The following is a 283,354-nucleotide window of genomic DNA, read 5'->3' on the forward strand; positions in this document are numbered from 1 at the left end:
AGAAATAAAAACATGTTTAATTGTGGCCCCAACCACTTTACAGATTGAGAGGGAGTAAAAATCCATAAAACCAAAAATAAAATATTTGTAGTTTGACTTTCTGGGCTGTTCTTTTCTATTCACTTGAAACCATTTGAAATGTGGACATTATTTCTTTACAGATGAGCTATATTCCCAAATGCCACCATACAGTGAATTTTCATTTTGGCTGTAGTTGTAGCGAAGAATAGAGCTTTAAAAATAATTAAAAATTTAATTCTTAGAAATTATAAATTCCAATTATGATAAAATTCAGACTAATTTGTAATAAGAATTTATTTCTAAAAAATATCATGAAAATATGGAATTTATTTGAAAACATACTTTTCATGTTGCCAAAATAAAGCAGTATCATTCATAATTTCTATCTGTTGGAACAGAACCTTTTTTAACCATAATGCTCAGGAAATGATGTTCTGGTTAATGAGACCCCTTTCTTTTTATATTAACCCCTAGTTTTGAAAATCTTAATATGTACATTTTGTTCTGTTTTAGGAATTGATAATGAACCTGACTTAATGTTTCTTCTATACTGAGACTCTTGCATTGTCTGGGATCATTTTTTCTAACATGAATTCTTATTGCACAGTTATGTGGGTACGAGTGTCACAGATTATAAACTACAAGATTAAAAAAAACAACACCCTAATCGCCCTGATATGAGTTTATTGTGACCTATTTTCTGAAAGGAAGAGGGATATATTCTTTATTGAGGTTCTGATTATTCAAAGTTTAGTAATTTTTGAAATCACTGACTTCAATTATGTTTCACAAAGACCAATTAAGGGATTATAGGATATTTTCATAGTTTCAAATTTTAGTTCCTAGAAACAATTGAGTAACATTAGGGACTATTGTAATCTATGTTTTAAATTACATTTTTACAATATCAACAAAATTATTCTTTGACAAAAACATCCTTATGTGTAATTACCAATTCACTCCAGAACCATAAAAAATAAAATATAAAGAGCAAAACATGAGAACAGTAATATTTACACATTTTAATATACTTTGTATTAATATTCAATACATTTTCATGAATTGATTATTTAAAAACACATTTTTATATTCATATGCTAGATAATTCCCAGTTTTCAGCTGCTTACTTTCGATTGAGATCAGTGTTCGAAATTTCCCCATGTTTCATCGGATTTAAAAGTTTTTATTTTCTATTTTGGTTTCAAAATCAAATTGAATATCTTTACTTCAAATGAGTACATTAATTATTTGTTCAAAAAACTTCAACATAAGATTGGGAGCCAATCGAGATTTTGTTTGAACAGTAAGAATTCTTCTAAGGTAAAACAGACCATTTTGAACATTTTCTGTTCTAGCACTGATTGAGAAGTACAAATATTAATTTAAAAAGTTCCACTATAAACAACTGCCAGTCACAACCTCATTTGAAGAGTAAGACTTACAAAATTTAATTTGATTGTAAAATTTAAAGGGGCTAAAGATTCTTTGTCATATGAGTGAATGTAAAATAAAATTTAGCAACTCATGATAAACAGAACAATTTAATAATTATTTAACAATATAAACTAGAATAAAAATTTGCTAACGTTTAAAATAAGTTCTATGACTTGAAGGAAGATTCATGTTTTCAGATCATAACAGAGGAAGGTTTTACAACTGAGATCCCTGAAGAAGTGCTTCTCTATTCTGAATTCCCAATTCGTGAGGCCAGACTGAGTAATTAAAGTTTTTACTACATGTTGCAACAATGAAATCATGACAAATTTTTGATAACTTTTCTTTTTGATTCCCCAAGAATGGCAAAGATTTATGGCTACGTATAATGAATCTTATCTAAAAGGAAATTTATTGCACAATTATGTGTATAGAATTTAATTTATAGAGCTTATTTTTCTCCTTCCCAAACGATATAAATGATGACAATTAAAATCTCCTTCAGGATTTAAACTGGAAACTAAAATATTTTTTTCTGAAATTTTTAGTACCAGTATTTTGATTCCTGCGGGTAAAGAGGAACATACGTGGAACCATTCTCCATGCTAGACGGGAGAAACTCTCTGTTTTGAGTAATTGTGCCTAAGTTGTTAACCAGTTTGTGGAAAGTCTTAAAATTTTAAAATCGCTGTTTTGGATTTTGGTCTGACTGATTGTTCAGTAATCTTTACATTTGCTAAACTGTAGAGAGGGGGAAGTAGTTAAGAGTTCAACATCTTCTTTACTCTTGATTATAATTTCATATACTTAAACTTTAAATATGAATTGCTTTCCCTTTTTACACAAGTTATAAAAATAAGAGGCCCTGTTTACACAGTTTGCATTTTTATGAAATTGCAGTTTGAAAAAAAAGCTTTTTAAAAAGTGGTAATTAATGCTTTTCTTTGAATATGCTGTAACCTTAGAATTCTATTTTCTGAAATAGTTTCTGAATTTAACCCACTAACCATTTGAAGATAGAATTTTTATTTAGCACTAGAGTAAAACATACTAAGGACTGAAGAAAAAAACAGTGTTTTTTCTGGTTCCACTTAATTTTCTTTGTGTGTGGCACCCCCTTTATGATACCTATCAATATTATCTTTAAATTTTATATATTGACAAAATGCAATCTACCTCTGTAAGCACTGTGCCATTCAACAGTACTACTATTAAATTTACATACCACAGTTTAAATTACATCCATTTCCGGAATGGTAAAATGCTAAAACTCAAGTGTCTAACCGCCTTACTGGAATGAGTACAATTTACAAATACAATAATTACATTTTAAAACCATAACAATATTACACCTAGAAGTAAATACTGTAGGACTGGTCATCATGGTATTGTGTGAGGGAAATCATTGCTGAAAAGTCATGGGCATTTCCAGCAGATAGGTCCCAAGTGCAGATTTTGATTTGCTTTTATCAAACCCAAATTGAAACCTGTTTCTCATACAACAGTTCTCCATTATATGAATCCTCCAAATCCTTGCATAAGATTTATTAGTTATCTGCCAAATATTTTCCTGCAAAACAAAACAACATATCAACAGATGACCTGCTAGTTCGACAATGTGATTATTAAATGACTAACATTTCTATTCCTCCTGCCTTACCCTTAGGTGCCAAATACTGCATATTGGAGGGATGCAATATTCATATAAGGCACATAATGTATTTTGAGTTTTCAATTTTCCAGACCTGCTAGTTGCCTTTTCACATTTCCATATATAAACATTTTGCAGAGGTTTGGATTTGACCAGAATAGGGAGATTTGTTCCTGGATGTGAGAATCCAACTTATTTTAGGAAGAGTGGTCATATAATTACTTTGCAATCTGGGTCAATTCTGAGAGTGAAAGGAGTATGATGAATAATTACATCAGTACAGCAGCATAAAAGCCAGGGCTTATCCGAACAAATCATTGACAAGTATGATCATCTTAGTATTGGGGAATCCCCCACCTACAAATGATTGTGTGTGCCAGAAAAACCTGTCTCGTGGCTACATTCAGTACATGGGCAACCAGTTCCAATCTTTGGCCTAGATTCTTTAAGGTTGCTATTAAAGTGAAAGATGGATCCTTTTAGACCTCAGCTAAGTCAGAGAAGTCTAAAATCTATAAAGTCCTGTTGGAAAACAAAAGTTTTCAGGTAAAAGATAAATTTAAAGGCAAATAACATTTATCTTCTTAGTCAATATAATAAAGTAGAATTTATTCCATTAACCTTAGTGTTCACATGTACATAATGGGAATGACAGGTGAGCCCCATCTAAGGAATAAAGCCAGAACCATGATAAGTAGTCAGGGCTTTCCTAATTCCTGATTTCCAGTTCACTGTCCTAGTTTTACTTCATTCGACAATCGGTTTGCTTTCTAATTGGGATGGGAAATGGGGGTTGGGAGCGGGAAGAGGAGGCGGAAGAAGATGAGAAAATCACAGCCTATTGCTTCTTAAGGAAGAGTAGCTAAAGCAACATTGTTTTTGCAAATGAAATTCAAAAGATACACACTTACCTGCAGCAAACCTTTTCTTGATGAGTGAAAATCGATAGCCTGCTCCCACAAGTTCAATGTCACAGCCAGAAAGGGTGCTTCCTTCACTTGTGAACTGCACAACCAATGGGGAAGGTTTGCTTGGGCCCTCAGATAACTGAAATCTTGCCAATAAAGAACCCACCCCTATAAAAAGAGTATTATGTATTACAAGATAATAACACAACATTCTGGAGATAATTTTAGAAATTGCATTCCAAAGTTAACATACAAAAATCTAACTTAGAAAATAGTAGATGTTTCAGTGACAAAATGGTGATGAATAAAATTTAATATCATTAAATATTATGAGTGACTCCTTTTGCACACTGATGCAAATGTAATTTAGCCAGATGGTACTTTGGGAGCATGCTACTTAGAAGGCAACGTATTTTCTAAACCTATCATTATTATCAGAGGAAAGTGAAAAATGTCTAAACTATCAAAGAGTGTGAGATCTGATACAGAGGGGAAACGTGCTTCATTGAAATCTCTTCTCTGCTTAAAGTATTATCTGTTTGATGTGGGGTCTCGGGCAGATAAGGGGAACTGGAGGAGTCATTGAAGAATTATTTGCTTTTATTGACTGAAGTAAGTATATGTCAAAACAAAGTGAAATATTTTGCTTGCTTTTAGTGCTTAAGTATATTTGGTTTAATAGTTGCCTGATACCCGAAAGCTATTTCAGCCTTATATATTAAACAAAGTAAGCCTATGATTACATTACCTCCGTTTTCTGACTTCTGAGAAATATCAGGAATCTTCCACAATATTCTTTGTTGTTCAGCATTCCTAAAAATAAAATAGGTAAAAGATCTTTGTGTACACAAGGTTTTTGGTTTAATGGGATGCCGTATTTTTCCATAGTGTTAATTAAAAAAAAAAAAAAGGATCCTGAAAATTTTAGCTACAATTTAAGCATTATCTGTCTGTCTGTCTGTCTGTCTGTCTGTCTGTCTATCTATCTATCTATCTATCTATCCATTCATCCATGTATATGTACATAAATTCTCTCCTTTCCTGTTCGTTATTGTAACTAGCCACAACACTACTAGATAGATAAATATTTAGAGAACAATGCAGCTAATTTTTAAAAAACACATCCACTGAGAAGAATAGATGGGAAGTACTAAGTAATTCTGGTAATTTATTTTTTAAAAGATTTTTATTCAAAATATAGCTAACACAATTTTATATTACTTTCAGGGGTACACCATAGTTACTCAATATTTATATACCGAAAGAACTGATCACATGATTAAGTCCAGCAACCATCTGATACCATGCCATGCTGTCACAGTATTGACTATATTCCCTATGCTGTGCACTACATCCCATGACTTATTTGTCTTATACCTGGAAATTTGGACCTCCTATTTCCCTTCACTTTCTCCTCACTTTTCAAAATTTTCAATTACAGTTGACATTCAATATTACTTTATCTTAATTTCAGGTGTACAGCATACTGGTTAGACATTTACATAATTTAAGAAATGATCCCCCTGACTAGTCTAGTATCCACCTGGCACTACACATAGCTATTACCATATTATTGACTATATTCCCTATGCTTTATTTTACATACCAATGATTATTTTGTAACTACCAATTTGTATTTTTAATCTTCACTTTTTTCACCCAATCCCCACCTCCCCACCCATGTATCACCCTGATAAATCTAGTATCCATCTGACACCATACGTAGTTATTACAATATAACTGATTATATTTTTTCTGCTATACCCTACATCCCCATGACTACTGTCTAACAATCCATTTGTACTTCTTAATCCCTTCCCTTTTTTCACCCTGTCCCCCAACCCCTCTCCCATGTGGCAACCATCAAAATGTTCTCTGTATCTATGAGTTTGTTTCTGTTTTATTTGTACATTTTGTTCTTTAGATTCCACATATAAGTGAAATCACATTGCATCTGTCTTTCTCTGTCTGACACTCTACACTCAGCACAACACCCTCCAGGCTCATCCATGCTGCCAAGATGGCAAAAATCCATTTTTTTTCCCCATGGCAAGCAATATTCCATTGTATATAGGTACCACCTCCTCTTTATTCATTCTTCCATTGATGGACACCCCCACATCTTGGCCTTTGTAAACAATGCTGTAATGAACATATGGATATACATGTCCCCTCGAAATAGCATTGTAGGTTTCTTCAGCTAAATCCCCAGAAGTGGGATTACTGGGTCTTTCTTTGTCTCTTGTTATAGCCTTTGTTTTAAAGTGTATTTTGTCTTGTATAAGTATTGCTACCCCAGCTTTTTTTTCCATTTTCATGAAATATCTTTTCCCATTCCTTTACTTTCAATCTGTGTATGTCTTTCGATCTGAAGTGAGTCTCTTGTAGGCAGCATACTCGTATGTAAGAGTTTTGTTTTCTTATTTATTCAGCCACTCTATGTCTTTTGATTGGAGCATTTAATACATTTAGTTTGAATACAATGATTGATAGATATGTAGCTATTGTCATTTTATTATTCATATTTTTGATCTTTTCTCCTTCTTCTCCGGCTCTTTCTCCATCAAGAATTACCTCTAACATTTCTTGCAGTACTCGTTTGGTGGTGATTCCTTCTAGTGCATCCTTTATTTCAGTTATTGTATTTTTCACTTCTGATTAGTTCTCTTTTATGGTTTCTATGTCCTTTTTAATGCTTTCTGTCTCTTTGTTGAGATTCTCACTAAATTCCTTGATCATCCTTACAACCAGTGTTTTGAACTCTGCATCTGGTAGATTGCTTGCCTCCATTTCGTTTAGTTTTTTGGGGGAGTTTTCTCCTGTTCTTTCACATGGGACATGTTACTTTGTCTCTTTGTTTTGGCTGCCTCTCTGTGTTTGTTTCTATGTATTAATAGGCCTGCTATGTCTCCCAGTCTTGGCCAGGTGGACTTATGCAGTAGGTATCTGGTGTGGACACATGGAACAATCTCCAAGGTCACCTGCTGTGTGTGCTCCAGGAGTGTCTCTTGTGTGGGTTGTGTGTGCCCTCCTTTTATAGTTGAACCTTGATTGCTTTTGACACACCAGTAGGTGGGATTGACCCTCAGGCTTACTGGCTGTGGGGTTTGGCCATGTCCACAGCTTATAGACTGCTGTGCAGGGGGAATTACCCCACTGAGTGGGATTCACCCCAGTGGGCTCTGCTGTCTATTGAGACCACCCTTTGTGTGTGCCACTTGTAGGGCTAATTGTGCAGTGCTCTGCTACGGTCTGAAGCCAACCTCCAAGTATTTTGGTTCTGGGGCCAATTGGGAGGGGCTCCAGGGGAGGCCAGGTCATCCACTGCCTGTGACCAGCCCAGTGACTACCTGGTAGGAACTATCAAGTGACCCATGGTTGTTTGCTGCCTGTGCTAAAGTTGGAAACATGTGGGAGAGGCCATGCTGTGAAGCGAGGCTGGCTGCCACCAGTATCAGGGATAACTTTGCAAAAAGCCAGGAAACCCTAAGGTCTGCTGCCACCTGCTGGCTCCTGTAAGGTTCAGCTGCTGATAAAGCCTCGTGCAGTACATAAGTTGGGTGAAAGGCATGGTCTCAGGGAGTCACTAGAGTGGAAGAGTTGTGATCAGCAGCTTAATGTTAATTCTGGTTTGTTACAGTGATAAGCCTGCAGCCAATCAGCAAAAGTCTTAGAGCACACCAAGGCCAGTCACCATTCACCTGGGGCCCATGGACTCTGATAAGTTTTCCAAGAAAATGCAATGTGGGTGGGGCTGGCTGCTCTTGAGAAAGTGCCTCTTGTGATGGGGGAGTTGGGTAAGGTGGGATCCCAGTGAGTCAGCAGGGTGAAGCCATGGAGCTCATCAGGCCAATCAGATTCAGATTTGGCCATAAGTGTAGGGGGAGGGCTCAAAACAGGAAAGATGGTGACTGTCTGCTGGCTTCATGGGACAAGGACCTCACATATGGAAAATGGTGACTATCCCTTCAGGCTTTGCCTTAAAGCCACACACACCTCAGCCTGACCCCTGAATGCCTCTGACGCCCCCCGTTCCCCATTCACCCTCTACTAGAGCCCAGGGTGAGTGTCTGCAAGCCAGTGAGTCTGTGTGTGGGCCATTTATGAGGATGTCTGGGTTTCCCACAGCCTTCCATCTCACCCAATTGGTCAGAATCCCCACTGTTTTTCACAGCCAGATGTTGGGCATCTCTTCCAGGCACCACTACTCTGGGCTGGGGTTCCTAGCACCTCTGGGGGGGGGACCTCCATGGCCAAGATATCCCTCCTGATTCTCAATCGCCAAACGGAGGTTTGGGGCCAATCCCGTTTCACATCTCTGCCCCTTCTACCAGTGTCAACGTGGCTTCTTCTTTATAACATTAGTTATAAAACTCCTGCTCAGCTAGACTTCAGATGGTTCTCCAGGTTGATTGTTCTGTAATTTAGTTGTAAATTTAATGTGCCCATCGGAGGAGGCAAGCACAGTGTTTATCTACTCTGCCATCTTGGATCTCTCATAATTCAGGTAATTTATCTTTTTTTAAATTTATTTTTTTCTATTTTTTAAGAAAGGCACAGCTCACAGTGGCCCATGCATAGATCAAACTGGCAACCTTGGTGTTATTAGCACCATACTCAGACCAACTGAGCCAACCAGCCACCCGCTTATTCAGGTAATTTAAATTGGAGCTGTCAAATGGCTGACATTCTTTTTTTTAATGTTCTATTTTCTTTTTTTGCTCCAGACAATCATACAGAAAAACTAGAGTATTTTTTTCTAAGAAAATAAGATCTTTTTAGCAGCTGCTATTGGTACTTGGTGTCTATTCAATTTCTCTTACCATAACTTCTCTAGTGTGCTTTTTTATAATCCAGAGGTTACACAATTAAATCCTACACTTAGATTCCCCTGCACTTAGAGCCCTAGATGAAAATTAGACACACCAATTACATACACTCCTTGAGATTTGGAGGATAGAAGGGAGGGAGAGGCCATTGTTCTGTTGCTTTCTTGGCTATTTTCTGCTCCCAGCAACATAATTGAGATGTGGGAATCTTCCAACAGCAGTGCTCCAAGCCAGTCTCCAGTTTTGTGGGTGTTGAGAAGCAGTTAAGGCAGTGCCAGTCGTAGCTTTGTCATCCTTGAATCGGCGTGACAGTGGTGAGTTCTTGAATTCAATGGCCCCACAAGCAGCCTTCTAATGTTTCTTCTTGGTTAAGGCAGAGGTAGCAGCTCCTCTGGCCAGCCAGTTCTGTGGTCTTCTGAGAAACATTCTTGGAGATACAGCCCGTGTTCTTCTAGCACGTCTACCATTGTGTGAGCATCTAAATCTGTGTTAAATCATTTTCTGCTTAACTGGTTTCTGTTTCCTGCCATGAACCCTGACACATATGCCTGCTGTAATCTCCTCTGGTAGGAAACACAAGTGCTAATTCTGTGATGACTTTGCCCAGAAGGAGCTCTTTGGGGAAGCAGATGGGGACTAGGGCTACTTACCAGACTGCTGGGGGGAGCACAGCCTGGAGCTTGGTTACTCCTCCATCTATGGGGACCAGGAACTGCACATTGTTGAGGGCTACAGCGGTTGTCATTGCATCCGTATTGTATTTGTAGTCAATGCGCAGGTCAGTGCTTGTTGGCTCACACCGCCAGTTCACTGCCAGGTTCAGAGGTGTGGACTGAATGCCCTGGGCAGACACCTTGCCAAATGACAGGAAAGAGAATATTTAAGACTTGACTGTTAATCTGAAAGAAAACCAGCGGCTATGAGTATCTCCCATAGAAATGTTCTTAGATATCGAAAAGTCTTTATGTTGTTTGTGCTGCTCACTGAGGAGCGCTCAGTGAAAATCACCAGGAAGGGGGCCATGTGAGAGAGAGCTGGTGCTTTGGGTAAATTATTGCAGGTTAAAAACATACAATCAATGACTAATATCTCCCTAGCATTTAGAGTTTACAATCAGGAGGTGGTAGCACACTGGTTAGGAGCTGAGGCCAAGGAGTTGGACAGTCCTGGGTGTGAGTTCTGATTGTCACTTACAAGCTGAGTCATCTTGGACCAGGCACTAAATCTGTTTGAGCCTCAATATTTCCTCGTCTGCCAAATGGGAATTATAACAACAATACTTACCCGTAGAGTTGTCAGGCAGATTGAAGGAGATGTTTTATGTGAAACACTCAGCCTACTGCTTAGCACATAAGAAGGAATTAACATATAAATCCATGCTACTTATTAATATTCTTATCATACTTCTCTTCACAACAAACCAGTTAATTAAACAGAGCAGGTTATTGTTACTCTTTTGGGATTTGCCAAAGTAAGGGCTCAACTCAAGGTCTTCTAACTGGAAGTGCTGCATTCAACTGTTTACTGTCAATTCTAGTTAGAATCAACTGTGAGTTTGTCCAAGAAAAAGCCAGGACTGAAGAAGCAATAAAACATATCTAAAGACAATGATATCAACTTGAATGCTGGGTCCACAGGAAAAAATTATTTCTTGATTGTTCACTGTGACAATGAATAGCTCTAGGAGATTTTCCTTTTCCAAGTACATGCACACTGCAGGGGCTGTGTAGGTGGTGTCTATGCCTTTGCAATTTTATTCATGGAGTATGAGTCTTGCTGGTGTTGAAGAATATAAACTGTTCTCTATTGGCCTAGCAATGTCTGCACATATGGACACCACAGGGTGGGGGCCTGAGGGCAGGTTGAGCTCACAAGGCAGGAATGGCTGCTCCAGGAACAAGCCCAGTAATGGGTTCTTTTATAAAATGACAGACGTGGCTTTTGATAACAATTTTAGTTAGATAACCACTATGATAGTTTTTAAACTTTAAATATTGTTAGCAGCACAGTCCTCTGCAAGGAACTTTTATCTGGAAATCTATTATTTAAGATAGATCAAAGGCAGAGTAGTCTCGTCCTCCCGCTCCTTTCTGCACTATATCCTCAGCAGAAGTTCATAACTTGATAGTAGCTGTCTTACCCAGCGAGGGGATATGTGAGGGTGTGTTTTTGGTTGTCCTGATTACTGGGGGATGCTACTCGTGGCCAGAAACTAAACATGCTGAGATTTGAGGGCAATCCCAAAAAACACTAGTTCCTTGCATTGTTGAAAAACACCACCACCACGAAACAAGCAAAAGACAGTCTGCGGAGCGCACTTACACACAGAATGACAGGCCTACTTACATTTTACAAAGTACAAATATATTGGGCTACTAGCTCCTCACAATCACCTATAAAATATCTAGGTAAGAATCTTTGTTATCCTTATTTGCAGACGACGAGGAAACTGAGGTTAAGGGAGATGAAGTGCCCAAGGTCAGTGGCGGGTAGGAAGCTGACTTAATTCCAGAGTTCAGTCTCTTGCCTACACTTTAATACTCTATACCAAGCTCATATAGCAATAGGTGAATTCTTTCTACTTTCTGGGTTCACTTAATGACAAATACGGAGACTAAAAAAAATCTCACAGGATTTAAAATTTCAAAGAAAATTGTAATCTGAATTGAAAATATAGATACAGGGTTTCTAATAAAATTTCATGAAAGAAAACAACTATAGTTTTAGTTTTACCCTCTTGGGCATAAGAACCATGCATGTGCCCTGAAATTTAACTTCTCACTTAGGGAAAAATTGCACTGGAGTTTCTTTTTCTTACCCCATTTCATTTCTCTCAGAAACTTAAAGCAATCACTAAATGTGTTTAAATGTTTTTTGGGGAAAAAATAACAGTTAAGTAAAAATGCATTTTTCTGTTATATTTTAATTATGAAAGTGATGAATTTCTGTCATATCATGTGTTTGTTCAGTATTATCGATAATGTCCAAAGCTTTGATGATACTATTCTTTCAGGAAAAACACTCTGTTTAATTGCATTTTTATAAAATGTACCATCATATAGATAATTCAACTTCAATGGTTTCCTTATAACAATATAAATAAGTAGTTTTCAACTCGTAGGGTGTATTATAATCAGTTGGAGGACTTGTAATAAATATACATACTGGGTCTTATCCAGAACCAATTATGTCAAAATCTCTGGGAGTTTCAGGCCCAGCAGATATCTGTTTTTAAACCTGTACCTGTATCTATGTCCATATCTATCTGTAAATAGATTTTAATATAGGTATCTATCTCTATCTATCTATAATTAGCACTAGTTCAGAACTAGCATTTGTTTACAAGTTTCCTGGTAATTGTAAAGTACAGTCATGTTTGAGATGCATTGATTTTTAGTAAAGTCCAACTTTTAAAAATATTTTTTTCCTCATTTTAAGAAAAATAATTTGAACATTTTTATTCACAAAAATTACAATGCATTGAAAATAACCTAGTCGATTAAGTGGCTGGGAATCAGTAGGATACTCAGGGGTCTATAGAATCCTAATTTGGGGTAAGGACAGCCTTAGATACAAAAAGAAATTTCTCATGTACTACATTGCATTGTGCCAAACATTCTTTTTAACATTAAATTATACTTAACATAAGAAATCATTTATTAGAATTTATTTCAGAGGACTATCACGTTCAGAAAAAACACCAGATTACTTACATTTAATAACTAAAAATTAGAGGTTTTTTTTTTTAGTACACTAGTTATTAACAAAATTACAGTGAAGAAGTTTATCAATATTTATAAATTTAATTGATGTAAGTTTCTCGACTTTATTTTTGTGGTATATTTCTCTAATTTTTAAATAAAATATTTTACTTGTAAGTTTAAACTAACAAGGATATGTATGAATATTCTTGTCACTAAGTCCCCAACTAGTCTTTTAAAATTTCTGTTTTCTTATAACTTGTGGCTTTTAAATAATATTAAAAGAAATGTTACTTTATTTACTTTTATTTAATGTTAGTTACATTAGAATATTTGTAATGTGAAAGAGGTACCTTGACCCTATAAATAAGCTTACCTGATATTTGAGCATGTCCACGTTATAATACGTAGCCTGGGGTTTTTGTTCCGACACTTTCTTTAGGTGAGTCATCAAATTTGGCATGTTTACCCAGAATTCCCTTGTATTGGCATCATTTTGGGAATTATCGCTATTCAATTGGGAAGAAAAATGATTGAGTAGCATCTGGTTACAAATATAAACCACACAAAGAGGCATCTTAGCAAATTGTCATCTGATTTCTATATTCATCTTTCACAATTTGTAGAGATTATATGACTAACAGTAGTATGGTTTTAGTACAATTGCACTTCTGAATGGTATTAATAGACTAATACCCATAGGGATGCATTATTGTATTGTTATAAATCTCAGTGAGTACCTAGAGGTATTAACCAATCATGATGATAATTTGTTACTTTAAAGAATGAATTATTTATTGACCCAAATGGAATAGTTCTTTCTACATCAGCACAGTTTCCTCTTAGTTAATGCAATCAAGGAGCTGAGTACATTGATTTTTTTTTCTTTTGTACTTAGTTGAACAATAGTTTCTCAGAAATTACTGAGTTCAATATTTGGCCAAATGTAAACATGGTCTTTATCTCCAATTGAGGAGAAAAGGGCAAGACTAAAATTACCTTTTTTAGGTAGCGACAGTATTTCATGCTACAATATTTCATCTAAGAGCATCTAAATCATAAAAAAGTCACTTCTCTTACAAGATGACCCTGGAATTTAAATGATAATGATCATGGAAGTTACAGCTGACAAGTACGATTTTAGCGAACTAAAGAGTTTTGTAATTTATAAGAGGTGTTAGCTTTGCTCAAAAGGCCTGTCCACAGGCCACTCACTCAATGTATGTTGAAAATACTCGTCTCAGTGACAGAAAGAATCAGGCAAGAGTGCGAAAAACATCTGCTTACTTCCCACATAATGAGAGAACTGAGAATGGAAGTAATTCAGTAACTTGACACACAACTCGTTTACTAACATTTCACTTTCAGAATATCCCATATAAATACTATAATAGTAGCTATAATTTTTTGAGCACTTATTCTGTGCTAGCCACTCTGTTAGATACATTATGAACTATTTCATTAAATCTACTGGCTTAATGTGCACACTAAAAACATGAAGGGAAACTGAAATAAGAATTTTCTGATTTCCAATCTGGATCATTTCATATTTATTTTTCATTTAATGAGTGATTGTTTCTGTTACACTTTTAAACCTGGAATCAAGTTTGCCAGTTAAGCCAATGCAAGGACTGAAGAGGAGAAAATAATCCTGGTAATCTCCTGAAAGACCTGTTTTGTTCACCACTGGAATGGAAGTCCCACTCAGTCAAGAAAGTGCGTGACTAATAGGTCCTCAAATTCCTAATACCAAGAACCTTCAGTTATTCTGAATAAATATCCGGCTTGACTAAATTATTTAAGTTATGGTTGAGTTGTTCATTCATTCAACAAATATTACTCAAGTCCTTATTAGATACCAGGCACAGAGGAAGGTACTGAAGATACAGTGGTGAGCTAATAGATGTGTTTTATTCCCTCATGGGTTTTACAGTCTAGTAGGGGAGATGGATGAATAAAGAAACACAAATAGATATATAATTGTTAATTTTAGTAAGTGTGATGAAAGGTACCTGGAGAAAGAATAACAAGGGGACATGATTTAATTTAGGAATGGTGGGTGGTGGGGAGGAGAGTGGGATGGTTGGAGGAAGCTGAGCGGAGTTGAGATCTGAAGGATGAGTGGGACTCAGGGGAAGAATGGTGGAAAAAGTACTGGAGGCAGAGGAAACAAGCACACAAAGCCTTTTTGTGGGAAAGGACTCAGTCTGAGACTGGTAGGTCTGGCGGAAGCTATAAGGATTCTGATGCAAGATGGTAGGAGATGAGGACAGAGAAACAGGCAAGGGTGGATGACACAGAACCTCAAAGGCAATGGTAACAAGTTTGGATTCTGCTACACATGCATTGTGGAGCCACCAGAGAGTGATTTACCTCATAAAAGGTCATTCAGTTGCTGTGTGAAAAATGTAGTAGTGGGGCAAGATTGCATGTAGGATAGGAAGGAGGAAAGCAATTGCAGTGGCCCAGTGAAATGACAGACATCACTTGGACAAGGAAGGTCACGATAAAGGTAAAACGTGGCCACTTTAGAGAAGGACTTTTAAATGGAATATTAGGACTTGATGATGGTGAGAAAGCTGTCAAGAATGACTTCTTTTGATTGGAAGAATTAACATCATTTCAATGTCCATACTACCCAAAGCAATCTATAGATTCAATGAAATCTCTATCAAAATACCAATGACATTTTTCACAGAACTAGACAAGTAATCTTAAGTTTATATGGAACCACAAAAGACCGTGAATAGCCACAGCAGTTTCAGAAAGAAGAACAAAGTTAGAAGTATCACACTGTTTGATATCAAACTATACTACAAGGCTGTAGTAATAAAAACAGTATGGTACTGGCCTAAAAACAGACACATAGATCAATGGAACTGAATAGAGAAATAAACCCATGCCTAGATGGTCATTTAATCTGACAAAGGAGGCAAGAATATACAGTGGGGTAAAGACAGTGTATTCAACAATGGTGTTGAAAAAAACTGGAGAGATACATGCAAAAAATGAAACTGGACCCCTTCTAATACCATATACATTAATAAGCTCAAAATGGACTAAAGCCTTAGATGTAAGATGCAAAACCATGAAACACTTAGAAGAAAACATAGGCAGTAAACTCTCTGACATTGCTTTTAGTTATATATATATATATATATTTATCTATCTTCTCAGACAAGGGAAACAAAAGGAAAACAAATGGGACTACATCAAACTAAAAATTTTTTGCACATCAAGGTAAACCATCAACAAAACAAAAAGACAGCCTACTGAATGGGAGAAGATATTCACCAATGAGGCATCCATTAAAGGGTTAATATTCAAAATTTATAAAGAATTCATACAAATTAACACCAAGAAAACAAACAATCCCATTTAAAAATGGGCAGAGGATCTAAATAGACATTTCTCCAAAGAGGACATCCAGGTGGTCAATAGACATATGGAAAGATGCTCAACATCATTAATCATCAGAGAACGAAAATTAAAACTTCAATAAGATATCACCTCACATCTGTCAGGGTGGCTCTCATCAATAAATCAACAAACAAGTGTTGGCGAGGATGTGGAGAAAAAGGAACCCTCAGGCACTGTTGGTGGGATTGCAAATTGGTGCAGCAACTATGGAAAACAGTTTGGAGGCTCCTTAAAAAGTTAAAAATAGAACTACCACGTGACCCAGCAAATACTTTTGGGTATTTATCTGAAGAAATCCAAAGCATTAATTTGAAAAGATATGTGCACCCCTATGTTCACTGCAGCATGATTTACAATAGCCAAGATATGGAAGCAACCTAAGTGCCCATCAACAGACAATTGGATAAAGAAGTGGTACATATACAATGGAATATTATTCAGCCATAAAAAAGAATGCAATCTTATGATTTGTGACAACATGGGTGGACATAGAGTGTACTATGCTAAGTAAAATAAGTCAGACTGAGAAAGACAAATACCATATGATCTCATTTATATGTGGACTCTAAATAAAACAATGAATGAACAAACAAAACAAGTAACTCCTTTAGTTTCATCCATTGCTAATAATTAACTTGTACAGTTGATCATTTTTAATAGCATGAATATGTGTATGTTTGTGTGAACATACATGTACATATGTATGATAAAAACATCATATTCAGATTTAACAGAAAATGTGAAGTATAATTACATAAATCAAAAGCTTCTTGGATGTCACATACGTAAAGTTCTATCAAAGCAATTACCATTACAATAAAATTATATGTTTCACAGAAAAGATTTGCAAGCTATGTGAAGAGTAACTCGCAGTTTAAATATCATTTGCCTTTAAAAGATGCTAATACAACAAATGAATTTTATTCCTTTTATTGGGCTCACTTCCCACCATTCTCTTCCATTGTCTACTGATAAGTAAAGCAAACAATAAATTGTCACTAATACAGATTTTATTGCTCTAAATGTCTCTTTAGTCACTTGAGATAGTTAGCCACATACAATCACCCACAAAAATCTTGGACAGATGATCAAAGTTGTGGGTTTGAATCTACCCACATATCTGAGCAGCGGTAATTTCTCTACAGCACTACTCCCTTGCTAAGGTATATCCCTCCCTCATCTAAGCATAAAGTGCTAAGCTACACACTACTCTAAAAAATTTGTGCAAAATATATTTACCAGCAGAGAAGTTGGGGATTTGGCAGGACGTGTTCTAACCTGCTGAAATTTATCACCCGGAAAGTCAGGGCAGCTGGCGATGGGTTGTTGGCAAAGTGTCTGGTGATGCCAGCAGGAAAGGACAACACCATTTCTCCAGTAATCTTCACGATACATCTGGCATATCAAAACACATGAGAGGAAAGAGAGGAAGCTCAGGTCAGTATGCTGTGAATCAAAACAGCTGTGGAAAGGAAAAGATTTACGTAACACAATATCACACAGCAGAAGAGATGCTTTCAACTACTAAATCATTTCTTAGACTCAATGGTTCAACACATCCAGAAAAAGTAGCTATTTTGTTGAACGTGTTTTTGAACTACAAGAAGAAAAGTGCAGCTTTTCTTTTTCTGTAGAAAAGTCTGTATGTTCAGCTCACAAATAGAATCATCTATTCTGGTAGTTCTCTCTTTCTCTGATTTCTGAATTTGGGCAGCATATTTGAAAGTATTAAATTGCACAATGTTATCACACTATTCACTGGGACTTATTTTAGTTTTCTGAGTGACACGACTGATGCCTGGAGCATGTTCTTTTATGTACCCCTGAGGCAAACTTCTTGCTTCCCACTTAACTAGATCTTCATTCCATTAACTTGTCTATTTGGTTGAAATCGTAAAATCAGTTAACACATAAAGCAACACAATAGGGTGACAATTTGGAAGCAAGAATAATCCTTTCTTTAAAAAAGGCCTATATTGAGGTATAATTGACATATAATAAATGACACTTATTTATAGTATAAAATTCCATGAGTTTTGACATAGCATACACCTGTAAAACCATCACACATTCAAGATTATGAACATATCCAGAATCCCTAAATATTTCCTCATGGGTCTCTGTAATCCCTCTTTCCTGCCCTCCATCTTTCTACTGCCCATCCCTAGGCAATTGCTAATATGCTTCCCAACACTATGCATTAGTTTGTACTTCCTAGAATTTTATATAAAACAAAGCAGAAATTATGTGCTGTGGGTGAGGAGTCTGGCTTCTTTCACTTAGCGTAATTATTTTGAGTCATTCGTGTAGTATGAGCATCAATAATAGTTCCTATCTTTTTATTGCTGGGTAGCACATGGATATACCATAGGTTTTTTGTTTTTAAGTTCATGCACCTGTTGGAGAACATTTGAATTCTTTCCAATTTTTGCCTATTACAAATAAACCTGTGATGAATATGAGTGACAAGTCATTGTACGGACATAGGCTCTCATTTACCTTGGATAAATGTACAGGAGTGGAGTCACTGGATCACATGGTAGGTGCATCTTTAACTTCATAAGAGACCGTCAGACTGTTTTCTAAAGTGGAAAAATAGCTGTGTCTGAGAGTTTCAGTTCTTCCACCTCCTGGGCAACATTTGGTAGGATTTGTCGTTTTAACTTTGGCCATTCTAACAGGTGAGCAGTGGTATCTCACTGCTGTTTTAATTTATTTGTATTTCCCTAATGGCTAATGATCGTAAGCATCTTTTCATGAGCTTATTTGTCATCAGTTATCTACTTTGGTGAAGTGTCTGCTCAAATTTTCTGCCAAGTTTTCAAATTGAGTTTTCTGTTCTCTTATTGAGTTTTGAGAGTTCTTTATATATTCTGGACACAAATCATTTATCAGATACATGCTTTGCCAAGATTTTTTCTCCAGTCTGTGGGCTTGGTTTTACTCCTTTGTCTTCAGAGTATTTTTGAAGAGCATAAGTTTTTAATTCATCTATTTATTTTTTATGGGTTGTATCTAATCAATTTATTCTTTTGGAATCCTATCTAAGAAATCTTTGACAAACCCAAGGTCACAGAAATTTCACCTATATGTTCTTCTAGAAGTTTTCTATTTTCAGTTTTACATTTAGCTTTATGATCTGTTTTTTTAGTTAATTTTTGTATTAGGTGTGAGGAATGGATCCACGTTCATTTTTTTTTTTTAGTGTGTGGGTATGGATATCTAATTGCTGTAGCGCCATTTGTTGAGGAAAAGACTGTTCTTTCTCCACTTGGCAATTTTGTTGAAATTCAGTTGTTCATATATGTGTGGATCTATTTCTGGATTCTGTGTTCTGTTCCATTCATCTATTTTGTCTGTCTTTACACCAATACAACACTATCTTGATTTATTGCTTTATAAATCAAGCTTTATAATAGTTCTGAAATCAAGTAATACTAGTCCATCCATGTTGTCCCTTTTCAAAGTTGTTTTGACTATTGTAGGGCCTTTGCACTTCCATATGAAATTTAGAACCACTGTGTCAATTTTTACATAACATCAGTGTAACTCCAATTCACCCTTTACTGCCTGCTCTGAGAAAATTAATAATGGGCCCTTTATATATTTTTTTCCCTTTGGTAACAGGAACCATGTTAAGCTTTGACAGTAGAGGGCGCTAGAAGACACTGTGGGAAGAAGGGATTTTCCTTCCTGGTTCCAGTGTGCTTGCCAGGCAGGCACCAAGCTTGTGTGTAGCTACCGTGTTTCCCCCCAAAAAAGGCATAGCCAGACCATCAGCTCTAATGCGTCTTTTGGAGCAAAAATTAATATAAGACCTGGTATATTATATTATATTATATTATATTATATTATATTATATTATATTATATTATATTATATTATTATTTATTATACCAGTCTTATAGTATAATAAGATTGGGTCTTATATTAATTTTTGCTCCAAAAGACGTATTAGAGCTGATGGTCCGGCTAGGTCTTATTTTCGGGGAAACACGGTAGCTCCTGCAGTGCATGTGGCACTCTCAGTGTGTGGGTATTGCAGGCCGTGTGGCTTTGCTAGTTCCCAGCAGCACAGGACCTTCCCTAGCATCTGGCTCCTGCAGTGCATGTGGCTGGGCTGCCCCAGCGCCTGGATCCTTCAATGCACATGTGTTTTCTAGCTCCTGCCATGTGTTCACCTTCTCCACAGCCAGCTTCTGCAGTGCATAGTGGACAGAAGTACCTACTGGCCACGAGCTTCCTTTGACATTGCCCTCAGCCAGTTTTGTAGTGGAGTGTGCCTGAGGGAGACACCTCCCCGTGAACAGCTGGTAGTCTGCTGGGCTCTCCCTATGCCACGGTGTGGCAACTCTCAAGAAAGTAAGCTGGGGCAATCATATGGCACACCTGACATCTCAGGGGGCACTGTCCTTCACCCGAGCGCCAGTGTCTTGCAAATCATTCTTTCCTATATTTTGTCAGCTTTGAGGAGTTTTCAGGTGCAAGGGTCAATAAGTCCCTGTTACTTCACTTTGGCCAGAAGCAGAAATCGCAAAAGGAATCTGCTTTGGGAAACAGTATATATTTAAAATGAGTGAACCTCTTTATGACTTCCCCATTCATCTGGATAACTGGCCCCTGTACTAGTTCTACAACTTTACGTTCAGTTTTGCGCATTCTGAGGAAATTGAGGTTAATAAATGAAAATGTTGCTCACGTCTCAGCATAGGGAACTCTCTTTGCCCCACGGCACCTTGTAGACTATGTAACTGTGATTAATGAGAGCCATGTGGCTCAGGTGAGATGGTCTTGGGTACACACTCAAAGTAGTTTATGTGAAGAACTGCTATAGGCTTGTATGTATAAAGCTGGCTTGGGATAGAGCTGGAGGGCAAGTGAGCTTCGTAAAGTTGTCATATGCTCTCTCTTCCCCTCAGATTTGTTATCCGTAACTCTGCACTGCTCTGAATGGAATTTTGGTTTCTGGAAGTTTGCACCTCCATCTCTTCTGAAGGATGGTGCTCATCTCCCAGTTTTCCTCCTCTATCTTTTAGAGCCATAAACCTTGCTTGATTTACTAGTGCTGAACTGGTGCTAAGTCTGGATTTCCCCTCAAGCTGAGCCTACACGTTATGTTTTTCAATATGTGGATATGCAGAATATTATTTGACAACTCTAGAAGAAAACAATTAGTGCAGTTGTTAATTAGACTTCAGCATGTACCATCACTCAGCACATTGTTAGCAATGTTGGCTCAAATTCTTTTTAATTGGGAGGGAATCTGCTCAGTTTCTTTTCCAGGTTGCTCAAAATGAGATCTGAGTGGTATTTTGGTGGGAGATAGAGTTTCTCTTTTGAAAGCAAGTCAGCAAGGGGAGGAGGTGGTATTTCTCAAGTCCGTAAACATTTATTGACTCCTAACTATGTAAATTGTTTTATTTGAGTGGGAAGGCAATTAAAAAATGAGCAACACAACCCCTGGCTTCAAAGGGCCTACAGACACCAGTTATAGGTGAATACTGAAGGGAAAATATACCTATATTTGAATGGATTATATATCATAGTGTAAAATAATTCGAGTAATAGATTTCTCTTTCCAATGCGTTGTCTGAACAGAAATGGGGAAGCCTATGATGCAGGATGAGAGGGAACCACTGGCAAAATCAACTCCATCCACACGTCTTTTCCGCATTTTTTCTCCATGTGGTGCTGTGTGTTTGACTTTATCGTCTTCCTTCCTTCCTCACCCCATGATTAAACTTTTGAACTTGAGTTCTTTCCTTGACAGTGAATAACAAAGGAACAGCAATCAAATGATTCACTGCCTGGAGGTGAAATTAAATTTAGAAGGCTGTCACTTCATGATCTGTTCATCAATTTTAGATCTCATAATTTCAATGAAATATACTGAATCTCCTGTCTACCAAGACAGCATATACTTCAACTGTTTATAGCAGTATAACTGAAAACAGACTCAATATATGCAGTCATCCACAAGTCAAAGCCTCAGTTAATTTGGAAAGGCATTGGAAAAGCACTAATATTAATTTGGCTCGAGTGCCAATATAGGTTTCAATATAGGAACTGGGAAAGAGAGGGGAGGGGACACAAATATTCAGTTTATAGCACTATGGTTTATACCATGTAGTAAATGTACAACCTAAGCTCATGGTGGTTATTTGCTCTAACAGTTCAAACTCATACCTCTGTACAAGGTAGCTTTTGATGTCTACTGACATGTGGATGTGGCAAATGCACTTTCTGTCCTGAAGATGAAAGAGAAAGGACATGGGATAAACCTGATTCAAACCTAATCCTCAATGTGATGGTATTTGGAGGTGGGGCCTTTGGGATGTAATTAGGTCATGAGGGTGGAGCCCTCAAAAATGAGATTAGTGCCCTTATAAAGAGACCCATGCAGCTCCCTAGCTCCTTCTACCATGTGAAGTTACATGGTAAAAAGCTATCTATGAAACAGGAAGCCAGCTGTCATCAGACACTGAATCTACCAGCTCCTTGGGCTTCCTAGCCTCCAGAACTTTGAGAAATAAGCTGCTCTATGGTATTCTATTACAGCAGCCCAAGTGGACTAAGACACCATAGTCCAGTGTTTGTTTCTCTACAAAGCTCTGGGCTTAGAATAAAACAGACATTTAAAAGGACATGACACTTCGGATGGCTGATAGATCCCAGGGGCTGGGTAGGACACTTAAAGGTGGAGTTACTAATTATATCAGTTTCCCAGCAAAATATTGTTAGATTTAGACTTTTAAAAACTAGTGTTTTTGAAGTGTAAAGAGAATTCATGATTAGTCATACAGATTCCCACTTAAAATATATGTAGGAATTTAAGTTCTAATCATACTTGTCTCTATTTCAAAAACTTTTATAAAATAGCCTAGTGTTCTATATGCACATTTTTTCTCTCATTATTATTTCCATAGATACTATGGTTTTCTAAGCCCTAAGCCTTGCAAGTAAAAAACAAAGAGCAATTCTTTTCTCACCTAGGTTTATCTTTTATTGTTTACCCATCAAACTCAGACATGAACTTATATACAGGAAACCCAGTTGACTTAGGTATTCAGTTTTTAGTGTAGACCAATAATCACTTTTAACGTGTGTGTGTGTGTGTGTGTGTGTGTGTGTGTGTGTGTGATGAACCCCTTTGTGAAACTGATGAATGTTGTAGACCCTTTCTATGGATAAGTGCACACACACACACACACACACACACAAGATATACAGTATAATTTCAGGGAATCCATTTCTTGAATCCTTTCCATGGAGCTCCGCATAGAGAGGCAAAACGTTTAATCATGTTACATATACATTCAGGTCAAGTCCATTGTCAGTTTGTACTGATATAAGTGAAATCAAGTTCTTGTAAATATAGAGTGGTACATTTTTTTTACCTAGACTGTTTAATTTGTTGTTATTATATATATATATATTTTGGCCAGTTCTTCCTTAGTAAGGATAACATATAACTTGTCCTCTTACTAATCTGAGTGTTATGGGAAGATTTTTTATCCCCACAATTTTATTCCAATGCACCATTGTTTCAGTTTATATGTAGGTGATTCCCATTCAGGAAAGACGAAGACAGTAAAAGACATGATCTGGACATTTACTTTTGTGAGATAATAAATTTTCTCACTGTTGACATAGCTGAGTCAGGGTTTTCTGTTACTTGCAACCAAAACTGAATCAGAGATTCTGGGTAGTAAGATACTACCCAGATTTTTGGATATTTTGGTACATTTTTGTTTTAAAAAGCAGTGAATTAGTACTCCTAATTAAAACTTCTCCTCCATTCTAAGAATGACACCTGTTATTGTTAGCTGGACTTTTTTTGGTTTTAGGGTACAGAATGAAATAGTTATATTTAGGGTGTCCTCCATTGAATGAGACAGAGCTTGGAGAATACAGTGGACCATGCCCCAGGCTTACTTGCTTGGATCTGCTCCTTTGAAGTAGGCATTGACCGTTTCTGTAAATGCTGCTGCAACAGGGAGGGTGTCCTGGGCTCCCATGGTTAGGGGGCTGGGTCCCCTGGAAGAACCTGCACGAAATGAAGAACTTTCATTTATTATGGGCATAAAAGACATTTTAGTATATGTGGAATTATACTAAAGGATTAAAGAATGAAATCTATTACTGAAAATAAAAATATGCTCAGAACAATAACTGTATATTCAACATAGAGCTCAAGTATTTAAAAAGAAATATTTGGCTGGTTTACAGACAAACACAACTGAAATTAATTCAACTATGTATTTTACCGTAGGAAAAAAAAATCCAAGCAGAAGAATAAAATCACAGGGGTTTTCATGATTTTGTATAAAACATATGGCAGTATTTGCATGACAGTTTGTATAGCAGGTAGTTTAATAAAGAAAATCATTAGCTTCTTATTTGAGCATCCACCCTATACAATTGTCCATAAAATGTTTATCATTTCTTCATTTTAAAGAGACAAACAGCCATGGGGTACCATGTCACATATTATCCTTTCCTGGATTATTTCCATTTCAACAATTCTGGATAATTTCCCAATTACACTCAGATCGAGTAGGCTCAAGCTTACATGTCCAAAAAGTACACAACCAAAACATACACCTCAACTTGGCAGAAACACATAAATGCATCACAGCACACTATTAAAAACAGCAGCGGTACTCATACTTATTGAACACCTGCTACTTCACTGGATATCTTACAAGAATGATCTCATTCAAACCCACGTCAGCTCTGTGGGATAAGCATTAGTATTCCTATTTTAAAGAAGAGAAAACTGAAGCTCAAAGAGGTAAGTGACTTGCCCAAGACAATACAGATAGTAAAGTGGCAAAGATAAAATTCAAACCTAGATTTGCCACCCTATAAACTTCAAGTTTTTCCTATGATATACTATGGTTTGTTTAAATGAAACATTTTCTTGTATGGTTTTTATATAACTTGAGGTTTCCAAAAAAAGCAAGATTTAGGATTGCTGTCTTTGTTATTCATTCCTAAGCATGGTACCGAACAGTAAAGCTTTAAAGTTTCAAAGATTCATCACAAAGTACTTGATTATGTCCCATGCTCACTGCTTCTGTTACTATCAAACAAAAACACTTGCTCTTTCCTATCCCACCACAGATTACATGTTATGTTTCTTTTCTTTTACCTTCAGTACCTTCTATCCTCTTCTCTGGCTATGAAAAAAAAATCTACCCTTTGTCTATCTCTGTCTTCTGTAAAGTTTTTCTTGGTAATTCTAGTTCACGCTCGTCTCTTCTTTGTCTTTCATTCGCTTTCAACATCTAGTACTTGGTAACTGATCATTAACAAACATTTGCTTACCATCTGCTACGTATCATGTGCTATGGTAGGTGCTGGGGATTCAAAGATAAATTAAACATAATCCTTGTCCTCAAGGAGTTACAGTTCCATGTGCTATTATCGTCAGCATCAACACCATCAGCATTCACTACCAACATTACCTCCATCACTTTTCCTTGCTGCATACTCCCTACACGTTTTACATGTGATCTATGTAAACATGAAGTAAGCATTATCTTCATTTTGTAGTTGATACATCCAAGGCTCAGAGTTTATACAACTTACTCAGTCTTGCACAGCTGGTACACAGAATATTTAAGATTGGTACTCAGATATGTATAAGTTCCAAGTTTAGCCTCTGAGAACTATATTATTTTGCTGCCATAATAGTGAATTACAGCACTAGGGGAGGGCAAGTAAATAATTAAAGTACCAACAATGAGTTTTAAGATGGAGCATGTCTAAGACTTTGCTGCCCAGAAGACTGTCAACATTTAGAAAGAAGAAACTATGACATGAACTTCTTTTATGGGAACCCCATTGTCATTAAAACAGAGCCAGAATTACATTGACCTTTCTTAAATACATGTTGAATTATCCATTTTTGTATCTTAAAAAGGTAAAGTTTATGCATATTTATAAATAAAGAAGGCACACTAAACAAAGGCCATTATTTCATAACAGTGTTGCACTCTTTATTTGTTCACTCATTAGTTCACATATTTCTTGAACACCTACTAGGCCATTCTCCTGAAGTAGAACAGTTTCCCTAACTGTTAGTTAAAACTGTGTGAGAGATCTGGCCTCTCACCATTGTGTCAGGATCATATCTAGTCACCATATGACTGGAACTGAGTTGTGAAGGAATAGCTAGATCTGTAATCAAATAATTAGACAATTTGATACGTTTTAAGAATGGTATGGACAAAGCTTTAGGAAAGTACTTCATGCTGCTTAGATAGGTCAGGGAAGGTTTCATGGAGAAGGTGACATGGTAGGTGAGGTTTGACGATGAATAGGACCTCAGGATGGGGAGAAGGGACATGGCCCAGCATGTACATAGGGGTGGAGCTGGGCGAACTCAAGGTGTTAGGAGAAACCACAGGAAGCATGGCTGGCATTGTGTGTGTGCGTGTGTGTGTGTGTGTGTGTGTGTCACGATGAGGTGGGTATTGAAAGATAAGACATGAAAGGAGACGAAGCTGCAGGGGTAGGAATTAGGTCATGAAAATGTTTGTATAGATCTTTAGGAAAATTTGTCTTTATTTTATCAGTAATTTATAAGCATTAATATCATAATTACTTTTTGATAATATAATACAAATCTATGGATGCTTTTCAGAGCAGAGTGCATATACATATTGAAACACAATTATAAATTTCTTGAAGTCCTTGGGGGTCCTGGAACTGAAGTTAAGAACACTCTGGAAGATGAGAGGACTTGGATGTATTCGAAATAGGGCAATTATAATGTGACTTGAGTTTATGCGTAGATCACTCTAGCTATAATGTGGTGTATAATTTAGTGAGGGAGACAATAATGTAGGTGAGAAGACCTTTTAGAAAGAAAAAGTTAAAACTGGTAAGAAATGCAGATGTTAGTAGATAAAGGGAATGTCAGGTACAATATTTTTCAGTTCTGCAAAGCATTTAATAGTCTTCCATGAGAGTCTTGTGGATAAAATAGTGAAATTGGGTAGGCAATAGTCTTATCAAGTGAACTGACAATTAGATAAGTCACACCATCCAATGCACATGAATCAGAGGTTTTACATGCACAGGGAAGGGAGTCTCTAACATACCATCTCAGAGATCTTAGTCTGTGGTCTTCTGTGCCTTGGATAAGACTGGAAAAGATTCTCAGAAATGGTACATTGTAATGGCTGGGAGCATGTATTTGGCATCAGAAATACCCGGGACTGAGTCCTGTTTCTGACCCTTTTTATCTATATATCTTAGGCAGGGATGATGTAATAATGCCCACTTTGTAGGCCTGAGGATACAAATGAGTTCTGAGGATAAAATGAGGTAAAGTATTTAGCCCAGTGTTTGGTTCATAGTAAGCACTTACCAATGGTTAGCTATTTTTTATGATTATTATCACAATTTAAGATACTACATAAGTTATCTTAAATAATGACAGACTTATTGAAAGTGCTCAAAATTATCTCAAACTTTTAGTACTCTGGGTTGGAATTGACAAGAAAAATATCAGCAAAAACAAATGTGAAATTGTTATGTATCAAGATTAAAATCATACAATTGTGGTGTGGGGAAAACTGGTTTGGTGGAAGAACAGGTGAAAAAATATTTTGGGGTTTAGTTGATACTCAAATTTCTATTGTTGGGGTCCAAATATTTTGCTTATTGGGCTACATCAGTGGATGAGTAATAGATCACTAGAAATGATTGTTTTACTGCTTCTTTTGGTGTGCTTTGTTTTAAAGCTCATCAGATGGCAATCAAAACACTTATGCACAAGCTAAAGACCAAACTCCTCAGTGTAATGATGTATAAGACCATCTGTATTGTTATAGTTTGAATGTTTACATACCTCCGAAATTTCTATGTTGAAAACCTAATGCCCAGGGTGATGGTATTAGGCAGTGGGGCCTTTGGGAGGTGATTAGCTCATGAGGCAAGAACACTCATGAATGGGATCAGTGTCCTTATAAAAGAGGCCCCAGAGATCTAGCTTGTTCCTTCCACGATGTGAGGACACATCTAGACTTTTTGGCAGGCTGCAACCGCAAGAGGGCTTTCGCCAGAACGCGACCGTGCTGGCATCCTGACCTTGAATCTGTAACCTCCAGAACTGTGAGAAATACAGTGTTTTTGTTTATAAGCCACCCAATTTGTGGTATTTTTTATAGCAGCCAGAATGGACTAAGACATGCAGTCTGACGAGATCTATCCTTCATGACACATCTCCCCCCCATTCCCTCCAATGACCCTATAATCTAGCTATGTTCACCTCTGGGTGCTATGGTCCTTTTAGTAGATTTAATCAATAATATCAGGGAAGGGAAAAAATACCAAAACTTTACCGAGAACTTTTTTTACCTTAAAAGATCCACAATTTATAATTCTAATTTCTTATTCCTATACAGTGCAATTAATATGTCACGTTTATTTTATTTTTTCATTTATTGCATAATTTTCTTTATTTTTATCTGGTCTACATATCATTTTGATAAGTATATATAATTCTACAAACGTTTTCCAAATGTTGAGCCATTTCTAGATAGTAATTATTTTAAATCCATCTTTGTATAAATTTTTTTCCTTTCCTTTCTAATTATTTAAGATATAGTTTTATCATTACAAAGTGGGTGACCAAACCCTAAGGCAAACAAATTTCTGACTACTAAGAATGTCAGATTATTTTACATAAAGATTATACTCAGTGAAAATGCCATCAGTAATAAATGAACATTTCTGTTCTCCTGCAGTACCTTAGAGAATCTTTGTTAACATGATTATTGGAAAACTGGTTAAAACCAGAAGAGGGTCTAAGATGGTGAAAAACTCAAACCTCATAGCCTACAAGGACTAAGAGTGTCCTGGAAACTATTTTCAAATATCTGAAGTAATATTACCAGACATTGACGCATGGGTAGAGTTCATGGTCGTGGACCTGCAAGGTCATAGCTTTGTGACCTTGGGCAAGTCAATTAACTTTAGGTTTTCTTAACTATAAAATGAAGGCGATAGAACACCTAATACCTCTGTGCTAGAATTCTATGATTTCAAGTTGTTTAAGGTATTTACAAATTTGTAAACAGTGGGAACAACTTTCTAATGGGAAAATAAGCTGTGGAGACATAAATATGTAACCTCTCAGGAAATAAGACATGAACACATGGAAAACTTAGTAACAATAACATATGCAAACAAGAACTGAAGATAATAAAGTGAAGGAACTATGAGATCATTTCATTGCAAGACTAATGGCCAAATAAGCAGTATAGAGGTACTGTTCCATGATTCAACAAAAGGAAGTCTGGGCTCTAGAGTCATACAAACTTGAAGGTGAGTTTTGCCTCCTCCACTTAATCTGTATGAACAGGGACAAGCTATTTAATCTCTGCGACTCAGTTTCCTTATCTTTAAAATAGAATAGATAATCATAAAATCTATGTTAAAGGCTTGTGGTAAACATCAAATGGAATAATACTTATGAAGTCCTAAGCATGGTATTGTACTCGAAAAACATATTACTATTGTTTGTGTGTGTTGCTGCTATTTTGTCAGGGTGAGCTTTACTCAGGCTGTTGAATTAGAGTTGGTTCTTTGAAGCTGAGTTGTTATTTCAGCAAAATACGAAGGGAAATGATACCCCAAATGGCATTCTTCATTGAGCATGAAGATAGACCAGAATTTTCAGGTTCCTTCCATCACTAAAGCTCTGTTCTCATAAGAACAGTGAATTCTGTGTATGCATGCTTCATTTTTTTGCATTACCTGGGTGGTGATTATATCTGCTTAAGTTGCTTGATGTAACGCTTAGACTAACAGGAGATAAAAGTTGGTTAAGTGCATGTTTGTCTTTTGATTTATTCGAACGTGAGTTTTTGCAATAGACATTGTACTAGGTGCTGAAGGATACACAGAAAAGCATAAGATATGCCCCTCCCTTCACAGAGCTTGTAGTATGGGAGGGGGCTATAATATTAGATATAGATGAAAGACAAAGCACTACATAAAGTTAGAAAATAGTTTAAGATTATAATTTTTGTATTACTATCAATGATCATTTTTACAGAATTCAAGGTAGACACAGTATTAGGCATGTCCTTCAATAAAATAAAATATCAAACACTAATATGGCTTCATGTTCAGTATACATTGAAGGAATACAGAGGTTCACTATAATTATCTCTATTTCATTAGCTCAAGGTCACTCTGCTAGTAAGTGGTAAAGCTGAAATTCAATCTGAGGTCTCCTGACTATACTAACAAAAGCAGGGGAAGCAACAATGAAGACTCCTGCAGTTCTTACTGTATACCAAGAACTATTCAAAGGGCTTTACTTATATTAACTCTTAATCCTGATAATACCTCTATCAGGCAACTACCATTATTATCCCTGTTTTACAGATGCGCAAACTGAGGTTGCGCGTCATTAGTAGCCTCGCCCATAGTCACCCAGTTAGTAAGCAGTAAGAACAGAACTGGGATGCGAATTCTGAATAGGACTGCCTGATCGGCATCCCACACGCTTCCCTACTCTGCTTACACTGAATGAGTAATATCTGTGGTTCCATAATTACGGGTGATCTAATCATGATACTTGGGAAAATATCTAGTACAGCCCATCCAAAGGAACAGACTACTGGAAAGGGAAGGAAGACTCAAGACCTTGCCCCAGCCAGGACAGGTCTACTCCCATGAGCAACGTGGGCAGACCCTGAGCTGAGACAGAAGAGAGGAGAATATGGCCAGGGGATTCGATATAGTCAGAGAAGCTAGAGAGAGACTGGGTGAGGTTTAAAACGAAACAGGCACAAGGCCAGAATACAACGGTAGGGGACAGTGGCATGGGTCCAAGAGCACCAAGAGAAGGAACAAGGAGTCTGTTTAAGGAATGGGGAGAATTGAGGTTCCAAAAAAGACTCCAAGCAGGTGGGCAGGTGGAGTATGCTTTTTTGTGAAAAGTCTGGTGTATGTTTTCAGAGAAGTACTTGCTACTTGAATATATAGATAGCCCTGGAATTGACAACACTAGCATGTTACTAGCCAGTTAGAGTCTTTCTCAAGTCCAAGTGGAAGAAATTAAGATTTTTAAAAAAGGAAAAAAATATCCACTGAAGAACCATAAATGACTGAAATGTATGAAAACAAGTTCAGCCTCACTAGTAATCCAAGAAATGCAACAGGAAGAGAGACTGGATTTTTTAACTTTTCAGATTAGAAAAGACCTGAAAAAAAAAAAAAAGCAAAAAAACCCAGTACTTCATGCTTGTGAGCATATAATAAAATAGACACTGTAATATAATGCTGGTGGAAGTAAAACTTGATATAATCTTTTTAGAAAACTGCTGGCCACTGTGTATGTTGAACCTTTAAAAGTTTCATAATTTTAGCTCATAATTTCAATTTTAAGAATCTATTCTAAGAAAATATCTTAAGGCCAAAAAATTATGTGAAAAGATGTTCATTGTATGTGGGACAACTTGGAGCAATTTAAATACCTAATAACTGAAGTGAAAAGAAATCATGATTCATGACAGAAGGAAATGTTATGTAGATATTTAAAAGTTCTCAGTAATTTAAAATGGAGCTAAAAACAATTGCATATCACATTTTCCCTATTAGATTGGAAAAGGTAAAAACAATGAACATAACTCAGTGTTCATAAGAGCATGGAAAAATTGTAAATCATATTGTTGGTATGAACTTTTGGGAGAGACATTTGGTAATACGTAGTAATATTCAAAATGTGTGTTCTCTTTGACATAGCAATTCTATTTTTAGGATAAATTCAGACAAGTACATGAGTTTGCTCATTGCACCATTTTACCTAATAGCAAAAAAAGGTACAAACCTAAATGTCCTTTAATAAAAGATAGGTATACGCATATAATATAACACTATGGAAACATTAACATGGTTATATAGATGTAATGTATATATGCACACACACAGCATATAGTAAATTTAAACGACTACTACTGACTGTTACAGAACAGACTATATATGCTATTTGCATAAAATTGTACATAACCTATTTCCTTGATTATAAGAAACTTGCTTTTGAAAACATTTGAACATTTCTGAAATTGAGATGCATCTTGTAACCAATGTCAAAAGAAACCTTGCAGCTGCTAACAGCACGTTCCCCTTTGTCTTTGTTGGTACTTGTGGGAATGGAACCACTAGTAGAGTTGGAGATCAGCTCATCTCATGGTCTCCTCAGTTGAGTTCAGTTACTTGAAGCGATAGCCTCTCCTCTGATTGAATTTTAACTTATATTTGGAGGACGCTTATTTCTTAAAATGTTTTTTAAAAGATTCCATCTGATGGAGTAATAAAGGGAGAAGTTATTTTTACACGGAAGATAAACTGTCACATGCCAGGCTATGCCACCTCAGGCAGGAGAAACTGCCACATCCTCTGAAACCTAAACCACAAAATTTTGAAAGGTGAGCTAAGTAGGTTATGACTGGATTATGCATCATGAAAGAATATATAACTCAGGTGCTCAAACTACATCTGTCCAAAACTTCTCCATCTTCAAGATTAAACTATCAACATCAAAAAGAATAAAGAGGTCAAGATTATGAACATGTGGCATAAAAAGCATCAAGTCACTGTGATATTAAAGATAACTGCTGATGGCCAGAAGTGATTTAGTTCTATTATTTCTGAAGATGAAATAGGTTTAGGCTCCATTTCTGTTACACTGAAGATAGTGGCATGTGTTTTTGTCGGTTATTGTTGGTCAGAAAAGAAATGCTTTTCTATATTTAATGCAGTTTATTTTGCACCTGAAAAGTTGTTATTAAGCCCAGGGGGCATATTTCAGTGCATGACTTCTTGGAATCAAATAAATGTAGTGTGTGTGTGTGTGTGTGTGTGTGTGTGTGTGTGTTAGTGTGTGTATGTAGATATACATGTATAAATAGAGAATTTTCTTCAAGATTTTTCACCAAATGTTAAAAATGTTATTTCAACTAATCTCTCAACAGTGTGATTTCAGGCTTATATTTACTCTCTTTTTCATTGTGATGATTTGATATACATATACATTGGAAAAGGATTGCTCCAATTTAGTTAACAACTGTCACCTCACTTATTTTTATTTTCCATTGTTTTTGTGAGAACATTAAAGTTCTGCTCTCTTAGCAAATTTAAATTGTACAATAACTATGGTCACCATGTTATACATTAGATCCTCAGACTTATCCATCTTATAGCTGAAAGTCTGTACCCTTCACCAACTCTCCCTATTTCCAACTCTCCCTATTTCTCCCTATTTCCCCCTGTAGTCCCTAGCAACCACTTTTCTACTCTCTGTTTACCACTTGTTCTACCTCTGTTTCTATGAGGTAGACTTGTATGTTTTGTTTTACTTTTATAGACTCTACATATCACTTATATCACTTAGGCAGTATTTGTCTTTCTCTCTCTGGCTAATTTCACTTTGTATGATGCCCTCAAGATCCATCCATGTTGTTGCACATGGCAGGATTTCCTGTTTTCTCTGTATTTACCCTTTAATCTCTATTTTCCCATATTGTTTGCATTTTTAAAAGTAATGTGTTTAAATCAATTTCATGATCAAAAGACAGCAAACTATGAGCTATTTTTAAATATGTTTTAATGGAATGGGGGACATTATCATAAAAGAATGCATAATTATATACTGTATGAAAATATAAACCACACACACACACACACACACACACACACACGGTTACACACATGATAAATCTTAGACACGAAATACAACAAAATGATAATAGTGATTATCTGCTTATTAAGTTATAGATTATTTCATTGTCTTTAAACTTTTCTATTTTTCTAAATTTTCTATAATGAGGATGCATTATATTTTGATGTTGTGGCACAAAATATTATAAATAGAAATTGGGAGCTATTTGGGATCTTAATAACATGGAGTTTTCTACATTTTTCCTTTATTTATTTCTTGAATGGTTCCTGCTCTTACAGTTAAAAAGTGGACAGCGGCAATATTCAACACTACTGAAAGTTATTACCCTAGGGGCTGAGATTTATGAATCTCTATTCATTAAGAATGTTGTCTGTTGTAGTCTGACTGCCTGAAACCTGCTATTTGAGCTGTCGGTTTCATGGGGACTTGAGCTGTGAGCACAGTCCAAAATAAGGCAAAATCTAAGGAAAGGAGTAATCAACATTAAATACTCATTCTTCCTCTTCCTGCACTTCCGCTTTACAATGGCATCTGCAACTCGTGAAAGTCACCAAAACATCCTTGAAAAATTAGCATTGCCCTTGCTCCTTGTAACACTTCTCCAGAATAACATTTTATGTTTTCTCAGAGGCATATTTCAAACATCTAAATCAGATCTTAGGGAAGCCATGCTCTAATTATTCTGAATATAAACCAGGAATCACAATTATAAATAGCACACCCTGTCTGTGTGAATGTGTCCCAGCAGGAAATGAAGCCCCAAGCGATAGGCACTCATGTCCTGGAGACATAGTACAGCAACGCCAGCAGAAGAAGAAAAAGTCCATGAAAACCTGTCTGCTAAAAAGCCATGCTCTAACAGAAATTATTACCACATGCGTATTGCAAAATAGTTGAGGACACAAAAGGGTTAAAATCTTAAGGGCCATGACATATCTTAATGCCTTATCTTAAATGCTATCTCTTGATGACCCCAAATCTATCTTTGATTTAATATGTGAAGCAATGAATATAAAATTCTTGCCACATATTAAGTATTTATTAATGATAATGATTACTTTAGGAAATAATTACGTTTGTATAGTGCTTTATAGTTTACAGAGGACTTTCACAAGTAACTGATTAAAATCTGTTAGGGGTACATATGGGATTGATTAAATATATCCATCCCACATACATTAAAAGGGCTTAGGAAGGGAGATTCTCCTGAGCCTTGACATCACCTCTTTGAATCATTTCTTCTTCATCCATTATGTCAGTTCTCCTATGAAGGGAAGCATCAGAGGTTCTCCTCTCTGTCTGGGGTAGTCAGAGTCAACAGGGCAATGGAATGGACAGCCTCTGTCTGTGGACAGCTTTTCTTAGAAAGCACGTAATAAAAAGCTATTGCATGAGGAAGGCTCACAATCACACAAAAGGTAAAGCAGTCCCCCTTCCCCCCCCCACACACTACTGTGATCCTCGGCTTCTCCATTCTTTTCTCAGGAAGTTTGAAATTACTTGTCAAATCTGCTGAAATGCCACGATTTACAAACCTTTAGTAAAAGAGATTTTTCCACATCTCCTATCAGCCTTAATATAGCCCACCCCAAGGAAAGTATCACCAGGCAGATCATTAGTCTCAACAAGTCAGCTTTAATGATAGACTCCCGTGGAGGTGGGCGTGTACAGCAGGGAGGAGGCATTCTGCTTCCAAATCATTCTGCTCCACAAGCTGCCAAGAAAAGATGGCTCTGTGTCCCTGATGACAAGCAGAGGCCATGTAGCAACTCACAGCAGCAGATCAAGTTGCCAGATGTTTTACGTGGAAAAAGACTAGAATGCTACAACCCAACCTTCTCCAAAGCAGGCAAGAACTAAATAAAACACAGCCATGTTACAAGTACGGGAGGGGTGAAGTTGGACTATAGTGGTAATAAATAATTGTTATTGAGCTCCTTGTGTGCTCTGATCTCAGTAATTAACTATTTAACCCTGACTATGATCTTGTGAAATAGGTGCCACTATTATTCCAGTTTCCAGAGGATGAAACTAAGACTTAGAGAGGTTAAATAATTTACCTAACGTCACACATCGTGCTAAGGCTACAATTTAGACCCAAAAGGTTAATTCCAGAGCCAAAATGCAAACACACACACACACGCACACACACACACGCACACACACACTTGGTTTTCCTTTTTCTCTTTCATATATGTGTGTGTGTGTGTATATATATGTATATATATATATTCCATCTTTCTATCTATATGTAGTATGTATGTGTGCGTGTGTGTGTACTGAGAGTAAACTGATATAAATTAATTGGTGACTCTTTATTGCTAATATATAAAATAATACCCAATATACCTTTAGGTTAACATTTACACCTTACATACGCATAAGTATTTATATTAGATCTCTAACTTAGCAACATTTTAAATTTCTTCAAAGCAGACTCTGTAGGTTTAAATGTCACTCCCATCTCTTTCTTTGGAAACTATCCCTAACTTCTAGGACAACTTAGGTTTTCCTGCTGGATGCTTTCAAAGCACCTCATCTCCTGAATTATAACCTGCTTTAGTATTATTGTAAATAATTGTTTAATATCTGGCTTCTATATTTCATGAAGACAGGAACATGCCTCTTTTATTCACTACTGTAACCGCTGTATCTTTCATAGTACCATGCACATAGTAGGCACTCAATAAATACTTGCTGATTGAATGAACACAGCCATAACAATATCTGTCTTTATAGCAATATTATCAAGGCCTTGTTCTACAAATGTGTTCACTATTTTTCCTATCAGATACCTACCTATTGCAGAATTAGTAAATGTGGAAAACCTTATCATTTTACTGTGCATCCATCATAATTAATTTTGTATATATATATGTATATATAGAGACAGTTTTGACTTCTAAAGAATATTAACTATGAATATACCTAGGCATATGCATATTGAAGCTACCATGAGGAATATTTCAAGTCAAATTCTATAATATCATAATGGACAACAAATTCCTTCTTATGTGTCTGGAAGTTTACTGCAGGTGTTGGTAGGTAACTTTATAGTCTTTCTCAAGAGATACTACTGCGTGAAGAAAAGAAAAAGGAAGTGTCCTATAAAAAAAAACAATTTTCTTTCTATTCCAAAACAAAGAAATACAAAATTTATTACTCTATTATTTTTAAGATTTATACAAGTCATTTCATTTTTATTTGATGTACAAACATGAGAAATCCCTTCAGTCTTACATTGCGTTCAGTTTTTCATGTTTATATTTATGTGCCAGAAGGAAGAAAAAGGAGAAAGAAATAAAAGATTGCCAGACAGGTGAGAAGGACACACACCTAAGAGAGGATGAAAGGCTTTGACAGGCAGCACTTAGGGAAAAGAGATAGGGCATTATCTCTACGTTAATTTATATTTGCAGTAATAGCCATCTAGAAGCTTTTCTTCTAGGCTTGATGTCTGCCATTTTCCTATCTGGTACTTAGGTTAAGAGTCATACTCAGAGTGTAACTGGGTTAACCAGTTAAACATTCCCCCAGGCATGAACAACTGAGAGACAACAGATCAGCAAAGAATATCTAATGTTTCTATGTTTATATACATTTGATTTATTTTAAAATTATACTTAATATAGTCCACAAAACATATCCATTGAATATCATGCATTCAAAATTGATCACTAATATTTATATGGTTATTTAAAGAAAAAAATACAATGGAGCAAGGTCTAAGTTATAATGCATTTTTTTCCAGTCTGGCTCCTGAATGCAGACATACCTCAAGGTTAAACACTGACCTTCATTGATGCAGCCCTTATTTCTAAACAAATGACTTCCAAACTTCCACAGTCTGTTAACTCCCAGACACATACTACCTGCATAGCATGCAGGACCTCAAAGCTGAGAAGTCTCAAACGTGACTCATTTGTCCTGACCAAATCTAATACTATTGGGGACTCCCTTTCCCTGGTTGACAACAGCACCCTTCTCCCTGCGTCTCAGGATGGAAGATTTAACTCCTTACCACACCTTATTAGATGTCAAATGTTTCTCCCTCAGTAGTGTTATTCAAATCTCCAGATGAAAATGGTACTGCTAGCCCCTTACTACTTCTCTCAAACTGCTTTAGTAAATTCCCAAATTTCTCTCTGCCTCTAATCCTAAATCCAAAGATGATTATACCACTTCCTGTCTCAAAAACTTCTCAAAATTCCACTGTGCATAGGGATTGTAATTCCAATTTCTTCTCTCTGTATTTAAAGCCCTTTAGAATATAATCTCTACTTACTTTTCCAGATCATCCTTAAAACATTCCTTGCCTCTCCCAGTGTTTACCGTCCCTGCATGCAGCCTAGATATCACTCACACTACTGCCTTTGTGTTCAAGTTGTTTATTCCAATTGGAACACTCTTAGCTGTCTGAAGTCCTCTTTGCCCCTTACTGTCACTCAGCTCAAGTCCTTGTACCTCCAAGTTCTCTAGATTCTTCCCAATGAAAAATCTATCCATTGTTCATACTTTTCCAGCAGGTGCTTACAATTCTGTCGTGGCCTTTACTACAGCAGGTCTTTGATAGGAAATGCCTATCTCTTCTATTTCTTGTGAATTCCTAAAATGGTATGGCAGAAGCCATACCATTCCACATCCATAATTCCTACACAGGGGCTTATAGCTAAGTGGAGCTCATGGAATGCTTGTGAATCACTGAATAAAGAAATAAATGAGTGATTATTATTTAACTTTTCTATTATATTCATAATGACCCTCATTCCCTTTTCTGGCTCGAGGGAACTATTTCGCCCATGTTTCGGGTTTTGAAATTGTCTACACAAAACAACCCTTTTTTTCAGAGCTTAAGGCTTTGTCTGTTCTTGTTAGTTCTCCATTTGGTAGCTCCAGTCAGATGAGAAAGACTGTTTTATATTCGACTTTAGCACTCAGGCAAATGGGACTCAAACTCAGGTTTCATCTCCTTTGCTGGGAAGTAAAAGCTTCAATCTTGAGCAAAGCAAAAGCTGTCCAACATTTACGTATTTTAAAGTTGATGAACTGTGCTCTTTTTCTTTTGAGTGAGGGACACATTTGGACACAAGTATATTTTGGACTGTTATGGCCATAAAGGAAGAAAATATACCATCAGCGAGTCTGATAGAGATATGAGAAGAAGCTCCTGGGTTTAATCACTACCAGAGACCCAAGAAGTCACTTCAGAGGCCAGAAAGATACCAGAGAGCATCTGGGTTGGCGAACACATCAAGGTATTGGAAAAGTGGCATATCGAGAGAGTGCATGGAAACTCATGTTCCTTCCCCCATACCTTGCTCTCTTCATCTCATTTGGCTGTTTCTGACTTGTAGCCTTTATAATAAATAGGTAGTAGAAAGTAAAGGACTTTCCTGAGTTCTGTGAGCCATTTTAGCAAATTATTAGACCCAAGATGGGGGTTGTGGGAACCCAGAATTTATAGCTGGTCAATCAGAAGTACAGGTGACAACCTAGGGCTTGTGATTAGTGTCAGAGGTGGGGTGAGGGGGAAGTCTTGTGGGATTGAACCCTTAATCTGTGGGGTCTGTGCTAACTTCAGATAGTGTCAGAATTGTTTAATATAGGGGGGGAATCCACACATTTCATTGTCAGAAGTGTTTTGAGTAGTGTAGAGAAAAAGGGTTTCTCTTTTACTGGCTTTCTGTTCTATCACCATCATGACAGTCACCCAGTAAATATGACTGAAATGGGGCAACTGCTTCAAAGACCAGGAAACCAAATAAAATATCAGCATGTTGGTCAATGCCAAAGATTTCATAGCAAGGCAACTAATTTCTTATGAAAAGTCAAAGTGAATTCTAAAATCCTCAGTAGGTCTGCCTGGTAGAATATTTTTCAGGTTCCACTCCACTTGAATCTTTTTAATGGGGTTAGGCTATTAAAAAAACAACAACAAAAACAGAAAAAAAAAGCAAACTCTCTGTGACCTTCAGTTGTTTTAATAAAAAGGATTTTACATTTTATATTTACAATATAGTTTACATATAAAAATTAGGAATAGCTAGGAAGTATGATTTTAATGTTCTTAACAAAGACAGTTTTGTATCATAACTGCTTTTTACATTTCTATATATTTTTCCAAACCTGGTTATATTAACTCTGTGATTTAGAGAGTGCGTACTGAATAACTTTCTGTGTTATTGATTGATAAGGGCCTACAGTGGGGTAGGTACAATTAGTGGACACTTTCCACTTGAAAAATATTGTGAATTTAGTAAAACAGTTGCTCCCCAGAAAATTGGTCACTCCTTCCAATTTTCCATTCTCTAGTGACTCTCTGGTAATGAACTAATTAATGTCTTTCTGGCTACATATGAAGAATTGGACCTGTTTACTTTTTACAGGATGTTATTACTATGCCCTGGCATAGTAATATGGACAGTTCAGTGGTTCATGACTATGATTGTGTCTTACCATTTACTAAATAGGGATATTTAATAACCTGCTGAAAGAGGTCAGAAGTTTAAAATGCCCAAGAGTTAATTCTCGGGCATACCATGTTTCCCTGAAAATAAGACCTAGCTGGACCATCAACTTTAATGAGTCTTTTGGAGCAAAAATTAATATAACACCCAGTCTTATTTTACTATAATATAAGACCCAGTCTTATAAAATATAAGACCAGGTATAATATAATATAATATAATATAATATAATATAATATAATATAATGCCGGGTCTTATATTAATTTTTGCTCCAAAGGACTCATTAAAGCTGATGGTCCGGCTAGGTCTTCTTTTCGGGGAAACACAGTAGACAACATAGTTCCAAAGAGGAAAATGTAACTCCCATCGTATAGATGATTAAAGTTCATATTTTTTTCCTCCATGAGGTCTAATCTGGATAGAGAAAAGAGCTTACATAGAGGGCTGAATGAGAATGGGATGGATATAGACCACCGGTCTCAGTGCCGTTCAAGAAAAGGTATAATCAGGGATTAGAGAAGTACAAGGATAGGAGAGTAGGGAAAACCAGCAGGACCACCCGCCTCAAGAGGCTGTTGCAAAGACTGAATGAGATCACGTATGTGGCACACAGCATCATCTTAATCTCCAGGTAGGCGGCCTGGCTTTAAGTCTGTACTCGGCCTCTTCCTGGCTGAGTGATCTGCAAAAGTTACTTCCATTATCTGAATCTTAATTTCTTCATTAGTGAGTTGTGCAGCTTCAATGAGATAACACATGTGATGTATTTTGCACTAGGAAACACTAAGATCGTATTATAATTCATTACTCTTATTACCTCAGGTTCCCTATTTAAAATTGCAACCCCAGTATGCTCCATTCTACTTTCCTATTTTATTTTTTCCTATAGAACTTATTACCATTTTCATGCTATATATTTTAAGATTCATATTCTTATTTTTGACTCTCTACATTAGAAGGTAAGCTCCATGGCAACAGGAAATGTTTTCTGTTCTGGTCATTACTGGGGAGTGCCTAGGACACTGCTAGCATACAATAGTACTCAATAAATATTTGCTGAATGAAAGAACCATTGCGTAATGTTGTCTTTGTAGAGGATGGGTGAAAAATTGTTAATTAGGAAATGGCCAAAATGACCCTTACCAGTGGGGATCATTTCCAAGATATGGCCAGAGGTGGGAGTTACTGAGTAGAAGGGAGGGAAGTTCGTGGGAGCTGAAGAAGTCAGAGAGGTCCTGGGGCCAGTGTATTGGATGGGTCATCCATATGGAATCCATGTCACAGGATGAAGCTAGGAAGTGAGGTAAAGAAGAGGATGACAAGCAGCTGCCAGCATCTCTAAGGCCATAGATTAACTCAGAGGAGAAAGTGCTGCAGGACAGTAGCGGATAGCAATAAGGAGTGGTAGAAGGTGGCATTATCAGGTGGTGGTTTTTCATATTTGCGGGGTTGGAGGCGGGTAACTTGGAAGTGGCAATAGGGAGTTGGGAGGATTCAAACACTGTCTCCTAATCCCATGACACATGACCCACAAGACTGAAGAACTTTCCATGGAGAGTGCTACAGGAGAAGAGATGGTCCCTGGGAAGAGACGGGAATTCAGTTATGGAAACAGGTGGGCGAGTTTGGCACAGAGTCCTAGAATGTAGAGAAGGGTATTGCTAAGGAGGTGACATTCCCGAATGCATGATGCAAATAAGAGCAGTAAACAGAAGCACAGACCAGTCTAGAGATGAATGTGCAAGAGGCTGTATGCACAGAACATAGAGATGATATTCAGACACAGGGGCACTCAAGAACGTATGGTTGTAGGTTTGTTTGTTTTTTTCCCCCATTACCAGATACAAAATGATTCTGTAGTTAAATAAGTTAACCAACCAGAGGGACAGCAACATTTCTGGAAACATTTTGATGTTAAAATGCTCTAGGGGACTGTTCAAATATCTAACAGTCACATCTTCTACTTGTCATGGAAACATCTTTCCCTTTCTCCCATCTCAGAAGAATACTCTTGGATAAATGAATTTAAGAAGTTCTTACCTTTTGTAACCTTCACTTTTTTTATTAGTTCAACTTAACTAGGTTAAGATTTCAGTGACATTTTTTATAAAAGTAAAACATTAGGAAATGCTTTGGAACTCTCGTGAATTAGAACCACTGTCTAACTTTCTTGTGTCTCTAGTTAAGTTAAATTTGGAAATGTGATGCACCTCATGTTATCTCCGAAGAAACTCATAAGCCAATGTTCATTATTTAGTTAGTTGGTCAGTCAGTGGCTCAAACACTTACTGAGTGACTATGATGCCTAAAGCACTATAAAAACAAAGCAATGAATAAGACAGGGTAAAGTTTTGAACTATAAAAACACTATTTAGATGTCAATATAATAATTTAAAAATATATAGAACAATTAATATTTTGACATGGGACTCTTTCTCCTCTTCTACATTCCCTGGATGAAGAATTGAAGATAATGATAATTAATATTCATAGTAACAAATGTGGGTAAAACCAGAGTGCATTAGAAGAATATTCTAGAAGTTCTACTTAATAAAACGTTGAATGACAGACTTTTTGAATTATAAAAATTAGAGTAGGGGCACTGTTCTCAAAGCAATTTAACATGTCACTATTTCTATGTCATCACAGCAGAAAATTAAAAAAAAAAAACTCCTTTCAGGTTGTACTAACTGAAAATACCTGAGACTAATGTACATTAATGATGAAAACAAATCTTCTCTATTCTTAAAACAAAGCTATTCTTGCTCAGGTGGCAAGGTGTCATTTTTAGCTTCTCCTAAGTTGTCCCTTGAAATTGATTTTAATGTTCTTTTATCTCCAGAAGCATTTCTTGATGATATAAGGAGAGACACACATGCATCATATGACTACTCCCACAGTCCCGTGGGAAGCCTTATCTGTACTTCCCAGACTTGTGCAAAGTCCAAGATAACAGTACCAGAGATTCCAAATAATGTCTATTACAACTCATTCTTGCATAACTCCCCTCGGCCCAAATTGAGCTGCTTAAAGAATTTGGATCTTACTAATTAGAGTGCCAGTTACCACGTTTAGATATCCAGAAATCTACTAACAAATATATTTTCCTAACACGAAAAAAATGGGGTTCACATTATGTTATTCCACACATTTATTAACAGTTATATTTGATTGATTTTATATATCTTTTTTTAAAGACAAACCAACAACCTAAAATTGTCTTTAGATTGGTATCTTCGAAAAAACATGATCTCTCTCTGTTTAAAGAGACGACAAAGCTAAAATATAAGCGAAGAAGCCAATAGATAGTCTGAAGCCAAAGCAAACTGCAACAACAAAATCTTGCCAAAGTGTTTTGTTTTGTTTCTTTTTTTTTTCTTTTTGGAGCTCCAGACAGTTACTGAGGGTTATACTGACAGCTTAATTTCCTGGTTAAAACAGGGCACATTACAGCTCTTGCTGTGGCCAGACTGAAGCCAAGAAAGGGCCTTCACAGAGGCACATATTTGCTGTACTTCAGGATTACCAACCTATTCAATCACAACTTCTCCTTTTGAGATGTGCTGATCAGTAAAAGGACACCTGGGCACTTTTTAATTCCATCTGATTCAAAGAGAAAGTATAGAAGATTGTAAGTCTGTGGACTTTGCATCTTGGTTATTACAAAATTAATGACCTGAAACAAGGAAAGCTTCTGATATGATGTAGAAAATATGGACCCTCTCCTGAAAACTGCCCGTATACCTGTCCTCTACCTGAGCCAGGACAAGATATCAGGTACTTGGAAAGTTTTAAATTAGACAATATTTTCTGCTGCGCTCCAAACTACTCCAAGCTAAGGACTTCCATGTCTAGGACCATCTCACAAGGAAAATTCACTGTTGAGAGAAAAAAGCCACACCACACGAACTACTTAAAAATCTGTATTACTATTACGATTTTTAAAATTGTGTTAAAACACACATTCAAGTTTGGAAAGGTCTTTTTGTTATCACGAAACACAAAGACAAGGTTAATATTTAGACTCAGTTCTAGAGTATAATATTATTTGGCCAACTTTTGATCCCAGGATAAATTCAGCTATTTAAAATCATAAGAAAGTTGGGGCTTGAGTAATAAATATTTACGTGTAAGATGGCCCATTAATTAAGTTAAAGGACTTAAATTTCTTCTGCCACTAATTTAAATGGGCCATTTTATCAAATTGGACTATTAAAATGATTTAGAATTTAATATAAAAAATAAGAATGCTAATCCTTAATGCAAAATATAACCAGTTATCCAACACTGAGGTTAGATACCTGACATTATATTTATGTATATTTTCCTTCATCTTTTAAAATGGCAAGTCCAGTGATAGTTGTCCATTTTACTATAGTCATTCCAGTTGCAATTTCAGATGTAACTAGAGCTTACTTCAATACTTTTTTCTTTTCCTCGTTTTTCTGATCTCCTATGCAGCATTCCTTGTCATAAGAATATATACGCATATTTACTTTATACAATAATGGATGTTATATCTGAAATATTAATTATCCAAATCAGTTAAATGCCAATTCCAACCAAAAATGTCCTTATATTTGTTGCATTGCATTTGCAATAGAATTAGGAAAGAGCCCTGGTTGACAGAGTTAAGTTCCTTGGCCAAAAAAATGTTTGTTTGTTTTTCTTTTTTCAATTTAACAGTTAATTAAGTAACCAATATTAGCTGCAAATTAGCTTTAATTTTTGAATATGAAAAATTGAAGATCCCATACAAACCAAATTCATGTGGTATTTCTTTAGTATTTAATATTTTCTAAGTAGCCATAGCATTTTTATAGAGAAAGACCAGGTCTTTTGAAGAGAACTGGGATTTTGAAATGCAGATGGAGATAAAGGATGAGGGGAGTATAAATCAGAATCTGGTATGCTATGTACTACTTACCTTCAAAAGTCAAATAAAACTTTCCTCTGTCAAACCAAACGAGGGAAGGCTGTTCATTCTCTGTATGGCCAGGAGTTGAAGCGGGATGGGAAAGGTTAAGGAGAGGGAGAGAGAAGGACACAGTATGAGTTACAGAGCAGGTCATTAATCTCACTATGGGGGGAGGGCAGAGGCACTGCATGCCATTATCGTGCAGGAAAAAGGGAAGGCTGGCAATCTACGGGTTTTTTTATTTATTTGTTTATTTATTTTAGTCCAGGAAACAGAAAGCAAAGCAAAGCTATGGAGGCCTAAAGGGATGTGCGTGTGTTTGGTAGCTTGATTCTCGGTGCGTGGGCGCATGGAGCGGAAGTCTTCCTGGCCATGCAGGGGGCGTCAGCATATTTTAACTGCGCTAGTTTGGGCAAACTGTCATTCAGCAATTGCTGTAACCATTTCATCTTCAATGCCATCCCCTTCTATACTTTCAAAAAAGAGATACTCGGAGTTAATGGGTTACAGAAACTTAGCTTAGGTTTTAAATGAGAATAGCATTGCACATCACTTTAACGTTCTTGGAAGATGTCATATATCTTCCATCCCCTCCCTTGGAATCACCTTAGGCATCCAGACACAAAACACCCTTTACCTACGTGCCAAAGAGAAAACAAGATTACTAATGGTGCTCTCTCTTTTTTTCTTTCATTAAAAAACAGTCCCTGGACATGTAATTCTGAGCAGTTAAATTATTCTTTCCTTTGTGAATTCACAAAGCAATAGCAGCTCACCTTTTTCGAACTTTTTCACTGAGAAACTGTCATGCAACCTGCTGTTTTTTCATAGGTTTACTTAAAAAATTTTCAATGGCATGAGTTCCACGATGAACAGTCAACAGACAGGGTGTATCTGAGAGGCACTGGACACTCATGAGGTGAGTAGCATGTCCATGAAATTTATAGCATTCAGATGGCATAATGGCTTGGATTTTAAAGTCTAGATATCTAGAGGTCACTTGGCTAGCATCATACCTGCAGGGGTTTCACAGCGCCTTTCAAATGAGGGCAGTTTGTCATAAAAAACATCATCTTCTGACACTACGAACCAAAGAAATATAAAGGAATGGAAAACAAAAACACAGATACAAATCTCAAATGAAATTAAGCAGCACACTTTACTGACTGAAACACAGGAATGATTTTAATGGAAAAAGGAAACAAAACCTAAGAAACTGGGATTATGACTAGGATATGAAAAAAGTGGTGTGCTGATTTCATGATGATTCCAACAAGAAATTAAAATTTTAAAAATGACAGGTGTTAGCATCTGTGAATTTGGCTGAAGTTAGTTTCATGGAAGAAATCACGCCCCCACCTTTTCAGGGAGTTGTTAAAGGCTCTGCCATGAATAATGGACTCGTGTAAGCCTAGTTCACTCAGACACAATTCTCAAGTGGCCAGACATATGTCTATCAATAGAACCTCCTGACAGCACTGACAGCTCAACAGAATCACCCAGCATGCACCTCCCCTCCCCCCCCCACCATGGGGAAAGAGGAAGCCTTTAATGAGACTATAAAAAAGCAACAGTCTACACCTGAGTTCCATGAATGAAGTATCCCATTTCATCTTCATCAAAATTCGAATTCAATTGCCTTGCACCTGTCTTTGGTAGTTATGAACTGTTAATTTTGAACAGCATTACTGTAATTCCATCTTTGTCTATAGTATCCAGCTATGGCCACATGTCTTCGTAAATTGGTCTCAACAGTTGGTTCTGGACTCCAACCATTCCAGATCTTTACACATAGTCTCCCTTATCACCAACTAACAAATGCAGGTAATTGGAATTTTACTCTATGTGATTTAAAAAAAAAAAGTACCTAATGCCACAGGTCCTAAGAATATTATTGCAACTTTAACAGAAAGTTGAATAAAATCTATCCAAAGACCAGTAAAGGAGAATCTTTTCTGCAATATAGAGAAGATAAGGAAATGAATGAGGGTAGTAAAATTATTCCATAAACAAGGTTTCTTGCAAAATATTCTCCTAGCTTGCCTCCTAGACTTAGGGAGTAAGGCAGGGAAACTATTTCTTTGTCAATTCTTAAGGTTCTAGGATATCACCTGTCAATCAGTTTTTATCATACATGTGGCTTCCTTGGTGGCTAGAACAAACTAATGCAACTCCTGTAATATCTATGAGAGAGAAACAGGACGAATGGAACTGGCCCTAAGGAGGACACTCCATAGAATCTAGAAAAACTAGGAAGAAAAACAGTTACATTGGCAGTAACTGAATGTAACGATGCCTTTTTATACCTAATAGTGGGAAATAATGGAGGATAGTCCTGTCTTTTAAAGAACTAATTTGCTATTCACAATCTCCTCAAAATGAGGAGATTCCAATATTGCCGTTTGTTCTTTGAGCTGAAGTTAACAAAAGAATAGTTCATAAGGGTTGAATAGCTTGTGTGTGTGTGTGCGTGTGTGTGTGTGTGTGTGTATTTTATAGTGGTTGTGGACATTGAAGGCTTAGAAAAAAATACCCTAAATAAATCAGAGCACTTAAAAAAATGAGCTATTGGATAGCTCTGTGCTTCATTTAAATAAGGGCAACACTCAAATTAAATACAGAAGAAAAAATTTCCTTAGAGAACCACGGAAATTGCCTCAAATTGATCTGGGAGGGGGAAGCCAGTAATGGAGATAGGCTTTTCCAAAAAAACAAAAGACTGAAATTATATGTGGGAATTTTTAATTAGGATCAAGTATATCCACCTCCAAATGTCTTTCTTTTTGTGCAGAATAATTGACATTAATGCAGGTATTTTTCAAAGAAAGCGTATCCAGTTCAGAATTACCTCTCAGCCTTAAGAGACAAAGGATTGGAGGGAATATTTGAAGTTTTAGATGCTATGGTTAGCATTCCAGTATTGCATACAAATCACTTTTGCTCAAAGTACTACACTAAAGGAAACATCAAGGTCCATGTGATGCTTCCTTTGGTGCCCATTAATGATTACTTTTCATTCATTACAGATTCCTGGGCTGTTAAAAAAGCAATTGGAAATGCATAATTCCCAGTGAAGGAATATAATTGACAGTAAATTTAACAATGAACAAAAATTGTCTTTATGGTGCTCTTTTTGCATTAGGGTCCGAAAGGAAGATTCTGCAAACATCTAAAAAAAAAGGCTGATAACCACCCATAGAAATAAGAAAAAGTAATAAAAATGGATATTTACAATTAGAGATAATTTCATATTTATCTCTGTCTCTAAATGTCTAGGATTTTGTCTCATAGAATATAATAACTTGAAACACTTTCTATATTCCTATATTAATAGATTCCCCCCAAAAATCATAGAGTGAAGTTCCAGTGAGCTTTATTGAATACAAAAGGAGTTTATTGCATTTCATTAATTGTAAAATGTGTACTTGTTCACACTTTAATCTCTCTGAAATTGGGATGTGTCTGAAAATCACTGTGATAAGAAAACATTGCATCTTAGCTCAGTTGGCAGCTTTCCCCTCCCTTTCTTAGTCATATATAAAACAATAGTGAATCTTCCAATTGAGGGTGTCTTAAGTTTGGTGAAGTACAGTTGCCTATAAGCTCTTCATTCGAGTGTGACGATATACAGAAAGTCCTATTTTTAGGTGTGGCATCAGATTTACTACTTTATCATCACAGCTCTCATGAAAGAGTTTATGTCCCAAGTCTTAGAGGGGCATTTTCTTATAGGAACTGTCATGTAGGAAGACTAAGTGTGCTCTTAAAAATTTAGTCTTTGAATCACATTAAACTTTGCTTATTTATTCTCACCACACTTGCCCCAATTTTGGCCCAAGTTACATAGGAAATGTCAAAAAATATTATGGTGGTGTGAGAGAAATGTTGAGGCACCAACTTCAGGGAATTTTGTTGATGAAATTTGCTAGTTTCCTGAGCCATTTGACTGCATTAAGTTGACATTTCAAGTCAGTCATTAAATAGTCAGCCCTTTGGTACCAAGCAGCCAAAGCACATCTTCTCCAAAAAGAGATAAACAGCAATACACCGGAAGCTGCTGGGCAGTCAGTCATTTGACAATGTATTTACTTCAGTGAGAAGTGGCTGTCAGGTGACCTCCAGCAGCAGGAAATAAAGAACAGAACAGTGAGGAATGTAGGGAGAAGATGGAAACCAAATTAAAATGAACAAAACCAAACAGATTAAATCAGAATGCTCCTCATCAGTGAAGCAATGTGACTATCCTCTCAGGTGGTTTTCTTAAAAAAAAATAAACCTTCTGTGATTCATCTTGAAAGAATGCATACGAGGTGTGTTAAGAATCAGAGTCACTGGCCAGGATTTGAGATTTCTGCGGCAGGGAGTAGAAAAACACATCATACAAAACATGGACACAGCTCAAATTCCCCGGGTGTGCGATTTTCTCTGTGAGTCTCAGGAAGTTGAAAGAACATGTTAGACAGTCATGTGTTAGAGGTCACTTGAGGATTGCTTTCCGAGTGTCAGTTTATTCTTCTTACTTTTCCTCTTTGACAAACCAGGAAAGTCATATGGAGTGGGTGGGACTTATGATATTCAGAAAAACAAAGAACAAAAAACCAGCACAGGAGTGGGGGGAATGGCTGTAGCAATCAACAGTATTAAAGAGAGTTCAAAAATAAAGTTGGGATGTTACAAAACAAACACATAATCAAAAAAAAAAACACCAAAAAGAAATGAACTAATAGGTGTATAAAAATAGAAAGCCCCAAACTGCCCCAATTGATGATGCAGATAAAGAATCGACTTGGCTATACATATATAATGTTAAATATCTGTCTGTTACAGCATCATATAAAATTGGATAGCTGGCTATATTTTCACCAAATTTGAAGGATTCTTTGGGGCTGGTCTAATTAATAATATCGAGTACGTGATGTAGCTGAACTTCTCTTTGGGAACCCTAAGAGGCACACCTTAACTTATTCCCCTGGAAAACGTGGAGTTCTTTTCCAGATGAGCTTTAGGCTTTGATCAAACTCTACTTCTCACACAGGCAACTCTGTAGCGTGCTCTTGGTAAGTAGCAGTAATTTATTTAGCTTTGGTTAATGATTATCCGAAGCAATGCACGATGGCCAGCTGGTTTATAATATGGCAGACTTGGAGGGGAGTTCTGATAATAAAGGAAGACAATTGGGGGGGGGGAATGGAATGGGAAAACTCCAGATCAGAGACACCATGCAAATATGACAGAGGCGGCAGGAGCCTATGAAAGACGGGTGAAGAGGTATAGAGAGAGACCAGCCGTGGGAAGAGGGAAGATGCTCCAGGCAAAATGAGGCATTTAAACCTGGGAAAACCATCCAGTTGAGCATACATTCTCAACTCTTCACTTTCATCACACCATAAGGAAAGAGGCACAAAGACATTTACTGAAAATGCTAGCAATGACTTATTTCTCGGGGAAAATTGACCACATATCACTGAAAAGCACTAGTAAAAAATGTCAGAAAGTTTGCTCAAGTCCCACAGTGCCAATGTGTATACCACCTCTCAACATAAGAACAACCAAAAGTGATGAAGGAACAAAAGCTTCAAGAAAGCAAGTTGTAAATTTTGTGATTTCTGATGTGGTACATGGTTGGAATTTAAATACACATTCCCCCTCAAAGGAGACTATTTTGATTATAAGAAATAATATCTAAATCACAAAACCTTATTTGACAATTTCTTCCTTGATTCTATACATAGCTCTGTATGGAATAGCATAATAGAATTCCTGCAAAACACAGGTGTTAATACTCTTTTATTTGTTTATTTGCTTTTAAAGCACTTTGCCTGCTTTGCTGAGAAGGTGCTTTTAAAAGAAGAGTCAGAGGATAGTAGCAAAACACACAGCAAAACAATTTTGACCAGAAATTGGGCCTCGGGGTTTCCAGATCATAAAAATAGCCAGTCAAAACCACAAATAGATGAAAAGAGAGGAGATAATTTTTACCAACTGTGGGAGTGGTGGCTGCACTCAAGGAATTGGTAGACGATATTGACGAAGTGCTTTCAGCCCGGGCTAGGGGTGCTATCGGAGGAGGGCTGGAAGAATGTATGGGAGGGCTAAAAGGTCTGGGCTGTGGGGAGAAGAAAAGACATGGAAAGTTAGATACACAGGCCATAACACTTTTGTTCCATATTTTAAATGTCTCCCAGCCCCAGCTATAACAATTCAGGTTCTTAGAGAGTATAGGTGACACCACTTGTATACTGAAATTGATTGTATCTATACAGAAACTTGTGGATGGAGCTAGAGGAACCATAAACCACAATGGGCTACACTCACTAGGTATATCCGAGTTAGCGAAGCTGAGATCTGTGATGCGGTCAGTAGTTTCAGAACTGCGAACACACATGCCCTCAGGGACTAAGCAGCTAATATAATGTGAGAGCTTAACCCCATTTAATGCAATTTACATGCAAAACAGTATGCTGTACTAGCCAAACTAAATATTATGAACATCACCAGTTTGTCGCTGGTGTGTGTGGATGCCAAAAGAATTTACCTCTGCCAGAAGTCTTTATTTTTCACACAGAATGTTCTCTACCCCTTACCCTTAAAACATGATATAAGAAACTTCCAGAACAAATCCATCAGGCCACCACTCTCCTTTATATCTACATACTGTGCCTACCACCAATAACTTCTCTGTGTAGTCTGGGGACAGAAATCAGGACTTGCCCTTTCTTGGGGTCTTTCAAAACCAGATCAATATAGTGAAAAGATATGTATGCCTCCCTTTCTAAAGGATTTAGCACAATTGAGCGTGGCTATCTTACTTTGCATCAAACCCCCTGTAGCAGAATTGAGGGCCCCAGCGTCCCTATTTTAGATCGTGGCTTGAAAGATGGTAGAGATTTGAGGAGGGTTGAAATGTACACCCATACTGCAGTGACCGTCTTTCGGGTGCTACCTGTCAGAGCCATTTGTACAAGTGATCTAAGGCTTAGACCTGAAATTGAGATAGTCTGTGTTAAGGCTTTTGACTTCTGTTTGTCATTCTCATCGTGAGTTTCTGAGCAAGCCAAAGCAGAAGGGAACATACCACATCTCCGACTCCAGGTTTTCCTGGAGGTAACTTTGGCCGAGATGGAGGCCGGGGAGGAGGTGGAGGTGGGGTGGTGCTGCTGCTGGGACCCAAGGGAGTAGCAGGCCGAGCAGGGGATGATGCACCTGAAAAACAAGCTGGTGTTAAAAAATACGGTATCTGAGGGAAAAAAAAAAACGCTGGAAGCACGGTGGCCAAAGCGCAATCATCACTTAAACCCCCCTTCCCCATTCCCTCACAGTGCAATGCCAGTCCTGGACACTTTTTGTCACCTCCGCAGTTAGTATATTCAATGCTGTAGCACATGGTGTTTTTTGTTTCTTTGTTTGTTTGTTTTTTAATTAAGAAAAAAAGTCACTCGGTTGAACTATGGTTGATGGCAAAAGCTGAAGCTCATTGTCTTTGTTGTCATGTGACACCCAGTGAAAGGTAAATCCTTTTATTAGTCTCTGTGACAGAAAATATGTTCTGAAGACTCTTGGCTGAGTGGAGGGTAGCTTTCATTTTGACTACATGACTACCAAACTTATGATAAATTCTTTTGCTTTTTATATATTCAGAATTTACTTATGTCTAAGATGAAAATGGAGTTAGAACTTGAAGGAAGATGAATGATATCTCCACATCATATATATATATGTAAATATATATAAATGTATAAGAGAATTACCCTTTTTACTATGCTTCAAAATATGAGTGCCGACTTTGTAAATGTAAGCAAACATTTGCTGCTAAGCAAAGGACAAACTATAAGAAGGTAAATTAGATGTTGCATGAATACTTTGTGTTTAGAATCTTGATAACAGGAACACATGGAGTTTTGAGGATTTTATGTTTTGAAGGAATCTGTTGTACGTAGTTTGCCCATGATGATTTTTGTGATGATTTTTAAAAGAGCCTCCTGGATTTACTTTTCTGGCTGTCAATGACAAGCATGTGAAACACAGAAGACACACAGAGGCTGGCATGCACACCAATCAGCACACCAGTGGGGTCTCTAGACTCAGGGGTCTGCCTGTTGGCAGTTATATGTCTCGGATACATGGGTAAATTACTTGGCCAAAACCCTTAGGAGAGTCAAGTTAACATTCCAAATAGTTCTTGTTCAGAAAAGTTTCAACTACTCCAGATGTTTTGTCACTTTGGTTTGAAGCGCAGGTATCAAATCATTCCAAGAAAATTTTAAGAAATCCTGCCCAAGGAAAATACCTGCCCCTCCCCCACCCATCCAACACAACACTGTGTTCCCTGGAGAACCCTAGAGCAGCATCTGTCTCCAGATTTTCAGATTCTTGAAGAAGTAGAGCTGCAAACCCATCATCTCAGCATCTGCTCTCATCTTAGGAGAGTCCGTGGGGCTAAACCTTGCTACTCTTGTTTAAACATCTTGCAATCTTGAGCATGTTGTGTTTCTCTCTGCTGTTTATTCTAAGTGTAATTTCATTAGTGGAAAACCCTACTAATTATTACCGCCACCTCCATCCCTACCTCCACCTCCTCTCTATCACTACCACTTTTTTACTGTATTCTTACTTTTTATTTTGTTGGACCAGAATCTATGCTAGGTACTTTACATGCATTATCTTATTTTATCTCCACAGTGAGCTTCAGAGGAAGGTGCTCTTACTATCTCAATGGAAACTAAAGCTCAGAGATGTTCAGTAACTTGCTCAAAGTCATACAGCACAAATGATCTATTTAACTGCAAAATCCAAGCTCAAATGCAATGTCTCATAGTTTAAGGTGGACTTATAGTTTTAAGTAGAGTTCCGCATTTTGTGTAGAGCTTGGTCGTATTTTTGCATGGACAGCTTGCAAATACCTTTCTCAGTATAAATATTCTTAGTCTTTTGTCAAATCTTCTCTTGAACAAAAAAAGTGGGGTATGTTTTGACAGGTCCCACAACAAAGTTTTATTTCAAGTCAATAGATTCACACCCAAGATGTGTTCAGTAAACAAAAATGACAGCACAGAGATTGGAAATAAGCTTTCAAACAACAAAGTCTTTATCAGGAAGTTTCCTGGGGCTTTTTGGGGGATTGTAGTTCATTGGTAAATCATGCCATAGGAGTAGTTCAAAATGTGTATCCATGGGTCTATTTCCAAGAAATAGTCTTCTGAATCAATCTCAGGTAAAGGTCCGCTGCTTATCCTTTTCCTACATGTTCCAGAGGGGAAATTTTAAAAACCAGTGTCAGCAGTGCTTAGGAAAGTAGTAATAGGTTATCTATCATCAAGGCAGTGTGGAATACTGAAAAAACTGGATGAAAAGTCAGATGATCTGGGTTCTGGCCCTGCCAACCTCTTATCAGTTTCCTGTTTTAAAAAATGAGCCTTGTTTCTACCTTACAAGGTACTTGTAACAATCAAAATGGAAAATGCTTATGAAAGTGTTTTACTGAACTATAATATGCTACGAAAATGAAAGTCAATCAATAGAATTTGATGCTGATGGTTAAGATGTGTCTTTTGATACAGTTAGAACTAAAAACAAAGAAAAAGTGTCTAGTTGACTGTTTTCCTTTTCCTTTATGGACACCTGATTTAACTCATTTTTTTCCTTACTGAATTGACTTAATTGATTTGTTGTGCAGTTGGAAGACACTAAAGGAGTGTTTAAGAACCAAAACCTACTTGACAAAACGCTGAGGTTCAGCAGAGGATATTCAGGGCCTGAGGGGACATTTCATGACAAAAGTAAGGCTTCACATGCTTTCGTGTGATTACACAATTGTTTCGTATTATAGGAGAGTCGAAGGTTATTATTTGTACATCTCTATCACTCTTTGATGTTTAATCGTACTTTCATTTTCCCTTCAAGCAGTGTTTATTTCCAAGAGCAATGCTGGAAAATAATTGGATAACATCACCAATTAAGACTTAACTTTAAAAATCACACATACATTATTTGAGTCACATGAGTTCAAAAAAAATTGGCAATCATTAACATGTGCTCAATCCATAGGCTGCTCTCACCCTGAAGTTTCATCATAGTTTCTTTGGTAACCCCTGACACAGCGTAACTGTAGCTTCAACTTTCATCTCTCTTTTTGTTGGTGTGTGGATGGGGGTGAACAGTGGGGGCCGCTGGGGAGAAGTGGTAAATGGAACCCAACAGATCTGAGCTCAGATTCTGGCTCTGCTGCTTATTAGCTTTGTGACCACGGCCAAGTTCCATCTTTGAGCTTCTGTGTCCTATCTGTAAAATGGCGCTAATACACCACAATGTGTATTTCAAGTGAAATAAAATATATGCACTTCAAAACATGTAAGGAACTAAGCAGCCTTTCCCAATTGTGTTTCTTAGAACACAATTTCACCATTTCTTTGAAGAAAGTATTAAATATGTGTGGGAATGTTTACAGATCCTATATTTCTTTTTTGGTGGCCAGCACATTTTAAGCCCTAAAACGGTACTGTCCAATAGAGCTTTCTGCAGTGATGAAAATGTCCTAGAATGAGATAGACACATGTGGCCTGTAAGCACTTGAATTATGGCTACTGCCTCTAAAGAAGTGATTTTTAACTTTAATTAGTTATAATTAAGATTAAAATAGCCACATGAGGCTAATGGCTCCCATATTGAACATTGTCGCTCTAAAAAGATTTGTAGTTAGGAAATGTGTTTTGTTAATTCAATCTCAGGTAACTCAAGCTCACTCATTTATGGATGTGTATGCGTGTGTGTATATCCGTGTCTAACATCTTTTAAGATTATTCTAATATTCCAAGTTGGAAAATGTTGTACCAAACATTCTACCTTTACTAACACCTCTCTTTCCCTGGCTTCCAAACTTGCTGCAGGCCAATAAAATTCTTTTTCCTTCCCACCTCTTGTCACACAACCCACACATGAGAAGAGATAGCCTTTGCCAAGAATCAGAGTCTGCCTTCCAGTAAAGCAATGTTTTGGCTAAACTAGGTATTTTTAACTTTTCCATGAGGAAATTAAAGTTCTTGGAGCAAATTCTTAACTTCCAACTATGTTTGAATATCAGGTAACTCTTTTGATTTACAAAGCTGTAAGTACTGTCTAAAGTTGGTGGGTGACACTCACTTTGCTGTGAATGAAATTTTAAAAGTGAGCATAATGGTATCCAATTTAATAGAGTTGGAGAAGTACAGAAAGTCTCATCAGGCAAGGGTTAGAAAAAGCAGGGAGTGAGAAGCATTGCTAATCTTTAAAACATGAGGACATATCCTATTGTTGTAATCCTAAATTTACATTTCTGCCAGTCTGTGTATATTCCATCAATAAAACATTAAACAGCAAATAAACTGGGACTTAATTAAGAAGTTAATGGTGCAAAGTTTTATTTATTCATGAGCTTCATTGGCCCAGTTCAATCTTCCACTTAGAAATTCAATCCTTTAATACCAGCAAAGTATTTTCTTTTTTCCAGCTCAATTATTAAGAATCAATAGTCTTTACTGGTAACATTTTAAAGTACTTTCAAATAAGGGCAAGGAAGCTAAACACAAAAACAACAGAACTCCCCAAGATTCTAGAAAGAAAGCCAAAGCTCCTCTCTCTACTCATTAGATCAGCGGTTAATTCAATTAAACAGACATCTCCCAGAGCTTTGTGGAAGGTGATGGAAGAAACACAGATGAATAACAAAGCTGTCCTGCCCTTCGCTTTCACCAGGAGAGCTTCGCAGCCCAACTCTCTAAAGAGGGCATTATTCCTTGAAAAGTCCTTTCAAAAGACTGAGCCGGGCTCAGGAAAGAGAGCCTCCTTGTGGAAGACAGAGGAAACACGCCCCTCTTTGACAATGTACAGCCCGCTTCTTTGGGTTTGAGGTCTGAAGTGAAGGCTTTACCAAGAGGCCCTTTCCGTATTATCTTTACAGAAAAATAAAGAGCTTATATCCCAAAAAAGACCTAAAGAAGCAACAGGGGATGGAGGTGGGTGCTCTAAACTTCTAGAAGTATAGAGAGTAGCAATGAGGAGTAGGTTTTCGGAAAACTTCGGTGATCTTGTTGACACAGTGCAGTATAGGTGGGTGTCAGTCATCAAGTTTGGAGATTTTGTAACTAAATCTTACAAGAGTGCCTGGAGATAACAATGGTTAAGAATACAGTTTAGGATTAGACAGACCCAAGTCTATCACCTGTAGCTCTGTAAAGTTGGGCAAATTACTGGACGTCTCTGAGCCTCAGTTTTCCCATCTGTAAAATGGGGGAAATAAGAGCATCTACCACACAGGTTGTTGTGAGGATAAAGGAATGTACATAAAGCACTCAGCATGGTGCCAAGTCAAGAATCTATAGTTGTTATTATTAGCAAAACAAAGGCTCTCAAAAGTCCTATGGTAAAGAAATCTGCGGATTTTGTTTTAACACAATGTTCCCTAAACTTATTTGAGTATTGAATACTTTTCCTTTTTTGGTGGAGGAAGGAACAGAGGGCACACCTAAGGACACATAACATCGGTTTTGTGCGCAGTACAGCCCTCTCCTTGATCAGCGTGGATGCTCTAACTTTACAGCACAGAGGGATTCACATACATACAGCAAGCATGGAAGATACTCTATTGAAAAGACAGCACTGATGACTGACTAATAAAGACAAATGCCTTTCCTTTCTGTCTCTTACTAGATTAAATAACTTAAACTTGGTATCCTCTTTCAAAGCAAATGAAAAACAAATAGTATTAGGTTGGTGCAAAAGTAATTGCAGTTTAAAAGGTTAAAAATAATTGCAAAAACTGCAGTTACTTTTGCACCAACTTAATTCATGATACCCTCAGGAAAATGCCTAAAATGAACCCACAGGTACAGAAGGGAAGGCACTGGAGGGTCTTGCCAGACAAATGTGAGCACCAGTGATATAAATGATACGGAAGAAGATACATTAGCAAAATCTTATTATTTTTTTTTTGGTAAGCATGGTGGGTGTTCCCATCCTTTCAAAATTAGAGAATGCAAAATGAAGCTTCAAATAAGGAAAACAAAAAGCAGATTCAATGTCAATATTTGTACTTATCATTTCAAAACATACATTTCTGATAGACTTTCCCATCACCTGTCACCATACTTAGGGTGAACTTCATAGGCTGATGAACATGTCAAAACAAAATGGAGAATACTTTAGAGGCAGCTTGATTAGACTGAGGTGCAAAAAGGCATCTTCTTTTTGCTTTCCCCTAAAATCTCCTTTTCAAACTCCTTTTTTTCTGAAGTGAATTAGGGGGATTAACATGGTTCTTCCTCCACAACAAAAGAAAGGGAAAAAAATAGAAGAAGAAGAAGAAGGAGGAGGAGGAGAAGGAGGAGGAGGAGGAGGAGGAGGAGGAGGAGGAGGAGAAAAATCACATTGACTTATAAAAACTATGACCCTTGGGTGGGAGGGATGGTGGATGGGGGGAGGGGGGTTCACAGTGTGAGGGATATGGATGATGAACGTCTGGGTATTGCCTTGTTTTGTACACCTGAAACTAATAAATAAATAAATTTATGAAAAAAAAAAAAAGGAAATTGGAGGGCTGACGTATAAGAAATAACATATGAATAATAGGAGTTCTAGCAAAGGCAGAAAAATGGAAAAGGAACATCAAAAAGGAAATTAATTCCTAAATCCATATCCCCGAGAAGCAATTTATTGAAAGGCAATCTGGGTGTAGCTAGATTTAAACTCAGCAAATCAGATGCTCTAGGCTGGGAATTTGACATGGCCCAAGCGAATTAATTCTACCAGCAACACAAACTGCGCCAGGGATGAAGGAGGAATACCTGTCCACTTTTGATATCCATGGTGGAGGCAGAACCTCACACTGACACACATGACAACAGAGTCCTTAAATATTCCCATGTTCAGATAATGGGCGGGAAAAGAAAAATAAGGCACACAACAACAAACAAACAAAACAAGAAAAACTATTCCACAAGTGTATACTACAGACAAAGTTTTGTTTTCAAACCATTGTAAGTTTCCTTCAAGTATTTTTGTAGTTTTATTGTTACTTCTGATAACTACTTTGAAAAGTCCATTTATTTGATCACTGTTTCTGACCTAAGTATTTGGATCACAGAATAAACTCAGAAATCAAAAATGAGAATGGGTTTTGGGTGAAGTAGGAAAACCAAAAGATTTAACATTTACCTTCAGACCACATATCCAGTTCTCACATATACTATAATCCTAACTGAACAAGCTAGTTTATCTGATCATCTCGAGGTTATAAGAGATAAAATGAAACAGAAATAATTTGTGGAACACACTGGGGTAGGGAGGCATCTAGGGCAACAAAAACTTCTAAATAAACATATTGGTGACTTTTTTTTTTTTTTTTTTTACTGTTGTAATGTTTTATTAAACTTTTTTTTTTTGCAGTTTTTTTTTAATTGGTTTCAGGTGCACAAGACAAAGTACTGCTTGGACCTTTGTCGTTTATGTCCCTCACACTGTGTGAGCCCCCCTGCCCCCATCCACTACCCTCTGAAATCGCACAGAGCCATTACATCCATGTTTTATTAAACTTTTCATGAATTTGACCTATCCTACCAGTTATATGCCTTTCTATGTGCTGTTCCTTCTGCCTCGAATAACCTTCCCATACTGACCCTATTCACAGACTTGGAAAATTCTATTTCTCTTTATGACTCAGTTTGAGCATCACCTCTTACGTACAAAACTTCCCTGTGCCTTTCTCTCTATACCCCTGGAAGAAGGCAATACTTTTGAATTCTCCTAGGAAATTATGTATATACACCTCTACTATAGCAGTTATGAATGGCTGTTAACTGTTTACTTGTCTGATTTGCCTATTAGGTTGAATCTTGAGAGCTTAGAATCAGATTGTGGTATACAGCAGTTGTTCAATAGATGCTTGATAAATAAATGAAATTCCAGATGGCAAAAAAAAAAATAAATAAATAAAAAAATAAAAACTATGACCCTTGGGAAAAAGAAATACAAACTCTCAGTTATAGGAATATAGTCTGAGGACCTAATCTATAACATGGTAACTATATCGTCGTATAGTTGATAACATGGCACTGTGTAATTTAAATTAGCTAAAAGAGTAGAGAACTTCAATGTTCTCATCAAAAAAAAAAAAAAAAGATAAACCTGTGACGTAATGGATGTGTTAATTAGCTCAATGTAAGGAATCCTTTCACAATGCGTATGTGTATCAAATCATTATGTTGTGCAGTTTAAATATCTTACAATTTTCTTTGTCAATTATACCCCAATAAAGCTGAAAACAAAACAAACTAACAAACTAGGGCCCCTGTGGAGGCACCTGAGGAGGAAATCAGACATTTAACATGAAACTCACTGGCTATGACATCTGTCATTCTAGAACTTTCCTGAATCTGAACAATGACATTACAGTTTTCTTTAAAAAGATATATACTTCCTAACAGCAGGGGTAAGGGAGGGCACTCCTAAGGGCTGGGAGCATAGGGCAGATCACATCCACAGACTTGCATTATGACTGCGAGCATTTGATGGACTAGGACATGCCAAGGGGCCACAGGACACCCAAACCAAAGGAGGGATGACAGCTCTAAAGCCAACTGCCAAGCAGGAGGAAGGCGTTGCTCACACTGCAGCAGCTATGGCCATTCCGGGTCACACGAGCACACTCAAACAGCAAGACGTACCACTGGTGGTCCCCGTACCACTGCCCGAGCCAGGTCCGGGGGACGAAACCACAGTCCTGTAGGTGGGTGGTGGTGGGGGAGGCGGAGTTGCTCTCTGGCCCAACCCAAAATCTTTAGGAGATGAGACTGTTTCTAAGTAATCGTCTTTAACGAAGGTCTGTTCAGCGGCTTTCTTCTGGACTTCTTCTAAATTAAGCGGTGACGGTACATTGCGAGGAGGACCAGGGGGCCCTGGAGGGGGTCCTGGGGGGCCAGGGGGCCCTGGGGGGCCCAGAGCTGGGGAGTCAGCTGGGTTGTCTGGTGTAGCTGGTGGGGATACCACCTTTTCCCTTGGAGTCAACTCTGGAGTAACATGTTCCGGGGACGTATCAGAAAAATGGACCCACTTTTCTTCAGCATTAACAGCAACAGACTTGGGGGACAACACTGGGCCAAAAATGCTGTCCAAGTCATTGATTGATGGTGGTTTTTCAGTTTTGACCTCTGTGGCTGACTGGTCATTTCCTGTAGTTAAAGTAGTTGATTTTAAACTTTAATTGACTTTGTGAATATTATTTGTCTCAGGGGCGGGCAGGATGAGAAGGGTAAGGCAAAGCCTGGTAAATAGATTGCCTTGTGAGGTGCCTCAGTGGGCATATTTCATGATGTAAAAATATTGTGATCAGAGCAGAAGGGGAGGGGAGAGTTTCCAGCCACCAGAATGTGAGCGTCATCTTGTTATGCGTTTATTTACCCTTTTGCAGGGTGACCCCGGTTAGCTATCTTTACCATCGTCAAAAGCGCTGAGCACGCTACCGCTCTCCAAAGCCTGCTCACAAGAGTGAAAAGTGTGCTCACTTTGAAAAGGCAGTGGTAAGTTCACAGAGACGTACAAGCTCAGGAACTGCAAATTCCAAGGGAGGTCCCTTGTGAATATCTGGCCTACTGAAATGCACACAACGCAATAGAAAAAAAAATTGATAGCTGAAAATCACCCTCATATTTGATAAAGATTATCCACTCTAGTGTATTAAATGAAATGTTTGGTGAAACTAATTAAAATATCTGTTAGTTAAAAAAAATAGCACATCGTAATTGGCTGTACGTCATCTACCTTAAATACACCAGAAACACAGTACAAAGATTATTCAAAGGGATATCCCCACATGTATATTTACAAACACACACATATACACCCCACATACAACATACACATAGGTTATAGAGAAGATATTTACTACTTATTAGCACTTTTACATATATACTTATTTAATAGCGAAGAAAATTATAAAAAGTATCTTTATAATTTCTTTTCTCGTCAAGTCTCTAACCTGTTAACATTGTAAGCGTAACTGTGATATATAATCTATCTGAAATCATGAAACAGAAAAGTCTCTTTTTTGCTTAAAAAGTAGCATCAGCTATTCTTTCAAATTCTTGTTAGTAATGTGAGGAAAAAAGAACCACTGTCTTCCACAGCTTGGCAGGAAATATTTCATAACTACAATGTGAGGAAGTGTACTTTTTAAAAACTGATTTTATTCAAATTAGAAATTGATACCTAAATAATTGCAAGGCATGAGAAAAAGGCCCTTTACCTTTTAATAACCCTTTGGTACAGGAACCAGCATAGTACATCCATATTTCACATTTGAAAGGAGTTAACATTCAAGGTTCCAAGGCTACCAGTACATGGGGTAGCAGTTTGTATGGCCCACAATATTTATAATTTTGTTGCTGGTAGATTTATTTATAGCTAACATATTTATGGAAATACAAGGGGCCAAAATGATTCGAACTTGCAAACACCTTTATCTGTGACAGACACTCTGGATGTCTCAGAGTGTCTCAGATCCCTTTTGGATCTGAGTCAATATACATTTCATGAGTGACTATGTCTTGCATTTGCTCTTATTGATAAATATCCCCCTCTGTAACTATCTAATTCACCTGGCTGCATAAGTAGCAAAGGATGAAGCTGAAACAGAATTCCAAAGGTGATAAAGAACCACATTCTAGAGGCCTAGACACATAAAATAACTATTACTGCTTTTGATTTGCTAGCCGAATAAGAGTAGGTAGATTATGAATTGTATGAATACGCAGTATTTACTGGAAGATAAAGACGTGCCTTAGAAATGATCTGTCTAAAGGCATGCAGCCATTCCTTGCCATATTTCATCATCTTTACATCTTTTACATCTTTTTGCCATAGGATGGATACTAAATACTTTTATGACTACTGGGGAAAAAAGTCCCCATCACCCATTCTTACCAGTATGGTGTATACCTTGGAAACCATTTTATGTCTTTATAGACTAAACAGTTTTAATTCTAGCAAAAATTTTATCCATTTTGGAAAAATACAAATTGTACCTTGCGACTATTAATTTGTAAATCATTTAAACGAGATCCTATGAAGTGACGTGTCAATTAAACAATGACTGGATATTGAGATTTCCCCCCTTCATTTTACAAGTAAATGTGGCCCTCATTTAGCAACAATATACAGAGGAAAAATTAATTGAGAAAGTGAACCGTTTTGTGAAACCCGAGAGTGATTTTTTAAAAATAAGTCTTCATAGTGAACTGTAAAGGAAGCAAAACTAAATACAAACATTTTCATGTTCAGTCTAGCCTAAGGCTTTCAATACATCAAGGGCAGGTTGAGGTATAGGGCCACGGTTCTGACTGCCACATCATCCCGGAACAGAAAAAAGTAAAGCTCACCTGGTCCAACTGTTAGGGGGGAGCTTGTTCGGGGTGGAGTGGCTGGTATATTTTTTGGAGGCAGTGGTGGAGGTGCTGCAAAAAGACGACATGCCAAGCATTATTGATTACTTTCTCCCTAAGTTATACAATATTCTGTAGATAAGCAAGGTTTTGGCTTTCCTTCGTATTCCTGCTATCAATGGAATAGCCCATTAATGGTCTAATTTTCTTTTTCAAGTTCAAAATGAAGGGACTAATGCAGGACCCATTTAGACTTTCCACTTTATGATAATAAGAATTTGCCAAAAGAATGTCAGATAATAACCATAATAATATCATCATTTTACTCCTTCATTTCTTTATTAGACAAACCTCCTATGTCCTCTATTAGGAAGTAGGAACACAGGGTTGAATAAAAGAAGCTTCTGCCCTCAAGGAATTTATGACTGAATGATTGAATATCACGTTAACAAACCGTTTCAATCCAGAGTGTGATAGAGGAACTCTGAGAACAGCTGGGTGGAGACTCAGGTGAGGGATTTTTAATACTCAGTCTTTGAAAGACTGGATTACATGGCTTTATATGGATTGAGTCTGGAAAGATTTCTCTAGGTTATATGTCTTAAATTTTAGTATATTTTGGAAAGTCTAAAGCAAAATAATTTGCATCGAGGAAGAATGAACAGATTCTTTTGATAAAAATTATGACTAAAAAAAAAATCACTAAAATAGAACAAGTATTGTACTATGGCCCCAACCCAGAGATTCACCCTTCTGAACTGGACTTGTCATTTTATAGACAAAGTTAGGAATTACTGTTTCAACAGGTACATTTTCCCCCTTATTGTTCTTTGAAATGAATGTTTTCTTGTCACTGGCCATATTTGGTATATCACGAGTTCATAAACCAGCTATTCTCATAAACCAGCCCCAGGTTCATTTGTGAATCTGAATGTGGCCCAGTCTTTCATTAGCTAAAAGCAGAGTGGGCTGCCTGGCTGCTCACTGGAGAGCCCTTGCTAGTAGCCTCTATTTGCATGCATTAGAAAGAGCCCCCTTCTGTCATTCCTCCCCAACCAAGTTTAATGATTTGGTTTTAGATGGCATCCCATCTTTCCACACAATGGGCCTGGCAACTCCTATCATCCTAAAGCCTGGGAATATGTGGTTCCTAATCTTAGGGATGAGCTTCTGAAAACGACACCTCAAAGGGATCATGTTTTCCCATAGAAGTTAAGAATAACCAGGGGCTCTATTTCTTTTTAAGGATCTCTGCAAAAATTTAGGTCACAATGACAAAATATCATAAAACGAAATAAAATACCATAAAAGCCTAATAACTTAAAAGAGCAAATTTATGCTGTAATCATGAAATACGCAGGATTATACACTACACATCAATTATACAACAATATCTCTTGTGCTGAGCATAACCCCAGCACATAAAACTCACACAACTATAAAATACCAATAGTTGGACTTAAAAATCTTATGTATGTTAGCTACATAAACATATAATTTGTCTACTTTCTTAGCATATGAGAAGTGTTTTCTAGGAATAATCTGGACAGCTCAGGTCTCTAAAGAAAGCTTTCCAAGGAAGTTAGAGCTTTTCAACTGGCTTTGTTTCAAAGTAGCATGGAGAAATATTCAAAATCATGCCACTGGGGTTCTAATCCTTTCAAAACACATTTTTGAATGTTGAGAAGTTATAAAAAAAGGTGTTGAGGTTTTTCCTATCCCTATTTTATAAAGGAAATAGTCTTGAAAAGACTGGATCACAGCTTTATAGCAATATTCCCAACAAATAATTTCATGGGCCTTTAATTAGGAGTCCTCTTGATTAATTCCTATGATTATATTTAGGCACCAAAAAGCAGAGCCCTGGGGAGGCTGAATGGGAAAAGGTATTAATTGGTCTGTATGTGAGCCTCACAGAATGACAATACCCTCTGCATCACCCCCCACCTCCAACACCTTTATCTGAGATCCAATCTTCCTTCCATGGGCATTTTAAGGAGTGCTTTCCACATGCACATCTGCTATGGGAAGTCTACTGAAATCTGAAATCTACTGAACTCAGTGTATCCATCTACCAGGTGGCTTGACAGAATGAGTAATTCATTCAGTCCAAATAGCTCAACCCACCGCAGGTGAATGGCTAGAAAGATCTTCAGGACTTCCTTCCCCAGCCACCTGGAGTGGATGGCCCAGCTTTGAGGTACATTTGCCCTGATCTCTCATCTCAGCTTCTCTCTGCCATATACCATCATGTCTCTTGCTCTCCAATCATCATTCTTCCCTCTCAACGTGTCCTTTGTATCATGCGTAGCCTCAGTTGTTCTGTAGGACTAGCAGAGGTGACCATATCTGATTTGGTCACCTCTGTGTTGTCCAATAGCCCATGCCTGGAGCGTAGTAGGTTCTTTAGCTCATTTGATTCTCACTCTTACATGTAGGTAATGAATGAATGAATGAATGAATGAATGAATGAGTAAGCCCGTAGGATGTCAGAAGGGACTATGATTCAAAGTTAATGATTTTACTTTATGCTATTCCTGCTTTGACAATGTGTCCTAGGTTCCTTTAACTCTAAATTCTGTTAGAATAACATTTCTTCTGAATATTATACAGTCCAAATGTTGCTTACGTAGACTTTCTACGAGTTGCCTAATTTCACTGTGCAGACAGACAGTAAAATGAGTCACTTATTTTTCCAGACAGACCAGGCACATAACTTACTTCCAGTGGGAAAAGGCCTTGTTAACTTTGGCGACTCGATGCTTGGATTAATTGGTTGGCCCGAACCCCATATCTCAGGCTGATCTAAAAGAACTGGAAACATAAAAGAAAAGAAAAAATTTTCCAGAATGAGTTAAAAAAAGAAACCCCCCTGGATTTTAGAACTTAACATTTCAATTTAAAGTTGAGCTTCACAAAATCATTTCCCCGTTGACTCAGTACAAGCAAATGATTTACGAATGCGCTGCTCCTCATTCTTTTCAAGCAGAGAATGGGAATAGGACTGGTTATGCGTTTGTGTGTGTGTGCCACCGGCTGTCTGTGTGTTCACATATAGCTAAATAAAAACTGCGTTTTCTTCCTGCGTGGTCACTTCAGGACATTCTGAATGTCAGAACATGTACTGGGTAAATTTCTGGTACCCACTTGACATTTGCTTTAAATTGGCTTATTTAAAATTTATTGTGCATATGCTTTAGAAATGAAAATGCCTGGTTGTGTACAGTGGTTCGTATCTTTAGAGAATTTTATAGGGTCTTTAGATAAACCTTTTACAGCGTCATAACAAGAAATCAGATTATTGTAAAAATGTGTGGTGAATGTCTTAAGAGAACCAGAAAAATAAACAAGTGCTTAGACATCTAAAGTAAATCAGGGAAATTAGGTATTGAACCTAAGGACATTGACTCTAAGTTTCTTCTATTTCTTTTGTCTCCCCTTTTTGATGTTTTTTATTACTATGGTAACGATGTAAATAACTAGCTCTGCCCAGCACCTATCATGTGCCAGGGTCTATGTACATAATGCTTGTAATTCATTAGGCTGTAAAACAAGCTGGGAAGCTAGTTAAATGTGAAATTTGAATCCACCCTTCACACTTACCATGGGACCTTGGGCAAGGCAGGTAAGCTCTGAGCTTCCCTTCCTTCAGTGTAAAGTAGGAATAATAAGAGCAATCTCAGAGAGGTACTAAAAGGATTAGAGGAGGATATAAATATAATACATACACAAAAAATATAAATAAAATATAAATAAGAAAAAATGTGTATAAGACAAAATAAGAAAAAATGTGTATAAGACACTTATCACAAGGCCCATAGCTATTATTATATGTATTTAATCCTTACAACACCACCATGTGGTGGATATTAGTACCATTTTTCAGGAGAGGAAACCAAAGATTAGAGTGATTAAATAACTTGCCCAAGAGCAGACATGGTGAAAGAAGAAGACCTCAGAGCTGATCCCAGGAATGCATATCTGAGTCCAAAATACATAGTTTTTCCCCAAGCTTTTTAAACTAGAGATAAAAAACTCAATCAAAAGAAGTGAGAGTCTGTAGCTATGACCCGTAAGTGTGGGCATTGGAAGAGGCAGCGGTCTTGGTGCGTATGTGGAACGTCACAGAACTGCAGGGGCTAACACCACCTAAAGAACAAGCAAGCCAGGCTCACTGACAAGTCCACGTTAGTATTTTCTCTTCATCACAAACCTCAAAGATGGTCTTATTTCTGTTGTGTTTGAACATCACAGCAAACTTTTTTTTAAAGATGTGAAGCAGCGTTTTTTTCTTTTTATCATAGACTCCATGTGGGACACCATCTTGATTTTTAAGAACTCTTTTCTATTTTGTATATCAGCTTTCTATCCAGGTACGGAATTCCTTTAATAGGTAGATTCAAATGACACAAATCCCACCTTCAGTGACTGCACAGTTATGTCTTTAATGTGATTGCAGATGACTTAGTAAAACAACTGATAACCTCACGGCAGGACTTCAATTGTAGACAAATCACTGCAGGAGTATTTAGGGATGTTCTTTGTACACTTTCCCAACTAAATCATTGAAAAAATATTCAGATGTGGCTGACTGCTAGCCTGCCTTCTAGCACATTCTCCATTTCTTCGTAGTTAGAGAGTTTTAGCTGGCCACGTGGCACTAAATGCTCTCTGATGGCTCTGGTTGGAAGTGATGTGTGTCTCTTCCAGATTTTGCTTTTTCAAGAACCGGCATTGGTCTTTCTCTACCCCCATCCCTCCTTTTTCTGACTGGGAGGTGATGAGAGCTGGGGCAGCCCCCTTGAACCCAGAGATGAAGGCCACATGTTGAGAATAGCAGAGCCACCCTACCAGTCCTACGTATATTGTTTACTTTGAGACGGTTAACATGAAACAGAAATAAAATTCTATCTTGTCGCGTTCACTCTACTTTGTTACTGTAACTTAGAGTCCTCATTATGCTTTCAAGTCTTGCTGTCCTTAACACATAAATTTATTCCCTTCACCAATGGATCCTAGAAAAATAACATTTTATTATACATATACCATAGTTCTCTTAAATTACATCATTTTTATAAAAGCATTTTATATTATCAAACACAGCTACTGCAGATCCGATGATACATTAAAAATATGCATTTGTCTCAAAACACATATATTTATACCACGTAAGTTACACTTCAGTGAAAAGAAAACAAATCTACAGATATACACATTTTTCCTACCTTCTGTCTTCTGTTCATCAAAAGTTGATTCTAATGGTGGTCCAAAGAGGGGAGCTAGGGCCATAGTGTCATCTGGAGGTTTTTTGCTAAATCACACGCATTAAAGCAAAACATAGAGAAAGGGACTATTAATGCTAAAAAAGATACACAAGTTTTCAAATATTTTTCACAGTAAGGCAGGTGTTTGTGTGTGCACTTGTATACATATGTACGTATGTATGCATTTACATAAGCTTCTGTAGGTCTGGAAAGTACATAGAAGGATGTCAAATGTACGAATATTATGGACAAAAGAATTGGTAGAAGATCCCTGGTTCTCAATGAGGGACCAAGGTGCTCATTCAATATGTTGAAGGAGAGAAACTCTTTTAAAGCATCCTGATTCTCTAAAAAGGATAACACTAGAGGTAATAGTTTATTGCAAAGCACCTTGCTCTCTGAAGATCTCAGAAACCGTTGATATTTGTCTTCACCACATCTCAGTGTTATAGTTAATATGGTTTATAATTCATGAAAGTCAGGCATAGGGAGGCTAAATGATAAGCCATCCAGGAAGTTTGAATAAGAAACTGGGTCTACCAGCTTCTAATTCCATCCTTCCCTCCCACCCAGTAGACTAGTTCTAGCCTCCAAATGACTCAGTACAGCACATCTCAGTACAGTACAGAAAGAGAAAATGAGTACTGAAAAATCAGGGGGAAAAGGAGGGTGATAAGTTAAACTCTCATCCTTTCTCCCAATTATGCTTAAACTGATTAACAAAAGATAGTGTAATCTTCTCTATTTCTTTCCCAGACCTGATTCCCTCTTGATCCTAATGAGTTCTGTGTGTGCAGTAGGAGGTGAGAAATGAAGCGGAGAGCAGAAGGGTTAGAGAAGGGGGGGGGGGGAAATTAAAAAGATTCAGCTTTTAAATAGAAATAGGAGTCTTTTTGGAAAACAATACCCATTTGTACAATACTTGCTGAATCCAATGAATACACAGTGTAAAATACAACATTTTGCCCCAAACAAAACCAAAACAGAAGATTCCTTTGGTGTACAGCAGATGAAATGTATCGTGAGACTGTATCCAACTAACTAGGGTACTCTTCATTGGATAATATTATCATAGTTCAGATTAGCATTCCAGACCCCAAAAAGCCTTTTCATATCGACCTTTGACCCTCCCATTAATGAGGGGATTGCACATCCTGATAGACAGCTGCTGTAGATGACTACAGAGTACTTCCATGAAGCTCTCCCTCAGGCTGCAGGTACTATGAGAAATGATAACACATTTGAACCATGCTATGGATGTAAACATGTGGGCAGGCCCTTTGTTAACAGGAACTGAGAGTTTAGCTCAAAGGAGACTTGCTTAATTGTTAACGATGGTGATACTTTGCATAAAACACAACGAATGTCTTTCATACTCACCTTATAAGTTCTGGGGTTGGTGTGGAACGCCTGGGTCTGGCCACTTCTTCACCTGAGGCAGAGGACAGAGGAACTTTTAAGGCATATTTTTGCCATTCCTTACTTATATGTCTTATGAGCTATGTTTGGAAACACTTAGAGATGTAAGTCCTGTCAATAAGCAACTCAACATGAAAACTTTGCAAAACAAACCCTGGAAACAAATCCCTTCCCCTGGCGATGCAACAGTCATATGTTAGGCATATATGGTAACATTTTTCTCTGGCATTTGTAAAACCTAATTAACCAGGAAGTACTATGATACAACATTGAATAGAAGACTTGTAAACTGCAGAGCTAGTGGAATAACATACCATTCTTCGAATGTCTGCTGCCTTGATCCGTTCTGCTTCCCAATTACCATAAGAGAAGACTAAACCAGCCCATATGTACATAGTACATGAATCCAGCATTCTCTGCCTGTTCTTTTCTTGAAATGCCAAGAAAATGTTATACCTTTAACTAGGAACCATGAATTTAGAATTCCCTAGAATGTGCTCTCCACAGCAAGGGAGAGTCATGCCTTATGTGTATTATAACCTATTTCATATCACTTTGGTCGACTAAAATTTTTATATTGAATAACACAAGAATGAGTGAGTTGCACCTACTTTCAGTCCTCCTCTCCCCACCCCCAACACCAAGCACATACTTGATTAACCTAATGCCTAAAGTCAAATGATACAGCAAGAGTTGACAAATTTAGAAAGAAAATAGGAATGTTTTTTCAAAAATATATTCACTTTCAGAATTTAAACATTAATCACTCAGATCCTACCAAGCCCCTTTATTATTACAAGATTTCTTTGCTGTAAAAGTAAGACATTTGTAAGCCTTAAAAATCAAGCCCAAAAGTATATAAGTCAAATACATATATGCTAGATCCAAGGAACTATTCCTTTTTTTAAATTGCACTCTATTTCTGGTAGCTAAGATATACTTACTGGATAAGTTCCTTTTAATTGCACCCTAGAATTAGAAATAGAAACTATAAGGTTTAAGACCACATATATGTTATGTACAATATGTATATTTTTGTCATTGCAATTAAACTAAACTCAAAGAAATGCAGATGGGAAAAAATGCAATTTTTCTCACAATGGCATTCAAGTTGGAAATTGTTGACACACATATAAATCAGTTTTTCATTTTACTCAAAGATTATAGAGAGGAAGACAAGTTAAATCGTAAGTATTCTGAACCAGAAAAATCCCTTACCTGGGTGGATTTGGTACATTAAAGCAACTATTGAATAGTCTATTAAAAACAAAAACAAACAAACAAAAACAAAACAACCCCAAAGTCTAGCAGACAAGAAACTAAATCCAAGTTAAACTTACATTTGATGTTTGATAATCTTAGCCTGTATGAGGAGTATTGTCTGCTTTTATCAGATGGGGTCCATAAGTTGTTAGTAAAAACAGTTGTAATTAGTTTACTAATGCTATTTTAAAAGATGTAAGTGGCAAATGTTAAAGAGAAGGAAAACTTGGAAGCATTGCCATGGGATGAGCTGTTTTATTCAGGGAGCCAGAGAATTCCATCCTCCCCACCAGCCCTCCTACCCCAATTTCTCCCCCTTGCTTGCTACCTGGCCCACCACTCTACCACTTGGGAGTCATTCTTTTGGAATGTAAATAGCTCTTGCAGGAATAATCTGAGAAGGCCATTTCTAGTTTTTATAATGCCCTAGGAGAAACATATTTTGATAACAGAAAGATTGAGTAGATAAAAGGTTCCATTCAAAACCACTGTAAAAGATTCTTAGCATGAGGTGCTTCCAGAAAAGTAGACCACTGGAAGGGTGGCACCATGGGTGGGGCTTGGCTTGTCAGGGCTGTGTTAGGAGAATGACAGGGCAGAGCTGTGGTGAGCGAAGTGGAAGTATTGGAAAGTATTATAAAGGGTATGACCACGAGCTTGGTGGATGGTCACCAAAGATACATTTTTTTCTACTTTCCTACTTTGGTGAAGTTTCAACGTAGTGATCACAGATGTTTTCTTCTCTCAATTGTTAACACTAATAACCCAGGACAAGATATAGCACTCTGAGAAGCTTCTTTCCCTCTTTCCTAGGGATTTTTCAGAATTTTTTGTCTCATTTTGAACTCATTTATGATAGAGAAGCAGTTTCAATCTGAACAAACATCCACTAGGTGCTTTCTAGTGGGTGGCCCAATCTCTCAAACTGTATTTTCTGTTTTGTCTTGCCTAATAATGCAATCTCTGTGTGTGTCATATAGAGAATTTTTACATTATTAGTAAAAACTTTAAAAATAAATATTTATTTGTTTTAATAAATATTTTAAGTTCATATATTTAATTACATGAACACATATTTAAATGTATAAATAAACATTTAAAATAAATATGGTAATTTAAATTAGCTACTTCTGTATGGGAGTTTGGATACGGGTTGGCTTTTGGATCAGATTGTCAACAAAAATAATAAGAGAACAAATTGTTTAAATGGAGTTAAATTGAAATGTTTTTCTAGTTTATGAAGGCTCAGCTAGTCAGATTTTTATTAATAAGGTCTGAAGAAGAGACACAGGGGCTTTAGTTTCACGCAGTCAATTGCAAGATTGGCATTGAGGGAATGGGAGTCCCCTGCCCCCAGTATTGGGAGACCTGAAATGCAGGAGTTAGGGAACCCAAAGGCTGTATTGAAGACCTTTTAGTCTGTCTTACCCCTTTTATTAAAAATGTAATACTTATGAAAACACGAAAAGTACAAAGTTTCTTTTGTATTCGTTGATTCCTGGTGTATGGATTCATTCAATACATAGATACTGTTGGGAGGAGGCACTGAACAAGAAGCCCCTGTAACATTTTTATTCTATACTCCTCATGAATGAACAATCACCAGCTAAGTGCAAGCAAGACACGGCAGAAATATTGTAGCAAATGCTGTTGTTTAGGAATTAGAAAGAATAAAATAATATGAATTTAGAAAGAAACAGATATTTCAATGAGCAGCAGCAAATCAGCAACAGAAAAGTCTCATTGTTAGCTGGCTCGGCACACAGATGTTGATGGCCTTGACGTTGCAGCATGGTAAAGCTATTAGGTTGGTGCAAAAGTAATCGCGGTTTAAAAGGTGAAAAATAATTGCAAAAACCGCCATTACTTTTGCACCAATCTAATAGAACAAGGTTGAGATGATGTTGACCACACAAATCGTTTTCAGGATAAAAGCCTATTGAATGAAAAAAAAACCTTCTCCTCACCAAGTGACCACATTTTTCTCCTTTCAATGATTATTCTTATACGTAGATTGTGAATAAATTTTCTTCATTTTGGATTCGTTAAGGCACTCCCCCCCGCTTTTTAAAAAAAGAGTAATTTGCCATAATCTGAGATGTCACCTAACCACTGGGTTGGAATCATCCACATCTGAAAAGCAGTCCCTGCAGGTGTGATCTTTGATCCAAGATCCAGTCGAGTGGTTTAAAGAGAGAGCTACCAGCTTGTCAGCTGGGGCAGAATATTTGCCTCAAATAATAACTGATCAATAAACTTGGCATAGTGCTAGGGATATTTTAGAGGGCATTGTTTTCAGTTCCATTTCTTCTATCCAGGGGCTGACCAGATAGATGGGGGATGACTTTAAACGTAGCAAAGATCCTTCTTTTTGTTGCTTTAAATTCATTACACTCTTCAACCTGAGGAAAATGCCTGAAATTTCACTTTGAACACTAAAATTAATGCTGATTTGTCTTGAAATATAGAATTATGTGATAGCTGAGGCATATTGACTTGAAAGCATATCTCCTCCAAGATGGAAACTATCATTATGTATTATTAGGTATTAGCATATACTAACCAACGTAACTAATGGTCCAGGGATTTATTTTAAATTCAGGCTTAAAAATTATGTGATTTAAATATTGCTTCTTTAATTTCCTTATGGTTTTCTTAATCTTCATTATAAGATTACTTTGTTATAAGCATCTATGATGCTTTCTGGCCAATCTCCAGACCTTGCACACACACACACACACACACACACACACACACACTTTTGAAATTTAGCACTAGGCATTGGGATCCCTATATATGAATTTAGTTTGTTATGGAAAAATGCTCTGATAATCCTAAAATATGCTCTTGACACTTATGGGATCAGAGATTTCCAACCAGTAAACCTAATTCATCCGCCTCATTTATACTGGGTTATCACAAATTTAATGAGAAGCCAACCTGGTCACCTGGCCTTGGCAACAATTTTCTCTACACACGTTTAAGGTAAAAATGTTAAGAGTTCTTACCGGGCTGCGCCTCTGTGATCAGCAAAAAGGAAGAGAGAACAGACACCTAGTCAGAGAATGATGGATCAGTCAACAGGCTTGGGTAATAGAAGACTTCATAACCAGCCAACCAAACACTATCAGCCAAAGGAAGACAGGCGGGCATCATGTTTGTGGCTTATTTAAACCATTAGGAGGCTTTGGAGAACACTAAGAGTAAAGAGAATTAACCATTGTTTGATATAGCTTTACTCCTGGGGATATACTGGCTTCAGTTATGTATACATAGAACAAAGCAGAAATGTACAAGAAAGTTTACTGACAGCTGTTAATGTCTTGTCATAAGGCATTTTCTTTGAATTATTTGGGGAGGGGAGATTTTGAGATAATAGGCAGTACAGGGAAAACTGTTCCCCCAACAATAGGGTGTTAGCAAACATCATAGGCATAATGCATTTCCCACATAATGACGGCCTAAATTGGAGCCTCCAAAAACCAGAGACCAGAATCAGAGCGACCTCTTCTTCACCTGGCTGTTCTCTTTAGTGTTCTGCGGAATGAGTGCTGATGAGAACGTTATTTTGCAAGTATCTTTCTTTGGCCTGGTGATTTGCACAGCCTTTATCACTAGGTAGGAATGTGATGGGGAAGATGAGCTGCCTCTGACAAACATAGTTGGGAATAATGAAACTGTCTGGCACCAATAGAGTACTAACAGAAGCCCAGATGATGTCTGGAAAAACACAAGCAGATATACGACTTTTCTCTTTCACTCCTCAAACCAGGATTATGGCTGTTATCAATTTATCCGTCAATAATCTTTGATGGCACTCCCTGTTTAAAATTTTTTTCTGCGGTAACAAGTGTGACTATGATGTGAGTGGGAAAAGAGATGTTGCTCATAGTCTCACTTTTAGGATATGGGCTAACCCATGAATTCACCAAAGGCTGCTGGGACCAAGTATTGGCCAAATCCCCAAATCCAGGCCAGGAGCACAGACACAAAAGTAACTAGAAAGTTGCTCAAAGAAAGTGGATGGTTCTACTCTCCAGAACATAGACAGGAAATGAAAACCTATAGTCTTTCATATCTGGGAGGCTTCCATGGCTATCTAGTCCAGCTGCCTTTATAAGAAAGGGGAATGTGAGGCTCTGAGACACACACCTAGTAAATGAGTAGAGTTACAGAGATTTGAGATGTCTGGTCTCTTATTCGCATGTTCTTTCTAGGACACCAAGTGTGACATTGTCACATTCCTAAAGCAAAGAACACGTGTGGTTAATATGCAGGAACGGTTTCTGCTCAGATGAGTTTGTAAGTAGCCAGGACTTTAGATATATTTGCTCTAGTAATTTTACTTGTAATAGCTTAGACTTTATTATTTGCCTTATTTTCCAGGTACTGCTCCGTATGGATCCCATCTTTCTTATAAGTCTGTCTATGTGCATGGATGCAATTTAAGTAAAATTAGAAAAAAGGACATGATGAATATGTATTTCTGGGCTTAAATTCTTTTACTAACTCATACTGTGTTTTGAGGGAAGTTCAAATACTATTTTATAAGAAGATTTAGGCTTTATAAGTCTTTAATGACCAGATTTTTTCAAAGAAAGAAATGTGGCAATTTATGATTTTAGCTTCACTTCTATGGCAAACAATTCATTCTTAAAAGTGTCATAAAATACAGTGAAGAGGGGATGAAAGTGACACAAGTACCCCCAAGATGAAATTATGAGAAATAATGCAATATAAAATGCAGATTGTAGCCATACAGAAACAGAAACTCAAATTCAAGAAATTTTATTAATATAAGATTATAAAGAATACTTTTCAAAATAATTTCAATATGTTAATCCACCTAAATTAAATCATAACTTAATTTCCAGTGAGTTAAAAAAAAACACCTAAATTTTAATCAATAGACCCTATATGATTGCCTTCACCAAGGAACAGCTGTTCAAGTTCATGTAGTCATAAGTTCATTAACCAGAACCCAGAAGACCCACTAGAAGCTGTAGAAAGGTCAGGCCCAGAAAGTCTCAAGGTCCATAAATAAGAGCAATCTGAAATCTTAGAAAGACAAAGAACTCCAGAAGTCAATGGAAGGGCTTCACTTCTCTTAATTGTCACCACGAAAGAGCGCAAACTGGACAGCAAAGTCATTATCAGCCAAAGAGGAGGAGGCTTTCCCTGTTTGAAAGTTGTATTTTACTCTTTCTCCTGTCATTTCCCATTACCTTTGAAGCCCTTAGCATTCTGTCTTCGTTCTGCCAATATATTGGCTTCAAAGGTGGAAGGAAACCCATTCAGGATGTGGTGTGGATATTTTCTATAAGGTGCCTTCTCTAAGTGTGGGGCTGCAAACTCAAATGTATGCAGGGCCAGGGGCAGGCGTGCCGTGTATAAGGGCACGTGTGTTTCATGAAGCTTTGGTGAACAGGCCACTACTCAGGGGCAGGCACCTGTGCCTGCCATGAAAAAATGTGGGCCTCGTGCTGCCAGATCTTCGGAGTTGTTGAAAGAAGATGCCTTATCTGATTTTGTTTTTTTTAAATTTTAAGTGATCTGGTGTTTCAATGAAGATTAAAATTGTTTTTAACTGCACAACCGAACAAAACACTTACACAGTTGCTCGAATCTGCAGGTGGCCAATTTGTCTCTGATGGCAGGCATTTGTATCACATAAAATAAGCTCTCAGTAAGTTTTAGCTGCTGTTGTTATTACTTCACCTGATTACTCAAACAGGGACTTTGCAATGGCTCTATTCATTTTCTGAACATTCAATTTCCTGCACTCCTAATGAAACATTAATTGTTCAGTTCCTAGATTTCTCTTGATCTTCTGATGAATTTAGGATGTTTGAAAACATTTTAGTTTTCCCTCCGCTTTTATCTTGGTGTTGAACTTGGAGACAATTCTTTGTATTTTGAGGCTGTTTTCAACGTAGGTAAATACCGTGTTACCCTGAAAATAAGACCTAGCCGGACCATCAGTTCCAATGCGTCTTTTGGAACAAAAATTAATGTAAGATCCGGTCTTATTTTACTATAATATAAGACTGGGTCATATAATATAATATAGTATAATATAGTATAATATAATATAAGACTGGGTCTTATATTAATTTTTGCTCAAAAAAATATAGTATAATATAGTATAATATAATATAAAACTGGATCTTATATTAATTTTTGCTCTAAAAGACGCATTAGAGCTGATGGTCCGACTAGGTCTTATTTTTAGGGAAACAGGGTACTACTAATTTACGATTTGGTCACTAGAATGAAGCTCTTTGGATATATTTGTACTTGTGCGTTTATATTTCTTAAATCTGCAACCGGAATATGCCCCTAAAGAAAATACTTGAGTCTATCCATGTCCTTGCAGTCCACACAGGGTTTTTACTCCAGACCTACTTTGTTTTGTTATGTTTTGCACAAAAGGATGAATTTAAATTCAGTTCACTGGGACACCTTAGTCTTAGCCAATGCAAGTAAGTGTTTTAGGATATTTTTTAAAAAGAAAGTAACCACATACAATCTGTTCGTTCATCAACATCACTAAATAACTAGCCTCAGGTTTTAAAGCTTTACAACATGCTTATTTGCTCAATTCAGTGCTATAGGAACAGAGAAAAATCCAGGAGAGGCTATAAAGCACCAAACAGGTATTTTTATACACTCTCGTCATAGCACATTCAATGATCCATGTTAGAGAATTTCCTAGGAAAGAATTAGGATATGTGATCATTATGTTTATTATTTTGGTCCTAACCAATATTCCTATTTATTTTTAATACTTTAGGGTGAAAACAAACTATCTGGCAAGCACCCATTTGCCACCCCCCCCACCCCCATGGTTGGCGTTTGTCTATATTTAAATTTGTACATCTGTTACAAGTCAGATCGTGGTGAATACCTGACATGTCCAATAGGCCTTGGTTGGGATGATCTGAAATTCCATTTGGCGAGAGAAGCAAAGAGCCTGTTACTAACCAAATTATCATTAAGAGTGGACCAGGTTGCCCAATCAAGATGACATTTCCAAAGAAAAAAGAGGCAAGGGAGGGGGGAAGAAGAAGACTCATTCTTTTTTTTTTTTTTTTTTTTTTTTAAGACTCATTCTTAATGACACACAGCTGAAAATGAAAAGATGTACTTCTGGTTAGAATTTCTGTAAGGACAACAAGAGGAAAACCCATGAGAAACAGAATGTTTGAAGCACCTTGGGTCAACTTCAGGCCAGATGGTCTTGTCAATATTTGAAGTGGCCGAATGTGGATAATTCAGAGAAAGATTCAGGGTCAAGTAGAATAAGTGAAATTGGCAAAATATAAAAAAGGCTATGAAAGTGCACCAATGATGTATGCCGCATAGCATGTCATACATAGTTGACTACTCAGAAGTGGGACATTTAGTTTATTAGTAATTAATAATCAGTAGTTAGTAATAATACTAATAACAGATGTTTATTTTATTTGGGGAAACAAAAAGACATTGGGCTCATATTTTGACAAAATAATATTTTTATTCCAATTTTTTTGTTTTTCCTGTGTCTTTTGTTCCTCCTCTTATCATGGGCTTGCTATAAGTGTGTTATCTTGTGTGTGGTACAGAGACTTCTGGGTGTGGGTCAATGTGTAGGATAAGAGGTTTTAGCACTCATTGCATCATATGCTGAGGTGAGTTAAATAAAACCAAGCAACCATTTCCGGTGCTTGTTAACATGGAAATACAATATTTTTATATTTTCCAGGGGTGAGGTCACCTGTGTCAGCCTCACATCAGCATCTTTGGGAACATGTTCCCAATAAGCCAGACAGCCGAGAAGACAACATTGATTCTATTTTTTTTCTTCTCTGAAGAAAATTATTCTCAGAATAAATTCTTTTTCAATTAAAAAAATGTAGGTACATCATATCGGATTTGGGCTGCCACTAAAATCACCCACTTGTACTAAAAAGTAGCATATAAGAAGTGATTTACACTTTTTGAAGATCCGCCTTTTCTGACACTGAGAACTCCAGGAAATATTTTTCTGATTAACTGAAAAAATTAAAAGAGACAACTTCCTTTCTCTAGGCAAGCTTCATAAAAATTCATTCAGGATGGATGCTCTCATGTTGTAGATTAAAAAAAAAAAACAACTTAAAAAATTGTTTGTCTCGCTCATGCTATATACATGTAGCTTGACTAATTCAAGTGGAAGCTACAATAAATGAAACTCAGTACCGAAAATATTTGGTCATATGCCTGTGATTCAGGCAGAGATGAATCTTTGCAAAAATTAGCCCATGTCCCTTAATAACAGGCTGGTGAAATCACTTAGCAACCAACGTCCTTTTTCCCCAGACGGCATAATTAGGCCTTGTCTTGATTCACAAAGGTTTGTTTTTAAAATTCAAAATCTTGTTTAGATGTTAAACACAGTCAGTTATTAAATATGCAGATGATGAAAATGAACAGAATAAATAATGTTTGTCCAACATGTGGAAAGGAATTGTTATTTCTTACCGGACTTTTCCTCTAAAAGCGTAAGCATGGGGAGGAAAAAGAGAGGAGAGAGGTGAAATGTATTTTCATGAAGAAACAGTTCAAGGTGCAGAATAACCTTACTTACAGCAGATCCCCAAGGCACTTATCCTATAAATACTTCTTCCTACGACTGTCTGAGATGGTCATTCTTAGGCTGCTGGCTTTAGTTTTAAGGGCAGCAGAACAGACCAACCCAAAGTATGCCTCTTTGGCATATTGACTGTTTTGAGCTGTAGGCCCTTGAAAACAACAAATGTACCAAGAGACTTTCTCTGAACTCCCTAATCTGCCTAAAGATAAATCCTCCATAAGGAACCCACTTGTCATTAAGTACCTTCCTAGGAGTTTCATCATAGGAGAGGAGATCAGAAGGCTACACCATACCCAGACAAACTGTCACAGACTCTCATACCTCCCATCTATTCTTCTACGGGCCCATTCATCTTTCCTAAAAATCATTTACTCTTCTCTAAAAGGCCTCCGTCCCCTCCACTTTGCTATAAAAATGGTATTTAATCCTGAATTCTAAAGCTACCTCTTTGAGTTACTTACTTTTCCTGGATGTCTCCCGTACTCACATGAAGTATACATACTAATAAACTTCTGTGTGCTTTTTTCTTGTTAATTTGTCATTTTGTTTAAGGTCCAACTGAAAACCTAAGACAGGTGGTGGTAAAATTTTGCCTTCACTATAAATTCAAGCTATGGAGGGCATAGGTGTGGACTCCATTTGAGCACATTTTAAGCTCTCTTTTGAATGGTTTACTTTCATCAAATAGATTTGTGCCTTGAAAATAGAGAATCATGCTTTGTAATACTGAAAGGAGTTGGAAAGTACCATTAATGCATTGCAGCCAGGCATGGTCATGAAACTAAAACATGAGATTTTCTAGAACTTCAGTCTTGTCAGGGAATCAGGTACCTATTATCTTCTCCCAAGATACCTGGCTGCAATAATCAGTTCTTTCATCCCATCTTTTAGTCCCGCCCACTCTCTGTGAACAGTTACAAATGATTTTCCTGGGGAGTGGTCCCTGGTTCCCTGGAATGCTCTTTTATTTTCTCAGCAACTGTCTAAGTAGGGGCCTCATTTCTTGCTGACAGTCAGATGCCATGAGCTTCCCTGTGTGTGCTTCCTAGCCTATGGTCCTCTTTTCAGTTTCATCTCCTAAATTCATCCTTTGCACTATCCTCAGGATAATTTTCCAAAAATAGTGAAGTGAATATATTACTCCACTTTTCATCAACCTGCCTATTATTCAGGAAATAGAATGCAAACTCCATTTTGTCATTTCATGCCTTTGGGATGGGCTCCAGCTTACCTTCACGCCCTCATCTTCCACTATTACCTGTGTGAAACCTGCACTTAGTGGCAAACTCTCCTTGACATCTGAAAGTGTAGCACACACACTTCCCAGCCTGTACTCAAGCTGCTTCTTCCACCTTCAAGGCCTTCTCCTTCTCCTTCCATTACATTCACATTCATTCTTCAAGGCCAGTAACATTTCTTTCCCACGGCCTACCCTGAGCCTCCCAGTCAGAATAAATTTTTCCCTTCTTTTGTTTCATCACAGCACATTGTTTTCTTCAAAATAATAAACCCATATTGCAGGCCTTTCTTTTTGCCTGGCATTTCATTGCCTCAAGGAAAACAAAGGTACACACTGGGAGTATATTTTTTTGCAGTTCTTATTTTGTTCCATATTATTTAGGTATTTCCACTTGATTATTAGCTCACAGTAATGATTATGAATGACTCTTTCTAGCCCCAAGCATAATGCTAGACACATAGTAGGCACTCAAAATATGTTTAGGAACTCCCTTTTTGGGGGCCATTAAAACACTATAAAATGTTTGAAGCACGGTGTCTTTTAAAACAGGGAGAGATGAATTGCTCTCTGAAATAAAACTGAATCGTAGATGGACCAAGAGATTTGGTCCCAGTTGTAATGGTTCCTTCACCAGATCCCATAAATGTTTTATTCCCACTGAATGGGAGTAAAAATGTTAGCTCCCACTGAACCATTGATCTCTCTGCCCAGTAGTGACCTCAGGTGCTAGCACAGGTTACAAAGGCTCCAAGGAAATGGCACAGTTTTGCACAAACAGTAGTATTGTGCTATGTGATCAGATCTCTAGTATGGAATTTTTTCCGATAGCAAGAACGAATGCTCTCAGAATGACGGAGGGTCAAGATAGGGACCACAGCCTGGGTGCTGCTTTCAGAGCCAGACTCTTGGTAAGTAGCACAGAGAAATGAAAAATTATTAAGGTTCAGGTTCTCCATCTACAGACCAAAGTCATTTTTGGGTTAACATCAAACAGTTTCAAAGGCGTTGTCTTGGTAGAAGGAAGAGCATATGCTTTTACATATTCAAATTAGCTTAACCACTATTTTCTGAAAGACTCTGAGCAAGTTACACTGGGCCTCAATTCCATAATTTGTAGAGCAAGGATGATTGTTACCTTGCAGAATTGTGGTGAGGAGTAAAAGGATGATATTGACAACCAAAGTTTATTGAGAGCTTTCTGTTACTGTTTTACCTTATGTGTTGGTGTCATTATTATCTCTAATTTACCAATGAGGAAAAGGAGACTCAGATGAGTTATTAGGTCACGTGGTTACAAAACAGAAGAGTTGGGACTAGAACCCAGGTTGTCTAACTCCAGAGAGCCTGGGCAAGGTTGGGCTTGTGGCACAGCCCAAGTACCCTAAACAGATTGAATTTGCTTTCAGGCCCTTATCAGCATGGAGATCTAGAAACAATAGAGCTAAAAAGCTCCCAGATCACAGGGCCTGGAAAATAATCTTGGATCTTTCCAGTGGAAAGAGTTAAATATAAGATCAAGGCCGTCCATCCTAGCAGGTCTCAAAGAATGAGCTTTTCAGAGAGTGAACTTGTGTTTCTAGGCATGCTTTCAGATCTCAGAATTTAACTCTAATTTTAAGGTAAATGTCTCAGCCTTTTTTTTTCTTTCAAATAAAACAAATAAAAGATCATGATAAGATAATTCTCTTTTTCTTAGAGCTAATGAGCTAATAGTATCAGAGTTGACTTTTAATTATGGAAAAGATAATAAGAGCACCGGAAAAAGATGTAACCCCCAGGTGCACTGGTACTTAGAGTAAGTGAATTTTGGGGCTGGACAAAACACTTACCTAAAATATAACCAGTGAATCATTTCTAAGTGAAAGGATTTTCTCATCCCATGGCCTGAGAAAATATAATCCTCTAATTTGCAAGCCTTGTTGAAAGGCAGCTCATTCTTATAATCAACAGATTCCAAGGAATACTTTGACCCCTGCCTTCTGCAGATGGAGACTCTCTCTCTGGCTGTGATGACCTCAAGTCACTTTCTAATGACAGTAGTCATTCAAGTTAGGTCTTGTTGAAGTCTACATTTCTGTATGAGAGGCTAGAAATCAGCAACATTTAAAACTGAATTCTGTTTAAGACCCAGAGCCAAAGCTAACAGAGGTGAATGGAGAAAATATACACCAGCGTTTCAATGATCCTTACATGGAAGTTTTGTGCTCTAAATACATTCCTGAATCTTAACAAGGAACTGAGCTGCCATGGGAATTTTTGGCACCCAGCTTTATAGAGTGGGATCTAGAAATAAAAAGCCAGGTCTAATCTATAAGCCTTTTAAGAGTCTACAATTGGTTAGCTTTAAAAATAGGATGACTGTATTTTAATTAATGAAATGTTGTTGTAAATATAAACATTTCCTATCAGTTATTTATGACTAGTCATAATGAGAAGCAAAAGGATTATTTATTAATTTATTAAACCATTAACAGATATTTACTGAGCACTAATAAAGACCAGATAACTATTCTAGGTATATTAGTGAACAAAACAATAGAAACAATAGAGCTTATTTTGGAGAGTAGAGGAAGGAGACAGATAAGAAATATCATAAATATGCAAAGTATTTGAGATAAATGCAGTTTTCAAAAGTAGAGCAAATAAAGAGGGTTTGGGAATGCCAAGATAGAGAGTTTTGCAATTTTAAATAAGGTGGTCAAGGTAGGCCACGGTGAGAAAGTGACTTGAGCAAACTCTTGCAGTTGAGAAGCAAGTCACAGTGCAGCAGCCTGCAGGGACAGGGCATGGCCAGGGAGCCCTGGAGGAGTAGGAGTGGCAGGTGTGAGCCTGGAGGTTGAGGGTGTTTCCATCATGAGGCTTTAGTGGCTTGAAGGCCACTAAAGATTTGGCTCCTCTCTGTTCCAGTGTAGCTTATGACTGTTACTTATCAGGAGTTCTCAGCCCTGCTGGTCAGTAAGCTCGGTTGCTGAGAAAAGGCATGGATGAAACAACATCAGACAATGCCTGGATGTGACATACACTGTCATTTTTCATTTCTTTTTGGAGCTGATTTTGATTCCCCATGCACCACGTTTAAAAAATAAAATAGAGATGAGATTAAAATAGATTAGGAGGTGGAAAGGGAGTTTCAATTTGGCAAAATGGAGTGAGGCCTGTCCACCTTGCCTTCCCTCTGTTGGTCGCTTCAGGATAAGGGGCTCAGATGGCATGCATGGCTCTGTACCACGGCTGTGCTGGCAGTTGATTCCAAATGGTAGTTCCTTTGGTCCATGGGCAGTGAGTGGCTATTCTTTAGACAGAAAGAAATCTCGCCTCTATTCTGTTTAAAAATGACATTTCCCCTAGTCGCTGAGGAAACATTTTCTGACATAATTAATGTGAGTGATTCACACTCTAAGATTGTTTTTTCTAAAACAATTAAAAAATACATTCATTGCTGGAGATTATTTCTGGCACTGAAAAAATTCTCCTTCAAAGAACAAAGGGACACTTTTTTTTCTTATGCTGTTATACTTATTTTTATACTATTAATAATACATTTATAGAAACTCCTTAGTATAAAAATAAATATAAGATAAAAAAGATAATCAAGTTGTCGTCAGGGTTAAGGACCACTGACTGAAACCTGAGACTTTAAATGAGAAAACAGACATCTCACTTGGAAGAGAATTGTGACAGAAAGCTAGCACCCACAGAAAGAAAACACATGAATAAACTTCAAAGAACTGTGCAAACTCTAAGAGAAGAAATGGAGTTATTATTCATATTGTTCATCCATCTAAAAATGGAGAAAATCTCAGTTGACTTGAAGGGGAAAAGACCAAAGAAATTGAGAACCATCAATTTGTTCTCTCTATAAAATAATGTGAGGGATATAAGTTACATTATATCACAGTGAAATACCAAGTTCCATAAAATTTCCCAGTGAAGAGCATCCATCAGTCTAACCAACCAACAAGTATTTTCTAAGTACCTACTGTGTGTCATTCGGTGTTGTAGGCTCTTGAGGAAAGGCCTCATTAAGGAAGGAGTAAGAACTACAACTTCTGCATGCAGGATTAATTGTCATAAACACACCCTTCCTGAATTGTTCACAAATGATGCTTCTACTCATATTACAAACTTATTTTCAAAATCGACTGCTTCTTTACAGAACCCATTCTACCCTCATTATGGACATTAGCTAATAAAAATAGTTTTAAATTCTAAACTCTACACCAGTAGGACTAACACAATCAAGACAGGAGATGTTAAAGATATATTGAAATTAGCCTCGATTGTAATTAGCATTGTAATTAAAAGCATACAATTCTCATATTTGCTTTTGCTGGTTGAGGACATCCTAACATTTTATGTTTCAGTATGGTGGGTGTGTTGTCTCATTCAATTAGATTTTAAGTTGGTATCAGAGATTGAGGGTTTGAGGTCTCTAACCCGGTTGATCATGTGTCAGAGCAGGTTGTCTGAGACGGTAGAACATAATTAAACAATTTGGAGTTATGCAAAAAAATTCTAACTTTTACACTTCACAAAGGAAGCAAAATACCATGTACGCAGAGGGTACAACCAACATTAATTGGAGAAATAATGACAAAGGCAATCCAGACTGAATTCATATTCTGCCCATTTTAAGGAGATCAAAACATACAACAACTCACGATTTCTTCTTACCAGAGTAGGGTGGGCATAAAGAGTTTGGAAAAAATTATATTTTTATTTTAAAGGTCAGAAAACAGAAGCAACAGAGATTTCCCTAGGACAAAATAATTAGTAATGAAGGAAAGAACAAACATATCAGATATGATACTAATTCTTCTGCAGATAGCCCATGGCTTGTTATAATAGAGGAAAGAGAACAATATATTTTGAAAACATTAGGTCCCATCCATTTCACCATCTGTTTCTCTGTAAGGCCCGGGAAAAAAGAGTTATATCTCATGTGCGAACTCTGGATGATTTTGGTCAGGCTACCTGCAGCTCTGTCTCGAGGGGGCTTCTTAGACTACATACAGAACCTGGAATGTAATCACAATGTCCTTTGAGGGTTTGGAAGGGGGAACGGTGGCGTATATGCCTCACGACTGATATCCCTGGTCTAGACCCAACCCAAATTCAGTGTGCCCTGTGAAGCTCTTCTGGATGAGCAGAACCCAAGCAGAGCCTCTTCCCTCCAACTCACTGTACTTGAGGTCTTGGTTGAGCACTTAGTATCAGAATGCACACCGTCTTTAGCTTCCCTTTGTACCATACAGCCTTTCTACCAGGAGCAAAAGCCAGTGTGTAGGAGACTGGAGCTCTCCTCCCCCTCTGATGACTCTGCTTTTATAAAACTCAATGGGGTGCTGAACCTTCTGCCAACAGTGGAAAGGAAAGGGGGTGGTGTTACCAAGCAGCAACAAATTCATGGATTTTACTCTCTGGCAGGCTAATTTGGGGGGTGGGAGGGTGGGTGGGCCACCTGGAATAGAAAGGAGCACCAGATTGTCTCTGGTTCAAAGCTATCTCCCCCTCCTCACATTTTTGGATGAAATAACTCTGTTATGGATTGCAAATCTCCAGGAACAAGAGGAAACTAATTGCTCTTTCATAACGCCATGTCAAATTCTTTCGTTCTTTGTATTACTGAATTTTATAGGGGAAGAGAGGAGACATTAGCATACATGCCAGGATAGGGTGACACCTACTCCCACATCATTTCTATCATCCGTCTTCTCCTTGACTTTGAGCAAGTCTTTCCTGGCTATGTTTTTTTCTTCTCTGCCTCCCACAGGTCTCTTAACTCAAGGAAACGGGCAACAGAGCCCCTTTCCTTGAGAACTGATACTTCTAGAACCTCTCCTGAGTGACAGGCACCAAACTGGGCATTTTACAACATTATCTCGTTTATCTTTACATTAGTTCTGAGAAGGTAGATATTCTTGTTCCCATTTTACAGACTTGGGATCTGAGGATCCACATTAATAAGATACAGACTCACAAGCCTGCGTTGCTCCTACTTGACCAGTGTGCTTCAAGGAAACATTCTCTTTCTTAGTCCCTTTGCTCTATCCCCAACCCGCCTCTAAATCAGAGGACTTCCCACAAAGCCTCAGACTAGAATACACAGCTGAGTATTAAAGCCGAGAGGAATTTTAAAGATAACTGAATCATGGACCCTTACATTTGGAGATGAGAAAACAGGCTGTGTGTTTAGCTTGGCAGAAAGGAGGCAGATACTGGAGTCCTGGCCCTTTGAACCTGCAGCAGCTTCTGGATTTTTCTGAGTTGGTTTCTTCTCTAACATGGGGTGATCATCACCTCAGTCCATGCTTAATAGTGCTCATTCCATCTTTCTGGTCATGATGTCATTTATAACATGTAAGCCAGTATGATAATGCACAGTTGATACAAAAAATACTTGCTGATTGACTGATTAGGGAAACTGAAATAGATGAGTCATGTAAAGATGAGGTGTCATTCCTCAACATTTAAAACAAAGGTTCATGAAGGCTTAATATAAAATGAGAGAATTTTAATAAACTAGAAATCACATATGACAGAGCAGCAGTTAAGCCTGACTGACCTCAGCTCAGCCTTGCTATCTTGTCACATGAAATGACACGTGAAATGCCACAGAAAGGAGTGTTTATAGATTGAGTGGGAAGAAGCGTGGGAGGTGGGCTTCCCATCTGGGATCTTGGGCCCCGTAGGCATCATCAAAGTGATAGCCTTCAGAAATTGTGAGTATTCAGAAATTATATGTAAAATGTTTTGTATGAACTAATAAGCTTTTGGTTTTTTCCTCTGAAGAGAGAGCCAATAGCTTTCATCAAAAGTAGTGTAATATAGTGGTTAAGCGTTCCAAGTTAGCAATTAGACCTTCTGAGTTTAAATCTCAGGAACTTCACTTACTACCCTGTTTGCCCTAAAATAAGACCTAGCTGGACAATCAGCTCTAAAGCGTCTTTTGGAGCAAAAAGTAAAATAAGACTGGGTATTATATTATATTATATTGTACTATACTATATTATATTGTACTATACTATATTATATTATATATTATATTATAAGACCCGGTCTTATTTTACTATAAGTCTTATATTAATTTTTGCTCCAAAAGATGCATTAGAGCTGATTGTCCGGGTAGATCTTATTTTCGGGGAAAGATGGTAGCTGTGGCACCTTAGGTGAGCTAATTAATCCTTTAGGTGAGCTAATTAATCCGTTTATGCCTCAACTTTCCCATGTGTAAAATGGAGAAATCAATAATACCTATCACATAGAGTTGTGAAGATAAATGACTTAATATACATGAAGTATCTGACACACAGCACACAAATTTTCACAGCTGCCACCACCAACACCATCATAAATTCTTGAAGTGGTCCATGATCTTAAAGGATTCTTGGGCGTATTCACCATGAGATGCTCCACTGTTCTGATTAACAACAGCTATCATTTACTAAGCACCTCCTTTGGGCCCTACTTACATAAACTTACAAAGTACTAAGCACTTCACATGCTTCGCTTCCTTAATTCTTACAAGGATCCTGTGAGCTAGGTAGTATTATCAGCCTCATTTGACACTTGATTAAGCCTTGACTAAGGCTTAAGTAACAGTCACATGGATAATGAGTGCAGAGCCAGAATGCAAACTTAGTTCTGACTTGCTCCAGAACAAAAAAAATCTTATTGAGTACAGAACTTGTTGTCAAGGACAACTTCTCAGGGTAAGTCAGCAGTGAGTGTTGGCTCACCAAAAACAACAGTAATTGAATCAATGGCAGTACATGAGAAAAGGATATTGCATCAAGAATTAAATCATAGCATTTGTCTTCTCATTTCCATGAAAGCTAAGGGAGCCACAGGTTTCAAGGTGCCTAGTGAGCAAAACACATGGCTAAAGGTGTGTTGGAGATTGGGCTCCCTGTGGGTCTGGAGAAATGGATATGTCTACATCGGACACCCTGGGCAGGGGTGGGAGGTGAGGAAACCAGGGGACTCTGAAATAGAGGCCAGAGGGGAAGCTGAGCACAGGCCACCATATTTTCAATCAGGAAACTGAAGGCAGGCAGAAGTTTGGACCACAAGGGGAATTTCAGCTTCTGTGTGCTGTTAGCAACGTTGTTATATGTTGTTTTCTGATAAATTTGTAGACAGTGTTAGCAAGAAGGTTGGACAAAGTCTATCCAATTTCTGATATTAGCTATCAGTACCTGCTACACGGAAGGTGCTTACCAAATATCTGGTAAATTGATTTGGCGGGGGTGGGGGGAGCAGCAGTGAGAAACGATGTCAATTCTCTATGCAATCAATTTAGTGGGGGACACACAATACAGTATCCCACTGTGACTTTTAGCCTTCATTACAGTCTCCATATTTGTTCAGGGAATTTTAATGTTACTCAGAAAAATTTAGGAATACATCTGGAATTATCTCCAAAACCAGTTAATAGGCACCACACAAAAAAACTTATTTTATTAATTTTCCCAGTTTCATGCTCAGGATAATTACTGGTCTTGGCTCTAAATGAGTTTTGGCTATTTGGATTTTCTGATTTATCACTATTAATGATATTCTTTAAAATCTACCTTAGGCTTTGCAGATAATTCTAACAACAACAATAAAATAATCTCCAAATGCAGTATCTATAATAAGTATTTTATATATATGTATGTATATTGACTCAATCTTTACAATAGCCCTATGAAGTAGCTACGGGGATTATCTTGATTTATAGATGAAGAAACCAAGACATAGGTTTTATAACTTGCCCAAGGCAACCCAGTTAAGAGGTAGAACCCAGATGTTTGGGTAATTGTGACATCATTGGAATAAGTGTCTGTTTCCATCTCCATCTCCCTCAAATTATCTTTTTTTTAAAAAAATTATATTGGGGAACAGTGTGTTTCTCCAGGGTCCATCGGCTCCAAGTAGTTGTCCTTTAATCTAGTGGTGGAGGGCGCAGCTCAGCTCCAAGTCCAGTTGCCATTTTCAATATTTAGTTGCAAGGGACACAGCCCACCATCCCATGGGGGAATTGAACCAGCAACCTTGCTGATGAGAGCTCGCTCTCTAACCAACTAAGCCATCCAGCCGCCCCTCCCTCAAATTATTTTAAATGGAATTGTATTCAATTATATGTCGAATTCTCATTTTGTTGTTTTTGTAAGGGCATATTTCCTTATAGCTCAGTCTTATACCATTATTTTATTTAGCCCATTTCAGAAAATAAATTTACTTTTTAAGAATAAAGGCATTCTTGGAAGTTGTAATGGAGGTTTTCTTCTACTCTTTACGGAGGGAGTGTGGTACAAAGAGAAGCAAGTGGCAGAAGCACTCAGCTCATGTCTCTGTTTTTATTTTCTTCTTTAGGGGAAATTACCTTTACACTGTACTCACAGAAAGAGATGGACATCCCAACAACCACCTTGTAAGGCAGGTAAGTGTTTGTTATTCCCATTTTAGATATGAAGATTTGGAGACTCAAATACATTTAAGAAACTTGCCTAAACAGTACTGTTAGCAAGAGGTGGAGTTCAGGTCTATCAGATTGCCGTCTTTCCTACTATGCACCAGTTCTTTCAGTGGATAAACACAAAGTTTCTATTTGCTTAAAGAAATATCATTACAAATGTCCAATATGAAATAAAAAACTGACTTAAAAATAGTTCACCTAAAAGGTGGATCAGATTTGGTTCAGAATTAAAGTCTAAGATAGCAAGAGAGCCCAAACTCCTTTAACCTCATTCAAACCTTGAGATGCAGATATATTATAATTCAGGACACAAAAACCCAGAATGTTTTCAGAGCAGGAGGCTGGAAATGGGGAAGCAAAGCTATAACTCAATATGGACAAAAAAGTTTAAAATATATATATATATATATATATTTTATATATACTAATATATATATGTTATTGTGATAGTTCATTTTTTCTGTTGACTTGACTGGCCACGTGGTACTCAAATATTTCTGCTTGTGTCTGTGAGGGTGTTTTCTGATGAGATCGGCATTTGATTTGGTGGACTCTTTAAAGTAAATCACCTCCCATATTTGGGTGAGCATTATCCAAATCTATTGAGGGCCTGAATAGAACAAAAGGCACAGGAAGGAGGAATTTACCCCCTTTTCCTGCCTGACTGTTTGAGATGGGACATCTCATCTCCTGTCCTCAGACTGGGATTTACACCCTCAGCCACCCTGGTTCTCAGGCTTTTGGGCTCAAACTGAATTACACCACCAGCTTTTGTGGGTCTCCTGTTTGCAGATGATAGAGTGGGGGACTTCTCAGCCTCCATAATCCTGTGAGTCAATTTTTCATAACACATCTCTTGATGTACTGGGGGTGCCAAAAAAAACTATGTATACAAGTAGACACTTTGGTCAGCATTGCTCAAGCAGTAGATTGCCATCATCAGAAGTGTCTGGATGCTGATGGTAACCAGTTTGAACACCTCTTGTAACTGCAGAAGTCAAATGTGACTTGTATTCATCTGTTACTGGCATATATTGAGTATTACAATTTTAGTAGTTTTCTTTCTTTCTTAAAATGTATATACATTTTTTGGCCCCTCTGTTTTGTTCAGTTTCTCTGAAAAACACTAATATAACTAGTAATGAAGAAACGAACAGCTTCAAAGCACCAATTATGCACCAAGTACTGTTAGTAAGCTCTTCTGCATGCTCTATTTATTCAGTCAGTTATTGAATAACCATCTGAATGCCTAATATGTGCCATGCACTGTGCTAAGCTAATCACAATGGACAAAAGTAAAAGATTTGACCCTGCCAGAGACCAAAAGTAACTGCACAAAAAGTCGATAAGAATCATTATTGTCCTCACTTTAGGGAAGAAGAAATAGACACTCAGAACAGTTATAGGGCTTATGTAAGGACACACAGATAGAACATGGCAAATCTGGGCCGGGTGCCAAGGTCTGTCTGAATTCCTGTGTTATGCTTTTTCTGTTACTATACAGCTGCTTCCTATTAACCCAAAATTCTAGATCGAATTATTTAAGCATATGGCCACAAAGCACTTGGAAAAGAGGGTGGTAACTCTAGGCGCCACAGCAAAGATATGGTCAAACTAAACGGCCAACTAAACCCATCAACCTCATGGGGCTTCTGATCTGATAGATCCAGGCAAAGCTATAGACATTCCACATCTCTCAAATGCAGCATTGTGTTTAATCACATTTTCATCACTGGTTTGAACAAAATGGAAATATGTGGCCAGGATGAGGGCAGAGATGAGTGAATCTTCATATGGCAAACAAGAGAAGCTGAAGTAGGTTATCGATAGATGGATATAAAACTACATGGTGGTGACATGCCACAGTGCTCTATCCTTGGCCAGGTCCCATTCACTTGTTTGTTCACTCACTCACTTAACTCACTCATTCACTCACACACACAAGCATTTATTGAATGGTGACGATATTTGAAAAGGTCGGACAATTAAGTTGGCGAACTTTCCACTGCACACTTATAAAAGGCTCTATCAGGTCCAGGGGATTTGTGGGGGACACCAAAATGTGCCATGTAGATTTCTCTTCAGAAGGGCTTCTCACTCCAGTTGCTGAGAGTGCTACTGAAAGACAACCTTCAGCTGTTAGTGTTTCAGTATCTGCCTCAGCAGCAGCGAGCCATCTCACCCAAGATCACACTTCCTTTTGGCCCGTCCATGTTGAAGTACGGGTTGATATAGTGGTATAAAGGTTATTTATCTCAGGACTAACTCTGAAGAGTCATTCCATCTTTAGAGGTCCCCATGTGGTCAGCTCAAGCTGTTGTTAGACATGCAAAACAACTTAACTTCTTCTGCCTACCCTATCCCATAGTTGTCGAGAACAAGATCACTCTAAAAAACATTTTGCACACTGATCTTAAAGTTGGAGTTGAAATCAGTCTACTTCATGGAAAACCCATTGGGGAAAGGAGGGCTTTGTCCTTTGTTTATCCTCTAAGGAGCACAACTACAACCAAGGACAAAATTTACACAGAGGCAGCATTTGAGTTTAATGTGGGCTTGATAATTTTCTTTCAAAAATGAAACAGCCTGCCTCAAAAAGCAGTAAACTTTGTAAGATAGAGGGAGCATTGTTACTGTTGGAAGGGCAATTTATTAACCAAAAAATTTGGCAGTTTAATTGAATTTGTTTCTGTTCATCCTGCTGCTAGCTAGCATACAGCACAGAATCACTGTTATTTAGATATTAATAATGAGAAAAAATTTTTAAAGAAAACTTCCTAGATGCAATAGGTTCTGAGAACAATTTGAAAGTAAATGGGAAAATAATTCCATTTCCTAATGAGCTCCTCAAAGTAATTTAAGATTATTTAAGACAGAAAGGCAGAAACTATCAATATCCACCAAAATCCATTCTCTCCTCTGACTTTTAGAACAGAACCCTGAATTTCAGCTGGTTACATGTCTATCCAGACAAAGACTACATTTCCCAGACTTTCTTTCAGCTAATGTGACCATGTGACTAAATTATAGCTGATGGGATCTAAGTGGTAGTGTTGTGTGCAATCTCTGAGTTAAATCCTTAAAGGAAACCTATTGCCTTTTATTTTCTATTCCCTGCATCTCACAGCTAGGACATGGAGTTGATTGACGGTGGTAAGGCAGCAGTACCCTAGGAAAGGTGGAGCAGTAATACTGAAAGTCCCTGGATTCTTGCACAATGCCTAGAGTAGGACTCCATTACTTATCTGGATTTGTCTGCTAGCTTTGAGTTTTATATGGGAGAAAGTAAAACACCTATTTTGTGTAAGCCATTACCGTTTTGGTCTCGGTTAAAGCAGCTCTACCAATACACTCACTCGTACAAATGCCAAATCAACAAGTAAAACCTGGGTGATGTTCATTCCTACCAGCATGATAAGAATAGAAATTAACCTCCCTTACCTGTGAGTTTATCTTAACATTCTTCAAAAGAAATAGAAATTATAAATCCAACATAAGCTATTGTTATGAATAACTTACCATATGGAATTTCCTCTATTTCTCTTAGTATAATTATTGATGCTTTTGTAGCTTAAGAACCATAGCCTAAATGAAATATTCTAATCTATCATTAACTGGTGTAGGCTTTATTTCTATTTTTATACCTGAATTAATTGTAAATATATAAATGTCTGACTGTTTGGCTGGGAACATCTAAAGTTGTACAAATCATTTGTTATTTTTATCATGGTATGAACTGGATTTCAGAAGGTTATTACTACACATCTCGCTTTGGACATAATGTAATGGATACATAATTTGTGAAATATAGGTACCTATAGGCTACCTTGACGAGAATAAGGAGGCTAAAGCCAAGTATATGCTTTCAGTTACAATTTGTCTTTATGCTTATCTATATCCAGAAACGTGCTTACCTTTCCCTACGTAGCAATAAGAGCTCACTCTCCTATACTAAACATCAAAAGTCAGAAACATTTGTAAATCATGGTAATGGCAAAGTCAGCTTTTCACATTAGAGGGAACAAGCTGGGGGAGTGGGAATGGTGGTGGCAGGGGTACCCCAGGGTCTTTTTGCTTTGTGGTGTTGCTGATAGGCAGTGCAGAAACAGCCTAACTGTGATTACTTTTTCTGTCTCCATCTTGTTTTTACATTGCTTTCTCTAATATCTTTTTATGAGAGTCTTAACCATACCATGTCGATATAACACCTTAAAAATAGGAGTTGAGAAGAGCTCAGAGTAAACAATCACTTTTCTTGCTACATTCTCAGCAACACATCTGGTTGGAGGAATAACTACCAGAAGACCGGAGCATACATATTCTTTTTGATAAAGAGCATTTCTTTTTACCTAGATCGAACCGGTTTTCAGCAAATATCTATCATATGCCTGGATGTTCTAGTGAGTTTTCTTTCATATAAATTTGTTCATTTAATCCCGTGAATTTACATCCTTACACTTATCCCAAGTAGCTTAAAAATGGCCACTAAGTTTATTACATTCTACAGAGAAGTGGATACGAACTGGTTTCAGGTATTTAAAAGAATTTTTACAATTGATTTAAAAAAAAAAAGATTCAGAAGTGAGAAATCATTTGAAAGATGTCAACTGCAAAGTGAAAGCATGTACATTTACAATGCCCCCATTACTAGAAATCACTAGTACTGCAGACCAATATGTGAATATTATTACAGACCAATATGTGAGTTTAAAATCTGTTCCTTCCATTGCAGAAGGAAAAGAAAACTAATATATTTCATGTCTCCCTTTTGAGGAAGACATCTTAAGATAACAAGTAAATATATGACTTAAAATTACCTGAAATATCATTCGTAGTGGTCGATTACTATTAGCAGTCATTGTAGCTGTCACTAACAGTAGTGATAAAGGCCATTATAAGCAGTAAACACTAAAGAAGTCGTCATTATAGACTATTCATGCCAGGTAGGCGTCTATCAAAGGACAGATGCTTACAACTCCGTACAATGGTTAGTTGAGATATTTCCAGAAGCATCTCAAAAGCAGGTGAGCATTTATTAACTACTTCGTTTAGGGGGAATGCTGTGGGGAGATCACATCTCTCTGAAGAAGACGCCAAGAACATATTAGCTGCTAGTTTGAGAGCCTTCATCTGCTCTTCACAGCTGTTTTTAGAAAACAATTGTAGCGTTTATCACACACCCAGAGAAAATACTGTAACTGTTGGAACTTAAAATTCAACAGCTAAAGAAATTTAGTAGATGTGAATTGGAGGAAGTACAAACTGTGTGTGGAAAAATACCGATTTGAATAATATAAATAAGGCATACCTGTATTTGAGGTGCCTAAAAGATAAGAGTATTTAAGACAATTTCATCATAAAATATAATGAAGATTATGAGTTTTAAACTATGATTTATGACATTAGATTAATATATTTTTTGGTGCATAGCAATAAAAAAGTTTTTTTGTTTTTTTTTTTAAGAAATTTTCTTCCCAGGAGTTTCTATGTGTTGTATCATAAAACAGGACACTAAGATATGTTTAAAAAAATTATAGTTAGTAAGTCTGAAAACTTCATATTGTTTTTAATTGCTTCAGAAGTAAGTCTAGATAATTTCTTTGTTATCGTTTTCTTCTTTTGAAAATGCTTGCAGGAAAGTAAGTGAAAAATGAAATGTGGTCCTATGCACGTTTACTATTTTGAAAAGCACAAGAACTGCAATATAAAATGAATGTAACTTTCTAAAGCTAGAATGAGCTGCTTAAGGTGTATACAGTTCATAAAATGGTGACTATATGTTGCCTTCCGTTTAAGGAGTTTCTGCTGTACTTAATGGGGATGGGTAGAACACAGCTCGCTGTCCAACCCCGCTCAAGCTTGACATAGAAAAACAACTCACCACCGGTGATGGGGAAAGTGCAATGTTGCCTATCGATGCCTTCAGTTCATCTACAGTTGCAGTATTCTTAAGAATGTCTTTAGATTGCAATGGCTTAATCTTGATATTAAATTTCTTATGTGATTCTTCTTCCTCTTCTGACTCACTTGAAGAATAAAAGTGCTTTCCTTTGGTAGGTAGAACACAGTTAAAGATACATAACTCTTTTTTTGCTACTGGGAGGCAATCATGAGTTTAAGACAAGAGTGATTACACGTAGAGGCAGCAAAAGTATCCTTAAGATGGCAAAAAAAGCCAAAGCAAAACAAACAAAGGAGTGAATCAGGAAAGGGTGAGCATGTAATCATCTTTCCTTGGAACATGATTAAGGATGGTGAATATCAGGGAGCAAGAGTGATAACGTCCTACATTTTGGCTGCATTGGCCATTTGGTGTGTCACACTCAGTACACACACTGATGGGCCCACAGGAGCTTACTTGTCTATGGAGAGAGGAAGACCATTCCAGTGGACGATTTTTTGATGAGGTTTAAGTGCTTCAGAGCATGACCTATTCTGCCCAGAGATGATTGGTGAGGAGAGCACAAGAAACAGCTGTTTTCCAGTCATGATGATGACATTGTCATATCAGGTTTTAGCAGACAACCCAGTACCCACAATTCGCGCAATTGTTTTTCAGCACATTTCCTCTTTCTCTTCTCTCTTATCTATGAATAGATAGATCAAGGCAGAATGCCTGCTTGTTAGTGATCAGTATGTTCTTTGTGCTGTTTATTCATCTCTAATATTAGGGAAAATAGGACTTAGGAAGCTTGGGTTATTTCAGCACCTTTTCAAAACCTGAATGTATCATACTGTTTTATGAGAGAAAATAAACATTAAAATAAAAAAAAATAAAGAAAGGATATAGCCAGGTTCCTCGGGTCTGATGCTGTAGCCTTCTTCATCCAGCTCAGGTGAGTTCTATAAAATACAAGCACCCATGATGCAATTAGTATCCTGACAATAATCAAGGAAATATTCACTTTCCTTCTAGAGCCTTTTACTTAAGGATATAAACATGTTTCTCATTTTTGAAGGCGAGGATTTTAACTTTTGGAAGTGAATGACGAGCAGAACATACTTAGATATTTACTCAAGGAGACTTGGGGAGTCTTCGTATTGAGAAAACAATCTAGGGGTCAGCAACTGTCAATGAAAAAAAAACATTCAAAGAGAATTTATCACGCATTTTCTGTAAGCCAAGGACTGTGCTAAGCAACATGGGGGGGATACAAAATGAAAATTATTTGTCCTTCGGAAAATTCAAATGTATTTTGGTAGGAAAAAAAAAACAAAACCAAAACCTCACCAAACTGAAAAACACAAGACATCAGTGATAGGAGTTTGATGGAAGAGGAAGTTAGTGAGGTTTGAAAGCATCAGGAGGATCTGCACGTGCTTTTAGGGATAGATGGGTAGGACAGAACCTGTATTGAGACCCCAAGGCAGAAATGGACAGTATCATTCAGGTGGGGAAAGAGGAAAGTACACTGAAGATGACATGACTGGAAAGGAAACTGTAGAGTGGGAGAGCATGGGAACTAAGACCACGGGGGCCAGCAGACTGGGAGAGGAGTTCAGAATGTATATATCTACTGCAGCTTCCCAATTGGGTAGGACATGCTGTTTTGGAAGTATGTTTCAGGATAGATTGGGGGCAAAAGAAAACGGAGACAGGAAAACTAATTCAAAATAATTGCATAATTCAGGTAAGCTGTACTAAGAATATGGACTAAATTGTTGGTGGTGGGAAGGGATGACTTAAGGACCTTTGGAAGGACAAATTGTTAGTTCTCGGTAACAGATTTATCTTGAGAGAAAAAGGAGAGGGAAAGAGTCAAGAAAATGCTAAGATTTGTACCCTCCAATCCTGGGTGACTGCTGGTACTCCTGGCTGAACTAATGGAAACAGCAGACAATTAACATTTTTAGGGAACAGACGGGACAGATAAAAGACAATTTGCATAATTGGAATTAGTTATAATATTTTCGCTGCTATTGTACGGTAAGCACAGTGACCCATCCTTTATTTCACTGAACCTTCCTAGCAATCATTTGGGGAAAGAGTTATCCCATTCACCAAGGAGGAAACTAAGAGAAATTGAGTGCTATTGCTCATGGAAACCCACCCAGCAAGAGGCAGTCCTGCACCTTGACCCTAGGTATTTGAGACTACACCCTGCAGAGGGGAAGAAGGTGAAGAGTACAAGGGTAGTCCTTTTGAAGTTGAGGTGATGGGTCTGGAAGTCAGACAGGACAGAGTGGGAATGGAGTGATACATTTTTGAGTCACTAAAGAAGTAAAAGTGCCATGACCATGGAGGGAGAAGAGGGCCTGAATGCCCTGGGAAAACCATCATTTATTGAGTATGTATTGTCTCCTTCTTGTCCTTCTTCAGGACTCAAACTTACTTTAAAAAAAAAAAAAATGCAAGTGTAAGTGTATTAAGGTCACTCCCCTGCTAAATCCTGTCCCTGGCTTCTCACTGCACTTAGAATAACAGCCCAGGCATCTGTGTAGCCCATAAGCTCCTGCCGAGACCTGGCACAGCCCTCTCTTTAGCCTCAGGCCTGAGATTCTCTTCCCTGACCACCCTCAGCCACAAGGCAGTCTTCCCATTGTTAATTTTTATGATTTGAATGCTGTGAGTTCTTTCCCATTTCAGAGGCCTCATAAATGCCCTTCTCTCTGCCTAGAATTCTCTTCCCTCAGACTTTCAGCCAGTTAACCTCTATTTATACTTTAGGGCTTTCCTTAAAGCTCATATCCTCCTGGAGGCTTCCATGCTCTTACCCGGTGCTTACCCAAACAAAATGATAAAACCTGTCTTATTAGTACTTAGACAAAGCAGTGTCTAATATAGAATTACAATAGCAATTCCTATGTGACCTGATTAGTTTTTAGGACTAAACAAATTGGAGGAAAAATATGATTCATTTAAGCATGTGCATGTTAGCCAGGGACAGCACTACATTTTAAGGTTTATGTGCTCGGTGGAGGGTAGTAAGTAGTACTTGATGAGTCATTTGGTATTTTAATGATCATACTTCTTGTTTGCTTAAATTATCACATGCATTCATATTTAAGAATCCTATAAAATGTAACAAAAGTCTTTCTAGGCAAAAAAGAATTAATTTTCTAAAATCATCCTTTCCTAATATCCAGTAGCTGCCCTCATAACATTATTTATTAGCAATTTGTGTTTAGAGTAACACAGAGCCTTTCATAGATTCCAGGGAACTAAACTGCTAAAAATATCAAAAAGACCTCAAAAACAGATATAAGAGAGGACCAGGTAATAAAGTTGGCAGAGTGACATGAGGTAGAGTGTAGCGGTCGGAAGCATGAAGAATTTAATCTCTTTTTTCTGCAGATAATGTATTATTGACCTTTTAAGGTAGTAAGGAGCCAATAAAATTTAATATTATGACTGAGAGAATATTCAATACATGATAATATTATTTATTATAAAAATGAAATTCTTCATCTTAACAAATATGCAAAAATTGTAACATCAAGCTTGATTTTTATGAAAGGGGAGGTTGGGCCAGATAGTCACCTAAAGGATAAGTGCAAAGGCATTTTGTAGGGATTGTGAATTTGGGCACTGCCTATGCAATAGACATGATTTTTTTATGTATATATGGTCTACATGTTTAATATGATTAGAAATTCAAGAGTGATTGTGGCCATCCTGTTGTGGTTGGTGAAATGTGTGGCGATGATGATAATCCATTTCTGGGGAAATTATCAGGAGAGTTATGAAGGGACTCATCCTCACTCTTTCAGAAATAACAAGTGATTGTCATTTGATCTGGAATAAAATCGGTACCATGAGGCTATAATAATTGTTAGGTGCTATGGTCCGAATGTTTGTGTTCCCCAAAAGTTCATATGTTGGAATCCTAACCTCCAGGTGATGGTATCAGGAGGTGGGGCCTGCGGGAGGTGAGTAAGTCATGAGGAAGGAACCCTCGTGATTAGGATTAGTGCCCTTCTACAAGAGCCCCAGTGAGGTTACCGCTTGAGGCGTATCTGCGAATAAGAAAGTGGCCCTTAGCTACACACACCAGACCCCCAACCTGTGGGCATTGTGACCTCGGACATCCCAGCTACCAGTACTGTTAGACATAAATGTTGGTGGTTCACAAGACATTCAGTTTGTGGTATTTTTATTGTAGCAGCCCAAAGGGACAAAGGCATTATGAAACCAAGGCCTAGATGTTAATTGAATTGCCTCCATTTTCAAAGCAGCTTAGAAAAAGAACCAGGACTGAATCATCTGGAGTTAATATTTTATAAAAACATTTTTTGAACACATATGACAGGCTAGGCACACTGCTGAAATATTCTGCAAATAATTAGCTCACTGAATCCTTGCAATAATGCTACAGTGTAATGACTAACTTCATTTTTGCTACTCAGCAAATAACTATCCCAAAGCCACGCACAGCTGATATGTGCAGGGGCTAGGTCTTGAACCCAGATCTAACAGACTCTAGTGCTCTTAACCTTCCATGCGATGTTAACCGTGGCAGACACATCCTCATGAAATGGAGTGTGTCACTTTTTTCTATGTCCTATTTTACATAGAAGAATGCCTCAATGCATGCTCAAGGTCTGAAATACTTAATAAAGAAAAAACAATCTTCTGATACTCACGTATCTTTCCCAATCAATTTCTGCATAAAATCCATTTGGTGCCCCATTGCTTTTCTTCTGTAATAAATTTGAAAATAAATTTAGAAGAGAAATATTTGAATGAAAAAGAAGGAACAAAGAACATTTAACTCTTATCTGTGTTTAGCAAGAGCTATCAAAATCCAAGACTGAAAAGACAAATTAGAGCAGCTTGGTAAGCAACCGCACTGGTGTAACTGAGTGGGAAATTGAGCTGCCATGACCCTGAATGATGGAGTTTACTGATTTCACAAAAGACTGTAGGATACGTAAGCATAAGGATATTAATAACTAGCTGTTCAAATGTTACTCAATTACTGAAGAATTAGAAGCACTTACATGATAATTTAATCTTCTATACCGTCAGGGGATAAAATCAAATATATATATATGTATATACACACACACACACACACACACACACACACACACACACACATATATAAATTTAAATGGAAACACTTTGACTTCCATATTGCTCTCATATAAAATTAGTTCCAACATATCCAAAGTGTATTCATCCAGGTAGTTAACTCATGTTTTAGGTTTTCTAACACTGGCTCAATTTTTTCCTAACCAACCCCTTGATAGACTGTAAAGGGAATCAGCTCCAAATGAAATAATTCGGCTTCTAGGTATTAAAAATAGTATTGATAGTCTTTTCAAGTGGCTTTTCTTAGCAAATTATTGGAGTAAAGCCTGAGGATTAATCATGGATTTCTGTTACCCGCGTGTCCTATGCTTCCATGAACACATAGCACTGCAAGATTACAGGGTGGATTTCAGCATTACTCTGTCTAGGTTAACTTCAAGTTCTGTTTTGGCTTCTAATACAACAATGATATATGGCCACGAGCTCTTGGGCAAGGATGTGGCATCATTCAAAGAGACATTACTAGAAGCAAGGACAAACACATAAATTAAACTGGTGATGCAGGATTCATCCAACGGCATTCCTGTATGTAGCACATATAGCAATGGTATGTTACTGAGCACTAGCAGGTCTCTGAACAACACATATCAAATGGTGACACATGAGGCTTGAGGATAGGACCTCTAATTGTGCAGTCACAATGAAGGCCACTTGAACTACAATGGGAATAGCTAACATTCAATTTGACCAATGGGTAAGAGAAGTAAGCTTTCTCACATATGCAGGTAGGACCACTAGATAACCAAATTAGAGGTAACCCAGTAACCATCTCGCTGAAAAATACGTACTGCCTATTGACTGGGCAGTCTATAGAACTAACAAAAGCTTAGTAAGGGTGAATAGTGTGTAAGAAATAGATAATACGTTCACGGCCTCTCTCTTCCTAGCCGCTACCACTGTCCTGGAATTTATAAATGCAACAACAAGCCAATGCCTCTACAGACCAACACCCAGAAACAGAGGTCCTATGTCTCTCTTCCTCTTTTTCTTGCTCCTGACAAAGATTATATACTCAGACTGCATCATTTTAACGTTTTCATGTAATTGCCTTCATTGAATTAGTGCTTCACTGATATCCTTTCTACTTTGAACAAAGGTTGTTTAAAAACATCTGTCACAGCAACTCTTGCATGGGCTATAAAGCTACTGTTGAGGACATGTCAGTTAAATAATGTGCCAGCTAATAATAAAAAAATCTCTTCCATGGGGAATGGGCATGATTCCTTTTTTTTTTTTTTTTGGTCATGTTTGCTTGCTATTTTAATTCTTACTTTTCCAATCTGTTTGCATATGTCTTCTTTGTACAATTCTCCAAATCCTTCTTAGAAAGCATATATATATAATAAATTTACAGCTGAACAAATGTGTATATGTGTGTTTCTTTCCCGACAACATATATCTAACATCGCAGATAAAAAATTTTGTGAATTTTCTAAGTCTAGGCTAAGTGAAAACTTCCCAGTTTATATGGAGATTAATGGAGGATGGAAATAAAGAGAAAACAAAACCTATACAAAGACATTTTATTTTAAAATAGGAACATTTGAAATAGTAAACACAAATACTAAACACAAACAACAAATCATAACAATACATTCTTTTGTGCAGATATTCAAAATACATACATGTATACACACACACCCACATAAAGCTTTGTTAGAGGAATAGGCAATTTGGCCTAATTCACACTAGTGAATTCTTACAAATATATTTGGTTTCAAAGTGGAAATTAGCAAGTTGAAGCTAACCAGAGCCTGGCTGAAATTCTTCTGGTTAAATCCCAAGAAGGAAATTCTCCTGGTTTAACCACTTAAGCAAGGTGCTCATAGTAGTAATAGTGAAGGTAATAAATGCCTCTACTGATTTTCAGTTGGAAAACTTTGAAGAAACAGGGAAGAAGTTAAGTGGGAAACTATCATTTAAAAACTAAGCTTAATAGTACAGGCAATATTGGCTATTCACCAACACATAAACAACGATTTTTACCTTGGAGTTGGAGTTACACATTATTTACTTTTATCTTTTCTGTCTTTTCCAAAATTCTACATTTTGTATAAGTAAGTTTTATAACTTCAATATATGATTGTTATTGAAAGATAACTGAGGCTCATGGAAATGATAATCTTATTTTAACAGGTATTTTACTTTGGTCAGGATTATTATATTATCTGTTCTCATACAACATGATGGGCTAAATCAATAAATGTCGTGGCAATTGTGTTTAATTATACATTTATGAAAGTTGTCAATTTTGACTGGGAATGCTCCTGTTTCCCAAGGTCAGCTCCTAACCACTTACTGATCTTCGGGTGAGAAATGTTAGAGACACAGGGTGTACTGCCTACATGTAGTTTTGCCACTAAGGTAGATTTGACTCACTTTGTAAATAATCCGACAGAACAGCGCTGTCTAACATGACTGCCCGTGAAGATGGAAATGGTCCTGTGTGTGCCGTCCCGTGTGGTAGCCACAAGGGACTATGGAATACTTGAAATGTGGCCGTGTGACTGAGAAACTGGATTTTAAATAGCCACATGTGGCTACCATATTGAACAACACAGCTGGAGTTGTTGCATAGCCTGGGCCGCAATCATCATCCCTGACTTGACATCCTTTGGTCAAGTACACTGGTTCCCACAAGCCAAGGTCCTGCCATATTCCTGATGTTACTGAGATAATGCTTATCCTAACAAATGATTTGGCTCAAAACTTATATTACAGCCAAAGGGCTCTTATAAATAGCAGATTCTTTTTAAAATCTGAATACCTTTCAAGGAAACACACATCTTTTTGCCTGATCACTCTTTAAAAGTGTATTCAGACATCAGTATAGAGAGTCTATATGATTGATTTAAAAATTGGTCCCAGGTATTCAAAAAGTAATTTGAAAATACCTGAGAAAAAAGTCTTCTTAAATGACGTAAATAAATGCTACAGTTTTTGTTTTTTCGAGTTGCAGATTGGGATTTTACTCACTGTTTCTACAACACCTTGGAAATTTTAAACTAAAATCTGTTTCCTTACCGAAACTTTTTTTCCTCCTTCACGTGCGCACTCTGCTTTGTTATTGTAGGGTGGTTCATGTGGGCTGCGCTGCTGGAATTGATTGTTTTCATGTAGAAAAAGTTGTTAAAGAATCTGTTTGTTCTTCAAGACACATATAAAGAATCACATGGAGTCAGCAAACATACCATAGAAGAAACCATTTCTAGGCCAAATTGCAGGGCCTACCAATTTCGGCAGGGTTCGTTAAATAAAGAGTGGACTTGGGGCCCATAATGAGGCTCTATTCAGCAGGCCAGTGTAGCCAGGTCAGGAGAAGAAGGAAGGAGGAAGCTACATCCCAGGCGTTAGGCATTATGTGGATCTAGTCCTCATTCAGCCAACACTTAATTTACAGGAGAACAGACACCAGGACAGGTGTCTAAGAGAGACTGAATAAAACTGGTTGTATTTCTAATGGCAGTATGAACAGTGTAGTTCTCTGGATCAAAGCCTTGCTGGGGATCAATACACACAGTGCACAGAGCTGACAGCTCCTCACCTGGAATCTTTCCTGCACACCTGTTCAGGATGAGCAGGACAATGCCCCCAGTCTATGTGGAGAGGGAAATCTGAACTGCTTAGGGAAAAGTTCAAGTGTGTCCTGCACGAATTAGAGTTTGTCCCTGAGTTAGAAGGCATCATCACACACAGCTGCCTAAAGTCTCAGACACCAAGACAGACAGCTCTGCAGAGGATGGGGAGCCAAGTGGGGAGCAATGCAAGCCCACTTTCATACATGGAGCTCTGCCACGAAGCCTCTGTAGACTAATTTCAAAAGAATTGTCCCCAGAAGTGGACTTCACTGGATTTCGAGAAACTGAAATTAAATAAGCATCAGTACATTAAGCCTATTATGTAGGTCCTGTGTTGACAAAGTCATTTATAAGCATTACAAAGCACCTATACTTTGTACGACTACTGTAGTGAAACCATAAATTTCAAAAGACAATGATTTGGAAGCTAAATCAGCCACGTAAATGTGGGCGGGGTCTCCAGACACAAGGGCTTAAAGAAATCAGTGTGAATTTGAAAGAAAATCAGGTTGAGAGCTCTAAGGACTGGATGGAAACAGAAAGTGGGACCCCGATGTGTTCTCATCCTCAGTGAGCACACAGTAGGGGAAACTCAGGGAACATTTCCAAATAGTGAAACTAGCAGCTGGATAAGAACTGTCAATTACCTACAAAGCTGTACACCCTGTTTCTGAGAACATGCATTTATTTTGAATGTTGCCTTTTTCAGGTCTGCCTTAGTTCCTGAGAAAATGAAACGAAATAATTCCCGTTTCCTAATAATCATGACCCGTGATATTGATGGCACTTCCCATTAAGGACCAAAGAGGGCATAACTACTCATAAGTAACTTTATACGACTTGGGATGGTGGTGGTAAAAGAGGACTCAGGCAACTCTGGTACAGAGCCCTGAGCCAGAGTGGACAAGTCTGCTGAATCACGGCTTGGCTCTACACAGCACGTACAAAGAGCTGCCTGCTCCACGCCAGCACCATACCAGGCACGTGGATGTACATTCTCCCAGAGATTTCAACGGGTGGTCCCTAGAAGAGCAGAGGACACGGAGGTAGTAATAAGGCCTCACGGACAGTGAGTGGGTGGGTGGGAGGGGCTTTAGAAAAAGGAAAAAGGACAAGACTGAGGGTGGCAGAGGGAAAGAAGCAAGAAACAGCAATCCAGACTGGAAGCAGCAGGGAGAGAAAGCAAAGACTAGCTCACAGAGCCTTGCAGAGGTCAGAATGGAGGGAAAAAGAGAACCCAGGGAGGGGGACCCAGACAGAAGCAAAGAGAAGACACAGAAGCAGAGAGTACCTGAGACAGAGTTAACGAGAGGGCTCTGAGCCAGAAGCAAGAGGTGAGCAGAAGCTGAGTCTTCTGGGTCTTTTTTTTCCCCTGCTGAATAGAGCCTTGATTATAGTGTTACCCAATGTCTGATAAATTTCAGTCTACTTTCTTAACATTTCATGGCAAGAACTACCTGAATGCAAAAGGCACCCGAAAGCTAAAACCTTGAATCCAGTGTGGGAGAAAAACTCCTGCGATAGCTGCAATTAACACCCCAATTTAGGTATACTATTATAAAGGGTGATTTTTCAAAAACATATTTTTAACCACCAGATTTATTTTAGTTACCTCTCCAGCCCAATGAGCCTAATGTCAGTTGTTTTTTTTTTTTTTTTCCAGTAACAGCTGTTCTTTTGAACCTTCTGAATAGGCATCTGATTTAGGTTTGAAGGAAGTCATTTTAGAAATTGGTGCAGACTCCCATAAGCACAACTCGGATAAATCCGAGCCAGTCCACCACAGACTTCCTTAAAAATCAAGAAATCTGGCGACTAGCAAGGAGACAGAGTTACTGTTAAATCTAAACCCAGTGGACACATTTTCTTCCTTCAGGCTGTAAATTCAGACATAAGTAGTTTTAAGACCATTCCCTATTTGTGAATTTAATATAGAAAATGTATCTGCAGCTCAACTGTGAAAAGGGAAAAGCTTTTTTCAATTTTATTGGATCTCAGCTCCATTATGACTTTGTGGCCTCTGTTGGAGAAAAGCATTCTCACATAATGAGCTTTATATATCATTAAATTGGAAATGAAATAACAGTTGATGGTAGCAGCCCCTGTCTGGCTTTTGACCCACCATATTGATAACTAGTTTGCTTGATTAATCTGGGGCAGGGTTTTAGGTGAACGCTATAAATAAGTTTAACTTGACCAAGACTGCATTTATGTCCCATGGAATTACTACAGAAAAGTTTAATAGTGAGAAGTCTGAAAAGTCATTTAAGCTATTTTTTCCCCTATAGAAAAAAAAACAGGGGGCTTTAAGAAAGTTAAACATAGCATATCCTGGGGTGCAAACCTACTACTAAAAATGGTCATTTAAATACTTACAATTCCGTCTCTATCAGGTGAACCTCTGTAACAAAAAGAAATAGGTAGCTATTAGGAAAATGAATAATTCTTGCTACATAGACTAAAGCATAATAAGAAGAAACATTACCCACCGCTCTCCCCTTCTCCCTGGTTCCGAAACCCAATAAACCCAGCTAATGAAAACTAAACCAAAACAAATTGGTCAAGTAATATTTGAGTGTGGGGTGTGTGTGCGGGTGTGTGGGAGGGAGATTGTCATGAACACCCGAAGTCCAAAAGGCACCAGTTGCTGGGTCCACTTTTGAGAGGAGAGCTTATTAAACGTCTGTCCCAGTCTAACTGGCTCCATTTCAAACTACCACAATGAATGGAAACTGATTTGCTCTCTTATCTTCTCCCCTGTGAGTGGTCTTGAATTTATAGTTCCTCTATCAGAGGGAACTTTTATGGTATTTTACAACGTACTTTTCTTCCACATTTCTATATTTACTGCTCCTCTGATTATAGGAAAGCAGGAAATGGAGGGTAATGTTTGCCAAGGGCTGCCCTTGGGGACTAGAGTCCAGCACAGTTAATCCAGGGTGGCACTATACCCCAGTGCTTAGGGGTAATGGCCTTAGAAGAGGCTGAATCTGAGTGTCCAGGCTCTACCACTTACTAGGTCTGTGACCTTGAACACATTACTTAAGCTCTGTAAGCCAATTTAAAGAAGATAATCTCTATAAAAAATTTATACTAGTTCCTGACACATAGTATAATCAGTGTTCAAACGTTTGTTATTTTTTTTCTCTTCCAAGATGTCTCTTCACTAGGAACACAAACCTGCCCACTTGGAGCCACATTAGACTTTGTAACGATAAAGGAAAGGTCTTATTGTTAGTTTGGAAAAGTGAACTGGTGGAGCCAAAGGATGGGAGAGGCAAGAGGGCAGTCACTGCCACATTATAACTTTTTATTTTAACTCACTCTGTCAAGAACTAGGAAAATGTTATTCTATTGACATAGAGACCAAATTATGCTTAGATGGGTACTAGAATTATTTGGAAGATAATAAGTGCTTGGGGTGGACTGTGACATCTTGTTTGGTGTGGTTGGAACTGTTCTTTAGAAGGTGGGGCCAGGTAATTTCTTCATAGGGTGGGGTGGAGAGAGAATTGCAGAGAGTTGTGGGACATCTTCTGGACTCCAAGATGTGACTCCCTTTCCCCACTAACACCACCTTCAAAATTAGCGTAGAATATACTACTTGGATTGCAAAATACTTGATGAGGGTACATCATTTTTCATAACCAGTTCTGCATCCACATGGATGGAGGGTGAATCCGTGATACCACGGCTAGAAGCAGAGAAGACCATGATCCTGAAAGACCACAGGAGTCTTAGGGTCTTTGGACATTCCCTGGCTACGGGAATTCGTTGGTTTAAAGGAATTTCATCTAAAATAGAAGTATAGGAAGAGTCTTAGCTGATAGACGTTATAATTCATTGAATTATACAGGCACTAGGCCCATACAGGCACTAGGCTAGGATATGGGGATAAAAAGTAACGAAGACATGCTTATCATAGGGACAATGAGAAAGGCAAATAAATCCAGTGGATTATCATGGTCACAATAAGCCCAGGTTGGCATAGAGGAAAGGTACCAACCCACACTCATCAAAACCAACTTTCCTTTTCACATCTATACATTGCAAAAAATGAGCGTTTCTTACTAGGATTTCAGACTCTGCTAATGGAATTGAGAGAGAGGTAATTTTATCAACTTTTGTGTAGGGTATATCCAGGCACTGATACTTGTGGGAAGGTCTTTGGGGACAGCAAGTAATGACGTGGAGCAGACCAGGCTCTGGAGATAGGCCTGACTGTGGTATTTCCCACCACTGGTCCTGATACAAGGACATATGTAGAGGGGAATATTTAAAGAGAGGCCACTTGATCTCATATTACATATTACAGCTATATGTAATGGCATATGACAGCTATAGGGATGGCATTTCAAAAATTTTAATTAAAAAACCTGTAATCATACATAGCAGTGTTGTTGTCCTATTCCAAACCTTTGTCTTAATCCATTAACGGAAACGGGCTGGTGGTTGCTAGTGCGGTGGGAGCAAGCATGGCAGTTAAGAGCACTGGCTATAGGGCCAGACTACCTGGGTTTCCTAGCTGCATAATCTTGGACAAGTCACTTCATCCCTTTGTGCCTGCTAGTTTCCTCACCTACAAAATGGCCATGATAATACCATATACCTTGTAGGACAATTAGAGGATTCAATGAGTTAACAGAAGTGAAGAGCTTGGAGTAGTGCCTAGAACATAGTATATACTCATTTAATGTTATCTAGAATACAATGATTATATAATCTGACCTAGGATGGCAAGTAGAGAGATTTTAGCAGGCCCAGACACTTGGGCATGTGTTCTCAATTCATCTCCTAACCTCTTCTTATGCACTTTTCTATTTTATTTTTAAATGATTTTTTAAAAAATGTTTTAACAGTAGACCCATTGTATTTACTGATTTCTATTTTAAAACTAATCATCTACCATGGACACTTTGCCTCTATTTTAAAAAGTGCCAGTTACCTCTAGCAAGTACTGCCATTTCTGTTACCCTCCTGTTGGTCTTGATTCTAATTTTGCCTACTTATTCTTCTGGGTGATAAAAGCTTAGGCACTTGGTCCTGGACTAGAACACTGGCTTCAAGCCTGATTTTCTGGGTAACCCGCAGTAAGTTCCCTAACCCTTTTGGAACTGATTTCTCATCTCTAAAATTGAGATGTGGCTTCTAACCTTATTGAATTACTGTGATGATAAAAAAAAAAAGGATATACAATATACCCTGCAGAGGGCCCGACACTTGGCACAGGCTCTCTCCTTTCCTCCATATGGACAGTTAAATTGGGAAGCTCCCTCCTTGCCCCACTTGCTATCTAAGAAGGTTCAGTCAGCTGCAGTTGGGGCTGGTGGCTATTCTAGCAAATGGCTTGGCAACCCGGAGGGAATGGCAACAGCCCTGAAAACAGTATGCATCAACAAGGGCTTCAATGATAGCAGACTAACATAATTACTACCAAAAGCTAAATTGCCAGAGCATTTTCGCAAACTTTTGCAAGAATGATATTGACCCAATTAGAGAGCAGAGGTTCATGAACAGCAACGGCTTACACTCAACTGCCAGTCCTTTGACCATCATTGCCAGTGGAACGAATTTATGACTAATTTGCTGTCATGTAAGTATTCTGGGGCACTCCAATGATAAGAAGTTAAGAAGAGATGCTTGGGATTCGACAAGCAAATGTCTTATCGAGTACTTCAGACAGATATTGAGCATCTACCCAAAGCTGTGAGGAAAACTTGCTTATTTTCATATCTTTAGAAATGGTGATGGATGAGCAGTGCTTTCGCCACATGCGAACTAAACTAGCTCAGCCTGTTCTGAGGAGGTTGTTTGACTTCTTTTCCCTTTTGAGGGACCTCTTTAATTTTCTTCACACACCAGAGACTATGTATGGTCAATTACAGACACTCTGTCTTCAAAGAAAAACAGATTTGGTTTCTGCTAATGATGTTCTCCTGTGATGTGTCTAATAGTGTCCTGCATGACTCGTGGCATATTGTAGGTGACAATAGATGTTGCTGACAGACTGACTGGTCTAGTGTCTGGCTCTTTAGGGGAATCAGTTTCCATCTAGTGTACACTGAGGCCCAGAAAAGGAAAGTGGGAAAAAGGCTGTGGGAATGCTGGCAATGCTGAAGCTAAAACCCAAGTCTTCTGACTCAAGTGAAAGAACCATCCATCACTGGTTCCGGGTGGTAAATGTGTAGAAAATGACAGTTTCTTATGAAACAATGGTAATTATGTAGTCCTCAGAAAAACATTCCTAATTCAATCATTTAGAAAAATTTGCAAGACTGGAGTAATTTCCATGAAATAATTATTTAACCTAAATAAATAAATAAATAAATAAACAATCCCAAAGAAAATGCAAGACCTGGTGACTTAATATTTGTATCTAGTTAAAGGTTACCTTTTATTCCCTCTCCCCATCCCCAATCCTTTATACTCGCAGGCTTATAAGCCTCCAAGGTATCCGGGTTGCCCGCTGCCTAGGGAAGAAAGCCCAGACACTGCAACCTGGCACTTCCTGTCTGGCTCTGACCTCCTTTCCAGTCTTGCCTCCTATTATCACCTTTACCTGTCGCTAACAGGTAGACAAACTGCTCTATTTATCTTGAATACCTGTCCTGAATACCTGCTTGACTTTTCCACCTCTCTTCTTTGGCTGTTATTTTTCCTTCTGCATGAAATGCCTGTCCTCATCTTCTTGAAAGACAAACTCAAACTTCCTCCCTCTTTAAAGCTTCACTGATCATCTGTCCAAATGCGAGCTTTCCCTCAAATTCCCATGAAATACGATTTTTAATTGCCCAGAAGGAACTTCCCACACATCAGTTTGTATAAGGAATAGTAAGAGTAGTGGCTGCTGCCATTCACTGAGCATTTGCTAAGTACTAGAAAGCATAGTCATTTCAAATGTGCTATCTCATTTTGTCATACAAAAAGTATTTTAACTTGCATAGTAGATATTTTATCCTAAGAATTATAAAATCTTGGACGACAAGAACAGGGCAATGCTCAGCCCCTTGTGATAAAACATGCGTGACAAAAATGTACAGAATGTAAAGCTAAAGGTGAGAAATAAATGTAGCTTTCTTCATTTGCACCTGTGCCCATACAACTATGGATTCTCCCGTTTTCTAACTTTCTTTCAGGGATTCTAGCCAAACGGTGGGTTTAATGGGCTCGTTATTCTGATATATACCTCATAGATCACATCAGGTCTGCACTTCTCCAGGGTCACAGCTAGGGGCAGCAGAATAGTGGTGCTCTCCTTATACTGGGCTTGGCGTGGAATTCTGAGTTCCTGGTCACCTGACTTCCCATATGTAAGTTACCTGCCTGGCTCAAAAAGCCCCCTGAGATTTTGGGTCAGAGCTAAATACTCTCAAAGGGAATTTAAAATGGTCAAGTAAATGGGATAAAACTTACATTGCTGGACATTTCTGATGCGTCCGGTGCAACAAGAGTTGTGGGGAGTGAGGAGGGCGGCGCAGGGTTAAGAAATGACAGTAGTCATGAATAGAGTTCAAGCAGACCAAGGGACCCCCAATCTCAAGGACTGGAAGCCCCGCATTGGGCCTCGCATCTGCTTTTATTAGTTCGGTGGGGAAGTAAAGAAGATAAAGCTTGATAATCTCAAGATCTGTGAATTCTATACGTCATAATAGGAAACCAATTTAAATCAATCACCCTTGCCTGCAGACAGCTGGACCCTAAGTTTCAATTTCCCCAAGGGACAAAACCTATATGCATATTAATAGATGGAGAGCACCTCATTGAATCACTTCCCTTGCAGATTTTGGGAAGGAATGCAGCCACAGAGGCTGAGGCTTTCCTTAGCCTGAGGAAAGTGGGGGGCTGTGCCCACCTATGAACCCTGTGGGTTCTCCTGTTGGTCCCCACATGACTGCGTCTGGCTTGAATTGTTCTTTCCGTGAGGAATCTTACTCGTCATTGACTGTCCAGTCATCTTTCTGGGACCAAACAGGGAGGTATAAGGTGCAAACACAAAAGTTTAGCAAAGTCCCTGAAAGGATCCATCTTACAGACTCTCCTTTCTTTGGGGGCAGGTAGAAGGAAACAAAACGGTTAAGCTGCTGCATGGCGACACATTTCCAAGAAGAGTTTATTAGTGTCTGTGGGCAATTGATTATCTTGTGTATGATCATTTAAACATGTAAAAGTATCCACAGGGTGGTTTCTGGCATTGGTTTGTTATTCACAGCCAAAGAGCCTATCGTTCCTGTAACTTCTATTGGTTGATTTGCAGTTCTGCTTGTTCAGAATCTTGGCATCTCAAGTAACAAACAGCTTTGGGATGTTATCGAGACTGATTTCTCTTTTTGGCTGGCTAGCTCTAATCTACTTAAACAGGTGTTTGCTTCTTCATTTCAGTTACTCAGGCAGTCCCAGAGGTGGAAATGAATAGTTTTAGTTCCCACAAATGTAACAGTCACACTTCCTGCCTCCCAGGACTTCTGGGAAATGTGGTTCTCGGGTTATAAAGTAATAATAACACACGATGAAAAATTGAACATGCGATGAAAAGTCTTCCTCTTTTTAGGATAAATCTGTGAACTGTTTATACCAAACAACTACAGTTTTCCCAGATAGAAGAACAACAGAATACACGATGTCCAAGAAAACTCTGTGTGTTCTAAAAGTGACAATGACAACAGCAGCTCTTATGGAGTCAAACTTTGAAAATACATACGTAGAATCAGTGTCCTTTTCTTTCTTCCGTATTCCAAAGGCCTTCCTTGTACGTTTTTTCAATCCTGTGGGAAAACGACAAGGGTCAAAGAAATCTATTTTCTGTTTGAATGTTCTTGGCAACATTTAAGTGAACATATTTTTAAAGTTGCAACACATCACTTCAATTTGAATGTTCAAACAACAATGAAAATTTCCTCAGTTGTGTGTGGATGCGCATATGATTCACTCGTATAGTTTTTAACAAATGTTTATCAAAGAGTCAGCACTATTTAAGTTCTTAGTACCATAAGCAACATAAGAATGGAAAAGAATGGAAAAGAGATGGGGGCCAGGTATAAAAAAAATCGAAAGTTTAGAATATTGTTATTCATTACCCAAATTGGCACTCTGCCAAAAAAAAAAAAAACACCCAAATTACGGAATTAGAAGAATAATTTCTATATTATTGAGAATTGGATAATTCTGAGACACAGATTATATAAACCATACCAAGAGAGCTACAGTGACCTGAGTCATCTTTTTATCCCATATTCCCATCTCATCTTTTCCTACTTCCTCAGTTCTGTGGCTCAAATGGATAATTAACCATTTCCTGAACATACTTCAACATCTGTATTCCCGTGTCTCTCTCTTCTTTCTTATGTGATCCTTATCTCTGGTTAAAATGCTTTTCCTATTTTGATGATACTTAGAATTTTAATTCATTTTTCAAGGCCTACTCAGCCAAATGTACTTAGCCATCTCTTCGGTGAAGATGTCTGTCCTAGGGCATAAGAAACCAACTATTCTGTGATTCCCCAAAACGTTGCTCTTATATGTGTTGTAATATATCAACTATTCCACTTAGTAGTTCTTATGTCAGTTTCTCTGATCGGCTGTCAACTTTTCTAGAACAGAGGCCAAGGATCCTATATTCGGGACATATACCTAGTACAAGTACCAGATAATATATGTTGATTTAAAATATTTTCCAGAAAGCATCATTCAGGCAGCACTGGGGGTGAGAAGTCGCTTTTCTTCCTTCCTGGACAAAAACAAACCCAGTCTTGATTCTTCTGTTCTCCTGTATAGACTTTGTTTGAGACTCCTATTTCCTGTATGTTCCATAGTTATATCTGTGACTTGTGTTTTTTTATGTTCGTATTATTCAAACACGCTAAATGCCTATATATTTAAAACCTTAAGACTTTTTACTGGTGGTTTGGAAAGTCTTCTTGACAAATTGGAGTGGAAATGTCACTGAGTTTCACGATTTGTTTGGCACTACCAGGTGGAACAAAGGGAAAAACTCTGACAGAATCAATGATTTGATGACATCATCTTCCAAAACATGTGACTCAGCTCAAACTGCTCAGGTTATCTGAGTCATTCGTTATTTGGCTCTAAGGTACTACTCAGATATACTCTCCAAAACGCTTCTGTTCAGTCTAATTTTGCATTTTCATAGTCATTCCATTTAAGACAGTTAAGTCTTTAAAATGTCAATGTTTGTTTGAAAAACAAAAACTCCTCCCATATAAAACTACTCTCCATTTCTCTCCACCTGAGTTTATAGGAAAACAAACTTACTGACATTTAAAACACTACCCACTGTAATATTTAGGAACACCTTACCTTCATTCATTTTTAACTTTGATTGTTAAAAACTTTCTTCCTTCTCACCTCTAACTGCCTTATCTCCTTATAGGGACTAAAAAGTCAGTTAAAATCATCATTTTCTCCCTATAATTTTCCTTGAGCTTCAAGTCTCTTCATTGGCTTCTCCATGCTTCTAATTTAGCTTTGGGTTCACCAGGAATGCTATATTCACCAATCACTACCGGTTTTTATAGGACCATAAAACAAATGCTATTATTATCTTATGTTTTCATATCACTTTATTTTCTGCAACTTGCCCATGACTAAGAAATAACATACCCTACCAAATAGATCAGAGAATACATGCAAATTTCAGTAATTCTTGTATTAAATTAGTAACAGATCAGGCAATAGTAGTTTTCCATAGACTGTCCTGTTTTTGACCACCGAATTTGGACAACAGTCAATATGAGCTAGGTCATGAACTTCATGAGTTGTCCATTTGCCAGTGAAAAGGGCACTGGATCAGGATTCAGGAGACAGAATCCATTCCAAGTATCATTTTTAATTGTATAGCTGAGTCCAAGTTATATTCTTTTTGTATTTTGATCTCTTAGTCTATAACAAATCAGCCAATAATAAAAGAAAGAATATGCAAATGTTCACAAAATGTTATGCTAATCCATAGCTTTAGTTTCATTGAAAGTCATATTTCCTATACATAGAATGCAGCCATACATGAAATGTATACAGAAATGTACCAAAGATATGACATTCTAGAAAATAAAAACTAATGCAATTATTGAATAAGAAAAAGTCATTGAAAACTTTTTCCTCCTTAAAAAGTGGAAATATTTGGAAAAAAAAAAGTGGAAATATTTGAGAAGTTTAGGAAAATGTGAAGACAACTCTGAAAGACTGAAGCAAACAAAGTTATGAAATGTAAAATTTATTCATATCTTAGTAGCTCTTTAAGAAGATGCAGGAAGAAACAATTATACCAACTGTTAAAAGTGAATGAAGGGTGAAAAAGGGGAAGGGATTAAGATGTACAAATTACTAGTTATAAAAACAGTTATGAGGATGTAAAGTACAGCATAGGGAATATAGTCAATAATATTGTAATAACTATATATGGTGTCAGATGGGTACCAGACTTATCAGGGTGATCATTTCATAACCTATATAAATGTCTAACCACTATGTTGTATACCTGAAACTGATATAATATATATATTTTTTATATTAAATTTATTGGGGTGACAATTGTTAGTAAATTTACATAGATTTCAGGTGTACAATTCTGTATTACATCGTCTATAAATTCCATTGTGTGTTCACCACCCAGAGTCAGTTCTCCTTCCATCACCATATATTTGATCCCCTTTACCCTCATCACCCACCCCCCACCCCCTTACCCTCTGGTAACCACTAAATTGTTGTCTGTGTCTATGAGTTTTTCTTTCTCATTTGTTTGTCTTGTTCTTTTTGGTTTATATACCACATATCAGTGAAATCATAGGGTTCTCTGCTTTGTCTGTCTGACTTATTTCACTTAGCATTATACTCTCAAGATCTATCCATGTTGTCACAAATGCTCCTATATCGTCTTTCCTTAACGCGGAATAGTATTCCATTGTGTATATATACCACGACTTCTTTATCCATTCATCTATTGAAGGACATTTTGGTTGTTTCCATGTCTTGGCCACCGTAAACAAAGCTGCAATGAACATTGGAGTACACATGTCTCTATGGAGAAATGCTTTCAGATTTTTTGGGTAGATACCCAGGAGAGCGATTGCTGGGTCATATGGTAATACTATTCGTAATTTCTTGAGAAACCTCCACACTGCCTTCCATAGTGGCTGCACCAGTCTGCATTCCCACCAACAGTGTATGAGGGTTCCTTTTTCTCCACAGCCTCTCCAACACTTGTTACTATTTGTCTTATTGATGAAAGCCATTCTGACTGGGGTGAGGTGATATCTCATTGTGGTTTTCATTTGCATTTCTCTGATGATTAGCGATGTTGAGCATTTTTTCATATGTCTATTTGCCATTTGTATATCCTCTTTGGAGAAATGTCTCTTCATGTCCTCTGTCCATTCTGATATAATATTTTTTCATTAAAATTTATTGGGGTGACAATGGTCAACAAAATTACATAGGTTTCAAGTGTACAATTCTATGTAATATTGTTGTCAACTATAATTGAAAAATTTTAAAAATTTAAAGTGAATGGAAAGGTGTGATCATGTCTTTTGAGAGTTTATTTAAAAAATTCAAAGAAATTCTTCAAAAATCAATGATAGTCAAAAATCTTATAGGAATAACAAGTTGAATATATTATATCTGATAATCTGATAAGCTTAAAAAAACAGTATATCTAATTATTTTCCACTTCTGACTCCAGAGTTCCATGAAAATTTTAGAGTCAATTTTTATAGTATAACTGTTTCTGAACTGTGTTATGAATTTTTGTCAACTATGTTTTACCCAAAATGGGAGGGGGAAATAAATTAAGTGTTTTTGAGAAATGAAGTGACTTTTCCCTTGCCAATATCAAAATAGGGAGCCTTAAAGGGAAAGAGTTTTATTGTCCTGAAGATCTGTGATTAAAACAGTTTGCTCCCAAGCTGTGGAATTGAGAACATCTTCATGTATGTGTCCAGAGCTGGCGTCTTAGATCAGTAACACAGGAAGTTTCGACTGTGCCTTTAGCTTCTCTTCACCTAATTTATATTCTTTTAGCTTCCTTTGGTATTATGGGAGAAGCTAGTCATGTCTGGGAACGACAACCACAACAAAATTAAAAATAGAATGATTTTTAAGAGGGTAGGAAAGCTTATTGCAAAATAGGCAGTCCTGGATATGATGTTACAAGATAATGAAATAAAGCAACAAATATAGAAACTGACAACAGCAATGTCTCTCTCTCTCTCTCTCTCTCTCTCTCTCTCTCTCTCTCTCTCTCTCTCTCTCTCACACACACACACACACACACACACACACAGTATGAAGAAGTTTCATTATTATAATACTACTAGCTATTATTAGTGAGATCCTACCTATTGGCCAAATACCAGTTGCATTGCATATGTTGTTTCATTTAATTCTCTTACAATCCTTGTGAAAAAGTAGAAGGTGTTGTTGTCTCGAGTTATGAACCTAAGTTAGGTTTTATTATCATCATCTCAGGGAGGAAACTAGAAGCTCCTCTTCCTCCACTGTTTCCCCAAATCTTAGAGTTCTTCAGGACTTTGTTCTAGGTTCCTCTACAAACTCTCCTGGGGGCGATTTCATTCACTTGTATGGTTTCATTTGTCATCTGTATGTAGATAAATCATAAATCTGTAGGTGAGAGCCAGTACTATTTCATGAGCTCCTGAACATACAGTACTTCTTTTTATAGTCAGGCTTCTACAAATAGACATTCAATTTCTTCGAAAGCCTTTAGGCTCTATTTAATTATATATATATATATATATATATATATATATATGTATATATACATATATATATGTATATGTATATATATACACATATACACACACACACATATAATATATATTATAATATATATTCAAAACTATAATATGCCCAATCATTCAGTTTAAAATTATTTTCTGAATGAAATTTCCTTAAAATGAAATAGCTCTCCACTGACTGATGGATGGATAAACAAAATGTCATATACCCATACAATGGAATATTATTCAGTCATAAAAAGGAATGAGGTACTGATACATGCTATGACTTAAATGAACCTTGAAAACATTATCCTGAGTGAAAGAAACAAATACCAAAAGCTTCATATTGTATGATTTCACTTATGTGAAATGTCCAAAGTAGGATATTTCACTGATACAGCAAGAAAATTAGAGTTGTGAGGGGCTGGGTAGACGGGGAATAGGGAGTGAATGCTTAATAGGTACAAGGGTGATAAAAAAATGCTGGAACTAGATAGTGGTCCTGGTGCGCAACATTAGCAATGTACTAAATACCACTGAATTGTATACTTTAAATGGCCCCAATGGGAAATTTTATGTTAGGTGTATTTTATCACAATAATAATAATAAAAAGAAATAGTTCAAGCCAGATTATTCTGTGATCAGAAGGAGAAAAGATGGGAGAGAGTAGAGAAGAAAAGAATCAGAAGCAGGAGACATGCGGAAGGGAGCAGAATGCATGGCCTTCTTAGGAATCCAAAGATCTCAGATCAAATCCCAACTCTTGCTGACTGTCATTTGCAGCAACATTGATAGAGAATCGAAGAGGCACCACGTTACTTTCAATATAAGCTTCATGTTCTCACAGGGACGAGGTGTGGAGGGACAGCCTCAGTTTCTCTCTCTGGAGAGCAAGGGGAAGTCCGTGCTTGTTCACTGAATACCTCATCTATGCCAGGTACTATGTGTGCTAAGCACTTTAGACAAATGAACCCTTAGGTATTACCCAGAAGGTATTACTAACCCCTCATTGTATGGATTAAGAAATAGACTGAAGGTGATTAAGTTCCTCTTCCAAATCACTAAAACAAGTGGTAAGACCAAGATTTTGGAGCCGGGTCTGTTTGGCTCCAAGCTAAGCAACTTACAGTATCCTGAGCGATGCCTGGTATACATGGACACACTATTAATGTTTACCTAACAAGTTTTTAAACAAACATCCACTCAATGTTTATGGAACAATTAAAACAACAACAAAAAATTAACGACTTTTCCTGATGTTTGCAATCTACATTCCATGGATGTCCAGTTTGGGGATATTTATTAATGTACATGGAAGTATTAGGGAAGGAGAAGGAGTCCCAAACTGCACAGTAAGGACCTAGCTAAATGCACAGGTGTCGTAAGGACAGGGAACAGAGACCAGGGGGAGGGGTGTGCCATGATCTTACCCGAGTTTTAGGTGAAGAATGTGCACAATGGCACATTGGAAAGCTTAATTTATTTCAAAACACATATCATAAATAAAAACTAATAGATGTAATTTGTTAAGTACTACTTAAGATATTTCAGGAAATATGTCAGTAACTTCCTTATCTTAACCCAACACAACCTTATGAGGTGGTAGGTATTATTGTATTGATTATACACCATGTGGCAGAGGGTGTAACTTGTGCCACGTCACACAAGTAGTACCAGACAGACCACATTTCAGAATCCTCTCTGTCTGACTCCAGAGTCCATGCCCTTCATGTCTGTGGAATATCTTTTTGTTACTCATCACAATTCATGTTGCCCTCTTATTGAAAAATAAAACAAAAACCTTGACTTTTTTAATTGAAAGACATTTTTAGGAAAATTAGGCTGCACAACTCTTAAATGCAAAGACTGTATTATGTGTGTTTAATCTCTTCATGCTGCCCAGTGAACATAAGGAGACCCAATAAATGTTTGTTAAATGGATTATTTTTGTAATCAATATAAATATTCAGCAAGAGTCTTCATCAACTTGGAGGGTTAGTCAAAGGTGAATCACATCTAATGGAATTACTTATTTTCTGCAAGAACCCAGGCTAAACATTTGGTCTCAGTAATAAAAACCAGGCAAATTTAATTGTCCTGGGCGTAATGCTGCATATTGATAGCAACTCTGGACTGACAATATCTATTCATTATGATGTCCACTGTATTTCTGTCAGGAAAGATTCAGAGGTTTTGCATATCAGCTCTTCCTCTAAATTTTAAATATAGAGACTCTAATCCAATTCAGATTCATTGTCATAAGATGGTCTTACAGAAAGATGTAAGACCAGTTAAGTAAGAAGGAAGCCCGTTCCTCCCATAATTTTTTAAATGATGTTTATGATTTCCAGTGCCTAAGATAAGGGAAGTACTTAATAAAGGTGAGTAACAGAAAATCCAAAAAGTTAAGTCCAGTGTCTAGCAGTACCTGGCACATGGTAGTCATGCAACAAATGTTTGTTAGTTGCAATTTTAACCAAAATTGTTCTGAATTGGTGGGTATGTTCTCTTTGGTCTGAATGCTCTTCCTTCCTTTTTATGTGACTCAAAGGAAATCCAGATGATCTAGTAAGCAAAAAACCTTTTTACACGTTGGTACCCCATCATTCTGAGGAGATAAGCCTATTGGGGGAAATGTGCATCATAATGATATACTCCATTAACACTAAATTGCAAAAGGGTCTAATACAGATGGCACCTTGAAGATCAGATTTGATATACGGGAGTCCATGTTAGTGCATGTGGGGATGGAGTCCCAGAGAGCAGTGTCCAGGCTGTCGGCCTCACGGGAAATGTGCTGGCTCGGGTAGTAGGTGGTCATCGGCTGTGACCAGTTGGCCATTGGCTGTTACTGGTTAGCCATCAGCCACTGATATAACTGCCGAGGCTAAGCTAGCAGGGGGCGAAGTGTGGATTGCAGACTGCAGAGAGGCTGATTGCAGTTAGCAAGTGAGGTTGGTTGGCAGAGAAGTGGACGGCGGGTTTCGGATCGTGGGGCTCCTGCTTCCTGTGTCTCCAACCCAGCCACCAGTGAGACCATAGTGGTGTGACTCCCCTATCTCTGGCTCCGTGGGTGTGCCTTTTTGGCCTCAGGATATTCTGCGTTCTTATGTGGGGAACGGGACTAGAGACCCCCGCATGCCACTCCGCATGACAGTGTACTAAATAAAATGGAGATTGCTAAAAGGCAATTAAGAACATCAAGGGCTAAAAATAGTAATAATTTTTTTTAAAGAAATATTTAACCTTTTGGTGACATGGAAGAAAATGTCAGAGAAGATGGTTGTGGAACAGGTTTTCCGCAAAAAGGACTTAGTGTTTGCTAAGACAATGTTAATGTAATGAAGCAGCTGAGTGGAATTAGGAAGAATTTTAAGCAGGTGAACAACTTCTGTTACGCTTTAAGTGCATAGCAAGATGCATGGGAAAAATACACAGCTGTAAAGAAAGAAGGAGCTTTGAGCTCTGAAGGACAGGTTCTAATCTCAAATTCGTGATTCCTGTGGCAAGTTACCTGTAACCTCTCCGAGTCTCAGTTTTCTGAGCTATATATCATAAAAAGTTTTGTAGAGTTTAAAGGGGCATAAAAGCCTTATATAACACCTAAAATATATTGTGCATCACTTTATGCAGATTTCTCTTGCCTTTCTTGTAGTTTTGATGGTTATAAAACAACTAGAAGTCAACTATTTTAACTGATTATTTAAGAGCAACTAAATGCCTGATTTCAGCACTTACAGCATCTCCATAGTGTTATTCCTCTGGAAATAAAAATACAACATCAAAATTTGAATATAATTACATTTTCAAAATCTCAAGCTTCTGTTGGTTACAGCGATAATCCCAAAACAAGACAGTCTCACGAAGTGTAATTTACTAACATTTACTAACACTGTAAAAGATAAGCAGGGATTAAGACTTAGTAAGATATACAATAATCTCCTAGAACAGAAAAATATAGCACCCATGAAACCTTTGCTATATGCAAGTCTTTTACAAATTTTTATCAGCTGGTCTTCACAGAGTGATTTGAAAGGAAGCCAGTTTATAATACTTCTACTCAAATTGGTGGTATATAGAATTTGGAGTTTCCAGCTCCCACCCTAGTGGGGAGACATATCATCTTGCTTGGAGAACACTTTAAACACTAGTGACATTAATTAGACCTGTCCCATGAGAATATTATTCCATAAAATGATTTCTCTCTGTCATTCTCCCTCCCCACATTCATTGATTCTCTTCTCGCCCCTCCATCTCGAGACCTTCCTCAGCCTGACAGTGACGTGTAGATAGAACTGAAGTTAATGATCCTGCTCTGATAGACTCTGGTTTTCAGGCATAAATAGTAAAATTCAATTGAATCATAATTCACCAAATCTCATTTCCAAAACATCCCATTTTCAACAAGAAAATAAATCTAAAAGAAAGCAAACTGGATAACAGAAATGCATTTCATATGCCCTTGCCTTTTTATATAACATCCAGAGAGAAAGGAGCAAGTCCTTTGGTAAAATCTCTAAATTGTCACTACATGCACCTTTTAGTGCTGTCAGTTAAGTTCTTCAATGTTGAATTAAACAAGAAAGCTGGAACATGTCCTACATAGAATTCTTTTGGTTTAATTCTAACTTACTACATGGAGGTGAAGAAGTGAACAAGGGGAAAGGAGATTTTCAGGGCACTCCTGACCAACACAAAACGGGCTATTAGCCAACTTTATTTAGTAAGAATCCATGAAGTCCATTTCCAAAATGAAATAGAAATGATTTAAAAGTTAAAAGTATATGAACATGGAGTTATTTTTTTTATAAAGAAGATCAATTATCAGATAAACACACACAAAATAAAGGTTTAAAGGGAGCTAAGTACAGAATTTAGCTCTAAGTTCTTTTGAGAGGCCTTAGAAGCCTCTGGAATGCATGTGTATTGATTTTGTTAGCAAGATTTATAATAATAATGATGATTGTCTTATTTACCTGTCCTCCACCCATCCATCCTTCCACCCACTCACTACCCACCCACCCATCTATCCTTTGGCTATGAATTCCAATAGGTCAGAAAGTTCATTGTCATAAAATTATTCCATTGGACAATATAACTATCAAATTACAATACAAACCTGCTTTTCTTTAGTCTATTCTCACTGGAGGTAGAAAATATCAAGTCAACCGTCTTGGGAAGCTAACCCTTAGTAGGCTTGCACATTTATTAAGCCATCTCCTCAAGCACTTACTTAGGCTAAATGGTCATATTATTTTTTCTTTTCTTTAATACAGATCTTAAATTAATTGAAACATTTAAATTCACGTTTGTTACTCTGCTAATGATTCTCTGATTCTAGGTCCTCATATTTTCCTAGCAAGCTGAGATGGCAACTTTTCCCATCACTGGTCAGTATGCTTTTCACCAGTCTCCCAATACTGGGCAGAGAGATAATTCCAGCATTTTATTCAATGTCTAGAGTCATGCAAACTCCTGAGTATTTGGTATTACGATCAGAAGTTCTTCTTATCTTCTCATTCAGTGGGTGATAGAATAGGAAACAGCGGAACATCTATCATGTCCCTGGAACTCTTCTGGGTGAGAGATACAATATCTAATATTACCCTTCAATTATGTGAGATCAGAGATCAGTTACTAAAACCCTAAGACATCCACCTTTAATTAAGTAGCTGTCACCCACTTCAGCTCCTCCTTACTTATTAATGGGGCATATATACATCATTGTGTGGTGTTGAGGTGAAGAGTGACATGATATGAGGATGTCAGGGGCCAGATCACGCAAGTTCTTGAAGATCAAGTTAAGGACTTTAGATTTTAAGTGCAACAGGCGGTCATTGAAAGCAGTAGAGCAGGAAAGTAACATCATTTAAATACTTTTTTTGCTGCCAGCAATATTTATTAACTAGTACCAGAAAGAGCCAATAATAATTAATTTCTATAATGGTCACTATGAAGTGCTAAATACATAAATAAATTGTCTTTTTTATATCGTCAAATGGTAAAATTATAATGAATATTGTTTTAGTGTTGAAAGTATTATGCTGTACTAATATTTGAAAACTAACACTTGAGTTAGGTTTCATATAGAAAGGCTCTCTAACTAAAATATTTAATTTACTAGAACAGCTGAACACCCAAGCCTTTCTCACCACTTAAGAGTTTACCATTTATAATAGTATATAAATATGTCAATTTGGACAATCCTAATTGAGACTCAAACTAATTAAGAGCTTTCTGTTTAAACACCCGTAACTCCTGAACTCAAACTCTTCATAGAGTTCTATTACATTTGCAGTCAGTTCCCAAAATCAGACTCTAGCTTTACCACTAACTAGCTGTGTGATGTTGAAAAACATCAGTTAATCTCTCAAGAATTCATCTTCCTGAACTGTAAAATACCTGCTTCACACAATGGTTCCAAGTTTTAAATGAGAAAATGGATTTGGATATGAAAATAAAATGCTTTCCAAGCAAAAAGTAATATCATTATTTATTTATACTATTATTATTGCCATTTTAATTGAAGGTTGAAAAACAGTAAACTGGAATAGTATATATCATATAAAAGTAAAGTATCCAATCCAGTGCAGATAGTAAGGTTTCTCTCTTTCCTGATTAATATGAAAAGGGGAGGAAAACATATTTTCTCTCACAAACCATCTAAGAGTATATTTTCCAATTTTTTTCTGTGGAATAATATTAACTTTAAGATTCTATGAAATCTTGCTTAATTTTTAATAATCTGCAAAGCTAATGACAAGTGTTCACATGAGATATGAATAATCTAAAGTTGAACTCCCTTCCAAGCCAGTTCCTTTGCCAAGGTTCCATCTCCAAGTAAAATGGTACCATCATCCCTGAAAATGCTCCATCCAGGAACCTAAGAAGCAACTTTGACTCCTCCTTTCCCTCCCTTTCCACAGACAATCTATCAGGAAGTATTGTTAGCACTCTTTCTTATATACATCCAATCTATTCATTTAGGTTCCTTCCCTTTCATGAAGCTGTCAACTTCAAAACATGGTGCACTTGAAACCTATATAATTTTACTAACCAATGTCACCCCAATAAATTTTTTAAAAAATTAAATCAATTTAAAAAGAGAAAATAAACAACAAAAAACATGGCCTCTAAGATCGGCATGGAAGGGGAAGAAAGCATGAGAAAGTCACCTCACATATTTTACCACCTCGGCCAGGAAGAGACAAAGTTCTGCTTATATACAACTGACCAAAAGGAATTTGGTTTATATGCTACATGGCCTCACCTGGATGTAAGAGATGCTGGAAAATGAAGTCCCTAAGCTGTGGAGGCACTCCCAGTAACAGCTCTGTGCTTTGGAAAGGGAGCTTGGCTCTTTGGAAATCAACTAGCTGTCTCTTCTAATCCCTGCGTGGATGAGCATACCTTCCATTATCATGTCTCTGCAGCTCTGAGCTCTACTCCTTCATAATTAACTGTTCTGCCACTTGCTGCTACTTGTGTTACTGTGAATAAATTTATACCTCAGCCTCAGTATTCTCATCCATCTAATGGATCGTATAGGATTGCTACGAAAACTAAATAGATCATGCATGTAATATGCTTAGCAAAATCAATGGCTTATCATAATCAATATTCTCTAGAAATTGAATCTGAATATAAAAACCCCAGGATAAATTCTTAAAATTGTTGAATTTAAAAAGTCTGAATTACTGGTTTACTGAATTCCCTTTTTCTCTTAAAGGTAGTGGTTGAAGAAGACATAGAAGATTTTTGGTTCCTCTCCTCCCCCTCCCATAAAATCACAGCTTAAGTAAAAAATTCTTGTCTTTGGAAAGGGTTTTAAATCAGCCTCCATTATAAGAACTCAAAAGGGGAACTAACATGGCACAACTGATAGGTAGCTAAATCACCCAATATCAGGGTAGACATCAACATCTGGTTTGGCAACAGATGAGCAAAACAGAAGTTCAGGGAGATTAAAGCAATAGGCCCATAGCCACACAGAACATCATAGAGAAAGTGGGACTCAAACAATCCTGTTACTTCAACCCAATATACTTTACCACATTACTTCATTAAATATGAGTGGGCATATATATGTGTGTGTGTGTGTGATAAATATGAATATATAATATATATACTATATTATGTACACACATATGTACACATATGTGTGTATATATATATTACATATATACACATATGTCTATATATATTACATATATGTATATATATAATACATATATAATATCTATATATAATGAGAAAGAGAGAGAGCGAACACAAACTGTATATCTACTGTAGTGCTCTAGAATACCAAGTAGTTTTAGGTTTGAGTTTGGTTTCTGTTTCTACTTCTATGCTGAATATATCTTACTACTTTCTAACTGTCTACAATATGTCATGAACCCCTATTTGGCTGAATAGCATCACTTCAACAATCTGCATCATATTTCCAGTGACACTAATACCTTTTTAGACGGAAGTTAGGCTTCCTATTTTGGTTAAATTTGCTGTTAAGTACTCTAAAAAGACTTTTTAATTTATGAATCTGTAACCTCAAAATCAGAAGGAAAATGAAAGGTGACTTTAATAATGATAAAAAGCAAAACAAAACAGAAAAAAAATCATTAGAAATGGGGTCAGCAGAAACATCAAGATCCTAAGTCTGATAGCTGAGTCTGAACTAAGCTAATTATGTGGTACTTTCCACAAATCTATTTTGTTCTTCCTGGAACAGTCGCAGTTACAAAAGAAGTTGTACGCTTACTTCAAATGTTTGTTAGCATTCTAGTTGAGCTGCCCCAGATATTTCTGCCCTGAAACTCCTTCGAAAACTGAAGCTAGCTCTAGTTCCTTCTCTGTTATAGTCACCTAAACACATACACACACCTTCTTCACGTCAGCAACTTGGTTTCAGTAGAGTCCCTCTCAGTGATTTCAACAGAATTCAATTTGCTCTGAAGTTACCAGAAGACAAAACTCCCAATGTAATGTGGCATTTAGGACCTGATCTATCATATTTCTTTGGTTTTATCTGTCACTATTACTCTTTAAACACTTCGCTTTGCAACCAAATGAAAATTCTCCTCGTTCCCTAAACAACCGTGTATATTTGTGACCGATGTATTAGCTTCTGTTTGGAGGACTGTCTTTGCACGACCTTCTCTTCAACCAAGAACCATGGAAACCGGCCCATCCTCAAGCTGACTCAGAAATGCCCCACCATGCCTGGAGGAGGTTTTCCTTCACAATTTTTCCCTCTTCGGTTCTTCCAAACTTTACTTAAGACTTCATGATAGAACTTATCAAATTTTGCCTCATATTACAGCTTACATTGTCTTTTTCTTTTAGAATTTAAGGTGCTTGAGGAGAGGACTCATTTCTCATTCATCTTGTGCCCCATCAGTGAACCTAATTCAGTGCTCTGCGTGCAGCAGATAGTTAACATTCACTGAACTGAGAAAAAAGTTCCAAGTCAGGCAAAGTCTCAAGAGTCAAAACTGACCGGATTCCTGAGGATCAAATGGAGAGCTTTCAAGTTAAGACTTCTATCACTGAGAAAAGACCCCCACTAAATACTTGTAATTTTCACTTACACAAGAGCGTGTATCGTAAATACAGCCAACATCCTAAAAAAACAGCAAAGCAAATGAAGAAGTAGAAGGAAAGGTGAAAGATGTCACACTTGTCTAGAGAAGTGTGCATACACAAATAAGGCATACTAACACTTCTGTGTACAACACAGAAGAGTTCTCAGACTCTCTCAGTGCCTGTTCCCTCTTGTTTTAAGGACAGAGATAACAACATTATTCATCTCTTTTTCCAGACCAGAAGGGCAGGAGCTAATTAGACTAGGTCAGAGGCAAAGTTAAACATAAGTAGTAATGATGGCTGCTGGAGAGAAAATGACACTCTTCAGAAAAAGAGGGCTTTTATCTTCCAACTATCAGCCCAATGTGTGATAACAGTGCCTGATAGCTTTACTGAATTGTAGCATCTGGCATTTAATTGGGGTTCTAAACAATAATAAATACAAAAAGCACTTTTTAATTTGTTTTAAGTAGTTACAAAAATGTTACTTTCCACCATCAAAAAACGGGCTAAATTATGTTTGATGAACTTTGCTTAAGAAATATAAAATATTAAAAAGAAAAAGAAAAAAAGAAAAAAATATATAAAATATTGATACATCAAAATATATATTAATATGTAAATATATATGTATTAAATATATAGTAATATATACCTGTAATATATAAGCATAATATATATTAAAACCTCACTTTTTGTAGTTTTAAAATGTAATGCACATTACATTTTACATGTATTATAGGTAAAACAATAACTTTTTTTCTCAGAAAATTAAATTCTGTGGACTAAGATGAGGCGACCTTAAGCTAGAATTTGTTAAACGCCCACCATGGACTTTTCATGCATTATCTCATTAGAATTCATAGCACCACACTGTGCTATGGGTATAATCATTTCCACTTTACATATGAAGTTCCACAATTTGTCAACACAGCATGGATAGCAAGTTGTGGGCCAGTTGTCGCATTAGAGCTTGTTGGAACCCAGGGCATGTGTCCTTGGTCCATGTGCACAGGTCTGTTGAGTGGCTGGGGACAGTGTGGGCCATGAAAACTGTGCCCTGACCAGGCACCGGCTCTCGCTCATGAGATCTCCAGTTGATTCTCCACATGCTTCCCTAGTCTCTTCTCCCAGCACTCTGGACAATATCTACTCTCCGTGGTCTGCTCCATTCTCTTGCTAGCATTATTACAGGATAAAAAGAAAAGTTTAAATTCTGGAAAATCAAAGGCAATAGCAAGAACTACGTAAGTGATTGGCATGTAGGAGTGAAATATTTTCTTCGCCACAAAGTCCTAACCTTTTGAGTAGGCCTCACCTCTGAAGAAATTAAAGAACAGGCGTCTTTGTGATAGGGTGTCCCCTAGTTGGGGGAAGGAGACACCACTCTAGGCTTTTCAGGACTTTCCTATGATAGAAGAAATTCAGCCACACAATCAGAAGGCAAGGGGGAACGAATGTACCATTTCTATCGCTGAACTACCAGTTTTAATTTTAGTGACAGAGACAGTAATTTCAGCTTCTTCACTTCAAATACTCTCAGCCATCAATTGCCAGCAAAACCCACCCCACTGCTATGGTACATCCTGGGCCACTCAGCTATAACCAACTGTACAGGCCCTGCTGGAAACAATTAGCTTGCTGTTTTGCATCTACTTAAGGGTTTTCTCCAGGATTGAGCAGGTTTTATTTATAAGTAATGCATATTCAGGGATGTTAGGCTACCTGGCCACTGTGTGTGATAAATCTCCAAAACTTGGACCCTCCTCCTAAAAGAACTTATCATGTAAGATAACCAAACAGTATTTTGTTTTTGAAATACGAGAGAGTGATAGAGAAAGTTCATGGTTAGAAGAGGACTGTAAACTCAAGCATGTTTCATAAACAAAATGAAACTTGGATCATCTGCTTGAATTCTGTAGAGAAACAAATGTAGTAAAAACCCCATTACAAGTTAGTGCACTTCACCAACACAATACAGGGCTCCAATCCTATTTTCGTCAGGGCATATGTTTTAGAATTCCAGGAAAAACACACTCAGGAAAATGGTCTCTCTAGCTACAACAAATTAGGTCTTTTACTATGTAGCCGTGGCTCTTCTTTTTGGTCACAGAGTCCATTGAGAATCTAATGAAAGCTATGGATCCTTTTCCCATGAAATATTCGCACTCAGATGTATCTAGCAATCTGTGTGGACTATTCCTGGGAGTTTACAAGATGGCCTAAATGTATCTCAGATCCCTAGTTAAGTTCCTGCCTCTGTAGGAACTCAATTATTTGTTGGCATTAATGTGTAACAATAGTGTGTCATAAATGATCTGGGCAGAGACAACCCAGCTCTGTTGAGTGTTATGGTGAATCTTCATCGGAAGTTAAATGAGTTTCTTAACAGTTCACAAGGAATCAGAGCCGGAGTCGGGCTTAGAATTCATAGTATCTGTGCCTGGACCCTTGATGATGGATGTTCTAATTTATAGTCAATCAGCCGAGTCCTGTGTCATGTCTTGCTCATGGAGCCTCCCTATTTTTCTTCCAGCTGGTTTAGTCATCATCTGTTTCTATTACAAACAGCCACAGCTTTTTGCTGGACCTGCAGCTTTCAAAACTGAGTAGCGGGGGTGGGTGGTGGGGGAGTTATTTCAGAAGCAGAAATAGGAACTAAAAAGCTTGGTAACTAGCAATGATAAAGGAAGAAAGAATAAACATAATTCCTGCTGTGTGTTAATTACAATGTGAGGCCCTGTCACATATTTTATCTCATTTAATCCATAAATCAGTTCTGCTGGGTAGCTATCATCCATAAACTTTCTACATTTGGGTAGCCAGAGGCTCTAAGAGATTACGTGACTCCTGTAAAACCCCATGGTTAATAAATTGCACTAATATTTAAATATATTTGTGTCTGACTCCAAGTCTAGTATTTTTTCCTACTATATAATGCTTTTAAAAATACTTACTAAAAAATTTGAGATCTAACTCCATGCTCCTACTATTTTGCAATTATGTGGGTCTGAGAGACCTCAAAATTTTCTCAGATAGTCCCCCTTATCCACGGGAAATAGGTTACATGACTGCTACTGGCTGCCTGAACCCACAGATAACACCCAATACTATACATACCATTATTTTTCCTTACATACATACCTCATAAAGTTTAATTGATAAGTTAGGCACAGTAAGAGATTAACAACAATACTTAATAATAAAATGAAATGATCATAACAATATGCTGTACTAAAAGTTACTCGAATGTGATCTCTCTCTCTCTCTCTGATAACTCAGATGACAATTAAGTGACCAGTGGGCAGGTAGTGGTGGCTTATACAGCATGGGTACGAGAGAGGGAGCAGGACGCTGCAAGATTTCATCACACTACTCACAATGGTGTGGAATTTAAAACTTATGAATTGTTTATTTCTGGAATTTTTCATTTAGTATTTTCAGATTATGGTTGACCGGGGGTAACTTAAAATCATGGAGAGTGAAACTGCCGTTAAGGGGGAACTACTGTAGTCTTTTCTCTCAACAAGTGGCTAATTGAACCACAGAGACAATCAGTGGTATGAGGCAGTAATGATGAAGCTTCATATCCTCTTTCCATTCATCCTCAGACACCAAATTAGCCTTCAGCTGTATTTCCTTTAGATCAAAAGTAAAAGCACTTATGAACTGTCATGGCAGACATATCAGCTTGTTTTGGACTGTAAAACAGTCATGAGTCATTGGTTTGCTACATTTGTTAAGAGCTCTGGGATCACCAGGTAACGGTCGTGTTGTGACAATCTAGACTGATCTCCTTCCTCCCCATCTATTATGACATAGTCTGGCATAATGACCGTTGCACCAGTCGCCTTAAATTCAAATATCCTGGTTGAAAATGAAGCCACATTACAATTCTTTAGGGAGCTGTCTTAGAGGTGTCACATCTTGTCACCCTTCTTTGACAGCTTCTCATTTCTACAACTCTTTTTGATACTCTAGCTCTTAGGCAAGGTCACTGTGGTGAGTTTATCAGCCAGTCTGGGGGCTTGTGGGTCCAGAAAACCCTGTTCATGGGGTTCCGCTTAGGGAACTACTGCCATAGAGCAATTGCAGTCAGATAAGAAAGGCTTTAATGTCTGTCCAGATGATGTCTTCCAAAGTCATGCTCAGAATTAATTCTAGTTTCTCCCTTGTTGACTGCCTCCTGTAACCCACCTGAAAACTTTTGGCAAATGCTTATTGAGCACCTACTATTGGCTGAACATTATTCTAGATATTAGACTACAGAGATAGATAAAGTAGAGCTTTTGCCTTTGGGGAGCACTGCTGAGTTGGGAAGAGAGATTTATGAATATAAATTTTCAATATAGCATGATATTAGCTTATACTTATGTGCAGTAGTTAGAGTCTATGAGAGCAGAGAGGAAAGGGCATCCATCCCAACCTAGGGACTCAGGGAAGAGTCCCATCTGACATGTATAATATGAGTCTCAAATGATGAGTAAAGTTTACTTTGTTGGGAACAGAAATGTGGGATGAGCATTCTAGACTGAGAAAACCACACAAACATAGACACAGAAGGAGGAAATGGATGACATTTGTGGACAACTAAAATCAATTTGCTATTTGTTACTAAAACTAAGTAAGAAGGAGACAGTGACAGGAGATGGGGCTGAAAAGGTTGGCAAGGATCAGGTCATGGAGGCCCTTTCTCCCAAACTAAGTGACTAGAATTTCATTTCTTGGATTAGTAAGAAGCAAATGTAAGCTATTAGCAAAGCATTACATGCATGTTTAGATTTGTATACAGTGAGGAAGATGGATTGAGAAGTAAAGATTAGAAGCAGGGAAACCATTTTAGAAACCACTGCAACAAGCTTGTCAAGAGATGATGGGGGCCTGAAATAGGGCAGGATTATAGGAATGAAGACAAAAAGAGTGAGTGGATTAAAGAATTTATTTAGGAAATAAGGAAGGAAAAATTTAGTGACTGACTAGGTGTTGGATTGAGAGGTGGGAAGAACCCAAGATAACTCAGTTAGAAGTAAGGGACTAAAAGTTGACGAGGGAAAACTCACATGTCTTAGACTATACAACCAGCTGACCCTTGGCTAACTGAATGCAATCATTCACACTTAATTGCATAGTAGTGATCATTTATGAATTGGATCTTCATCACATCACATATTTTGATCCTCCCAACTGTCCTATGGAAAAAAAACACCCAAACACATTATTTTGTCATAGATGAGGAAACGGGTTCAGGGAAAGTTAAACGGACTTGGTAAAGGTCACATAAAAAGGCGTAGTAGAGTGAGGTCTCCGACTCAGGTTTACACTAGAAATGCAGAAAATAATCTTTCTTTTTAAGTGATACTGTATCAAATTATCCGTATTTGACCATTTGGACTATTCTGGCAATGTCCTATGGTTAGACCTAACACTAAGTTATGTTCTTCAATGGGTAAATTTCATTTTCTAAGATCTCCATGACAGAAATACAGGTTTTTCCTTCATTCATCATGTCAGAATCTTCACAGACTATTCTGTTACATTGTGAGATGAAATTCAGAACCCTGGGAATACATCCAAAGAGTAAGCTTTATAGTCCTAGTAATTTCTTTGATCTGTAGAAAAGTGGCTTCTTTCCCTAGCACTTGCCTTGCTAATGCAGCTCATCATATTTAGCTCACCTTAGAGATAGCTTTCCAAGGACATGTTTTAGCTATCTCACCAGGTTTGCATGAAGGTCAAATAAGATAGTACATGTAAAGGGGATTAATAAAGTATTGCCCCACACATAGTACTGTGTTGTTATTCTCTTGTTATAAATTGAATAAAAGGGAGGACAAAACTTTAGTCAATGTCCTTCAGACTCCTTTCTGATTCTGAGTATATTCTCCACATCAGCACATTCCAACATTAATCTGAGGTTCAAGCAGCTGGGTCTTGATTATATCTAGCTATTGGAAAACAAAACAAAACAAAACTCCATAGCCACTTATTAAGATATTGGGGGAGAGTTGGAAAGCAATTACCTTGGTAGAGGTCCACCAGAGATACTCTTAACCAACCTGAATATTGTTCTCTTTTTCTATTTCATTTTTCATTCCTTTCTAGACCCTACCATAATATTTTGCCTAAAAAGATTAGGCTTTTCTACCCTGAAAATTTATATTGAGTTTTTAATAAAGGCTCTCTCAATGTGTTTCATAGCCCCAGTACAGTGTGGTCTGTGATTGGTTCTTCTTATTTTTTTTCATGCATAGATTTATACTTCAGATGCTCTATCAGAAGCCATACAAGTAAACATTCCAATTCCAGTCCTTTAGCTTCAGTTTTAAAAATCTCCTTATTATGTCTTAAACCATTGCAAAAGTGAGAGTTGCTTATTTTTAAAATGGAAATTTAACTCTTGTGGGCCTCTAAGTATAGTCTCTGAATTCACTCATTCAGAAAGTATGGGAGTTAATATATAAATCCTACAAAGGATATGATTTTATATATAAATCCTATTATATGTCCAATATTAGTGAGTAAAAAATCTTTACTTGAGAAGCACCATAAAATAACTGAAGGTTTTTTTCCTAAATAGCCTGAAAAATCTTTAATACCTTCTCCTCAGAGACCGAACGCTCTATTCCCACCTCATTTTCCAAGATAAGCCATTGTCAAATAGCATTAGCTTAACATTTATTATGTATTTTAGGAACGATTCATTTAGGCTTCACCTACAATTACAATAGATGAATTTCCTCATATCTTTCTTCAAATATACACTTGTAAAAGGGGAGAAAACAAGTACACACGCAAACAAATCGTTCCCCACCCCACAGGAAATAACTATAGCTCATTATGTTATTTTATTTCAGAGAGGCCAGTTTTAATTGAGTGTTTAATTTTGTAACACTTCTAAAAATTTATGTGAAATTCTTTTTAAGTCCTAGGAAATTTCTGGTGTTACCACAAGCAAAATATTCAAATGTATTATATGAAAAGAATCTCTTTTTGCACATTGATGATACTTTCTGTTCTACACTTTGGCAATTTGGGTTTATTAATAATGCTCAGTCTAAACATTGCAGTTGACTCTGGAATTTCAAAATTCAGAAACAAATTGCTAATTTGCCCAGATTGGCAGGAAAGGCTGGAAGACCTTCATATTGCCTGGTACATGGAGGGCTTTTGGCTGTTTTGGGGGCTTTTACACACTATTTCATTTGTTCCCCATAACAACCATGACAGGGAGGAAGACTGTTCTCTGGAAAAAGAACTGGGGTTCATAAAGCCCAAATCAGAGATTTCCAGTCTTGGTCACACAGGGAGTTTTTAACATGTTCATAATCCGTGTCCTCACTCCAGTACCCAGAACTCTAGGTTTGAGGCTCAGGAATTTATGCATTAAAATGTTTCCCAGGTGATTCTGATGTAACTAGTCCATGGCTCAGTATCTGGGAAGCTTAGGTCACATGAGCAAAATCTACAAGCCCTCTAACCCTACTGCAAGTTTCTTTCCATTACCCCTGCTTTGAGCCCTTCAGAGTTATTTGGACTGTCAAGTCCCTCTAGTAGGAATGACTGTGGTCTGAAATGCTGAGATTCTGGTTTCTCCAGACCTCTGATTATTGGCTCAATCAAATCTTCTCTATGTTCACCTGACATGAGGAAATCCTGTCTATACGTAAAGGAATTACACAGATATGCTTGGGACATTGCATCAGGAAGGATTCCTTTACAGAGAAAGGGATCCATGCACTAATTAGAAATATTGCATTATCAATTTATTATAAGTAAAGCTTTTCTATACCAGGATGGAAGTTGAACTAGATCAGTACTTTTCAAACTACAGGCAATCACTTAGTAGGTCAGGAAATCAATTTACTGCGTTCTGACAATCATTTTAAAAATGAAATAGAGTGCCTCTCATAGAGAAGAATTGGTTTTTGTTTTTTGTAAAATCTGTTACTTTTAATCTATGTATATACATGTATATGTCTGAGTCCAATATTACTGTGGGGGACTGGGTAGGGTAAAAAAATATTTTAAAAACACTGGACTAGATCATTTAGCTTCCTTCCATTTGTAGATTTTAGTATTTCTCTCTCTCTCTCTCTCTCTCTCTCTCTCTCTCTCTCTCTCTCTCTCTCTCACACACACACACACACACACACACACACACACACACACAAAGGATTAAAAAGCAACCACCCCTCCCCCCAAAAAAAGAAAAACTGACAAAAATAGTGAAAAAAGAGAAATATGTATGAGTTTTGTTAAAGACGTATAAAAGTTCAGGAAGCATTTAGTGAGGACGAGTCCCTGCTGCCTGGGCTTGAGAAGGCAGAGAGCTACACGGACACTTGTCACATTGTATTACGTTTAGAGGTATCCCTCCAGGACCTCCCCCAGCACCCAGGTGTGCCAGGATGACGGTGGTGGTGGTAGGGTACATCAGTAGACGTTAGTGAGGGGATGAAGAACTGGTGAGGGGGCATACCAGGCAGAGGGGGCAGCATAAACACAGACGTGAAGGTGAGAAATGGCATGGTGTGTAGAGGAGCCTAAAAGCAATTCAAAGCATCTGGCATGCAAAGGAAACCAGGAAATAAGGCTGAAAGAAACGGCTAATGTCATAACCATTTTTATATCACCTGTTAAATAATTTGGATATTATCCTGGAATCAGTGGGAAGCCGCTGAAGGGTTTGAAGCAGGGACTGACTACCATCAGCTGTGTTATTTGATAGGCAGCTCTGGTGACCCTGTGGAGGAAGGAACTGAGGGAAAGACTAGAGGTCTGAAGACCAAATGGATGGGACTTTACAATGATCCGAATGAGAGTGGATGATGGCAATGATCGTTGGAATGGAGATGAAGTGATAACATCAAAAAGGAAAATTACAGCTCAAGTTCACAGGATCTCATTGAGCGGAGGCAGAGGATGGACTTATAGAGCTCCATTTTAAGGAACTAGAATAAAGAATGGCGCCACGGGTCTGGGCCTGGCCACGGGTGCGGGTTCCGTGGGCCGAGGGGTTTGCAGAGGTGGCAGCCGTGGAGGGAGGTGGTGCGGAAGTCCGAGGAGCTCAAGTCCGGACCAATCCCGCGTCCTGGGCTACAAGCTCGGATCTTGCCGTTCACCAGAAGCTGAGCCGGGATGGGCCCCCAGCGCGAGTCGGGCACTGCGTTGAGGCCCCCTGGAGTTAACACCGGGATGTTCTGCTTCGTGAGGGACGCGTAGCCTCAGGAGCCCACATTCCTGATGGATCCCTTTGCTGTTCAGGGTCCGCATTAGGAACCAAATGTTGTCGCGTGGGTCCTTCCTCAGCCTCACAGATGGCAACATGCCAGGGACCCGGCCCACCAGCGGCAGGATACAGCCTGGGGCCGTCCCCTCCTCCGGGATGCTGGGAACATCAAGTGGCTGCATGGACGTGTTTGCGGTGATGGACGACGTGATGGGGAACATGGAACCTATGACCACCGGAGGCAACTGCCATACCTTTTCATCCTCCACTGCCATCTCCTACTCAACACAGGTGTCTCCAAAGTCTACTAGGAGGCGTTAGAGACATGCTCGGCTGCAGGCCGAATCCAGGAGACTCAGAGAACCTTACGGGACTCGGACAGTGGACTAGAGCACATGTCCATCCGGCATCACATCTGAGACCCAGCTGACCTGCTCCAGAGCTCCCGAAACCACCACACATGCGAGCAGGAGGAGCGGCAGGACTACATTAACCTGGATGAGAGTGAGGCTGCAGCATTGGATAATGAGTGGCAGAGGGGGACTCCCCGATTCCAGCAGCAGCGTCCTCTGGGATTTGGAGTGCATGAGGCTTCAGGGGGTGGGGGAGGAAGGTCTGAGGGACAGCCTGGACAGGCCATACAGGGACCTAAGGAGTCCCCCTCCCGACAGTGCTCGCTGCAAGTCTCTTGTACAGGCTGAGAGGCTGAGAAATCATCCCCTGAAATAATTTTTTCCTCTCCTACTCCCACTCCCACTTTAATATTAAATTAGCAGGCAAGCTGGCCCCCACCTGTCCTTGGGGGTTACAGGAAGAAGCTTTCACTGCCCCCTTTCCTACTTTTTCCTTCTTTAATCCCCTTACCATGATGACTCCACTTCTCCTGCATCTGCTAACTTGATTTTTCATGTTGTTATTCCATCTTTGAACCTCCTTATGTTCTTCATTCTACCCCTGCCATGCACTGAAGGCTTTGGAGAGAAGCTCTGGGTTTAGGGGCCTACTCCATCCCTCAGCTACCCTGAATCTTTGCCCCCGCTTGCAGGGGCCATAGCCCTTATCCAGGACTGTGCGTGGAGGGAGAGGACTGGTTCCCAAGCCTTTCTCCCTTCCCACCCCTACACATCACAAAAATCTTCCCTATGTCCTCGGCCTTTATTTTTTGATTTGTGCAACTTGTAGCTAGGTGTTTATAGAAGAAAGAAGAATGGAAAGAAGAAAAAAATAATGGTGTCATGTATTGTGCTGTGGAATAAGTAAGGAAAACAGGAGACTAAGTTTAACGGAGAGTTGAACTGTTAACCTGTTAACTTTCACAATGCTAGAGTGCTATGCAAATGAACATATCCAGTTGGCATTTGGGCATACCACTCTGAAGCTCAGGGATAAGAATGTCAGAATATTAGTTGTGCTTGGATCATCATGGTAGATGACAGCCAATGCCGAAATGAGTACCTGTTAGTGTTTACAACAACTACATGAGATAGACCATCTAACCTTTATTTAAGAAATAGAAAATCTGAGGCCTAAAGAGGTTAAATAACTTGCCCAACGTCCCACAGTAAATAGCTGAGTAGAACTCTACTCCAAGTCTGACTTCCCATCCTAAAGTCTTTCTGCTATGCTGTGATAACTCTTGAGAAGAAAGTCAGGGAAAGATCTATACCCTGGGGGGGTCTTGATACTTGAAAGGTGGACATAGGAAGAAGAGCTATGGTATTTGCTCTGCCACCTTGAAAGACTGATTATGTTTCTGAAGCCCTATAAAGGAGAATGCTGCAAAGAAAATGTTGCAAATATGGCAATGGCCACCGGGATTTCTTAATATAATATCTGAAACATCTTTTGCAGTAAAATGTGAGAAGGGAACTAACTCTTGCTGAGCAATTACTCAACTGTAACGCATTGTACTCTATTCAAGATCAAACAATCTCAGATAATTCCCACCACTCTATGAGATATGGTTAATTATTATCGGCCTTTTACAGAAGAGAACACCAAAGCTTGGGGGAATTAAAAAGTTCACTGGATACAGACAGAAGGTATTCTAGCCAATGAGTGCTAGACTCTAATTCCATGGCCTTTCCACTTTGCACCATACCTATGGCCTTCCAGGCGAAGCATAGTGGAGGCATTAGAACCAGGCATGCAGAGAGTGGTCACTAAGTCTAAACAAGATAAGGCCTTGAGCAAGTTGAAGCTGGCGAAGTTAGTCCATAATGCCTTAAAACAAATTACTGTGTGTTTTTTTTTTTTATAAATTAGAGTTTATTGGGGTGACAATTGTTAGTAAAGTTACACAGGTTTCAGGTGTAAAATTCTGTAATACATCATCTATATATCACATTGTGTGCTCACCACCCAGGGTCAGTTTTCTTTCCATCACCATATATTTGATCCCTTTTACCTTCTGGTAACACTAAACTATTGTCTGTGTCTATGAATTTTTGTTTCTGCATTTCTTTGTCTTGTTCTTTTGTTGTTTTCAGTTTTGTATACCACATATCAGTGAAAAAAATTATTCTTCATTTAACATTTAAATTCACAGATTTGCTCTAAAATGCAATTTCCAGTAAGGCCATCCTATACATTCAGCCTAGTTATTCATGTCTTATTCAGTGACAAGTGGTACTCACAGTTATCCCCATGAGGGACAACAAGATCCTGGAGTAGGCCTTCCTGGTTTTGGCATCTTACCTGTTCCAAGCTATTCTCTATATTATTGGATTTTCAAATCCTCACATCTAATCATGTCATGTGCCTGCCTAAAATTCGTTAAGTTCTTTTCCTCATAAATCTGTAACCTTGCACGATATACAAGACCAACTGACAACAATCTCATCTGCTCACTGGCTTTATCTTCTGCTGCCTTCTCTGTGCCACTCCATCGCTCAGAAACACTCAACTACTTGCATCCTTCCTAACAACCCATTATTTCAGCCCCTGGCTTCTGAGCACACTCTTTTGTTCTGCCTTAAATTCCCTTTCTCAACATGTTCACCCAGCTCCTACTTCAGCTTCAGGGTAAAACTTAATCATCACCTCCTCCGTCAAGGTTGCTTTGGCAGCATTGTCTAGATGAAAGCTCTTCCTCTTTCCTTGCTGCACCCATCAGGACCTGAACGCCTTGTGATGGCCTTATCATTAGTACCTCCTTATTGACTCATGAGTATGACTTTTCATTTTCATGACTTACATTTATAGGAGGGGGCCTCTCTGCTTGCTACCCCATTTGCATCTCCAGTTCCTAGCAGAATGATTGGCAAATAATATATATTTGATATGTATTTGAACAAATGGAAGCTATTAAATCCAAGAATAATTAACTCTCCCCAACAAGTCTTTGTCTAGATGTGAGTCATAATCACACAGCTTTGTCATGAATCTTTTTAAAAAAATTAAATTCCTGTGTATTTAAATGAACTCAAAGGCACAAAGACTGGCTGTTTAATGCGCTGTTCTTAGGGCCGCACATTAAATGCCACTGAACAAAGGCAAAGCCAGAGCTCACTGAAGCTCGGAAAGCTGTAAAATACCCGTTACAATAGAGGCCAATGTGTCAAATCTTATAAAGGTTCTATCAGCATTCATTGGACTTTGGGTTTTAATATCACCTGCCCCTCTGGACTAAAAAGATGGTATCTGAGACCGTTTCTGTGAAGGCTGACGGGAAAATCCAGACTCTCTTCAGTGTTAAATTGGAGCTCAGCAAGTTGAAAACAGATCCCAAGTGTCTAATTCCCTAAAAGACAGGATCAGCCATTTAACTACAGGAAACCCGAGGAGAGAACAATGTCCTCTGAAAGACCTCAGGGTCTCATCGGTTACAAGAGCCAAAAGTTGTTTTCATATTGCTTTAGTGTTTATTCAGACAGAACACAAATCCTCATGCCATTATATCTTGTACATTTTCCTCACATACTCAAAATCAAGAGGGTCAACAATTTTAAGTCAGCACAAATATTCTTGTCGTTAAAGATACACAGAATGGAAGTCCACCTCTTTCTACTGTAAATTCAAACTCGGAAAGAAGAAGACAAACGAGGATTTGGAGAGAAAGCATGGCTTTGTAAAAGGCATCCTGGAATCAGGATGCCAGGATTTTGTTTCAGTTCTGCCTCTGATTTGCTATAAATTTTTAGGCAAGTCCTTTCACCCTTGCAGCCTCAGTCACTTACCAGTGGTTTAGATTTTGGCAAGTCACTAAAACTCTGTAAGTCTCAATTTCTTTGGGTATGAAATTGGGCTGGTCACACCTACCTTATGGGATTTCATGAGGAATAAATGAGATAACATGGATGAAGTAGGTTCCCCAATGCCCTAGGCCAGAGGTTCCCAAACTCATTTGATGTCTAAGTCATATTTTCACAAGATAGAAATACTTAACAGTTTCACTCATTAAGTAGTTCTGTACAGATAACTTGATACGTATGTTTTGTCCTTAACAATTTAGTAATAGTATGAAAAAAATACACATAAATTGACACACAAAAGATTAATAATTTTATTGTATTTGTAAATAACCACAATTATTTACTAAGGGGATATATGTGCTTGTTGAGCCCTGCACAGGACACTGCCTCCTTCATTTCCTGTTCCACAATGATTTTAATGCTACACTTGCTTTTTATCACAGTAACTGTCTAAAATCCAGCTTTGGGAAGATATGAAGTCATCTGAAGGAACATAGCATGGTCCAAGGTTGAAAGTGCGAAGTACCTGAAGCTCGTTCTGTGTCTGACAGATATTACTGTTTCCCTTGAAAATTTAAAGTATTCCATGGTGCTCATGGTACCCTGGGGTGCCTTGGCACACAGTTTGGGAACTACAGCCCTAGCACCTAGTAGGTATTAGGAGAGATCGGAACCATTTGAATGATCTCCTTCAAGTAAACAATTCTATGATTTGTTAGTTTTTATTACTTTACTCGTACTAGTCTGGATAGAGTTTATGTACAGAAAATGAATGTAAATCTCCCATTTCCCTCTTTTTTTCTGGATTAAAACTTACCTTTAGCATCAAAACAAGTTACTTGTGTCAGCATCCATATACCAATAATGTTTGACTCTGAAGGTTGCAAGTATGTTGCAAAAAGGGGCAAATATTTTTAAAAATACACACATGCCCAAGAGAACGTAACTTTCCCCTACACTGGCCAGTTGTGATCTTTCTCTGCTTGAGGTATAAAGGAATTAAACTCTGCTCAGAATTTACCAGATACATATGGCACTACTTTTGAAGGAATGTTGTATTTAAATGCAAAGATACTCAATTTGGGGAATTTTTATTTATGAAAGGTCAAAGTGAGTCACACTTAGATGAGGTCAGGGTGGGGGAGGAAGCAAAATGTTAATGTACAAAATCCTTTTTATTTGGCATGGATAGTGCATAGAAGCAGCTGGAAAATTCATCCTCTGGGAAGGAGAATTAGCACATCAGTGCTGACTCTGAGGCTGCACCTTGTGCCGGTGGCAATTTACTGTTAATGGCAGCCTGAAGTTAAGAAGGATTCTGAGGAAAATTTAGACTCTTTAAAAAATTAAATGGGATATTTATCAGACACTCCAGAGCGGAGACAGGCTGCACATGTGCCACATGTTTGCCGTTTATGACTGAATATGTAGAACTTCAGAACATGTTCTTTCTCCCACTTTTTAGGGGGGAAAAAGCCAGATCTCATTATGTTTACTTGTTTTACTGTTTTATATTAAAAACCCATATTGTTTTACTTTTGGAAGTCATTTCAGAGTCTAGAAATTATAACCAAAACAAGAGGGGAGTGTTTAAAGTAAAAATTTTTTTTTAAAAAGAAAAGAAATAACTCTAAAGCAACTCTCTCAAGTTTTAAATAAAGTTCTCCGTTTGATGGAATCAACAGCTTTCTGCTATAATACAGATGACTCAGGTCAGATGAGGGAGCAAATACATCTTTGGGAACAGTCCCCAAAGTGGAAATGTTAGGAAATATTACCGACGCAATCAAGAGAACACCTGAACATCATTCTCTCCTACTATCCTGAAGGAATAACTTCCTTTATTCGATACTTAATTGCTATAAGATACAGTTGCAATCCCAAAATACCCATCACAGATGTTTTTGAAACATCTTTTGAGATAATTGTAGATTCACAAACATTTGTAAGAAATAATAAAGAGAGACCCTGTGAACTCTTCACTCAGCTACCTATTCTGACGGTAAATCTTGTATGACTATTATACAATATCAAAACCAAGAAGTTGACATTGCTACAGTCCACCCAACAACTCAGATTTCCCCAGTTTTACATTCACTCGTGTGTGTGTGTGTGTGTGTGTATTTGTACTTTCTTAATGTACTTTTATAACATGTAGATTCTTGCAACTGTCACCACTGTGAAGGTACAGTACAGTTCTATTCCAAGGATCCCTTGACCTAAACCCTTTAATAGCCACAGCCACCAACCTCCCTCCCTTCTTCCTGACCCCTGCTAACCACTGATCTCTTTTCCATCTCTATGATTTTGTCATTTCAGGAATATCATACATTATATAACCTTTCAAGACTGGCTTTTTCAACACAGTGTAATTCCCCTGAGACCCATCCAGTTTGTGTGTGTCTCAGTAGTTCATTCCTTTTGTCACTGAGTAGTATTCTATAATGCGGATTCCATAGAATGGTTTCACCATTTACCCTCGTCATAAATTGTATGAAGAGGTTAGGAAAGCCAGCAAATGGAAATGTGAAAACTGCCAACTCTTTTACATGCACAAAACCTGACGGAACTCAGGAGATCACCAATATAAATTGTGTCTTTGTCCTCTCGTGTCTTGTGAGGTTGTAGAAGGTATTTGGGAAGGGGTATCCTAAGATCCCTTAGCATAATGGAAATCTAATGAAGGAAAACAGCACACAGTGATGAGACATAACATATTTCAAGCTAAAAGCACGGACTAGTGGCTTCCCTGTGGCCTGTTTCCAGGACTGCAGATAGGTTTCACTTCCAGTAAAAACTATGAGCTATTGGTAGTGGCTGTCTGGAGGGCAGGGAGAAGAATTCAGAGGATGCGTTTAAGCTCATCAGGAGCAGAATCTAGTTGGTGGAGATCAAAATCCTGTCAAATCTGTGCCAGTTGTTTGTCACCAGCTAAAGAAAGCCCACATTACCTGAAAGGTCAAGGACCAACATAAAGTATATAAAAACAAGGGTCAGAAAAATGCATCTAGGCAGTGTGTCTCTAGCATCGTTCAGGCAAGGAGCTCCCAGCAAGCAAGGTTTCATTGGCAAATTTATCCCTGTAGTAGAAAAGGATAGTTCAAGTCAGGAACACCTTCATTCAAATGTCCTGATTTCTTTTTATTTCAACTCTATACACATCAGTGAAATAGCTCGTTTTGAGAGAGAAAGCACTGACCCAAGGAGCTAAAACTGTTCCCGTTCCTTGATATTTTAGTGTTTAGTAAGTGACAGCAGGGTGCTGATGCATTTTATATACCTACTCCCATGGATTCTCACACAATCCTGGAGATTTGAGTCCTATTATTATTCCCATTTACTGATGAGGACTGAGGCTTAGAGAAGTTTAATAACCCATCCACACAAGGAAAAGGGGGCACTTGGTGTCTGTCTCCACTGCCTTTCTTTCCCCTGGACCTTTTCTTTCTCGTTATAAATTAATAAAGTGGAGTTATGCTTATTATACGATTGTCTGGGGAGTCTGGGCTGCATGATTGTTCCCCCATTACTGCTCACTTCTGGGCACTGGCAAAATCAAGAGCCTGGATCCTTGAGGTTAAGCACAGGACCTGGAAATGGAGACTCAAGGGAGTTTTCTGAAGCCACTTCATTTAGCCCGGTGCCAGCCTTCCCAAGCCACACCCTTCCTTATCACACTAACAAACTACAACACAGATCTCATTATAAGTGTTAGAATTTGGGGAGAAATAATGCTATCATTATTTTCTTACCACCTCCACGGTGAGAAATTACGGTAATAACTGTTCTAAAAGATTGGGACAAATTTCTCAATGAGACCTACGAGGGAGGATAAATTAAGTAATTTTGAGGACTCAATAAGTGTCAGGAATTTATTGGGTACAAACCTTTACATCTAAGCAAAAAAAAAAAAAAATGTTTCTACTTTTTTCTTTTACATGTTTTGATTTCCATTAGATCATCCCACAAATACTCTTCAACTAGAAGCCATTCTTATAAAGGAACCACGTGCCTGATCAGTCACATATAGTAGTAAATGTCATGAGCCAAATGACTCTACCAATGCATGTGAAAAGTGAACACAACTGTGGAGAAAGAGAAACTCTCACTCATTGCTGGAGGGAATGCACAATGGTACAGCCAGTTTGGCAGTTTCTTCCAAGATGAAACGTACTTTTACCATATGATCTAGCAACTGAGCTCCTGAGTATTTACACAAAGGAGTTGAAAACGTACGTCCACCCAAAATGTACACAGATGTGTAGAGCAGCTTTATTCATAATTGCCAAAACTTGAAAACAACCGAGATGCAGGTAAATGGATAAACTGTGAAATCGCCGGATAATGAAATACTATTTAGTGCTAAAAAGAAATAACATATCAAGCTACTGTGTTTCCCCAAAAATAAGACTGGGTCTTTTATCAATTTTTGCTTCAAAAGACACATTAGGGCTTACGTTCAGGGAATGTCATTCTGAAAAATCATGCTAGGGCTTATTTTCCGATTAGGTCTTATTTTCGGGGAAACACGGTATGAAGATGTAGAGGAAACTTAAATGCATATTACTAATGGATAGAAGCCAATATGAAAAGCTACACACTATAGGATCCCAACTGTCTAACATTCTAGATAAAGGCAAAACTATGGAGACAGTAAAAAGATTAGTGGCTGCCAGGGTTTGGGGGGATGAATAGGTGGAACACAGTGGATTTTTAGGGCAGTGAAACTACTCTGTAAGATAATGCAATGATGGATACATATCATTATGCATTTGTCCAGATCCATAGAATGTCCAACACTGAGGGTGAACCCTAATGTAAACTATGAACTTTGGGTGATAACGACGGGTCAAGTGTAGGTTCAACAATGATAACAAATGTACCAGACTGTTGAGAGATGTGGTTGATGGGGGAGACTGTAATTGGGTGCAGGATGGTAGGATATGGAAATTGTGCTGTGCACTCAATTTTGCTGTGAACCTAAAACTTCTCTAAAAAATAAAATCTATTAAACAGAAAAAAAAAAGTGAGTAGAACTGGCAATGAAAGGGACTTTTTCAAAATGGGGGTGCAGGAGAATCTGTGCCTATCATCTGGACATTATCATTCTCACAGGCTTATGTTGGCCTGAAAATCACACTCTTGGCCTAAACAGGATATAGTTATCTAAGAATTTTTATTGTTTAACAATTTGGGCCAAGATTACTTGTAAAGAGGAATATAACATTGTTTGGAAAATGGTTGGAGAAGATGCTTCAGGACTTGAATACTGAATTCAGAATGTGGAGAGAGGCTGCAGGACTGAGAAAAGTGTCAGAGACCTTTTCCCCTCCCTGAAGTAGTATGGTCAATGCTCCATTTTAGAGAAATATCAATGAACACAAAGAGTTCAAGTTTATCTGGGCACATGACATTAAAATGTCTCCATTGCCATAAAAATATTTAGCAAATTTTACACTGGTAGCTACTACAGAAGCATTAGTGAGAGTGGAATTTTGGGGTGGGGCAATTTGAAAAGAAAGACAATTTGAAAAGAAAGGCCGTTGACATCTGGGCTTCAGAAATCGATGTCTTTCTTATTAAAAAAATCAGATATACAGAACACACTTAAAGCCAATAATTCCAACGAAAATTATTTTCTAAGGTGTCCTCTAATTTTAAAGAGATTTTCTACAGGATTCTGTTAATCAAACTAACAGATGTTGACAGAATCCAAATATTCCTAGGAACACACAGGAGGTTAATGTTGGTTTTTATCTTCAAACAGATTAGGATTACTCAAAAGGCCATGTATGCATTTGCTTAGGGTAACAAAAATGGGGGAAAAAAATTAATTAATGACATTTCCCCACATAAGTTTAGAAATTTTTGAAATTTGTCAAATTTTCTTATCGTTATTTGACTGAATATCATTTTTATTTTAAATTAGATGTGGTAGAGGGATGCCAAGATCTTTTCAGTACCTAGGTTCTCTCGAGTTATTAATCTAATTTCTGTCTCCAAGGAATTTAAAAACTCGATGGGGAGGATGGGGAAGTAAAAACACACAGGAAACAAAAGAAGAGTACACAGTGTTCTATCATCATGGGGCAAATTGCGTGTCTCTGCCTATATACACAGTAGAAATTTTATGAGACACTGGGAAATAGTTTTAAAGAAAAGATAAAACTTAAGCAAGGCCATATGGACTGGGTAGGACCTTGATGTTCAGAAGGAGATGTAGAATTTTTATACAGCCAGATAGAGTTTAAATAGCCAGCCATTTCCATTTCTTTAAGGAGTCTTTACTTACAGCTCATGTTTTAGAAATTTGTTGTCCAACACCCTCACCTGCTGAGTCTTCTGGACGCAGGGTCATTAGACATAAGGTAATGTAGCATCAAGAGAGTGTTTTCATGGGCATTTGAGTTTTCACCAAAGGCATCCTTTGGAAGCTAGATGGTGGGGAGGCATCAGCTCCCATCACAAGCTCAAGAGCTCCTGGGAAAAGCCATCTTCAGGGAATTCATGGCCTGGAATGACCAACAGTTTAAATTTGCTTTAAGGACGCTTGACCCTCTAGTCCAGTGTTTAGGAAATTTGTTTTGTTTTGTTTTAAGAAAAGAAGAAAAATTGGGGTTAATGACAGAGGAAAGTTTTGTATCCAAATGATTTAAGAAAACAAAGTCTAAAATAGGCAGATCTTAGCCTCTTCAGCAAACATGAAATTAATTCATTCTGTTTCCTTCCAGTCATGAGAAATCCCTGAACCTTTCCCTTTTCTTTACACTCATCCCCATCCAATAAATAAATAAATAAATAAATAAATACCAAGTAGGTATTAGGAATTTTAGTGAAGAGGATTAATGATGACACGTTTAGATGCTAAACAACATAAGACATGATTTCAAATTGATTAAAGCAGGCCTGTGTTTTATTGCTGGGGAAAAAAAATTAAGAAAGTAAGGGTTCTGCTTCTTTTTTTGTGTTATATAGAAGAATTTCTTTTTTCTTATCACATTTCTGGCAAATTTTGCTCTTTTAAGTGCCAGAACCAAGGAGGTAGTTAGTATATTCCCCTTATTTCAAAAACTTAAAGGGCATTTAATAACAGTGTTTTGGTTACTTCTAAGAAAATGTTCAACTGAGCATCTATTGCTAATGGTCTGCAAAGAATAAAACACAAATTAAATGTGAAATCAAAAGAGAGATAAGAATAAGAATGAGAATGGGACACTGTGTAGGTTAACTGTACCATTAACTGAAATGAGAGCTTTCTAAACACGGCCTAGAGTGAAATGGAAAATACAGGAAGGAAGAACAGCTAGAAACGGTGAAAAATGAACTCTCTTCAATTAACTCTTATTTCTTTTCTTTTACTGTAAAAATCAAATTACCATATATTATTAGACTGAATATATCTCTGCCTTGGATCACCTGGCCTCAAATATTGACCAATTCTACATATTAATAAATCTGTTCTTCATAGAACATTGAAACAGTATTGCTCTAAATCTCTCTAACAATTCAATGAAGTAGGAGATGCTCTAACATTTTCACATTTTACACGTGAAGACACTGAAGGAGATAGAGAGGGCAAGTACCTTCTAAGAGACTACAGTGCGTCAGGGGCAACTTGCAAGTGACAGAATTTGCATATTATCTTATTATTTCAACCTAATGCTTCAAGGGAACAAATATATATTTAGGATTTCATTTTTCTTTAGTTAGTGATAATAAAAGTTGATCCCCTAGCAAAAATTTTATTCCTTCATGGGGATCATAGTGGGGCAGACAGGAGCTAGCTATGTAAACAAAAGTAATACCATGTGACCAAGGAATACATAGAAGAAAGACACCTTTAGTCTCTATTTGATGGGAAATGGAGGGGGTGCTTTAACCAAGGATGTAAAACAAAATGCAGCTGAGATATTCAGAGTTTCCTCTTTAGTTTGCCTAATGAAAGAGTACTGGGGCTCAGAGAATTATGCTTATATGCATTTAATCACAAACTGAGGAAGCTGGATTTTTGTTTATTAAAATACAAATTAGGATCATCGATTTCTGCAAAGGTGAAATGCAGCCTCTAAGCGAATAGTCAGTCCCAATGGTTGCCATATTTTAGGGTACATTAGAACAAACTAAGGGATTTATTCAATGTAGTTATTGTGGCCCATTCTCTGAGATTTCGTTGAATGGAGTCAATTTGAATTTATTATAAACATGTTGGGGAATTCTAGTGCAAATAGTTCATGGACTATACTTTGAAAATACTCCCACCTTCCTACTACTTTCTAGAGATGATAGGTCATCTCTTACACAAATCCATCTTCAGATCTCATCGAAACCACTTAGATTTCTCTGGCATACCATTATAACTGGGTATTTTATTTGAGAAACTGTATGTAATTTGAGGTACTTAATAGGCAAATCTGTCTCATCTTCTTGATAAATAACTTTAAGTCCGTGTGTAAAAAGCCATGTGTAATTCAGATATTTATGAATCAATTAACGTCAAACACATTACAGACTTGATGTAGCAAAGAATTTTTAAAATGTGTAAAATAAAATCACTCCCTAATAACATTTTTTCACAAATCTGAATTTAAGTTGGATTTGTTTTCAAGTAACATGTACATATAGGTTAATAATCTTTTTTCCAGCATAGTACAACTAATTGCCACTCTGTTAGCCAAAAAGCTGAGGATTTAAGAATGAATCTGGAGGCTAACTTATTTTAACATAATCTTAGATTATTCAAGGTAGATCATCATTTTAGCTTATTTTATGCACTGATAACTCTAATCGCTGCCTATGTCTTTGACTGGAAAGAGTTAACTGCTTTTCCACTGACATAAATTGGCAAAGTCCTTAACAACAACAACAAAAAATCATGTTCAGCTTGTGAAATGTGTTTTTCCCTCATTTAATAAAAAACTTAGAGGTAGATGCCTTTCCCCAGATCTCAGGGAACAATGACTCTCCATTCATATTTGTAAGCCTGGGACCTGACCTGTTTTCATACAAAGTATTCCTGGAAGGGATGATGAACAGTAAACTCCTTCTATCTTCATTTGCTAGTTCAGCTGGCCACTTCCTCTGAGAAAAAATATCTCAGAGCAAAACCATTCACTTTCAAAGGCAACATTACACAATAAGTAATGTTTCACGTACTGCTACGTTATTATTCTAGTCCACTTATTTTCATTCAGAATTTATGAGCCCTTTTAGGATCAAGATGACCTTTTCCCAGATGTCTAGATAACTCACAGACTATCAGCATGGCAGAGTGGAAGGAGCATTGAATGGACTTGGGGAGACATGACATGACATTGAATGGACATGGAATCCAGTCCTGTTATCACCACTAACTAGGCAGTCCCCTCTCCTTTCTGTGAGGTGAGAGATTCAGAATTCATCAGCTTCCTCTCTGAGCTATGGTTCAATGTTTCTTATTTTCTTTTTGTACGATTCTCCTGATGCCAAAGTAGTTGGTGACTTAGCCTTGTTTTCTAATAAGACATAGTGGGAAGGCTGCAGCTCTTCAAGGCCACCAGGTTCCCCATCTCTTATGAACACCTCACACACTGAATGAGAGGTTATCTCTTGTGAGATCCTCAGGTGATAGGTGGGCAACTGATACTTTGTGAGGTAAATGAGATCACAATACAAAAGGATTAGTGGAATTATAATCTACTTGTCTTTCTTCATTTTATTAATTAATGCCCTGTGTCTTTCTTCATTTGCTGAAGCAAGATTTGGTAAAAAGTCTCTAATCTTCTTTTCATAATGGTAAAGTGTTAACTACATCAGGACCAAACTTACGTTTGATTCTATGAATGGCTAAGACAATCATTCTTTAGTCTTCAGCAGAGAACACAAAATAAAACCCCACTAGTTTAGAGTTTTTTAATGAAGAAAGTATAATAACTTGGCTTGGGTTGAGCTGAGAATGTGTCAGGCAAAGCATTTTAAACTTAAGAGAATGTATGGACTTTAACATATTTTTATTTTTAGAATAATTTTTGAATTATTTTTATAGAATGGATGTTAATCATAAATAGTTTTAATTTATTCTTTGAATCAAGACCAGTAGGATCTACTAGGAAATGCCCTGTTGACAGTTATTATATGTAATTAAAAGTAATTAAAATTATATTCTATAATAACAATAATAGGAAAGATTAAACTTTTACTATTTACAAGGCACTATTTTTATTGTTTTATGGATATATGTCATTAAATTTGCTCAGTAACATGATGGGGTAATAAATTATTATCCCCATTCATGTACAGAAGCAGAGATGTTAAGAATTTTTTCAAGGTCACACAATTAGTAACTGTTTAAGCTAGAATTTAAAAATACATAGCCTAACTCCAGAGCCTTGACTCTGAAATCACTATTTTATACTGCTTTAAATGAATTAATTGGCAACTTCAACAGATTGGACTTTTATTCTTCTATAGTAGTGAGGCTTCATCATTTACTCTTATGTTGCAGAGTGTTTCAGTATAGTGAGACGGTCTTGAGTTTTTGCCTACTACTAAAACAAGTAAAAAGTTACAAAATAAAGTTTCTCCAGTTTTTTCCATACTTTTTTTTTTTTTAAAGCTTTTGGTATCTATGATGGCTTTTCTGCAGGTCAGAGCTGGCAGAGCACAAGAAATGCACCAAGCACTATAATAAGTATGGAAGACATAATAACAAACAAAATCTCACTGTATAATGAAAGGTAGACAATGAACAAAAAAAGAATATATCTTGTGTCGGGTGAAGAGAAGCACTATGGATAGGAAAAAGCGGATTCAGGTGATAGGGATTTTTGAGGTGGTAGCTGCGATTTTATGTAGCATGCTCAAGAAAGGCCTCTTGGGTTAGGTGATAACTAAGCAGAGTCTTAAAGGAAGTCAAGGAACGTACCATGTAGTGATTAGGGGAAGTGGGTTCTAAGCAGGAGGAAGAACAAATGCAAAGATTCTGAGGCAGGAACAGGCTTGAAGGTACAGGAAACAGCAAGGACCCTAACGTGGCAGAGAAATGTAGAAAATGCAGTCAGGAATACAGTAGGGCTCTAGATTACACAGGGCCTTGTAAGCAATTGTTAGGAATTTCGCTCTTTTCTGAGTCCGAGGGAAAGCCATTCAGGAATATTAAAGAGTGGTGACATGATCTGCCTTCCATTTTAAAGGATCATCCTATCATGTAGAAGATAGATAAAAATGACGCTAAGATGAAAACAGAGACGATAATTAGGAGACTATTAAAGTAAACCATTTGAGAGCAGATTGTGGCTTTGACCAGGCTGAAAGCTTTGGAGATGGTGAAGAGTGATTGTATTTGGGAGATATTCTGACCGTAGAGATAATGGTATAGTTGATTTATTGGAGATGGTGTGTGAAAAACAGAGAGGAGCTAGGATGACTCAAAATTTTTGGTCAAAGCCACTACAAGAACAAGGTCGGCCTTTACTAAGATGGGGAATAGTAGAGAATGGCCAGTTGTATCTGAGGAGAGGTGATGCCAAAAAAAAGGCTTTGTAGGAAGAAATAATACTTGAATAGGTATTATAAAGTCAGGGAAGGTTGTTCAGGGAGCATGAACACGATGATTCTTATTTCCATCAGAATGGGTACCATGAGCCAAGGGAAAGGCAGATAAGAAAGTAAGACTGTTGTGAGAACAAGTAGTGTGTTAGGACTGGAACAGAAGGTATAAGACTGGGAAGTTGGCACGACCAATTAATGAAGAGTCTTTCATGTGTGTACTTTATTCTATAGGTACCTTAACAGATGCAGATAATTTGAGAACCATGGTCTGGATACATAACTTTAAAGTTCTTCTCATTTGAAGTCTGCCTTCTTCCACAATCCTAGGGTCCGCTTAGGAGTGACAAGCATTATTTAAAGGGTTTCTTGACATGAGGAGGCCCTGGAATCCTTCATCAAATTAATCAAGGAGACTAAAAGACCAAGTCTCTGCTATAAGCATATGCTATGAGCTGAAAGGGTAAGCCCAGAAGGGAGACCAAGAAAGGCCTTTATGGAGGAATTCATATTTGCAATGGACTTTGCAGAATGAGAAAAACATTTAATTAATAAGCAGAGATGGGAGGAGGGCAGTCCCAGTGGCAGCTTGAGCTTTATCTGGGAGAAAACCTACCCTGCTAGCATGTAGCAGCTCAGTAGTTATTCAGGACATTCGAGTGTGTCCTGACCCACTGGTGGTTGCCCTTCTCAAAAAATGAAATGGGGCTTTCTTCATTCTGACTGCTCAGCTGCACTGCAAGCACCAGGCACGACCCAGCTGAGGCTGCAGCCTTGAGCTGGCAGCAGCTCTGCCTGGGGAGGAGGTGGGAGGGAAAATAAGACAATCACACTCCTTGTCTAGTTTGTAATCACTGAAGGATAATTTCCAGACCCCAAACTTCAGAAGACACATGGCTAATGTGAAGGTGTCCCCTTTCAAGAAGAGTTTGGCATATGGCCACTACCCATTCCTACCTACTTAGAGAAGAGGGACAACAAAAAAGGAGGAGAAAAGAGGAAGGGGAGGGGAGAAGTAAAAATCCAAAACCACAAATAGTTTCAGAAAATTTAAACAGATGGATTTGGGGAGCAAAAAATGGTAGAAAGCAGAAGGGAGACCTCGGGATACATGTTAAATGTTGGTGTTATAATAAAAATGGTTATCAATCCCTTGAATGCTTACCATAGACATTGGGCTCAGATCTCTTTAAATCCTTACCACGACCCTATACTCTTGTGTCCATTTTACAGATGAGGACACTGAGGTTTTTAAGGGTAAATAACTGGCACAGATTTTAAGTGGCTGAGTCAGACAGGACCCAGGTTACTGACTACAGAAACCCATGCCCCTCACCCCACATTATAATGAGATAAACCACTTACATGTTCAGCAATGGGCTGCTACTTGGTTACAATTATTTGAGTTCTCCTAACAAAGACAGGCTTTCTCATTCTTCCTCATCTTTAGTGATCCAAACTGATACATACCACATTAGCACTTCCTTTCCAAGAAGACATGCTAATGCTAACATAGCACCTCCTTCCTTGTTAACAACAGCTTTAAAACAATATTTATCTTTACAGCTCCAGAAGAACCCAATCCCAGGTCTCATCCCCATATTACTGTCAATTGTCATTTTTTGACTTCTTGCTGCAATGTATGATTAAACATTGGCCCACTTTGTATCTCTGCACCTTCACTCCCAGCTCCAGGGCCCACATGGTCCTGGAAGAAAAGTCCTAGAAACTAAATAGGTTGCACATTGCTCTTGGTGTAATAATAAAACTGCCACCATCAGGAGAAGCCTGGGTCTGCTTGGAGCATGAGTAACTGATAACAAAGGCAAATTCTGTCTCTAGTTGTCTTTCCAAGACACCCAAATGACAGGTGGTTTCTATTTAAGCTTTAAACGCACAATATGTATTTTATTTATTTGAAGTTTGTCAGAATCTAACCATGGACAGAAAGCAAAGCCCTTGATAGGCTTTTACCACAAAGTACACAGGCATCAGGCACGAGTCATTCAGTTTATACAGTGTTAGAAATTAGAAATGAGATTGGCCCATGCTTTAATTTTCTATTGATGAAAACTGAGGCCCAAAGGGCTGGCATAACTTGCACGAGGACCCACACTGAGCCACGTACAGGAGGTCAACACACATGGGTTTCATAGAATAGACATTTACTACATTTCTGCTATGGATACTTGGGTCCAATTTTTAGGGTTTTGACTTATTTTTAAGTGGCTCATTTCTAAAACAGCAAGTACAGAAAATGGGGGGGGGGTGGTGGTGTCTACGAGTAACAGAAGGCCAACTGGAATCTAAGAATGAGAAAGTTGGCCAAATGAAATGGGTGTTTCAAATGTATATTAGGGACTTGAAAGTGTTCACGACATGCTGCCCCAAAATATGCCACTTTGGCATATTGATTATTTTGAGCTGTGGGCACTTGAGAAACAGTGGATGCAGGAAGAGGTCTCTTCCCTCTCCTTTTCTACCTAAAAGCAGGTCATAATATTTCCCGTGAAAAAGGTACCATGTCTATTCCAGGAAGAGAAGAACACTTTTATCAGAGACTGGGAGTCAGCACCAAAATGAGCCTGTACAAACAAACCTACTAAAACAACCCTGATCTTCCACTGGGTTCCCCCATATAGTTCCCAGTCACTGCCCCACAGTTTACTGTTCCAAGCTGCTTTGTCTTGTCACATCCCCATAATTTAGTATTCTTTATGCAAAAAGGCACATAAGCCTTTGGGCGTAATGTCTTCTTTGGGTCTTCATTATTCTTTTGAAGGCTACTGTGTACACATAAAGATATTAAATAAATACACATGCTTTTCTCCTATTAATCTGTGTTGTGTCAGTTTAATTCTTAGGCCACCCGCAGGACCTAAGAGGGTGGAGGGAAGTATTTCCTCCTCTACAGACTGCAGTTAGGGCCATACGCTGTTCTTCCCTCACTATCAGGCTTATAGGAAATTCATATATGACCTAGTATAAGCCCTCCTACCCTCTTCACAACACTCCCTAAATTCCTGGAAGATCCTTCACTCTTATCCCCGTGAACCACATATAGACACAAGCCTTCTAAGCAGTAGGTCAAAATTATACTCCGATAGCACGTCATCAGGACTAGAATGGTGATATATCTTCCAAATGTTCTGTGAATGGCAACTCTTATAAACTTTTCCCTCAAAAGACATCTTCTTTAAAAGCTCTGTGGCTCTCAAAACCTGCATTTTGACAAAGTATAATACTATAAGGTTTAATCTATTTTAAAATGAAAGAACATTTAAAAAAGAAGCCAACGAGGACCCTGGCTTCATGTAAGAAAATATTTTAATATCCAAAAAGATCAAAAGGATATAATCTTCAAATAAATTTGTTGAGCAAGGACAGTTGGAAAGCTCAAATCACACACACACACACACACACACACACACACACACACACACAACTACATTCTTAATTTTGATCACTTCACTATGGACTAGTAGCAATCTACAGACTGACATTTGAGAAACATATCTGTAAGCAATGGAAGCCACTGACTGTTCTCAGAAGAGGAGTATAGAAATAGATTTCTCAAAGAAAGACATGTCTGATGACAAAGATATTGGATTAAGGAGTGAAGGGACAGGTTGATAATTCTCCATGTGCTGCATTTAAAGCAAACCATACTTTCCTTCCCCATCAAAGAATTAAAAACAATCCAGTTTTTCTAATGGATGTATATTACATGTGACTAATTAAAGCTTGAGAATGCATATAATACAGAATTATATTAGGTGATGAATAAAATATGACAAACAACTAAAGATAAACACAAATAAGTTGGGGAGATGGGAGAAGGGAAGAGAAGATTGGGAAGAGTGGGAACACTGAAACAATGAGTGGGTAGCCATTTGCAAACCAGAGTTTAGGAAGAAGAGTTTTCTCTTCTTCCTGGACAAACAACTAAGCTACATTTCCAAGAGTCCCTTGCGATTAGTTGTGCTATGTGGCACAATGGAACTTGAGTAGATGCAATAGTGGATACTTGTAGCTGAGAGAGCAGGGGAATGAATGCACCTCTTTCCATTATTATGTTTCCTCATCTGCCAGTTGAATGCAGAGGACTCTGAGGCCCTAGTGATGGGTAGACATGTAAGATGGAAAGTACCTGAGTCTCTGAATGCATGGGGGGCTACTCACCTAACAGGGATACCTATTATGTGAATGAGAAAACAAATTTGCTAGTGTGAATCTACACCAACCAGCATTACCCTAAAAATAGTGCATCAAATTCCCATGCCTAAGTTTTCAAGAAAAGTAACATTTTTATTGAGATGTAATTTATGTACAATAACTTTAAAATTCAATGGTTTTTAGTATGTTCACAGAGTTGTACAGCCATTACTGTTATCTAATTCCAGAACATTTTAATCATTCCCTACACCCATTAGCAGTCTCTCCCCATTTCCCTCCAACCCTTCCAGCCCTGAACAACCACTAATTTCTTTCTGTCTCTATAGATTTGCTTATTCTGCATATTTCCTATAAATGGAATAATACAATACATGGGCTTTTGTGACTAGCTCATTTTACTTAGCACAGTGCTTTCAAGGTTCATCCGTGTAGCATGTAACATTATTTCATTTATTTTTATTGCTGAATAACATTCCATTGTATAGATAGACCATATTGTACTTGTGCATTCATTAGCTGAGGACTCATGACCGAGCTTTTCTTAACTTTACTGTAGGTCCTTTAAAATAGCCTATCAATATACTGAAGGAAAGATTCATTTACCTAGAGGGTGCCCACACACATTCAAAGTCCTGTGGTTTGAAACTATCAAGATTTTTACCAGAAAATGGTTTATTGGACTTAAACTCACTGACAAGACTCAAAACTCCTGTTAGAGCGATAACATACCAAGTCCCCAAGAAAGAAAGAAATAAGAAGAAAGCACATGGTTTCATACCTTTTAATTCAAGAAATATAAAGGAAAAATAATGCATTGCAGCCAAACAGTCTAGCAGCAGCTTCCATGAAGATGTACTTTGGGGAGGAACCCAAGGAACTAAACCTAATATCAACACAAAGCAATTAAGTAGAAACTAGGATTGCTGCGTCAGGAAAAAAAATTCATTAAAGGAATCAAGTCTCCATGTTTTTCTAACAATAAATCCCAGCTAGTCTAAAAATCATTAAGTCTTAATGACAGATTCAGTTTGTTGGTGCTGTTTATAAATGAAATATTAATATATATCTGTAGCCTGTAAGTTTAGAATTGTGATGGCCTGTCCATGTTAGAGAAGTCAAATTTCTGAGAAGATTTACAAGACAGGAGAAAAATGCTGGAAGTCAGAAAAATGCTGCTTCTGTATTTGCTCTCTTTAGGTCATGAGGAGGACATTCAGAAAGAAAGGATTGACTCTGCATGCATTGCATTCATTTGATAGACCCTTATCAAGCACCCCTTGTTTCTCAGGCACTGTGGTGGTGCTAAGAACACAGAGATACAGACACAGAATATAGTAAGACCTGTAAGAGTCATGGATTAAGGGGAAACTTGGAGAGAATAACTAATTCTAACTGAGCTCCCTGTATCAATGGTAAATACTTTGTTTTGGATCTTTAAGGATAAGTACATTTGCTATGTGAGAAGGAGAGCGAGGAAATTCTGGGTAGTGAGAATGAGAAGCACAAAGATTTAGAGTCATGAAAGGGCATGGAAGGTTTAGGAAAAAAGGTTGTTATGCAAGGCAGATTTATAGGGAATGCAGAAGTAGGTTGAAAACCAGTTTGGGTTCAATTGATAAAGGAGCCTGTACTGCAAGCTTATGAATTCAGATTTTGTCCTTCAGCCACCAGAGCATTAGCGTATTTAAAAAAAAAGAAATAGTTACATGGTTGGACTATTTTTAGAATGTTTCTATGAAAACGCAAACACACACAAAGAATATAAAAATTACCATAAACACATCAGCCACTTAACAATTGTCAAGATTTTTCTACTTTTGCTTTATCTTATTTAAATGAAGGATTTTAAAACAAGCTCCCCACCTGATTTCATTTCACCCCTACATCTCTACATATGGATATGTTCTTACTTAATCACAATCTATTTTCACATCTAACCGAATTAATAATATTGTATTGGCATCATTTAATCATTTATAAACTGAAATGTCCTTAATTGTCTCATAATTATATTTTTTATAGTGGGTTTGCTCAAATGAGGACACCAATTAATTTCCCATGCTGCACTAAACTGTGATGATTCTTACATATCTTAATTTAGATCACTTCCTCTTTGTCCCACCCTTATTTTTCCCTATGCCATTGACTTACCGAAGAAACCTAATATAATGTCCTGCAGTCTGTCCCACATATGTCATTTATCTGTTTGCTTCCTTATTGGTATAATTTACCTTTTTCTTGTATTTTTCCTGTTTCCTTTAATTGGAAGTTTACTCTGAAAAGCTTAATTATAGTCAGCTTCAATTTTTTTTCTTTTTTAAGGCAAGAGTACATAATAGGTGGTATTGCATACTTTATGTTGTACCCAATTGAGAGGTACTTAATATCTGGTGCTCCACTCATTGTGATGCTAAGATTCACGATCAGATTGCTTTCAAGAAGATGACTTTACTGTGGGAAGTACTGTGGGAAAGATAGACTATGGTGAAACCACTTTGGTAGCAGGGACATCAGGCATTGTATATTACAGAAGAAATGAAGTAGATGTGACCTAAGGGAGACATAGAAGGTAAACAGAGAGGATGCCATATTCAAGAAATAATTCTGAAGTAAAATTGTTAAAAGATTGGAAATTTACTACAGGTTTGAATGGGAGATGAGAACTGGGGCAGGTAAGCAAGTAGTGAGGACAAAAGCATATAGGTCCCATGACAGTGAAGAACTACGTGTGTGTTGCTCAATACTAAACATTAATGCTTAGCACGGTGGTTGGCATGCAGTAGGTGCTCAATAAATATTTGTTAAATGAATATATGAATGTACAGTTGGATGGTTAGATAGACGCACAGATGGTGCTGAAACCTCTAAAACAGAAAACTAGTTCGATGTTCACACTATTACTAATAGCTGGGGAGAGAACATGAAACATCTTTCAAATTTGACTTGCATTCAGGATACTTGTGTATGGATTATTAGTACCTTCCCCAAAAGGCTTAACATTATAAAGTTTATTCAAATTGCACAGCCCCGGGATATAAAGAAAGACTCAAATGAATCTAAATGTATTCCTTAGAATGCATACCGGGCTTATGGGAAAGTAAGAATAAACATGGTGATTTTTTTGGCCTCAAATCATACAGAAGTTTAAGAAAGTTCCAAAGATGATGATAATGTGAGAATTTATGCTTACCCAACTGATGGCATTTCACATGGTAAAGTCAAGACCATTAAAAATAATATGTTGAAAAAAACCCCCAAAATCTCATTCTTTGAAGAGAGCAATAAAATCAACAAACCTGCAGCTAAGTGAGCTAATAAAAGAGAGAGAGAAGACAAATTACTAATATCAAAAATGAAGAGGGGACATTACTACAGATCTCTTAGACATTAAAAGAATAATAAAGAAATATTATACCTACAAATGTGATAACCTATATGAAATGTACCAATTTCCTGACAGGCACAATCTACCAAAACTCACACAAGAACAAATAGAAAATCCGAATAGGCCTGTATCTGTTAAAGAACTTGAACCAATAATTAATAACCTTCCAAAACAGCATTAGGCTCAGATGGTTTAATGGTGAATTTTGCCAAACATTTAAGGAATAAATTATACCAATTCTCTATAATTTTTTTCCAGAAGAAAGAAGTAGAGGGAATACTTTTTAACTCATTCTATGAGGGCAGCATTTACTCTAATACCAAAACCAGACAAAGACATTATGTAAAAAGAAAACTACAGACCAATGTCTCATGAACATACATGCAAACATTCTTAACAAAATATTAGCAAACTGAATCTAATAATGTATGTAAAGAATTATACACTATGACAAAGTGGGATTTGTCCCAGGTATGCAAGGCTGGTTCAACATTCAGAAATCAATTAATGCAATCACATCAATAGGCTAAAGAAGAATAATCACATAATCATATCAATAGATGCAGAAAACAGTACTTGACAAAAGCCAACACCCCATTCATGACAAAACTCTCAGGAAACTAAGAATGGAGGGGTAATTTCTGAACTTGATAAAGAATATCTACAAAAAACCTACATCTAACATTAAAGTTACTGATGAGAAACTTGAAACTCTCCTACTAAGATTAGGAACAAGATAAGGATGTCCTCTGTCACCACTGATTTTCAGTATTGTACTGGAAACCTTAGCTAATGCAGTAAGACAAGAAAAGGAAATAAAATGTATATAGATTATGAAGGAAGAAATAAAATCGTCTTTGTTCACAGACATGATGGTGGTATTTTCCCCTTTAGTTTCTTCAAATAACACATTTTTCTATCCCACAAATGACTATCTCTTCTGTTCTAAATGTTTATAAACATCTTGTGGTGTTCTTGTTAGTAAGGTAAGAACGTTTGTATTATCATACTCCTTTCTTACAATATTCAAAATTGACAGTATTTATTGTCATTAATAGCTACCTTTCAATGGCTTAAAAAGTGAAAGGTTCATATATGTTTTACTAATGCTTATTTTAAAAATATCCTGTCCCCCCCCACCTTTTTTTTCCTAATTAGAAAATCTGATTCAAAGTGCTTCAGTGAAAATACATCAGTTTACATAAGTGAAAATTCAGGAATGGCACTGACTTCAGACAGTCTGTTTCAGGGATTCAAACCACACAATTAGGGCACCATAATGTTTAGCAACCAATTCTTCTTTCTCTGTAGAGACTTCCCTCTTGAGCTCCACTATTTAGAGACTATAGCCTCAGGCTCATATATTCCCAAGTTTAAGTTCAAAAGAACAGAGAAAAGTACCACATCCCACAAGCTCCCACATAATTCCCAGAATTCATTCTGATTCAACCAATTTGGATATTTCATCCATATTTGATTCAATCACTGTGGTAATTTTATTATTATAAGCATCATCATTTACTGTTCTGATGGGCCAGGTCTGTTCCACATGCTCTGTGCCATAAACAGCAACGATTAGTTCCTAAAGGACATTCCAGATACTCTTACTAGAAAAAGAGTAAATGCATTCTAGGATGACTAAAACAATAAAACATTCTCTACTTCGTAGTATGCAATCATAGTTATCCTGTTGTCACTGTCATCCCCACCTCACAGATAAAAAACTGAAACCCACAGAGTGGTGTGGTTAGGACCAAAATAAAACTCAGATCTCCTTTCTCTCTTCGCTTGATGTTATTCCATTGCACTAAATTGTGCTACATTCTAGGAAAAGAATTCGTTATTCAGAAAATGAATTAACTCTCCCCCCCCCCTAGAAAGAAAGTGTACTTTTCTTGCTGGACAAAATAAAAGCTTCGAAGGCAAATATAAAAGTTCCTTTTTTTCAAATTATCAGTTGTTATTCCAAATGTCTCTGAAATCAAAGTGATGAATGGAATATGAACCAGCTTTTAAGAAAGTTGATGGCCCCAAGGGACAACAATTGCTCATTATTCACATTGATCTTAAAAGATTTCATGATTCATACAGAAAAGTAGCTGGCAGAGTATGTTGAGGTGGGTTTCTTACCATTAGATAAATCATCCCAGTGCCCTTTTAATAATATTTACTTAGTTTCTGTTTTAAGTTCCAACATATTCTAGCTGAATAACTAATTCTCCCCAATAAAAGGGAGATGTTAAAATGAATACAACTTTCACTCAGTGTAATGACTGGTCTGGGTTGAACCTAACTGAAGCCTTACAACCTAGAATAATTTACCTGAAATAAAATTTGCTTTTAAATAAAAAAGCAGTGGCTAATGGATATTAGATGAATAGTTAAAATTCAGAATACACTATTCTATTTCAGTACCTCCCACTCTTTGTTTTTTCTTAGAAGTACACCAGGGTAGGACTAATTCGTTTTTCTTGACAAGCTAAACTTTAGAGTCTACAAGAGCAAAGACCATTCCTATTGTACTCACTGCCTGGCATCTACACAGACTAGCATAGGAGAAGTAAATAAACTGTGTTGAATGAATGAGCAAGTAAATGATTTATTTAACTTCCAGCTTTTGAATTCCACTGTGATTTTGTTTTCAAGAAACTTAAGCCCAAATTTCAGAAAGCTCTTCCCACTGTAACCTTCAATTTTAGAAATCTCTCTCCTTCTTCTGAGTCATCGTATATTGTCTGCCCATATCCCTCTCACGTAGAATTTATTTACTGCCTCCTCATTTTCATGTACATATCTTATTATCTTCAATTTTACTGTAAGTTTCTTGATGTCAGAAACCTAGGTTTATCCTTTTCATATCCCCTACAACCTAACATAGCCCTCAAACACTTAAGTCTGAATTTCCATTTGTTTCTGATAACCTGGATATTTTTCGAAAAGACACACCCAAGAGAAGTACAGTATGATGTTCAAATAAAAAAAAATAGATAAAAACCAGTCCACAAAACATAAGAGTTCATGAAAACAGAAGGAAGGGATTTGTTTTTCAGATTTAATTAGATAATTATACTTGGGCAGATAATTAAATTGGTTCCATTTTTTTTTAGCATAAAAACAAAAAGGAAGATCCCCAAATTACAAGTCACATGACTATGCGTTGGCAGAAGCATTCCACCTCCTGCCAGAAATTAAACCCAAGTAGAAGTTTAGCAGGGGTCAGTGTAATAGAAAGCAAATGGGCATTGGAATCAGGTGGTCCTGGTTTTATGTCCCGTTTTCTTTCCTTTCTTAACGTGTGACTTTGGGCAGGGCATTAAAACTCTCCAGATCTCAGTGTCTTCATTTGGAAAATGAGGAGTTTGATACCTAAACACCACAGGGTTATGGCAAGAAGTGTTAATATTAAGCTAATTATATCCTCCCCCTCATCATCATCTTTGCCAATACTATTACATTCTCACTATAGCAAGCACTGTGCTGAGGTCTGTATGTGTAATAGCTCATTTAGCCTCTTCTTCCTTCCTTGAGAGGGAGGTGACTGGAGTAGTGAGATGAAGTCACTGCTGTGAAGTTCCACAGCTAGCCTGCTGGGTGACTGTCAGAGGGCACTGGATCAAAGTCAAGGCCCTTTTCCTTGTGTGGCCTGGAAAGTATCTCCCACCACCACATTTTTATAAAAAGAATGACCGATACAGCTTGATTTCCTACATGTATCTTTTCCTCAGGACTACGGGGAATTTTTGTTGTTGTTTCAAACATTCTTGGACCACATTTGGACCAATGTAAAGAGGAAATGGGAGGTCACACCAAACTCTCAAGACTCTTCAGAATTACACTGAATAATTTTCTGTGTGCCTTCTTTGCATGTTTGTATGCATTAGATCAGTCGGGTCAAACCATAGCTTCTTCTGACTTGGTCTCACTGAATTTTCCCTGGTTAACTGGACACAGTAACATATTGCCTCCAGCTTCATCCCATCACTTGCTGCCTCCAAGGAGATCTTAGTTCCAGGCGAGGCAGAAGTGAAAAGAGCATTTACCACCTTAGTGAGTTACAGGAGAGTCTATGGGCAGAGATTGAAAGACATGAGTTCAAGTCCACACATGTCACTCTTTAGCCACTGGACCTTGTGAAGGTCACTCTGAAATGAGTGTCACTTGATAGAGTGAATGAACTGGACAAGCTTAGTAATTATCTGATTACTTCTTTAGGGACTGGTCTCTGGGACTGCTACCCGTGGGTAACGAGGAGATTAAGGGATTTTCAACCCCTAACTTAGACTTGGGCAGCTCTAGTTTTATTGGGTTTTATTTATTGGGTATTGACTTAAATTTGGTTAAAAAGGGGCTTCTGACCCATTGAACTAGGTGATTGCTAATGGTCCTGCTTTAACAATCTCTGAATGCACATCCATTGCTGGCTGTACTGACCGCCTTCCGTGGGACCTCTGTGTATAGTTTGCCACTCGTAGTAGGTGTAGCATATTTACTAAGAGAGGGGTGAAGGAAGTAAGTCTCTTCTTTGCTAACTTCTGAAAAGAAATAAAATATTTCAAACAATATTCCTTCTCTAAAAGTAGCAAATAGATGGCTAAAGGAAGACATTGGTTGCAATCGAGACCAGATGAACTGGGAACTTATTTACCGCTTCCAGCAAATTAGCTGGAGGGGAAAAAAGAACGCTTTCTCCCCTTTAGCACTGTGGGGAGGAAGTAAACAAAACATTCCATCCGACGTGATTCAGAATTTCCCAGATGCTAAGCCAATCAGCCCACTGGAGAGTTCTAAATCATGAGGACTCTCCCAAAGCATCCTCAAGTCACAGAATCATCTCTTGTGAAAGAGGCAGAGGCACATGGACGGCCCGCCGGACTCATAGTCAGCAGATCTGATTGTGATCTTTCTTCTGCCTCTCCTTATTTGGAATCGAGCGAGTCACTTTCTTCTCTGGTCTTGGTTTCCAAATCTGTTAAAGGAAGATTCTGGACTAGGTATGTGTTACTAAAGTCCCTTCTTGCTACAAGATAGTGTGTTCCTCCAAATAACCCAGTAGTGAGCTAAGTGGATAGCCGCAAGTCCTCTGGCCTGTGTTACACTAGCAGTATCGAAGTAGAAAGGCCTCAAGCTCTAATCCTGTAGACCATGATATACCCATCAACGTTCTCTCAGTACGTCTAAGGTTTACCAGGTGAGTTATATTCCTCTTAGGCATATCTTGTTCAGGTGGTCTATGTACACTGAATTCTTGATGTTTCTCCTTTTATTGCCAAACATTTTTATTTTTCTGATTTTTTTATTTTTCTCTGTACTTCATGCCAATAATTCAGGACTTCTTCCTTCCCCGCCCCCCCCCCAATTTCCCCTAAATATCACATATTAAAGACTAATGGGTAATAAACTTAAACAACAACAACAAATAGGGAATGACAAAGAAAGGGTTACATTACAGCAAAACGGGTGACCTGAAACTGAATCATAAATATTTCTATTCTTAAAAATTGCAGGTCCTTATTATCACAGAGAACTTTTCACCTGCCAAATTTCTTCATTGCCCCACGCCCTTTACTCTCTTAGAGATCCTTGCTCACTCCCATTCTTTCTAAGTCCCCTTCTGGGCAATTCCAGGATATTTACAGTGTTTCAAACTTCATCTCTCTTTTTTTCCTAAAGATTCTCCTTGGCCATGCCCTGAGGCTACTTTTCCACAGCTAGAAAAGGCCAAAGTATTTTTTCTACTTGATCTCTCTGTGCTTTAATTTCCTGTAAAATGGGAAAAATCATATTCTTGTGGGTTATAATTGGTTACCTATGTGACGCTTCAATGAGATAATGCCTGTTTGGTACCCCAAACAGTGCCTGATACATACAGTCACAGTAGGTGTGTGGTTTAACGTTAGCTATTATTAGCTATTGGTATTTGCAATACTAGATAATCTTTTAGGATTTTTTTTTTAAGGATTAGAGACAAAGTGTATAATACAGAGATGCCCTCATGGAAGGCATATAAAAACATGTAAATGTGTTAATATTTACAGAGGGTTTACTCTATACCAAGCACTCTTCTATTTATGCACATTTAATATTCACAACAGTCAAGAGAGGCAGGTGCTATTCTTATCCTCATTTAATGGATGAGGAAACCGAAGCGAAAAGAGGTTCGTTAAATAACTTGCCTAAGGTCACACAGCTAGTTAATGGCATAACTAAGATTAAACTCAGGCATTTGGACTTCAGGTCTGTGTTTTTATCCACATATTGTTCTGTCTTTTAATTTTGTTTAGTAGCTACATGAGGACAGAAGTTTCGTTCAATGCATATTCTAACTATAGGAATTTATATCAAGGACAAATTCTCTTAACATACTTTTAGAAGTAGTTTTTGGCAGTTTACTAGGTCTTCTAGTAAACTAGTAAACTTTTGGCAGTTTACTAGGTCTTCTTGATAACTTTTAGGAAGTTATCAAGAAATCTGTTATTTTTTTTAAATACATTTTGAGTTTTTTCTTGTATAGAGAGTGAGAAGGTGGTCCAGTTTCGTTTTTTTCAAGTATCTGTTCAGTTTTCCCAGCACCATTTATTGAATAAACTATCTTTATCCCAATGTATATATTTTGCTTCCTTTTTTAAAAAGAAAATGTTTACTGTAAAATCTATCTAGAGTCTAAACAGAACCATGCTGCACAATGCTGGCAAAAATCGTGAGATTTCAACAACTGGATCAAGAAAGTGTTGGATTTCAGAATTCCCCCTCTATTTGTTTAGGTGTATAAGCTACAAGGATGACATTACTAATGGAGCTCATGCAATCAAGTAAAGTCAACAACAAAATCAATCTGGTACTCATTTTGTAGTCACACAGTTGTTCCTGTCCTGCATTGTAATTAAGCATCAATAATTGGCTGCCCAGTAAAACCCTGCAGTTAAAATTATTTTTCTAAAATCAAACCAAACAAAGCTGGAGGTCAGCTTCAGGGGTGGCTAACTCAGTGAAGGAAAAAAGATGATTTGGACCTCCAGGCTCCCTGCTGCCAATCTGCGATGAGATGGCCTATTGCCCTTCTTGGAATGGACCTTTTGTTGGGGAGTGTGTGTGTAAGTATACATTTGGTTCATTGCCAGCTTAGTACCCATTCCCTCCTTCCCCAGTCATAACACATTTCCTCTTTCCAACATAACCTGGATTTTATCAGATAGCCACTACTCCACACATCCATGTGTTTCAAGGAATGCTAACCCCTCCTCCCTGGCTCCAGCAAGTGGACTCTGATTATCCTGATTAAGCTCAGCCAATCACAGTCATTGCATTTCCCTGGCTAATTCACTGGGTTAGGAATAGACTCCTGAAGTTAAATGTGAGACGTTTGCTTGGGGCTTCTGGGAAACGGATCTGGGTTCTAGAGACACCCCAGAGACAGCTCCTTTTTGCCTCTGGACTTTGTTTTATCTGAAAGTAATGCCTGTAACCCTCATAGCCATTTTGCCACACTCGGGATGGCAGAATAAAGTAAAGAAAGTGTGGATCTTGGATGAAACTATGAAGTCATGTACATTACTGCTCCTGGAGTCTGTTTTTGACACACTACTTTTTCAATTGTGTAAGACAATAAATCTCTTCATTGTCTAAGGCAGTTTGAATCAGATTTTTCTCTTATTTGAAGCATTCTAAGTCATAGCATGCATGCAGGCACTTTGTCCAGGCTCGTGTCAGTATGTGTATTAGGAAGACAGGGTAAACCAGACTGCTTTTATTTATTTATTTATTTGTTTATAGATTGTATATAGATTTATTTTTAAAATTATTTTTCAGTTGCAGTTGACATTCAATATTATTTCGTATTAGTTTCAGGTGCACAGCCTATGTTAGACATTTATATAATTTATGCAGTGATCCCCCTGATTAATCTAGTACCCACCTGGCACCATACATAGTTTTTATAACATTATTGACTATATTCTCTATTATGTACTTTACATCCCTGTGACTATTTTGTAACTACCAATTTGTATTTCTTAATCCCTTCACCTTTTTCACCCAGCTCCCCAAGCTCCTTCCCTTCTTTCTGGCAACCATCAGTTTGTTCTCTGTATTTATGAGTCTATTTATGTTTTGTTTGTTCATTTATTCTGGTCTTTAGATTCCATATATAAGTGAGATCATACGGTATTTGTCTTTCTCTGTCTGACTTATTTCACTTAGCATAATATCCTCTAGGTCCATCCATGTTGTTGCAAATGGTAAGATTTCATTCTTTTTTATGGCAGAGTAATACTCCATTATATAAATGTACCACTTCTGCTTTACCCAATTGTCTACTGATGGGTGTTTTGGTTGTTTTCATATTTTGGCTATTGTGAATAGTGTGGCAGTAAACATAGGGGTGCATATATTTTTTCAAATTAGTGTTTTGGATTTCTTTGGATAAATACCCAGGAGTGGAATTGTTGGGTCATCTTTTTACTTTTTGAAGAACCTCCATACTGCTTTCCATAGTGCCTGCACCAATTTGCAATCTCACTAACAGTGCACAGGGTTCCCTTTTCTTTACATCTTTACCAACATTTATTGTTTGTTGATTTATTGATGATGGCCATTCTGACAGGTGTTGTAATAGCTATAACATATGGTGTCAGATGGGTAGTTGGGGTTATCCCTTTGTTGGGGTTATCATTATGCTGTTTTGGACACTTGAAATTAATAATAATAAAAAATAGGCCTATAGTCTGAGATCACAGGTAATTATAATGGAAAAATCTAAAAGTGTTAAGTATTTGAAATTGAATCACAAAGGTACAAAATCTGTGTTTCTATAGATTGGTAAAGTTCCCTTCCTAACCAAAGCTATTTGTGTGAGTGGCAAACATATAAGCCAAGAAGTAGGCTGTTCTAGGGTACCATACTTGAGTTTCTGTTTGAGAGATGAGGCACAACATTTTGCCTACATAGAAATGTTATCTAGTGTGTTCCCACCTATTTTTCTCCTGCATGAAATCTGGCCCCTACTCATCCTTTCCTTTTCCATATCTTCCCGAAACATCTACGCCCATCTCATTGGCAGAGATGGGCAGACCAAATGAAGTGACCCATTTTACTGATGTGTTTGGACAGGACTTGGCAAGGACTAAGAGACCCAAACATGTGCAGTCAAGAATGGAGAAATCTGTATTTAATGTCAGGCCCAAATTAGAAAAAAAAAAAAAAAAGAGGCAGCTTATTTTAGACCTTCCAAAGCCCAGAAATAGTGAGCAACGTTCACAGTTTCAAACACCCAATCCAATTAACCTTTTGTAGAGGAATTTGATGCAGGCTGCATTTGGCCAGGACACTTGATTGATTAGCGACATTGGCCATGAGTACGGAATGGGAAATTCAACAGCCTATGTTACAACCATTTGTACAAAAATCTAATGCTATTTCACCGATTCATATGCAGAATTGACCCTTGATCTTTGGACGAGAATTCTTAAATTATAATTACTACTCCAGAGAATAACTGTGCATGTTGTCATGTGGTTGCTGGACCCTCAGCTTGGTATATTCTCTAATTGACTCCCATCCCTAAGTGAGCAATTAATATTCATTCCGTCAGGAAACCTACAAATTATGCCTTGTTGTGAACCTGAAATGCATTTTATAAATACCGGAAACCTGAATGTTAAACTTGTAAATTTCAAGATCCTACTATAATTGTTGTTGGTCAAGCATGGATTCAGAAAACATAATTTAATAAGGTTGACATTCACTCAAACAACTGAAACGTACATGATAAAGATCTTGGCTTTTCTGAGGAAGTCTTTTCAAGCAGAGTAAATATTAAGCTTGAAAAACCAAGAGGGGGACAGTTTAAGACATCTTGTGTTAGAGATCATTTTATCCATGATAGCTGCACTCACCCTTTAAAAAACGCTTTCTGATCTGCAAGCTCATTTGAACTGGGTCCAGTTGGCATTAGAAGTAGGGCATCTTGCACAAATCATCCTGTGACTGATGGGGGAGGGGGAGTGCTGGAGCCTTGGTTTAAAGGGTACCAGTGACACATATCCAATGCCATGCTTTGCAAAGAAGTCGGGCACACAGCCTGCCTTCCTCCATCTCCATTGCAAGCCTGGAAGCAAGCCTGTCTATGCTTTTGTGAATCTGAACCTACATCAGGTTGAGCCAACTCAATCAGTGGGGAAATACAAATGCCCACTTCATTTTTATTCAGCTGATCGGAGGCTTGCAGTGCAGAGCTTCCTAGGACAGCATGCCAGAGCGGCTCCAGGAAGTAGCCTCCTTCAAGAAGGCACATTTTGCCGTTAGCCATGTGGCATTTCAGAGGGCCAGAGAAGATCTTTCAGAGGAAAAAAAAAGAGCTCGAGCTAGGGCAAGGTTGTTCTGATTTAATGCCAAAATACAAGAGTACAGTTATTTATAAACAACTAGGAGAGCATCTTACTGGGGATTATGAATCAACAAGGGCTGAATCTAAAGGGCTAGCCATTCCTAATAAGATTATATTGTGTTGCATTGACTGTAGAGTCTGACTCGGAGTTTGGTTGTCTTTTTATTCTTCGGGTTAGTCTGGTGATATAGTCAATATTCTCCTATATTTTGCAGTGGTGTGAGAGGTACCATAGTATAATGCTGGTGACTGCACACTTTGTAGCCAGAGTCTCTGGGTTTGAATCCTGGTTTAACCATGTTCTAACTTTCTTAACTTACTCAACCTCTCTGGACCTGGATTTTCAAATGAATGTAATGGGGATAATATAGCATCTACCTCACAATATTGTAATAGTAAAGTGAGTAAAATATTGACAGAGCACTCAGAACAGGGCCTGACACATAGGAAGAACTTCCTCTTCTTCCAGTTTATAAGAGAAAGGGCTAGGATTTGGCCAATTCAAAATCCTTCTTTGATGTCATTGATCTGATTCTTCTTTAAGTGTATGAAAACAAAGCAACTCTCTGACACGATAAGACCATAGAGTTGCTAAATTGGTGTCCCTGGAATTTAAAGAATCTTGATATGCATGTGGGACGTAGTCAAGGTTACCTTTGTGGCAGTCATACATTAATGCAACAAATATTTACTAAGTGCTCATTATGTGCCTGGCATTGTGCTTTGCTCAGGATATTTGCTTCTTGATGAACAGGAGGCACAGGGCTCTTTTTTGTACTGGGGCTAGATCTTGAAGGACTTTGAAGAGTTCTATGAAGAGAGCTGCAAAAATAGCCTTGACAAAGGTTCAGAGATAAGATAAAGATGGGGACATGAGAGAACAGAATGTTTATTTTGGAGCCTGTTTATGAGAGCCTGGAATACTAGATACCACAGATATTCAACAAGGTATAATTGAGGTTTTGAACAAGAGCAAGAGGTGAGCAAACATATATATGTGTGTGACACACATGAAAGACTGGGAGGGAAAATAAAATTGGGTAGAGCCTGGGAGTATGGACAGCTTGCAATCTATTTCAGGGTTCCAGGAGTGAAATAAGGTCCAGATTTACAGTCTGTGGGGAACAGAAATAGGAAAGAAGAATACAGAGAAAAATATGAAGAGAGCACTGATAGCACTTGGTGACTGAACCTATGAGATAAAAGAGAAAGAAGAAGAAAAGGTGATTCCATGTTCTCCTAACCAGTTGAGAAGATTAAAGCATTAACATGGCTTAAAGTATAGAATCTCTAAGATTACTCAGTTTAAAGAAAATCAGTTTTATAGATTGATTTTATCAATAAAGAGTGTCTCAAAACAGCACCTGGAAAACTAGCAGCAAAACTGGAATAAAATTTCTGATCTGGTGCCTCTTTTTACTACTCCACCAAGGGAAAGGTCACAGTATCATTTAAAAATATAGGCGTCCATGAAGATGCCTATAGTATCAAATAATGCTGTGACCTTTCCCTTGGTGGAGTAGTAAAAATAATAATAATAATAATAATATACATATATGTATATACAGTCTCAGATTTGAATTCTCTGCACAAGCTATGGGGCCTTATTCTGTCTGAGCCTTTGAAGAAAGTGCCTCATCTTACAAAACTAAGGAAAACAAAGCAAAAGATACTTAACTCAGTAGAGTTCCGTGGTGGTTGGCTTCCTTCTCTTCTACACTCGACTCCAACCTTGCTTAAACTCTTAGGAGCACTTTTTTCCCCTCCTGCAATTGTGTAAAATTATGGATCAAGGTAACATATTCAGCCACTACCAGAAGAGAATTCTTGAAGCTCTGTTGGGTCCCTAAGAGGATTTGCTCAGCGGTAATGGAACAAAGTGTGTGTGGTGGACACAGGAGACACGATGATGGGAGCTGTAATGTGATTCAGAGACAGTCACAGACTTGCAGCATAAACCACGCAGCAGTGAGCAAATGAGGTCCGTCCGTGCACATTCATATAGACACTCAGAGAGCGTGAAATAGAAGCAATAGTGCTTCTAAACTCAGATGCCGACCCAGGGAACCAGAATGTCAGAGCAGGAAGGGAACTCCAAGGTGCCGTGCCAAACCCTATCCTTTTACAGACAAGGAAACCGAAGAGGGTTAGTATAGGAAGAAGGGTGTATGACAAAGTGAAGGGAACGGGACTGTGATTTGGTAGCACAGATGTTAGAATCAGGTAGAGCTTAGGCAAATTACTTAACTTTCTTGGTCACACAAGTCGACAATCTCATTTTTACAACAGAAAATATAATACTGTCTGTAAGAGGAGGCTGTGAGCATCAAACAAAATGCTTTATGAAAAGTACTGGGCACAGCTGGCTCTAAGGGTCATTCTGAATTCTTCTTTAGACTAACCCCTCCTCACCTGCACACAAAGCTATCAGATGTGCTCTGATGCATGACTGTTGTGGGACAAGTGAACAGAAGCCATTGTTCCCTCAGCTTTCTGCCCAGCCTCCTAAGACCGCAAGACCCAGGTCAACCATGAGCCAAGAATGGAGCTATTGCGAACACCCCTCTGCATTATAAATATGAGTGGCAGGGATTTGATGAGACAAGAATTGCAAGAGTTAAGAGAAAAACAAAACTTGGCTGATGTATTGGTCTCTGAGGTCCCCATGGCAGTCAGCCAACATGCTTTATTGTGGCCTTTATTTATTATTTCAAGGGGATCTTGAAAATGAAGGAATGGGAAGCACTTTAAAGGGAGAACTTGTTTTGTTTTCTTCCTGGGGGAAGAGTTTTCCTTGTAGTGGTTGAACCAAATTATGAGATTTTCTGATATAAATAACCTGCCATTATGCAAATGTAAGAAGAGAAAAACTGATTAGGTGAGCGATTGCTAAGCTAAGCGCTTTATATGTGTCAGCTCATTCATTCCTCATCATAATTGTATGAGACTGGTATAGTAATATTGATTTTAAAGCTGAAAAAACAGAGGCACAGAGAAGTAAATTAGCTGAGATTGCACAGCGAATAAGTGAAGGGGTCGGATTGGACCCAAGCAGCCTAACTCAAAAGGCTGCTTGCTTCTTCTATCCATGCCGCTGTATTGTTATCGAAACCCGACAGAATGAGGGGGGCAGGAAGGGCACAGACCGCGGGACAGGAACACAGGAAGCAGCAGCACAATGCAAACCAGGTAAGGGAACACGAGAAGGGAAGAGAGAAGAGGGAGTAGTGTAACAGCGGCAAACAGCACACCGTGCAGAAAAGCAGGACGAAGTGGAGGAACCAAGCCTAGCGCAGCCTGGAAATAGTGTTGCTAAATGAATTTGACGAAGTCAGTACAGGCCCTTTAAAATGCACAGCCTGCAAAACTAGCACAGTCCAGAGCTCCGTTGGCGAGATGCGTGGGGATAAGGAGGTCCCATGTGAAGTCTCACACTGCCCTTGCCAATGGACAAGAGCCTCAGCGTCCCAGCTTCCTCAGACCAGCCCGTGAGTATGGTTGGCAGCCATAAAACACAGTGGTTCAGAGATCACAGCATCAGGGACGCAGTGGTTCCCTCCTGCTCTGCCACTTCCTAGTTGTGCATGTGACCTTGGGCCTTTTCCCTCATTTATCAAATGGGATTCAGAAAAATACTCCTAGGGTTATGGCGAGAGATAGGTATATGTCATTTATATAGTGGCTCACTCAGAGCCTGGAACACTGACACGTTATACATAGTAATAATAATGACAATGATTACTACCAACCCTGAGTGAACGCGGCCCACCATGCTATGACTCAATTACACCCTCAGAGAACCTAGAGGACTTTTGTACCCTTTGGGGGCATGTGCCTTATATATGGAGTTCATCTCTACTGCTTTTTTCCTGCTCTGACTATAGAATTTGTGATGAGAAGGAGAAACGCAGCATGCAGATAAAAAGGCAAAACCTAAGGACTGTATTTGTATTTAACTGCAGAGTAAATAGTCTAAAAGCTCTATTTTGGGTTTATAAATAAGCTTGGAGAGGATCTACATATTTTGATGCATTTCTAAAATACACATTTTATTATAGTTATTGAGGACTGAGCATCTAGTAGGAATATTAAAATCAAAACCAGTGCTAAGCCTTAACTATGATGAAGGTATTAATATACAATTGGAAGCTATAACACTTTCCAGGACAGACAGTCGGAATAGCTTTATTTCTCATGTTCAACAAAAGTGAACTGATGATTGAATTGCCTCTGAAATGCTATAAAATAAAACTTCTATTATAACTGAAACTGGATGTGTCCAATAGATTGTTAAGCAAAAAGGGGTAATAGATTTCTCATTCTAGCTTAGAAGACATTGCAAATTTTTCTGAAACTTCCAACATAGTTTATTAAAGTTTGCTTTAAAATACAGTGCCCATAGAAACCTCTAAAGTAAAAGGTGAGAAACTGCAGATCAATTTGATTAAAAACAATCAGAACAAAGACATCCTGGAGAATACTTGTGCTACTTCTATAAGCATCTGCTCATTTGTTTGTTAACCAGAAACTTTTACGTGAGGTATTATGGATTAGTATTATAGGAACTGAACTGGAATCTCCTCAAATTTAATTTTTATCTGGTGAGAAGAAATAGGTAGGTATGCTGTAATAATAGTATAAATGTTGTGGTGTGAATGATGTCACTCTTTTGCCCCTATGTGGGAATATATTAAACGTATAAGGTCTTAAAGGTGAAAACTGAGAGACCATATTACTTAATGGTTCACATGTAAGTTTGGGTGTCAGGTAGATAAGGTTCAAGTCCTACATATTTGGGCAAGTCATAAACTCTCTGATCCTCAGTTTTCTCATCTATGTAATGGGGATGATTATCATAGTACCAACCTCATAAAATTGTCGTGAAGATTAAATGAGATAAATGTGTATAGAAAATTTAAGAATAGTTTCTGGCACAAAGCAGGAACACAGGAAATGGTAGCTACTTTTATGTTAATAAATCTGAACTCAACTTGAATATTTCCTCCTCTTGGAGAGGGGCAGGGTTGGTTATAGCAGACCAATTTGTTAAAAGAAATGATGGAGCATTTCAGAGATAATGTTACTCTTAGTCTTTCTTGCTATGCAATATCCAAAGATCTAGGGTTGTTCTGGGGCAGCTATCTTCTAGTAAGGCCTAATTAGAGAAGAGGAAAAAAAGGAAGGAAGAACTAAAGTCAGTTATGAGCAACCTCAGAAGAAGAGGTGACTCAGAGAGACTGGCCATAAGGAGTTACTCCTCCCATCAATCAGCTGGGAAAATCGAGTTCACTGTACATAGATGTATGCTTCGCATATGCACTGATGATATCAAAATTTTAAAATCACAGTTTTACAGGCTGTGGTATAGAGAAATGGAAAAATCTGAGCATTAGATTTATGGTCCAGGCTCTAGGTCAATGGTGAATAAGAAAGACTTTCTGGAAAACAGTGGGAAGAAATATCCCTCAAGCTCATCATTCAGCCAGAACAGATGCTTATTGTGCAGAGTGGGTATAGGAATGGGTTCTTCGAAAGGGCTTAAACAGAGAGAGAGGCGCTCTCTTTTTCTTTCAGAAAATTTCCTCAAATGTTCCTTCTTCCTTCTGGAACAGTACAGCAACAAGGCAGTTGTCATGTTGGGATTTGGTTAACATTCATCTAGAAAATAGAGCAATAAGATCGGAAGCCTTCTAAGGAACCTGGGAGAGTCAGAATATGGATGGAACCCAAAATGTGAGTGACTAGCCCCAGAAACTGCTCAGATACCAGGTCAGAAAGTAGGTAAGCTGCAGGAGTCAGGAAGCACAGATGGGGGGCAGTTCTCGGCAAGTAACCAAGAACATAGTCAGTAGACGTTTTTGGAGCACCATGTATCAAGTTCTGGAAAGCTCCCTGAAGCAAGGGTATATATGGGCATGAAGTGTGTGGAATACACACTGCCATTGTGACAATGGCAATGGGAATAATAACAATAAGAACAGCAATGATCAATTGAATGCAAAGATCTCAAGAAATATGTTCAAAACACAGTGTCATGTAATGATTGCCACCACTTTGACTCATCCCCACCTTACCAGGTTAAGTCTCATATTTAAAAAGCTCTTTGAGAATCACATTCAGTGCTTCTTTCATAGCACTTTTCTCACTTATAGTCATTTCGTTGTCTGTATTAATTTATTGTATTTGTCACATACTGTTAGTTCCACAAAGGGGGGTGTTCATGATGTTTGCTCACCATATACACCTAGTACCCAGACCAATATTTGCAGCCTCAATAAATACTTGCTGACAATTTTGTGAATTTGTAATAGATTAAAAAGCAAAGAAAGAAATAAACATATAAACAAACAACAAACCCTAGAAGCTCACGCCTGCCTAAAGGCATACAGCAGTAAGTGGCAGAGGCAGGATTTGAAACCAGGTCTGTGTTGACCTTCAAGCCTGTGCACTTACCTGCTATTTCACATAAGTAATTAGAAAAGAAAACCAGAGTCCCTGATATAGAAAAGACTGGAAAAGGAACAAATCTCACCTATGAGAAGCCTCATATATTTCCTTCTAGGTTACAAATACATTTTAGAGCAAGTTACAGCAGCTGCAGGTGGGAAGAGAGGAGCTACAGGTAAATCTAGTTAAAGGAGACAGTAGAGATCTCTGTCAATGAAATTCAGAGAGGACACAAGAGGGTTTAATGGAAACATTTGGGGAGAAAAATGGAACACAGATCAACCTCTGTCAACAGCAAGACCTCCTGAGTACTTCTATCTTTCTGATCTGGACTAGAGAGAAAGAGCTTTAGTGATGAAAGCCAGCATAATAAACTAACTGATTCGGTATCAAAATGATTGTCAAAGAATTGAAGTGCTTCAAAGCCATTTCAAAACAAATACATGAGGAAAAAAACACATTCTGAGATCTCTAATATCTTCTCTTTTTTTTTTACCTGTCCACATGCATTGGAAGAAGTCTAATATCAGTACCTTTTGGGTTAGAAAAACAGTTTATTCAACAGCTGAATTAAACCTTCACTTCGAGCCCTCAGTAATGACAATGCCAAAGGACTTTGGGAAGGGCACCACAATCCTTTCCAATCTTTCTTAGCTTTCCCGAAAATAAACATAAACAAATAAAATCAGAGTATTTATTACTCAAACACAGATTCAAGACAACCTCCTCTCAAAAGGAGAAAAAATAAAACAATGCCATATGTAGCTACTCAAGTCCATCCAACATCTAAAGTAATTGTTTGAAGATGCAAATGGAAGCATGACTTCTCCTTAAACCCTTCCAGTGGCTTTCTGTTCCCTCTGAAAAAATTCCAGATTCATTTCCTTTGCTCAGAAAACCCTACCTAACCTGAATCCTACCTTCCTTCTCCCCTGTCTCCTTCCTCCTCCTTCACTGGTCTGTAGCCACACAGGCTTTCCTTTTGTTTTTTGAGCTTACCAAGTTCCAAATCCTCACCTCTGCAATTCTCACTCCTGAAATACTCTGTTTCCAGATCTTTCCATGTCACAATGTGATGACGTCTCAGCTTAAATGCCTTTCCTGACCACCAAAAGTAGCTTTCACCACCACTCCTCATTGTCTCCCATATGATTTTTATTTATTTTTTTCATTGATTTTACCACCATCTGAAACTCTTTTTTATTTATTTGGTTTGTTAGTTTTGTCTCCTCATAATAGAATGTAAGCTCCCTGAAAGCAAGAACTCTATGTGTTCTGCTCACTTGTATCCCATAAGTAGAACCGTAGCTAGTTCAATGCATTCTACTGTCACACACAAAATCTTCCTCTGTATCTTAGTCAAATTTTACCAAGAGAACAACAAACTTAAGGTGGGGTTGCTACGAAGATAGAAGATAGCAGAAAACTCAAGAGAAGAAATTGAGATTAAATAATTTGAGCTGGCAATTAGATTGAGTGGACTAGGCACTGCTGCAATTGTATAAAGAACTATATTTGGATTTGTAAATCTAGGCCAAAATAGATTTCAGTTGAACACACTTTAAAGTGTATTTTAAAATGGTCTTACTACATATTCATTATTGAAACAATATTTTTTCCAGTTGAACAAAATGATGTACACAGCATTCCCCATTCAAATAAATAATTCATCAAATTAGGAAAGGTGTTTCTCTCCTGGTATTCAGAAACAAAGAAAATCATTTGTAGACATGAAAGGTGGAAGGTATGGGGAGAGGGGTTAACTGTACTGTGGACGCATCCTGGAAGTCTAGGATTAGATTACAGAATCGTAAAACTAGTTAGCTCCTACAGAATTATCTAACCTAATCCTTCACTTGAAAACAGAGTTTCCAAGATACCAAATATAATAATAGCCCTAATACTACATTACATTTATACAAATATTTATAGCTTTAAAAATACTTTCATATTCATTTTGTGCTTTGATATTTACAACCAAGTGAGAAAGGCAGGAAAGCTCACATCATTTACGATTCTACACATGGGAAAATAAAGAGATGGTAACTTGCCCAAGATACACAGCCAGGGCCTTCAAAGAGGACATAAAAATCAATTACTACCCACCTGGCAAATTCTTGGCCTCATTCTCTTAAGAGCTAATAAAGAATAGTGCCAAAAGATGTTAGGATTTTTTGAATTAAAATCAATTTCTTTATCTACTATCTTGCTTTCTCTTCTTAATGTTAAATGTCTTGTTCAAGGTCATTCAGTTGGCTGGGGCAGTGCCAGGACTAGAACCCAATACCTGGAACTCTTACCACCTCACCAAGCTATCTTATTACATGAGAATCGAGAATTCCTACCCTACCACGTGACTCATTATGAGCCATTTTAGTTCAGCACACAAATCAAGCTCCAGCCAACAGTCTAAATGTTGAACAGGAGAAGAGTAAAACACATTAAGATGTAAAGGAATATTATACAATCAGTAAAACTAATGCTTTGGAGACTGTTTCATGACGATGATGACAGCTAACATTTCTTGATTATTTACTCTGTACCAAGTACTGTTCTTTCTTTATTTTATATATCACATATATAATATATAATAATAAAATAATAACTATGTGTATAACATATTAAAACTCATTTGGGGGCAGCCGGTTAGCTCAGTTGGTTACAGTGCGGTGCTCTTAAAGACAAGGTTGCAGGTTCTATTCCCACATGAGCCACTGTGAGCTACACCCACCACAACTAGATTGAAACAACTACTTGACTTGGAGCTGATGGGCCCTGGAAAAACACACTTCAAATAAATAAAAGTTTATAAAAAATTTTAAAAAAACACCTCCTTTAATCCTTATAATAATTTCAGATAGAGATTATCTCATACAGAAGAAGAAATTGAGGCACAAAGGGGTTAAATAACTTGTCTAATCTCACACGTTTGGCCAGGGTAGAGAGATCAGGATTTAAATCTAGGAAGTTTGTCTCTTGATCCAATGTTTTTAATAAATATGCATGCTGCCTAGGATAATGGTTACAATCTAATGTACAATGATAAAGTTATGTGTGTATGTATATATTATACATATATGAACATATGTGCATGTTATGTTATAATAAAATTGGGTTCTTTGAAAAAAACATATATTTTGACTATAAAGCATTAAGAGCTAGCATTCATCGAGTGCTTACTTAATATGCCAGGTAAGTGCTAAGTGCAGTCCATGCACTGTCTTATTTCATTTCCCCACAATCTGATGTGGTGGGTTATTATGTCACCCACTTTACTCATGATATTGCTGAAGCTTAAAGGGCTTCAGATTGTGTATCGCCAACACCCATGTTCTACCCTCAACAAATTGCAGCAGTGGTTGGTTATTTCATAATAATGTGATTTCAATTTCTTCTCTGTATTTCCCTATTTTCCAAGTTTTCTGTGATGACATCTGGTCTCTCTTAAAATGAGAGGAAAACAATTAAAGGAGTCAGGCAGAATGTGTGAGATGCTAGATTAACTGCATGCTCCTGGAAGCAGAGGGCCCTCAGCCAGAGTGATCCTACGCAGCAGAAGGGTGCTTTGGGGACAGCCGGGAGAGCACAGGCCCAGGTCCTGCCTGACATCCAGGGATTATGCTGGAGCCTTTGATGTGCCCAGCAGAGTACCATTTAATAAGCTTTACTGTGGACCAAATACTGTTTAAATGTTATTAATTCATTTAATTCTCATGATAACCATACACTGGATAGCTTGAATATTCCCCCCAAAGTATGTGATGCCTCAACAGGATTGTATTCATTCACTGGATATTTTTATTGAGCACTCACACATGCCACACATTAGAAATACAAAAATGAGTAAGACACAGCTCTCACTCAGGCAGAGTCCTTGGTCCTTGGAAGAGGAACAAAGTAGGTAGAAGAACAGGAACTAGCAGCCAAGAACTATGGAAAGTTAACACTTTGCCTCGAGATGGCAGCATCCAGCCCTACTTCCGTTTCCCACCTGCCTGCCTCTCCTACAGATTATAGACTTTCTATGTGGGTTCCCACAATCAAGTAAATCAATTTCTTAAAAATCTCTCTCTCTCTCTCTCTCTCTCTCTCTCTCTCTCTCTCTCTCTCTCTCTCTCTCTTTCTCTCCTCCCTCCCCCCTTCCCTATTGGTTCTGTATCTCTGGAGAACTCTGAGTGCTACAAGTACAGTTTCGGATTAATCCTTACAACCTCACACTATTAAATTACCCATGAAAAAGAGACTGTGATTATCACTCTCACTTCCCAGAGGAGGAAAGGTTCACTAGCTTCCCAAGGTCACACAGATGGGGTTTAATCTAGGTCAATCTGACTCCAAAACCAGTGCTCTAAAACCTTCTGCTTTCGTGCCCTTGGGGGTGAGGGAGTGAGAATTGAGAGCCAAATAAGCACAGGAAAAGGAGCACCTCACTGAACATGGGGGAATGTGGGAAGGCTTTTTTAAAAAAACCCTTTGTTTGGCTTTGAATCATCAAACAGACTGTTACCATACAGAGAAGGGAAGGAGTATCATATGGAAGGGGAGGAGAAAAGCAAGGAGTTCCTGTCTGTCTGGGGCAGTCGGCTGTGAGGGTATAAGGCAGCCCATGTGTGCAAGTGTTTCATAGCACATTGAGGCATTTGGACTTCATCTTAAAAGGATGAGGAATAATCAAAGGCAGAAGAGGAAAGTGATCTCTTTGATGGCTGTGAGGAGAATGGACTGGAAGGTAGAAGACACAAGGTCTGACCAGGTGTGGTAGCAGGGGATGTCATGGAGAGAACAGAGTCAAGAGCTATTTAATAAGGATAATCTGTAGCTCCTGAGGACCTACTGATGTAAAGCGGGAAGGAATGAGGAATCAGGAATGAATCTACATACTGAGTCTGGCTTTGCTGGTAGACACAATTCTTTGAATTGGAGGCATAAGGCGGTTAAGAAAAACTTGATGGTTAAAGTCAATAGCCCAGGAGTAAGGTCCTACGTGTTACAGGGCTTACAGACCATTTACTACCATTGATACTGTAACTGGTACTGGGAGCAATTTTTCACAATGTTATTTTTCAGTGATTCATGAAGGACATTTGTGCAGGCTGCGTGCACAGCCAGACCACCTATGATTTAGTTATATTCACTACATTGCAACTTTGGGAAACTGCTCATGGTAGGAAGGCAAACTGATATTATCTCATGTGCTAACTCTAAATCAATTGGCAGAGGTGGCCTGGTATGCAATGTTGAGATAGCCGCCGAGGCTAGAGAGAAAGACAACTACGATTAATTAGTGATGCCTTCCATGGTTAAAAAGGAGCAGTGTAGCACCTGGACATTGCGAATAAGGATGAGAGAATATGCTAGCAATTAACAGTATGATGAAGAGAAGTGGGACATCTGTGAGGCGTACCTGCAGAAGAGATGCAGCTATAATGTACTTGAAAACCAAAACAGCAAGTCATAATGCTTAGCCACTGAATGCTAAGAAACCCACATGCCACAATCAAACTGAGAGTCATCTGAGAAAATAACTAGCATTTGTGCCACATTTTCAGATGCTTTCGTATTTATTACCTTATCTGATCTTCACAATGACTCTATGAGGAAGGGAGCCAGCATTATTCCCATCTTACAGCCAAAGTTGTTCCAGAACTCCCCCAAGGTCACAGAGCTAGTCAGGAGGTACAGACCCTTCAAGTCCAGGTCCTTCCCTCCATACAGTACTGACTCACTGACAGCAAATGCATAAGCCATGGAACACAGGAGAGAGCTATAAATAAATGGCCACATTGTATGTGTACTCAGTAGAGGGATAACCCTGGGGACACAGTCATTTGTGCCTCTTTGGGCAGTCACCCAACCAACCTCAGCACCTTTGAACGTTAGAGACACCATGAGTTCCAAGTCTTTGTCTATTCACATTTTTGGAATCATTACTAAAATAAATTTTGACTTGTCCTCTTACAGAGAGAACAAAAATCCTTGGATAAGTAATTTCACTTGGCTTTGGTTTCCACAACTGCAAAATGAGGTTGGACTAGATTGGTAGCCCACACCATCATGTTTTTCGTGATAATGGCCAAGGCTTTCACGAATGTCGGTGAACACCTAGCTGTCCTTCTCAGGGAGAAAGGGCTTTTGTTCCTAGTGGGAGCCAGGATTGCTGATAAAATGTTTTGTAGAATGTAAGCCGTGAAAGTTTAGCATCTACTGGCCTGGTGGTATCACATGTCCCTTTTCATCATAAAATTCTAGGAAACGAGTGGATGCCACTGGAAGGAGCCGACTGGGATAAAAACACTTCTGTATTAGATAGCCTTCTTCAGGCTGATGGCTGGTCTGAAGAATCAGGACCTGATAATAAAATTAACCTGCTTAGTTCTGAAGAAGGCTTTTGAAACACCATGTCAAATTTAGATGATCTGCTGTTTGCTTGTCAGCCAGAAACTCAGGCCAAACAATTTCAGATATGAGCAGACTTTCCAGTTATACTAATAGGCCAATAAAGAGCACTTACCACCAGGAGTCAAGTTTGTATAATAAATGCTGCTTCTGCCATGTGGTAAGGGGGTCACCTTGAACAAGTCACTTGGCATCACTGGGCCCTAGTTGCCTCGTATTTGAAATTAGGATAGTAATACCTATGCTTTCCATCACACAGAAATGATGTGAGAATAAAATATGTGCACGAGTATGTGAGAACATATACTAGACTCAAAGTTTCTGAGGACACAGAACACAGCTGCCATTTCCTTGCTGTCATAGTCACAGTGCATAGAACAGCACGTGAGACTAAGGAAAAAGCTCCAGATGTAGCTGTTGAATGAATGAAGCATTTTGGAAACTTCGAAGTGTGTGCAAATGTCACACGATATTTTCCTTATCATACTGTTTATTAAAGATCTGTAACATGAGTCACTCTGTGTGGCCTTTAAAAATAATCCAAAAATACTAGTTCTGAGGCAAACAGAAGTTGATATGAACCAGAAACAAAAATAAAGGTCTTTAGTATATAGTCAAAACATTTGTGAGTTGATGTGTAACTCTGATCCTGAAATCACCCTTATCATGGGGCCATATCTCTTGCATGGAAATGCTCAAGCCTGGAGCTGGAGCTAAACTCTCAACTCCAGCTTTGGGCTTGGGAGCAGATGCTAGAGCATGAGATGATATTCATCCATTTATTTAAATATGTGGGAAGAATGAGTCCAAGAAGCACCGTCGCCTGACAGAACCACTATCAGAATGTCAGGGGGCTGAATGCCCACTTGTTGCTTGACAATGGATAGCACAGGCTCGTGGTGACTGACTTCAGCAAGAGGAAACTGGCTTTCCTACCACTGAAAGGAACTCATAGGTGCCTATCTGAATATCAGCTTTGAGTCCCTCTCTTGAACACTCCTCTGTCTTTTGCACCAGATGCACTGGCCTCCATGCTTTCTGCCCACATTCTGCGCCTTTGCACTTGCTCTTTCCCCTGCCTCTTTAGACCCTTGCTCCAAATTATCACATGGCTGATCACGCCCTCCCGTCCCTCAAGTCTGCTCCAGTGTCTTCTCAGTGAGGCCTTCTAGCACCACCCTCTTTACAACTGCATTCCCATCTACTCCGCTCCTTCCACTACTTCCTCCACTGGATTCTTATTCAAAGTCCTTATCCCCATCTAATGTACTCAGCCTTTTATTTTATTTCATTTTATCATCTCTCTCCTGCATCAAACAGGAAGTTCCATATAGGCCAGGGGTGTCCAAACTTTTTTCAACATTTTTCACCAAGGGCCATATGCAGTAAAATATACAAACGGTAGGGCCACTCACTCGAGGCGAACTACGTGTTGCCTCACCTGGTTTATTTAAGAAAACTAAATATATTTTTGGAATTTGCTGCGGGCCAGTAAAAAATGGATCGCGGGCTGCAGTTGACCTGCGGGCCGCAGTTTGGACACCCCTGATATAGGCAATAATTTTTATCTGTTTTGTTCACTATTGAACCTCTAACACCTAGAACCATGCCTAACACCTAATAAGCATTCGGTATACGTTTTTTGATGACTACATAAACAGTTCTATGCTAGGAGCTGTAAAGGAAGGTTGCATAAATGCACTTTTGTCTTCCAGTACAGCAAAGATGCAGACGACACTTGTGGCATACGTGTGAAAGACCAGTAGAGGAAGATTAAACCAATATTAGGCAGCTGGTAAGACATTTGAATTATTTTGGGATCAGAGACAAATCTATTTTGAGGTGGGAGGGAGAGGAGTCAATCATTTGGATTCAAACTTTGGAGGGAGTAGATGTGAGGAATCCAAATTATTCAACAAATACTAGAGACACTTAGAGCTGGAAGTTCCAAAGGTATGGAGGATCAATTCTCTCATTTTGTTTGCAAGGAAACAGAACCCCAGGAAGGTAAAGTAACCTTCTTAAGGCATATGGCCAAGCAGTCACAACACTTAGACTCAAACCTAACTTTGACTTCTGGGTCCATGCTCTTGCTATCAAAACAACCCAAACTGCATAAATTCAGCAAACGTCTTGGATCTCTAAGATTAACAAATTCTCCAATTAGGAATAATTTGGTGTCTTAAAAATCTCATATACCATCACATTGCCACTGTAAGCACAAATGCATCATACCACATTACACTCATTTAAATTCATTTATTTATTTAAAAATACTTTCCCAAATTCCAAGTCAAACTTTCTAATTCTCTAAGCCACCATTTTCAGATTTGGTCATAAACCAGACAAAAGGAAAGAGAGACTAGGAAGGGAAAGGTGGGAAGAAAGAATGATAAAAGTAGAGAAAACGAAGGCAGAAATACAAGGCAAGCAGAAAGGCAAAAGAAAAAAAATGTACAGAATATTGACAACACTGCCTTTGGTATTTCTGGAAATTTCTTTGACTAGCTGTGCTATAATGTGTCTCTTTCCATTATGAAATCATTTCCTTGGAGTTAATCATCAAAATCATTAAAGTTCAAGTACACATTTTCAAATGGACTCTTCTTTTGCTTCTCAAAATGTATTATCCGTAGCTCACAATTTAGCACTCCATAATACATTATCTTGTCCGTAATTATTTCATGTTTATAGCTTTTGTTTTTCAGTGAGAATATATCTGAGCAGGTATTTTATTATATTCACCATAACGCCCAAAATAATACCCCACAATAGCTTAAACGTCGTCAGTCATTTACAACAGGTTTCACTCATTTATTCAATAAATAAACATGCTAAGCATTCACTGTGTGTCAAGAGCTAAGGATACAGAGGTGACAATGATAGACCAAATTCCTGCCCTCATGGAGCTACCTCTGAATGAAAGAGTCAACTCATACACCATTAAATAACCATGAATGGTAAATACAGCTCTGAGGAGAGAGAGGGGGCTGAGATGGACTCAGTGACCCAGGGTGTGTGCTGGGGAGTTTGGGATGACAAAGATGACAGGAAAGGCCTCCTGAGGAGGTGGTAGTATTGCTAGGACCACAAGAGAAATCAGTTACTCTGAGTTGCCAAAAGAGCATTCTAGACAGAGCAAGAGACCTGAGGCAGGAAAGTATTTGTTTTAAACACTCTGAGAGGCAGCAAAGCTGTCAGTGTAAGTGAGGCATTCGATGAGCTTGAAGAGACACAGCAGGCCAGAGTGTGCAGGCTCTTTTATGCTGTGGGTTTTAAGAGAAATGAGAAGTTTTTTAAATAAGGAAGTGACATGAAATAGGTACTCAAATAAAATGCTAAATATGTTTATAATTATTCTGCAGATGCCCTTAAACAGCTACCTGTTCCAAAAACTCACTCCTCTGTAAGATAAACCTCCTTCCCCACTAGGTCTCTTACTGGTAAGCAAGCCATCCTGTGCTCATAGAAATATTTGGAAGTCAGCATATAAACGAGTTAGACCCAATACCTCTCCCTCACACCCCACTTTCCTCTCAAAGGGATCCTGCCCTTGACATGCTCCCCAATTCCCTTCTATCTACTGATGACCTCTTCCTTTTCAGTTAATTTCTCCTCAGAGACTTTTTCAGATACATGAGCCCAAATCCATTATAATCCCTTAAGCTTTTTCAACTTCCAACTCCTTTACACTCATGTCAGTAAATTCTCTCCACCTTTCTTAATTCCATTTGTCACTTTACATAATGAAAGTAATCACAATTTAACAGCAGTAGATATAAAATCAAATGGGGAAAAGGTAAACCACAAGTATGGAAGTAAAATTGAACATAACTGAAAAATCCAGTGTCATGAGTCTCAAAAACTTCTTAAAATATACCTAAAAATCACCTTAAAATTTTCTCTCCATCTCCTCAGTGTCCTCTGATTAAACCTTCTTTCTCTCAAATAGCAACATTAGAAATTGAAAACATTCAATTCCATTGTTCCCTTCTGGCTAATTACTCTAGTAACGGTCCTGTTCTTGACACATTTCATAGCAAATATTTAGTATTTCAAATAGGTAATGGTTTTAATAGCCTTTGACAGACTGGTGTGAGAGTCTAACCACCATTTGTATGACTATTCCTATGGGAAAACTTGTATCAAGAGAGCAATTCACAAACAAACTTTCAGGAACACAAAAATTGTGAGTTGGTGACTTCCCACAACTTGTTTATTTGAAACATGGATAGTTGTATGTGCCAAATTCAACAGAAAGAATTATCCAGAGTCTTCTAGCATGATTTATCTAAGTTACTTTTTTAAAAGACTAACTGTTCTTTTTGGAGATTTAGAGTTGACCCCTGGAGTTGGATGGCAACTTCCACATACATATAAGGAGGCTCTTTCTGACAGAGCCTTGAAGGAGAGAAATCACATATGTGATGGAACACACATTAGAATCTTGTTTGCATGCTTAAGATTTTTCAAAATAAAGGGGTGGCCAGTTAGCTCAGTTGGTTAGAGTGTGGTGCTAATAACACCAAGGCTGCTGGTTCGATGCCCACATGGGCCACTGTGAGCTGTGCCCTCCTTAAAAAAAAAAAAAAAAAAAAAAAAAAAAGATTTTTCAAAATAACTTCACCATTTCTGGGAAGGGCATCAGTAGGAGAGTTAGAAGCATTCCTTTGAAAACTTCTTAGCTAACTAGAAAATGAATAGTTCCAGCTTCAAAGAATTTCATATCAAAGAATTTTCCAAGTAAACAAAACTCCATTTCTAGATAGAAAAAAAAAAAAGAAGAAGAAGAGGAAGAAGAAGCCTTTACTGTTAGAAGGTCAACTGCAACAATCAATCTAGAATTGTTCAAAATTTTCTAAATCATGATTTTGGAGATAAAAAGCATTAAGTAGTAGGAGTTAAAAGTCATGGTTCTGTGAGTACTCATATTCAAAAGAGAGAGAATATGCCACCAAAGAGACTAAGTCCTACTTTTTTCAATTAGGTTAACATGACCATCTTGATGCAAAGTAAAAATAAAGAGTTCCTATTTAAATTGTCATGAGGATCAAAAATATGAATGCTGTTGTTTAATGAACTTGGGTTCAAATTCCATTCCAGCATATTTCTGCCTCAATGTATTATTTTTTATTTTTGCCATTAGAAAAAGTACTGTAAAACTACTGTATACAGAATACACTTATTTATAAGTCATTGTGAATAGTAAAGATAATAAAATTCATTAAACCCAGTAAACCCTTAAAAATATGCTTGTTAATTAGAAAAAAAATTGTTACATAAGATGAACCATTGGCACCCAAACACTTATCTTCCCAGTGTAATACCTGAGAGCCTGAATACAGAACTAAAACACAAATACTTTCAGTGCAGTTCTGCAGAGACAAGGGGAAACTTCTCAGATTGTCTTACAAAGACACAGATGTGCTAAGAAACTCTGATTCAGTTTCACTTATCACCCATAGAAGGGTAGCTAAAACGCCATTTTCAAATTTTAATGACAATATGTGAAAAACAATAGACTCCTTGAACAGTTGCCCTAATCACATAGACTGCATTGTAAGCTTAGCCAATATATACATCAGTTAGCACATAATTCGCCTTGCTTATCGTCTTTCCCTGCGCATTCATACTACATAACGTTCCATATCATGTGGCATTCTTTTAGGAAAGACACAACTCAATACCAACCACTGTTCAAAAAATAAACAAAGCAGGAGTCAACAAATCAAGTCCCTTAAAAACATATTTTTAAATAAAAATATTTGAATTAAACCATGGAGCCACAAACTACTGGTAACTTGCTTGAGGTCCCTATAGAATTGTTTCACTGCCTTCTGCGATCTTAGGATCACTGGGGAGATAGTAATATTTCTCATCTATGACAAGGATTTCCAAGAGGCATCAAATTAATGGAACCTATATGCTGTTCCATCAAAATGAGGACACAAAACCAGACTATGAGCGATTCTGATGAACATTTGTTTACTCCTGTTTTGCACAAACTAGAAAAGCAGCTTTGAAAAGTTGCCATGGCCATGCTTTTCCTGAGCAGCAGATGCAAACGCTTTACTGAATATAGAAATATATATAGAAAGGGAGAGAATATATACTGTTCTCTCCCTTTCTAGAACAGTGTGCATGTGCAGATGGCTGAATATGTGTGTAACTGTTTGTGTGGTGTGCATGATACATGTACAAGCTGAGAAGAGACATTTTAACTGTCTAGATGTTTGGTGGCACATTCTCAGAGCCCATCAGGGATGATGTAAGTGGAAATAATAACTGCTATACCACACCTTCAGAGTAAGAGAAATTCAGAAATGAAATGGGATGCAATATCAGAAACATGTGTGTATATATTTCCCAAAACTGGCAACTAAGTTGCAAGGCCATTGATAAGCCAATTGATTTCTAGTTAAGATTCCTTCCTGCCCTTCTAAGGTCACTGAGCTATTAAGGTAACAAGTCTTGAAAAGCATGTAAGTAGGATCTGTGGGTAGATAAAATTATTAGTTTCATTAAAATTTTTAAGCCAATGGTAACACCTGTCCAATTTTTTTTGCAAGGAATTGACAGACAGTAACTGCATCTACAGTGTTACCTCTAATTCATAACAGTGCTAAAATAACATCCTTCATTAGATACATTTGGCAAACCCAGAGTAATAGTGCTAATTCAGCTCCAACATAAGTCTTTGTTACAGTTCTCATTTCAGTTTAGGCAGCTCAAATAAGCTTATCACAGGGCTTTGAAATGACATTCTGGCATGGCACAATAGACAATATTAGCAGGAGAATCATTAATGAGCATCAGTAAATGTTACTTCCTTCAAAGACGGCACTATAACTCCATAGTTTGCAAGGCAAGAAGTAAAATGAAAGATGTTCCAGTTCCCTGTGTAAGATTAAAATTTAATCAGAATGTGTGCAGATTTATTTTTAAGAAATGCTATATAAGATTTAGCTGGAGAACTACAGTACCTCTATAGGCAAGACTCTTTTTTTCTGAAAAGGGTAACCCACAAGAGGTTTTAATTGAAAAGTACATCAATAATACTCTTTCTATTTGTCTTACCTTGTTATCCAGAGATTAAATCCATTTTTAATTAATGGAAATGATTTAATCTTAGAGCATTCATAATCTCAGTTTATTTAGGCCTGTATTTAAAGAACTGCTTGAGACCCCTTTGCAAACAAGACCCTGCTCCATAACAAAATGATACCCAATTTCTCTTTTAAAGATATTCTCTAAAATATGTGAGCCATGACGACAGAATCCTTCATTCCCCCAAATCACATTAACAATGTTTGACATGATGGAAGAGACAGCAAAAAGAATTCATTTCTGACAAATAAGTACAGGCTATACTGCTGGTTTCTTTTTTTTTGGAAACCATCCTCTTCTTATTCCATTTTGGAAAATTTCTAAGGAATGTTTAAAATCTGTAGGACAGACGTTGGTTTAAGAGGTGGCCTCTCTGCCATTTTTATGGCTGATTTAAGACCCATTATGTACCCGATTCTGCATTGTGAATCCAGGCTGGGGACAAATTTCTGCCTGTCATCTTAGGAAAGGCCAGGAGTTTAGCACCATCCTGTAGTGTGAACACAGAAAATCAAAGCCAGGTTCGGACTGCCTGTTTTTTTCTTAATCAGCTTGCTGCTCTTTGAAGTAATCTTGGCTGTCACTCTCTCAGAATTGAGAGGGTAGTTTAGTAGAATAAAATATAGTTTAAACAACATCTCCCCAAGAAAAGTTCCTCCTTACACTTAATATCGAATGAAAAAGGTAATCAGTAAGTAATCATTTGAGGCTTAACTAAGAACCATTGCACAGGGAATGCATTTAGGAAGCATGAGATTTAAAAAAAAACAACCTGATAAGACCCTGAATCGGGAGCCAAGAGGCCTAGATATTTTCCTTGTATTGCTCATTCTGTTGCAATGACATTCCCGGAACACTATAGTTATGGACCAAATTTGCTGCACCTCTCACCCCAACAATAATGCAAATTGCATTAAGAGATATAAATATCTTACAAGAATTAAAAAACATTAAACAGTTCATTGAAAATGACAGCATGGATAACTCTGTCAATGACCTCTTCTGTCTAATGTCAATTTCAGAAAACAAGTTTCCATTGTAAATGTTTAATCAGTGTAGTCCCAGGAACCCAGAGCAGACAACCTTATCTTCTCTCCCAACTTACTTGCTCTGCAAGCTCTTTAGTAGCTCTATCTCAGCTTCCTGCAAGCACTTGAGGTTTTTCTCTCTCAAAAGAGCTGGGAGCTCTGTAGGTTCTGAGCTAAACAGAAGCCCTGTGGTTTGATTCCATGAGTCTGAGCCCTGGTCCACTGCAAGGAAGCTGCAGCATTTCTGCCTGCAAATCCTGGCCACTAGGTTCTAGACCAGCCACAAACAGGCGGTAGACATTCTTCAACGCTGTTTTGCCCAAACGTTGCCTGAAGCCAGACAACCACAGCAGAAAGCATCCTACCTTCCATCATGGTGGCAGAATAGCATTCCTCAATTCCAAGGAGTCTGAAAAAAATACAGGAGGATACGATTCCAGGTTCCAGCTAAGCCCTCATAACACTGCTGCCGCTGCAGAGAAATCTGCTCTGTCCGCTGTCGCTGAAGCCAAAGCAAGGAGACAAGTGTTAACCCCAAAGATAGGCCATAGATGCTGCTGGTGCTGCTTCACCTACAGGCTCCCAGGAAGATGCTGCGAGAGAAAGGGAGAGGAGCAGCAAGCCGGCGAGCGGCGCCGCCTGCGCTGCCTCCGCCAATCCCTTCAGCTCTGGACCGCGTCACATGGTAGCCAGGCCGCATCTCCTGACACAATACCCCCGGAGAGCTCCCAGAACCTATTTCCCGTCCCCATTCCCTCCACCCCCACCCCCTGCCGCCTGCCGACAACTGCACAGCCCCTTCCCCACCTGGTGACGCACTTCCCCCGCCCCTCCTCTTCGTCTTATTAAACCTATTGCAGCGGCTGGGTACCCAAGATTAATTATTAGACGCTGCCACCCTAACCGGGGACTCTGGCATGAAAGGTTCACCTAAGTGGCTGGCTGCAAAGGGGATTTAAAAAAAAAAAAAAAAAAAAACTTCTTAATTCCGTGCAGCGTAAATTCTTAGCTGCACACATTTAAGCTCCCATTCCCATCTCCTTTTGCCCTGAAGGAATTCCAAATGTCAGTCTCTGTCCCTCTGTTCCCCGCACCTCTCTCTCTCTCTCTCTCTCTCTCTCTCTCTCTCTCTCTCTCTCTCTCTCTCTCTCTCTCTCTCTCTCTCTCCAGAGAAAAATCAATCCGGCTGACGTCACATCATAAACAATTATCCCCAAAAGGATGAGGCAGAAGAAATTTCACCCCAGCTGTCTTCAAGAGAGCCAGGGAATTAATCGCGCATGACATGCCAACGTCTGGGAACTGTCATTAAAACAAAGACACAAAAGAACCCACCCGAGTGGGGCTCTGGAATCAAACTGGAAACGCTTGAGATAGTTTCTGGGGCGGGAGGCGGGAGAGAAGGGAGTAGGCAGGCAGGGGTGGCCATAGCCCAACGGAAGACAGCTGTGCACGCCCTTCCTCCCACTGCAACCTGGGCAGCCAGCCGGCCTCTGACCAGACCCCGCGGAGCCCGGCTTCGCTCGGAGTTCGAGTGCAGCAGCCAGCGCGTCCCACCCGGCTCCCCGCTCGGTGTTCACAAGCCGCCTGGCTGCTCCAGGTGGAGTGTGGCTGATGCTGCCAAGTGCAGTCCCTATAGGAAAGCAACTTTCTTCTAAACGACGCGTTTTTCATATCGCGCCACTGGCGTCTGTAAGCGCCTTCAAGCCCCTTCGTTCACCCCAGTGGAAATCCAGAGAGAGGTAATTGTGCGGGCTGGATGGGTGGAGCCCAGGGTTTCTCATCTTCCAGGGATGCGATCTGGAGGCCGTGCTGCTGCCCAAGTGGGAAGGGCTATGGCACTCGGGCCGCTGGGCTTGAGAATCTGTTACCTGACTGGTCCCCAGTGACCCCAGGAGCCTTTCAGAGGGGCCCAGACCCCTGGGTCCTGCGATCCTCCTTTCCTTTCAAGTAGGCCATGGAGACTAAGAAGGCAGGTGACATATGGGAGGGAAAGGAGAAGGAAGGGACATGGGAAGAAAGGGAAAGGCTTCTTTAGAGCCCTATGGGACAACAACATAAGGGGACATTTCCCCTACGGTCTAACAACATAACTAGGAAAAAAGTCATTACATCACAGAGCCGTGGTGAGAGCATCAGCTGAAATAACTTTAAGAAGTAAGATGCATTACATGATCAGAATTCAGCCTCTAATACCACTATTAATCATGTGTGGTATAAATATACCCATGAACTTTGAATATTGCTCAACCCTGTACATACAGTTTAGTTCTTTCCACTAGAGCAAATATGAGATATTTGTGGCCAGAACTACTCAAGAAAATATGACTAAATAAGCTGACTGGAGTAGCATATTAAGAGTTAAAAAACAAAAACTCAGTTCCTTAACAACTTAGAAGTTTTAAGAAAAATTATTGTTCTCCCTAAAGACACATATATCAATGTCCTCTAAATTTCAAAATGAAATTCTCCAGGGAGCTACAAATACTTGTGTCTTTTTCCTCATGTCTATGAGGCAGTTGTATTTTAAAAGAGGAAAGAATTTCAAAGGAAAACCTGTCTTGAGTACAACTTGCACTGCTCTGAAAACAGCAAGGATATTATTTAAAAAAAATAAAAATAAAAGATTGATGTGCGTTTGCCTCTGTGTGTGTGTGTGTGTGTGTGTGTGTGTGTGTACTTAGCCAAAATTTTTGTAATGGTTAAGAACATGGATAGCTAATGGTGCCAAACAGCCTGGAAGCGAGTTCTGTCTCTGCCACTTAATGAGCTATGTGACCCGGTACAAGTTATGTACTTCTCTGTGCCTCACAGTTTACTTATATGTTAAATGAAGATAATACCAGCTATAACTAGTCCTAACAACAAAGCTTTATTAATGGCTTACTATGTGCTAAGCAGTCCTAAATACTTTGCCAGTAAATTAGTGTTATACCTGGAGCATAACAAACCCTCTATGTTTGCTTTTGAATATTAGTATTATTACCACCAAAGGGCTGCCAGAGTCATCAAAGAAGTTTACAGCCAAGTGAGAGTTATATGACGTGCACAGAGAATAACTTCGTGGAAGCCGTGGTGATGCACTGGAGATATAACATCTTGGGGAGATTCTGAGATGCTGCTAGATAATGATTAGAACCAAATGAGGTTAGGGAAGGTCCTCTTACAGAGATGGAATTTTAGAGTTCAGAGAAAATTGGAATGGGCTTGGAGAGGGAGTTCTAAATAAGAAAAATGGCTTATATAAAATCTGGAGGTAAGAGCAAGCACCAAGATGCCGGGATAGGAGGCATTGTCAGAGAGCCAGAGAAACCCTGGCTGCGTGCCTTCCCTCCCCTCATGAAGTTTTACAGTGTGTTAGAGCAAACCTTTCAGATAGATTTAATACAGCACACATAAGTTTTGTTTTAGAATTGAAGCAAGGCAACTAGCTAGAGACAGAAATATAGCTCAAAGATTCTTTTGATCAGTGAGTGTTTGTAAGAAAAACAAGTGTCTAGATACAATTGCCAGAGAAGGACCAACAAAGGGATGTGTAGTTCAAGGTGCAAGGCCAGTCCCAAGAATGGCGAAACTTTGTGTAACTTTATTGAGAGGATGCTATTACCAATGATAAGAACATCTGATGAACAAAGTCCTGCTTCAAATAAAAAAAATGCTTTCAGTCTGTTATCAGAAAAGATTGAACATCCTAATTTTGTCTTTTCATAGGTTTTGGGGGAAAAAATGGTTTTCTCGGGAACAAAGACAGTACTTTAGATTGTGGCTCAAATGTCATCGCTACTCAGTACAGTTTTTGCTTACGAACAAGTGCAAAGGACAATTTCTAGTTGCTAAAATAATGGAATATTTTTTGCAAGCCTTAAGTGGAAGTCAAAGATCTGTGGAAAAGATTGGGTAAATTATTAACTTGTACCAAAGTTTCCAAACTATCTAGGAGTGTAGTTCAGGATTGTGAGTGTGTGCCCAGATCACACCAGGTGCTCAGACAGTGCCTGAAACTATCGAGACCCAAAAAGTAATTGCTAAAGTCACTAGACATTTAAAATTAGTTTCTAAAATAATATTTTTACAGTGGTGCTGCCATTACACATGATGTTTTTTAAAAAATTAGATTCTTACTATAATAGTTGAATTTTCTCACTATTCCTCAATTTTAGTGTTTTTTTGGGGGGAAATCAGTTCATAGTTGAAGAAGAGAAGAAAAATAATGAGAACAGAGTCACAATGGAAAAGGAAAGAAAATTAACATAGAGAGGAAGTTTAAATAATACATCCAATAACCCTCTTGCTAATCCCACTGAGGCAATTCAAATGAATATAGAAAGGAAAATATTGTCCAATCTCCCTGAAAATTAACAAAGGATCCAATTGAAAAGTTAGATTTCCATGGGATAAAATAGGTAAAAAGAGAAACATACATATAACCCTTTATTCATTATACTGTTAGTTAAAATGAAGAACTCCAAATGAAACTGACATGGGCAAAAACAGGATTTATTTGGGTAGCTTGCAGAATTATTTGAAGAACAGCACAGCTGAGGGAAAGCAAGAACCAGAATGCTCCAGGAAACTTTGATACCAGAACCAAGTACTCAGAACTCTGTTTCTTCTAGCATGTCAGTTTCTTTCCTCTTACTAGTTTTTCTCCATGTGATCAGAGAGCTGATCATTTGCACCCTTTAAGCTTACATCTCCACAGCGGGACTATACATGATCTACTACAAAAATACTTCCCAGGAAGGATTCTGATTGACCTGGCTTGGATCACTGCTCCCACTTTGGACCAATCAATGGGTCCTAGTTGACGAGGTCTCGTGATGGCCTTATTTAAACTAAAACTTACATTGGACTTAGTCACATGCCCAACATACAGACTAAACATAGAGAGGGAGATAGGTAAGTTTCTATAACAAACAACCCTTAATTGTATGAACCCCCTAATATAACTGGAGAGGTAGAAAAGACATTTTCTCAAAGGAAAAGAAGGAGCTATTGCCAAAATAAATATGAGGAGAGAAACTGTGAAACAAAAGTCATCCACTGCTTAGACATTACTCAGTGCACCTAAGGTAAAACTTACAAAAGGATTCATGATCGCAGAGGGACTCAGAATGCCACAATAATCCCATTCCGCATATTTGAGAGGTTACTTAGATATTCTCACTCATTACAACTAGAGAGAAACTTGCAGAGCCTGTTGTGACCCTCCTCCTCACTATGGGAAGGGAGGAGGAAAGGGGGAAGCAGACCCTACTTGTTAGCCCACTTACACCAAAGATAAGACATGGCCTGGGTATGCTTGCCACCCATTGGTCCATCCCTGCCCAGAGAGCCATGTATCCAGAACTACACAAGTGCAGAAGGAACTTATATCAGCTGGGAAGTACTGCTTAATCAAGACCTACTCTGACAAAGATAAGCAATAAAGACTGAATACATGAGAAGAATTAGCAATTTCAAAAGAGAAAGTAAAAAATTATAGCTCACTGAAGTAGAGGAAACATCCTCACTGAAAGCAGAGGAAATGCAGAAAACTGGAGAGGCATTCAAAAAAATCTATTTTTTAATTTGGGTATACCATATTTTGCAGTGTATAATGTGCTCTCTTGTATAATGTGCACCCACGTTTTTGACCCAAACTTTCAGGGGGAAAAAAACTTTCATTTTAATATTTTACACTTGATCTTAGCCAAAAGGCCGAGAAGCGATCATTTTAATATTTTAATTCAAATTTTTATTTGTTTACATTTAGGTACTCGTTTTTTGTATTATAAAGGAATTTTTGCATTTAGTTTTTAAGATATTATGGTACAAGAAATTTTATGTACTGGTAACAAATTTGTGAAATTTACCCATCATAGAAGGCCAAGAACTCTTTGTTGTTGCTAGTTCATTGTAAGTTCAACAAAACCAATTATCATATTCTAGGGTATTATTTTGCATACAGATATCATTATTGATTTCTAGAGTTAGTTACACTTTTAACTCATAAGTATAAATAAAAGAATTAAAAACATTTATATAGTTATGGAATTAGTACTACCCATGTGTAATGCACATCCTTATTTTTCCCTCACAAATGTGGGCAGAAAAGTGCTCATTATGTACGGCAAAATACAGTAATTTCAGGGATACATCAGCAATAAATAAAAACAGATTGCTATGATATAAAAGCATACTGAGAGCCAGAAAGTGCATGGAAGTATTGAAAACATTTTTATTAACATTTTAAAAATGTTATAGCTGTAATCAAGAATATAATGGATACTGCCAAGAGGAAATATTCATAGGCCCAGTGGCACTGTGCTTAAAGCATAGACCCACAACGACAATAACTGGCCCAAACACTGTGGAATTCTTTTTCTCTTTGAAGAATCAGTTAACTCTAGTTCACAAAACTAGAGAAAGAGAAAGAAAGAGAAAGAGAAAAAGCTCTAAAGTTCACTTTATGAATTACAAAATGTGTAATTCAAAAATAATAAAAATAAAAAGGAGACTATAGCTCAGTCCCATTTATGAATATTGATGCAAAATTTTAAATAAAATAATAATAAACAGAATCCAGCTTTTCAAAAACATTATATATCATAATAAATTAGGCTGTTTTAGAAGTAAGAAAAATTAGTTCAGCATTAAGAAATCTATAAATACATTCACAATATTAAGGTATTGAAAAGAAAATGATATTGTCCCTATAGTTGCTGAAAAAATATCTGATAAATTTAACTTATATCACTCATTAAATAAATAAAAATCTTATTAACAAAGAAAGACATAAAAACTTCCTTAGGATGATAAAATATATACATCTCTTCCCCGAATCTGCCATCTTGTTAAACGGAGACACAATGAGAAAAATCGTCATTAAAATCAGGAATAAGATTTAAATGTCCTTTGTCATCATTGCTTTAATATGCAGTACTGTTCTACAGATACCAGCCAAAAAATTAGGAAGAAAAAGATAATAAAATTGTATTAGATATAAAATATGTTTTCATCACATATCATTTTCTTTATCTGGATACATAGGAAGACTGTATTGTTGACCTTCCTTGCATCTGGATGGAATTATGTGACTTAATTAGACAATGGAATTTTCCAGGCCTGGCATTTATGTACATCCTATACACTATACATACCTCATTTTCCCTTCCAATGGCAGAGAGCTACTTGATTTTCATTAGACTTTGAATGTGTAAGAAATAAACTTTCTTGTGTTAATCTTTATACTATTTATATACATTTTGTATATAAATATTCACATGTTTGTACATTATATGTGTGTATAATCTCCAATAGATGATATAATCAAATATATTCATATTTTTAAAGAGTTAGAGGAAGAATAATCTAAACAGAGTAAACTCCAAGTATAAAGGCCGTCAAAAGGGAAGGAACTAGGCATGTTATAGAATCTAAAACTGCACTGTCCAATATGGTAGTCACTGGCTACATATGGCTATTTAACACTTGAAATGTGCTTAGCCCAAATTGATATGTGCTGTAAGTATAAAATATATACCCAGTTTCAAAGAGAGTACCAGACAAAGAGAATCTAAAATATCTCATTCATAATATTTATATCAATCACATGTTGAAATGATATTTTCATATATTTGGTTAAATAAATTATATTATTAATTTCACTTGTTTCTTTTTAATGTGTGTACTTGAAATTTTTCAATTGCACATGTGGTTCATATTTGTGGCTCATATTACATTTCTGTTGGACAGCGCTATTTCTAGACACTGACAGAAAACCAACCCAACAAACACTGTGGGCAAGTTTAAGAAGTTATGTGCTAATGGTGGATATCACCACCATACCCATATTCATTCATTTTTTTCATCCAACAATGACACGTGAACAATTGTCTATGCCCAGGCACTGTGTCAGGTTTTAGGACACAAAGATGACAGAGGCATAAACCTTTCAAGATTCTTGTACTACAGAGAAGGCAGGTGAGCAAACCAAGAATTACAATAGAGACTTACAAATGTTCAGAGCTAAGAGGGCACAAAGGAGAGATACCTGAAGTAAAGGGGAGCAAAGCAGTCTTCCCAGAAGAGGTACAGCTTGAGCTGCTCTTTCAAGGGCATCTAAGATACTCTTACAGATCCATCCTTTTCCAGCCCTACCTCCACATTCATCTCTCCCCTCCTTCCAATTCTCCACTGACAGCTTTTAAGTGTTCTGTCTGGATCTCCCATTCAATGGTGGACAAAAACACCTATCATCAAACTTTAGCATCAACCTGTGTATACTCAGTCCTGGTTTTCCTTTAATTATATATTTTCTTTTTCTTCTATCTACTCTACTAGAGGCCATCTCCTTTTCCCATGCCCTACCCTTCTTCCCCAACTCAGTAGGGGAACTGAAGGGGTTGACATTTTTTTCTTTCCCCATTTCAGCTTCTGTTGTCATTTATTTGGGCTACTACCAAAAATACCTTCTAGGGTTCATCCTGCCTTTTCCCCCGTTTGGGATTTTTTTCTTTTACCAACCCAAGACCAACTTCAGGTCAAACTTTCCTCTATGACTTCAGCAATTGTATCATAATCCTCCTCTTTATCTCACCACTTCTCCTCATTATTCGTGACATCAGAGTCCCTTCCATGATCCAACATACCCATCTCACATTTCCTTCACTTTCTCCATTCCAAGGGCCTTAATTTCTCTTGTGTCTTAGTCACTAAAAGTATAACTACATTTTGGACCTCATCTTTGTTTATCTTTAATATTTCATATGGTATATTTCCCTACACCCTCAGCTATTTGTCCCTCTGTCTCCACCCTCCACATACCATACATGTGCCTTAACACCTCCTGAACCTGCTTTTGCTTCATATTGTGACTCCTGGGGCTGCTAATTTTCCTTACCCAGTTGTCATAGTCTTGGGAGTAAAATCTGTGTATGTGTATGGTAAGGTGGGAGGGAGGAAGCTTGAGAGCAATGCTTCCCTCACAATACAATACTTGCTTCATTCAGCTGTAGCCATTTTCTCCTGGCACTAACCTAACCCAGAAGGTCTGCTTTTCTCCTGATAAATGTCATCCTTTCTTCAAGCTCAAACCCAAATCCTCTCCAGGAAACTAAACACATGGATCTTTCCTTCTCTTAACTCCTACCACATGTACTAAATCAGCTTTTGATTAAATAGCTTAAGTCATCTTCTAATTAAGTCACAACCCTAACAGAAATCCATAAGGAAGGAACCATATCTTTTATTATTTTCTTGTGACATTTTCTACAACAAATAACACAATGCTAGATGCATATTTTGTGCTCCATAATTATTTCATAGACAAATACATTAATTTTTATTTTGTTATATAAATCCAGTAACAGAAATATTGTTTTGCTTATTCTCATAATTTCTTTGGGAGTGAAGAAATTTGAGGACAAAACAAATGTTTCTTGTTTGATCTCTCCAGAGAGGTCTGAGGAAATCCCAGTAGGAATATAATCCCAGCAGATTACTTTTCAGGTTGAGTCCAGAAGCCAGACCTGGTTGAATGGTATTGTTATTAGAGCAGCCAGAAACCAAAACCATGGAGGACCATAATAGCCAGAGTTTATTTAGCATTTTGAAACGTTCGGTGTTTTATTGCACATTCTAAGGGTAGTCTGTTACTTTGTGATGATTATTTCATGTAATTCCCCCAAACCTATGAGTTGGGTATTCTATTCCCATTTTATATATGAGGAAATAAAGCCTCAAAAGTAGTAAATGACATGTCCAAGGAAACAGCAAACGTCAGAGCTGGTGTTGGAAGTCAGCTCTGTCTGACTCTACAGTCTATGATTTGAACTTGCAATTAGATTACAAATTTGTCCTGTGAGTATTCATTATTTGGAGGTTTAATATTTCTCCTTTTCTCAGGTAACGCAACTCCCCTCCTTTGGGGAGAAACTACCTTCTTTTTCCCACTATAGTCTATCATGAACAAGACTTCTTTGCGGTCATCTCCCAACACGATTATACTTTCTTACCCACAATGTTTGATCAAGGGAGAGCTATCTGGTCCAAGCTGAGCCAATAAAATACCTTATTTCTCAGGTCATAATCCAAGCTGGCCCAATTAGAATTCTTCCCTGAAAGTCTAGACACTAGACCTGTGAGTGAGGAACCTTTTCCTGCTAGGTTCTTAAGCTGTAAGAATGTAAACCTGTGGCAGCCATGTCCTTCACCTGCGGGAAAAAGCCTCTGTGGGGGAGACCATGAAAGTGACAGGAAGAGAGAGGGAGAGAGAGCCAGTCTTATTGGCTTGTGAGCTCTTTATGCCCCCCTTTTGCTTCTGACTTTCCCATGATTAGAGGAACCATGTTGCTCAAGCAAATTCAGGTTGGCTGTCTGTCACTTGCAGAGGAATCCTAAATGCATCAGCTCACTCTATGAAGTGCTGAAAGTAAAAAAAAGAAAATCAGTAAAAGTAAGACCTGTTAGCATATTCAAGAAGCAAATGAAATGTTGGAACCAGAAGACAAAGCCAAGAAGACCATTTACTCTGAAAAAGCTCTATGAGACCTGGAGCTCTCTTTAAAGGTCACTAGCCAAAAAACGTCAGTAGGTCTTAGTTCAAAGACATCGATGGAGTAAGAGCAATAACCAGAATTTCAAAAGATAAAATCAATCTTTTAAAGAATCAAGCCCAAATAAAGCCATCCTCTCCTTAAAATCATGTTTTTCACTGGTATCGATTACAATCTAAATAAATCATATGCTAGACCCAAGGAAGGAATCAAAAAGAAATCAAAGACATTTGAATATGTAACATGTTATATTAGCCAAAGGGTTAGAATCATATAAAATTTACTGCCAGAAGAAAAAGAGCCTTGGCTCTTGGTAGACTTAATTTCACCAGGATGATGTGTTGAGTTTTAGATTAGGTGAGAATCAATCTTCATCAATGGATCAGAGAGGCATACCCACCACTAATTATATGGCTATTGAAAAAGAAGTTTTATCACTCTGCATTTTCATTTAAAAATATGATTGCTTGAACTTAATTCCCTAACTGGGTTTAACTGGGAATCAATGTCAAGCAACAAGCGGTAAAATGTAAAATTCACTGGTTCACCTTGTAATTTCCATAGCGACCAAGGACTTCAGTACCCTGACCTCTGGGAGAGGGGTGAGATTGAGAGACTAAAGCTGTATTTAGCAAATCCTTTCCATTCAAAACACATAAGCTCCTTGTCCCTGTCAACAAGCATCCAGAAGGTGTCTTATCAAAAGATCCCATTAGAGGGGAGCATGGCTGGGAGCAGACAGAAATGGGAGGAGACTTGGGAGCTTCTGCTACAATCAGTCCTGCCACGTAAATTGAAAATTGCTTAGGTTTTTCAGCTGGAAGTAAACGACATTGTTTGACTCTCTTTCTGTTTTGTGATGTGTGTGTATATGGGTGCAGAGATACATGCAAGTGTTTATCAATGAAACTGGGCAGTCTTTCACATAGTGCACAGTCCAATAAAAATTGTTGGATTTCCAGTTGCTTATTGTGGGTTTTGTGATTATTGTCTGGAACAAGAACAGTATCCAAATTAACTCATTGCCAAATCTACCACCAATACAGTCAGGTAATATGACAAAAGATGTTTGAGGGTTGCTAATTTAAATGTATGAATGTGTACCCAAACTAATATTAATTATTCAACTTTTTCACTGAAGACTTTAAAGTTTGAGAGTGGCTTAGGATTTACACACACACACACACACACACACACACACACACACACACACACACACACCAGAGATGCTGAATATAATGTTTTTTTTTTCTTTCTCTCTCTCTTTAAGAAAATGGTTGTGCCCCTATTTAGTTACTTCCCTGGAAATAGACTATGGTGAAAGGTTTCTACCATAAAAAAGACAAATTACTAAGTTCTCTAAATCTTATCACTTTTACAGTTGACAATTAAACCAAATTATTATACCCATAAAACGAAATAACAGAAGGGTCTTGCTGAATAAATCATTTCCCATTTCAGGGTTGCTTGATAAATAGTGACAGGAATATAAATTCTATCAAGTGAGAAACTACACTCTAAATTGGATGTACATGGTGAACCTGAGAAATGGATTTGAGATAAGAAATATATTTGCTTTGTGAACCAAAGTAATGTAGTTGTTGCTAATGTCATTAGGGCATTAACTGATTATAATTCAGTGTGTTAATTTAATATTATAGGTGATAAGCTTTGCCCTAGTTCCAGTTCTGACCTATAACCCTGGATGTATTTGTAACCCCATTTTCACACCAGGCCTCTTTCAGTCTCTTTGAATCAGCACCACTGATATCATTTAGTTGTAGCTTCAACCACACTTCTTGTGAAGCTTCTCTGACAAAAGTTGGAAGGAATGTTTGTAATTGCAGGTGTAGCCTAGAATCATTTGTGTGTCCAGGGTGGTATCAATGTGCTGAGGGAGAACTCTGGATGCCTGAGTGCCCTCCATCATTTTATCCTGGTCCACATACCTGGTCTTCCCTTAGTTTTTCTCCTGGCTTCGTCACAGGACATGCTTACCAGGGGTTCTGACAGCTTTTCTGGTTTCACCAAACAATTTCCCCGGTGTCCATCTTCCACTTACAGTTTTCTATCACTGGACATAACTGCTAAAGAGGCCACGAGTATTGAACACAAAGCAGCAACAGAGGATCACTCACTGTATCAGCCTGACTTTGTCAGAAAATTGAAACACTGCAAGTATTAATGCATATAATTGATGTTTAATAATGAAGACAGGACTTACACAAACGTGGAAAGAGCTGGGGGAGTATCAGTCTGGAGGGCTGAAGAATCAGGCAAGAGCCACATATGTCAGACTGAAGCAAAAGAATAGGGAAGGGAAGGTACAACTTATGGGGAAGTTTTCAAACCTTTGTGATTGCGAGGTGACAGCTCATGAGGAAGTCTGGAGGTCTACCACAGGCGATTACAATGACTTTCCAAAAACATATTTGCTTCATTTCTACTTTCCAAATCTAAACAAATTTGTTCTCATTGAAAAACTCTAATCCAGAACCACATAGGGAAGATTTTAGGAAACATATTTTCCAGGCTCAAAGGGGATTGTCAAGATGCTATTAAGAAACAACCTAGCAGAGTTGACCCCTCTGGAAATTTGACATCTATGTCACATTCCCTTTAACCACACTTAATTTCTCAATTAAGAAATCACAACATCATTCTTTTAATCAGCACTATGCAACCACCATTTAACAACCAAAGACCAACAAACTATTTCCTCAAAGAAGAGACTCAAATCCAACATGTCATTTTAAGAATCTCTAGGTGATGTCTAACCCTCTTTAGCTGGGTTACACTTACCCCTTTGAAATCTTGTAATATAAGTACTGAAATAGACAGGTAATCATGATTGAAATATCTAATGTTAGATAATATAACAATGAAGAGAGAGAAAAAAGGATATTCACTAATGTATATAAGTATAAACAAATCAAAGCAATAAAGAAAGTAATTTCTTTATGAGTGTAATTACTATAGTTATTATCTCTACAAGTGATGATTTGGCCACAGTTGGTATTTATGTCTTTTTTATTCCACTACACTTTCCTTAGTCTCTTTGTCTTCTGAAAGTGGTTCAGTTGGTTGTGTTTTTTTGCCCATTGGAACTATCCAAATCCTCCTGGAGGATTTCTGTCATTAGCAGTCCTGTCTGTATTGGGTTTTTAGTTTCCTATTATCTTTTGCCACAGGACGTAGGAGTACTAAAAAAACCCCCATAGAATATTCTGGGTTTTAGTCATACCCCTTGTACTTGCATTTTGTACCAGTAACCTAATTTCCCCCCTTTTATAATTAGAATGAATTACCCTAACCATTCTAGTCACACCCTACTTTGCTCTTGATTCAGGGGCATGAGGTACCCCTAGTAGCCAGAGAGCAATTGCAGTGTCTAGTTCGTAACTATTGTGTATCCCCTGATTCTAGGAATTAAGATCTTAAAAGCAGAAAGCCCAAGGTGTAACAATGGGAATAGAAAACTGCTCATATCCATATGTTAAAGGTAATAAGGATTGGAGACAGTTCCATTTCCACCATGTGGTTCCTAAATCCCTGCATCCTGGCTCTGAGTGAAATAACATTATATACTGGTTGCTAATTCAGAGCACATGCAGTATCATGAGGACATTTTTCCGGTCTTGTAAAGTTTGTCAAGCAGCTAAAGCTCTGTATCTTAAGAAGGCTATGCCACTGTTATATCAGACCAGCTGCTTCAGGGTGATGGCAGATACGGTGAGAGACGTGTATTCTGAGTGCATGCGTTGACTGCCACATTATAGCTGCTATGAAATTATTTCCTTGGTTAAAAGCAATGTCTGTGTGGAATAACCTGACAGTGAGTAAGACATTCTGTAAGTGCGCAGATCATGGTTTTAGCTGAAGCGCTACAGACAGGGAAGGCAAATCTACATCCAGAATACTGTTTGTTTCAGTAAAAACAAATTACTGCCACCAGGCAGCTGACTGGCCCTCCCAGTGAATGGTGCCATTTGGGGGAGTCAGTACTGATCTTTGTTTGGGGCAGTTGGTCACTCTGCAGAGGCTAGATAGCCAGCAGCCTTAATGAGTGCACTGTCTTCCCCTGCTGCTGTGGCCATTTTTATCATAAGCATATTGGTCAAGGTGTACCTGGAAAAAGAGACCGACTGACACCTACACCCAGGATCATTTTGTCCCTCTGATTACTGAGCGTCTCCCCTGCTGTGGCAGCTCTTTGGTGAGCATTTACATGGGACAGAAACATCCTTCTATTCTGTGCCAATTTGGAAAATTATATTCATTTATCTCTTTTCAAGACCTCCTTGTAAAAAATTTTCCAATTTTCTACCTTCCAACTCCATGACCATCTAGTTAAATTTAGCCACTGCCCGTACAACAGCAGAGATCCATACCTCTGCCCATATTTCCCTCCAAGGAAAATGAATAACAAGGTGCATTGCTCAGAGTTGTTTTTCCTGGGAGGATTTCCCCTCACTACCATTCTTTAGGCTCACCCCTGAGTGGTGTTGCTCATTTTCAGTTGTTACTAGAATATAGTGTAGAATCATCTTTAAACAAACTTTGTTTTTGTCAATGAACTGGTCATAGGAAACTCACCATAAGGCACCAGAAACTAATACAGGAAGCCTCAATATGCCTATTTGAACTATGCATGCCAAAACTAGGAAAAGAACTGGAGGCTTGGAGACTGAATGGACTTAACAGTGAAACAGATATGAACCAAAACTCTACTGTGTTTCCCCGAAAACACAACCTACCCCAAAAATAAGTCCCAGTTAAGATCTCAGCTAGACGGACACATTTAGTACGTTATGACAATATTCCAGAAGAAGACAACATGACCGTAATTGAATAAATGTACATTGTTGTACTTGAAAAAAAATAAGACATCGTATCCCCTGAAAATATGCCCTAATGGAAATTAATATAAGACCTGGTCTTATTTTCGGGTAAACATGGTATTAACCACCTGACCTCCAAAAGTCCCTATTTGACTATTGAACCACAGTGGCATTTGGGTTTTCAAGAATGAGCATAGTTTAGAGGCAATTTCTGTTAATCCTTGTAAAGTTTGGCTAGTTCCCTTTTTTTCAGTGCATACTTACCCTGGCAAATGAATACAAGTCCCTTGAGAAAGGTTGGGAGGGAGATTTACAGTACAATTTTTATAAGTATAGCAGATCCTTTACTTAGAGTGACCTACTGTATTAGTTTCCCATGGCTGCTGTAATAAATTACCACAAATGTAGTGGCTTTAAAAAATAGAAATACAAATTTATTAACTTATAGTGTTGGAGGTCTGAAGTCCAAAATGGGTCTTGCTGAACCAAAATTAAGGTGTTTGTAGGGCTACGTTCCTTTCTAGAGGCTCTAGGGGACAATCTGTTTTCTTGCCTTTTCCAGATTCTAGAGCCTATTTGTATTGGCCCATCATCTCCTAATCTCTTCAAATTTACCAGTGATCACTGGAATCTTTCTCACAATGCCTTGTCTTTGGTTCTGAATCTTCCTTCTTTCATCTTTTAAAGACCCTTGTGATTACATTGGGCCCACTCAGATAATCCAGGATAATCTCCTTGTTTTAAATTCAGTTTATTAGAAACTTTATTTCCATCTGCAATCTTAGTTTGTCTCTTTGCTATGTAACATGATATAGTTACAAATTCTGGGGATTTGAATGTGGATGTCTTTGGAGGGGGTCATTATTTTTTTCTATCACACTTAACTTCCCCTTTTTAAAAAAGTTCTAGGTTTCTTAATTGGCTCAAGTCTGGAAATTTGTTGAGAGTACATGTCTGTCTATTGCATGGACTCATTTTAGATTTCTGCCACGAGATCAAATTTTATTTTTCTTGTTTGTTGGTTTTGCTTATACAAATAAAGTAAGATTTTAGTAGGTTGTTCATTATGGTCCTAGGGACCCCATGATAAATAACTCACCATCAAAGATTTCTACAGACCAAATCATTCTGATTACTTCTTGGATCCTGTCAATTGGGGGTCTCATCACCCACTAAATTCAGAGAACCCATTTCCACAGCAGTGTCTCTTACTTTCTTTGCAGACAACTGCCACTATAGAGCCTTCAAGAATGCTAATTCTGCCTTCCCCAATTTATTTCTCAAAGCCTTGAGACCTTCCCAGGTGACATAATTAGCAGGTGGGTAAGCAGGTCATTCATAGTAAATCCACTCAGCATTCATATCGCCATAAGCCTTAGGATAACTTTCTCTATAGCAATGGTTCTCAACTGGGGCCAATTTTGCTCCTTCCGGAGACATGTGACAATATCTAGAGACATTTTGGGTTGTCATAAATTTTGGGAGGTGCTGCTGACATCTATGAATATTAAGTAGTGGCTAGGAATACTGTTAAACATTCTACAATCCAGTCTCTTCTAACATCCAACAAAGAATTACATGATTCTAAATGTTAATAGTACCCAAATTAAAAACCCTGCTCTACACTATACCAAGGGCATTCTGATATCTTAGCTTCATTAATTATAGATTACTAATGGGCACCAATTTCAGTCAACCAATCTAGAAATTGTTAGAGTCATCCCCAGCTGCTCAAACATTGAATTCAGAATCATTAGTTAATGCATCCATATTAATAAATTCAGTCTGATCCAACATTATATTCCTCTCATCCTGATCTAACACCCTGAAGATCTCTTCTCATCCATAATCCCCAAGTTTCTGCTGATATAAATTAGTAACAACTTACATTCAGTACCTGTCCATCTGGGTTACACTGGATGTTAAGTCATATTAGAAGTCTAGAATCAATAGAGATGGTAAGGGTTGGTCTCAACATTCATCTATAAGGAAACTATCTGTGGAGTGGTAATTACAGGTTCTACAGACAAGAGGAATCTAACAGGCAAGGAAAGTCTCCTTCTACTGGTAGGGGAGACTGAGGGGAATTTGGAGATTCCAGGTCCTCACAATAATTAAAATCTGGCCAGATATCTTCATTTCAATGTTAGGGTCCTGCTCTTCCCCAGTCAATGCTCTAAAATTAATGTGAGAGCGTAAGACTGGATTTTGCTGTCAGAAATGTCAACTCAGAGGGTACAGGTAATAGGATTTCTTTAAGGACAGTCATAGAAGTTATCTCATGATTTATCTAGCCTTGAGCTGGAATTGTAGAGCCAGCCCTAAATGTATTTTTCTACTCCAAGTTATCTATTACATTTAGAAGCAGCCAATCCATCTGACAGTTCTTATACACATTGTAATTGTAATTTCCATTGTAATGTTCTATTGCAGCAGCTTACAGCCTTGACTTCTATGGGTACTTGAGTCCAGTTGACTACAGTAATAATTTAAGTAACTGTTTTGTCACTGCCCGTTATAAACTACCAATAACATAAAATACCAATGACTCATTACAACTGAAAATGAAGGTTATGAATACCTTTAAATCTAATCAGGTTAGAGAACTAATACAAGACTCCCATCCATAAGTTTCTGTGTCCCTGACATGACTTTCAATACCAAAAGTTACATTAGTTTGGGTTTGGTCAGGAAATAGAATCATAACAAGTAATATTATGAAAGTAAGTACATTAATATAGAAATCAGAACTTACAAATTGGAAAAATCTGGGGAGTGTGAGATATCTGGCAAGCTGAGGCTGGAGGATCGGAGAAATTTTCACTGTGACATCAATGAAAGCCGTGGAACAGAGAGAAAACAAACAAAAACCTTGCTACTTATGGGAAGTCTGCAAACCATTAAAAGTCTGCAACTTAAAAGTAAGAACTTCAGAAGTTTGGAAGCCTGCCATGTATGACAGTCACAATACTCCAAATATAATAGCTTCTGCTTGACTTTTGTTTTCCAAATCTCATGTAAATTCCTTCATTGGCAAGTCTTAACACAGAAATTTACAAAGAAGGGGATTCTGGGTAATGTAGTTCTCAGGCTTTAAAAGGGACTGCTGGTGATGGTACGAAATTGGCAGCAACAAATGCAGCACACTCATCAATTTTACAATTATTTAAAATCTCTATTATCAAACTTTGCCACCTATAACAACCTTGGTATTTCAAACTTGCTCGTTTGACTTCAGTCTGCTTTTCAACGCCCTTTCTGGCATTAGTGAAACTTCCAAAAGTAACTGCTCAACATTCGATTCCAGGATGTTTTAACTTTACTTTTCAGAACATATACTAGGTTGGAGGACCATGTTTCTGGACTGAACCAGTTGAGTTGTATGCTTGAACTTGGTTTTGTTAATCCTTTAGACTTTTGAAAACCAAGTCTCCATGGTGGCTGCCGATAGAAGACATTCTGCTTTTCCTTGCTCTGTGATCCCACCACTCAGATTTTAGTTCAAACATCACATCCTTGGAGAAGTTTAACCTGACCTCCCACAAATCTAATCTACCGGTCAGATCAGATTGACTACATCCTCATGGGAGCACCACATACTTTTTCATAGCACTTATCATAATATGTACTTATATATTTGTGTAACTATTTGATAAATAACTCTAACTCCTACTAAACTGTAAGAGCCAGGAGGACAGAGATTATGATTGTTTTGCTTACCACTACATCCTTTTACTTACCATGACGTCATAGTACCTGATACATAATAGGTGCTCAGTAAATATTTGATGACTGTATCATTTGATAGCACTATCCCGTCCCTTGCAAAGGTGACAGCATGATATAAAGAAAGGAGTGCTAATAGACCATCAGGAAAGCTCTGTTCTAGTCCTTGTTAGATGACATTGGCAGGTCATTTAAACTTCCTGAATTTCAGTTTACTCATCTGAGAAATGAAGCAGTTGAACTGGAGGGAAGGTTCATTACAGTTCTGGATCTATAACTTCTTCGTATAACTGCATCTTGTACATAAAATTTTCTTAAAATGGGATGTATCATCAGACACCTACATTGAATATGGGGGATAGGGGAGGTGGAGCATACCGGGATGACTCCCCAATTTTCAACTTGGGTGACTGGTGTTTTTATATAAATAATAGCAATCGAAGCCCGTAGCATGAGGCAGGGATCTCTGTTTGGACTCAGTATTAACAATAGCTTCCTTATTTTTCCTCTTTTTTATCCATTTTGGTCAGTTTTATGGACAGCACTCACATTACCATTTTTCCTGAAAGGTGGCAGTATGTTTAGTGGCAAACGCATGTGCTTGAAAATCCTGCAGCTCTAATTTTTAATCCCGATTCTTCACTTGCTAGTCATGTGTTCTTGAAGTAACTTCAGCCCTGTTAGCCCCAGTTTTCTCTTCTATAGAATTAAACTAAGAATGGCTATTCTGTATAATTCTTTTGAGGATTAAATCAAATGATGCTTGTGAATATCCAAGCCTAGTTGCTGGAACATAGCAGGAACTCAAAAAATTGAATTTATGAATGAGAAAATTGAGGCAACAGGGAAGTTTTATGTGTTTGTGTGTTGCTTAAGCTCATGCAACAGGAACATCTATTTCTCAAATCTGCCTGAATCTCAGATCTGCTGGCAATCTTGTGAAAAAGAAAGGTAGTAAAGGATGAAACAGGATTATTAAGAAAAGAAGCCATGCAAATAGAAACAGTCAACACATAAATTGCATAAACAGTTCTCAATATCTAAAAAGACATTGAGCATTTTGTCTCTTCTTCCTTTAATCCCCCGAATTGAGCACAATGAACAGCATTTTTACACTATCAGACATTCAAAAAGTTATGTCGACACACAATACAATTTTCAATGAACAAAAATACTCAAAGAAGAGCAAGAGTTGAGTTAACTGGGAAAGAACTCTGACACCTGTTTTCTTCCACTCTTCAATTTGGAAAAGGTTTTAAAAGTTTTAGCCATAGTCTAGAAAATATATACATTCTTGGGAATTTTTTTGGTGATGTCTAAGGATTTAATGACACCTGTGTACCATTGATTATCAATGATTCATTCAAAATACATATATTTTTGAGTGCCTACTTTAATAGAAATTGCTAGATGCTGAGAATATAAAGACAAAAGATATACGACACTCAGTATCATTTGCATATGTTTCTTTGTAATGCTGATCTTTCATATGTGCTTCAAATACTAAATTTCATCAGCGATTTCCTTTGATAATGTTCCTTCAAACATACTTTGCAACTTGCCAGTCAGCATTATTTGTTAATCCAAAAATGATATAAATTTACATTACTTAAACCTGCAGTATTCTTCACCACTCTATGTGTATTCAATCTTCAGATTACATGTCTTCACTTTAGTGATAGGTGTATTGTTGCATTCCTCTACCTTTGGTCTGAAGAGTCACTTCTCCAGAGAGACCTCAGCTAAAAACTGGATCTCCAATTGGGAAGAAACATGAACATTATAACCCTCCAGTGATGTAACCTTAAATGCCTTTCTTATCCACACTACAGTAGCCATTCAGGAAGTTTGTGGTAGAGATAACTAATGCTCACTATATCCAGCTTTTCTTTTCTTTCCTTCCTGGACACAAAATTACATGTCTGTGTGGGGGGGGGGCGGGGCGGGGGTCTTACAGTCAGGTAGAGTCATGTCACTAATTCTGGACAATAGTCTCTGAGTGAAAGTGACATGGGTTATTATTTGAGAATAGGTGTGAGCTCTGAAATTTCTCTCTATTGTACCTTTGGAAGCAATTTTTCCCAGGCAGTATAGCCTCATAACAGAAGGAGTCCAGATTCTTCCTTAAAAGGGAACAACCTTGGAGAGCTGTCTGACCTAAAGGAAACTTGTGAGTGAGAAATAAACTTTTGTGTGTAAGACCACTAAGGTTCTTAGGATTTTTGGTGACCAAAATATAGGCAATCCCGTTCTAATACAGGGGTGTTCCTATTTGTCCATTTCATGTAATATATCTTGTGGCTAGACTACATCCCTTTTATTCCAGGTAAAAATCCTTTTTATCTGGAATCATCTGGGAAGGAGATGTTCCATATTAGTGAATTTTTCAAACCCTTAAATGGAACCAGTATGTTGAACAAGCACTACTTTTGGTTATCTACCTCTTATGCCTGAATGAAAATTGGGTGGGCCTTGTACATTTTCTGATCAATCTTAGAAAACACAGTCTTACAGTTAAAGTTGCAAGCAGTCCAAGTCAGTATTTGGATAGCCTTGCATAAGATTTTAATCAAAACTCTGAACTCACATTTTGTTCCCTCTTCCAGCTGGGTTGGCTTCGGGCTGGAGGTTACAGAAAGAAGGGGGTATTTGGGTTTATCCTTCTCCTGTCTCTGCTTATCTGGTTTTCAAATGCTAGTAACTGTGGGATTACATATTGCAAAGTATGGTGATATGAGAGAAAGGATGGGGTAACTTTCACTTGGGTGTGTAGCTTTATGTCCTATGGCGGTGAAATATGGTTAAATCGGCACTTCTGGTTGGGTCTGACAGATAATGAAGGCTGGCATTTTATTGAAGTACTCTGTGGGTTCTATGAAGGTAGTGTATGCTGACTATACTCTCTTTCATTTCTTTTGACCTAGGAAGATGCATATGGTAGATAGTAAGACTTGTGATTATTTTCTCAGCTTCCAGGTATCTTCTTGCTCCTTCATGTTGCTCTATTGAATAAGACCCAAGATGACTCCACTCAGATACTGTCGTCTGTGGCTCATATGGTCTAAAGACATCTCTTTCCCACATCATTGAGAATCACCTGAAGTCTAGCTGAATTGACATACAATTAGTTGTATGCCCTACAACTATATAGAAGAAGCCACCTCACGACTAGTAGAAAGGTCAGAGATGCAGAACAGGCTGGTCCCACACCCGCGTGTTGACCATTAAAAATCAGGAGGTATATCTTGGCTGCAGAGATTGCCCCTCCTTAGAGGGTTCCAGCCCCTCCTTAGCTAGGGGTTTCAGGGCCAGGGAGAGAAGTTCTCATATCTTCTAGCTGTGCAAACCAGCAGAGATTGTGGCTAGGTGAGATGGAGTGCAACTGCACTCCCAGGTGTTCCCCTAAAAGGGCCCCATGCATGTACTTACTCGCTGATGGACTCACTAGCTCTGAGCTCCAGTGCTGGGGCAGAGGCTTGAAGGATACCAGGGACATATGGGGAGAAACTGAATTGTCTCACTTCAGGATGAGGACTGGAGGGCCAGTTTTCTCCTGGAGGGAGAATCTAGTGGAATCTGTTATTTCTTTGTTGAGACTTCCCCCTTGTTGCATGTAGACTTAGGCAGACACCATATCTGAGTCTCCACCTTTCATCTGCCCCACCCTAGTGATTCCCTGAGACCACACCCACTCAATTTACAGGCACATGCACACCACTTCCAGTGGCTTTTCCATATAAACAGCCTTCCTTGGCTAATACTGCAGCCTTTCCTAAAACCTCAAAGGTTCACAAAAGCCAAACAAGCAGCATCTGGCCTCAGTGTGTCTCATAACTCTGGCAGAGCAGTCCTAAGCCTGGCATTAGCGACAGCTGGCCTTGGTTTATGGCTTGGCCTCTCAAGGCAGCTCCAAGCACAGCACAGGTTGTGGTCATCTCTGGATTGCTTCGTGACTCATGCCAGGTGGCCCTGGGCAGGACACAGACTGCAGCAGGACTTAGCCTGCATTGTGTACCCTCCCAGGAGGCCTTGGGGATGGCAGGCCCAATGGCCAGATTTGCACTGGGGCACAGCATCACCCAGCCACCTCCAAGGATGACACACCCGAAGGACAGACTGGGCAGGCACCAGACACCACTAAAGTAAACCTAGCTCTGTAGGGTCAGCCCCTGTACAACAGCTTCTCCACTGTAGTCACAGCCAGGCCTCATAACCAATCAGCCTGAGGGTCAGTTCCTCCTATTGATGTGCAAACAGCAATCAAGTCTCAATTACAACAGGAGGACACACACACAAGGGACACACCTGGAGCATCCAGCTGTGGTGATCAGAGAGACTGCACCCCTGGGTCCCACAGGACACCTACTACATATGGTCTCTACAAGACCAGGAGGCATAGCAGCCCTACATAAGAACGAACACAGGGAGGCAGCCAAACTCGGGAGACAAAGAAATATGTCCCAAATAAAAGCACAGAAAAAAGCTCCAGAAAAAGAACTAACCAAAAGGGAGACGGGCAATCTACCAGAAGCAGAGTTCCAAACACTGGTTATAAAATCATTCTTCAAACATTTGAAGGGTTAGCTTGTGGAAGAGGGATTAGAATATTTTATGTTGTCCTGGGGGCAGAATCAAAGCCAATCTATATGGAATTTTAACTCAACATGAGAATAAACCTTGTGATGAATAAAACCGCAGCATCAACTGACTCGTCATTTACCAAATTTGTTTCTCCTCACCCTGGACACAAAATTAGGTAACATTTCCCAGCCTCCCTTGCAGTTAGGTGAGTCCATGTGATTGAGTTGTGACCATGGGATGTGCTGTTTGCTGCTTTCAGGCCTGGTCCATAAATACCTTTCTTTCACGGTCCTCCATACTCTTTCTTCTTTCACTGGCTTGATGTTGATGATTCTGGAAGCCTTGGAGGCTACATGCCAAAGATGGAAGACACCTGTCTCCTGAATCAGTACTTGAAAGGGAGCTTGCCACCAATCAGGTCACCTATTTTGAAATTTACTCGACTAAATTTATTTGACTGGATGATCTGTCACAAACACTAGCACTGCCCCCAACTAATGTAAGAACTGTCTGGAAAGGGAAAGGGTCTCATTGGGAAATACAGTTGACTCCTGAACAACACGGTTTTGAACTGAGTGGGTCCATTTACATGCAGATTTTTTTTCAGTAAAGATGGTCTGCCCTTCGTTTCAGATCTGGCTCTTTGTATCCTTGGGCTTTGCACCCTGGGTTTTGCATCAGCTGATTCAACCAACTGTGGATCAAAACCAGTATTTTCGCATTCAACTGCAGTTTCCCATCCACAGATTCGTAATAGCAGATGAAAACATTTTCCATCTGCCACGGGTTGAATCTGTGATGCTAAGGGCTGACTACAGTTAAGTTTCTGCAGAGTCAAAAATTATATGTAGATTTTCAACTGGTGCAGGGAGGGATTGGGAATAAGTGTCCCTATTTCCCCTGTGCTCAGGGGTCAACTGTACTGCAGTCTTTGTCACTAAGGTATTCCTTCAGCAAGGATGCCTTAGAAAATATTAAACATTTGCATGAGGGTTGAATTACATGTTCTCTGAGTTCCCCTCGAACCTGAGATGGTTATTATTTTATTCACTCACAAAATTTTCTAACTTACTGTACTCTCATTCATTTTACAGTTGAGAGCATAGTTCTCTTTAATGGTCCTCTGATCTCTCTTACAATTTGCTGCTTCTAAAACTTGCTATGGATATTTTAGAAAACCAAATTTGTTACCTCTGGGCTTACAACAGCAATCAGTATGAAAAAGTATGAAAAAGTATGAAAAAAGATATGAATTCTAGAGAATGATTCTTATTCTACAATATACCGGGGGTGTCAAAAAAAATGTATACACATGACTAGTACGTGTATTCATCTTTTGTTATCAGTATACATTGAGTATTACAATTTTAATACAGTTTTTTCCTTTCTTAAAATGTGTATACAGTTTTTTGGCACCCTCTGCATTTATGTGTACATATGTACACAAAGAAAAAAGATTAGAATGAAACACACAAAATAGCAAAGATGGTAATTTCTTTGTGCTGGGATTACTGTTGGTGATATTTTTTTCTTTAAACTTCCCTGTATTGGGAATTGGGAAAACTTCCCTGTATTCTATTTTATTTAAACCAAAAAAGAACAAAAGGTACTTCTTTGATAATCTGAACAAATCAAATAAACATTATTCTAAAAATTAAAAATAAATACACTTTAAGCAAGGACTTGTAAGGTTCATGTATGAAATAAGAACGTGACTTTGATTTGTGGATTTTGTCATATACATTATCTCCAGACAGCTAGACTCAATTGTCAACAGTTCAGGTGACTACAGCTTCCAGTTAAGTGATGCTGCTTTACTATACACACACTTCAATTTTATTTATATCCATCACCCAGTCTCCATTTCTCATTGCTCCATACAAAGTAAAAGCAAGAAAGAAGGCACATTTTTTGTTGATGTTAGAACGGTTTATCCATTCTTTATGGCTCATTTCCTTAACTATTTGTTTACATGCCACCTATTGTGACCTCATGTAAATCTTTGATTGGAACAATTATTCACAATTGCAGGCCTTAAATGAATGCCCTTTGTGATAGAAAACTTGATGGGGGTTATAATTGGATAACTCTCATTATAGCTGTCCTTTGTCTCATTACTCCTTGAGTCCTAATTTACCTTTGAATCACATTTCAGTATGTCCATTTTCTCCTAAAATCTGCAGCTGTCATTTTAAGTGGTTTTAAGGAAAGCATTTTTCTCTGGTCTATTTTATTTCTCTTTAAAATGACTCACAAAACTAGCAATGGAAGAAAAGTGCATTTTCTCAGAGAACTAAAAATCTGATTGGTGGTCTCCTTCTGCCTCTAACACACAGGGAAGAGCTACATATTAACATGCCTAGGTTGGAAATGCCAACTTATTTACCAGGAGAACTTGGAGAGTGCCCAAACTATACTCAGGGTCATATCTCTACCACTGGTGATGGGCCACTGTCCTTTCCATGTTTATGTTTCCATAGACTGGGTTTTAATGATTTTGGCCATGGGTGCTAAAGAACCTTGGAGTGTCCATACTGAGTAGAGTTTTTAGCAATGAAATGATTCAAGCAGTTGCTAAAGTATTCTGAATACAGACAACAAGTATCAAGGGAACCTTGAACCCAGGGTCCCCCTGCTGTTCCTACAAATGGTTGATAGTACATCCAGGCAGATCAAGGGGTCTCCCTGGATCCTGTGGACTGGGACCAACAATTAAGTTATGACCCCAGTTAACAGAAATCTTTTCCAAACCCAAAATCAGCAACTAGGTCTGACAATATAATATAGAGGATAAGGGTACTTAACATGGATGATTGACGATGATAACGATGATGACAGTTAATACTTTGGGGGAACTGTTCTTTACATTCATTGTTTATATAATCCTCACAGAGATCCTGGGTGGTATATATGTAAACAATCAGTTAATGCAATGAGTCATGAGAAATAGAAAACATATTTCTTTGCATCAAGAATAAACCCTGCGTCTCCCTTGCACTCCCTTTTTACAGAGCAAGGAGAACTGGAGACAAGTGAGGGTTATCAGTATTCCTATATTACACATGAGAAAGCCGAAGCACGGAGAAATCAAGTCACTTGTCGAAGGTGCTATTGAATATTTAATATTGGCATTTAAATTAGGGGACATATTTGATATTGGAGAAGTGGATATAACAATAATCATTTACACACGTTATCTCTAATTCCCATAACAATCCTCCCAGGTAGGTATACTGTTCCTGTTTTCCAGTGAGGGAACCGAGGCTCACTGTTAGTGAATTATTCATGGCAACATAGCAAGAAAGTCATGGAGCTACAGGAAATGCTCAAGTTTCTCTGACTGAAAAGCCCAGCTGTCTTACTAAATCACACAGCCAGGCACACACTTCCTGGAGCTGGTCCCAGACCTTCCTTTTTACTTCCTCCCTCCTTTTTGTAACTAGCCCAAATGTTAGTCAGGAATGTAATTCAAGAAAATGAGAAAATTAGGAAAATTAGCCTTCTATTTTTCTCTTCTGGACTTGGATATGAGGGTTGGGTTGAAATCTGCTAGCTTTTAAAAGGTCAATAAAGAATCATAGAGCTAGCCAATAGCACCATAAGCATAAGGTAGACAAGGAAAGATTAAAGGAATGGGAGAAATAAAATATAGCTTAAGATGATTGAAGGTAGACATGCAAGGTGAGGAAATAAAGTATTGAGAGGATGGGAGTCTGGAAAAATTTTATAAGACAATTAATTAATTGAAAATTAGAGCATTCTATAATATAAACATATAATCAACTTCACAAAACATACAATTTACTCCAAGGGTCAGGGCCATTCCTTCATAAACACACACACACACACACACACACACACACACACACTCACACACACACTCACTCATATCCTTATCCAATGAACTAGATCTCTCAAAGAATGAGTCATTTTGTGCATGTGTAGTGTCTTTCAGGAGAGAGCAATGAATGACAATAACATAAATTGATAGCAAGTATTAATTCAACACACTACCAATCATTTCAGACTTTTATTATTTCAGATTCAAAATTATAAATGCAGGACAGTATTTTAGAATAATTTACAAGCATTTTCAGTAAAAAGGATTGAGAAACATTAGAACATCTTTTTTGTTTGTTTTCCAATTCATCTTTCTTGTAAAAATTTTTGCAAATAAGAAAACATAAAAAGAAAAATATTAATTTTTAGTAATCTTTCCCAGATATAAATATTGCTAAACCTCTGATATATATATGTACATATACTTTTTTAGCAGGTAGAAGAAATGCTATTTAAAATAAAAAATTGACTGCAGCTGCCTTCTAGATTAATGGCAGGATTCTTATCTCTGGTAGATGATTGTTCTGGTTTATTTGTGGAGAAGAAGGAGGATAAGCAGTGGCTAGGCCTTTTTAGTGAGACAGGCATACTGATCAAAGAGGCCTGTTTCGTTATTCATGTCTTACTGCTACCCAACTCCACACACACATGCACACACATAATGTGTTCCCACAGGCACTAAAGCCCTTTCCCTTTCTCTATCACCAGCCAGGTGGGCAGACTTCATACCTGTTATCAAGGAACTCATTCATTCCTATCCTGTTTCCCCAAAAATAAGACCTAGCAGGACAATCACGTCTAATGCGTCTTTTGGAGCAAAAATCAATATTTTACGGTATTATATTATATTATATTATATTATATTATATATTTGCCCGGTCTTATGTTATATTACATAACACCCAGTCTTATATTATAGTAAAATAAGACCGAGTCTTATATTAATTTTTGCTCCAAAAGATACATTAGAGCTGATTATCCAGCTACGTCTTATTTTTGGGGAAACAAGGTACTACCAAAGAAACAATACCAAAGAAGGCCTTTGCATGCCTTCCAGAGTGAAGTGTGTCTGATACATGAGTAATGTTGCCCAAAATGCAGGACCTACCAGGTGAGTATTCTGTGATCCCTCCAACATCCCTGGGGCAAGGGGCATTGGGCTTTCAATAGTCTATCTTTGCTTTCCAGAAATTTATTTTAAAAACCAAGACTTGCAAAAGAACTTTTGAGTCTCCAAGGCCAGGGACAGAGGCCTTGATCTCATCTAACATGGGAAAAGCCCAAATCTTTTATCTGGATACCTTTCCAGAGATGGTAGGTAACCATTCCTGTTCAGGAATGACTACAGAACAGGTACAGTATAGGCTCGTGCACAAGCACACTATACTCTGCCCTGATTCCTGATTCTAAAACAACATCCTCACTATTATATTCTTACTGTTCAGTTCAGCAAAGCTGTTTTAGAGGAAGAGTGTGATTTATCCCTAATGTTTGGAGATAATCACCTAACAGGGACCAATCATCATTTGAGGAAGAAACAAGTCAATAGGTTTCATTTCACATTTGAGGAAGCTGAGGCATAGTAAGGTTCATTCACTTACCTAAGACAACACTGCTTATAATGGAAGCATCTAAGCTTTGAAACTATGTGGCTCAAACTTCTTGTTTTTCACCATTATACCTTGCTGTCTCATCTCCTTCAGAATGTGATCAGTACGTGATTCATTTTTAATCTCTTTTCCACTTTTCACTTTTGCCCTTAATTTATACGGCAGTGCCTTGCACTGACCGGAAACTCAAAGAATGAATGTGGAATAGCTTTTAAAAAATATAAACAAACAAACAAAACCCGTTCTCTGTGAACTTAATCTTCTTTCTATTTGTTCCAAGGAGATCTTGCTCCAAAAGCTTTCAGGAACTCCTAAGCATTTGCTGGGCTGTCACATCTTTGAGACTTTCACCTCTGCCTCATCCAAAGCGGTTCTTTTTTCTGGGTTATATAGTATTTAATCCGTTTTGCATAAGATCTTGGCTGAGAAAATGGTTTCCACTATCAAAACCACTTTGAAAAATTTCTTGCATAGAAGACTGTTCAAGCCACTAGTGGAACTAATTCAAATACGTTTTTCTTTTCTTTTATTCAAACTCATAAGAAGCATACACATATCTCTAGTACTTAAAAGGTGGAGCCGCTACATCTTTAGGGGCAGGCTCCCAGTATTAATACTGATGGCAGTAGAAAGAGGTGAAAACAGGGAAGTGACAAAGGTGGCAGAGTACATGGCAGAGGAGTGTTCTTGCTGCACATCCTTGGAGAAAACATGAGCCATGTCCCCAGGCCTCAAAGTGGCATGGCTGTCAAGAAGAAGCCTCTGCGATTGGGGGGACAGAGGTTGACGGAATCTCTTAAAGACTCTGCTAGGCCTGGGTTCTGCTAGATCTACTTCCTCTTATTCTGGCCTCTGTTCACTTGCCACCTCACTTGTCCCTCTTCTGATGTGCTATTTACAGCAGCATCTTCTATCTTCTCCCATTAGTTTCCCAGCCCTTACTCTGCTGCTTTAAATAAAAAAAAATAAAAATAAAAAAATCCTTTCCTGGCTACCTCAATTATGTTGCTTACTTGTGTGTGTGTGTTTTTCTTTATTTGTTTATTGCCTGCCTCTCTGCACTAGAATGTAAGGTGCATGAAGGCAGGCACTTTGTCTCTTGTAATAATTTCTGTTTACCCAGTGCTGTAGACACTCAGTTCCATCTTTTTTGTTGTTGTTAAATGAATGGATAAATGAATGCTCTATCTTGGATTTCTCTTGGACAAAAGCTAGAGCTCTGCAACTCTACATGTTTCAGAAAGGATTTGGACTAGACTCCTGGCCTGTGAGGTTTCTCCTAATTTTAGCTAAAAATGACTTTTCTTATTTATTAAACTTAATAATCTGTGTCTCCATGTTTACTACTAATGAGGAGATAGAAATTCTTAGTAACTGTGAAGTAAATTTTGAATTACATTTGTAAATCTCTTAAGAAAACCCCTTGATATTCTCAGATACAGTAAAGTCTCATTTATTTAGCTCCTGTAAATTTGTAATGGTATGGGCAGAAATTGGTCTGAAGTATATTTTATCCATTATTTGAAGTAAGGCATTGCTGTGTCAACAGATAGTCTGAACAAGATTGTAGGGGAACTGCTTAACTACTTAACAAAATAAATTCTTATCCAGGTTTTTTAAAGTATCCAGCAATACCAATATACCAGTGTTCCAGTGGTTTAAATGGCTCATCTCTGTTTAGTAAAGCAGATCTAATAGAACCAAGAATTGAAATGCTAGCTATGGACCTTGTTCGAACTTTTAAACAATAAAACTTTGCAGAGACCAGGACATGAAATTTCTGTACTCCATTTTTGGCAACAAACTTTAGGAAGAAATTAACAGAATTGATGCAAAGAAGGTCCCCTTGAAGTTTGAGACCAAAGTTGCCCTTCTAAATTCTTCAATTTCCTCAGCTTACTCTCTAGAATTTATGCTTAGTTCCTAAGCCAGTCCTAACTAGGGCCAGAGACATATTCACATCTGGTTCCATCAGTAAAAAACAATTAAAATAATAACATTGACCATTTTCTGAACACTTACAACGTGCCACACGCTGAACTCTGAGCTGAAATAGTATTTCCTTTAATTCTCTTGGGAAAGCCAAGAGAGTTAGGCATTGAGTTAGGCATTATATCATTTTACAAATGGGGAAGCTGAGGCTCAATGTGGTTCATTAATTTATGCCCCAAAGTCCCACCACTGGTAAGCAGCAAAAAGCGAGGATTTAGAATCAATGCTTTTAACCCCCAAGTCACTGGTCTTAACCTTTCCAAAGGTAAATGACCGTTGCTACCATAGACTGAGTCTTGGTGCTGAATAAACCCTGTGCACCCTGGTATCTTCCAAGATTTTTCCCTCTAACATTGCTGGGTCAGTTGCAGTTCATAGGAATGGAGGTCTGCTTTGGTTTTTTTGTGTAGCCCTCTAATTCTTTCCAATAACATCCTACTGCTCAGGTCCAACATATAACTGAGATTTGTCACATTTCCCTTTCCTATAGCAACTCCTAGGGACACACTCCACCTCAATGATGAGAAGTCTTTCATTCTCATGCCTGTCAGAATCACATCTGAGCTTGCTCATTTCTTTAATATTGCACAATATAATCTTCTCCAGGCTCTGTAGACAACTTAACTATCCCTCGTCTCATCCCAATGACGATGCCTGCTATTTTTTCTTCAAAGGTTCCATCTTGTGGTTAATCCACTTGGGAAATGATAACATCCTTTCATATTTTAGCTCAAAGACTTGCTGTGGCAGAGATTTTTCTGCCCACGTTATTATTTTTATTTCCCTGTTCTAGTGTTATGATTGGCTTACTGCTCATTAGCAATTGTTCATCTAAGAACTAAGCAAACAGCTATTGCTGATTGCAATGCATCTGGAGATACATACATGTGAGATGGTATAATGTCCAATCTCAGGTGGAATAACTAAGAGAAGACAGTTGGCTATCTGTCCAACTGAAAGAATTGAAAATATTCTAGGCAGACATCCCAGGTAAATTAACTACTTCACTTTCCTTATCTCCACCTTATCTGCCCATTGAACTGTGCTGCTTCTCCCAGGCAAGTTTACTTGACATCAGCTTTGTGTCATCATCTTAATCCTGCCTTGAAGACTTTTTCCACCAATTCCTTGGCTCAGAAAAATTCAGTTTATCTATTTATTATGTGACCATCTCCTGAATATCTGATTATCCACAAAACTCCACTTGACAAATTGGAAGAGAGATAGAACTTATCTCCCAACTCTACCTTTCTCAACTAAGCAACTGTCTTTTCTACTTCTGTCTTACTACTTTACAAATATGTTTATCAATTAATAGCAACTATAAAGATTTCTTTAATGCATTGGGTTATATATCCAGTTAAAAACAATAAGACATTGAAAAGATAAACTATATTTTAATAAAGTACCACAGATAGCATTAATTTTATCTACAATCTATTTTAGATTTCAGTGATTTAGTCCCATGGGGATGTTACGCGTCAGGCAGTTGGGAATAAGCATTAAGTTGGGTGACCAAAGAATTAGACTTGATATCAGGAGGACTGAATTTCTGTTCTGTCTCTCCACTAGTCCTCTGTAATGTTGGACAATTCTTTTCATATTTTTCACTTCCCTGAAAATACAGAAAATTGGACCACATGATGTTGTAGGTTCTGAAACCGTCCATGGTTACAGCATATTACAGACCATTTTAATGTTTTATTAAGAAATAAGTATTAACTTAGGTTTCTTTAATCTCATTGTAATGTACCAGATAATTTATTTTGACACCAATCAAAATTTCAAAAAACAAATTTCTTTAAACTAAACCATCGAGACTCCTGGTGCTCTGTGTTTATTTCTCCTTTTATTATCCCTGAACCTGTAATAAATTTTCATTGGAGTGTTCTTTTCCTAGCTCATCTGGAATAAGAGATATTAAGAAAGAGGTCCAATGTTCCATCTTGGATGAGAGTGTGAAGAAGGTACAGGTCAGCATGGAGATATCAGGGACAATCAGTGACAGATCCCAAAGGGAAAGATGAGTCTTTGGGGCAGACTTGAGCTAATTCACGTGTCACCTCTCATCACTGAAAGATTCTTCTTTGATTCCCACCTAGAAGGCTATGGATTTTATATTTACTAAGAAAGGAAACTTTTTTTTCATATATTTAACTGTCATTTATTTAAATGGAATAATTACTGTATGCCAGGTATCAGGCTAAGAACTGGAGCAGCAGAGGAGCTCAGTACATACAGACAGGTACTAGTCAAATAATCAACTAATAAGTACAACCACACAATGTGGTAAGTGCTGTTGTAGTTGTAGTGTGACAGGTTCCTCCCACCCACTCTATTTGCTCCTTACTCTACTGTATAGTGAAGGGTGTGTATGTGTGTGTGTGTGTGTGTGTGTGTGTGTGTGTATCTACACATAAGAGTAAGGTCCCAGTCCTTTATCTTAGCTAACATCTTTGCCTAGATACAAATGGATTTCCTTAGCCTAGAATTTAATATTTCACAAATGGAAGTGTTCTTCTGTGAATGAGGAAGACTCTGCATTCTTTGTTTTTAACTTACTATCTATATCAACAAGATCTGTGATTACATCACAAATTATCCAACAGCATATGCTCTTCACCAAAGTAAATATTATTTTCTTCTAAGATAATTTACACCTCTTATGATTATGAGGATTACATATTTGTTTTATTAACATAACTTTTGACCTTACTCCTTACAAAGTAATATTCCTGGCAGGATATTGTTACACATCTAACTTTCTCCTAAACCTACTTATATTATAAGGTCCATTACATTAGCTTTGAAAATATGTGTCTGGACCAGGTGGACCTGATCTAAATGACTCTTTTTGATCATATCATCTTTCCCAAGATAGAAGAATAAAATTTTATGTGTGGAAGAGCTCTGTTTACCTACCTTATCCAACTAATTTTTAAGGAAACATAAAACTGAGAAATCGGACTTTGTCTAGGGGTATTAGTTATGGGCATTACTAAAAAGCAATGGAAGCAAACATCTGAAGAACATCTCATTAAGAGAGGATCTAAAGACCACCAGGAAACACCCAAATCTCAAGTCAATGTCATCCATTTGTAGGTTTGATCCTATTGGTTCCTTTAGTTATTCACACATATGTATACAATATTATCTACTATGTATGCAATATGATGGTAAAGACAGAAATGTTCTTGTGTTGCTTATGACCTTTTATCTATCATAAACCTACAAGCAGTCAGTGTTTATTAGCTGTGACATTTAAAAGATACATTTTTGTTCTCTAACACATTGCTTCTGCATTAGCAGTGTGATAGATCTGCTATTCAATGCTAGTTGAAAATTTCCAGACTACCCCTTGTCTTTCTTGATTATTGAGGGCATAGAGAAACATGATTCTCTGGGTTATTGCTGATTCTCCCTTGTATAGGAGAGAAGGGACCAACGGGTGTCCTGGGAACCCATTAAAATAAAAGCACATTCTTGAAAAGTGTAGTCAGAGGAATAAACTGAACTTCTTAGCATATGACCCAGTCTGGACTTTGTTCTATTACTCTTATGGTTTGGTTTCACTGACTGGAGTGTTCATAGAAATGGCATCCGGTGAAGGCCAATGTACCTCTTAGCACTGATGCTGGCAGAAATCCCACCAAGTAAGACTTGGCTCTATAACTAACTGAACAAAAGTAACACAGGGCTGAGCAGCTCGCAGTTTCCTGTAGAAGTCTTTAATGTTGGAACTTGTGATCCAATTCAGCTGCATTTGCCTGCATGTTAATAGTGTTCCCCTTTAATGGGATAAATCTTAAGTATTGTTGGCTTAGTTTTTGAGAGTTTCTTGAGTGTTCTTAAACCTTGTAAAATGGTGCTCAGAAAATCAGTCTTTAGTGTGTTGGGATCCTGATGGAAAAGCTAATAAATTGAAACCACATTTGCTGAAATTTAATACCAGGTTGAAAACAGATTACAAACGGAATGTGGAGTCCTTTTCTGGGTGCTGACCTTCAGCAGTGCCACTGACAATTTTAAAATCTAAAGTTCAAGAAATGCCACTCAGGATGGAACCTAGGAGCAACGTTGTACAAATAATAGTTGAGAGGATACTGGATGTGTTCCCTGAAGAAATGAAGACTCAGGTTTGGGGGAGATGGTAGGAGTTGGGGAGAAGTGGAGTTACGAAGAATTAGCTTGGCTAGGTTTGCTTCAAAAGCCTCCATAAAGACTCAATGGAAGTTTCTGCCATGCAAATTTGGAGATCTAAAATTAGGAAGAAAAACAGAGCTATTCAAATGTAGACAGAGCTGCCTCTCAAAACAGAATCCACCTCAGACTGTGACAGTCCGGGTGAAGCCCGAGTCCCCATTCCCTATACTCTGTAGAAGAGAATCCTGTGAATGGAGGAAATAAATCTGATTTAGGTACAAAGGGTTAAGGTCTTGAAGTTAGGAACACCTGAATTTGTAGACTTAAGTTTTTGGATATAAATGTAAGTCGTTTACCTTATCTGAACCTGAGTTCTTCTTCTTTTTTTTTTTTTTTTGGCACTACTGATATGTGAGATATAAAACTGAAAACAACAAAGGAACAAGACAAACAAATGAAGAAACAAAAGCTCATAGACACAGACAATAGTTTAGTTTAGTGGTTAACAGAGGGGGAGGGGGAGGGGTTGGTAGATGAGGATAAAAGGCATCAAATATGTGGTGAGTACTGTCATTTTAAAAATAGAGGTAAGACTTTCCTCAATATGTTTATTTTGTACTTAATAAATAAGACTGTATGTCAATGGTCTGTTAAAATGCTTGACACACAGAAGGCACTCCTCTGAGTAACTTGTAGGATCCCTTCCAGTTTTAACAACCTCAAATTTTGAGAAAGGTGCAGGGAGTATATATCTTTTGCTAGGTATCTTGTTCCAGGCTAATTCTATCTTTTCTCATATTTGTGTGGTCCTGCCTAAATAGTTCATTTATTGTCTTGGAGTGCCCTATGTTCAAAGTTGTGACCAGAGCTTCTGAAATCAATGTGACTACTTAGGTGCTGTTTATTATTTTCATCATAAGTGATTCTACCAGAGACCCCTTAGTTAGGAAAAAGCTAAGTAACCACCCATCGCTCCTCCACCCGTGATGGGGAGGAGGGAAACAGCCACTCTTTGTGAACTCTGTACTTCACAAAAGGTTCACTATCTTTAACCCCCTTGGTTCTTGTAATGATTAGAAGTTGGGCAGCTTTGGTGTCACTCACAACCTTCTAGAGGCCCGTTTCTCTTAAAATGTGGCATACTTTGTAGTGTATTTTGTCTAAACTTTAAGTGGGCCTTAACTGCCTACTTGACTTCTTATACTGTTTTGAAAATGTCATGGTGCCTAGACAATTGTTTTGCCTTTTAGACATGGAAGTTTAGAAAATCAGAAGGACAATTTAAGGGATTCCTATCCAACCTCTTCATTATTGCACGGAGTAGCGGAGGGCCAAAGACTTGAAAGGGTCGTCCAAGATCACCTGTTTGCTATTGGATACTAGAGATATATCAGTTAAGATACTTTTGGTTACAAGAAATCCTGACTCTAAACTGTGTTGAACAATAACAGAATGCATTGTATAGTATAATAGGAAGTCCAGAGGTGGGGCGTTTTATAAACAAGGCACAATCAAGAGCTCTGACTCTTAGTACTCTCCTCTTCTCTCTGTTCTGTTCTTTTACCAGGTATCAGCTATGGGTGGGCATACATCTCTCACGCTCTCAACATGCCTGCTTACGGTAGTTGGGACAAAAATAATTCCTTGTTCTTGTCCAGCTGTTGAAAGGAATTCTTTCCTCCTACCAGGGAGTGGGAGTTCTTTGTAGTCTGAGTAAGCCAAATTGGTCATGTGCTCAATCCTGTACCAGTACAGTCACAGAGGAAGACCTGTGCACTGATTAGCTTAAACCTGGGTCCTTGAATTGAATAAATCACTAACTAGGGAGATGGAATTGCTATAATTGACTTAGTTATTAGGATGCATTTCTAAGGTTCAGCTATTCCTGAGTAACAAATATGACTGCCAGGGAGTGTTGAGGGATAGTTACCTAAACAAAACTGGGAAGAAGGAAGGAAAAAAATGGCAAATACATAAGCAACAAACAGTATCAATTACAGGGACATAGGGTCCCCTATGGTCCAGTCCTGTGTTGATTTGAATAACATGAAGGGAGAAAGATGGATTCCAGAGTGATCTAGCAATTGAAAGGGAACCACATTCAAAATAGACATTGTATGATTCTTCCTATGAATAATAATGCTGACAATCCAAACAGAAAATAGGTAATGAGAAAGCCACCATTTTATTCTGCTGCCAAGACAATGCCATCTGCCGTGACATCAAAGGTGGACACTGTAGCACATTTTATCTTGTGAAGTTGCTGAGGAAATATAATCTGACCATGATAGTAGGGTAAGGTGGCAGCATAGAAACTGATTTTTTAAAAAAAGATGGTTTTTTCACTGTGAAAAACAATTTCGACTAAAACAAAACTTATTTTGGAGAATATTTTAGTTTCCCAGAGATAGGTTAGCCAGAGAAAAGTTAATTATTGTAGGTCTATATTTTTTTGGACATTCTTCGTTGGGCTAAAATGATCCCTCTGTGTTGAAGGCACAGGTCTGTGCAGATCTGGCTTTTTTTATTTTAAGAAATTTTTTCTCTATAAATTTCTGCCCAACTTATTACAGCTATTTGATAAGACTTATTCCAATACTTTTTTGTACCTGCGCTCCACAGTCTCTATCATTGAGCTAGACAGGTAAAAGGTATTAAATTACACTTATTTGTGAAATACTTTTTCCTCATGTTTCCTTATTTTATTTTATAGTCCACCACCAATTTTCAAAACGAATTTCCCTTATTTGCTTCTTTGTGTTCAGGATCTGTCTAAAACTAATAGTGGGTTGAAAAGGCAGTTTACAAAACAGCTTGAATCTTATTTGAGAAGCATAAGTTTCGCTATACACTATCTTTTACCAGCCTGAGATGTAATTTGGTATATTTCATTTATCTTTTCAGGTAATGTCCGAAACACTCATAATCCCTTAGAAGCAGCAGAAAGTCCTGTGTCTCCTTGAGGCTTCAACATTAATTGTGCAAGAAACAATGGGATTTCTCATTCATTTATATATTCATACAAAACATTATTATTCAGTGACCATTATGTGCCTGAGCACTGTGCCAGGTGCTAGAGACACAACAGTGGAGGCATTCTGCTTTCAGAGACTTTTAGATAAAGAAAACTTGGAAGCCTATGTGCACAACCACTGATGCTTTGGTCATTTCGATATTGTTCACTTCTGAACACTCATTTTATACCATTAGGTTGAAACCTTTTCACCATGACATGATACTTTTTCATGTCCAGATTCTTAACCAGTGTTGTATTAGCACCTCACCTTGAGGTCCTGAGTCCTCATACCTTAGTTCAAATTCATAGCTATTTTCCCCAAAGCTTATAATCGACCAGGAAACATAAATCTAGGAGTTGTGTTTGTATAAAATAATTTTCAGTTAACTTTATTTTGTTTAAAGTACATTTCACTGGGGCCTACATTTTCTATAGTGAACATGCATTAATTTAGTAAGCAAACAAACAAAAGAACAATTAAAAATAATACATCTGGAGACTTCCAGTTTACATCTAGGATATAGAAATCTGAAAATAATGTTGCTTCTACCTTACAACAGAAGATTTCTGAAAAATTTAATAAAATCCTAACTTTTCTTGAGAGCCTGGATGGGGATAAGTGACTGGCATGGGTAAAGCACAAAATCCTGCTCAAACCCTTCTCCTTTAAGGAACAAATACTTAAGCTGTCAGTAAAAGGGCAGTAAACCGTCTTTCCCCCGGGGAATAGGTGAAGATTCCTTTTAAGTAGCGGAAAGGAAAATGAATTGAACTCTATGACTAGAGGAAGGACAGGAAACTGTACTGGGCCCAGACCATTTAAGATCTTGTGCTCTGGAGAAGGGCATGATGACCAAGAAAGCCCAAATTCCGAGACTTTTAGACATAGGGCCTGTCTAGGAACAAGGCAAACCTGCCTCCACCTTTAGTACAAGAAAATACTAGAATAAAACTGGTGAAGCACTGAAGCAACAACAAAATTGAAACTAGCTGAATTTCTGACCATATTGACTCAAACCCCAACAGAAGATGAAGTATTCCTCTTTGCAAGCATAAATAATATTTACCTCACTCTCTACTATTCTATGTACCCACCATGTAATAAAAATATACAACCACTGTCAAGAGATAAAGTGATCGACAGAACCAGACCCATAGATTACCCAGATATTGGAACTATCAGACAGGAATTTAAATCAATAATGGCTAATATATTAAAGACCCTAGTAGAAAAGATGGACAACACGCATGAACAGATAAGGAATATCAATCTAGAGAATTGAAACTGAAAGAGGATGCCAAATAGAAATGCTTGAAATTAAAAAAAAAACATGACTAGGAGAGATGAAGAACAACTTTAATGGACCCATTAATTATCAGAACATCTTAATTTTGAGATGTTAAAATATGAAAGAAATGTAGTATTAGAAGCTATGATATACAGGTAAACAACTTAAACCTCACAATACTCTGAGGCAACTACAATTAGTATCTCTATTTTACAGATAAGGAACCTATCTTAGTTCTAGATGCTATAGACTGCGTAGCTTATAAACCACAGAAATTTATTTCTCACAGCAGGAGACTGGAAGTCTGAGATCAGGGGACCAGCATGGTCAGGTTCTGATGAGGACCTTCTTCTGAGTTGCAGCCTACCTTCTTCTCCTTGAATCATCATATGGTAAAAAGAGAACTAGAGAGCTATCTGGGGTCTCTTTTATAAGAACATTTATAATGTCAGTCATGAGGGTTCTATCTTCATGACCTAATTATTTCCCAAAGTTCTCACCTCCCAATATCATCACATTGGGGGTAAGGATTTCAGTATATGAATTTTGGAGGGACACAAACATTCATTTCATGAGAAACCCCAGGTATCTATAACAATGCCTGACCATAGAAGACATTCAATAATTATTTGTTCAATAAATCAAAACAGTAGACTCAGAGATCTAAACCACACATATTTCTTTTTCAGGAGGTACAGTGGATTTTGCTGGAATATGTGTCATGGTAAACAGGAATATGTTTAGTGTTTAGTGCTGTCCGCTCTGATCACTGCCTCCAAGAGGTAATATAATAGAATGGTTAAGACCAGAGATTACAACAACTGTGTGCCCAGACTTGAATCCTAGCTCTAATGCTTAGGATAAAATAAAATAAAATTTTTTATTTTGATATTAGTATTAGCTATGTGATCCTGGGCAAGTTCTTAATGTCTCTATACCCCAATTTCATAGTCAATTGCCAATAATAATATATTTACCTCATAGGATAGTGTAAGGATTAAGTGAATCACCACATTAAAAATACTTAGAACAGTGTAGCACATTTAATATGATGTAAATGTCACCTATTATTATCACCACTTTCTTGGTCACCCTGTGCTCTTTTAGAGAAAACTAGACTAGGATTTTTATGTTATTTAAAATATTTTCATGTTCATATTTTACTAATATATGTATTTTGTGAGTACCTTACCGTTTAAGAGCCAGAGTACTCCATTTTATGTTTTTACATATCTTGGAAGAAGGCTAGGGCTGAAAATAGTGCCCAGAGCATATATACAGACTCAGATGAAACCACACAAGGATTTACTGTTATTTTTGGGGGGTCACGATGGTAATCATCCAGGTTACAAAACAAAAACAAAAACAATAACAAAACTATTCCAGAGAATCGGGCCATTCAAAATATACTCAATTATGACATTGGATTTGAGAAGGATTTCTTAGATATGACACCAAAAGCACAGACAAAAAAAACAAACAAACAAGCAAAAAGATAAATTGGACGTCATCAAAATTAGAAACTTTTGTGCATCAAAGGATACTATCAACAGGGTGAGAAGAAAACCTACAGAATGGGAGAATATATTTGCAAATCATATACCTGGTAAGGGCTTAATATATCTAGAACATATAAAGAACTCTTACAACTCAACAACAACAAAAACAAACAACCTATTTCAAAAATGGAGAAAGAATTTGAATATATCTAAAGAAGATATACAAATGGCCAATAAACACATGAAAAGATGCTCAATATTGTTAATCATTAGGGAAATGCAGATTAAAACCACAATGAGATACTGCTTCAGTTTCAGCTTGGGATGATGAAAAAGTTCTGGAGATGCATGGTGGTGATGTCACACAGCATTGTTAATGTACTTAATGCCCCTGAATTGTACCCTTAGAAATGGTACAAACTTAGAAATGGTAACAAAATTTTATGTTATGTGTATTTTGCCCCAATTTTAAAAAAGGAAGAACACACACACACAAATGCACTCTTATCTAGTTCTCCCTAGTGATCGATCATCTCCTTAAATCTAAGGATCTGTCTTTTTTTCTTTTTTCTTTTTTTTTTTGGAATGGTCTGTTGCGTCCAGACCCCTGATAACAACAAGGTGGATGTTTGAATAAGCTTCATCTTGTGGTCAGATCCAACCAGCCTTGCCCAGCCAAGTTATTCATTCTATAATATATGTGTGGTACCATGTGTTATGGGATGAATTGTGTCCAATCAAAATTCACATGTTGAAGTTCTAACCTCTGCTATCTCAGTGTGACTGTATTTGGAGATAGAGTCTTTAAAGAACTAATTACCTTAAAACAAGCTCCTTAGGGTGGGTCCTAATCCAATGTGACTACTGTCCTTATAAGAAGAGATTGAGACATACTATACAGAGGGACAACCATATGAAGCCACAGAGAAGATGGCCATCTACAGGTCATTTGAGGCCACGGAGAGAGGTTTCAGAAGAAACCAATCCTGCTGACACCTTCACCCTGGGCTTATAGCCTCCACAATTGTGAAAAAATAAATTTCTGTTGTTTAAGTGACTCAGTGGTATGTCTTACAACAGCCCTAGAAACTTAATACACAGTCTTTGAGGGAAACCTCTATTTATTAACAGAATGAAGAAAAAGAACTTTTTGGATTAAAAACTATGGTATTTGACTAAATATTTCTCTCCAAAGGTTAGGCTCATTCCTACCTATATAATTTGCCTTCCACGTAAAAACACAAGATGTTGTGTGCCTTAATTTTTTAAAATTTTTATTTTGATACTACTAAAAGACTATGAGTATGACACCTGGGGACATACTCTGTCTCTTAAACTGCTGTTTTGTCAGTCTTTACAATAGACATTGCCTGTTGTTGTTTTTTTTTTTTAATGCACTGCCACAATGCTCTAGCTTCCATTACTAAACATGAGTTTGTTTTTTTAAAATGTTTAGATTTTCTTTTATTTGTTATAGATTCAGCTGGAAATGAATTAGCTTAATCTTGGTCATCAGTTCAAATGGGAGTCTTCGGTTCATAACCAACTGTTCCAAAACAAAACTTACTGTAAAATTCTGAAGAATACATAAAGTTACATTTTCATGTCTTTGGCTGAAAAAAAATATGAATTATTGTGCAGGATTATTTTAAAACATTTTTATGTAAAGACATATTCTAAGTGTTTTATGTGTAACAACTAATTTAATGCTTGCAACACCATAGAGGCTCTTATTATCTCTCACTGTGAGCTTATGTTATTGGACCCACATTGCAAAGCTAAGGAATGAGGGAGCTAGGTTGTGAGTTCTGGCACTGTGGCTCCAGAGCCCACACTCTTTTTTAAAAAAAAAATTATTGGGGTGACAATTAGTGAAATTACATAGATTTCAGGTGTACAATTCTGTATTACATCATCTATAAATCCCATTGTGTGTTCACCACCCAGAGTCAGTTCTCCTTCCATCACCATATATTTGATCCCCCTTACCCTCATCTTCCACCCCCTACCTTCCGTTACCCTCTGGTAACCACTATACTATTGTCTGTGTCTATGAGTTCTTGTTTTTCATTTGTCTGTCTTGTTCTTTTGTTCTTTTTGGTTTATATACCACATATCAGTGAAATCATAGGGTTCTCTGCTTTTTCTGTCTGACTTATTTCGCTTAGCATTATACTCTCAAGATCCATCCATGTTGTCACAAATGGTCCTATATCATCTTTTCTTACCGCCGAATAGTATTCCATTGTGTATATATACCACAACTTCTTTATCCATTCATCTATCGAAGGACTTTTTGGTTGTTTCCATGTCTTGGCCACAGTAAACAAAGCTGCAATTGAACATTGGCACACTCTTAATTACTGCTCTTCAAGCCCTTCTTTCACTTGCTCACCAATTTTTACTTCTGTGACTCCAGTTAGTTGGATTAGAATTCGCTTTCCATGATCTATGTCTATTCATCCACTTATATATACTATCTCTTTATCTCTTTGAGCTGCATTATAGGTAATTCCTTCAAATTATGTTTTCCAACTCATTGTCTCTTCAGGTCTATTTCATTTGCTGTTTTACTCAGCCATTGAAATATGTGTGTGGATTTGAAATCTACAAACTTTATTTCATTCTTTCTAAAACATGCCTTATCATTTTACATATTCTACTTTTCCATTCTTAGTTTTTATTCCCTTTTTTATTTCTTTTAACCTTTCACACATGGTTATTTCACATTTCCATCCCATTATTCCACTATCTAAAGTCTTTGGGGTGGGGGTTCTAAGTCTTTCATTCATTGTCTCTGTTGTCTCTCAATTATTTTTGTGTGTGTTTTGTTTGTTGGTTGGTTTGAAATTGTGGACTATATTTTATTAAAAGAAATCTGCGAGAATCACAAGAGCCATTGTTGGGTATGTTGAGTGCGATGTCGTGAATGAACATGTACTTCCAGGCAATTTCATTTTACAGCTCCCTCCTCTGCTTTCTTACTTCCTGCTCCTCACTCAGGTTTTAGTTCACTATTACTGTTTATTTAATTCTTAGACCTTCAAAAGTTTTCCCTCACTTTTGTGCAACTACACATTAAAAATATGTGTTTTTTTGCATTTGTGTAGTTCATCGTTAATTTTATTTTATCCAGAAGACCCTTTAGAATAACTAGTTGGCCATATTGCTGGAAATTGAAATCTGAATCTTTCTTTGATAAGTTAAAATTTTCAGGTCAGTAAGAGTTTGGGTTGTCTGAAGCTCTAAAAATTTCGCACACATTCTCCAGGAGGATAACATACCATCTGGTTATCCATGTCCAATCATTCCAGACTCTGTTTTTCTAATGGGAGAAATGAAGGTCAGAGGGATGACTTGTCCAAGTTATTTCTGCGACTGAAAAACAAACAAAAAAAGAATTAGGGCTTATTACTAGGAACCAACATCTTTTCAGGTTTATCTAATTGTCTGTGAAGTGGACTCAGAAAAAAATTTAAAGAAAATGGTAAAGTAAGAGATCTTCTAGCAGCAAACTCGTTGTCCTGTAGAAGTAATGTGGGATGTCCAGCAAAGACCACGTGGGGACAGAGAGCAGTTTCCAGGCTCTCTGCTTCACGTGAAAAGGTGCTGGCTCGGGTAGTAGATGGCTATCAGCTATAACTAGCTGGCCATCAGTTATCACCATTAGCCATTGGCCACTGATATAACTGCCATGGCTGAGCAAGCAAGCATGGATTGCAGTTAGCAAGTGGGGGCTGGTTGGCAGAGAAGTGGACAGCAGGTTGCGGATTGTGTGTGTGGCTCTTGTGTTTCCAACCCAGTCACCAGTGACACTAGAGTGGTATGACTCCCCTATCTATGGCTCTGTTGGTGTTCCTGTTTGGCCTCACCATGTCCTGTGTTCTAGTGGGGGAGCAGGAGCTGAGACCCTGCATGACAGACTACTTCTTCACCCATTTGGGGTACAAACCACAGTTCTTTCCAACTTGAGTCTGCTGAGCCCTCACAGTCAAGTACAAAGGTGGAGTCACAGTAAATTGGAAAGGAGAAAATTTTACCAATTGATCAGATATTTTTGAGTCCTGGGCACATTATAGATTACCTGTTTCCAAGAATATATGGGAATGACCCGAATCTAAATACCTTACTTTCCAAAACTCAGGAAAAGCATATACATTTTCATTTTCAGAATGGTGACAACTGGGTAGTAATATTTCAAGGGAGATTTTGCAAAAGTCTCACTTCCCCAGGAATGCCCACATCAAGAGCTTGGGGTTTAATAGGTCTCTTTTCTGGGCTCTCAGCAGACTGGGGTCACTTTGGGTCATAGATGAAGGAGTGAGGAAGATCTGTGTTAGAGACCTGTCTTCTGTCTCAGAGGCCTGACTTACTTTTTTTGGTAGTGAATATAGAAGATTAAGGATGTCTAAAGGAGTAATATAGACGATGTATCATAGAAATGTACACTTGAAACCTATGTAATTTTACAATCATTGTCATCCCAATAAATTTAATTTAAAAAAGGAGTAACATGGACAGATCTTTCTGAAATCAGTTTATAGGTTTTTTTAACAATGCTTGCTATGTTCCCAATGGCAATTGTAAACCTGACATTTCAAAGGCTCTGAAATAAACACTTTGTTGATTGAATTTTTTTAAAAAAGAATCTCGTTTTTGAGCTTTAGTGGCAGTATTGCTTTGTGCCACTAGATGGTGATATAAAACCACTCACACACACACAAAAAAAGGAGTTTGCTGTTTTCTGGCCTTCAGAGCAGAAGATGTATCTCTCACTGTCTCAGTTTTTCAAACCATTTCAATCTGGACATCATGCAGTCTTTTCTTTTTGAGAAAAGCCAAAACATTTCTGTTCATTCTTTTTCTTTAAAGACTTTATTTTTTTAGAGCAGTTTTAGGTTCAAAGCAAAATTGAGAGGAAGATACAGGGATTTCCCATATACCCCTTATCCTCACACATGCATAACCTCTCCCATTATTAACATCATTCACCAGAGGGGTGCGTCTGTTACAACTGATGAACCTACAGTGACCCATCATAATCACCCAAAGTCCATAGTTTACATTAGCGTTCACTCTCGGTGTTGTACATTCTCTGAGTTTGGACAAATGTATAATGACATGTACCCCTTATTATAGTATCTTACAGAGTATTTTCACTACCCTGAAAATCCTCTGCATTATTCCTATTCATCCCCCTCTCTGGTTCATTCTTGAAAGCCGTGATTGTGCCAGCAACACTTCCATGAACATTGGTCCACGCTGAGAAAATTTCTACCCCTCTGACGCTCAGAAGATAGACACGCCTGTGGAGTGTTTTGCTGTTTTTATCAGGAAGAGCCGTGTAGATTAATTCATACAAAAAAAAAGAAACCAGGAATTCTGAAATTTGGGTCCCAGACTCATTATTCCCCCAGTGACTTTCCTCAAAGTGAAAATGTTCAACTTGATGAGTGATTTTCAATTTATGCTTTTGTTCCTCAGTGACCTAAGGATTCTTCAGAGATGCCTCTCGCTGCCAAGGTACGTGTGGGGTGTGTGTGTGTGTGTGTGTGTGTGTGTGTGTGTGTGTGGTTTGTGGTTGGAGGATGTACAAAAGGGGAATGAGAGCAGAACTCCCTCTTCCAACCCTTTCAACCACAATAGGTCCACATTGGGGATGGGATTAGGAACCATAAGTCTTGTTTTGTTTTGTTTTTAAGAATGTCACCCTCTGCCAGAAGAAAATTTGAACAAACTACCAGGCTCAATGACCTCAATGCCCTTTCAGTCCTAATGTTCTATGGTTCTAAGTTCTTTGGTTCTCTTGGTTGAATATTTCACCGTGGTCTACCTATGTGAAGACTAACAAGAGGTGGATTAGCCTGAAAGCAGCACCATGCAGGTCTGTGCTCGCTGTCAGCGCTCTCCTCTCTGTCACCCTGAGCTCTGGCTGCCTGGCTTAAACCAGCCACCTCTCATGGGGGAGGACTTGGAGAAGGACTGGAGAGACATGGGCTTTTATGGTACTACAGTTAAGTGAAGACGGAAAGATACTTGCTCCTTATAGTGAGCATGAGGCAGTATATGTGCAGAAACTAAATGCTAAAGCCCTCAAACAGGAAAGAATGAACCCAGGGCTGACTGCACAGAGGCAGGAACTACGTGTGCACAGAGAGAGGATCACAGAGATGGGCAGGTGAGAAGACGATGACAACCCACGCAACGAGCGTGTCTGAGTGTCCACTGTGTGCCGGGAAGGATACAGAGATAAGTGTAAGGAGATGTACATTCTTTTGGTGTCCCCGGCATTTTATGTATATATATATTTTATGTATATATTTATATATATAAATTATATATATATTTATATATATATATATGTTTTATATATATATATATATATTCAAGACACTTCATCAAAGAAGATTTGTGTATGAAAAGTATAAACTTGAAAAGATGCTCATTAGGCAAAATGCAAATTAAAACCATAGTACAATACCACTACATACCTATTATAATGGAGAAAACTAGAAGATGGACAGTACCAAATGTTGTGGGGATATAAAGCTTTCACTAGTATAGAACCTGAAGACTGGTCTCTAAACACATTTTCAATTGCCTTGCTTTGCCAGTACTACCAGGGTGTTGGCTGAACACCCCCGTTCCTAATTAGGAAACTAAAGTCTGAGGTACATGCAGTAAAATGAGAGCGGAGAATGTGGTCATCTGCCTTCTAAGTCAGAAACATTGAATTATTAGGGATTCTAAAAGATTAGAGAGTTTTTTGGGAGTTTTAATACACATTGAGGTTCAGTGACTCCAAACATGAAACAGGATGTAGGGGGCTCCCAACTGGAGCATACCTGAGGCCTCCCTATGAAAAAAGATAGAGAGGTCTCTATACTTGGGTACACAGCAAGATACGTTTTTCTTCCCTGACTGTCAATCTCCACAGTTCAAATACGTCTCATGAACTGAAGTTTGATGTTACAACTCAACTCTGCTAATAATAGGAAGAAAATTAAAGAAGGCATGTTTATTGTATTGTGGCAAAACACTGGATATTGTCCATCTGGTGAGGACAATAGAAATGTGAGGAAAACCTCGAGTAAAATTTTTAATCAGGACAATAAATCAAGTATTGCAAAACATAACATTACCTTAAGCAGTTGTTTCTGATCAATAACACTGTTAATTAACAAGGCAGTAAAGAATGATTATTCGTTACTTTTTTAAGCAGTTAAATAACTGACTTAAGCAGTTGATTTTTTTAGCCAGAGAAGCACACATGAAGGAATCAAATTATGGAAGTGAGAATTGGGAATTTTTCATTGTTCTGGACATAGTTTCTCATGCCCTTTCCCTTCCTCCTTGGTCAAAATTGTGGGGTTGTGGGCTGGCCCAGTGGCTCAGGCGGTTAGAGCTCCATGCTCCTAACTCCAAAGGCTGACGGTTCGATTCCCTCATGGGCCAGTGGGCTCTTAACCACAAGGTTGCCTGTTCAACTACTCGAGTCCCTCAAGGGATGGTGGGCTGCGCCCCCTGCAACTAAGATTGAACATGGCACCTTGAGCTGAACTACCTCCCGGATGGCTCAGTCGGTTGGACCGGTTGGACGATGTCCTCTCAGCCACAAGGTTGCCAGTTCAATTCGAGTCCAAGGGATGGTGGGCTGTGCCCCCTGCAACTAGCAAGGGCAACTGGACCTGGAGCTGAGCTGCGCCCTCCACAACTAAGACTGAAAGGACAACAACTTGAAGCTGAATGAAGCTGAATGGCTCCCTCCACAACTAAGATTGAAAGGACAACAACTTGACTTGGAAAAAAAAGTCCTGGAAATACACACTGTTCCACAATAAAGTCCTGTTCCCCTTTCCCAATAAAATCTTTTTTAAAAAAAGGAACTTCTACAAACAAGTAAAATACTATTAAAAAAAAAATTGTGGGGTTTTGTCAAATAGTCCTTTCCATCATCTGGTGCCTTATTTTCTCATCTGCAAAATAGAGACAAATATTACTGTACTCAAAGAGCACAATAGGGGCCTAATATATATCCCTTAAGTGAATTATAGGTTGGTTTCTCCAACACTTAAGTGCTACTACAGGTCACATCAGTGACCATAATCTTTCAGTTACTCTGAACCCTGCGGAGGATGTAAACTACTTCCTGAGTCCAACTGTAAAAACCAACTTCCTCATTTCTGTAGAAATGACACAATTAACAAGAAGTCAATACCATAAAGCAGGCATTTCCTAATACTTAAATACTTTTCAAAATTTCTCAGTGCTTTTTCTGAGTGAAGAAAAACTGAAGCCTTGTATGACTGAGTGACTTGCTTACATTTCCATGGCAGAGATCCTAGGCCTCTTGATTGGTCTTCTATCCAACAGCAATTATTAATAGAATTGTCCTTCTTCAAGTAAATCCCAGGACAAATAATAGTATCTAATGCTCCATTACATCTATTCTGGGTACCAGGTGGCAGATGTGAATCTGTTATAAAACTGTACTAAAGAAGTGGTAGGAGCAATATTGATAAAGGAGTATGGCTGCCCAGACTTGTTTAATTCTCTGTCACTTGATTCATCCTAAATTGCTAAAAAAAAAAAAAAAAAAAGGAAAAACAAAACAAAAGAGAGGGTATATCAAAGAGGGGAGATGTGGAAGGTTTTTTTAGACCTGAAGGTAAGACATTAAGACCAAAACATAGGATAGCTTCAACTTCCAAAGAAATTGTATATGGGAGCACTGGGAGTGAGGGTGAGAGAATGAGTTGAAAAACTATTCATTGTAAATCTCTGCCTATAGGGAAACCCATCTCAGCCAAGCTAGTCCTGGTGAGACCTGGAGTGGGGAGAGGAGAAGTTGTTGAAAAACAAGGTAGGATACAATCCAAAAATGCTATTTCCAGAATGTGGAACTTTAAAACAAGTAAAAGGAGAGGAGAGAAGAGTACTAAGGTTGTATCAAGAGGTTACCTGCTGCTTTGTAACGTATACCATCTCAAGCAAATATCCTTAGCTTGATTTCCAGCAAGCATACAGGAAACCCTGCTCTGTGTTTTACCTGCCTACTGGGTCTCCTGTTATTGATGCAGTTAAGAGATTAGAGCTGTTCATTCCCAGCCACACCCATTATTGGCAATCATATTCTCTGAACTACAAGAAAAATTATAATTCAGAATCATAGAACCTCAGAGACGACTCTTAGAAGAATGTTCTATCCTTCGCACTGTTGACATTTTGGATCCAATAATTCTTTGTATGGGGGGATTGTCCTATGTATTGTTGGGTATTTAGCAGGATCCCTGGCCTCAACTCACGAGATGCTAGTAAGCAACTCCCCAGCAGTGACAACAAAAAATGTCTCCAGACATTGTCAAATGTCACCTTGGGAGCAAAGTCACCCCCAGTTGAAAGCCAAAGCCACTCCTAGAACACTGGACCTAACCCTTCTTACATCTAGAAAATGAAAATATTTGTGTAGGGCAAGGAGTAAATTGGAGGGGATCTGGGAATAGCTATATAAAGCTAGGTGAAAAACAAATTCATAACACTTTATATTTATATACTTGGAGGAGAAATAAAATAAATATTTAGGAAAATAGTAGATATTTAAATTTATGTAAATAAATTATTTCAAAGTTTTAAATGAGAAATTTGAACTTAATTTCACTGACATATTTTTTTTTAATTAATTTTATTGGGGTGACAATTGTTAGTAAATTTACATAGATTTCAGGTGTACAATTCTGTATTACATCGTCTATAAATCCCATTGTGTGTTCACCACCCAGAGTCAGTTCTCCTTCCATCACCATATATTTGATCCCCTTTACCCTCATCACCCACCCCCCACCCCCTTACCCTCTGGTAACCACTAAATTATTGTCTGTGTCTATGAGTTTTTGTTTCTCATTTGTTTGTCTTGTTCTTTTTGGTTTATATACCACATGTCAGTGAAATCATAGGGTTCTCTGCTTTTTCTGTCTGACTTATTTCACTTAGCATTATTCTCTCGAGATCCATCCATGTTGTCACAAATGCTCCTATATCATCTTTCTTTAATGCCGAATAGTATTCCATTGTGTATATGTACCACAACTTCTTTATCCATTCATCTATCGAAGGACATTTTGGTTGTTTCCATGTCTTGGCCACCGTAAACAAAGCTGCAATGAACATTGGCGTACACGTGTCTCTATAGAGAAATGCTTTTATATTTTTGGGGTAGATACCCAGGAGAGCGATTGCTGGGTCATATGGTAATTCTATTCGTAATTTCTTGAGGAACCTCCACACTGCCTTCCATAGCGGCTGCACCAGTCTGCATTCCCACCAACAGTGTATGAGAGTTCCTTTTTCTCCACAGCCTCTCCAACACTTGTTACTATTTGTTTTGTTGATGAAAGCCATTCTGACTGGGGTGAGGTGATATCTCATTGTGGTTTTCATTTGCATTTCTCTGATGATTAGCGATGTTGAGCATTTTTTCATATGTCTATTTGCCATTTGTATATCCTCTTTGGAGAAATGACACTGACATATTTTTTTATGACAGATATTATGCTTAAATGCAATCTATATGCAATGCTGGTCTAGACATTTCCATGATGATTACCTCAAATTCTTAGTGGTCTTTATCAATAAGAAACTTCATTTGCGCAAGAAGATGATAAAAAATTTAAAACCATTGTTTATAATCATTTGAAGATTAGCAATTTTTGATATTCAAGATCCCAATAGATTATCCTTTTCTTATACTGACAAATAAGTGTTTAAATTTCTTATTATAAAGTAAAAGTATTTTATATACATACTTTTACCTATTTTGTGCTTCAAAATAATAAGGAAGCTTCAAAATAATAAGGAAGCTTCAATTTCTACATTGTAGATGCATTGTGAGAATGATTGTCCTGCAGCTAGCATGGAGACAACTAAATGGGCTTCTTGTCCATCAACAACAGATGAGAGGAGAACTGATATATGTAAAGATAGAGATTGTGGGCTAATACTTGTCACTGAGTAGATCAGAAAGCCGCACTATGTTTTCATACCCATCCATCTCCAACTGGATGTATCTTGGGCTGAGTTCCAAGCTCTAGGCATCTGGCAACGAACTCCCTAGTGGTCCTCAGACTTCATCTGAGTTAGTGGTGTGCTCTGAAACTGGCTGCTGAGATGCCTAGGCAGTAGAACATCTTCTTGGATGCACTCAGGGCATCAGTGGAGCAATGCATGGCAAATGTAGCTCATCATGCTTGCTATCTTCTCTGAGAAATATGAGGGTATTTCCCAGGCTCCTGCACTGCTGAGACCACTACTTAATGAACCTGTGATGAGACTCCTTTCAGCAAGAGACACCTAGTGCCGGAGCCTCAGCTATTCCAAGTTCCACAGGGCACTCTGAGTGTTAAGAGACTCAATAATTCATAGCACACCTGGAATCCATTTGTGGTACATCATTGTGATATGGCACATAGGTTGGGAAGCTCTGCTTTGGGGAATTCTACCTGGCCTTAGGTGAGTACCCTGTGGCCCAGAGAGGGGTGTGACTCACCCTAGGTCACACATAAGTAAATGACAGAACTGCAACCAGATCCTAACTCTTCTGGTTCTGGAACCATGGAGATCCTTCATTTCTTGTCTTTATTTTTCCCCCTGTGTTTCATCCTCCCATTGACTCATTCACCACAAATTCTTCCTGTGCCTAGTCTACTAGTCAAAGACGTTGGCTTGCAAAGCACCCACCACACAGAGGGCAGTGTTTGTAAAGCTTTGGTGTGCATAGAAATAGAACTTTGAAATAGGTGTATTTTACTGCTATGTCTTTGGGAAGAAAGTTGAAACAGGAAGAGAAGAGTGAAGATTTATGGTAGGAAGCATGAGGCAGTATTTTCATTATAGTCCATCTAATTTCTTTGGCTGAGTCCTATGCTGAACTTTAGATATGGGTGACCTGGAAGAAGACATGATGATCCAAAGGCAACAAATATATTAAGAGCTCAATGTAACAGATTATTTTATCTGATGAAAACTTGAAATGATTTTAGATGCTTGAAGGTGGTTTTCAAATTCTACTGTGCATGAGAATCTTATTGGAAGCTTGTTTAACTTATCTATGCAAGTAGTACTAAATCAGTTGGTTTGAACTGAAGCCCATGCATGGATCTGCACTCTGGGATTATCTGATTGAGAAATGCTGAAATAGGAGAAAGACCTTAGAGCTTGATTGTACTATATAATGGGGACATTTCAAAAGGCTGAGAGGAAAATGAATTTTTTAATTAAGAAAATTTAATATCTCTAGAGTAACTCCTATTTAGAATATTCATGTTGAAAATTAGCTCCTGAAGATAAAAAAAAAAAAATACCACTCCACTCCCTTTCTGTTTTTCGCTTCTACTTTTACCTATTTGAAACTAGGACAAAGGGATGTTTGGTGTTTGTCCTTAAATGAATGCAAGCCATTTAACATTCTTTTTTAATTACAGTTGACATAAACATTATACCATGTTTCCCCAAAAATAAGACCTAGCCAGACAATCAGTTCCAATGTGTCTTTTGGAGCAAAAATTAATATAAGACCTAGTATTATTTTACTATAATATAAGATCGGGTATATAACATAATATAATATAATATAATATAATATAATATAATATAATATAATATAATACCGGGTCTTATATTAATTTTTGCTCCAAAATACTCATTAGAGCTGATTGACATTTTCAGGGAAACACGGTAGGTGAATAAAGAAGATTGGTACATATATACAATGGAATCTTAACCATAAAAACGAATGAAATCTTGCCATTTGTGACAACATGGATGGACCTAGAGGGTTTTATGCTAAGTGAAATAAGTCAGACAGAGAAAGGCAAGCCATTTTTATTAGAACCCTATCACAAATAGAATAGCCAACATATAAGAACTTCCCTGGTTTTCTGAGTCTTTGGGCTTTGCTCTGTACCCCAAGTCCAAATACCTGCTAAGGCTCCCGTTGTTTTGGGCAACCTGATTAGACACACTTGGACTAGACTGCCACTCTCTGCTCCCCAGAAAAAATGAGGCAGATAGTGGAAGAACAGGATAGAGATAGTGTGCTCGTGACAGTCTTTTTGAATGTAGAGTGTGGGAAGACTTGGAGCGCATCTCACCAGTTATGGTAGAGATGGGGCCCAGGAAACCACATGGTAGAGTCCATATTGTAGGCCTAGAAATGGGTTCAAAACACATTCTTATCCTAAATCAATCTTTTTCTTCTTAAGGTCCTTTTAAATAAATCTTATATGTTCTTATGTCATATTATGTTATACATGTATTGTATATGTATTTGTGTGTGTCTGTGACAGAAAAAGAGAGAGAGAAGGAGAGAGAGAGAGAGAGAGAGAGAGAGAGAGAGAGAGAGAGAGAGAGAGAGAGAATGATTGCTACCATATTACAATGTTGAAAAGAGAAGATTAGGAGCCCCTGACTAGAGTTGATTTTATTTTCCTCATTTTGAGAAAATGGGGGTTTAGAAAGCTAACATTGCTGTGTAACTTTAAACAAGTTATTCTACTCTTATGAACTTCTGTTTGTCTTTTTTTTTTTTAACTTATAAAATAGGGGGATTGGCATTGCCAATCTCATGGTAACAATATTCCATAATTAACTTGACTCAAATCACAAAGCTAGAAGAAGAGTTTAAACCAGATCTTCTCTTTCTAAATTCAGCATATGGTCTTCTAAATAACATGGCTTATCAAAGAGTATGAAACTCAAAACAGTTCATTGGAGTCCCACAATCTAGGGTAATAGAGTCAAGAAATGCTCTCTGCACTGCTGTCCATCTGAGAGCCAGGATAGTCTGTGGGAACCAGCCTCCTTTGTGTGGTCATGTGTTAGGATAGCCCTGAGGTGGTCACCTGGCTCTGGCTATTCCCACAAACCCATATGCTCAGTGTCCAAGAGTCAGGCTGTGGTGACAGTATCAGCACAGCAGTACCAGCCTCCCTATAGGATGGTCCTCTTAGCTATAGCGGATAGACATCAACCTGTTGGAATTCTAAGGCATCTTCTGTATCTATTAGGCGTTAGTTCCAATCTTTCTGCCTCATCACTTTGAAAGTGAGAACATAATGCTTTCCGTGCAACACCCAACCATCAGATATAAATCTTGCATGGCCTGGCAGAACAAGTCCACACAGTGAGTAAGACTCCCTCATCCTAGTTTCAAATAGCTGTGTGGCCTTGGGAAGGTCACTGACTTCTTTGAACCCCCATTTCCACACCTTTAAAACAAATGCAGAGATTATTGGTCAAATAATCTCAAAGACAGGTGTCCTCAAATTTTTAAAAGGCATTAAGAACCACCTGGCATGACTGTGAAAATGCATGTTTCTATGGGTCCTGGTCCCAATGATTCTGATTCAGTAAGTTGAAATAGGGCACAGGAATCTGAATTTTAAACAAGCACGCTCAGTGATCTTGCTAGAGGAAGTCTACAGACAATGTTTTCAGAAATCCTGCAGGACTGAGGACCACTCCAGTGCATGCTATGGAGATTGGCCATCTTCCTCCATAGCTAACCAATCACTAAGTGCGGGTGACTATTTAGGCAAAGTATCTGCTGCATCCACCCATTCCTTTTAATCCAATAGCAACACCAATTTTATGTCAGGTTGATGGCAACGACTTCTGATTTTAATTCGTGCCTCTACTATTCTGCCCTTCATGCACTCCCATTATAGTCTGCTTATATTCCTAAGATTTTCTCACCAAAACCATGCAATGGTTGTTAGTTGTCTGTAGGATGAAATCCAAAACTCCTTAATCTAGCCTTTGTCTGCAAATCCTTATCTCTCACGTGTCCCCTGTAAGACCTATTCTGTACAAAGAGAATTTGACCACTTGACGTCTCCTGAGTGAGTATGGTGTGTCCTCATCACCATGCCCTTTGCTCATATGTTTTCTTCTTCCTGACACTCTCCCTTGATCCCTCTGTACCCACTGTCTAAATTCTATTCATTTTTTGAAGCCCAGCCTTAAAGTTTACCTCCTTTATGGTGTCTTTTCTGACCACGCCTCTTGACCAGAAGCTCACTTTTCTTTATTTCTGTAACTCTACTCTAGCACCATGAAAGATCATTCTCACTTTTCTGCCTACATTGTGTGCTTATCTCAGTACCTTCACTCACCCTGGGCACAGTGGTGTCTCATAAGTGGTTATGCATTTCTGTATCTCACATGAGGCACAGAGTCGGCATTCAATGCAGTCTTTTCTCACAGAAGGCTGTTACTGGTTAAACAACAAAACTAGTATGTACTTGAATGAGCTAATTAACTTCTGCCATTTCTCTCTGTTTGCGAAATAGAAGAACCAAAACAGGATACTCCTCATTTCAGGATGTTACAAGAAACATTTTTAAAAATGAATAATTGTTGACTAAGAAACAAAATGTATAGGTGCACCTGCCTGCTTAGATTAAGAATGCTTCCTTTAAGTAATAACACAAGTTTTTTTTCCTCTGTGAAGGATTTCCTAACAACCTCAGACATATTTGTTGTTGTTAATAGTAATGACATTTATAGAATGGTACAAGGAATCAGGCATTCTTAAGTACTTCATATACATTATTTTATGTAATTTTTACAACCAATATTAACAAATGTTAATATTATAATAGCAATAACAGCTATTTGTTATTGCACAACAGAAATTTGTTGTGCATATACTATGTGCTGGACATTTTACATACATTCCTCTTTCTTCCTTGCAAAAGCCACATAACTGATAAAACTAGTATCCCCATATCACACAGGTAGATACAAGCTAGGGTCAGGAGGTTAGTTTTCTAAAGCCATACATAAAAGGTGTTAAATTCTATACCAGATTAGATTGGAGGTCCCTGCTGCTTCAGTGAACTTACACTACCATAACATTCCTCTTATTTTATTGCTATTACACATTTAATGGATGCCTTTTCTTCTAAGTGCCTTGAGCATACAGAAGGCGTGCCTGTCTTGTTCCCTGTTGTATCCCCAGCACCTGTGATATTTACTCATTCAGTTAACAGATACTCAACTTCCACTGTACATCTAGCACATTCAAACATTTAGTCAACAACAATGCATTGGATCTGTCTAATGTGCCACTCATTGTCACTAGGTGCTGAGGTACCATGGGAACAATACAGGCAAAGCCCCTGTCTCATAGAATTCACATTCTGCCTGAGGGAAACAATCAACAAATCAACAAGTGTAGAAAACAACTCAAAGTAATAAATGCTATGAGAAAAAATAAAACACAGGAGGGGCTAGGGAGTAATGAGGAAAGCCTCTTTGCAGAGATGGCCTTTGATACACCAGAATGAAGGAAAAAATGATCCCTATGAAGCTCTAGATAACCACACTCTAGGTTGTGGGACTAGCAAGTGCAAAGGCCCTGGGGTTGGAATTGATCTGTTCTAGGAACGAGAAGACCAGTATGGGCAGAGCACAACGAATAAAGGGGAGAGTGCTTGGAGATGAGTCCGGAAAGATAGTCAGGGCCAGGTAAAGCAATCCCTGATAGGAAATGTAGGTTGTATTCAACACAAGAGCAAAATTAGAGGGTTCTGAGCGAGGGAGTTCCTCATCTTATTTAGATTTACCTAGATTATTGCAGAGGCTGTGTGAAGATTAGCCTAAGAGTAGGACAAGATTCGAAATAGGGAGATTGCACGTGCTATTTTAGCCCTAGAATGAAAGAGAGAGAAGTTAGACTGGAGTGATGGTATTGGGGATGGAAAGAAGTGGCTGCATTTGAGGGTCTGTTCTGAAGGTGAAGCAGGCAAGTTTCCTAATGTATTCAATGGGGGGGGGCAGGGTTAGAAAACTGACTTGAATAACTGGGTAAATGGAGATATCATTTCCTCATATGTGGAGATGTGGGCAGAAGCTGTGGAGGCAAAACCCATACTTCCTGGTACTTTAAATATGGACACTTTGAGAGGCTTACTAGACATCTAAGTGTAGATGTTCAGAGGCATTGGATACGTGAGTTAGATTTCAGGAGAGAGGTCAAGACCAGATGTGCACACTTGGGAGACATACAGATGATGTTTCACATCTTGAGACTAGATGGGGATCACCTTAGTTGGAACTCAATAAGTACTTGCTAAATATTGAATGGATGTTTAGAGGTAGAGATTGGGCTGAAACATAAGTCTGACTCAAAGCCTTAAGGCACGTAACTTGCACTAATCAGTTTTATGACCTTGGGCAATGTCCTTTCAGAACTTCAGGACAGAAAGAGAAAACAATTTTACTGAGAGAGAGAGAGAGAGAGAGAGAGAGAGAGAGAGAGAGAGAGGGAGAGAGAGAGAGAGAGACTGAGAAAAAAGAAGTAGAAAGATAAGTGCCAGATAGAGGGAAAACACATAAAAGGGAAAGGCAAGCAGGGGAATGAGGAAGAGAGCAGGAGCCTACAATTCCTGGCTGAGATTTCTTGAATCTTCCATTCTCAAGCACTTTCATACTTACTTGTATTATTTGTGTACTAACAATCACCTTCTGCCCATTGAGAGCTTTCTTTGGTTTTGGCGATTGCGTTTTCTAGACTGACTCATGGAGTTCTCTTGATAAGTCCTCTTGGGAGCAACTTATTTCTATTTGGTATCAAGAAGAGCTAGCTATCTTTTCTTGAGAAATTTAAAACAAATCTTGAGAAGTCTAGGAATCCTATAACTAACCGGCTTCTTTTGTATGTCAATGCTGAGAAACTTAGATCCTGGTGGGTAACATTGTTTTCATGAATCTCATTCCAATTCCATCTTATGCCCCAATCATGTTTGTCCTTTTTATGTGCTTCTTGTTTAAATTTCTCTGCTGTCTTTAAATATCCCTGACGACTAATCAACTACTATATTGAGCAAAGCAGGAAATAACAAACAAATGCAACATCTGAAAGAGCCTTCATTTCCAATCATCTGTTCCGTTGCTCCTATAAACTCACTTGTCAAACATGTGTCTCAACTTCTGGTAGAGCAATTATGTCACTCAGGTCCATCAAGGGGCCGTGCCCCTAGTTTATACTCTGTCTTCCTTTTCCCAGGGGATGGAGTAAATGAACTCAGTTCTGCTTCTTCCAGTTACTCTACAAATGAGGAGTAGGATTAGCTTAACTACTCATGGCAGGCATAAAAGAGATCCAAATGTTGCCAGCACATTTATCATCACCTCTTTGATCAAACTAGGCTAGTTCAATTCCATCTGGAAAAAAAAAAAAAAAAGAGCCAATGCAGTTACTTGCTCGCTGTAGCTTGTAGCAGAAGACCCAGCTTGACAGTCCTAGGATACAGTTCCAAGCACATATGGAGGACAGGAAGTTTGTGCCTCTATGGGCATGTCTACATGAAGGACTACTGCATGAGCCAAACTCAGCTCATATCTGGAAAGGAGAGGTCACCATGCCCCAGAATCAAGGTCATATCATGAACTCTTTGGCATTGGTCATGGCAGAAGACATCACTGCTACAAGCCTGAATAGGAAAAAAGGAAAATGGTAGCCAAGTGCACTACACAAGAGGAACCACTTCCTGGAGACTCCCAGAATGAGCAAGGAAGGAGTTGAAGGGGCTAGAATTACTGTAACAGCAGGTACAGGAATAGCCAGAGAAAAATTGTTTTGATGCTGAGTTACTGAAATCCAGGCTGGTTTGGACTAGAGGAATTCTAGTTACAATCTATATTTAGAATGAGTTGAACTACTAATAGCATAGAAAATGTTTATTTAAATCTACTTCTGTTACTTTCCTTGAGCATTAGAGTAAATTTCCCTGTAATGCAGGAGAAACCCTTATGAACTCACTCGCTGATGGGAAGGAGTATACTGGAAAAGGGTGATGTCCTTCCAGTCATCGATCAGTCATGTGTAAACATTTATTAAGAACTTATCACAAGCTTCCACTGGGCTGGGGCAGATCTACTTATAGAAAAAACAGTGGCTGTCATAGAAACTACAGATAGCTACAGTCCCCTCTGGACCCGAATGAAAAGTTTAAAGCCTTCTGACCAAATTATCGTCTCTAGCCAAAAAGCCTAGGAGCTTCAAGACTGTTCTAAAACTAGACTTTGGTTTTGTGCGTAACTCTCCTATTCTAGTTATGAAATGCGCTATGACATGAGCGTCCTTCTGATGGAAAGAAAGATCATGAATGACTACAGCAGGCGACAACCCCCTCAAGCTCTACACTGCCTGTTGGGAGCATGCAAATACGCCTTTGTCTTTGCCTTAATCTGGCTTACATTGCAGACTGAACAAGGGGGTAAGGGCAGGGGGCATCTGATACATCACACGAGTGTGTCGATCATGTCATACATCTCTGTTTGGTTTGCACTAATGATTGAAATAGGCCCCAAATCCCAAAGATGGATGGCACAGATTAAGGACAACTGACTTGACTGTCACTTAAATTACCTACCCTCTCAAATTCCAGCTGTACTACTTAATGATTTTTTTTTTTAAGATTTTATTTGGGAAAAAGAACAGGACTTTATTGGGGAACAGTGTGTACTTCCAGGACTTTTTTGCAGTCACGTTGTTGTCCTTTCAATCTTAGTTGTGGAGGGTGCCGTTCAGCTTCAAGTTGTTGTACTCTCAGTCTTAGTTGTGGAGGGCGCAGCTCAGCTCCAGGTCCAGTTGCCGTTGCTAGTTGCAAGGGGTACAGCCCACCTTCCCTTGTGGGAGTTGAACCAGCAACCTTGTGGTTGAGAGGACACGCTCCAACCAACTGAGCCATCCAGGAGCTCAGCGGGCAGCTCAGCTCAAGGTGCCGTGTTCAATCTTTTTTTTTTTTTTTTAAATTTATTGGGGTGACATTTGTTAGTAAAATTACATAGATTTCAGGTGTACAATTCTGTATTACATCATCTATAAATCCCATTGTGTGTTCACCACCCAGAATCAGTTCTCCTTTCATCACTATATATTTGATCCCCTTTACCCTCCAGCTCCCAACCCCCTTTGTTTACGGTGGCCAAGACATGGAAACAACCAAAATGTCCTTCGATAGATGAATGGATAAAGAAGTTGTGGTATATATACACAATGGAATACTATTCGGCGGTAAGAAAAGCTGATATAGGAACAGCCGTGTTCAATCTTAGTTGCGGGGGATAGAGCCCACCATCCCTTGCGGGACTCGAGGAGTTGAACCGGCAACCTTGTGGTTGAGAGCCCACTGGCCTATGTGGGAATTGAACCGGCAGCCTTCGGAGTTAGGAGCACAGAGCTCCAAGCACCTGAGTCACCGGGCCGGTCCCTTTATTGATTTTTTTTCTTTTTACATTAGCCAAATCCCTCAAGCCCTCAAAACCTCAGATGCCTTTTAAGTTAAATGCGGATAGCAGTTACTAGATTACAGAGTTATTGGAAGAACAAACGAGAAACTGCATGTGAAAAGTTTTTGTTTTTATTTTTTCAAATATTAAGAATTAATGGTACTTTTATGGAGAGAGGTTAGCCCCTAGTTCAGGATTGTATTGCATTTATTCAGCTTTGTGTAGTCCAATTCTGGCACAGTGCCTGGTTTACTGTAGGAGCTTAGTAAACACTTGTTGTTGAAGAAATGAGAATGAGTTGTATTCGTTTTGCTTGGAATCTCTTTGATATTTGATTCCAAGAATCAGAAAGAAAGTTTCGAGGTCATGTGGTCCATGCCTCAGCCTCTGGCCATATAGGCAAGGCAATCTGGTATAGATTGAAAGCTGTTTTTAGGTTATGAGTATACATAAATCTTAGAGCTGACCAACAGGGGCTTGGGAAGCTTCAATAGGACACAAACCAGAACAGATTTGGCTTACCTTTAGATAAAGCAGGCTGTTTTCTGCAAAGACAACATAAAGTCCATCTCCTCTAAAATAATTCCACCATCGTTGTCTCCCTGTTGCTTTATGAGATAAGGTGTCTAGGAGATTATTAAAAATGCAGATGTGTTCTCAGAGAATGGTAGCTTACAAAGTCATTACTAAATCCTTAAACGAGTGGAGAGCAGGGACCACTGAAAAGGAAGCTTTTTAAGCAGAGGAGAGACTGAGGGTAGAGTAGATTTGGCGTTATTTCCCCACATGTGTGAATAAGCTGGTATGCTTCCATGGGTTCCAGGCAAGCTGGTGACAACACAAAAGCCCTGGGCAGAAGAAGGCTCAGAAAGTGTGAGATAGGCATCTAAGGCAGAAGTGTCAAACTCTGCCATTTTGACCCACGTTGAAGGTAATTAAATATTTCAGGGCATGGTTCCCTTAATTTTCTAATGTAACTCTCATGGCCCCTGCGTGAGATCCTCACAGAGGACTGTGATCTTCGTGCCACAGTTTCAAGTGAGGAAACTGAAGCCCGGATCAGTTAAGTGGCCTAACATTCCTCAGATATTATATAACAAAAGTGGTACTAGAGTTTATTTCTTTTTACTCCTCACTGAATACTCTTTTTATTAAATTCTCAGACTTAGACGACCTGACAACAAAACAATGACAATAAAATAAAGTTAATACTAGCAGCCTTCTTTTATGATGCTATTACTGCAATATACATTGTGCTGAGTGAGAAACGTTTTATCATTTATTAATTATCAGATGCATTTTACAGCTATAGGAAATAAGTCATGAACAGGATAAGAAATGTTACCACACTCCTACAGCTAGTGAGAGATGCAAAGTGGAAAATTCAGGTCTGTCTGCTGTCAAAGTCTGGGAGTGCTCGGAACTCTTGCACTAAAGGATCTTTAGGTTAGAAGGATCTTATAGGCAGTTTGGAAAAATCATCCATCTAAACCCTTCTTAAATGTCCCTCTAAATGGTTCTGTATGTGTTTGGTCTAAAGAAATCAATCTCCCTATTTCCCAGGGCCGCCTGTTTCATTTTAGGACAGTTCTCATGATTATATCACCAGAGAGAGAGATTTTTATTCTTTAAGCAGCAGATACAAGAACATTTTCACACGCAAATACTTTGATAGCCTCGCTTGAGGTTGACCTAAGCCTCTCAAAGTGTGAGAGTTGGCCACTGCCTCTCTAGAGAAAAAGACCAGGAGGTTACATAAGAGGGAATGAGTTGTAGCTCTCAGAGTGCTTGGAGAATGAGATCATAAAACACAAAGGGGAAAAAGAGGGAGGAAGGGTAAGTAAAATGGTAGAATGCTATGTGCTTCTTCATGTATCTTCACTTTAACAAAAAATAAAAACAACAACAATAAAAAAACTTCTGTAAAGTCTATCAAACCCTAAAACATTTGTTTGGATTTTTATGAAACTGTTGAAAAGGTTAGACTGGGGTTATTCCCAAAGGAATAGAGATACCGCTTGTATTCAGAGGAGTTGCCCATATGAGTGTAATGCATAGAGAACTGGCAAAGGACTCTGGGAGCGAGGATCTCCTTGATGGTGGAATGGGAGGTGGTGGTAGATCAAATTAGATTTCATAGTCGAGGAAGGCCTCAGTTAATGCTTGAGTTACAGTTAGAAGACTATCTCTGGATCGTTGCACTCATGTTACTCCTTTCAGCTGGATTGTTCCAAGTAGATAAGAGGAAATTAGTCCAGTAGGCTCTTGACATGCAAATGATATTCTTTTTGAGACTTTCTCAAGTCTTCATCTTCAGTAATATTACCATAGCCCCATGATCTCCTAGACCTTAATCTATAAAATGAGGGTGATAATATCTCCCCAGCAAGACTCTTTGTGAGGATTAAGTAGAATTATGTACTAAGAGAAGATAAAACTCCACAGAGAATCTGATGCTAGGCAGTCAGATAAGCTCCTTAATGACTTGCTTTTCATAGTGTGATCCAAATTTGTGGCTCAGTATAATTAAAAATTGGTGGCATCACGTGAACTTTGGAGGGTAGCTTGAAAATAACTGAAACCTTAAACAGAATTTCAAATGCCAAGATTCGCCTATGTTAAACAATGTATTTAAAGAATTCTTACATAGTCTCTGGGTTTAAAACCTTCAGGTTTTTGCTTATCAGCCATTAGTCTCACAGGTAAAAAAGATGAATGCTTGAGAATAACAATGTGATTTTTATTTTTTCTGCTGGCTTTTTCTTCCAGCTAATAATGACCTCATTTCTGAGGCCCAATTCTCCCTCCTACCAAGTAATATCCAGGAACAGGTGGTAAATATTGATTAGATCCCCACTCTTTCCCTTTTACATCATCCGCAGAGGTAGAAGGAGATGGCTGTTTAACTGTGGCTGGAGTCATGTTGAGAACCAAGGGGAAGGGCTGGGATCATAGATCAAAGTTCGGCTGCAAGCCAGGTTTGTGAGCTAAGATCATCTTGTTTTTGTCTCCTGGGAGATTTGTAGAAGGCAAAATGCCACTTGTTTGATTAGAGAACATGAATCTTAACAGCTGAGAGAATGAGTGAGATCGGTATCACAAATAATTTTGGGAATGACAGGGTGGTCACAAACACATTGTAAGCATCCAAGGGCGAGCCGGAACTCCGAGTCTGCACGTTTATACTGCCTACGTGAGCCCCGAAGCTCCTCTCAGGGGATGATTGACTGTCCTTGGAAAGTGACCAGTTCAGGTCCCCCAGCCTTCTGAAGATAAGACAGGGGAAGAGATGACAAGAAGGGAGAGGCTGAGAAAATGCATTCCCAGGATGATCAGAGGGGATCAGCAGAATGCCTTGGGAATGTTGTTTGTTGCAGGAAAGACATGGCATTATCTGAGAACCATCTGGTGGCAGTGGGAACGAGAAGGGGGAAGAAGGCTCTGAGCAGTGGTCACGTAGCCTTGTCTTACTGTTTGCAGACGCCCACGATCAAGCTATTTCCTGACAGAAGTGGGTCAGCTAATAGCCTAGGCTCAGGAAAGAATGGAGTGTCAAGGAATTCAAGAGGATCTGCAGAGGCTATCGGGTACCTCTAGCAAGAAAACTTAGAGACACTTTCTGAAGCTTCCTATTACATGGACAGTAGACTGGGGGAGAGTGTGAGGTGCCCTTGATCTTTCAGGGTCAGATTGACCTGGATCTATGTGGGCCGACTCTCCAGGAATCTCAGTGTAAGATGGCGTTTGTGGTACCCCAGCTTTCAATCTGGCCTGCATATGACTTTTGTTTAGCCAATATTAGTGATTACAGAACAACAGTTGGAGTCATTCCCAACATTAAAATATCCAGGTATTTCACATAAAATGCAGATTTCTGGCTCCTGGTGAAAAATGGGAAATGTGGCAACGCTGGGTCCATGTTCTCACATAACCACCGTTGGCTGGAGTTGAGAAGCCACTGCCCCCAGAAGCCAGGAAGTAGCTCTCTGCTCCCCCATATTCCCTGCCCACCCACATCACTCAAAGCCCCCGTAGGCATCTGTGTTGTGACTCCAGCTCTAGAATCAGTAAAGGCAAGGATTGTGAGCCTGTGCCCTGCGTGGAGCTTTGTCCCCAGCACACGTCTGCACAGTGCTGGGCAGTGCATAGGCATTTAATAAAGATTTATTTAATAATGACAGTGAACAAATACAGTTCTGTCGAAGCAAAGTAGATCTGTGTTTCAAGTCTGGCTGTGTGATCTTGGGTGAGTGACTGAACTTCCTAAGCCTCTGTTTTCTTCGTTTATGAATTAGTGATAAAAATACTGACTTCATAGGGCAGTCTGAAAGAATGAATGCAAAATGCTTAGTTAGCATGGTGCTGGCACATAGTAAGCACCCAATAAAAATTTGCTGAATGGCTGAAACGATGTTTAGTCACAGGGTTATGATCCTTGAGCCACCTATGATGGATAAAGTAGCAAGCCTGGGAATTGCAATGGGCCAGAAAGGAATTGCAGATGCTGACCAAAATAGCAGTTTTCATGGGGGTGAGGTCTTGCTGGGCATGGAAAGATAACTTGTTCCTCGGTTTCACTGTTGACGATCAGGACAACAGGATGATTTATTTGCAGGAATATAGGGAGGAAATAGCTACGTGCATTATAGGGATGGAGCAGGGTTATAGGCTTTGGAGACAAACAGCTGTGTAATATGTGACAGGCAATTTGCAAGGCTACTAAATACATTTGAGACCTCAGTTTCTTCTATTAGAAAAGGAAGGTAATAGTACCCACTCTATGGGGTTTGATTTGATTAGTTAATTTCTGAATTTACACATTGGCTAGCACAGAGTTGATATCCTGCAAATGACATATCAAGTGATTTGAGAAGGAAAACACTGCTTTGAGGTTTGCAGGCCTGATATAGTTCTTTATTCCATCACCTTACCATGTGAGCCTGGGCCATTCACCTTCCTTCTCCAGGACTCCGTTTCCTGTAACGTGAGACTTAGCTTGTGTTACGGATGCTGTGGAGTTCCACCCACACACCCCTTCTGAACCAAGGCTTTCAGAGTGTTGGCCGCTGATGGCCCGTGGTTGAGCTCCTCTTGGAGAATTGCTCTCAGCCAAAGGTAACTGCCTCATTCAAGGTGACAATGTCCCCTTCCCAGGGCAGGTTCTTGTAGAGGTACGAAGTGCAAAGAGGCTAATTTGAGGCATGTCTGAAAGACCATCTCAGCTTCAGAGCTTTCCCATGGGATCAGCTGAATCCTCTGTTTTATTGTAATTTAACTTCTCCCTCTGCCTAGTCCCATTTCCCTCTTTTTTAGATGAGTTCAGCGAGAACTCTCCAAGGAATAACAGTATAAATCTCCCTCCAATCTGTTTCCAGGGAACCTGACCAGTGACAGTTTCAGTGATTTCATCTTTAATTTCTCTGAGCTCAAAATTTTTTGTCTTGCTGTTTTGGGTTAGGTTATAAGGAATTGGCATGTATTACAGAGGAAGATCAAGATCATCTTCCCATGAAATTTTTAATGTAGACTCTAGAGAATTCTCTAGTAAGGATCTTAAAATAATGTGGGATTCAGGCAAATATTTTCTGGAAGGACATGAGGATTCAACTAAGTGGCAGACCTCATCTCACGCAGCTGGTGCAGGATTTTGGAACCTGAGGCACACATAGTATATAGCTCTATTAGACATGCCTTTCAAAAGCCTACATAGAAACATGGAAGGGATATCCTGTCTCAAGCCTGGGGAATTAATTAAGGTTTCTTCCCCAAAATACTCTATGCAGGTTCTACTGAGGCTGTACCTTCCTTGTCAGGAGGAGGAATAAACTTTGGTAGATGCTGCTTGAGTATTCAAAAAGAGGAAATTGTGAAAATCAGCTGCGACTGGGAAAGCCAGTACAGTCTGGCAGCACCACCTCTCTCTGGCAGTTTTCTCCCTAACATCAGTCATTTTAGTACTAGAAATGATGAGAAAAGCCCATCTTTTCCTGCAGAGAAGTAGCCATCTTGACCAAAGCAGGATGACCCCAGATGTCACTTCAGTATCCAAAAGGTGATAGTGTGCTCAGCCTCTCAGAGTGCAGGTGTGGGCCCCTCCAAGGACAGAGTAAAAAGAGCCACAGCGGCAGCTGGTGTTTGCACACTCTGTCCCTGGGGACCCAATGCTCAAAGTCATATGACTCCTCCGTCTGGTTCTGAAGCAAAGGTGCACAGCCAGGAAGCTAAATTCGTTCTTCCCAAATAGGAAAGGGTCGTACGACATGGCTAAGGTCGTAGGAGGCCAAGATGTGAGGATGGTTGTAGGATTTTGAGGAAATGAGGGCAGGAAAAGGAGGCCCTACCTGTAGGGCTCTGCCAGAGATTTCTGAGGCGTCAAAAGGAGTTAAGGATGTGTCTTGAAGTCAGAACACTGATTCTTCTTTGGGCACGTTCTTCAACTTCTTTGAACGTGTACTCCCCCTTCCGTCAAATAGGGAATGATGGCGAGAGTCCTGGCTTCATAGGTTGCTGTGATGCCTACGTCAGGTCACAGATCTAGAGCATTTAGCGCAGGCCTTGGCCCTCAGCCTGCCTCCCCTAAGTGCTGCTATCTTTATCTTTATTCTCCAAGGTGGTTGAAGCTGTGAGGTACAGGCTGAAGGAGTCTGGGTTCTAGGTGCTTTTAGGTCAAGTGTGCACCAGAAGTTAATTTAGGAGACCTGGCACCATGTAGTGACTGATGCCTGGAATTGCTATTGCATCCTGACTAGGTCATCCTCCTGCATTTAAAAGTCTCAGCACCATCATCAGTCGAAAAGGATCATCTTTCCCTTCCAATAGTTCAAACTATCTTGTACTGGTCCCTCTTGATTCCTGTGGGTATCTAGTTGAAGTCAGCAGAAGGAACCAGTGGAGCTGTTTTTCTCCATTATTGATGCTACTATGATAACAAATTTTGATTTGTTGAGTGCCTACTATGTGTCATCTCATTTCATCCCCATGCTCACTAGTGAGTGAGGCAATTCCATCACGTGGAATGAGAGTCTCAAGGAAAAGGGATGCTGGAAGAGAAGAAAAATGGGGTAGAAGCAAGGTGATAGCAAATAAACCTTGCTTATGAGTACATGTGGGACTGCACCTGAGGACTCCCAGTTGTCGGGGTGCACTCTCTGGGACCTAGAATTTCTTCGTTAGCAAGTGGAGGCAAAAGCTAGCCACAGTACACGTGAAAGAGTCCTTCTGAACTATCTCCTTGTCAAAGGGTTTTTTGTCTTGTTATAAACCATCTTCAATATCCTTCTCCAAGTCTCTGAGCCAGGATTTTCCTATGCCAAGAAAAACAAACTTCAACTCCTACTACTTAAAACTCTCCTTGACATGGGAGCTCACCTCTTTAATTAAACCTTTCAGTCCAGGTATAGGGCTGTGAGAGGGAGGATATCTGCCCCTTAGGGCAGTCTCAGGATTACCCAGAAAAATCCAGCATTGACTGTGAGAATCCGGAAGGACCTCTTTGGGAGAATTTCTCAGAAGCTTCCTTGGGGATGGAGGTGGGGGGATTCCTAATCAGGGCCAGAACTCCCTACTCATGCCTTCTATTTCTGTGGGATTAGCCAGGACCTTCCCAGATTTCTCTTGCTCTGGAGAGGGCCCTGGATGTGGGAATTGCCTGTTTGCTTCTTTTTCCCTGCTCTCCAGCTTTTTTTCATATATTTCAAGTCCTGGCTTTACCACCCTTTATGTAAGCTTGGTCAAGTTAACCTCTCAGACCCTCAGTTTCCCTCTCTAAAATGTATGAAGTGAATTTTGGCACCCCTTTCAGCCCTAAAATCAAATTTAAATCTAAAAGGATAGTAAATAAGAACTTGGGCAGTGGAGTTAGTCAAGACTGGGTTTGAATCTCATTTGCCACTTACTTCATGACCTTGGGCTAGGAAGGCACGCTTTCTTGGAGCCTTACTTTTTCTGTCTTGGAGATAATATCAGCATCACAAGGGAAGAGGATTAGGTGTGATAACTGTACCGAGCACATTTAGTTTGTGCCTGATTCTGCTTTAAGTTCTGCATTGACTTAAGACACTGTATCTCTAACAAGACACTTCATTTTTTTTAATGTCTCTGCTCATTTTTCTGGCTTGTTGAGGGTTTTGGTTTGCTTCTTTTAAACTTAATTCTATTACTTCCTATTTTTGACTTTGCTACAATTATGACACAGGTGGCTTCTCTGTCTTTAATCAATCAGTTCTTTAAAAATGTATTGTAAAGGCAATGGTGAAGAACACAACACTAAGAAAGTGGTGCTAAACCTTTGTACATTAGACACCAGAAAGTTTCTGAAATGTACAAATGGCTGATGTCCATACCAGACAAATGAAATCTGAATCTCTAAGAATAGGGTCAGATATGGATGTGTTTCAAAAGTTCCCCTGTTTATTCTAACAGTTGGCCAGGACTGAGAACCACAGCCCCATGTCATGAGTCTAGGGACACTTGTCCAGACTAACAAGCCATGAATCGATGTGGGTAGGATGGTTATTATCTATGACCCTCTCTTATCACACTCACATTTCTTCAACTAACCTAGTTGTCAAATCACTTTCTAAAATTAGAACACATTACTTTTAGCATATTCCCGATTGGGCTCCCCCAAGAAGCCTATTGGACAAGTGCTGTGGCTGAGTGATGAGTATTTTCTTGCCAAAATATTTAGAAACATGCTCTAGAGTTTTGCCCAAACTAATGGCACAGGTTTATCATTTTTGAAGTTCAGCTTTTTGAAAATGAGAAAATTTGCCCATTTCCAGTCTTCTAGAACCTGACTCCATGCTTGTCACAGATTATAAAAATGGCTCCCTAATACCTGCAAGCTTTCTTAACTCTGTGGACTATAACGGATATGAATTTGGAGGCCTGAGATTAATTTAAAGAGTCTTTATGCTCCTTTTCTATTCCTCACATATTTCATGTGATATTCATGTGTTAATTATTCATTCAATAAATGCTTGTTGAATGTCAATTCTGCGCCTGGCACTATACCAGAAAAGTTATATACTAAAATCCTGGGGGTAGCTGGCACTGACAGCTCACTGACAGCTCTCTCTAAAGAAATCCTTTTCACAAATCCTCTCTTAATCTCAGCATCCCAACCCTCTTACCCTCTCATTGTGTTTGAGTCATCCAATGAGTTCCTAACTACTTCCTTTCTGTAGGCATCTTAGGTGGACAGCCTCAAAATTCACTTCAGTGTTGAATATCTAGTCTACTTTGGTGCCTCAGTCTACATTCTCTTTCACTACTAAGGTGAAGGATCTGATAGTCCGTTTATCAAACCAGTAAATGAATACAGAACACACATCCACCCATTTGGTTGTTTACACAAAGGTCTATTGTATAGCATTCATACCTGAAGCTAACTTGTGTTCTCCAAAACATTGCTCCGTGCCCTGGATGCCTGATTCAATGTAGCCTACGTGTTGGCGGTCAGTTCCCTGTGCTCAAAGTTTACATAGTACACAAAAAACAGGTCAAAATCCGTTGTGAAAAGGTGAAATGAATGGCTTTTCTATTTTTTTTCCTTCCTGCTCACTCTACGGTAATTCCGACTTTCATTATTCCATGATTATATTCCTCAATTCCTTTTCCATACTAAGGAAGTTTATTATTATGGAGTCCATAATATGCTGGATTATTTAAGATTGTCATTCCTATAATCTTCATAAACCCCTTGAAGGTGGGTCCTGTTATGTGTATGTCACAGCTTGAGATGTTGAGATTCTCAGGTATTTTAAGTAAACTGCCTAAGTTCTGACTGACGGCAAGTGGTGGGGTTGTGATTCTCAAACCGGGGTCAGGCTGATGCCTGAGCCACTGTGCTTTACGGAGCCTCAGTTAGAGCAGCCAGCTCCGGCACATCACAGGCCCACGTCATTAATGGATGACAGTACTTGTTCCCATTGGATCCATATACACCCCCAGAGTCCTCAGCACACTATTCCCACGACCACTAATTACCCTTCAGACTTAGCAGGCAAGTTGAAGACTGTCATCCCTTCACAGTATGACGGGTACTGTTATATTAATCATATCCTAAACCGATACTCAAATTTTTTGAGCACCTATCAAAAATCATAATTCTTCGTAACTAAATTCCTTTCTATTCTCTTAGAACAAAGACCAATGCTGTGCACTCACCAGTGTTCTGCATACCCTGGCCCTTTCCCATCTTGCCAACCTCATCTTGAGTCTCTTTCTTTCTCTTTTTCTATCCTCTGGGCACAGTGGGAATCTTTCAGTTCCTCAAGCAGTCTATGCTGCTTTCTTTCTCAGGGCCTTTGCACATGCTGCGCTCTCCCTCTCTCTCTCTCTGTAATATTTATTCTCTCCTCCCTTACCCAGTTAACTTTTCTTCTTTTAGACCTCTGCATGCTATCTCTTGAGCCCCGGCTAGATCAGACCAGACCCCAATCTATCCCTTTTAATGCTATGGAACTTACTTTCATGGAACTTATTGTGATTTGAGAATATGAATTCGCTGAGTCCCTAATTAATTCATTTTGTCACTACCTCATTTACTTTTGCAGCTCCAGTGTCTGGCACATATTAGACAGACAATGAACAAACAAATAAATGCAGACCCATGTCTTCAAATTTCAAATTGTAGGAAACCCCTGAATTGCCAGCTTCCTTTGTGCTTGGGATATGTAAAGTATTAACCATAATAAATATGCAGAGAACCTGTCAGGAAATAATGCATTTGTGAAATAAGGCAACACCTGCCAGATGGCAACTCCCTTTTCCTTGGCAGCCCCCTAGTCACATGCATGTGTACACATGCTCTCTTGCTGGGTTGCTCTGTTTCCACCCAGAGGCAGTGGACTGAGTGATAAAGGAGAAAGTGGAAATTCTGGGTCAGGCTGGGGTTTGAGTCCCAGCTCTAATACCCTCTAGTTGTGCAATATTTGTCATATGTCTTAACTTCTCTATTCCTCAATTTCCTGTAAAATCCCTCACTCATATGATTGCTGGAGATATAATGGGATAATGAATCTGAGGCACCCAGCCAGCACAGAGACTGGCTTGTTTAAGAATTCTTCCTTCCCCCAGGGGACACTACATACCTGGGAAAACAACAGTGCATTTCCTCAATCAAGTTATTAATATATGATGAAAACAGCTGACATAAAACCACATTATGTCATGGTACAGTGTTCTAAACATTCCCCCCATTTAATCCCTTTTAAACTCACAAGAGCTCTATAAAGCAAGAACTGCTATTATCAGCCTCATTTTAAATATGAAGAAACTGAGGTTCAGAGAGATTAAGTAACTTTTCCCAAATCACACAGCTAATCATTATTGGACCAGAATTTAAACCCAAACAATCAATTTATTTTCTTTAGACAAATGCATGCCTGGAAAATCAGAAAGGAATCACAGGCAGTAAAAAGGTCATTGGATTTGAAAAGAGAAAAATCTTGCAGTTTTACTACTTGCTGGATGACCTTGGCCAATTCAGTTCCTCCTTCTCTAAGATGAGGAGAATATCAGCTGCCTCCAGGGTGAGATCCAAGTGAGAGGATGACTATAAAACCCCTGTACACACTAGGCATCTGACAAAATCTGGCCCTTTCCTCTCACGACAATCAGCCAGGGGCAATTTCTCTTTCTTTTATAAAAGTATAAGCTTTGAGTGTTCTCACCAATAACCTGGGCAGGATAAAGAGAGCGTTGGCCCTCGACCAGCGCTACATTTTCTCCGACAAAAATTGTTGACATTGAGCCTACACAAAGCTGGAAACCCCCAGAGGGATAACTGCACAGGCTCTGACCCAGCGCAGATTTCCCCTGAATTCTACAGAGTTTCAACACATCTGAGGCTCTTAGAGAGCTAAGCCCAAAGTTCCGGAAAGAGCCCAGCATGGGGGAGGAGAGCTCTGTTCCTTTGACTGGGAGGGAGTCTTGGTAACTGAGTTTAGTAAACAGGGCTCCAGCACACTGGCCTTGCCTGTCGGAACCATCCTGGATGTCTCTCTAGGAAACTCCCTCACACAGCATCATCCAGAGTGGTGGTTTTCAAGAGAAAAGAAAAAAAATTTTGAATTGACGCTTTGATTGTCAGAGTCTCCCTGATCTGTAAAGGAGATCTGCCCAGTGTGGCCTCCAGACATATGCTGAGAACTCTGAGCCCTAAAGGAGTCTGAGTCTGCACAGTGCCTCAGTTTTATCCAAGATCACACAGCAAAACAAGTAAAGAAATTAGAATTGGAACAAAGATCTCAGAGAATGGCAAGCCCAGCTCTTTCTGTCATATAAAGCACCCTCTTTCTGGCATGTCTGAACCTCACTTTCCTACTTTGTAGACTGAAAAGGGTAAGATACCTTAGAGTGTGGTGGGATGTTAGCATGACAAGGTATACCCCAGCTCCCCATCCCCCCACCCACTCTGCCCCATGGGGTCTCACCTCCTTAAAATCATTCCCAGCCCCTCATCCCTCTGGGTTCTTTGTACCCTGACAGGCTTCTTCCAGGCCCAGAAACTCCCCATGGGATAGAAGCACACACAGATTTTTCTGATCAGCGTTTCCTCCAAATTCTTATGTTTTGCTAGGCAGTGGACTCTGGGTGTGGCATGTCTCTCCATCCGAAGGGTGCCTGTGACCCACAGCAGTCCTCAGCCAAGGGAGGGCACATCTGGCTGTGTCCTGGCCTGGGTTATCTTGGCCAGTAAAACAAGGGCACTTCCAAGTTTGCATGACAGAGGGGAGAGGAGCTGTTCCCATGACAGCAAGTGTGTAGGGGCAGGTGGCACTAAGCTTGTGGGGATTTGGCCTGGGGACAACCTGATGGGTGGAACAGGCAGGAATTTTGGACGTAAAAAGAATTCTTTCTCTGCCTCAAGTTAGGTTAGGATCTTACATGAGTGACTTAGCTTCTCTGAGATACAATTTCTTTGCCAGTGAGAGATCTTAGTGCCCTCCTTGCGGGGTCATGGGGAAGATTAAGAGAGTAATTAGTGTAAAGCATCGGGCAGAAACTCAGTAATTAGCTGTTTATGTACTCCATTCCTCTACTCTTCTAATATCAATGCACATAATGGATCTGGATCTCAGGAAGATGAAAAGAGAAGGAAAAATTAGCAGTAACAATTCAGTATTATTCCTGCTCTATGTAATATACCATTTTATCTTCTCTGTAACCCACGAGGTAGGGACTACCATTATCCCCATTTTACATACGAGAAAACTGAGGCTTGGAAAGGATACGTAACTTGTCCATCACCGCAGGAAGTGGTGGAGCTGGGAGACAGGCTTCTATCTCCTAAGTTCATCTGCCGTCCAAACGTGTCTATCGTCCATGAACTAAGCTGGCAGGTCTGAGCCAAGTAGCTGTGGACCAGGCCTCCTTTCAGCATTTCTGGGAGATTTTTCTCACTGCTGAAAACTCTTCTCAGCAAAGTTCTGCCACTTCCTCTCTTGGTTTAGCTTCAGCTTCACCCTTTTCTTGTGAAACCATAGACCTCCCGCTAGCTGTCCACTCTCAGCTATGTGAGAGGAAAATGTACAAAAGTACAACGAGGGCAGAAAGTATGGCCCTGGCAATTCAGGTGCCCCTCCTGAGGATGGATGCCTGGGGCTGGGGCTGGGGCATTTGATGAATCTGGCTGTGGTTTCCTCAAGGAAGTGATTCTAATTTTCTGCTGGGCCAGTTCACCCTGTCTTGGTCAGTGATTACTCATTCTTTGTCAGGGCCTGGGCCTTGCGTTGGGCACCTTGGACTCCCTCTCATTGTCCACTCCTGCTCTTGACCTCCCAGAGTCCTCCTTCACCCAGTTGTCAAGGCCTTTCACAATCCAGCCACATCGTCTGTCACCCCTTCCACCCCCAGGCACCCCATGCTGCTGAACTTTTTATCATGCCGCTGTTCCAGGCCTTCCCACATTCTATTCTCTGTTTGGCAAGCCTGCTCACTGCTGCCCTCTCTAAATGGCAACACCCTTTCACATCCTTCAAGACCAGGACCACTACATGGCACGACTCTGCCTTTCACATTGTAGCCTATGGAACTGGCACCACCACCTCCACCCTCAACACCTCCTTTTGGATAAAAGAGACCTTAGTATTAAGGGAGGAGTGGAGAACCATGGTAGATTTGGATGTGAGCTGGGTAGAATTTTCCTGACTCCCCCAGTTCTGTCACCTCTCAAATATGTGTGGAGTCTTCCAAGTTCTGTACAAAGGAACTTAGGATGTGCTCAAGAATCTGGGCAGGTGAGGGGTGCTCTCTTGGGCGGCAACACGGAGGTCTCGGTCATGTCTTCCACTTTCTGATCTTCACTTTCTGATCTTAGGAATGGCCAGAGCTTGAGATGAGTGGGTATTCTCAGTGGCCATCTATGCCCCCGAGAGCACCATGGGCTGTGATTTCTCTCTTTGCAAGACTGCAAAGGGAATCCTCTGAAATAGTCTGGGGTTTGGACAGATACATCTACTGTGCTTGCAAACACCTGGACTTTCCAATCTCCTAGCTTTCTGGGTTCTTGATTTCTTTATCTGAAAAACAAAGAAATTGGGTCAGGTTCTTGGTAATGCTCTTTCAAGTGTTGACATCCTTTGAGCTGGTGATTAAGACTTTTAAACATATTTTTTATTCTTTTTGATTATAAAATAATGCATCCTAATCAAAAAATCTGAATAACATAAAAAATATAAAACAGAATCCAATCAAAATCTTACCCCTCAGAAATACCTGATAGTAATATATTGGTGTTAGTTATTCTTTTTCCTGTAGTATGCATGCATATCTTTATGTGCTTATTTGTTGTATGTGTTTGTTATACAGTTTTAAATAAACTTAAACCTAAACATATTAGACTATACAATTCAATATTATTCAAAAGTATTTTAATGGCATCATAAAAATCTCATCACTTGGTTGTTTTCATGTTGCTGGACACTGAGACTGTTTTAAGCTTTTTTTTTTTTGCCAATATCAGTAACATTATAATGAATATCTTATCTGTAAACCTATTGTATACTTAAATCCTTTTCTTAGTTCCACTTAAAAATAAAATAACTAAATTAAAGGATTAGAATTATTTTTAGGCTTTTGACCCGTAGTGCTCAAATCCCTCTCAGAAGAGTTCTGTTGATTGATGCTTCTGCCAGAAATGAGTATGGGAGAATGTTAGTACTAATTTTCCTGGAGTCTCATTATTGAGTTTGATCTTTTAAAACAATTTTGTCAATTTGAGAAATGGTATCTCATTGTTATTTTCACTTGCATTTCTTTTGTTACTTGTAAGCCTAATGATATTGTCCACGTAATTGACCATTTTGATTCCTTTTTCAAATGGACTTCTGTGACCATCACCTATTTTTTGACTATGTTTTCTTCCTCTTGTTGATTTTTGAGAATGCTTTATTGATTCTGAGATTTGAAATCAAAACTTACTGATCTTTGGAAAAACCATTCTATAAGGTATTGTATCCTTTACCTTTCATGTATGTGGTTTGTATTTTCTACATTTATTGTTTCCTTTACTTTTGTTTATGGTGAGTTGTAATATACAAAGTTTAAATTTTATGAAGAAAAATTGATCAATCTTTTCCTTTATAATCTCCTTTCTTGCTTTTAGGCTTAGAAAACCTATCTCCTTGAGATAAGATGGTCTCTTATAATTTACTATAAATCATTTATACCTTTAACTCTATAACTAATTTAAATTTAATTCGTATGTAATATAAAATGGGAATCTATTTAGCTAATAATAAATAGCTCCAGGTGTGAACAATATTAATCAAGACTTCCTTTCAAAAATGATTTGATATAAAGTATCTATTACATATTAACGGTTTTGTATATATATATATATATATATATATATATATATATACGTAGTTTAGTTTCTACATTTTCTGTCACATATGTACATTTTCTTATTTTGTAACACAGCACCTTGTCCTAATTGTTACAGTTTTATAATAATTTTAATTACCTGGAGGTTAATGTTATCCACAATGTTTTCTTACAAAAATTCCTCAGCTATTCTCACTGCTTTGATTATCAGATGAATTTAAAAATCAGTTTAAGTTTCTCTCCCAAACTACCATTGGTTGATTTTTGAAAATTACATTAAGTTTATATGCAAATTTGAGGTGAATTTATATTATTATAATTGTGAGTCTTTCCACTCAGGAGTATAAGTCTTCCTTTATACCTTTCAGTACTATCTCCAAGTTTTTTCCTATATTTTCTGCCTTTTTCCCCTTAAGTCTGTTCCTACATATTTTCTACACTATTGTAAATGTGGTCATATTTTTTTATTACACTTTCTCAATGGTTATTATTTCATACTAATTATTTAGCATTAAGTAATCAATGAATAGTATTAGCTTAGATGATAGCATACAAATTTCCTTTTTCTCAGCGGTGCTAGGAGGCAGGGAATTCTGTTTTATTTCTGTTACTAAATTTTACAGCTGCGTCCAGTGCATCAAGTATTCATTCCTACACATACGAAGTGCCTTCCATTTGTCCCGTGCTGTGCCTGGCAGTGGGGCTTAGCCACCTCACCTTATAGTCTCACCTGTCAGAATTTGTCCTTCAGTGTGTCCTCTGCCTCCTTAAGCCACAGTAAGGGGTTGGGTGTGTGTATTAATAACACTTTCTGGCAGCCCCATGATTCCTATTTGGAGGTTTCCTGGATTTGGCAGCATGAGCTTCCATTTTAATTAGCTTCTCAGGGGGTGTTTGCACAATTCATAAGACAAATAAACCTGCTTTGGAAGCTAGAAACCCAGCACAAAGTGGTCTGGTCTCCTGCGGGAAGCTCCCTGGAGCTATGTTTCTGGGAAGGGTGATCTAAAGTGTAACAGGGAAAATGGTGGGTTTGGCTCCGTTCATTCTCACTGTGGATCAGAGGCTTGGGCTGTTGCTGGAAATGAGTGTCATGCTGAGCCATACTGGAAACACAACAGAAAAAATAAATCAGTAATACGAACCTTGTCTTTATTTAAAATGTTTATATGTTGTTAATTATTGACTTTTTGTATCAATTTTGATCTTTAGGAATGTTTTCTTAAAATATTTTTATTATTTATTTGTTATTATAAATTTATTATTTATTTATATGACTCAGTTTTTTGGGCATCCCCTTAAATTTTGTGACTGAGTCCAGTGGCTGTCTCTCTTCACTACAGTCTTGACCCTGTTGGAAATGTCTCTGTAGAGGGTTTTCCTGTGCCCTCTATCCCAAAATATTCTCACCTTCTTGGTTCCGAAATCTGTGAATTTGACCTTATTTGGAAAAAGAGTCTTGACAGATATTATTAAGGATCTCCAGATGAGATCATCCTAGATTATCATGGCCCTAAATCCAATGACAGATGTCCTTATAAGAGACAAGAGATGACACAAACACACACAAGAGAAGGCTATGTAAAGATGGAGGCAGAGATCAGAGTTTTTCTTCCACAAGCCAAGGAACATTTGGAGTGACCCAAACCTGGCATAATTTCTGACGAGAAATAAGGCTTCCATTATTTCTGACAAGAAATCTGTTGATATATTTATCTTTGTTCTTCTCTACAAAACATGATTTCCTGCCCCACCCATGTTTGGCTGCTTTTAAGATTTATTTTTTTTTTTTTAATCACTGTCTTTAAGCAATTTGCTGATAATGTGCTTTAATACAATTTTCTTCGAGTTTCTTGTTCTTGGGCTTTTTTAAGCTTCTTAAATTTGTGGCTTTAAGTTTTCATCAAATTTGAAATTTTTCCAACATTTATTTTAAAAAGGAATTTGATGAACTCCTCCTTCTTCCTCAGGGACTCGAACTACACATTATTAGCCCTCTTGAAGTTGTCCCAAAGCACAATAATGATTGGTTCATTTCTTTTTTTTTTTAATTCTCCTCTCTTTGTGTTTTATTTTGAATACTTTCCATTATTATATCTTTAAGTTCACTAATCTTTTCTTCTGTAATGTATAATCTGTTATTAATCCTACTTACTGTGTTTTGATATCTTTCTTATCTCTACTAATGTTTTTATTAAATGTATTGGGGTGACACTGATTAATAAAATTATATAGGTTTCAAGTGTATATCATTGTGGTTTTGATTTGCATTTCCCAAATAGCTGGTGAATTTGAGCATCTTTTCATATGTCTGTTGGCCATTTGTATGTTTTCTTAGGTAAAGTGTCTATTGAGGTTATCTGCCCATTTTTCAACTGGATTATTTTTGTTGTTGAGTTGTGTGAGTTCTTAGAGTATTTTGGATATTAGCCCTTATCTGAGGTGTTGAGCATATGGAATACAGCTTCAACTGTATTCCTGTCTGCTAATTCTAACATTCAAAGTCAGTTTTGTTTGACTGATTTTCCTTTTCTCATCATGGGTTGTATTTTCTTCTCTCTATGCCTGGTAAATTTTCTTTAGATTCTCATACATTTTGAATTTTACCCTGTTTGGTGCTGGATAATTTGTATCCCTATAAATATTATTGAGCTTTATTCTGTGAGGCAGTTAAGTTACTTGGAAACAGTTTGATCATTTTTGTCTTGCTTTTAAAATTTATTGGATCAGACTAGAGCAGTGCTCAGTCTAGGTTAATTATTCTTTACCAGAAGCAGTCCTTTCTGAGTACTTACTCTACTGCCTCATGAATCACGAGATTTTCCAGTCTGGCTGGTAGTTACAGGCACTCTTTCCAGCTCTGTGTGAACACAGGACACATCTCCTCTCTGTTCCAGTAAATCTTACCCCTGATTGAGTAGTTTTCTCATAAGTATGTGTTGATCAGTACTCTGCCATATTTGATGGGGACTTTTTTCAGAAGTCCATAGTTCTCTCTGTGCGGCTCCTTCCTTAGGAGAACTCTAGCTTCTTCCTGAGAACTCTCCCTACTTTGTTCTCCCCCGAAGCTCAGCTCTGTCTCATTAACTCAGGAAATCAGCTGGGCTCTGCTTGGGTTACTGCTTTCTGGAGCTCACAGCACTTGTTTCCTGATGTGTTAGGGATCACTCACTCTCTTTCACTGGCTAATATCTAGTGTCTTGAAAACCATGTATCACATTTTATCAGGTTTTACTCTTTTGGTTATTTCAGGCTGGACGGTAAACCCTGCTTCTATTATTTCATATTCACTGAAAGTGGAAGACTAACATTGCCTTCTCAAATTTCATATGTGCCAGCCCCTGCAAAGGTCTGATTCATAATCTGTATTTTGCAAAAGTGACGTATTCTGATGGCTACTCCTAGCTATAATCCAAAGGACTAGATCTTTGCTATTCAAAGTGTTGTTCAGCATCTTGCTAAAAATGCAAAATCTCAGGACTTACCAAAGATCTACTGACTCAGAAGCTGCATTTTAAGAGTATTCGCAGTTGATTTGTATGTGCCAGGCTGGCTAACTTCTAGATTCCCTTTTAAATTACATATGCCTGTGAAGTAGGTGAGAGAGCAAGGTACATTGTGGAATAGTTGTAGTAAGTTAAAGACATACGTTTCTAGTGTAGGTTTGTCATGTTAACTACAAACAACATAACAAAGGGCAAAAGAAAAGAGCTAACAAAGGGCAAAAAAAGGACAAATACTCACTTGACTTAATTTATTTTTGCAATTATTTGACTAATGTCTCTCTATATGGTTTATGTATTTCTTTTGTTTTTCACCAAACTTTCCTAAGAGCCTAGACAGTGTTTGGCACATGTGAGGCACTCAGTAAATAGATTTTAATTGACTGAGTGACTAACAGACTGACCAGTTAGGTGCACTGTCAAGGTGGGTATTTAAATGCCTCTGAGAGGACTAATTTAGACACAGAATCAAAAGAGGTAGGATAATAGACTCAGAGGAGATGGTTCACGCTATTAAGAAACATTAGTATTCAAGAGAATTTGGTAAAATAAGGTCTCAGAAAGTTCACTTAATAAGTCAATAAACACTTTTTATAACTGAGAAAGTAACTAAGGGAACTGCAATTCTATGTAATTATAAACTTAAGAAAAAAAGCTTGTTGTTGAGAAGGAAATAATAGGCAGTTTTGGAGAAGGTGACTATGCCAACTGAAAACTTACAATGGCCGAGAAATCAAGTCCTAGGGCAATAGCTTTACATATAGAAAGAGCCTTTTAGAGTCATGCAGGTCTCAGTCTGAGTCTCTGCTTTTCAGCTGTCCAATGGAATGACTTGAGGCACTTCCCTAGTCTTTACTGTACCTTCATCTTTAAAATGGAGTTGGTGAAGATGATGATGATAGTGATTACAGTAGTGGTGATGCTGTTGGAGCTGGTAGCACATAACTTGCATCTCAATGAGTCTTTGAGGTAATCAAATGCATTGATGCCTATGAATGGATACTATAAAGTCTATAAAGTGTTGTACAAATGACCATTATTCCAAGATTTTAGGAAGGAAATGAGAAAACACATGTGCCTGCACAAGGATACTCATGGAAGAGCTCAGGTTGTAAACAATGTGTATAAAAATGGAGGAAGAGGAGAAACTTTCTCAGAATGAATACAAAAGTTTGAGACCGTAAGAGAAGAGTCAAGGTCACTTGATGAACATGAGTATATGCTTAGTAAGAAAACAATGAGACTAAGCTAGGTGAAAAATTGCTGAGGACAATAGAGGGGTATTGAAAACTCTGATGAAAATCAAGCCAAATAACGCACGAGCGCACACACACACACGCGCAAAAAAAAAAAAAAAAAAAATCAAGGAAGGACTGGGGAGTCTTATAGATTGGGCCAATAATGTAGAAGTAACATGATTCACAGGAAAACTCTAGCCTGATAGTTATTCCTTCCTGTGTTTTCTTTCTTTCCTGTCTTCCCATCTTCCTCTCTTCTCAGGGAGAATGAACTTCATGCTGAAGAAGAGGAGAACTAATGGTCTTTATGATGTAAAGGGGAGAAAAATAGTCCAAGTAGTAGAAACTCCCAACATTCATCTCCCCATCTCATGCTTGAATTTCCCCCTTTGCATAAGCCCTAACAAGTAAAAGTTTCCTTGAACAATCACTTCTAGTAACTGAGGATTTACTACATCTTCATATTATTCTATTGGGGGGGGCCAATAAGAAAAATTAGAAAATCTAATTTGCTTAATTCTGAGTTGAAACATGCCTTCTCATACCTTCAATTAGCCTGAGTCTCATCCTTAGTGTAATTTAGCACAAATTAATTTTTTTACATGAAAATGATTTACATGTTCAAAGATTATTACCATTTTCCTTCTCTAAGTAGAGTTATTCTTTGTTGAGGTTCAACACTCTCATTTTCCTCCAACAACTGGATGGTTGAGTTCTTTTCGTATCCTCTGAAAGTGTTTTACTTGATTTTACCCAGTGTTCCTCTTGATTAAAAGAAACGGTGGGTGAGAAAGGGCCAATGTCCTTTTGTTAAAAAAAAAAAAAATCAAAGATGAGAGGAAAGGAATTCTTTCATCTTCCTTCTGCTGCACTTACAGCCCACTTATACCTGTACTGCTCCTTTTCTCATGTATTGGAGAAAGTGATATTTTTCCTAAGACTTATCCCTTCATCAGTGCTTTGGAACATACCACTGCTGCCTTCCCAGACAGACATTACCAATGATCCCTCAATCTTCCTTCCCTCAGTCTCTCTCATTCTTCCTGTTGGTAATTGAGCTTCTTGTCTGTTCTTCCACCTCAATTGTTTCACTTCCTTCTTACTCTTTATTCACTGAAAACTGGATATTGGGCCATTACTCCACTGAAAATGATCACTTCTAAGTTAACGAGTAATATCCACATTTCTAAACTTTATCGCTCAGCAAGATTCAGTATTGTAGACCACATTCTTCTTAAAACAATTCTTCTTAAAAAATTCTCTTCCTTTAGCCTTCTTAGACACCAGATTCTACTGGTGCACTACCTAGTTATTTGATTTCAATTTCTCACGCTCCTTTGCAGCCCCATCCTTTTTATATTCTCTCATTAAATAACAGAGTTCCTTAGGTATTCGTCCTGCCACAACCCTCTTCTCTCACTACACACTGTCTCCTTAGGACATCCTATGGTTTTGAGTATCATATGTCTGACCAGACTTCTTTGAGTTCCAGACTGTCATATTCAACTGTCTATTTGACATACACTTGGATATCACAAAGACGTCCAATAATCAACACACCCCAAACTGCAATTTTGCCTGCCCCCTAACCAGTATTTCCTTGGGGTTCCTTTTCTCAGAAAGCAACTTCACCACTTTTCCAGGTGTATAAGGCAAAAACCTGGGATTTATTCTTTTCTTTTTCCCCTCTTTCTTCTCTGAGATCATCTGTCATCAAGATCTGTAAATGCAATGCCTAAATAACTTCATACCCATGCATTGCTCTCCGTCTCCACAGTCCCACACTCCAAGATATCATCTTGTCTTCGCTGGAATACTGCAATTTCCTATTAATTTGTCTTCCACATTTTTTATTGTCTTCTTAGGATCTGTCTTCCACAATGTAATTAGAATAATCTTTCCAAACTTTGTGTCTGATCATATCACTTCCCTGCTTAAAATTTTTGGTGGATTCTCATGTGTTTAGGGAAAAGCAAAAATTCTTAAATGCCCTGTGAGATCTTGCCCATGCGTGCCTCACCACCCTCATTTCTTACTACTCATGATATCAAGATAAACGAGCCTTTTCCCCCCCAGTTCCTCCTAGGTTCTCTGCTTCCTCTGCGATAGGGCTTTAACACAGTTGTTTTTATAGTCATAAAATGCTTCCTCTCTCTTTCCTTATAAATTGGCCAAAGTGATGTCTTTAAATTACTCTCATATTTCCATGCTTTGGAGAACTTGTACCAGTTCCTAATAACACACTCACCTTTTAAATTTTTAATTAATATCTGTCTAACTGCAACTTTATTTGTGAGAGTAGGGCTTTTTTCTGTACATTACTGTATTCCCAATGTCCAATAGAGTACCTAGCCCATAAAATGAACTCAATAAATATTTATGGAACGGACGAATATATTGATTGACCTCAGCAACACTCTTTTCATATCTCTACTCTTTCAATGTGTTTTTCATTTCTCCTGGAATACAACCTTTTCTACTCTCTTCTCCCCCTGATCGTTTTGGTCTGCTGACTGCCCCAGTATCCTTGAAGACTCAATCTTGAATATTCAACTTTGTCCTTGTATGAAAAGTTATCCACGTTATCCCCCCACCAAAAAAAGAGTTAGGTATTCTTGCTTTTGTGTTCTTTATGCGTACCTCTTTACGCGTACCTAGCACTTCTTATAATGTTATCAATTATTTTTTTCATTTGTACTTCTATCTTCCTATATTCTCCAATACATAAGGAGGAAGAACAATGTCTCAGTATCTAAAAAATATTAAGGACCCAATGCATATTTATTGAATTCATCAATGGTGGGTGCTGAAGAACCATTATTTGAAATAGTAGATTGGTTCCCCTGTCCTCGGTTCCCCTGAACCAAGATTGGTTCCCCTTGGTTCAGCAAAGATGCTCTAGTGACATCTTTTCTGAAACTATGTATTTGGGGAGGAGAAGACAGTTTTCCTCAGTTAGAAGAAGATAAGCCCTTAATTAAGAGTGTACAAGTACCATGCTCTACTGTTACACTTGCCAAATAAAGCAAAGAGATGTTAGAAGAGCCTCTCTGTTCTTTGTGTGGTTTCATGTCTCTAAGATCATGATTTCCCAGGAGATTGAAAAGACTTACCAATGTGTTTTTGACTCATAATTGGTCATCTTTGAGAAATCAGAGAGAACACAAAGTATGTCATAAATCTGAGGGGGCGGATATGATAGATAAATATTATCTCAATCATTAGAAAGATAGGAACCAGCAGTGCAGATGGTCAAACATGATATCAACTGTATAATAAATTCTAGAACAGATCATTAAGGTATGGTTTGTAGGTCATTTGAGAGAAAACTAGTAACTAGTGTGAGTTCTCTAAGAACAAGTCATGCTCTAATAGTCTCTTTTCTCAGTTAGTGTTAGTAGATTGTACCAAAGAGGGGAAGTGCATTCTATAGAGACTGTATGTCTGAATTTCAGAAAACCTTTGATCAAGCTTTTCCTGATATGTTTGTGCACATAACTGAAATTATAGTTAACTCACGGCCATTGCCCATGGAATACTTACTGACTAATGGATGAATGCTCATCTGGAAGACTGCTGTGGCTTAACACGTCTCCATTCCTTGTGGTGTCCTGGTTAACATTTCTACTAACAATGTAAATAAAAACAGAGAATACTTTATTACCAAAGATGTAGATCACGAATGCTGGGGTTGGAGCATAGCTAATGGGTTATCAGAATCAGAATTCAAAATTATTTTTAGGTTAAAAATAATGTTGGTTTTTGGATTAACACAAACAATATGAAGTTTTTTCCCCACACAGATATTATCTCATTTAAGCAGTATACCCTGTTTCCCTGAAAATAAGACCTAGCTGGACAATCAGCTCTAATGCATCTTTTTGAGCAAAAATTAATATAAGACCCAGTATATTATATTATATTATATTATATTATATTATATTATATTATATTATATTATATTATAGATCTGGTCTTATATTATAGTAAAATAAGACCGGGTCTTATATTAATTTTTGCTCCAAAACACACATTAAAGCTGATTGTCTGGCTAAGTCTTATTTTCAGGGAAACACAGTCGTAGGGTATTAATATGACTAATAATACTCATATATTGCATACCTGAGTGTGCTAGACTCTTTGCATAAGTTACATCACAGTCTTTCTAAACAATCCTTTGATGTGGGTCTTGTTCCTCCATTTTACAGAACACTGAAGATGACACAAGTTAGGTACCTTCTCTAAGGTCTCAAAGGTAGCGCTGGAGCTGGTATTTACATACAGGTCAGTCTGACACCACACTGAAAACCCTCTCTCCTATATTCCACTAGTTTTTCAGATGAAATGTATCAGTAAGGTGTAAATGATGCACTGAATTTCAGAAACTCAGTGAATGGAGGAAATATGGTTTCACAGTGGTTCGTGTGACAAGGTATGAAGGGTTTGTTTGCCTATAACCACTTTCTGAATCATCAGGGTGAGTCACTGACTTCGCAAATGAATACAATCTTGGGCTATGGAACAGTGCCCAGAACAAAAAAGGGCAGGAGTCACACCACTCTACCATGACTGAAATATGGTGCTTGCCTCTGGGACACTCATCCTAAGAAAACACTGTCAATGTGAGCAAGCCCAGGATAATTGGACCAAAATGATGAACTTAAGTCATATCGAAACTGATTACAGGAGCAATGTAGAAAACGTTACCTCTAACTATATAGAGTTAACATTTGTTAATGTAGACTGCAGTCCTATTCTAAATATGTTATAGTCTTAATTCACTTAGTTTTCATAATAATCTTTGACATAGGTACTATTATTATTACTTCTATTTTACAGATAAGGAAACAGAGGCACAGAAAGGTTATACGATTTTTGTTCCCCCAAGGTCCCATAGTCACAAACTCGGAAAATTTTCAACTGGAGCAAGAAATTAGAAGAGGAGTTATATACATTATTTGGCTATTGAAGGAAAAAGTATAAACCAGAGAGGGTGCTTTAGACGAGTACCATTTGATTCCATCTCAAAAACTTAACAATTTGCATCATCTCAAAAGAATATTTCTGTGTTCTTTGTTACTGGTAGCTTTTGCAATTAGGCATATTTTTGAGGCATTCCATAGCATTGGAGGAGGGTGGGCTTATATGATTTACAAATTTCCTTCCATTTCAATGAGGCTATCAATGTCAGCATAGTCCCAACTCAGCATATTGGTGAGTTGGAGTGAGAGGAGTGCATTTATCCTCCTGGAATATTGAGGTATGTGTAGAAACATCTAGATTAATTGGAGCTTGATTTACATAACCCTACATTTATCACAATGTATTGCTACATTAAGCTTTTCAAAGACAGAAAATGATTTTAAAGGTATTTCAATATCATTTATTCTTCCATCCATGAGAACATACATCCAGACAACAAAGATTTATTAAGCACCTACTATATTTAATGCTATATCTAATCCCCTCTTTAGTTTACTATTGTTCACTCCATTTAATTATGAGAAAATGAAGGCTCAAAAAAATCTAAGTGATTTGCCCAAATTCCCACAGCTAAGAAGGGACAGAGAAAGGCCTGGGGCATAGGTTTGTCAAATCTTGCTTACTCTACCCCTGCCGCAACAAAAGTCAAGTCGATGGATATATTTCACAAGTAATTTCAATAACAAGATTTTCTACCTTGTGTGTTGGGTCATTCACTCAACAAACAGGACAGGGCACTCCTTTCACCGAGGGCCAGCATAGTGATTGTTGTCAAGGAATACAGAGATTAAAAGAGAAAAAAAAAAAAACAAAATACATTGTCCTATCTTGGAGGGGCTCAGTGTTGAGTGGTGAGACAGATCTGAAAACAGATCATTGCAATCTAGTGAGAGAAACTGAGTCAACTTGCTGCAACATACGTTCTTCTCATTTTCCTACGAACTGGGATTTTACTGTCATCAACATCCAGATTTATTCAAAACGTTTGAGTATAGACTCTGTGCCAGGCATGATAGTAGGCATTGTAGAACCAGGGCAATGCATCAGACATGACCTCTGCTCTCACAGACGTTCCAGTTGCTTGATTTCGTGTGACTGTTCTGTCTTGACTCTCCTTGAGATTCCCATGTAGGAAACTAGAGAAACTGTAGAGTCACATCTTACTTGGATGTTAGGTTACAAATCCACGAGAAAAGCAAAAGGTAAAAATAGAACATAAACCAAATTAGTGCTGAAAAAAGCTATATTGGACATGACATGCTGCATCTCAAAGCATCTAAAATAGCCACTTTTGTTTTTCCTTCAGTGTTGTAACTGACCACTTTTTATTTGTTTTGATTTTTACCTAAGCACAAGACAACATAATTGTCTTGCTTTGAGGGCCCTTGCTTTGAAATAAAAACATATCTTTAAATATTAAAAATCCCACTCAGCAAACACAGTGAGAGGCATGTAGGAACTGAGACCAAGTAAGGGAGAGGCGTTTGGGTGTCTCCATTCATGTTCACTCCAGAGCCTGCACTCAGAGCAGTGAACTGTGGAGAAAAGTGAGAGCTGCTTGGGGGCAAGAAGGAGACCCCAAGAGCATGCTCAAGCCACAAAAGGGCCTGGTAGAATTGCTTTATCAGAGGCATAAAGAAGAATTTTTGCCCTTGTAGAGACAGGGTGAAATATGAGAAGAAGAGAAAAAAAAACCAGGAGGGACTTGTCAGATCACTACTCAAGACCCCAAGTGCCAACCACTGTGCAGAGCCAAAGGGCAACACTCAAGCGTCAGAGCAAACCCAGCAAAGGGTGTGGGCAGAGCTGAGTCATCAGGTGGGGGAAGCTTGAGTGTCATCAGAAAACATTTGAGCTTTGTTTTCTTCTCACTCACCTCTCAGAAAGTCTGTGAGTGAGCATCCCACTTTTACTGGGGGGGAAATAGAAAAGGATAGAGAAAGCTTCTTACATCCAAATTTATCTTAGGAGAGCACTGTGTATATTTGCACAAAGTAACTGTTGAGAAGCTCTTTGGTTTAGAAGTTGAGATTTCCCCAAATAGTGTTTTATTCACAAAAGATGAATGCTAACTGTGGTGCAAATGCCAGGAAAAATACATACAGTGGTACGTCGGTTTTCGAACGTAATCCATGAGTTCTGAAACATTCGAAACCAGCAGACAGCTAGGCCTCCGGATCTTGCACTCAGCGGAAGCCAGGCGACATGCTTGATTTCTGAGTTGTGTTCAAAAACTGAAGCATTTACTTCCGGGTTTACAGCATTCATAAACCAAAATGGTCGTCAACGGAGACGTTTGAAAACCGAGGTACTACTATAATTGATTTTGCTCCCGAGAGGGAGGTTCAATGAGTTGGAGGACAAAGTGAAAAGGAGGAAGAGGGAATGGGGCATTGCGTGGTGGCAGAAAGCAGTCTGCTGTTGAGTGTGACCTCCCAAGACCCCCTGTTGTTTCAACATAATTCTATAAAAACATGAAATGATTGATGTGGGCAGATTCCTTGAGGAACATACTGAAGGGATCACATTTGGCATCAGGGATGATTTGGGATGAAACAGAATTAGTTGACAGGGACTCAGGAAGCCTGCTCATTGATGTTTAGGACTCTCAGGAACTCTGCCCTGAATTTCAGACTCACGCATCTAATTGCCTCCACAACACCTCCAACCAAAATCTGTTCCTCTTGAAACGCTCCCCATCACAGGAAATATTCCCAGCATTCAACAGGTGGCTCAGGTTACTTCTTCGGGATCTTTCTCACTCCTTTTCCTGTGCTTCCATTTTTAAATGCATCAGCCAGTTCTGCTGGCTCTGCCTTAAAAATATACGCCAAATCTTCCAACAATCAACAGCTCTACCACCACTAATCTTGTCAAGTTCCTATCACTTCAGAAAACCATTGCAGTAGCCTCCTAACTGGTCTCCCTTGTTCTGCATATGCCTCAATATAGTTTATTCTTCTCACAGAATAATCTTCTAGAAATATAGGTCTGGTCATATCAGACTCCTGCTTAAAATCATCCAATGACATCCCAAAGTCTTTACAATGGCCTAACAACTCCCTGTGACCTGACTGCCAACCTTATTTCCTACTCCTCTTCCGTACCTGGCCTCTTGATGTTCACCAAAGTTGACAAAGCCACTACATTTTCAGGGCTTTTGTAATTTCTGTACCCCAGTCCAGGCCAGTAATAAAGGGTGAAGCTCGGATTTCAAGCCCAGCAGTCAAACTCCAGAGCCATTGCTTTTACCCATTGTCACTCGCCAATCCATGGCACATATCACACTATCTGATACTGTATAGTTTCTCTTTTTGTTTATTTTGGTTTTTTTCTCCCCCACTAAACTATAAACTTCATAAGGGCCAGGACTTTGTTTTGTTTATTGCACAGTGCTTGGCACATAATTGGCACTCTATAAATATCTGTAGAAGGAATGAAGCCTTAGCTGACATCTGCGGGACAATGGCTGACACGTATGTGCTTTAGATGCACTATTCACTAACCTTTACAAACATCTCATGAAACAGTTACTATTATTTTTCTCATTTTAATGAGGAGGGAACTGTGGTTGGGAGACATCAAGTATTTGCCCACAGTTACACAGCTGGAAAGCGGAGGGGCAGAGATTTGAACTGGGTTCTCTTCACCATCAGAACCTAAGCTCTTAACACCTGAGCAATGTTTGTCTTACTCCACTAAGGTCCTGCTTCCTCTTCTCCCTGATCCCTCTGTGTTGCACCTAGCTACATTAAGAAAATAATATATTTGAAGAACTTAGGCCTTGCAAAAACAAAATTGCCTTGGTATAAAGCATGAAACATTTTGTAACTGGATAGTATCTGTTCAAACACATCGTCCATTCTTCTGATTTTAGAGAGGAGTTTGAGGTGCAG

At 38.2% G+C, this 283,354-nt stretch overlaps 1 protein-coding gene across 16 annotated transcripts; it reads right to left on the reverse strand.

The window, feature by feature from the left end:
- Positions 1 to 1,028: 1,028 nt before the first annotated feature.
- Positions 1,029 to 193,283, reverse strand: SGIP1 (SH3GL interacting endocytic adaptor 1). 16 transcript variants are annotated; one of them, XM_081057284.1, is made up of 25 exons: positions 192,899 to 193,283; positions 114,033 to 114,096; positions 107,711 to 107,735; positions 106,626 to 106,709; positions 104,781 to 104,852; positions 101,306 to 101,362; positions 97,510 to 97,564; positions 96,603 to 96,778; positions 71,089 to 71,113; positions 70,106 to 70,157; positions 68,687 to 68,772; positions 66,183 to 66,275; positions 63,459 to 63,533; positions 60,750 to 61,253; positions 52,133 to 52,260; positions 51,037 to 51,163; positions 46,074 to 46,139; positions 45,067 to 45,126; positions 23,900 to 24,011; positions 17,204 to 17,359; positions 12,921 to 13,053; positions 9,494 to 9,696; positions 4,763 to 4,827; positions 4,018 to 4,182; positions 1,029 to 3,025 (listed from the first exon to the last, which is right to left on the reverse strand). In XM_081057284.1, the coding sequence occupies exons 1-25, from the start codon at positions 192,906 to 192,908 to the stop codon at positions 3,003 to 3,005; spliced, it is 2,616 nt and encodes an 871-aa protein (XP_080913410.1). In that variant the 5' UTR covers positions 192,909 to 193,283; the 3' UTR covers positions 1,029 to 3,002. The 16 variants fall into 16 exon arrangements, with proteins under 16 accessions (XP_080913410.1, XP_080913415.1, XP_080913416.1 ...); XM_081057289.1 differs by lacking the exons at positions 45,067 to 45,126; positions 106,626 to 106,709 and having other exon boundaries at positions 104,781 to 104,849; XM_081057290.1 differs by lacking the exons at positions 46,074 to 46,139; positions 106,626 to 106,709.
- Positions 193,284 to 283,354: the final 90,071 nt, after the last annotated feature.

This window comes from Rhinolophus hipposideros (assembly GCF_964194185.1).
Source record: "Rhinolophus hipposideros genome assembly, chromosome: 8".
Lineage (NCBI taxonomy): Eukaryota > Metazoa > Chordata > Mammalia > Chiroptera > Rhinolophidae > Rhinolophus > Rhinolophus hipposideros.

What these genes read in the sequence shown, in the direction of transcription:
- SGIP1 (XM_081057284.1), bottom strand. An exon ending in TGATGAACAGAAGACAGAAG is followed by an intron (nt 66,276 to 68,686) that starts GTAGGAAAAATG and finishes TTATGTTTCCAG; the next exon opens with TTCTTTTAGATCAGCCTGAG. An exon ending in GTTTTATTTGACTTTTGAAG is followed by an intron (nt 24,012 to 45,066) that starts GTAAGTAGTACA and finishes CATTTCGTGCAG; the next exon opens with GTTCTTCCAGGGGACCCAGC.